At 40.2% G+C, this 240069-nt stretch overlaps 3 protein-coding genes across 6 annotated transcripts; 1 reads left to right on the top strand and 2 right to left on the bottom strand.

Moving 5' to 3' along the window:
- Positions 1-425: 425 nt before the first annotated feature.
- On the bottom strand, positions 426-150479 carry cntn5 (contactin 5). Of its 4 annotated transcripts, none has more exons than XM_078166940.1 (24): positions 149990-150479; positions 113771-113889; positions 84591-84809; positions 78444-78567; positions 78167-78342; positions 65050-65145; positions 59375-59578; positions 51554-51656; positions 42596-42777; positions 37353-37489; positions 37063-37192; positions 33575-33719; positions 27203-27330; positions 26620-26807; positions 24495-24615; positions 21771-21929; positions 15293-15442; positions 14267-14337; positions 4723-4957; positions 4519-4628; positions 4211-4397; positions 3927-4039; positions 1845-2013; positions 426-1341 (listed from the first exon to the last, which is right to left on the bottom strand). In XM_078166940.1, the coding sequence occupies exons 2-24, from the start codon at positions 113823-113825 to the stop codon at positions 1238-1240; spliced, it is 3306 nt and encodes a 1101-aa protein (XP_078023066.1). In that variant the 5' UTR covers positions 113826-113889; positions 149990-150479; the 3' UTR covers positions 426-1237. The 4 variants fall into 4 exon arrangements, with proteins under 4 accessions (XP_078023066.1, XP_078023068.1, XP_078023067.1 ...); XM_078166942.1 differs by having other exon boundaries at positions 26632-26807; XM_078166941.1 differs by having other exon boundaries at positions 84603-84809.
- Positions 150480-218866: 68387 nt separating this feature from the next.
- LOC117259357 (F-box only protein 40) lies at positions 218867-223735 on the top strand. Its single transcript, XM_033630640.2, has 4 exons — positions 218867-218957; positions 219302-219329; positions 219488-221368; positions 223553-223735. The coding sequence occupies exons 2-4, from the start codon at positions 219327-219329 to the stop codon at positions 223733-223735; spliced, it is 2067 nt and encodes a 688-aa protein (XP_033486531.1). The 5' UTR covers positions 218867-218957; positions 219302-219326.
- Positions 223736-224552: 817 nt separating this feature from the next.
- On the bottom strand, positions 224553-227881 carry ttc36 (tetratricopeptide repeat domain 36). Its single transcript, XM_033630638.2, has 3 exons — positions 227725-227881; positions 227306-227494; positions 224553-224900 (listed from the first exon to the last, which is right to left on the bottom strand). Exons 1-3 carry the CDS (start codon positions 227828-227830, stop codon positions 224632-224634), a joined length of 564 nt encoding a protein of 187 aa, XP_033486529.1. The 5' UTR covers positions 227831-227881; the 3' UTR covers positions 224553-224631.
- Positions 227882-240069: the final 12188 nt, after the last annotated feature.

Here is a 240069-nt window from a genome sequence, read left to right as displayed (position 1 = left end):
AGGTAGACCAGCAACTCCCGTGTTCTGTGAAGTAAAATGAGTGTTTTTGTCAATGGCGTCTGGTGGCTGTGAGATAACTGTCTTAGTTCCCTGTCAAAAAGGGCGTCTGACAGCAAAGAAAATATTCTAAATATAGCGTACACTTAAACTGATATTGATTTTTTGGGGGGACTCTTTATAGGTGGCTAAAATCTGACCAACTGAGGCAGCATTGGCTCAGCCTTGTCTTATTTTATGTACATCATGTGGGGGTTTTCTACCCTGAAGTTACTGTAGACAAACATTGTGATTCAGTCTAAAGGCAAAATCATGACCTGGTTCATTATAAAATAATCAATAGTCTGATTCATAGTAGTATTAGTATTTGTAGCCCTAGGACATTGTCAGAAACATTTTTGAAAGTTAGAAAATACAGACAACAAGCATTTAAAAAATATACATCACATTTATTTGTACTGACACCAAGAGTCCGTACAGAGTTGTCTTTGTCTATTGATGTGTTCGGGCACTACAGGTGGGAACCTGTTTCCTATCTCCATACATCCAACAGTCAACAAACTGTATCACCAAGCATTGCTTAATCACTACCAAAAACAGAGAGTTTGACATAGCTGACACACACCACGGTGTTTTTCTCTAAAGGTAACACAATGTACAAAAAGCAAGTCTGGAAATAGTAAGATTCTTGGTTTCATAAAAAACTTTTTTTCTCCTCAATGTGTGAATAAGAAAACAATGCACTTATCTCTACTGAGCTTCTGCTGCATTGCTTGTTAGGCAGCCAAGGGGTAAATTGATGCAGATAAGTAATGAAAAGAAACAGGCCGGCTGATCCCTGTATTACTACCACAGCAGCTTTCGAGGAATTGTTCATGCTCTGTAGAACCCCAGAGCTGTAGGAGCTGTCTGGAAGTGGTTAGATTCCAGTCAATGAGAGGAACACATGATGTTAAAGGAAATGATTAAACAAATCTTTCCACACAATGTACACTACAGTACAACACTATTGTGATGTTGGAAAGAACTGTGCAAATCAAATGTCCAGGGCTTCAGAAGAATCAGGGAACTTAAAAGGATGAACTCTGAAGAGCCGCATGGTAACTGGCAGACTCAACCCCCTTTGGCAGGCCTCGGGCCCTTTGGGATGGGTAAGGCCGAAGCAAGCAGGCAGTCAGAGGGAATAAGGGAGCGGAAGACTGGTGGCTCCCTCCATGAAAATGAGGATGGCACACTGGCCTCACCAGGAAGCTGAAGGCACCAGAAGAACCAGGAGCAGTGCTGTCCATGTTAGGCTCTGTGGCAGGCAGTGCACTGAGCACTGGTTGCTTTTTGCTCGAACACCTAAGTGAAGAGAAGGGGAACAGTCAATACTAATAAAAACAAAGATGCTAAACAAAATCACGGACCTGCATTCAATTTTAATGCTGAATAACTTCATTGATCTTTTGAACGGATTGTACCAGAGGAGATCGGAGGTGGGAAGACATTTTTCGCTGAAGAAAACAAGGACAGTGAAGGAAAACAGAGACAATGAAGAAAACAACAACCCATTGCCCCGAGAAGCTGGCTGGTAATGTCACACACAGGACTGCAAACTTTCTGTTCGTCCTGTTGCTTGGAAGTTAATTGGCTGTGCAAGAGTAGGAAGGTTTGTGTGGGTGAGGTAATTAAAACAGTATTAGCCAAAGAAAACTTGGCTCGCACAACAGCTGCGGTGACTCAATTAAGGGCAGAACATAAGATCACTACAAAGAGAAAATAGCCCGTGCATAGCGATTGGATCTCAGAGGTCATGCGATGGAGTGTATGGCTGAGAGGGGACAACTAACTAGCTTCGAGCTTACCAGAGGAGGTGACCACTCGAACTTGGGAGCTGACCGCTCCCTCTCCCCCTTCGCTGAGGGCGCGCACCTCAATGATATAGGTGCCTCCCTCTGGCAGTGAGAGCATGGTGGAAGGGTTAATGGTTCTTGTCACCTGGTTGTGGCTTCTGCTCTCCTGTTTGACTAACACCTGCAGGACATTAAATAGATGGTAAAAATCACACTATAATTTCCCTTTGTCCTTTAACAGTAACAGAGTCATAAAATGAGTTATTTTTGGTTTCCAGGAATCCAGAAGTTAAAGTCCTGTTTTATTTTTCTGCATAAACAATGTTAGGCAAGGTCAGCAACTAAATAGCTGGTTCTTTAAAGGGACAGTTCACCCCAAAATCACTCTCTTACCTGTAGTGCTATTTATCAGTCTAGATCAGTCTCGTTTGGTTGTGAGTTGCCGAATGTTGGAGATATCAGCCGTAGGGATGTCTGTCCTCTCTCAAATATAATGTGACTAGGAGGCACTTGGCTTGTGATGCTCAAAGCACCAAAAAATGCATTTGTAGAAATCAACAGCGATGTCTCTCTCCAGAAATCATGACCCGCTTACTCAAGATAATCCAAAGACCATGTTGTGAGCAGATTCATGTGGGAACTATTTTCTTTCTACCAAACTACATCCCCGAACTGAATCACCACGCTCAAAGAAAGTGTGCATCTACTCATGGATGACAGGCTCGTGCTTGTGACAGTGTGAAATGTAAACATAAATGGCCTCCTACCCAGCTTGATGAGCAGCAGTAGATGCACACTGCCTTCTGCACTGTGATAGGATTCAGTAGAAACAAAGTAGTTCTTACATTAAACTGCTCACAACAAAGTCTGTGAATTAGCTTGAGTAACTGGGTCATGATTTCCAAAAAGGGACACTGCTGTTAAGTTTTTCAAAAGTATCTTTTTGGTGGTTTGAGCACCGCAAGCCGAGTGCCATCTAGTTCCATTATATTGGTGAAAAGGCAGACATCTTTACATCCAATAGTCTCGCCACCAGACAATCAGAGATCTCCGCCTTCTGATAGCCTGGGGACACTCCTTTCTAAAGTGTGTTTAACACACCGGCGAAAACGGCCGGCAACAAAGCAACGCCTCTTGCATTTTTTTAAAAGGACACGCCCTCCCGGAAATGTGCGCTCCCCCTTTTCCCATCCGCAAGGAAACAAACACACAAAGAGCTTGAAAATGGATGCCGAGAGATTTAACTCCGTTTTATCAAACATGTGCTCAGTCCGCAAGATTGTGGAAATGAAGGACTTACAGCGACTTGAGCCATTTTGTACCGCTACACGTGTTTCTAGTTGGACTATGTTTACGAGCACAAGAGTTCAGTGAGCCACTGAAGGACCGCCCTGCGGATTTACTATTGGTTCCGCCCATCTAAACACAAAATCAGGGAGAAAGTCATCAGTCTTTGGGTAAGCAAAGTGTCTAAAGACTGACTTGTGAGTCTATACATCCGATATCTCCACCATTCAGCAACTCACATCAAAACAATCTAAACTGATAAACAGCACTACACGTAAAAGTAAAAATAAGTATTTTTGATTCTGGGGTGAACTGTTCCTTTGAATACAAAGTCAAAGTTAGTAAGAGTCAACTATTATTACCAGGGGACATTTTAAGTTAAAAATGTTCACTTAGATTGATTTTCTTGCGTATGCTGAAATTGGCGAGCTGAAACTAAGGTTAACACTTAACACACAATATATTCAGTGCTTTAAATTGATTCTCCTTTCGGATTCTAGGTCAATGTTAGATAAATTCATCAGCATTTTTGTGATATTTTGTTTAAAAATGTGATGATAAAATGTCATGAATTCACCACAGTTCTGATTTGCCACTGGGTGTTCCAGTATTTAGATCTTGTTTTCTTGCTAAATTGGCAATAAATGCATACATTTGAACTGATGGCCATAGCATAAATATATAGCACTGTTAAATTATGCAGGAGACCTCTGGAACTAGCAGCTTTTTACAGGCTTTGCATGAATGTTTTCATGAGTATTAATGTTATGAATCTGAAGAAACATAACGTCAGAGATTAATCATTACCATATACCCGATGACATCAGATTCATTGTCTTTTGCCTTCACTGGGTCCCAGCTTAAAGACACATTGTTGCCCTCCTGAATCCACATGAGGTTGGTTGGTGGTTGAGCAGGAGCTAAGAAGAGAACACAACACTCTGAGTGCAAATTAAAACTGACTTTTAAACAGAGTTTCAACCAACTAGGTCAATTACTACGTTTTTTTACAGGGGGATTTGGAGCGAACTTAACAGGTAGCCTCTATTCCATATATAGTATGACGTGATTAGTGTCAGTGCTGTACTCACGGGCTTTCCTGGTCTTGGCTGTGACAGCAGTGGTGGCAGGACCCTGGCCGATGCTGTTGAAGCCTTTTACAGTGATGAGATACAGACTGTTGCCCTCTAGTCCTGTCAAGACCATGGACGTTTCGTTTTTCACAGTTCTTTGTTTTTTCCCCGACTCTTCCTGATCCATGTCTTTCCAGTAGCTGACCTGTTATACCAAATGAATGACTTTGAGAAAATAGTGTTCTCAAACCTCTCATACACAGAGGTCAGATACTGTATGCAAATGTATGAGTGAACACAAAAAAATGAAAGCAATTCACATGCACCTCATATCCTCTTGGTCTTCCGGGTCCAGGATTGGGCGGTTTCCAAGTGACTCTAATTTCCGATGAAGAAATACTGTACGCTTTCACATCAGATGGTGCCTCCCTGGGCTCTGTGAGACAGGTCAAAATGGTGACAATCATAAAAGGTCAAAAACTATTTTTGGTGTACTTTTAACATCAATGCAACCACAAAGACTAACTCACCCCCCTCAGCAGAGTGGATGATGACGACTTTGCTGAATGGCCCATCTCCCTTATTGTTGTAAACTCCAACCTTTACCTCAAACGGGGTGAGGGGAGGGAAGGTCTCGTCTCTGTATTTGTACGTTGTAGAGTCCGCAGAGGTCACCATCTTCTCCTTCCAGCCTCTGGTTCCATTGGCACGAAATGCAACAATATACCCAAAGCCTTCACCATTTTGGAATTCCTCAGACACAGGCTGAAAATATCAGACAGAAAGAAACAATCATCCAAGAGTGTCTTTCACAGAGATTTGGTGCAAACCTGGCTTAGTGTACCAGCACCAGCACTGTACAGCTCTGTGACTGAAGGTACATCATTTGCACATTTTCATATTTAAATTGCTGCCTCTGTGCAAGCACAGCTCTCATTGACAACATGACTTTTTTTTCAGCTATGGTAGTCCTGCATAACCAGCTTTCAATTTCCTACCCATTTACCGTTACTGTCTGCCAGTGTTAATAAAGATGCAGTCAGTCTTGAGGAATGGAAACAAATCATATCTGGCTCAGTTGTGCCCATTATGTAGCTATTTATCTTTCCATGTCTGACAGGAGGATTTTTGGGACACAGGTTCTGTGTGCTAGCTTCAATGCTTATCTGTGGTTTTCCTGAAGTGGTAAAACTGGGAGCTGTCTTCCACAGCTGCTCCGTGCTTAATCAAGTCAAATGCCAATTCATTAAGTGAGCTAGAATTTAATTAAAATGCGAGCTGCAGGGATTAAATCTTTGGCTAAATCTAATAAATGACAAACACCTGTACACCTGTTTTTGGCAACAAAAACTCTCTGCATGCTTTAATGTGTTGATTTGCATAGGCTTCAAAGTACTATTGTCCCCTGTAGGCATCACCCGAATTAGCCATGTAGTCTACAGAGGGATTGGAGGTGGATGGAGATGTAGTTCACATTTCATTCAACAACGACCAATCACCATGACTGCCTAATTACAGGGAAGATCAGTGAAAATGAATTAGCTTCCATCAAAGTTATTATCAGAGCTGGCAATGCTTTTAAAGACGTGCCAAGGAATATGGGTCTTTAAAAAACAGCATGAACAAATTAGCTAGTTAAGTCTAGAAACACTTGCAGGTATGGGAATTGAGACAGTCAAAGATAAGTGTGGACACGGTGTGAAAGGACTGATATAGCGGATGCAAGTCTTATGGATAAAATTGTGGGGCCTGCTGGGCTCAGTGACGATGACTGTGGGGGCATCACTAATAGTCCTCCCAATGGCTCCCTGCGAAACAGCAGTCTCTCACCGTCGACTCTAATGAGACGGCTGAATGAAGCTGCAGAGACTGTTTAGTCATTCATCCTGCTTAATAACCCTGCCCACCATGGCCGTCCAGGCTCTGACAACTCTCCACAGATGATTGGAGAGGCAGAACTGCCATGCGCTCACATGCCTCGACTGCCAAAAAGGGCTAACATTCCTGCTCCGTCTCCTTTAATATCCATCTCCATTGATCACTGACGAAGTCCTGATTTATTTCCAAGAGCATTTAACAGAAACGGGAGGAAATAGGGCAGAGCTAAAACGACTTAAAATGGCAAGTACAAAAAAGGAGGACACTGCATCTAAGTGGAGCGTCTCAGCATTGTCCTGCGATACTCTTGAAAACTGACAGACTTATTGATGGGTGACCAATTATTCTACCACACAATGTGCAGGGAGGAAGAACTGTAATTCTTCACTATTGTACACTCTGTACTGCAGAAGTGATTTGATCTGATGTGCAAAAATGTCTGAATAAAAACAAATGAGCAGATTAAAAAATGCTTATACTCAGTTCTATGCAGAGGCACTTGTTGAAGACACTAATTGTTCCAATCATGGAGGTTTGTAAATGAAAAGCAGCAAATATACAGTTTCTGGAGTCTCATCGAAAAAATCCCTAAAGGCATACCCTTCTGATTTTCAACCAGCTTTGTATCATAATAATGTGGGTAGTATGTGTAAATGAACTGTGGTAAACTTTCCTCCATCTGAACAGCACCCAGATCTATACCTACTCATCTCCCAACGCATTATCCAGCAGATTTTTGCTGACTCTGGGTCTGTTTCAAGGCCCCCAGGAAGTGTACTGGGCTATGAAGTAAATGTTCATAGTGTCCAAAGAGTGTAATTACACCATCATGTGATGCCCTGTGGCCAAAAATACTTTTTTCCCCCATTAACTTGCATGGCAAAAGAGACGTCTAACAATTAGTGGATACATTTCTTTGAGCCTCAAAACCCCCACAAAATGACTTGTTTCACCATCAGGATTTGATCCATTCAAACAATAACATTAAAAGCCTAGAAGAGCCACACGATTGAAGCATTTTATCCCCATTCAAGTTAGCAAAGCACTTAACCAGAACCAGAACAGAAGTTTCTAGTGTGCCTGCTCTATTGGTCACACAATGTGGAAGCAGTGCCGATCATTACATCCATGGCTGTTGCCTGAACTACAGATTGTGCTCCTGCATTTTCCTATACATGCCACCATGTGTAAAAGCGGATCGAGAGAGGGACCCGCCCCCCCCCTCTTTCTCTCTCAAACTCAGACCAAAATCCAATCAAACTGTAAAACTAAGCAGTGCAGATCAAATAGAAATCTATTCTACTACTGTACCACCTATCTCTTGCTAAAATGTCCTCAGAAACATATTTTTTTGCACTATTTGGCTGTTATATAAAAATTTCATGAACAGGAAGCGGGCGCCATATTGTTTCCTGTACTGTAAAAATGAAAGCTGAAATAACTGGCATAAAATGGTTTAAATAATCAGCGCTGATAAAATATGAGTCAAGATTATGTCACTATGTTGTCTATTTCTCGCCTGAAATGTTTAAAAACACATTTTAGCTTACCATTTAACTGTAATCTGAGATAATTTGTTACCACCCGGCCGCCACATTGTTCCCTGTGTCAAAACCAAGCAGGAACCTTGGGGGCTGCATAAGGAAGCCAAAGTGGAAGTACCAAAAACTGCAGTTCCTCAAATGGCCACTTGAGGCTGGCTCCAGAAGCAAATAAACCTATGTTTAAAGGCCCAACTTTACCACAGAAATAAAGGTGTTTACAGCCTAGTACAGTTTTGGTTTCCATAGCTAATTTTGCCCTTCAGGACAACTGCGTGACAGGCTGTCTGCGAGGCATCGCTACAGCCTATGAGTCAGATTCATCCCTCGCTCTACCACAGCTCCACCCACTAATCTAAATATGGTCACTTCTGGCTCAGACATGACAAGATGGCAATGGCTGACATGCTGAGCTCGAGGCTTCAAAATGTCAGTAATGTGCTGTCATGGTAGCTACAGTACATCCATTTTTTGATACAGTCTATGGTCAAAATGCACAAGCTTGCATTATGTCACCCACCAGAAGGTGGGTGCATTCTTGTTGTTGAAGGTTTTCCACCTCTTGAGCAAAATCAAATGTCACAGCCCTTTTCCTTTATTTTCTCCTGTTATGCAGCACCAATATTCAAAGTATCTGCATCTTTCTACTGCATAGACAGCCCAGCTTTATGAAATCTTTCCCACTGTAAAATACTTCTTTAAGAAAGAAATTGTTTGGCCAAGAATAACTTTTTGTAATGAGTCAAATTAATGTGTGGCTTCAAAGCACTCTTTATTTGGGTTTTATATCCAAGTCAGCTCCAATTGGGGTTTTGAGTCACTTTAAGTATCCTTTGATTGTTCCTCCAACATGGGGTCCTGCATTTATTTATAAGGAGGTCGTCATTGTGTTATACTAGCTACTCTAATGACACTCTTTATATAGTATAACTCTCATTTATAAACAGGAAATGGTCTCCCACCAAACACCATCCCATCTGGAATGGACATTATCCCCCATAATGTGCCACTGAGGGGCACTTCTCCTCATGTGAAGGTTATCTTCCCAGTGGCAGTTGGGCTCCCATACTTAATAACTACAAGAATAACTGTCAGTTGCTTCCACATCTGTTCACTGTTCCCCTGTTAATATATCCTTCAACTGATCTCAATTGCAAATTCTCGGTGTTGCTCATAGTAATTCTGTACATGCTGTGCCCTGAACCTGGCTGAGAGCCAAGCTGTCCACTTGGAAACAGTTCACACTAATATCCTCTTTACTTGGTGTGAGAGTTATTAGGTTTTGTACAACCATCGTCAAGATTGAGGTTACAAACAGATATTCATAAACATCCCTGGATATATTGGGAACGACTCCGGGATTCAAGGTTAATCATCATTGTGCCTCTCTGGCGGGACCAAATTTAAAATTCACAACATCTTAATCACTGGCCCGGCTGATGCAGCTCTGTGTAATACACGGCCCAGCTGGCCTTCTTTGGGCTTTGTCAGCAAATTCTGCAGACGTGTCCAAGTTGTGCCCTCAAACTCTGAGACCCTGGATGGTTAAACAAATTTCCAACAGAATAAAATGGGACCCTGTTTAAAATGCAATGAGCTGTGATCCCGGGGTTGTGCTGCTGTTAGTGATAAAGCATGAGTTTTTGCCCTGCTTGTAAGGACAATCTGCAAAACTAACAACACTTGGACACAAGCTCTTTAAATCCAACCCAGTCACCAAAAGAAAATGTTGGCATTGCACATTACAGCAAATGATGGATATGTCTTTGTCATCAAGAGGTGGAGGGGATGGTGGATGTATGTCACCTATGTTAGACATCTGCCAAGCTGCAGACCGCTCTTCGAGAGCAACAAACAACAAACCTGCTTGTGTTGGGAGTCATTGCTGTTTCCAGCTGCTTTTTAGCAACCAAACATGGGTGTTTTTTTACAACCCGTCGCTGTTTTTTCACCAGGGATAGTGCCAGAAAAAGCAACTGTTTTTTTACCAAAACATTGCTGCAGCATTTCCTGCGTAGATAGTGTCACAAAAATATATTTTTTTACAGAGGAAAAACTGTGTATTTTAGGCCAAAATATAATCTTTTCCTCACCATAGCCAAGTGCTTTTTGTGCCAAACCAAACCGCATGTTGATCACAGTGTGGTTGAAACGTGAAGTTCAACAAATCTGCTACAAATCTTACAGTCAGGACAGCCACTGACAGACATTGAAAACACAATACATTATGTGTAAAGTGCATCAATAGATAACCAATAATCTTTTAACAGTCATTTTTCAAGTCAATTTCAGTTTTGTCTTTAATAATTAAAATATTTTTATAGTTGTATTCATTTGAATAGGGTTTATTTGTTATACTAATGCTTGTATTGAATTATTCACTGCTACCCTGCCTGTATTTCCCTTGAGCACAATATAGTTAAATCTTTATCTCACACAGGTGCTTCATCCTTGCAATAGCCACTTCAACCTTTGATCTTGGGGAAAAGCATCCTACCTGAGTGGACTGAAGCACTTCCCCCTCTGGTTTGCTCCCTCATTGGAACAGTCGAAGCCTTTCTTCCAGCCTCGACCTGCTCATACCCTCCAATGTAGGAATAAAATTCAGTAAAAGCAAATCAAAGAAAATCATGTAGAATACTGCAGCAGATAGGTTGACCGTGTCTTCCCTCTCAAATGGAAGAAAAAGCTCCCTTTGTCCTAATGATGGGCGCTCACCTGAGCCCCCTCACATGACCCTTTCTCCTGAAATCAGATATCTGTAAAGGCTGTAACCTCAACCTTTGTATTATCCCACTGGACATAATGTGCATCTCTCTTGCCCTTTTCTGTCAGACGGGTCAAGGCTTCCTGAGAGTGGAGTGCATCCACACCTGGGCTATTTTACCTTTGTTTCTACAGCTGCGCTGCGATCACATTTATCTGCTGCAGAGATAACATTACAGTATGGAACTGTATGTGTACTCCCTTTATAGCTGAGTGTATGCTTCTCAAATGTTGGAACAATCATTCAGCAACACCTCAAGACATAAAGACAAGGGAACGCTGACCAAAGCCAGATTCAGTCACAGCATACAGTCACTATTGATAGTTTGACTAAAGCTTGTATCTCAAACACCACACTGTGCTAAATGCAGCAATTTAGACAGTTGCTAGTTTAACATTTTCTTTGGAACATGACCTCCTTGCTTCTCGCCCCACTCTACTCTTCTTTTACTTACTTTTGATTGTTTTAGTTTTATGCTGATGAGAAGACACCAGACTTTAGTGCTGAGATAATTAGATAAAACCACAAAAATATAAATGAGAAAAATCACAGTCAAGAACTCCAATCAATGTCTATTTGCAAATTCGAGGCAAATAATTCCTTGGACAAAAAAATACTAATAATTTATCAATTTGTTTTCATTAAAAAAAAATAAAAATAAAAAAAAACGATGATCAAAAAGTTTTTCATTTTTTAGGCTTTTCCCTAAGGAAGATGTACGCCACACTGAGTGTTCGGAAAAGGAAGTTGCGTGACCTCAGATGATGCCAGCCTCATATGCTGAACTCTGCTCTTTAAATACACCAGCAAGTCCCTCAACACATCTGTCTTCCTACCTTTTAAGAACATCTCCAGACTCCTCTCATCATTTTTCTCACTCGAGTGTCTGAAACTTTCCTCTATGTTTTAATTAGATCCCACTTTGATGGTTCTGGGAATAGGACGGCAAGCACACGCAGGTCCCTAGAACACTCTGAGCGAAACTGCAGCAGCTACTCATCATATCTCACCTCAAGTGAATGCAACTGACTGTAAACTAATGCAATCATCTGTATATCTTAAAATCATTAAACCGTTTCCTTCAAGCTTAGAAACCACAAGGACTAGCGTCGTCCATCAACCATGCTTTATCCCCCTTAATAACGTCTGACAAGTATTCCCAGGCAACAAAAAGTGAAGGTTTTTAATGAATTGCGCATGCAGTAGCAACCTCTACATGATTATTAAGTCACATTCACATGCAGGATTTATTACTTAGTGACAGTTCAATTCCTGAGGGAACAATGGCAGAGCTGTTTCAGCACGGATGTTTAAAGGGAACCTTGTTTCAGCTGGCTTGTTTTCACTCATGGATTACAGTAATTCTCAACCTGCAGGTTCACAAATGTTCTTAGCAGCAGTTGGGTGATAATGATTTCACTGAACATACACATTTATTATCACATTTTTAATCTTGGTGAGTAATAACTTTCACAAGTTAAATGATGAATATTTACACCCTATAGGTTTCTTCCCATATTTAATAATGTAAAAATTCTAATAATCATCATCATTCTGTGCTTTGGCTTTTCGGGGTTTTCAGCACTGCAAGCACTGCTCTGTTCCAGAGGTCCATGAGCAGGAAAGGTTGAGAAAGTTCCTTCTTCAGTCTGGCCTACAGGACTCAAGCATGCATACTATTATCATCTTTTTTGTTTCAGACATACACTTTATAAAATAATGGACGTAGCCACTGTGACGTCACCCATTGATTTGTGGACTCACGCTTGGAAACCTTGAGTTTGGCATTTGACTGTCACCATCTTGGTGTTTTGGAGCCAGAAGTGACCATATTTGGATGAGAGGGTGGAGATAACCCCAGTGCTAGCTGCTAGCTTGGTTAGCATGATGCATTTACAGGTACAGTTGACTGTTTCAAAAAGCTAATACTTTTTTCGGCTTGAGAAAAACAGGCTTAAAACCATTAAACTTATGTACTCACTGAAGAAAATGAAATATCTGACTCCTTACAGGGTCTCTTAGTACAACCAACCGCTGAACAAGACTTTTTTTAGGCAAACAAAACCTTCCATCCATCAATTTTCAACTGCTTATCCAAAGCTGGGTCGTGGGAGCAAAGTATTCCAGATGTCCCTCTCCCAGCAATGCTTTCAAGCTCCTACTGGGTGATCCCAAGGTGTTCCCAGGCTAGACGAGATATGTACTCCCTCCAGCGTGCTCTAAATCTGCCAAGGGGCCTCCTACCAGTTGGACATGCCTGGAACACCTCTAACGGAAGGCATCCTGATCAGATGCCTGAACTACCTCAACTGACGCCATTTGACGCAAAAATCAGCGGCTCTACTCCAAGCTCTACTCCCTCTGGATGTCTAAGCTCCTTACCCTATCTCTAAGGCTGAGCCCAGCCACCCTTCTAAGGGGAACTCATTTCAGACACCTGTATCCGTGACCTCATTCTTTTGGACATTACCCAGAGCTCATGACCATAGGTGAGGGTTGGGACGTATATGGACCAGTATATCAAAAGCTTTGCCTTCTGGCTCAGCTCTCTCTTCACCATGACGGTCCAGCACAGCACCCGCATCATTGCAGATGCTGCACCAAACCACAGATCCATCTCAGGCTCCATTCTCCAACCTTACAATTAACTTTCATTATATAAAAACAAATGCTGACAGCTGCACCTTTGCCCATACTCTGTGAGTCTGAGGTTGTGCCATGTTAACCTTACCTAACCAGTGTTGTTGCTGTGGTAGCAGCTTGTCAAGACAGACAAAACCCACCTGTCACTTATAGCGGTTAGCATAATTTCAACTCTTAATAACATTTAAATGGGTGAGTTATATAAAAATGCACCCCCTGCGTAGCTAAAATGTGAACATGTGTAAACATTTTTATTTCTGCTGTAAAGCTGGGCATTTTAACACAGGGGTCGATGGGGATTGACTCATTCTTGAAGCCAGCTTCAAGTGGACATTTGAGGAACTTTTGGCACTTCTACATTGGCTCAATTTTTAGCCCCAGAGGTTGCTGCTTGGTTTCAGATAACAGAGACTGTGAACTACACTGCACAAGGTGATTTTGTTGAGTTGAAGTGAAAGGAGTGAGGTGAATCATGGTCTTTCCATGAAATATTGCTTGAAAAAATAAATCTGAAATTTGGTCTCATGTTTACACACCAGATGGCAAAAAAGAAATGACTTGAAAGCAACTGATCCCTGAGCATCTCCTCTTTCAGAGAATGAGTAACATCTTTAGTTGGGGTCATGAGACTGTAACCATGGTTCTGTTTACATAATGCAACACACTGACACACTGACACACACATTCAAGACAGGTTCTCATTATGAGCGAGCATTCGAAATGTTGATCTAATCTATTGACTGGAATGACATTTATTTTCGCATTTTAATTAGATTGCAGATGGTAAAGTTTCACATCCAAAGTCTTCAAATTATACTGGAAACTTTAGTGAACGCTTGCTAATAATTCTAATTAGGATTTGAATTCCAGTATAATTAATGCATGACCTGTGGCAGTTTCTGCTTCAGTTTCTTTAGAAACTGAGAGAATGTTCTGTAGAGGAGGCATCTTGAATTTCGAGGACCTTGAAGCCCTCTCTCACACAGCATGTAGATAAGATGATCACTGAGGAGTTTTGAAAACATTCCACAGTTCAAATGTCATGCAGCTGACATCCACAGATACAACTGGGAATGGCAAAGATTATTTTTTAAGTGAGAGCAGACTAAATAAAAGCTTTCACTAACTCCTGTTTATTCAACAATAATCCAAGCTTGCTTAACTGAAACACCATGGTGACATTTGTGTTTTTGCACATATGTCGTCACGCCTGTGTTTCAGAGAGAGTTTGGCAGAGAACCCTACCTCCCACGAGATGACCAGTTCATGCCTGCGGCCGTTCCCTCCGCTTACATTTGCTGGTGCCACTGACGGGACTGTGTGAAACAGAAAGGTTAACAATGCATCACTGAACCAACACTGCAAACTCACTTCAATGTGTTTTTGAAAGAAAGAAAAGGTGAAAATGCAGAAGAAATATTTTCAGATAGCAGTCCATGTCCTTTATGACTACACAATTTGAGCTAAACTTGGATTTGATTAATTAAGTTTGTCTTAATGATTTAAAAAAGCACTTTTTGAGTCAACAGATCATAACTGAAAATAAAACAGTTTTAATGATGTGTTTTGCTGGAGTAAACAAACCTTTAACAGCATCAGAAAATATCAGAAACCCAGTTATTGTCTGGTGTGTGTGCCTGCATTAAACTACCTGTCAGTCAAACAGAGAGTGGTAATGACAGCTCTCATCGCTGTATTTTGAATTTCGCACTTTTTTGTTGACATTTGGATCACAGATTATATCTTTAAGGATGAATTACCACAACTGTGTGTAGCTTCGATAATTAGTCGGTTAATTGTGCTGAAGAGATAGGACACATTAAATAAGCCTCTTCCAAATGACCACTGACCTTTGTAATTATTACATTTTATAGACGAGAAACGAGCAGTTAGTGAAGCGGCATGCCTGATCCAGACTGTCTCAGTCAATTTCTGCTCACCATAAATAGTGAATTCTGCTGTGTCTTTGCCTCGGGGCATTAAAGGACAGGCAGCTTTAGCAGAAACACTAAACTGGTTGAAATTCATGTAAGCGGCTTATTTTCAACCCCTTTGCCCAATTAAAACCAAGTATATTAACAATGGGAATATAACATGGTCATGAAGTGGCATGTGGGGGGCACCAGCTACTTTCAGCTCTCCAGCTACAATAAATCAGCAGCACTCAGCATATTATATAATATGTTTCTAGACTCTGGGTGATTGCTTATGTCTGCCAAAATGTGACTAGCATGTAGTGCACGTAGCAAATTGATGGCTCAGAGGATTTACCTGCTTCTTTTGTCCTAACTCCTCTTGAAGGCGCGCTGGGATCTCCGGTCCCGATTGCATTGCTTGCCACCACCCTGAACTCATATTCCACCCAGGGGTTGAGCTCCACAGCCATGGCTGACTCCATGTCCCCTGTCACTGGGTCTGGGTCTGCAGACAAGAGCAAAGCTTATGTATTTATTTAATCAGGGTAAGACCACATAAAATCTCTTGTACTTTTGTCCACATTATGTACAGCACATGGGACAAACACTGCTGTGAGTGCCGATACAGCTTTAAGGGTGTGTGAAAGCTGGCTAGGCTATGTTTCACTCATCTAAACTAAAAATGTGCCCCACCTTTCCCAAACACTGACATGCAAAAAGATAAATATGAAAAGCTGTGGCTGGTTGGAAATTTACAAGAGTGAAACCTCAATGTCTGAGCGCAAAGTGCAAGTGAATGCAGCAAGAGATGTCGCTAGGCAGCAGTTCAGTTTTCTCTTGGAAGGACAGCATTCTGTGCAGCCTCTCCAAGCTGCACATGACTGGTTATACCTTATTAGTATTGCCAACTTCCACCAGTAGAAGGACAGAACCACTGCAGCTGGATAGTGGCTGGTTTCTTTGTTGAAGCATTTGTCCTTTGGTAATAGTAACTCTTGTTTGATTATGTAAGGGATGGATTGAACCTGATTAAACCCAAATATTCACCGGTGCTTAGACATATTAACATTGTAAACTACATGTAAATACAGTGGGGAAATAAGTATTCAAGCATCAATATTTTTCTCATTAAACATATTTCCATGGCAGCTATTAAGATGAAATTTACAGCAGATATTGATATTAACTCAACAATACTACACAGATAAGAAAATTGTAACATTACAATCTGTAAAACAAAGTCATGTGCAATAAAGTGGAATAATGCGGGAAAAATTATTGAGCACAGCAACTGAAATGTATTCAGTAATCGGTGAAGAAGCCTTTCTTTACAACGCCAGCTTGTAAGCTACTTCCTGTATAAGGAAATCAAGCTCTCACAGTGTTCTTTTGGTCCATTCTTCCACACACAGTCTTTAAATCCAGAAGATTCTGAGGGTCTACTGATGTATCTTCATCTTCAGGTCATCTTCTGGTGACTGACTGGGCCATTCCAACACCTTTATTTTCTCCCTCTGGAACCAGGTGAGAGTCCTCTTTGCAGTATGTTTTGGATTGTTATCCTGCTGGAAGGTCCACCTGTGTCTTATTCTCACCATCCTGGTGGATGTCAACAGAATTCCTCAAGAAATTCCTGGTACATGGCTGCCTTCATTTTCCCTTTGATAATTTGGATTCTGCTGGTACCACAACAAGAGAAACAGCTCCATACCATGATGCTTCCACCTCAAAGCTACAATGCAGTTGTGGTATTTTTTAAGTCATATGCAGGGCCATTTCTCCTCCAAACATGGTACATTGCACCACTTGCAGAAAAGTAAGAATTTTGTCTTGTCCGACCACATTAATGTTCTCCCAGTATTCCACAGGCTTCTCTTCCCTATTAGTGGGCGAACAATCCAACGCTTGGTGAACTCTGCTTTCCAAAGATAGGAAGAGCTGGCATAAAAGGATCAAAAAGCAACGTTGTTATAAACGCTTGGCCGCCACAAGCCAGTTCATATGTGTGTGTGTGTGCGTGTGTGTGTGTAAAAATATCTTAATTTGGGGGTTTTCCAAGCAAATATAGATATATGTGATGGCTTGGGATAAAAACGCACGTACAGTACATATTTCTGCAACCCCTTAAAGTCTCTGTGACAGTGCCACCATCTCATGAACAAACACCACACGATGTCAATCCTACAAGCACCCCACATTCGCTCTTAAATCGGGCCCCTACATGAGGCCTGACTGTTTGAAAATGTTCAGATTCACATTGAGTGTAAGAATCATACACACTTTAATATGAAGTCTACCAAAACAACAATGTGGCAGGACAATGATGCTTAACGTACAGGCAAGGTAATAAAGATTTATTCTTTTCATAGCTGAACATTTGAAAGTTCTGTTGCCTGACCTTCATCAACCAACTGAGCAGGTGTTTCGCTGCTCTAGGCCAGACTGACACAAGCAATAAGTGAAGATGGCTGGCAGAGCCTCACCAGGGAAGATACCAAGTATCTGCTGCTGTCTGTGGGCTGCAGTCTACAGGCAGTCATTAACTGCACAGGATTATATACGATTAAATATGATGACTTTATATAATGACTTCAAGACTGTGTCGACTTGTCCAATTACTTTCTGTTCCCTAAAACTGGAGGACAATTCCTACAATGTTTGTGCAAAAGCTGTGAGTTGACACTTTAACCTTTATAGCCATTGTTTCATTTCAAATCCCGTATGCTCGAGTACAGAGCCAGAAAACAAATAAATATACAATTGTCTTAGTTCTTAAGAACTGCAGAGCATTACGCCTTCCCTCCAGATTCACTGTGACTTGGCATACTTTTACACCAGGTGGTGGAGATGTGCAATTTACTTGAAACCTGGTATATGATGTTGTTTTGATGCCTGAACAACAGCTTACTTGCAGCTTTAGAGCACATTAGGAAGAACAACTCATTACATAGAGGGAAGCTGATTTTAATCAATTTTCACAGTATCTACAGAAGACGTAGAGAGCTATGTAATTATAAATCACACCCTGAGACGGAAAAAGTCAAGATTTATGAATGTATTTTGGAACAGAATTACAAGCAGGTAACACAACTAATCTGGTTTCTTCAGGGCCGCCATAATCAAGCTTCGTCAATATTGATCCTGCAACAACAAACAAACATTGACTGAAAGCATATCTGTGTCACAAATGAACCAGAGGTCTCTCTGTGCTAACTAAGGCAACATTCAGTGGAGCCGAGGAGCTTACACTCTTATCATCCAAAGCAGCTCACGATGAGACCACTCTGTTAGGCGAGCTGCTCTTCAAACATGAGCCGATAACTCTGTTTGCAAGGAGTGGGAGCTAAAAGCCCGATCCCCTTTATGCTAATCTTAACAAGTTCAACACTGACAATACATCACAGAGTCCTAATTGTGCTTTATCAAATTAAATGTGGTTGAACAGACGTGATGTGAGAGGAGTGTATACAAAGTATGATTTATATATCTGTGGGGATGAATCATTATCACACCTTAAACTCTGCTATTATTATCACACGGCATATTAAGATGGATTACACACAATGCTTAGCAAGCCTTCATCCTTTAACGCTAAGTGATAGTAATTAATGGTTTTTCTGTCAAGGTACAGGAAAAAAGGAAGCTGATTCATTTTTAAGCAGTAAAAGTGCATCTACACCAAATGAAAATGGAGAAGTCTTATAATTCAAGCCCAAAAGGTTAATTTCCCACTAACCGCTGATATGACACTGAATAAAATTCAAATCAATGGCATTTGATATCGGCTCAAATTACTTTTTGCTAAGCTCTTCTGAACAACAGCCAAGTTCAGACACAAAATGACAGCCGGAGAGAGAACTGCATTATAACTCCTCAAACAGGCATCTGAGAAGAAAGCCTTGTTCTGGAGCAACAGTGTAAGACACTTGATCCATTACTTTCTGGATTTAAAAGTCTGACTGTGTTACAGTGTTCTTTTTTTTGTATGCTCACACACAGTGATTCCTGAAGCACTGTCTCTGAATTTACACTTGTAGCCAATGCATTTACCAAGTGTGCCACACTGAATACGTACACATTTACGACTTTCAACCCTGTCACCTAGAAATTATGTTTGCATGTCACTAAATTGCTTTCTTAATTATGTTGTTGTGGCAACATAATCGCTGCCTGGATTATGTTCAGGGTCGTTTCTTTCAGGTAAATAAACAGTACATTCAGGTACCATGTTGAAAGGATTGGAAGGAGCACGATGATTGTGGAGCACGGCAGGCGTACTAATTGCCTTGACACCATATCCTCAGGTTCACGTCCAGATTCCGGTCATAGATTAAGGCAACAAAAGCACTCTGGTTAAGTTTAAGGAAATATTGTGATATTGGTTAAATGTTAATAAAAAAATATAAATATAAAAGTAATGCTGTAGCCATTACGAGTGGATACCGTGCTGCAAGACTGCCTGTGTTGGAAAAAAGCAACTAAAATATGTTGTCAGTGAACGTGTTACTTTTGCGACTTGCCAGATACATTAATTAGCAATGTTTCCTCATTATGTTAATAATATCAATATGTTATATTTCTCTCAAAACATATCTGCTGTTTCAAATTAGTGGTATACAACCATAATCTCTAGGGGACGGAGCTGCAGCTTTAGTGATTTAATAACTCACTAAAGCTAAAGTATGAACACTGGTTTCTACATTGTTGCCAATTGCCTTTCCACATTGACCCATGGGAAAACACTTTTAGATGAGTTTAATGAGTTCTTACATATCAGAGCTAGAGCACTATAAATAGGCCCCATGTAAACATTTGAAGGTGACAGAATGGTGGACAGAGAGATGTGAATGGAGTCTTAAGGTCAGACCCATAAAAAAATGTACAGTGGCATGCAAAAGTTTGGCCATCCCTGGTCACTGTGAACAGGAAAGTGAGTAGAGGATAAACTGATCTCCAAAAACCATGAAATTAAGGATGATCAACATTTTAAGCAAGACAACTGCATTAACTTCTGTTTTGTACAATATTAGAGTGAAAGAATGAGAGGTGCACCATGCAAAAGTTTGGGCACAGACAAAAAGATAACTTCTACCAGCATCTCAGACCATAATTAGCTTGTTAGGGCTCTGGCTTGTTCACAATCATCATTAGGAAAGGCCAGGTGATGCAAATTTCAAAGCTTTATGACTATTCTGACTCCTGAAACCTTGTCCCAACAATCAGCAGCCATGGGCTCATCTAAACAGCTGCCTAGCACTCTGAAAACTAAAATAACTGAAGCCCACAAAGCAGGAGAAGACTATAAGAAGATAGCAAAGTGTTTTCAGGTAGCTGTTTCCTTAGTGTGTAATGTAATTGAGAAACGGCAGTTAGCAGGAACTGTGGAGGTCAAGTTGAGCTTTGGAAGATCAAGAAAACTTTCTGAGAGAGCTGCTCGTAGGATTGTTAGAAAGGCAAACAAAACCTTTGTCTGACTGCAAAAGACCTGCAGGAAGATTTAGCAGACTCTGGAGTGGTGGTGCACTGTTCTACTGTGCAGCGACACCTGAACAAATATGATATTCATGGAAAAGTCATCAGAAAACCTTTCCTGTGTCCTTACCACAAAATTCAGCATTAGAAGTTTGCAAAGGAACATCTGAACAAGCCTGATGATTTCTGGACACCAGTTCAGTGGACTGATGAAGTTAAAAAATAACTTTTTGGATGCAATGAACAAAGGTATGTTTGGAGATAAAATGATGCAGAATTTCATGAAAAGAACACCTGTCCAGCTGTTAAACACTTGGGTGGATCAATCATACTTTGGGCTTGTGTTGCAGCCAGTGGCATGGGGAACATTTCATGGGTAGAGTAAAAATGGATACAGTTAAATTCCAGCCAATTCTGGAAGCAAACATCACATCATCTGTAAAAAAGCTGAAGATGAAGAGAGGATGGCTTCTACAACAGGACAATGAACCTAAACACGCCTTGAAACCCACAATGGACTACATCAAGAGGCACAAGCTGAAGGTCCCCTGACATAAACATCATCAAAAACCTGTGGATAGACCTCAAAAGAGCAGTGCATGCAAGACGGCCCAAGTATCTCACAGAGCTAGAAGCCTTTAGTGGGAAGAATGGGTGAAAATCCCCAGAACGAGCTGAAAGACTCTTAGCTGGATACAAAAAGCATTTAGAAGCTGTGATACTTGCAGTAGGGGGCGCTACTAAGCACTGATCATGCAGGGCGCCCAAACTTTTGCGTCAGGCCCTTTTTCTTTTTTGTTATTTTAAAACTGTAAAAAATAAAAATAAAAAATAAAAATGCTTAAAATATTGAAGAAATGTGCCATCTTTAACTTACTGTCTTTTGGAAATCAGGTCATCTTTTACTTGCTTAACTATTCACAGTAAATACAATTTTGATCAGGGGTGCCCAAGCTTTTGCGTGCAACTGTATGACAAAGCTCTTTGCCCTGCACACAGAAAAAACAAAAAGCACAAGTGTTTTTAATTTATATCATCTTAAAAAAGGGTTGCTTGCTTTTGTAAGATATGTGTACTGTGTTGCTGGTTTAGTGAGAGGTTTTGTGATTAGTATGTAGGGTTTTGCAATACAATAGCCTATAGTTTCAAAGATAGTGCCTAACCAATCAGAAAAAAAGCTGTAATATATGAATGTACCTTGCCACACGAATTAAATTGTGTCTCTTGAAACCAGTAACCTTGCTCTTGTTGGGCTGATTCACCATTTCTGTACATGACTTTGGGCAGGATTAAGGCCTTTGTATACAGCTCCACATTAACCTCACAGATCTACAGGCTGCAACTTGCTCCCTATTGATTACCTGTTTTGACAGTTTGCCAGCCTAATGAAAATGGGCTGCGGGCCTGTAAATTATAGGTGCTGATAGGGCTGTGGTTATCCAAGCCACGAGTCCAGGACAGGGTGGCTGTGGTATCAGTGATCTCCTCCACTATCACCACTCCAGGGGGTCCAGGGGGACCTGGTGAAAGAGGGTTAGGAGACACAGATTAGATTTCAGGTTTGAAGCACAAATGCTTCAGGAATTTCATGACACAAGAGTAAAAACAATCGCTGTTAATGTTTGAATCAATTCCCAGTTGGTCCATATTGTGATGTCTTCATCATGCATTGTTGCCATTAGATACACTAATGGATGCAACCATGCAAGCATTAAGAGGATGTGCAGCTGTGTGCATATGGTGACAACATCAATCCTCTGCTGTAATCTCTGCACAAACAAACAAAAGCCAAGAACACGACACACTAAACTGAACCAGGATTCGGGCTGACACAGATCTGCTGCCAAGGATTTCATGCCGATTCAGGAATACTGAAGCTTTCTTTTTTGGGGGGCTTTGGAGGCACTTTGCCAGTTCTGCTGAGCATGACTGTGTGGTAGACCCTCCTGTGTTTTAATACAGCTGAACATATGTTTACCTCAGTCTTCAGAAGTAAATGTAATCTGCAAGTGCAGCAAACGTCTAAGGACTCTAGGGGGAACAGCTGTAAATGAAAAGCTGGCAGCTGGTGCGCTCAATGAAAACCAATGTACTGTGTCCCCAAAAAGTGCCCATTAGAAGGTTGCACTGAAAGGTGCATTTGCATTTCGGGACATTAAGATGCATTTTGTGTCACTATAAGAACAGTACTCTCTTTTTAGTGTGCCCAACACCATGGCATAAATCCTCCCCTGTATTAGAGCTTAATGTTAAATGACAATCATTAAATACATCAGCTACTATGGAGGTGGGTCATATGGTGGACGCTGATGTCACAATATATTAATATGAACATTTCTGGAATAAATATACATACATTAAAGAAGTATTTCACTGCAGGAATGATGGTCCTTTCATAAACCTGGGCTGTCTATGTAGTAGAAAGACCCAGATAGTTTTGAAATTGGTGCCGTATGACCAGAGGAATCAGAGGAAAGGGCTGTGGCATTTGCTTTAACTCAAGAGGTAGAAAACCTACAACTGCTAGAACTGCACTGCCCCACACTGGACCAATAAACGCTCCCACTGGCGGGTGATGTAATGTGAGCTTGTGACACAGGAAGCAATATGGCAGCTGTCTGCTAAGAAACAATCTTGAATTACAGTTTAAATTGTAAGCTAAAATTTGTTTCTGAAAACATCTGCGAGAAATCGACAACACAGAATCTTGGTTCATCTTTGATCAGCACTGTTAAGTTTTAACGTCTGATCAGTGCACTAAAATATGTTTCTCAAGACACTTTAGGTGAAAAATAGGCAATACAGAAACTGAATCTTCATTCATATTTGATCAGCACTGCCTAGTTTTAGAGTTTGATCTGAGTTTGGTCTGTGTTTGAGAACTAAAAAGGCGAATCTCTCTCTATTTGCTTCTATATTCTTTTTCACGTTTGGCATCCTCCAGCGAATTTATGCTGAGAGATGAGCTGGGAGATCTGGGTAGTGGTAAGTTTACCACAGTTCATTTTCACATAGTGGCCACTGGTTGAAAATTGGCAAAGCATTCCTTTGAAGTATTTGGCAAATAACCTAAATGATTAAAGAAAAATACAGAGTAAAATGAAATGTGAAACATTTTTCATAACAGTTTATGTGGAATCAATAATTATTTTTGTAAAACAATGACACTGTCATCATTGTTTCAACACAACTCCTCTGAAAGTTAATTAAGAATTACACTGAATTATTGCAGAGCTGTATTTTATTCAATCATTAAGCAAAACAAAACTCCATTTTGTTCTGGTTGGATGGCTGGTTCTTATAAAACTGTCAGGTAATGTTAAAGGACAAAAGAATAGGATGAGTCACAGACCAGGACGTGACCAGGAGCTGTGCGGACAATAATCGTTACATCACATAATCAGCAACGGTCAGAAACAGCCACAGAATGTGATCACAAGACTTCAGCCGTTCCGTTTTACAGCACATATTAAAGTTGATCATGCAGACAGACCGTCTGTCCAGCCATACTCACAGTGACTATAAAAAATTAGTCAAGATCGAAAGGTCGAAAGGGGGCCGATAATGTAGAAATAGTCACTGTGCAATTTCTCCAACAGGAGAACATTTCTAATGTCTGATATAATTAACAAATCTCCCAAAGCTGCTGCACTTGTAACAAACTGGGACCAATTTCACAAATTCACAGAAACCAAAAAAAATCAATTATTATGGGGTGTCGGTAGCGTAGTGGATAGTGCCGGCGCCCCATGTAAAGAGGCATTGCCTCACTGCAGCGGCCGCGGGTTCGAATCTGACTTGCTGCATGTCAGTCCCCACTCTCTCTCTGTCTCCCCATTTCACTCTCTGTCCTGTCATTAAAGGCAAAAAGCCCACAAAAATAATCTTTAAAAAAAAAAAAAATCAATTATTATCTTGTGTCCATTTCCACTGGACTAAACCCTCTAAGAATATTCAGTATGAGAATAAGATGTGCATTCTGTTTGAGGGTAGCGGTTCAGTTTAAGTGGGTCACTGCCCTGATGATAGGGTGACCAAGTTGTCATAGCGTACAGGACTGGTGCACCGACACATCACAAGCTTACCTCGGACAAGGAGCTCAGCCTCTGCAGATACAGTGTCAGCACTGGTCTGGGCCCGGCACCCATACTTCCCAGCATGCTTCAACAAAATGCTCCTAATCATCAGATCCACCGTGGAGGACTGCTGCAAATGGGAAAGAAGAAAAAAAAAAAAAAAAAAAAAAAAAAGGGTAGGTATTAAGCAAGCCTAAATGTGCTTGACACAAGAAAGTGTGATTCCTTTACATCTTGTAGAGGCTCATGTGGCTTGAGAGATTCCTGTTTAATTCAGGTGCTTGCTTGCCGCTACATTCTTCAGCTACCCGTATTTTCTCTCTCTTGAAATGAGAAACGCCCGAGGCAAGACTGGGAATAATTCAAGGTCTACAGGCAGCTGTTTAGCACGAAACCTGATTAAAATTACAAACCATGCATCAGCCAGGAATCTGTTGTGCCTGTAAAGAATTGTCACTGCAAATACTTTCTCTCCAGAGCCTGGGTAGTAGCAGAGGACACATCAGGACAGATGTGGTTTTAACATCTAGTGTTGATAAAGGAACATAAAGAGGACTCCCTGCTCTCCTGCAAATTTGTTTCCAACTTCATTTTATGGTTTAGGTGCTAATGAATTTTTCTGTATTATGGAGAGGGGGAATGTAAGACTTTGTGAAAAAATATACCAAACCAAGCTCGTTGACGATAAAATGACCATTTCAATTCAGTTAGTGTACAAGTGACGTTTAGAATAATCATGCTACAGTGTGATAATATTTTCTTGTTTCTGTCATCACATACTGTATAATCTCCTAGGACACCTAGGTTAACAATGTGACCTTGATGTTGTAAGAAGGCAAAGGTTAAACACCTCTGTGTTTGTGCAGATCTTGTTAAGTGCCGCAAGAATCTTATACAACATCTTCCTCAGAAGATCCCTGAGCCTGTATCCCTTGACCAACGGAAAGAATGGGTACAATTACACTCAATAATTCAGGAGGGGCCTGACTATTATTAGCACTTATCATGAATGGATTTGTAATAGGGCTGGGTGATTAATCAAATTTGATTTTCAGATATGATTTTGGCTTCCAACGATTATGAAAACAAGATAATTGAGGTAAAATAATTATGCAAATTTGCAATGATGCTCTTGTTTTTGTCTTGTGTTAAAAATCCAGTGCACCCTTTCCTTCACATTGGTGCACTCAGTGTTGCCAACTTGATGATTTACTCCCTAGATGTATCAACTCTTCAGACTCTCTTGGTGACTTTTTTCATGAAAATGACTATAATGACAAACTTAGAAACTTATTCAGACTATCAGCGTCTGAAAAAAGTGAGAAATATTCAAATACATCATATTGTTACTCATTCCTATGCATGCTGCTCAGAGTATTGCAGTCTGCAGCTCTTCTGCCTCCTTCAGGGTCTTAAAAAAAAAAAAAAAAAAAAAAATTTATCTCTTTTTTTTCCAAAGTCAGCGAGTAATCGTGTTAACAATTTGTGATCTCAATATTGACTTAGGTAGTCCTGATTATGATTTAAGCCATAAAAGCCATACATTTAAATAATAATATTGACAAAGAAGATGATGGTAGTGCATGTTGTATGTCTGCAGAAGCAATGATGCACATTCACAAAAAGATTCACCATGTTAAATGTTCTTCTGTGTTTTGACCCTCATCACCCTTCAAAGCCAGTATGAGTCTGACTTTGTGAGTGTTTTTTATTTTCACAAAAGACACAATTTCCCAGGTGCAATTCAAAACGATAGACAAGACGTTGATATTCACCATTATATGATTCAGTGCAGGTCTTTGATGATACCCAAGGCAGTCTGACCTTTAGCCGAAATGGTTCTTTTTGCAGGTATAACAAGCGTTTGGTGCAATGAGAGGTGTACTTGAACTCATTACATAAAATGTGCAAATGAAATCATCAGAATTATTTTGACTGTAATAGGTTGATCTGCAATATCAACAAATCTGGTGAAGTACACTGTTCACTGCTAAAAAAAAAGGCACTAAACAGGTGAACAATTACACAATCAGACAGATGGAGCTACAATGGATGACAGACAGACCAGGCAGAGACACACAGACGGACATGTTAATAGAAAGGTTAATATAAATAATAGGGGAATAACTCTTACTCTTGCTCTTACTGTTTGGATGTATTCAAAGTGGCCGCCATCCTGCTGAAAGTTGATTGGTCTCTGGTTGAAGGACCACTGGAAAGCCACATCCAGTGAAGTGTCATGTGTCGCCTTGCAGCTCAGCACCACGCTCTCCCCCACAGTCACTTCCACTCTGCTCGGGCTAAGCTCCACACGCATGGCCTCTGGAAGCACAAAGCTGCTACACTGTCACCTCAGGATAACCAAAAGCTAGCGTCAAGCAGCTGCATTCGACTGTGACATCACTGCCAGAGCAATCATGAGAACCCAACCCTAACTTGGGCAAAAACACTCACCTTTGTCAGATAAATATCCTGCTTGGCTCTGATCTAGACTGTGTACAGTGCATCTCTGAGACAGAGGCCTTTATGCTGCTTAAGTGTGTCCTTGTAATATGATTCTTGAATGTGGGAGCCCTTGGTTCACGGTTGAGCAAGCACAATAAATTTCCTGGCACCCGAGCAAAGGTGGGGGGGAAAAAATGACATTGGGGACTGTTTACTGGTGGCCGACTTGTGCTAATTTGGCAGAAAATAAAGGCCCCCAGGGCATCACTTACCTTTTACCCACAGCATGGCAGTCATCTCTGCTGAGCCCAACTGATTCTCCGCCCGGCACACATAGTTCCCCTCATCCGCTCGGCTGGAGTTAACAATTCTGAGAGTATTGTTCCGTAACAACATAATCCTGCGAGAAAGGACACAAAAATCAATACTGGTATGAGTAACAAATTCACGTGTGAACAGTTGCACTACAAGTTTAAGCATGAGGTTATATGTTTGTGGTTGTGTCGGGTTACAAGAATAGAAATATTCACTGGGGATGAGATAAAACGAGCTGCTCGGATAGTCTTGAAATAATCATCCACTGGAGATTCCAGTGGAAAATATACAATAAAACTGTGTTTACAGCTAGCAAATTATTATCACTGAACTGAAGGACAAAAAGCGTCTGACAGTAAATTGTTTGTGTTACGGAAATGCTCAGAGGACCGAGGGGATGTGAAGTCAAGAATGGTGTTTGTATTTGTTGTGTAACCTTCAACAAGGGAACATGAGAATGAACCCTTTTCAGTAAAGATCAATCAACGATTTAAATGTGTTAATGAATCTGATTAGCAGATAGCACTAAGTAGCCCTATCTTGAACAGGATTAAAACACAGATGCCACTAAAGATACAGATTAAGGTAATGGGGACACATTTTCAGCAAAAGAAGCAAAAAAAAAAAAAAAAAAAAAGCGACACTGAAGTATTGATGTCAAGAACAAAGCAACACAGTATTCCACTGACTTTCAACTTGAGTACAATGATGCACTATATCTGATCTTGTGCCTTTGAAAGAACACAATAGACTGCCATTGGAGTGATTACAGTATAATTTAAAATTCATTAAAGGGAATTTCAGAATTTGTGGAGAACACTGTGCAACATGAAATAAAATAGATGCTAAGATTCTTTGTCCCCCTGCATCAACATTTCCATAAATCTAAATAAATGCTGCATTCATCTTGTGCTGTGCTCATGAATCCACCTGACAAACCCTAAATATTGGTGCGTTCAATGAATCTAAAGCAAAAGCTGTCAAACTGAGATGCACGTATCTGCGAGCCGCCCCCCGGGAAACACAAGTGTAATAGAGAGAAAAAACAACACCGCGCCTGCATTCATAAGTAGCCCCTTATCCAGCTGAAGGACACTAGCAATATGGTATTAACATTTCACACTGACTTGTAAATAACAGCTGGAGAATTAAGTGCTTGACATCAGATAGTATAGGATGTAACAACACTGGAGGCAGGTGTGAGAGCAGATGGCTTCAGAGCAGGAATCATATGAAAGTATACAGTAGGACTGTGAACTGTTTCAAGCCACAGCTATTTACTCAGTGTCCGGGGCAAATCCCTTTCACTCACAATCTGAATATGTATATCACGTTTGACTTCAATATGGCTGACAGAGGTGGGGATGGATATTAACAGAGTTATTTTTTTATGAGAAAATTAAATTGATCCAAAATCAAACAATCAGAATGATAAGGGGCTGTGAGGTATTCTCTCTTTAATCTAATTTATAGTGTTGGCATTTATATTTACAGCAATAAGCTCTTTCATCACGGGCAAGGTGATTGAAATTGGCAAAGAGGAACTCACGGAGGCGTGACCAAATCTTGCCACACATAGACAATTCAGAGGCAATCTGCAGCCAGGAGACATTTTTCAAATTAGGGAGGAAATTCACATCCGACAAGGACACCGAGGCAGAAAGGACAAGACAGGGACTGCTGGGTATACTGTACAGAATATGCAAATACATACAACCTTAGGAAATTTAAAGGAAACATTAGGAGATCAGAGTTAACCTAGAGAGCATTTTTTTCTGAGTTGTGTTCAAATAGACTGCAACAGAATACTCTGTATTTACATATGGAGTCAGTCACCTATAATACATTTTTGAACATTTCACAATTTTCGAAAAATTGCCAAATTATGCACTGTCTGCCTCTTAAACAAAGAGTCTGTGGGTTTCAACTGAGTCTGCCACATACTTTCAAACTAATGGGATTAATACTTTCTGTTTAAGAGACAAAAGCCTCGAACATTAGCGGAAATCCATGTTAATTACAAACCTTCATTAAGTCAGCACAGCTGTCAATGCCAGATAAACGTGAAGCTGTTTCGATCCCTCCCCTGTTCTTCCAAGAATAGAACGTCTCTCCATCCATAAACTCTTTACTTTACTATAGGTAATGGCAGAAAATCCTTGCAGAAGTCACCCTGGCCGAGACCTGAAAATGCACGGCTTTTCTTGTCCATTTCGCCTTTCAAAGATAGAAATCAGTCTTTCACAGGATTGATCTTCAGCTGAGCAGTGACCCCTCTAAACGCTGCATTATCCAGTTCATTAACTCACTATACAGTAGTATTGTTAAGTTGCATCAAACATCCCATTAGAGCGTCAAACTCTTAATTTGACTGGTGTTTTATAAAAGCATTGTGTTTACAGCTTAAAGGGACAGTGGTGTTATTTATAAATGTAGATTGTTTTGGTGTGAGTCGCTGAGTGTTGGAGATACCGGCCATAAAGATGTCTGTCTTCTCTCCAATATAATGGAACTAGATGGCAAACTCAATATAATCCAGAGACCTCATTGTAAGCACTTTCATGTAGGAACTATTTTCTTTCTATCAAACTACAACTGCCAACCATATCACTGCACAGAGGCAGGGGGCATCTACTTCTAGTTCACCTGGCACCACTTAGCTAGCTAACATTACAGCTCAGCCGAGGAGGACGCCATTAATGTTTACATCTCACACCATCACGAGCACGAGCCTCTTGTTCATGAGTAGATGCACACTTCCTTCTTCGGGGTGATTTGGTTGGCAGGTGTAGTTCAGTAGCAAGACTAGAATTACTGCCACAAAGCTGTATGCCTCTGCACACCAGTCAAGTTGCACGGCCAGTTTACATCCATGTCTGTGAAAACATTGATGCTTTACACGAATCTTTCCTCCAGCAGCACAGAAGATCTATGCAATCAGCACAGTTTGAATGTGGGCACCCAAGATTAGTGTCACCAATTCAGCGTCTGATTTAATGTCTCCCCCTCTGTTTCTGAGATATGGTATTGGACAATGGCTAGAAAAGTGTTTTAGAACATTATGATTTCACTGTGAGGTTGACCATTGACCTTTTGGATATAACATATCATCACTTAAGTGTTCTATCCCATGGGACATTTGAGTAAAATGCAAGATTATCATACAAATTCTTGAGTCATGGCCAAAACGTGTTTTGCAAGGTCACAGTGACCTTGACCTTTGACCACAAAATTCTAATCAATTTATTCTTCAATCCAGGCTGACAAATTTAAAGAAAATTCCCTCAAGGTGCTCTTGAGATATTGTGTGTGTTCACAATAATGAAACAGATGAGGTCACAGTGACATTGACCTTTCACCACCAAATTCAAATTAATTCATCTGTGACTCAAGGTTCATATTTGTGCCAAATTTGAAGAAATACATGCTGGTCTTGAGATATTGTGTTCACAAGAATGAAATGAACGCAAGGCCAAGGTGACTTTGACTTTACGTGAGTATGGATGCGCGTATGAACGGATGAATGGACAACTAGAAATCATAATGCCTTTGGCCACTGTGATCACCAGTGCAGAGGCACAAAAATAGTTCCTACATGAAACTGCTCACAAAAAGGTCTGTGAATTATTCTGAGTATCCAGGTCATGATTTCTGGGAAGAGACATTGCTGCTTTTCAAATATTTTTTTTTTTTTTTGGTGTTTTGAGCACCACAAGCTGAGTGCCATCTAGTGTCATTACACTGGAGAGAAGATAGACATCTTTGGCTGATATCTTCAACACTCTGCAACTCACACCAAAAGATGGATAAAAACACTATAGGTAAAAGGTAAAATATGTATTTTTGATTTTGGAGTAAGCTGTCCCTTTAAACCTTGTCAGTTTGGATCATTTAAGGAAGAAAAAGCATTCAATTATAAGTGAACTAGTGGTAGATGCATGCTCCCTTCTGCACAGTGATGAGCTTGGTGGGTGTAGTTTGGTAGAATGAAAATACTTCTTCTATGAAAGTGCTCACAACAATGTCTGTGGATTATCTTGAGTAAGCATGTCATGATTTCTGTAAAGACACAATGCTGTTGAGGTTTTCAATTGGTGCTTCGAGCACCACAAGCCAAGTCTTGTTTCATCATATTGCAGAGAGGGCAGACATCTCTACAGCCAATATCTCCAACACTCAGCAATTCACACCAAAACAATCTAGACTGATAAGTATTGCAAGTAAGAGGAAAAATATGGATTTTGGGGTGAACTGTTCTTTTAAGAGGAATGTGAATTTAGAAATCTTTGAGATTGCAATGAAAATGGGCCACATACTGTACATGTATAATTCCAGCATGTAATAGGGAATGATAAATGACTCTGAGGAGAGAAACTAACTAACCGCTTTGCCGATATTGTTTGTGAACAATTTTCTGTTCTCTCAAGACATGACTGTATCTGAAGTCAGATAAAAACAAGATCAAGGTTTTCGGACAGGTATGAATCTCCCCGCAGCGTGCACCAACAACGCTGAAAAATAGATTTGCGAGGGTTTGACAAATACCTCAAAGGCTTTATCAGATCCAGACAAGCCAGGGTCATTAATCACCATTTTAGGCCAACACACTCACTAACTTATCCCCATCCATCAGTTTCACTGAAGCCGGCTCTTTTATAGAAAATAGACATCCAAAATGAGCTCTGAGGACCATTTGTCTTTTAATGGAAAATGAAATATTTGCACCAACCTCTGAAATTAGCATGTTAAACTAATGCCTGAGTGGTCTGTTTCCTTTCACCTGTTCGAGGCATGAAGATTTGCTGCTGCCTGTTTGAAGGAGCAACACACTGAGGATCTGATTATCAACTGGCTGCCCTTGCTGCGAGGCTGTTGAACAGACAGCTGAATCTTGGCTGATAAACAAAGGTCCTGTTCTCTCACTCAAAACTTGGGATGCTCAGCAGCGACTGATAATTTCAGTGTTGTCGCTCAGTTTGATTGATGGACCCTCGCTCTGCTCAGCCCCCCTCTAGGTGCAACGGAGGGATGTTTCTCATAAAAGATGATGCATCAAACTGCATGTGAATTCCAAATGCAATTGTACGCTCTAAATTGTCAGCATCCCTGAAAAGGAGGTGGGGTTGCATCTGAGCCTTTGAGAGCTTTGCCAGTACCTAAGGTGTTTTATTCTAGTAGTGACACTTAATTTCAGTTACAGTAATGAAAGTGTGATGTGTTCCAACAAGACGTGTATACAGTTCCTGAAGGGCCTGAGCAGGAATGATAACACTTGAAGTTATGCCATGAAACTATCATGAAAAACAATATAAAGATACTGAGGGAGACAAACTTTTCATGACTTCATACATATTTTACAAGGCAATTAACTTCCTCTCATAATATTCTATTCTCTAAACTGTGCAGAGGAAAAAAAAATCGGACACTATTTATAACACTGAGCTCCAGTAAATCTAGCACTGCCCGCAAAGAAAATTCACACAATCTTGCCCAATGATAACAGCAAAAATTAATTCTTCCAAAAAGTCTAAAATAGTTTAAGGCCGTCATTCCACACACTGAGACACTCCCTACAACATATCACTATTTTGGATGCACAGTAAAGAGCTGAAGGCAGGTCATTACTTTAGTGATATCTCATGGTATGAAATGATTTTGTCTGAGTTTTACACATTTCTCTTACTTTCAATACCACATTGCACCAGTATAGAGGACCGGATGTTATAGCAATATACTGTGCAGCTATAAAGACTAAAGCATTTCTGCTGATGTATCTATTTATCTCTTTAATATCTCTGGTTATATCAGGCCATTGCAGACAATTTTCCAGGAAATCAATGACCAGGAAAGCTTTAAGGCAACAATGTGATGAAATATGTGAGATATTAAATCCACAAGTTTAGCCCAAGATAGTCATTTCCATCTGGACATTTTATCTTTAAATGTTTCTTTGATTAAAAAAAAATGCTTTATTACAGTAAGCAGTACATTTTAAAGTCAAAATGTGTTACTGACATGAGCTGAAAAGTAAGAAAGAGTCTGCTTGAGGTGCGGCTACGCTTTGATATGATGACCTTGGTCAGTGGCACCAGGTGCAAACACCTGTGCTGCTAAACTGTCCTTCAGCAGAACACTGGATCTTTGTCAGCTTCAGGCTTCACAAGCTGCGCGTAAATGGAAAAATTTCTTCCACAGATCAATAAGTCAATGGATTTTTATTATTTCATGTAACAATGCATTCTAACTGACTCTCACACACACACACACATACACACAGAGGCTGCTTCTACTTGAGAGTGAAACATGATGCTTTTCAAGCATTGCCGTACCTTCGACTTTGCTGTATCCGTCTGTCTCCTCTCTTCCATGTTATCCGTGGTTTGGGCGATGCTCTGGGTTTGCATTCTAGTGATACATCTTTTCCAAGTGTGGCAATGACCCGTATGGGATTGTGGACAAAGACAGGAGCCGAGGCTGTGCGAGACAGACACATAACATTTTAACATTTTTTTAGAAAAAAAGAAAAAAACTAGAATTACCACCTTGTGGTTGTATACCTCCACAAGGTGGTCAAGTTGCAGTTACAGTTTACACCCATGTCTGTTGCAACAAAGGAGCTACAAATTTAAAAACACAGATGCTTCACACATTTTCAACCCAGCATCAGAGAAGATCACATACTATCAGCACAGTTGTGTCACCAAGTCAGTATCAGACCTAATGTTTAGTCCCTGAAGTATGGCACTGAATAATGTCCAGAGAGGTGTTTTTTGCCAAACATTGTGACATCATTTTTAAGTTGATCTTTGACCTTTTGAATATACAATGTCATCACTTCATCATTTGATCCTATTTAACATTTGTGTGAACTTTGTTAAAATTAGCAAATGGATTCATGAGTTATGGCCAAAAACATGTTTTGTGAGGTCACAGTGACCTTGACCTTTGATCTTTGACCATCAAATTGTAATTAGTTCACCCTTGGGACCAGCCAGAGGTTTGTGACAAATTTGAAGAAATTTCCCCATGGCATTATTGAGATATCGCTCTCACAACAATGTGGTATGTGGTACAGACAATCCAAAAACATAATGCATCCAACCGCAGATATTGCTGGTGTGGAGGCATACTAATATAGTCAGACAACACAATAATACTCACACCATATGTGAATTATTGTTTCCAATGTTTGGCACTTACCAAAACAAGCAATTTGAATTTCTTTTTTTACACAGTTAAGATATGTTAACAGACATTATGTTCAGTATTGTATTTGTAAGAGGTGTACCATGATTGATCTTCAAATCAAGTATTGAATCAAGTAACTCCTCAAACTGAAGATGATTCACTTTTTTTGTTAAACAAACTAAGAAAAACTAAACCTGAAAATGTGAGCAGCTGTTGTCAGCACTGTGCCTCCCATAAACTAACTGCTATCTGCTCAACAGAAAATGCCACTGATGGGATTCTCATGTTCCTCTGCTTCTGCTGGATGCTCAAATAACATCTGAACGCAACCTGACTGGCTTGTTTTAATCTCTCAGCCCCTAGTGGTAAACCAAACTTTCTTGCAGCAGTTTTAATAAATGATGTGGCTGTTAAACTGTAATAGATTTATAAACGTGATTCTCGTTACAGGTCTTCAACTGTGGCATTTCAAAGTAATTCAAAAATGCTAGAGGGTTTCGACTGACACATCATGACTCAAAACACTGCTTGATCGAAATGCTAATTTGTCTCAAAGTAATAACTAGATTTTCCACATGAGGTATTACAAAGCATGCTCCTACACATGCACTAGCTAAATATGCCTTTATATACTGTATAATGTGCCATACTTTGTCTTCATTCTGTGCTAAATCAGTAGCCACATCTCTATAAATATACATTGTGCAGCCTAATTACTAAATAGCTGTCATCATGTTAATGATGACATGGTTGGGTGATTTGTGCCACTTTTATGAAAATTATTTTAACCCATATTTAACCAGGCTGCCTGAGTGAATAATAAATACATAATATACAAATGTTAACAATCATGGCTTGTTCAAGAGAATGAATTAGGCACTAATGGTCTAAATAAGGCTTTGGGCACAAAAGTGGATGTGGTGCTGGTGTACAGCTGTATTACACATCAAGGCCATCTACAGGCTGAGAGGCTTTGTCAACTGCGATTATTCAAATCCTGAATGATGCTTTATAGGTGACATTACACACAATGACAATTCAATCCCATCTGTAGCTACAGGCTGACCCCTCTCCCTGTAACACTTGTGTCTTTGAGGCTGAGTAGTCGCCTGAGTGGCAGAGGTCCTCTAGACACGGAAAGCAGCAGAAAACAGAGCAGTTGCTGTGTGTATTTGTTTTAATCAAAATAAGAGCAGGCCTGCAGCTGGTGGCAGCGGTACCCTTATTGCTTCACCCGCCACCCCTCCCAGAAGAGCTGGATCTGGGACAAGATCACAGGCTTGAGGGCAGCCGCTGCCCCCATGTAGCCTCCAGTGATCGCTCATCTGCAGGCTGTTATTAGCCATGTAATCTGTCCTGATAGTGTTTGCTTGTGGACATCTCTGCAGAGCACAGGTCACTTGGAAGATATGCCTAGGGGGTATAGTTATGAAAACATTCATCACTGGCCTCCAAATATCATCGTTGTGATTGTGACTCTAAGGAAGGCAACGGCACTTTCTCGTCAGCTCACATAAAGCTTATTAAAATTCTCATTCTTGCAGACAACACTGAGCATTTAAATCAATTAAACTGTGCTCATTTACACTGATTTTAGGGCCAAATGTTTTATAGATCTTCCCAAAAAGAAAAAAAAGTTTTTCCATGTGCAATAAGATTTTCAAAATGCCACAGATTCCCCTTCGAAAAAGGGCATGCCACACAGACAGTAAATCAAACTGTCCCTCTGGGGAGCACAGAAGGGGAATGGGTGTCACCAGCTGTATCCCAGTATAGAAGATGACAAGGAGAAAATAGTGCGTCAACGCAGAACAGTGGACAGCCATTCAGTGCGACTGTTATGTTTCAGCCTGAGGCCTTACATGTAACTCTGAAGAGCACAGTTTCCTTGGCTTTTAGTGCCCTTAAATTTTCAAGTACATGTGACTCCTGTTTTATTATTTAGAAAAAGGGATAAAAATACACATTGGAAATAAAGAAAACACTGTAAAATGTGTGTGTTATTAATAATTATACTTGATTATTAAATAATAATAGCAAACACTGACTAAGAAATACATGATGACAGTCACGCTCAAAGTGAAGGTTTGTTTTCTTAAGTAATGAGGGTTGTGGTGTAGACTGTGCTTTGATGACAAACGATACAGTGGAGATAAGACCCTAATGGAGTCATTAAACTCCATCAAAGAAACCATTGATGTCTCTCTTCCAGTGTTTGCTCCCATTAGTATAAATCTATACCTACAAGTCACTGCTTTTCATTCTCTTTAGATATAACGAAGAACTGTTCCAGACTCTCCTCGACTTGATGAGCGCAGACACCTCATTGAATATAACCATAAGGGTCCTTCTTTTATTCATGCCGTCCACTGCCTGGGTTAAATCAGGGACCATTGATTGGCAATCAGCACATCTCACAGTTCAGCGTTCGCCACTTGCATTTCAATCTCCCTTACCTATCATCTGGTACCTTATTCAGATGCCAATACTCAGTCTGCACTTCTGTTCTTTGCAGAGTAACAAGAACTGCGCTTGGCCGAAAGGAACATTTGCCTCATGAAAAATTACACAAACGTTTCTTTTAATGTTGTGTTTGGTCCTCTAAATTATAAACCAAATGTGTAATTACCTAAAATCTTGAGTTCAGCATTTGAGTAGATGGCCCCGTATTTATTTCCTGCAACACACTGGTACATTCCTGAGTCTGTCTGCTGCACTTTATGAATGGTCAGTTCTCCATTCACTATTTCAACTCGACCCTGAAACAAGGAGAAAGCATTAAAGAACATCATATCAGCACATAGACATACTAACCATGATAATGCTGCATTTAGCAGACGTGTAGTTTCAGAAGGATAATTCAGATGTTTTGGGGTACAATCAACAAAAGAAGAAGGCACTCTGTAGTGAGGTAAGTACCTGGGATGTCAAGGGCAAACCATTACGAAGCCAGTGATAGGTGGGCCGGGGCCTCCCCATGGCCTTGCACTCCCATTGGAGCTTCTCTCCACTATCCATCTGAGTGTCATTAATCATTCTGACCCACTGAGGAAGGGCTTGAAGATAGAAAAGAAAAAAAAGATTTAGAATAAGTAATATATCCTTGAAACCCACACAAGGCACAAGTATGGTCACCTGTACTTAAAAGGAAAAGAAACAGGAATGCACAAATACACTTGTAACACGCATGTAAGAGGCTGTATTTAAAGGGGAACAACACTTAAAATAAGATTTTTTCCACGGCATGGGAAGGTTCAATCAATATGTGTGAACATGAGCTACTCTTTCAAAGCTACGAGACTCCACGAGTGTCCGCTTTGGTCTGTGTGATGTAAATGTTGTCATCCAACCACGTCCGCATGTCCGTGTGCAATACATTTTTTGTGACCATGCACTCTAACTACACATGCTTCAAACACTTGATCTACATTCGAGTCCCAGCAGCATCTTCTTAGTTTCGCTTTAGTTTTCGACGGAGGCATTAGGAATACAGAAAGCTCACCTCCCAGCCCTCCCGTTTCCTGCTAGGGGCCACAAGGGCCCTCATTTGTACTATGAATGGAACCATGAGCATGTGCGAGGGACTGCAGCTATCTGTGTACATTCAATTCGTAAAGTGTATCCAAGCTGTAAGTCTCAACCAAAGTCTGGAGCTGCTTCATAGACAATAAATGGGAGTCTGATTTTGTGGCCTCACATAGTGTTTATTTCCTTTTTAATATCAAAATGAGCTTTATAGACTGAATCACAACGTTTTTTAACAATAATTTCAAGGTGGAAAACCTCTACCTCCCATATATAAAATGCTATGGCACTGCCTCAATTGTTAAGTTCTTAGACACCTTAAAATAAATCAATATCAATTAAGGTGTATGCTATATTTAGAATATTTCCACTGCTTTACCTTGCTGTAAGGGAAAGAACCCTCTGCAAGGGTCAAATGAAGCTCTAGTGAAAGTTCAGTCAGGAAGACACTACTTTTCGTGCTCAGGCTCTAAGGTTCTTCCTCACCCTGCTATTCACTCCTTGCACGCACGCTCACTCACCATCTCTAGGTGTCACTGTCTGGGTCTGTCAATTGAGTCATCAGCTGATTTCAGCTAATAACTCATCAACCAATAGCACAGCGACACACCTTCTCTATCGGCCTATTCTTGCTGCAGTCCCCTCCCCATCACCACCTAGTCTTTACATCAACCTCAGCCGCCTCAGCAATCAACAGCCACCACCAAGGTCTGGACTCCACAGGAGGGATATATCTTACTGCTGCTTAGAAGTCCCTCGATCAGGAAATTCTCCCTCTGGTGCCTATGCTTCTGTCTTTCCTGATTGAACTACACATGCTCCTGTCTCGTTTCACACTACACTCCAAAACACTGCTTTCAAGTCGCAGTGTTAAGGCGGCACTTTCCGCAGCCCACGTCCACAGCAATACATTGCTTAGCTGCCATGCCTGTAGCTTTGGTTTATCAAAGACACCAGCAAGTCAAGTCAGTACATAAAATAAGCACAGCAGAAACATTGGTTGGACCATCATGTTTAACTAAACATCTTAAAATGTTACAGTTACAGCTAGAAATGACAACAAAAATGAACAAGTTTGCCAATTTTACATATCTCTGCAACTGGAATCAATTGCCAGTTGTCTACCCAGAGATGACTGTGGGTGTTAGCGTGTGGTTTAGTGTTCTCAGTTCCAAAAAGAAAATGTACTTACATACTCAGAACATTTCCCTGGGTGCTCTCAGTGTCATCTAGAACATCTTTACCAATTCACTGTCTATTGAGCAGCTTCAGACTTTATACCTGATGACATCACAAATTTGAGTATAACACTCTATTTTTTGGATTTGAGAGAAAGTTGTTTATGTTTACTAACATTTCTGGACTAGCTAAGATTATAGGAATACCTTGCATGGATTTTAAAAAAGGGGGTAGTTCCCCTTTAAAACAGTGGATGCACTAAACCACTTTATAGTAATCCCTTAATGCTCAGTCCCAAAGGTAGCAAACACATTAGAATAGAAAAAGTCAACCATGTGTTACTTATTTCAATCAAATTTTCAATAATACATTTTGGCACTGTGTTTGAATCTTTTCTTTACACCTTCTCTTCAGCGTGCTGTCCTTTTGTTTAGCACATTCTGTTTTTGCTGTATTTTACAGTCTTTTGATGTTTGTCACTTTACAGAACAATCCCTGAATCCACCTTTGTCTTCCACTGCTCCTGTATTTTTGCACTGCATTTAACACAGACAACTCATAAATCACATGATGTATCCAGTAATAAGATATCTCCTTTTTCCCAATCTTTTGTTGTGCTCTTTAACCCTGAAGAACTGGAGGAAAATGCAAATAAGGTTTCTAATTCTAATAAGGTGCTGCCTCACAGGCACACTTCAAAGAAAGGAAGGGAAAGATTTAAAATGGTGTGTAGCAGAAAACACTCAGTGGTAAAATCTGTACACAAACACACCTTTAGTCAAGACCAACAAGCACGACCAACCACACTGATACTTATTAACAGGCACAGGCCATTCAATAAGTTGATTAAATTATTAATGTTCTGAGACTGTTCTTTAACAGAAAATGCAGTAGGGTTTTTTATTGAAGGGTCCCAGAGCTGCACTGTTTTCATTGTCTTCTCCATGTGTGGATCACATTTATGTTTTTTGTATCATGTTCATGAACACATTCTTTTTTCTCCTTCCACCCGCATGCCTGGCCCGTGGCATAGGCACACTAGGCAACTGCCTTTCCTGGGGGCCCCTTAACCATGACGCTTTTTTCTTTTCTTTTTTCCCCCCCACAGCATCCTGCATGCTTGTGTTTCCATGGCTGCATCCACAGCTCCTGTCCAACTCCACATGTTGCAAAGAATCTGTCACAACTCAAGATCTGAGCGCTGTATAGGCTGTATGTACTTTCTTTTCATCTTGTAGTCCCCTTCCATCTGCTGAGTCTTATACCGCATGTGGCGGTGCATTTTTCAATTCCTGTAAATTTACAAGAATATAAACTTTACAAGGACCTTTTACTGAGGCTGGATCATTCTGACAGTCTTGTGTATGGAGAGGGAATGTTAATCAGTTGGTCAGTAACCCAAGCCTTTCTTCTTCTTTTATTCTAATCTCCTTTGAATTATACCTCTTGCTTTAATATGCTTTTATGCTCAAATAAGACATTTTTAAATGCATATTGTGACATCACTTGTATGTTGTAATAAAGTTGTTATACTGAGCACTTTAATACTGATAAAAAAAGGAATAAAAGATTAAAATAACAAGTGCAACCAGAAGTTAATAACCCACTAAATTTCTTGGGACAAGTTAAATAGATATTGATAATGACATGATATTATTATATGCTGAATGTGATAAAAGAGTGCAAACCCAAAGACGTGTAAAGCTTTAAATGCACAGAGCTCCAGAAGAATACTGGCTCTGACAGCTCCGACATTCTCACATCTTTTGCTTTATCTTTCTTTCCTTTTTACAATCAAAAAAATAAATTTATGATTGGTGTATGGTATCTCACACCTCACCAGATCCAATGATGTACATTCCAGTGGTGTATATCTTTTACAGCATGTGCAGAAAGGAGGAAAACCTCGCTATTAAGCTGCTTCTTCTACTGTAACATGCCAAGCACGTTCTTTGCTATTCTTTGCATATGGCACCTTCAGTGGAATACTTTTTCTGTGTGTGTGTGGTTTGATTGAATGATTATGGTCAGGAAGGTCTCCCTCACAATGCAAGTTCAAACTTCCAGCTGACCTGTGTAAATTACATTTAGCGTGAGCCTGCTACAAATTAGCTCGCTATTCTCCTTGTGATGTCAACAGAATGGAGGTTGCCAAGAAGTGCAGGGCCTTGGAAATGTGTCCCACCAAGGCCGAGGCAGTCCATTATCTTGGTCCTGTGCGCACGGCACAGACAGAGAGGAATGGACGACATGCACCTTCATCTATGATAATGGGGAACGGTAGTAATTCAGCACACTTACGAGCACCTCACATAAGGAAACTAAGAAACTGCTCTTCAAGTGAGGTCTGTCCTGAAACTGATATCTAATCACTGTACTTAAGAAACTCTGTGTTTTTAGTTGATAAGCCTTGAGTTAGTGAAATACATAATTAAAGTGTATGCCTGCAAGCTGAAAACATTACAATGTGAATATATTTTCATATTATTTTATTGGTATCCCCAGCAACTGTTAAATATTTAATTAATGTATTATCTCATTTAAACAGATTATTTCAATCTGTTACCTGAAAGTTATGTTTTTGTAGTGACAAAAATAATTAGGAACAGGTGTGCTCAGAAAATTCATAGAAAGTAGCATTCAAAGGCATGGATGTGATTACTGGATAAAAAAGAATTCTGATCTATTGCGACAAATCTTTGAAAAAAGACAAAACAACCACATTAGTAAAACAACTACCAGAGGAGTGGTTAGAATATTTTGGACAAAACAGACCTGACAGCTGAAGAGCCGTGTTAAAGAGACCCACACTAAAAGACACAGCTCACTCACTGAGGTGATGAACTTGTTCTTGGATTATCTGCCATGGGTGTATAATTAGTCCTTGAACTGTTCGGCAAATTCACAGAGACAAGGACCGGTCCCCAGCCTTGAATTACAGATGACTGTAACCAGCGATGACTTACATCATAAAAAATCCTTGGAAACTGTGCAGAACAACCAAAATGAACTTGAAAAGTTGAACTGTTCAGCAACTGTTGTTTAAGCTACTATATTCAGACAGGGGGTATAATGATTGGCATTGACAAAAACTGTGATATTTTAAAAATGAAACACTGATATCATGGTAATAATATACATATGATAATATTGTGTAAATAATTCAGTACCTCCCTACACTCAAATTTTGAGTGCGCCATAATTCATTTACCAAAAAAGAGTGAAAACAGACAAAACAAAATTTAAGATAAATTTGACTGATAGAATTATTATTAATATTAATCCCATCATTTTACATTTTGTAGATATCACAATAACATTGTTATTGTGATTTGTGTTATTGTGATTTGCTGGAGTACAACACATCACCACATGTCCTCTTCTATAATGTGAGACAGCTGAAGAGAAAAGTTAAAGACCAACAAATTAATACAGAATCAATGCACACTCAGACTCACTGTAGACCTGCAGATGTCCTTTGAAAGCAGTGCCTCCTCTCGGATTCTCTGCCTTGCATTCGTAAGTTCCTGAGTCCTCCAGCTGAATGTTGGGAATTTCCAGCACGGCCTGGGACTTCCGAAGTCTTGCTTTTTTGGGGATGTTGCCATTTATCTTCCTCCATGTGATTGTTGGCACTGGACTGCGAGGAGAGAGGAGCGGGATTATATACTCAACAGTACAGTGTAACATAAGAACAAGCTGTATTTACACACAGTATAGGTGTGTAGTGTGAGCTGCTGTGGCACAATTCACTGCTGATAATAATTTTGTTTTCTGAGAAAATTAGAAAATAAGAGCACAACCATCAAGAAGTATATATTCATATGATGACAATGTAATGATACATAAAATTAATACAGGTATTTCTATGCCCTTTCAACTGGATACAATTTTAAAAAGATGACCCTGACAGATTTTCTTTTCTCTGCTTTGAGCCCATAAAAAATAAAAACCTTTTACAATGTTAAGTATCTTTCTTTTATTGCATGAGTGAACTCTTAAAGGTTCAACTCAACTGCTTAAAGCTAACTTAATGTAATGTCAGTGAGCTTGTGGAAATTGTTGTAGGTGTTACTACTTTTTTTCTTGACTGTATGATTAATTGAATGAATGAATAATGATTTTTTTTTTTGTCCCGTTAATAGATATTTTAAAACAACATCTAAGTGTAACAAACACTGGCAATGACCTACAGCCTCCATAAGTCCTTCATTCATAATGACGTATTGACATACCATGATGAGTATTTAATATTGGCTCTGCTCTACATGTGAATCTCTGACCTTTCGGCCACTCATGATAAATTTACTGTACCAAACGACACATTACAGCCTGGGTTTCAGATTGACAGAGATAATATTCGATTCAGCCTAATAACAGCCTAAAAGATTTGTATGATTAGTGTTCAAGCAGTGTCCTCTATCCCTGTTTATTCATGGATTGCCCTATAGATCCATTTGATAGATGACTTGCACATGCAGAGAGTGAGAATGCCTGACTATACGCTCAGTATCAGCAGTGCGCTTGTATGACAACTAGATTTGACAGGTGTCTGAAAGATGGAAATGTGACACCATACAAACCTCCAGTGAACCCATCAATCATTTAGCCAAGATGGAAATGTTACATCCCTGAGCTTTTTTAGCTGTTCTAAATTCACAAGGACATTGAAGTGCTCTTGGCTGCAGTGGACTCAAATTAGGATTCAGAGCATATTTTGCATTAAGCAACGCATTTCTTCACAAAGAGTTTCTTTCATTTTGGACAGGAGTTTTGTGTCACATATTTTCTTTGTAGGATATTGGTTTCAACATTTTCTTTTGCTTTGAATTTTCCAACAGCGAACTCATTTCCTTACAGCGTGCATTTAGGTCTCCTCACATCACCGAGACTCTGAGGCAGCATACTGAATAACATACAGTAGTTTCACACGGACTGCAGTTATAAGAGCTGCAGATTTCCTGCACATGAATTTGAGGACAAGGTTCGATCAAGAAAAAATAATGTCATGATCCATAGTTTGAAAAATATAAATTGCTTAGATCTCCATGTAAAATCTAGAAAAACATGATAGTCTCTTAATACAACATACTATGGTGATGTGTAACGCCATATTCATAGGCCACAATACTGTCACTCCAACTGATATTTATGTTTCATGCATTCCAGTTAATCCCACTTTTGTTGCCACAAATGAGGCCCGCGAAATGCTGCTGATGTCTTGCTAAAAGCATATAAAGGAAGACAATACTTTTCATGCTCAGGCTCTAAGGTTCTCTCTCACCCTGCCACTCACTCCTTGCACGTATGCTCACTCACTACCTCTAGGTGACATTTTCTGGGTAGGTCAGTTGAGTCATCAGCTGATTCACAATCAACCAATAGCACAGTGACACACCTTCTCTGTCAGCCTATCATCTCAATGCACCTCAATCTAAATATGGTTCTTTCTCTGCCATAGTTCTTTCTTGCTGCAGTCACCTCCCCATCACCACCTAGTCCTTACATCAGCATCAGCCGCCTCAGCAATCAGCAGCCACCACCAGAGTCTGGACTCCATGGGGGGATATATCGTGCTGCTCCTCATTTGAAATATGGTCCTTTCTCTGCCGTAGTTCTTTCTTGCTGTAGTCCTGCGCGCCCTTCGCCTCCCCATCACCACCCAGTCTTTAGGGATTCATCAGCCTCATCCACCTCAGCAGCCTCAGCAAACAGCAGCCATCACCACCAGTGTCTGGACTCCATGGGGGGATATACTGACTCACAAGTGCCGAATTTTAGAATTTAGAATTTTAGCGGACCCACACCCAATCTTGGTGGCATAATCGCCGCTGGAAATAGGGATAATGTGTTGCTAAAAAACACAGCTTCTGATAACACAATCATAGTGGGAAATGATGCTGATGCCTTACTAAAAACACACAGTTTTACTTGCACAATCATGCTGGAAATGTTGGGATGTCTTGCTGAAGAACAACCAGTTGGTCTCAGTGGTCAGCAGTTGTCTGCAGCTGCATTTGTCTCGTCTTGGTGTCACATAATATACCAACCCTGCCACCCTGATGACAAAGTCAGCTTATCTACTACCTCACTTGTTGTAAGGTAGATATGTTGATATGACACGTGATGTGACACGTGAAATGTACAATGTCAACATTTGAGAGAAGACTATCATAAGTCACTGTCATCACCAGTATCTCCCCATCTGCAGTACAGACAGCTATATGTTTTAATAGTGTGGTGACTCAACAACAAATATCTCCTATACAGTATGGTTACAAGGGGTGAAATCTGTGGCCTGAGGTAAAATCAAATATCTGTGGTATAATGTGGTTCCATTTGTTAGCACTTGACATTTTCATTTCAATGCCCCTGTGGGGTGTAAGAACAACATAAACAAAGTGCTAACAATAGACAAAGAGATTGAGTCAGTACTCATGAATATGACATGCAGTTGGTATGAAGCCGTTCCCTATGTGTTATTGATGGAGATTTTTGCTATAGACCTTTGCTCCAAATAAACTCTCAACTAGCCAGAGAACACAGCAAATCTATAGAGACCTTGAGGGGCTGGAACACGAGGGTGAGTCTTCCTGAGTCTGTGGCAGGATTTCTCTTTGGAGGCTGAATAATGAGCACTGGGCCTGTACGTGTTCACAAGACTGGGGGCGGCGAGGTGGGAATAGACTCACTCCGTTTAGAAACGAGGAACTGTCTGTCGGTCTCTTCTGTATGAAACTGTTGGTATTAACTCCTGAACTCTGAAACTGAGGTCATGTCAATTTTATCAGTGTACAAACTAGGTATTTCTTACCCTAACACTGTGAACGTGTTACACATTGGAGTTTATGTAAGGTGTTACAGTTTTCAATTTAAGAACGTGCCCATAGGCAAGCTCCGTAGATTACATCTTAATTAGCAGTCCACACAATTGCTGTGCCCTCATCTGGACTTGTTCTGTAATAAAGGTTGAAAATTAAATCTAATAACCGAAATATAGTGGAGAATTGGCTTGCTTCAGATCATTAAGATCTAGATATTATTCCAACATTTAGCTCAGTGCTAAGCTCTTATTTCTTTGGCCCCTGTAGCAAATTCTAAACTACTTTTTCAGGAGGAGCACAAAGCCACATTTTACCTGTATGATCTGACCAAAACACAACTGTGTTTCAAAAACATTGTACCAAGAGTATAAAATGTGTTGCCATTGAGAGGCACTTTCTCTTGCTGCTGACAATGTGCGGTCCTGTACAGCTCAATGAGGAACCTAACTGCAAGGGTTTCAAGAGCTTGATTCCCTCTGGGGTCACTGAAACTAAAAGTATATCCACTACTCTTGAGGCAATTTGGATGAAAGCATCCACCACATGCCACATATTATATTTAAAGTGGAAATGAGTGGGAGAATGTGTAACCCATCAAATGTACAAGGCCTTTTGAGCTACATACTCCAGTACCCCTTGAAATGAATGCAGCTAACAGCACTGCACTTTCCACAGTTTCTTGTGAAACAGAGCAGAGTTTTAAATTGAATTTGTGTAGTTTGAAAATCTATATGTAGAACACCATCATCTATAAATGGCTATATCATTCATGGTGACTATCCTGATCATCTTTGATTTAAAACACTGGCTGGATGATAACTTTATTACACTGGCAGGCTTTTTTTTTTTTTTTTAATGTCATTTTGTGTATCTGTACGGTGTCCTTGAGTGCCAAGAAAGGCGCCTTCAAATATAATTAATTATTATTATTATTATTATTATTATTATAAGGAAGCAGAACAGACATGTTTGTGAACACCACATACAGTATTATATAACAAACTCATAAAAGATGTGGTAAGCCTATTAGGAGAGTGCTAATGCTGCCCCTTTCAAGCAAAAGTTGTAATTAATTTTATTGATCTTATTATGTATATGAAGTAATTTGAAACACTAGAAGCACAATGATGCTCCACAATAGTAAACAATGTTTGTACAGAGAATCCATTTCCAAAGACATAAAGGTTAAAAAAAATCCATAATTATTAACTAGATCTCTGCTGGGTGGCCAAGTGCCTGGGCTGATTGCGACCCCTCAAGACTATTCTTGTAATTCCAGCTAACACGGTGCAGCCCAATCAGAAAATCCCCAAAGCTATAAAAATATGTGCCTCGTCTATCTTTGACAGAGCCACAGTGTGTTGCACAGAGCAAATGAAGTTCTCCTGCTAATAGGCACTGTATGTGAAACATACATACAACATAATTATGTATGTATTTTTAATGACTAAAACATAGCCAGAGATCTGTGACCCATGTTGTGTATAACTGGACTTTTAACACTGTTAACTTTGTCTGTAGGCTACAGTGCAACAGAGAAGGATGATAAACACAATTAAAATAGACAAAAAAAAGGAAACCATTTACAACTAAGTAACCTACTTACTCAAATTTACTTAGGTCAGAAGCACAAACACCAAGGAAAAATTACCGAATGAACAAAATCTACAAAATCAAGCAGGTAAAATGCTCCACTTCTGAAACCTCCTGATGTGGTATGATGCTGTATGTCGGACAGAACAAAACAGTGTTGGCAATGGCAGCCAGAACACAATGCAGCTTCACCCTATGGAATTGACCTATGGCTAAGCCCCGCCCTCAAACGCAATGAGCCAATCAAAGTGCTTATAGCCATTCTCATACACTCGGACATTCCCTGCCTGGTCGTTTATGAAATGCATTACGGAAAGTCAGTTTTGTTCGGTTGTATGAGCTTTTTCTGAGATTTAAAGTTTAAAAATGGTCAAATGGTGTGCATGGGGTACATGCAACTCCGACACAAGGTTTCCTGAGAGGCTGGGTGACGAGGTGTATTTTTTACCCTTTCCTAAACCACATCTCAACCGTATCCAATCCTTGGATACAGTTGTGTGGTAACGTTAGACCACAACATCAACTCAGCGTGAATAAGATTAACAATGATGTCTACATCTGTTCTAAGGTAAGTCAACATTGTGTTTGAGGCAACATATTGTCACTTTGCTGGAAAGAAATATAAAGTTATCTTTAACATCTCTAGCTAACGTTAGCTAAAGTTAGCCTAATGTTAGCTCCTAGCTGTGTTGTTCATCATGTCACCTTGTTTGCTGGGAGTTCATTAGCCTATTTTGTTCTAGTTTTTGTAGATTGTTAGCTGTTGTCCAAGGGGCTCTAATTTAGTTAAGCTAACGTTAACTTCTGGAGTTTAGCTTCATTAACTTATCTGTAATGGCAGAGATAACAAAGGTTGGCAAATATTATGCTGAATGAGTCAGTGTAAATACTGTAGCACCAAACTAACGGAGAGACACTCTTGGTAAAGATGGTAAAAAGGCCGTTATTCTTCTCTCATATTCTGAGCCAAAAACCTTAACTTCAGTGGCACTTTAACTGGTTGTCTTTGATGGTGACAGCAACAAGATGCGGTTTATCACGCTTACACTGGGACCTGTAAATTTTGGCTTGTAATTTAAGCTTTTCATTGACCTTCTCAACAATTAAATGATTAATCTATCCCTCCAATGGGTGGTTTAGGCCCTTTTGGTTACTTCTTAATGACATCTGATTGTTATGTCTCCAAAAATCATCAATTGCCTCCTGCAAAATGCCGTGTACTGTGACACCTGCCATAGCGCCGGTCACTGAATGTTGATATTTTGTCCAAGTGAGTGGAGGGGGGCGTGGCTTAGCCATAGGTCAATTGTCCCTCTTGGCTCCCTCACTGTCAAGATTAAGGGTTGGGAAAAAAATATTAAAAAAACAATATTTTGCGTGGTAATACTGTATCAGTGAATGGATGCCAAGTATCAATCATTTATTATACATTATTAATTTTTCCAAATACACATGTTAATACAAAGTTTGGTACTAGAATAATAATATCAATTGCTTTTTACTTTTAATACTAGATGGTGCAGAGAGTTTTTTATTCTGGTGAGATCTCAGCCAGTGGCATTTGGCAGGAAGTTCATCGAAACAAAGATGGAGGCACCAGAGAGAGAAATCAGAAATGCTCTGTTGGCATTTAAATCAAACATCTGGACTTATTTGGGATTTTTTTTAACATAGAGTGCAAGAAGGACTTGTATGACACATGCGATTTGCAAGCAGTGTCATATGAGAATAAAATACTCTGGGAATGCTACACACATAAGGGCTAACCTTACGCTCAGGCAGTTGGGAAAAAAGTAAAAAAATATATTGTATCGCAATACTAAGCATATAGCAATATTGCAGTAATATTGTATTGTGACCTTAGTATCATGATAATATATCGTGGGTCCTCTGGCGATATCCAACCCTAGTGAAGATAGTGGCAAAGATAACAAAAATAATTGACTTAGTAGTGATCTAAGTGTCCTGAAGCCCCGCCATAAAAAGTTGTTTGGAAAAACGTCATTTGAACTCTTTTAGCCTCATTGTAGCCTGTAGCTCTAACTGCTTCTCTGTGCACCGCGCTCACATGTGCGCGTGTACGGATGAGCAGTATGGAGATATTTTGTGGTTTCAATTATGTGTTTTTGGACGTTTGAATCTGGGGCGCCATAAGCCTCCATTAGGTGGAGTTGTGTTGCTACCCCCTCTCCCCTTGGATCTCCACAAGTGATGTGAGGACTCTAAAACTTCACCTGAGCCTCCATCGGCGGGTGAGTAGATAATGGCTGAATTTTCATTTTTGGGTGCACTGTTCCTTTAATGGATCATAATATATCAGGTATGTAATCAATCTGCAGACACTACAGTTTAAAATGTGACCAAACATTTCTATAAATGTAAATATTTGAGCCATGACGAAGGCCAAAATATGGCCTGTAACAGGGTATGGTTTGCTGGTTTTAGCCGAGACAATTTCTGGAAACCTTGCAGCCCCTACTGGCCAGTTAAGAGGAATGAGGAGTCAGCAGTCAATAATGGTATAAAATATTTTTTGTGAATCACTGCATCAACTAGAGGTACCTGAGCACAGTCACAAATGTGGCCACAAAATATTAGGCTGATTGGTCCAGTAGTTTGTAAGACGAGCTGCAGATATTACAACATTATAAGGTGACTAGAATGCAAAACCATTGGACTATTTTTATTGCTCTCTAATTCACTTTCATTGTCTCATTGTTCTCTTTGCCCTTGACTGTGGCCTATAAAGTACTGTCACTGGTAAATATCACAACAGACAATCATATCAAGGTGCCTTGGCATTCACACACAAAGAGCTTTTCTGCCCCGTCTTTGCTAGTGGTGCCATCATAAATATTGATCAACAGCAGAACAAAACCCATTTTAACTTCATTTTCAGTGCTATATAAAGACTGGCATTTCTTAATAGGGTGCATTGATAAATCATTCATCTCTATGTAAAAGGGTAAGTCACTGGCATCACTGTCTGACTGAAAGCCATCACGCACAAATTACCTCATTGAGGGAAGCACAGAGCAAAAACTTACACTGTTTGGCTGTTCTACAAGCATCCCAAAACTCCTGCTTAGCTTGACAGGAAAAACTAAAGGGTGCAAGATTATAATGCAGTGTCTATATATTTAGGAAATGACTTACCATAATGTGGATAATTAATTGAAATCAAGGAAAACAATTATGAGGTCCTTAGTCATCTGTAGATTAGAGACTGTTTGCACTTAAGATAGAAGTCAGCAATGAATAATTCAGGCTGAATAATTATAAACAAAATGGAGTAGGGATGATAAAAGATTATGTTGTACAATGAAAATTATTTCTTGTAATGTCAGACACCACTTCAACCTTGCTTTGGAGAACAACAGTTTGAAAGGGTTTCCAGTTTTCTTTTTTTATTTGAATGAAAAACTAAAGAAATAATACATACTATATATTTGAATTTAAATAGGCAATGGTCGTGGAAACCATGAAGCCAGAATGCTAACTTTAGTAACCGTGGTAAGTGGTTTGGATTGAAGTCTCTGTGGACAAAAGTGTGTTTTCCCTCCTGGCAGACAACTATTACCAATTTCATTTTTTCCATACACATAACCTTGGCTTTCTACATTCATAACAGACCCTGAAAGCACCCAGGAAACACAGATACATTAGGGCTCTCAATTATGAGAACACATGGGTCCCTAGGGCTGAATTCCCTATTCAGTCTTCCCCCCATGCACTAACATGCCATCTAACAGCCGAGCTACGATGCTGCACTTCTCTACACTCACTTAACATCCCGCCTGAAGACAAGATATGCCTGGTTCCCTTTTCAGGTAATGGAATAATGTAATTTAAAGAAGAGAGAAAAACACAAGGAGTGTAATCTAAAGGATCTCTTAGCAACAGAGCAGTGATAGGCTGTAGTTTACTGTTCCTGATTAATATGATGCTACTGTAATAAACAGCTACCTATATTTGTGCAATATGTCCTTGTTTACTTACTTCCCCAGAGCAAAGCACTCCAGCCTGACTGTGACTCCTTTGGCAGCCAGGAGAGATGTAGGGAAATGCACCTCAATTTTGGGCTCATATTCACCCATGACACCTGGAAAAGGTTAAGAAAGAGAAATTGCAGACATTAGAACCAAGCAGATTGAAACCACTACTTACTCTCCACATTTCCCATCATCTCCTTTTCTTGCAGTGTGCTACACAGAGCCTGGGCATAGTGATTTTAGAAATAATAGGGAGGCTCTCTTCCTATTGGCCTGGTACCTGTTTTATGAGTATGTTAGCAACTACTGAAGAAAAAAATGAAGCAGCAAATCTAAATTTCCTGGAGGATTTCTGATGTAAAGGCCTCTCAAGAGACACATGGAACATTGAATCGCGCAGTTTACAAGTGTGGGACTTCACATTATGCACACCATCTGGCATATCTTTCAACTATGCATCTTTACTTCAGAGAGTCTTTAAGTTTTTTCGTACTGGTTTAGATCAAATACAGACTTATTTATGTATCTATCTATCTATCTATCTATAAATAGATAGATAGAGATAAATAGGAATAAAGCATGGGGATAATTCATATACAGGATTAGTTAAGAATAACACATGGTATGTATTTTAAGATATTTATATTACTTTTATTTTAAGATAATGGGATCAGTTTTATGTACTTAAAGTCAGTAGGAAAAAGCAGACATGCTAGGCTAGCAATATATTGTTAAAAATATAAAGAAAAAAATAGTACACTAAGACAGGCAACCACACACTGCGGCCCAAAACAATCATCAGCAATGTAATCATAACTATACATAGACTTCATAAATTGTCATTATTATTGCATACAGTTCTAATAGTAAGGTGTACCACAGCTCTACATGTAGGTTGTCCATGTGGTGTTACTGTACCCCAGCAGAATATATCACTGTCAACTGATATTGGTTTTGTAAAGTGTTAAGTGTCATAAAAACAGTAAGCCATTTTTTAAGACATGAAAACCCCTGATTTAAGATTTTTGTATCAGAATGCTCTAAACCTTAAGTCTTCAGCAGAGGGTCCACAACCCCTTGGGGGTCCTAAGAGTTACTACAATGGACCTGCCAAGCTATTGTTTCATAAGTTGCTTTTTTTTTTTTCAAAAATTAAATAATTGAAAGCACACATTAATATGAATCCAATATATTATTTGCGAAGATAAATGGACCTATTCATAAAAAAAGAACACATTTAATTTACAGTTGCAACATTACTAAGAGCCTAACCCATGAATCCTTGTGCAAACATGAGCTAGCTAACGCTAAATCACTATGTGTCACATATCCATAATGGTGAGGTGAACTAGTTAGCCAACATTTGAAAAAGACACTATTGAAAAATATTAGCCAATTAGCTGTATTATTTTTCCAACTGTATGGACATTATGAGCCACAATTGATCATTTTGTAACTTTCTGAGCATGAGACTCTGACATACCATCCAGCTCAGAAACCACCATTGAAAGTCTAAAAGATGAAGCTAATGCACCTAGCCATGCTATGTTCTGCTGCTGACTTAGCAGTCACAAGCCAGCACAAACAAGAGTGTACACAAAAATATTCATTCCCATCTAGGCATGACCTATTGAAGTCTACTGAATAAGAAATGGTAGAAAAGCTCAGGAGCAGTTGTATCATAAGGGCAAACCATTAGGATGATGTACCAACAAATATTCTCCAGTGACAACACAGAACGTAGTGTATTGTCCTCAGGAATTAGTAAGCCACTTTACAATTCCCAAACACATTGTGAAGGACACAAGTGATAACGTGTTATCAGTCTTGCTAAGTGCCACTCTGACTAACACCTCAGCTCTAAGTCATAGCCAGAGGACATGCCTTCTTTGTTTATTCATCTGTATGTTAAGGCGCCCATTTATATCCATTTGCCAGAGAGATATGTCAGATGGCATTGAGCAAATTTAAAGTAACAAAGGAAAACACCTTCGCCTGGGATCTAATTACTATTATTGGTCTTGTTAAATAGGAGTTTGCAATATGAATATTACATGAGCATCTTAGTCTTTACAGAAGTTAAATGTACACAGTATGATTACATGTGAGCACTGCTGATGGACACGGTGCTAACCCCAGCACCTTCCTGAATTTACAGCTAAACACATCAGACCATATGCAGTGCTGCTCCATGCGTGCTGTAACACACATGATCAGTAAGACAAATGACCGGCGTGACATTTGAGAAACCATTACACCTCCTACGTGTACCTGACACTTTTTATGTGATGAAATGAATGCTCCAAAGAAGGACTGAGGTTACTGAATTGTGGCCCACTATGTATGGAAAAGGAGTTTTATGATATTTGTTCCAAAGAACTTTTCAATTTCAATCTCATTCTCAACATTTATAGCTCCAAAGCAGCCCTTCACATATAATGAATTTGCAATATTTCACTGGCTCATGCCATAGTATATTCAATATCATATTCAGTCTCAGTGGCTGGACCTGATGGAATTGAAAGAAATAATGTCTTGGCTCGATGTGCTAAAACATTAACAGCCTTCATTTGTAGTATAGCTTTATATTTTATGTTCCTGTTTCATTTATTAATCACATGAAAATTACATTTTTCTGTTGTGCTTTGTTCCTCTGTGAACCAATTTTAAAGTGAAATGTCTATCCTGAAATTTAGTGGAACTCCACGCTTATTACATTGGAAAAGGATTTTATTAGCTCCCTGATCCAGCAATACACAGGATAACTTTTGAATCCTTGTTAAGAAAAGTTCAAAAAGAGATTTTGTAGGTTTGTATACATTTACAATTTCACACTTATGCTAAAATATATAAAAACTTAAATAATCATAAATCAGATTTTTCCACGCAGTAGTGGAATTGTAATAGTTTAATAATAACTCCCTCTTAAATTCTCCATTTCCACACAGTTGAATTGGCCCAGCCTATTCCTGCAGCTATAGTCTCCCTAATTGTAATTGGATTGTCACACCCCTACTGTTGTGCTCATTGAGGAAGTTGCCCTACAGGCATTGATCTTACCATCTACACTGCAGTAGCAATACAGCCATGTTTTATACTGGGAACATGGATGGATTACCAAACTAGCCTGCCGAGCACAGGCCCGGGGGCCAAAATTATCTGGGGCTCCTGTGGCTTCATCTGGAAAATGTCACTCAAATTACCAACCAGTAAAAGAACCAAAATAATCACAAAAAGAGCACAAAATATGTACAAAAATGGGCAAACCAAACACAAAGAGTGAAAAAAATGCCTAAAAAGACATGAAATTACATCAAGGACACACAAAATCACAAAGAGATGATTAAAAACTATAAAAAGAGGCAAAACCACCACAAAGTATGTGTGTCCTGCTGTGTCGGAGAGATGGAGGGGCCTTTTGCATATCTGTGCCCAGGGGCATAATCATAATTTGCCCATGACAGGGAACATGATTAACATTACACAACATGTTGTAATGTACTAGATGGTCTCTGATAATGTGCCTTTAATAATTAATTTGATGACTTGATTTTTTAAGAACAATCTCTTCTTGGAGTTAAGGTGGTAACGGGAAATGTCATGTTTACAATTGCTGCGTGTCCTCAATAAACACATTCAAAATACCTTTTGAAATTGTAATTTTCCAAAGCGTTGAAGAGAATAGTCCTTTCACTCCAGATAAACATTTCAATTATACTGTTCTTTACCACAGCACTAGTGTATTAATAATACCGACTGTAAGCCAGTGTTTTCTTGATAGCAGAATGTGTACATCCAGGGTAAAGGACAATGAGTTGTTTAGACTACACTGCTGAAAATATGTTGGTTAGTAAACAATCATGCTGACATCCAATATGGCTATGGGCCTATGGCCTTCAATAACAATTTAGAGTGCAGTGCAGAAAACATGCCCATATGGAGATAACATGTGCCTGCAAACATTATGTTTCGCTGATATCACTGTCGGTGTGGAGAGAGAAAATGTCTTATGACAATAATAACACCACAAGTACTGCAGTCCAACTGGAGGCTTATCTCTGGAGGCACTCTGTATGTAAAGACAATGGCTACTTTTTTTGCTACATAAATGAGGTATATTCACATACACAGTAATTGAATAGTTTTAGTTATAAATGGATAAATCACACAGTTGACTGAAAACAAATAATTAAAGTCATATTTACTCACTAGCTAGTGTTACTCCATGTATGCAATGACCTGTTTCCAGCTTGAGAATGACAGCAGTCAAATAAGTTTATTATAATCAATTGCATTTATTCATACATTTTCCGTAACTGCTTATCCTGTTGGGGGTTGTGGGGGAGCTTGGGCCTATCCCAGCTGACATTGGGCAAGAGGCAGGGTAGACCCTAGACAGGTCGCCAGACTATCACAAAGCTAACACACACAGACAGACAACTATTCATGCTCACATACACACCTATGGCCAATTTAGAGACACCAATTAACCTGATCTGACTGTGGGAGGAAGCTGGAGAGCCTGGGAAAAGCCCACGCTGATGCAAGCTCCGCATGGGGCGGTTTCCCCACCCTGGATTCGAACGCGAAAACCTCTTGCTGTGAGGGGACAATGCTAACCACTGCTGCCCTCTCTTCCTAACAGTCAAAAATATGTAACTAGAAACAGCAACAATTTCACAATGATCTGGCATTTACAAATAGCTTACCGTAAAACTTCAATTAATAGCCCGGGCTATTACTTGCTTAAATCGCTCAAATCAATAGGCCTGTATTTGGGACATTTAATTCCTTTCACACAAAACTTAATCAGCAAAGATTGGGAGTAAAATCAAACTATTAATTTAACCAGTATTAATGTTCCTTGGCTTCAGATAACATATCAATTATGAATCATTCAGCTGATCTAGCTCCAACAGACAGCGCATCAGAGAGAGATAGAGTTACGGCACTCAAGGATTGCGGCACCCGGCATACCGACACAACACCACCTTATTCTATTAAAACAATACTCACACAGCTTAGAATAATTTTTATGAAAAAACCTTTGGATTCTTTTGATCTGAGGACCCTTAAGGCGCTTGCACATGACCGGCATTAAAAATCTCTTGATGCCCGCTGTGCTATTGTTTTCCTATGGAAGCTGCCGTCGGGGTACTTGTCGAATTCGGCGTCATGTTGTGGGCCTCACTGGCGTTTTGACGCAATTCCAAAAGTTCAATTTTGTTGAACTTCGACTCCGTTTGACGCTGACCTTTCCGTGTAGAGCCAATGATTTTACAGTAGAACGCAGGCGGGGGGCAGGGGCAGAGACAGGGTGCGGAAAAATTTGAAGATCTGACTGCAAGATGGAGGAGAAATCAGCACTGGGTCAAGCCGACGGCCAGCGCTGCGGCATCGGCAAATCAGCAATCATGTGCAAGCGCCTTTATAGACTGAAGGAATATGAATATCTTACTGGGTAATCAATGAATGGACCCATAATTTAAGGTAGCAACAACCGTGTTTTATACATCCCAAGAACAACTTCTTCTTCTTCATAAAAGAACTGCTTGGCAACCACACCAGGCTTCTAATTGAGACAGGCCTGTCTTTGTCAAAATGTGTAGCCATAGCGGGTGAGTAAAAGAGACTAGGCGTTTAATCAGGAAAGTTTTACGGTATGTAGAAGTGATGTCTTTATCTGGCACCGGATGTGAATATGACGTCAGAAAGATGTTGGACTCTTACAATGGACATACCTTAAATTTTGTTGGGAATAAAAATTGGATTGACAATATTATAAATGTCTAATGAAACTCAGGTTTCACATTGTGTGGATGTTAGCATTATGATGGTTTGCAGATGGGTTTTGTCCTCCATACCTTATGATTAAATGTTTTCTAATAACGTTGCTGGCCAGCTGGGTGCAGACAGCACTGTATGCACACTAGAGTAACCATGGAAGGTCACTGCTGCATGGCAAATCACTATGTTGGCTGAAACCCTCTCTGAGGCTCATGTTCCTTTAATGAAAATAACATTATTATAACTGACTGAGAATGGAAAAAATGAAGATAATACAAAACTATGCAATAGCCTGTTAAATATCTTTTTTTTTTTTTTAAACAGCAATGTCATTGTGCTGCAGCATTCCTTTTCATTAACAAACAAACACTTTTCATGTGCTCTGATTCAGAGCCATTCCTACATTACTGCTATCCACAGTAATATTATGCACTTGCTTCTATTTACACCGAGCAGATAAATCAACGGGGGTGTGTTTCTGAGATGAACTGTATCTCTGTTTAAAAACAGTGCATTAGAGTTCAGTGCTTAGCCCCGCTCTGCTCAAGGTGGATTGCGAATTGACGATCAATGGCTTCCAGCAGGGTATAATGGAGCCCAGATGCTTGTTTTGATTAAGAGAGTCGGGGTTGGAGCTGACAGTGGTGAGCCGCACACAGATCCAGCTTGAACTGTCTACTGTGTAATAATCGCTCACTTTTACTGAGGCACAGATTGTGGCGTCTGATTGGTCAGACTCCAATGACTGAGGGGTGCACACAGCACGGGAACATTTGGGTGTCTGCTGCGAGGTGTGCCAATGTAATTTTCGGCATTTTAGACCCAAATTCACAATATAGAAGCCTGCTGAACATCATGAGATTTGCAGGGCAAGAGATGCCAAGGCATTCTTTGGCATAATGGATGTACAGCTGTAGAGATTTGATTTGGCTGTGTTGTGTCGCAGGTGAGAGTGCTGTCCTTCAGCCCAAGTATCATCGCCACATTACAGACAGACATCACTATGTGATTGCAGCAAAGTTGATTCCTCATCCTTGAAAACCGAACAAGCAAAAATCATTTTCTTTATCCGACCATGAACTACATTAAAACGCTGATAGCAGACTGACCACATGCCCTTCTGACTGTATTTTTTGCATCTCAGTTAATGAGAGACACAAACCAATTTGGCACGGTTATGTGCTAAGTATTATGTATGTCTCTGAGGGCCATTTCATACAAGGTTATGCAAATGCAGAGCAGGATTCTTGCTAGAAGGGATGTAATCCTTAAGAGGTAAATTTGTGTTGCAACATTTGGAACAAACCTGGTTCCAAGGCACAGAGGCCCTTTCACAGCTTCACAGGGGATGTAATCTCAGTGGCTCTTTGAAACCTTGACAATAACGGGCACCTGTGTGAAGTGATGGACGTATCTCTGTGTAGTCAGATGTAAAAAGCCTGTAGTTGAAATCCACACCTGAATCCAACAAACAGCTCCGCAGCATGGCTCCTGAGAGGCTAGTATAAAAGAGCGAAATCCCATCCACAGCAAGGGCCATTGATTCAGTTAATTTTATGCTGGAAAATGATTTCCCTGATGGCCAGTTTCACCAAAGCACATTGTGAGCGAAGAAGGCTCCCCGCACTAATGTTAAAGCATTGCTCACTATCTATTTACGGTGTGTATGGAATTCATAACCCCCTCCACTAACATGCAGCTCAGTGGAAAGCAGAGGACCGACCCACTTTTATCAACCTATCTGATCTGAAATTTTTTCCTCAAAATGCATTATAACAATAAAATGCACCAGCAGAATATAAAAAATCTGCTTTTAGATTTTCATCATCGCTAAACAAATTCAGAGGGAGGAAGCTGTGTAATAGATCTTTTTTTTTTTTAAAAAAAAAAAAATTTACTCTTGCAAATGAACAGGGAGAGGACTCTGCATTATTTTCTGCGTGGTTTATCCAATGAAATCCATTACATTTGTCTGCCTAGAGCATTTATACAAATCAGGGCCTATCGTGTGTGAGAGGTGCTATAAATCTGAGAGCCTCACCGTCGGTTTTCAGCGTTAGAGGTGTCGGGGGGCTCAGGACCCTTGCATTTGTCACCGTGTTCTTCACCAGACAGATGTAGCTGCCTACGTCAGAGGGTTGCACCTTGGAGATGTACAAGTTTCCCGTGTCCTGGGAGATAAAGCGCCGACTGTCTTCGGCAACAAACGACGGGAACTCATTAAACACCCAGCTGTAGATGATCTCTATAAAGGCAAATGGAGAACATCCACATTAGAAATATTCAGAACCTATCTTTGTGCTTCTGTAGAACAGATTGGCTGAGGAGTGCTACACTTCACAAATGCAGGTATTGAAAAACACGTACTCTTTGGATCCAAGGACATATGAGCGCAAAAAGAAAAGAGATGTTAGGCATGTATTTTGCTTTGCAATCAATATGTCATACCCCCTCAAAAAATACCAAGGCACAATGCTTTGCAAAGGTTAAAAAGCCTTTAATAAATGGGCTCAGTGCCTACGCGTTTCAACTCACAGACTGTAAAAACAAGTGGCAGCTCACAAATATACCGAGGCTGGTGTCAGCTGCTCGACAATCAGAGTAGCAGTGGATAATTGTCACAGGTGCAGCCATTGAAGTGTGTGTGCACACAATCAGGTTAACTCCAACAAAGCACCAGCATCTCCAAGACCAGCACATTCATCAGAAATAATCAATAACATTAGAAATTCACAAAGAATCATATAGAAAAGTAACTTCATAAAAAAACACCCATATGAAATAAGTATATATAAATATATTATGTTACAGTGCACATGATTCATCAGTATTGATTCCAATTGTAAGGTTCCAATATGTTTGTTATTCTCTATGCACTCATTCAAAATACTGTGCATGAAAGAGTAGCAGTTAAAAGCATATGTTTTTCCAGTGATTCCAAAATATTCTGTAAGCCTTGACATTAAAAATTAACAGCAACAAAACTGTCGTTTTAGTCTCAGCCTCTCCTTTTAAAGCTATCAATAGTCTAAATGTTCAACCCATGTAGAGTAATAATAGATGGTATAAACTCATTGCATTACGGAGCAAGACTTCACTGCAGAATAAAATAAAATAAAACAAAATAAAATAAGATAAAATAAAATAAAATAAAATAAAATGAAACAAAATAAATAAGATAAAATAAAAAAAAAATAAAAGTGCACCTGATCTGACATGTTGACTATGTTGGTTATAATCTAAAATATAGTTAAGGTTTGTGACACTCATTTCAGTAAAATACTCCTTATACTGTTTCAACCCATGTCAGACAACTAACACACACACACACACACACACACATACACACCAAAAAAAACAAAAAAAAGAACCGCTGATAATTTAGCACAGCATTCTTAATCACTGCTCAAAACTTATGAATAATAATTTAAAGAAGTAATGAGTATGGGATTTGTACGGCAACAAAGGATCAGCCTGCTCATCAGGATAAAATGACTGCTAGTCTATCCAAAGTCTAGAAAAATAATATCCAGGCCCCTGAAGGTGAAAAAATAACAATTATACAGGGCCTTAATGAGCCTGTTATTTGCGGTGAGGTTATTTTAATTAATTGGTGATACCATCAGAAAGGTAAAACTGGCAAATGATAAGTGAGATTCCAGGGTGGATTGATCCCAGTAAGTTTGGCTGTGTGTGTGTATGTGTGTGTGAAGGGTCATTAAACGACAGACGGAGTCGTCTCTTAACTTGGTATAATCTGGCCAAAACAAAAACACAGGGCAGAGAAAGGAGTTTTTCTGACTTTATAGCTAATAAACTTTGACAACTTATTAAAGTGTTTGCATCTCTGTTTAATATTTTATACTTTATTTATGAATAACAGATTGTGTTGGTGTAGAATATAAAGTCTTGATTCCTGGTAGACTTGGCAACACAGATGTGTTTGTGTATTTATTATTCTTTACTTAATGCATGCTGATACACAAATTAAGATGATAAGAAAGAAAAAATAAATTGCACAGTTGCAAACAAAATGTGGGTTTGCAAAAAATCTGCAAAGTGACGCTGAATAGGAAAAAAAGGATGGATGGATGGATGGATGGATGGAAGGAATATGATTATGATGAACATAACGCAGATTCTCACAGCATGCTGTTTGCTTTGTGTTTATTGTGAATAGTTCTAGGCAGCCACATCCATCATTATATTAAAAACAAAACTGTCAAACTCAGCGACAAATTAATATACTATTAATATATGCTGGGTGGGGCCAAACCAGAAGCTGTTTTTTTTTTTAAAAACCTCATATTGATGGGTTGATCGAAAGTTGCTATATTTATCCTATTTTTTTCCTAAAAATATTTACAGCCTCAGCATTGAGCTTCAGACGATTTTTTCCTTCATCTTAAGTACGGATATTGACACATTTTACTTGGATGATATTCGTACTTGTAATATGTACATTATCTGTACCAGATACTCGGAGTGCTCTGAGCACTTGACTCAACCCTATCGGTGATTCTGCATCCATAATCTGTCTGTTCTGGAGAAAAACAGACAGCAATAATTGCTGTTTTAAAGACGTTCAGATCTGGAAAAAAAAACAAAAAAAACCAACAACCCTCAATTCAGCACTCAAAGTCAGCTTAAAACTAGTAGGTGGTACAATGAGGTAGAGAGCTGAATCACACTTTGGAATACTGCATGTCAATGTTTTTATTTGCAAAGTCAGCATCATTTGCTTAATTAACTGAGAGGACTGTGTGATAACAAGAGGGAAGCGTACATGGAGGAACACAGCTGTAATGTCTGATAGTTCTAATTCTTTGTAGCAAAATATAGTTGTTATTTATGCTGTATTAAACTTCAAGGCAGCGATATATATTGAGCATTAAGTTCTCTGTTTCCAAGAGTACAGTTTGTGTTTTAGCTGACAATGCCAATAGGTTTTATTCAAACTAATTTAGCCTCATAAAACACTGTTTACCAAAGACGCACATAAAACTGACCACGAGCGCTCAAAGCCATGAAATGGAAAATAATAAACTTTTCACATCTCACTGATTCCAAATTATTTTCACTCATGAGATCTATCTAATTTCAGTGGCATTTTTAATGTCTCTGAATCCTCCCACAACCAATTTAACCCAAACATTGTTTAACACTCCCTATGCTGTGTGAATTTCAGTTGTGACACGCTCTGACTCGCCAGGGCATTCATCACACCAGCAAATTTTATGGCTGTGGCATTTTTTGAAATTATTTTAGCTGCTGGAGATCATTTTTCATTTCATGTCACCATTGTTGAACAAATACATTATAGTCTTACCTGTATTGTGTATTTAAAGATATACTGTAAATGTGAAAAATAGGCATCAAAATAAAGGCTCAGCAGCCTGTTGAGGCTGGCCTGACATTTACAAGAGTCTAAGATGTAAATACTACTAACAACCTAATAATCTATAAGTGACGAAGATGGCTTAAAGGTACAGTGTTGGGCATTAAAGGAATATTACATATCATAAATATGTTTTTTTTGGTGTATAATCAACTGAAAATAAGAATTGTGTTTTCGTTACTTTAGAATGAGCCATTTATATCTACAAAGGGAGCAGCTCCTTGTCTATGGAGATCACCATGTTCTGAGAGGAATTAACCCTGTGGATAAGTTGGCCCCCGGTAAGAACCTCCTAAGCCATAAACACTGAAGGAATTTTAACCAGGAGAAGTTCCATTGTTGCAATCAGCAATCCTCACTGCTGGATGCCACTAAATCCCCCTAAATCAGTGGTTCCCAACTGGTGGGTCGCGGTCCAAAAGTGGGTCGTGAGTCCATCCTGCATGGAACGTGTCATGTTTGTAAAAAACACAATTCATATTTTCTAAGTACACTGCGTTTCCAGCACATAGCTTTTATTTTGAAGTGCCACTTCCTGCTGTGGAGTGAGTGACTAATAGACAGCTACTTGAGAGAGACAGCAAACTGGCTTGACGACATGGCCAAATGCAAGTATGACACTGAGTGCATTAAACTGTTTGGACTTTGAACTAATGACAATGGAGAAATCTGGACCCCATGGCAGGACAAGTTGGGAACCACTGCCCTCAATCTTACATACTACTCCTCTGAGCATTGTTGACTTTCATTGTTGAAGTTATACAGGGTTATTTTAAGACCCCTGTTTGTATAGATCAATATAGCCAAAACTAAATATTAAGGCTGTAAAAGCTAAGAGGCACCTTTTTTTTTATAGTTTTAGTTGAGGGACCTTTTAAGCTTGTAAAATACAAATAAGCAATTTCTTACAACAATAATAGAAAAGGTTGACTCATCAAGTACTCTTTATTGCACTGTAGTTACACTTTAAACACTTTTTATCACAAAAACACAGTGGAAAGATTTAGAAAACCTTTGATAACAGTCATAATGTTATTTCATGGCAGTAATATTCAATGTATTTCAGTTATTGAGGGCTTTGAGTGGCGTAAGTGTCGCTTTGTAGATCTGATCTTTTATATCTTTTCTTATTTGTTTACCGTCTTTGGTTCATAAATGCTGATTTAACAACCTGTGTAGCAATTACTTCAGTGACTTCATTCAGACAATAAAACATGACTGCAAGGATTAAAGTATTAAAATGACTCACTGATTCACCACACTAGATTTCTGATATTGAGGTTATTTGATGATATCTGATGTAAAATCTCATTATTTTAAATTGCACTTTTAGCGGTTGACTGATTATTTAAATAGCATATTCTGTATTGATCCAGTCGGTCAATCTAATACAAGCTGTGTAACATGAGGCTCTTACAGAATGTCATCATGACTGAAACCTGTGTCAATTTTATAGCTTACAGCAGCAAGACTGTAACAAACCTTAAATGACAGAAAATCACTGTGTCCATTACTGATCTCACACCATAACATCATCTCCAGTGTTTACTCCTAATTTAATGTCAGTCACACTTTAAGAGAAAACCTTGTTTACAGTGGGAAAATAAAATTTAGTGAGGTCTGACCTGTAGATGCAGTGTGAAAATGGCATACACCTGGAGCAACACCTGTGCTGTGATTGATGGGGAATTTTAAGGATGAGAATCATCTTCACTACACTTCAATCCATCAGTCATTAAGCATCTGGTCGCTATCGTGTCATTCAAAATGGCATCCAAAAATGGGAGCTGAAGAGCACTTGGCAAACATTCCCACGGGTGCAGTGCAGCGGTACGACGGAGCTGATGCAAACAGAAAGCCTGGATGATTCATGGCTCACATAAGAGCTTACATTAGAGGACAACTGCAGAGAGGGATATTCAAGATAGGACATTAAAGAGCGGCTCCTATGCTCGGCCTATGTGGAATAATTGGCTGTGTAACATTTCTTTTCATTTCTAATGATCCAGCAAATTTGATCTGAGAGAATCTGTGCTCTGGCTCTGTTGTCGCCATAACTTATCGCACTCATCATTTGCACTCATAGCATGGATGGATGGAGAGGAGAGCGGACGGGTACAAAAACTAACCATCAAAACGTAATGTAATAAATAAAAAAATAAATAATGAAAACAATCATTCACCTTGGCACAGTAATAGCATTTATTGTTGTCATAGGAATCCTGATGAATAGTGATGAGTTTATTGACGATTTCAAATGTAGTGAGGAGGAGAATTTTTTTCCCCTCCTTGCTGTGACTGAAGGTCTGACTTCTTACCCAGAGAATGAGGGGGAGGGGTACACATGAGCACCACACCTTGGCCTTCACGTACAGAGACCCCACCTCTGGTCTTCGTGCTGAAAGCACTGAGATCTGGAACACAACACAAAGACAATCTGTCTCAGCAATAACGTCAAATATAATTAGTCGTGTATTGAAGATGATGAAGATGTGTTTACTGCTTCTTGTCCTTCTACTGATTATCATCATCATGGATATACTGTAGCATATTAATAGTGAGTTCAGTACATTTTTCCGTCACAACTGTTTCCCAGGGGAGATCTCTGTTGTGCCACAACCAAAAAACACTGGCCACTGCCATTGGTGAATGTCATCTTATTTGCAGATGGGCTGATGGCAGTCAACAAGGCGTATATCAATGTTCAGATGACAAATAGGTGCAACGCTAAAGGAAACCCTATAGGTAGTTAAAATGATCTTGTTAACATGGTCATACTTTTACCTGGTGTCTTAAACCCCTATTCCCATGGGACTAGTATTACCAGAGTACCTCATGTGATATAGAGATGATCCTGTCACGTCTATGTTTTTTGTGCGCGGCATTCACACAGGACAAACAAAGTCTGTGTTTCACTCAAATTTACTGACAATATCCCTGCAACAGTTTTTTAACTCCACTACATAACACAGCACTACTAGTGGTGATGTACTGTGTTAACCATCCATCCATCCATCCATCCATCCATAACAGGGCTGACACATAGAGACAGACAACCATTCACATTCACCTTCACACCTACGGACAATTTAGAGTCACCTATTAAACTGCGTGTCTTTGGACTGTGGGAGGAAGCTGGAGTACCTGGAGAAAACCCACGCTGACACAGGGAGAACATGCAAACTCCACACATAAGGGCTCACATAAGGGTTGAACTAGGAACCTTCTTGCTGTGAGGCGACAGTGCTAACTGCCACACCACCGCGCTTCCCACTGTGTTAGCCCCTTTTTTAAATTTTATATTCTTCAAATAAAAATAAAAATTCTTGGGTTAAACAAACAGAACCAATTCTGCCACACACTGTCAAATGTCATCCATCTTATCAGCTCTCAAGATTTCACATGCATTTGAGCTTGCTCTTTCTGCTCTCCACGCCATGAAGCAAAATAAGCCACCTGCACCCAAAATGCTGTTAAAACTTTCATTTGTAATTGCTAATGCAGCCTCTGTAATTCTCGACTTGGACAGAGGCAAAAAAGGCATGGTGAAAACAAAAAGAATAAATATGATTCCAAATCACTGAGATGCAGATTCACATGAGGACTGATATTATCCCATGACCTCTATATTTGGCGAAATATGGTAAGTAATTTGTGGTGGAATTTTGACTTAAAAAATCACAGACATAAGCCCTATTTGGACGGGATTAGTTTAACATGGAGACATGGGGTAAAGTTAGCCTGGAAATCCAGACCCAAATCTAGAAAGATTTGGGGTCTGGCCATGAGTAATGAAAATGGCCCAACTCGAGGGGTGGCACCAAGCATGCATTTGTAAATATCACTGCACGCAATTAGATAACACTACGACCAATCAGAACAATACACAGGGTGACGTATCCAGAGCGCTACCAGCAGAGCTAACTGGTAGATTAGACTCTTGCCCTATCCGGTCGGCAAAACAGCAAAAAAGTCCTTCTTGCAAAGGAAAGACTCGAGCGCCATCTTCTGTTCCTCTTTTAGAGAAAAAGCCAAGTCCAACTCGTTCATTGTAGCTGCCAAAGCCGTTTCAAACAACTGGTGTTCATCCGTAGCCATCTTGCAATGTTTACTGACTGATTCCGGACTTTGTCGTCGCAGCGCTGTCGTCATCTGTTTAGCTCGCCTCTGGCCCACCTATATCAGATACACCGATGTGATTGGTGCAGCTCGGCTACAAGGGCATGGTTAATGAGCATCATTACTGATTGCCAGAGTGACTCACTGAGCAAATTCAAATTGTGCTCTAGCGAGAACTCTGGATTTCCAGGGTAGGGTAAAGTAATTATTACCAGGGATTTTAGGCCCGCCCAAGTGCATCATGTCTGTAATCATTACAGATAATGTCAGTAAAAATTACAACGACTTTTACCTTCTGTAAAACGATCCGGAGAAAATACCTCGGGTAATATTAATCCTGTGCGAACACAATCCTCTGTAAAAATGTATGTTAATATTTCGTCACGTCCTGTTTACAACCATTTTTCCGTGTTTACAACTAGTTTTCCGCGTTTTTTCAATGATGGAGGTGCTTGAAGAAGCATTCGGTGTTGTCGGCAGTCGTGATAGTGGACATTCTTCTAATGATCGCATAGCCTACGTGGGAGAACAATGAAAAAGGTTGAAAAGAAAGCACTTTTCAGAGCCACAAGACTTCTGGTTGTGTTAGGTAGGCCTAATATAAATCCATATTGCTTATCGTTGTACAGACAGTCCTGATCATAGCAATATTTCATATTGGGCTAATCACTAATTATTATAATCCTTCATCTGATGCTTCTAGGAAGCAACGTAGCACGCACATGCCAACAGAGAGGTGACGCCAGGGTGCAAACCAGTTACCACTCCCATCTCTGGTAGAATTACGGAGATTTCTTGTCCAGTGCGAATTGCACATTTATATTACAGACATCCTGTGGTAAACTGACATTAGTCCACATCCCTATGCAAAACTAATCCCGTCTGAATAGTACTATAGCATATTTGCATGGGATTAAGATCACGCCTCTAATATTATTACAGATTAGAGGTCCCCAGGCAATTCCAGTCCCATGCTGATAGTGCTATAGTGTTAGGTTAAATTTAGCTAAGGCTGCAACCGGTCCCATTCCTTGCAACAGAGATATTCCTCTTCTGTGGGCACTGGGGCACAGCATTCACAGGTACACCACCAATCTCCAGAGCTAAAGCCTTCCAGCAGCCATTCTTCCTCTGTCGTCCTCTACCTGTTGTGCCTCTCTCTCTCTCTCCTCCTCCGTTCTTCAATTTCACAAAGCTCTTCGTCAGTGTATTCTGGCTCAAATAAATAAGGGCGGCCATCAAACTCAGCAAAATCAAATTCCTCCTCCACAAAGTCGAAGTCTGGCAAAAAGTCAGCCATTATTCTATAAATCTTTCATAAAATAAATGAATGAACTTTTCAGGCTACTGTCCAGTTCTGCCTTGCAGCTGTTGCTGCTTGTTCTCGCGAGATTTCAGGCACGGTATGAGATCGCTGCTTGTTCTTGCGATATTTCGGCCGCGCTTTGGGAAGCAGAGGTAAATGGTAAACACACCGTAAGGTAAGACAACTCTGAAGACCACCTAAATGTGGAATGTTAGTTTATAGGCTTTCCACATTGAGAGTCGATGGCCGCCCTTATTTATTTGAGCCAGAATACACTGATGAAGAGCTTCGTGAAATTGAAGAACGGAGGAGGAGAGAGAGAGAGGCACAACAGGTAACGTTAGAGGACGACAGAGGAGGAATGGCTGCTGGAAGGCTTTAGCTCTGGAGATTGGTGGTGTAATGTTACCTGTGAATGCTGTACCCCAATGCCCACAGAAGAGGAATACCTCTGTTGCAAGGAATGGGACCGGTTGCAGCCTTAGCTAAATGGTAAACAACAAACATGGCAGCACACCGGTAAGGTAAGACAACACATTTACATGTCGTTTTCTATATGTTCTCTGACATTTATCCTAAGGATATGAGGCGGTCTTTGTGGAGAAAAAGCTTGTTTAGTGGACTAACTTTGCACTTGAAAGGATGCCCGTTCACTTACGTTTTAACAGGTCTGACGCTACGGCTGTATCTAGGCTAACGGCTAACATGCTAACTATTATTTCTATGTCACTAGTGACTTGAAACAAATTTAGGATGATAGGAGACAGGTTGAAATAAACCGAAATTTCCCTTTAAGAAGAGAGTTATTGCTGACTAAATTACAGTAAGTTTAGATGTTTTATCAATTTACATATGCTCTTTGCAAGAATCAGTTTTGATCCTTGAATTCACACTGTAGAATTGAATCAGATAAATTGTTAGATTAAATCATCCATAATAAGATGTTACATTACCTAAACCTCTTTGCTGATATCATTTTAGAAGTACTAATGTGCCAGTTTTTGTTTTCCCCTCATTGTTTTTCCGTGAAAGCACAACAAAGAAGGTTTGATCTAAAATCCCAGGGCTGCAGCCTTCTAGACCCTGATACCGCCTGCTTAATTCCTAGTTGAAGCAAAGCCAAAGTGTGGAAATCAAGCGACAGGCTGCTGACCCAGGGCGGGTCTCTCTGTCTCCACTGCTTTCATTTCATCACGTTGAGGGGCAGTGTTTACCATTACCCTGGAACTGTTGGATAATTGTGCCTCACAGCAACTTGTGAAACCTGCATTCTTTTAAATTTCTGGCACATTTAATAATGATCGTAGTTCGTGGCCTTCATCTTAGAGTGTAGCACACAGTCAATTTCCTGTCGACGTGTATTACTATTTTTTAAAACACCAGTGTGGTCTGTTGTCCTATTTCTTTGTGGTTTAAAAGAAAAAAAGGCAACAGACGATAATAATAAAAATGTACAAAACAAAGGAAACATTTCAAAAATTGGTAGAAGAAAAAGCTCAACCATGTCAAAACAGAAGAGAGGAAGAGTAAATATTTCATGTGGTTCACTGCACTTCTTCCGTAAAATCAACCATGAGAGTAGCCTGTCATACAACCTGGATTTGCAAGCACACCGCAAATCAATCTGCCATGCCAACCACTTCCAGTGCTTAAAACAAGGCATATCCAACACTGAAGAGACAGTTCATCAGCTCTAGACAGTGCAATGCTGGAACAACAATACACAAAGCTTGAAAGTGTAGGTACTCTCTCATAGCTCCCAGTGTTTGAAATTAACTATGACTGTTTGAACCTTTTTCCTTAAACTTATTTCCAGCAGGCTGGACTGTCAATTCAATGTTCAGTGCCTCCATTCAAACTGTGGGCTGCTGGCCTCTCTGTATTGTAATCTGTCTTGGAATAACATAGTGACACTCAGTCCCATCATCTTGGCCCATTTGCTATGTGTGACTAGTGCTGATTTATCTGTGCTAACAACCTGCCACCAGAGCACAGGGATGCAGAAGCACTGATTGTCACCATGTTCACTATCGATTCAGCAGCAGCTGTTACCAACCCGGGTTTTTTTGGAATTGTAGCTACCTTCAACCTCCTTTTAGTTTGCAGATCACTGTTCTCTGTACTGTAGAATTAATGGGCAAATAGACAATAGGTAGGCTTAATAGATTTTTCCATCCATTAATAAAGATCGTAAGGACTGAATTGAATGAGTGAGTAAATAAGTGAATGAATAACACAAAGACAGTACGCTCCATCTGTCTTAGCACGATTGACCAAGTGTTTTTACACCCAACTGCTGAAGTACAGCAACAGTAATTACTGACCTACAACACAGCTGTTGTACTTGGCAGCACCCAGATGTGAGTCTCTGTGCTTCTGTAGATATTCCTTCCCCTTCAATTATTTAGCGAGGCTACATAGTGTGGAAACACAAGTCTTCTTAGAAGGCTTGCCTGATTTAATAAATATTGAATGTAATTTCATCTTTATGCATTCCCATTTTGCTGCTCTATGCAACTGACTGCTACAGCACGGTGACAATTCAACGTACAGTACAGTAAATCCAAAGAGACCCATTACACTTGTTGTTGAAAACACCCAGTAATAGGGGAGGTCTTTCCTGGGAAACATCTCCAGGCACACGGGAAATTATATATTTTACATTTCAGGCAGCAGGGCAATGCTGGGTGCTTTAAATAAGGCATGGTTAGCATGAGCAATAACAGCCACCGTAATAAAAAATCTGAGAGACGCATAAACCTAGAGTGCAGTTTGATTGCCAAGTGAGAGGTGAAATGCAGAAGCACCACAGCAAAGATCACTTAACATTTAAATATAAGGAAAAATAATAATGAAGGCCAACCGAGCATTTCAGACATTCAAAAATGAAGACGTCAATGTTAGAAACATTCATGTATTATAGAAGCAGGACACATGGTTCAAATGAAACTCTTTGTGACCTATCATTCCCTTTGCAAACTGCACTTATGTAAGTGAATAAATATTGATGACATTTTAATCATATGACAACAGCATGGTCATTAAAGTCAACCTATGTCTGCATCAATATTTAAAGCCAGACATGCAGTGATAAAATTTGCAGCAAGCAGAGGAGCAGGTGCTCAATGCAAATTAGTTATTTCAAGATATGTATTCAATCAATGGGCATTAACTACTGATCAGATTTGTACAACATTTTAGAGGGGCTTGTGTGTGTGTGTGTGTGTGTGTTCCAGTGCTCAAGTCAAAGCATCCCATTAATTTCATTACCACTGTACTGCTCAGAGTGGCTCAATACCTGAGCCTCAGCCAGACTCACGTCTGCAGAGAGGGAAGAACTCTTTGGGGAGAAAGATCAGAGGCCTCCTTTCTGCTTGCTGCCTTCAAAGTCACGGCTGAAAAACAGCCCAAGTGTGAGTTCAGCAGCTCAGAATTTCAAAACAAAGAGAGAGAGAAAAAAAAGCATCCTACTGAAACATCTTAGGAGCAGAGTACACGACCAGTGGATAGAATATAGAGAGCCCTGACTGAAACCTTTCCTCATGCATTCTGGCTGGTCCACTCTACGTCTCCCCCGATTCTCTGCATGAAACAGAGCTGTGTTCAGTTTGACAGCTTGACTTACCAGCCATCTGGACTAAGGGGTATAGTGGAGTGCTACAACAGGGATGTAACTACAACCAGTGCCTCAAATCCATTTGGGCCAAATTAATTTAGCCCAGTCCTGACTAAAATTCTGACAGATTAAGGATTAAAAACCTACATCAGATCTACTAAAGCAAAAGCTTTACTATGAAAACTCAAAATTATCTTCTATGCAGAGACACACAAACAAACTGTGATACTATTGGCACCCACCAAGATATCGTATGACAAAATTTCGGGGGCACAGAGACAAACTCTTAAAACCTCCACTATTAAACTTTTAATATACTCTTTAAGGAACAGTATATGTTTTAGGGGGGTTTGGTGGCATCTAGCAGTGAGGATGGTGAATTGTTCTTCTATGCTTTTTGGCACATCGCAGAAAGGCTGTTAGCCTAGCACCTGCTAATGTGTACTCATTTTTTTCTCTGACAACTTAAGATTCTGACATTCAGGAAGATTTGATCAGGAGCTGATTTATCCGCTGGGGTCTCTTCTTCTCCAAAACAAACAGACACGGTAACGGAATCTGTTAAGAACACTGAATAAAGCAGTTTCACATTAAATAATTGGGGCTTTTCCGACGACCATGTTATGGAGGGGCTGCTGACTATGGTGGCTGATGTGAAAACCCAAATGGCCCAATCTAGAGCTAGAGCTTCTCTTTTCTAGGCTACTGTAGAAACATGGCAGTTCAACATGGTGATCTTCGTGGACGAGGACCTCCTTGACCTAATTGTTTTAAAACTTCATTTGTGCCAACTTTAATTAAGATTTTAAATAATATTGCTTGATGCTTTAGGGGTCGTGTTATGTTTTGCTAATGGTGCTCTGTTGTGTGCTGGTTTTATGTTATAAACGAACGGCTGATGTGCAATACTGTTATGTGTAGTATGTGTTTTTATGGTGTATGCTTTTCACCTCTTTTTATTGTAAGGCAGCAATACTTGTGCTGCTCCTAAGTTCAAGACACATTTCTCTAAGGGAACAAAAAAGTACACTGTACCGCATCGTATCCCATTGCATTGTATCATATCGTATCGTATCGTATCGTACCACATCATATCGCATCGTATCGTATAAATTGCTCATTCTAAGGTAACAAAAACCAAATGATTCTAATTTACAGGTGATAATATAGAAAATATACTAACATAAATTATCATATATTCCACTTTAGCAAATATATTCCCCTAAATCCTAGACCCTGGTCCCTTTAAATGGTCATAATACCAAACCCAGCAGCAACTGCTTAACAAATCTTCACTAACTAATTATGGTACCTAACCATTCAGGAGAGTTGGCTCAAATTACACTATTAAACATTATAAGGTTCAGCTGTATATTTAGGCCCAAATTCATCCTGAACACAATTGAAATAAGTACATCAGTCTATTTTGAGTCTTACCACCATAAAAAAGCCTGTAATAACTTCTTTAAAACACTTCGCTCATGAGGAAAAGAACTGCTCATGTGCATCAGAACTAGTTAAAGCAGTTGACAACCGTGTCAAGGCATGAATATGTGCGGTGGCAACAGGAGAAGGGAGGAAAAAGTTGAGCTCCACGCTGAGTGATAAATACCCACCATTTGTTATGCTGAAAGAGAGAGGGAAGGTTCTGCATCCAAATGTGTGCTGCAGGGCACCTCTCTTTGTTTCTGTGGCTGGCCCTTTGAAGGGTCACATTTCAAAGAAACGTAGATGGAGTACGAGGCTATTACACATTGATGCCGTTGAATATTTGCACTACATAAAGCTGAAGAAACAGTCACAGAAATGTGTCACTTTATACACTAAATAGCCAGGGATGAAATGGAAAGGGAAAATAAATGTGGTCATAGGATGAAATGACTAGACAGGTTTTCTGAAGGCAGCTTAGTGAAATCCAGGAGGCTGCAATAACTCAAGAGCTCTCACGTCAATTTAAGCTTTATTAGAAAATATATATATATGTATATATACTTTTTTTAATGAGGAATTTGCATTTTTTAATCAGTGATATAAACCACTAAGATTTGAAGTAATGCCTGTTTATGTAAAATAAAATATTACATTTCCTGTACTTTTTTTAAATTAATATTTGAATTGCTGTTACAAACACTATTTTAACTATATCCACAAGTAGAACACACAAACGTTTCAGTGTGTCTTTAATGGTGTAGTGACACTATGTTCCACCGTAACCAGAAAGTCACAAATCCTCCCACCTTAACACAACAACAGCTGGTGACATGTGGGATTTGTTGCTGACTCAATAGTACAACTGAGATAGCCACACATGTTTATTCAGTGAGTGATATTTTAGGGCTGGGGCTGCAAACCCCCAGGCCACAGAAAATTTGCTACTATACCGCACCGCCTGGAAATGATGGGATTTGGCAACAGAGTGGAATATTAATGATATCATTTTATAGTAGATTATAGACTATTTCTCCTGTAATACTTCAAACTTGGTGCAGTCTGTCTGTGCTGCATCTTTCCACATTACGCCCTGTCACGCCCCCAACAACAGGATACTGACTGGCCTGTCTGTTATTAGAACTAGAAAATCCAATTTCGTGCAAAGGTGGCCAAAGGGTGAAGCTGATGTGTGACAAACAAGTGGCTATCGTCTCAGCTGACACATCTGCCAATCAACCAAACATGACCCCAAACAGACACCCTGCTTAAGCCTTAATGCTTCAAGAGCACAGACTGTATAAAAATAATTGACATAGCCATGGTGATGTCAGCCATTGGTCTGTGGACTGCTGTTTTGAAGCCTTGAGTTTGGCATTTTGGCCAGAAGTGACCATATTTGGACGAGAGAATGAAGCTGTGGATGAGGAAGAGGTGGATCTGACTCACGAGTTGTTTTTCCATCCAAATGTGACACTAATTTTAACCAAATTTTCAGAAAATCTGCAAAATAAAGTGCGAATTCATGTGCTATTCCATCCATTACTGTTACACAAATATTTGGAGTTGGTTCAGTTCACCCACTGGAGTTGGCAGTGGGTGGCGCCTATTCTCTAGTCACGTACCATTATACAACTACAGAACAAAAGGGCCAGTCAAACCCCATATAAAGGAAAACAATGGGTGTATAATAACATAGAGCACACTGGACAATGGAAATATAGCATTTTGAACGAGTACTATCACAGCTATGTGCTCTTAGAAGAGTTCTGCTAACAGCCCTGTGTGCATAATTGTGTTAAAGCCATCCAGGGATGACAACTAACACTTGCAGTGGCCTATGCAATGATGATGCGTCAGGACTATACATCATCATGTACTCACTGAATCTGTTTCCATACCACTTAATTGCAGATAACTTTTATCACTACACTGACTTTTCCACTTCCCCGAAGCATAAAAACTTTTTTGACATTTCCATTAAGGGGTTTTTATGCATCAGTTCAAAATGCGTATAAAAGATGTGGATGGTAACACACCTATAGATTGTGTTCTGCCTCCCAGGCAGCCTGTCACTCCATTGGCCTGCCCTTAAAGCGACTATTACCTTTCTTGCATTCACACAGCACTTAGAAAAAATTTGAACATCCACAACTCCCGCCTCCCTCCAAAGTCCCATCCTCCTCCTCCTGCAACTCCACCTCCCTCCAAAGGCCTACTCCCCCCTCCTCCATTATGTCCTCATTACGTCTACGGTAGACGTAGGCCTACGCTGGCAAGGTAACTTAAGATACACGGAAGAGGAGAGCGAGTGTAACGTTACAACCAAGACAGTCAAACGCAACCCCGGAGTTTTAAAACTCAACCGGAGTCAGTGATGACTGATGAGTTTTAGAATAAGGTTACAGTGCTAACGTTAGATAGTAGGGTTAACGTTACTATTAAGTGGAAACACACAAGGAAGATAACGTTAACATTTCAGAGGCTACGCTACAGTAGGCTAACGTTAGCCATTAGCAACTGGATGCTGTGTTGTCATATAGCGTTATATGTCATATTAGAAGCAAACTAAACATAACGTTACCTATCCTGCACAGTCAAACGCAACCCCGGAGTTTTGAAACTTATCCGGGGTCCGTGATGATTGATGAGTTCTACAATATAACGTAAAGAGGAGAGATGTTACGCGAGCGGTTAAGTCAGTCGGAGGCCTCCACGTGGGGAAGACAGCCAGGATGCTCACCGAATGCAATGATTGGTCGGAGTTTTCTTAGAACCATATGGGAATGGTACAATTATGAGTTTTTATCTCTGGTGGAATTCACTTACATTTTAGTGTGCCATCAGCTTATTAATAGCATTTTAACCTTAACAAAGAAAAGCGTAAAATTTCCTGAAAGGTAAGTGTTGCTTTAAATATGTTGACTTTAAGCCTTAATAAAATGTAATGGGTGAAATATATGAACTTTCAGTCCCTGAACACTTCAAAGTTGAAATAAGCTACAGAGACCTAAACTTTTTTTGAACTAGGCTGTAAACATGTTTATTTCTGCTTTAAAGTTTGATATTTTAACATTAGGGTTTATGAGGACTGACTCATTTCCAGAGTCAGCCTCAAGTGGCCATTTGAGGAACTGCAGTTTTTTGCACATCTGCATTGGCTCCATTTTTCAGCCCTTGAGGTTGCTGCTTGTTTAAGACCTAATGGAAATTGTGGTGGAAAAAAAAATCTACCAAGGACATAGTAATGGGGACCAAAGATGCACATATCTCTGTAGACTAAATTGTTAAAAAAAAAAAAAAAAAGAGAAAAGAACTGATCTGGATTTCAAGAGATAATGTTGGTTTACTTCAGATTTACTTCAAAATGAAGCCAGGATCATGCAGCTATTGCAGATGGTGCATCCTAAGGTGATAGACTAAGATTCTTAAGTAGCTATGTTATTTACTTCAAAAGCTGACCTTTGTTGAAAAGGAAAGCTTGACTTTCCAGTGTAATGTCACTCTTTATACAGTAAGCATTAGGTTTGAGCTTTAATCATCAATCATCAATCAACATTACAGTGCAATTCTGTACATCTGTACTGTACATCTGTGACTCACTAAGCTTTTTTTAAGTGGGGCAGAATGAGCAACTGCAGTCATCTCAGTCTTTCAGATACAGCAGCAGATGAAATGTGCAATAAAGAAAGTGCACTGCAACACATTACACTGATTCCATATAACAAAAAAATTAGGAAAGTACCATGCCACAATAATACATACCGCTACTATGAATCTGATGGATAACATAGTGCCAAGCAAATGCACAGTATTTATGCAAAACTAAAAATAGCTGCCCATGTCTCAGCTTGAATCTTCGACTAATAAATGAGTGCCTACATGTTACATTGCTCATTTTCATGCGAGGTCAATTTTTCACAGAAAAAGCCTCATGCTCATTTTTTTTTTTTTACATAGAGATTTGACACTCAAGTGGAGAGAGGGGGAGGAAAAGATCTGGACAGTTGAGAGGACAGATGAGTGTAAATGTTGAGGTGCAGCTCCTGTCCCTCAGAAACTAGCGGCACTTTTGAAGCGCATGTCTGTGCTTTACCATCTGGCCATTTCTGCCTGCCAATGCAGTCTGGCTTATATTTAATTTAGGTCTTCTTTTGATTTTTGTCCACTTTTTGATCACTCTGATATGTGAAACTTTGTGAAGGGAAAACAAAACAAAACAAAGGGCAGAAAGAAAAACCTTTGGTTCTGTTTGCCTGAAGAAAAAAGTGCTTTTATAAAACAGAAGTCATTCTTTCCGTTTACATAGTTTCGGGCTAATCTGGCCATTTGTTTCCTCAGTAATTCCTGTAACAACTGTAAGTCCCCATAACAACACATGAGACCATGCACTATACTTTCTAGCAACATAGCAGAGAGTGAGAATGGTAAGCTCCCCGAAGACATGCCAATAAGGCAATTATGGTCATTGCTCCTGAGGAAACTATAGCGAAAAACCAACAATGCATTTTCCTCTGAGCACAGTGCTCCTGGTCTCTGTGTGTGTGTTGCCTTAGCCTGTGATGATGTTTTGGAGTTAGGCCAGGGGATTACTGGGGAAGAAATGTGCTTTTTGCTCTCATTTACCACTGAGACGTGGCATTTGAGGGCACATACCCTGTTAGCAGTGCAACGCAACAGTATCAGATGGAGCCGGCGGGAGCTAAACTCAGCAACAAAAACCTTACTGTAGCCTGCGTAGTGTTTATTTACCCCTGGAACCAGAAAGGTTTATTGTAACGCAGAGAGACAAAAAGCTTGGAGCTAATTATTTGGCTCGTATGAGACCCCTATAAGTTTGACAAACTAAAATGTACACTTTTCAAACACATACATACACAGCTACATGCTAGAGTGTATGGTAAATACATTTTAAGACCTCGTGTATTGCACAAATGTTTGAATTATTAAATTTTAGTTTACTTACATGCAAACTGCAACAGAGCGTCTCGACTTAGGACGGTCCCAAAGCTGTTCTCTGCTTTACACTGGTACTTCCCATAGTCAGTGACCTCACTTGCATTGGTAATAATTAAGTTTCCATCGATGAAGCTGTAGCGATAGTCTGCCTCTGCAGCCACTTCCGTCCCATTGATGTACCAACTGAAAAACATAAGAACAGGAGATGCTATTGTGATGAATGACATGCTAATGAGCTGTGAAAGTAGGGCCGCAATTAGAAGACAGACAAATATATGTCACACCTGTATGTGGGTGGTGGATTTCCCCGTGCTTCACAGTGCATCACCACTTTCTTTTCATCCGAATCCAAAGGAAAAATAACATTGTCTGGCTCGTGGAGGAAAACAGGCCCATACTCTTCACTTTCTACGAGGGAAAAAAGAGATAAAGACAAGGATGATTGCAATTATCACAACATGAGCGCCATTCTGTTTTAACATCCAATTACTTTTTTTATTATTCCCCAGATTGGTTAGTGCAAGTGCATATATCTCCTACCAAGCTCTATTATAGGAAACAAGAGAAAAGGTGAACGCACAGCTCCACAAATTAGATTGTTACAACAAATGGTGTGACATTCTGCGGCAGACGACAGCTTTCTGACAGGTGATGATATTGTTGTGTTGTATTGTATATCTGATCTGGTTTCACAACATTAGAAAAGCATTCCAGTAATCCTAAAAGCCAGAGTCAGAATTTGCTTTCACAGTGAAAGCCTGGAGGTAGTTTTAAAGGAGAAATAACAACTTCTTAAGTTAGACATGATCCTTTGTGATGATACAGTTAACCTGGTTGGACGTATGGTGGATTTTTTTTTGAAATGTCACACCTTTAAGCTCAACCCTGAAGCTATCATCCAATTACTTGTACATCTTTTGGACTCGCTGTTGTTTGCCTTGAGGTGCCAAGTGATGAGCCAACAATGCTGTTAACACGAGTCTTAACCCACTGGGTCCTAGCTTTGCAGTAATATTTCTTGGCCGAACTCGGCTGTGAACACATCTGCTGTTTCTATGGCTTGTTTCCCACGATGACCTCAATTCATAAACAATGGTATCTAGTGGTACATACGTAAGGTGAGGGATAACATAAGGAAAATCCTGTTGGTATATCTAGTGCCAACATAGTATTTCTCATCTCTTCACAGTCATCTATTTCAGTCCTTCAACAGAATAATTTGACCACTGATAAGAGGCTGGTTTTTTAACTTGTCAGGGAGAAAATGCAACAACACAATCTTTTCTTTTTCTGTCAGCGCTCCAACATTGTTAACTGTTCTCCTAATAGTCTGTGGCAGGCCTTTTTTTTTTTAGAAGAACAACCTCAACAAGCAAAATTACAAGAAATAAAACAAGCAGTAAAAATATTATTCACAAAAGATTCTCCCATCTGGGACTGGGACTCACACACTGGTAAATTCAACTACTTTAAACAGCTCCTGTCTTTGTGCATCAATATTGCATTACTCATAACATCTATAACATAGTGCTTGTTCCCAAATGTATAGAAATTTGGCATTTGGAACACTGATGATCTGCCATCAATTGCTCCACATGGAGGGAGTGCTGCCAGACTTGTGTTGTTTCTTTTGGCTGGAAGGGTGCAGTGCACATGGGACACAGATAAAAATAGGACGCTATACATTATCAGCAGTTGGTAATAACTATGGTCATGAAAAATGGAAAGGTACATGGACATTGAAATCAGAGCACCCTTGTAAAATAGGTTTTAATGCAAAGTTTGGGACAAGATTTATCACATACATGTCCAGATACATGGAAAGAGAGAAAGAGAGATCCACATAATCACTGACAAAATCAATAGCTGCATTTTCTTTGCATTGATATGTATTCAAATATTGTCAGAAGTGTAAACATAAAATTGAGAGACATTTTTATAATATAATTAGGACACAATAAAATAAAATAGAAACACTACTATAGACCCAGACCCTATCCCAGTAGGTCCAAGCCACGACTACAGCAAATAAACAAATGAATAATTTCCTTGAAAGGTTCCTTACAGAATGTAAAGTGTGTGAAATGCTATTTAATACATACAGTGCAAGTATTACTCCACCACGCTGGTTCTTGATCTTAAGTGCTCTCGCTGGTAATTTAAAGTGGTTCTCATGTAAGATTTGAACTCTCCTCGGCACAAATGCACCCACATATCGATATGCTTGTTGGTCTGCTATTTTCTGCCTGACAGTCCCTGTTGCAATTCTCTTCTGTTCCTTCAGAGTTCTCCACTCTTTGATCTAACCTTCTGTTAACACAGAAGCGATGCACTTATTGTGGAGGGTTTCTCAGGTAAATTGCATCTCAGAATCTCAGACAACCGACAGCTGAATCTTGTGTTTCTTTTCTTTGTCTATGAGATTTATAGAGAATAACAGCGCAGTAAACAGATCATAAGTGACGTGCTCTTTGCGTTTGTGAAGGCAGAATACAGCAGCTGAAAACAGTATATAGATATTTATGCTCTTTGTTTAAAGAGATGTCACTGGAGTGAGAATTTAGGTTTGGGCAGCGTTTTATTTGGGTGCATAAATACAGTAATAAAACAATGCAAGTCACCAGTCTTGAGTACTTCTCACTATTTAGGAATGATCTGATGACAAAAAAAGAATCATGGCTTTTTTCTCAGGGTATGTATAATCTCAGCAACCCTTTGTCAGCAATTTACTGCTCTGCAGGGAAATAAAAAGCTTTTGAAATAATACCCTAATCAGTGGAGGAAAATGAACCGATATTAAGTTGCAAACCTTGCTGTGCATATAAAGCAAAGCAATTCAGTGCTTGTACTGTTTCTAGTGCTAAACTAAAATTACTGCCTCACAGTTGTGTGCCTCCGTCAACCAGATGAGTCGCAGTTTACGTTCCCGTCTGCCCAGACTCTTATGACATCAGACAGTGCTTCAGATGTGGATGCTGCTGCAAAGGAGCTACATATTCTAATACATGGATTCTTCACACACATCTTCAGCTGACAGCACAGATAGTCTATACAATCACCACAGTTTTAAGGTGGACACCAAAGATTAGTGTCACCAGTTCAGTATCATACAGTTCTCATTCAAATGGGTGTCAAATATTGCCACTTTGTCACGCCCCTTGGCATGTCATATTGACACCAAAGGCACCTTTTAGCAACTTTATTTGATGCACAGGCCTTTAAATTCACTCACAATTCACTTCAATGTAAACCCATTTGCGGCAACACATGATGCTCAGAGCAACTGACATAGTATAAGGAGAGTAAGGTGGACGGGGTGGAGGCTTGTGTCAGCGTTGTTTTAAAATAATGTTACATCACCTACATCCTGTGTGAAACCAAAAGTCACTATTTTGATGTAACGTTACATCATTTTTGTGCTGTTGTTGCGCACTGTTGTCGATCAGATGACATATTTACGTTACTTACTTTATGCTACGTAACAAACCTGCTTACTCTTTTTTCTAATCCTAACCAAGTAGCATTGTTGCCTAATAGTTTCTGCAATGCATCACAGAGATATGCTACAAGATACCCTGTGCGTAGCTATGAGATGCTGGTGGGCAAGACAAAGCGTCAGTATTTGACGAGTATCTGAAAATGAGAAAAAGTTGTCAGTATCCGACCGAATGTCTTCTCTGCTGTTCCGGAGGTATGGCGTAGCATAATGGCCAGAAAGTGTTTTTGCAGAACATTACAACGTCACAGTGAAGATGACCTTTGACCTTTTGAATTGTAGCCAATTCCTATTCCTAACCTATCGTAGCCAAATAGAAATGTTTGTGAAATTTTGTCATAAATCGCACATCAATTCTTCAGTTATGGCCAAAAATGTGTTTTGTGAGGTCACAGTGACCTTTAACCACCAAAATCTAATCAGTTCATCGTCGAGTCTACGAGGATGTTTGTGCCAAATTTGAGGCAATGCATTGCCTCAAATGCAGGCAATTCTTTTCATATTGCATTCACAATAATGTACCAGATGGACGGATGGACAACCACAAAAAAATGCCTCCCGGCTATGGTTGTCACCAGCAGGGGGGCACATTTTCTATATTTCTCCGTCTAATTCCCTACAGCACATACATTCAGCAATACCAGTATGCTCAACCTGGCTGCTGGGCCATGATGTATGATAAAATTATTTCTATTTCTAATAAAAGAATAAGGTTTCAGTTTGAACAAGGAATTATCAAGACCCAGCAGAGCATCACGAGGGAACATACCAAATGTCTGCTAATGTGTGTGGGTCATAGACAGGCAGTCATTACCTTCAAAGAATTATATATCATTAAATATGATCTAAAATTGAGGTATGAAGGGTAAAAAGGCCAACAATTCCCACATTGTTCATCTGATGTGGATGTAAAAGCTTTCAAATTAAAGCTGAAACTCAACACTTTAACCTCAAAGTTATTGTTTCATTTTAAATCCAGTGAGCAGGAGCACAAAGCCAAAACAAGAAAAAGACTGTCATTGTCTTTTCTAAATGCACTGTACTTCTCTCACAGCTGAACCCGATCTAAAGTCTCAGTTATTAATATATCTGCAGAGAGCGACAGAAAAAGGCTGTGCTTTCTGCTTCAGATGGCAGGTGAAACTAACCGTGGATTACATTGACATCAAAGTAATCAGATAAAGGGACAATTCAAGCACAAACATCTTATATAAATGGTAAGTTACTGTAGTATAAGTATGCAACTGGAGGTTCCCTGACATGCACATAGATGGTGTTGACGTAGCTTGCTGTAATTCTGTTTGTTAGGACACCGCGTCGCTTAATTATTACTTAATTACTGGAGCTGAGTCCACCTAAAAAAATGTTTTGACCCTCTGACAACATGAAAGTGATGGATGACAAAAACGAAACAGATTTCAGTGCTTAAGGACATATGGTCTGTGTGTGTATGAAGTACAGACACACAAGCATAGAAGTTGTTTAAATCACTCAACTTCAAGTGCCATGGCCATCTGTCAGTCACAGAGCCAAAAAAAGCAATATCCCATTTAAGCCAGTGAAGGTGTATTACTTTTTGGCATCCATTTCATCCACCGAACATCAATCCAGTGCAATGGTATAATGCTCTTGTCACCACTGACAATGGAGAGACATTACTCTCACCTTGGTTATAGAGATGTAAGTCATTTTACGGCTACATAGTGATAATGCTGTCAGAAAGTAAGAAAGACAGAAAGATCAGCAGGGGGACACAAAAAAAGAAATAGAGTGAAACAGAAAAAAATAAATGAAAAAAGTTTATTGTTATTCCTATTTTCTGCCTGTTTTTACTGTAACGTTACCAAGTCATTGTTCCCAGTGTTTGCCAGGATCCTTCCTGCTAATTCAGCAGCTACTTCAGATTTGCATTAATTAAGCACTCCAGATGCAATAAGCATGATATGATTAATCATATATTAAAGCATCAATGTGTCATTATATCCTCTAGATTATTCAGTCAGGATGTAAGCAAGTAACCAATGTAGATTTATGATGGTATGTTTCCACGTTGTGTTTGGGATATTAAATCTTCCATTTTGACAAAGATATCCATCATATCTATAGTTTCTATACTGACAGGAACACAAAGAGGGCTGGATATTGCCATGATCCCACTTCAATTTCACAAAGGGCGTGACCCTGGTCACTGCAGACCCTGCACGGTGATGATGGATAGGTGAGATTCATTTCCAGACCAGATCTAAACAGGCAGGAAGCCTGCACACATAAAGCTAGGGCAGAGATGGCAGACTGTTGGCAGAGAGCAGAGATAGCAGAGTGCATTTACACCAGACATGTTTGGAGTGGTTTGTTTCCAACTCTGAAGTGTCCACCCTTTCAGTTTGCTTCATTTTGGCAGGTGAGAACAAAGTCATCTGGGCTCAAGTGACACCTCCCATTTGCAATAAGACTGCCTGAAAATTCAGGTCGCAGTCCTGCATGGTGTGATTACAAGGCGGTCGGTCAGAGCTGAGAATGTAATCCTGCACTAATAAAGGGAAATAGAACCAAAATGCAAAGCTCGCTTGGCAGAAGGAGGCAGATGCTGACATTTTATAGCTAGCAATAACTCCTGACAAAACAAACTGAAGGCAAATCACTCTTTACAGATAATCATATTCAGCTTCCTCTTCCCATTTTCTTAACTAATGAACACCACAGTGGGTAAATTATGCCAAAGTGTACACAAGTGTTCATTATCCTTGGCTAAAGCTGCGGATGAAATATATGCAGGGAGACGAGTCTCCAAATTGTACCATTAATGAGCTATTTGTTAGGGTGTTTTACCTTTATGCACAGTTTGTTTGTAAGTGTGAACTTAAGCAAACCCAAAGAGCAAAACTTTTCCATTTTGGTTCAGACAAGAGCAAACAAACTGTAGGTTTGACCGCACCATTAGTTTTACCTTCACTCCTGTAGTCCTCCTGAGAGCTGAGCAGACTCAGGGCTGACAGGGGATGACTGGAGAAAGCAGGCCAGTCAGGAGTCACCAGCCCACCACTGTGGTGTTGTCGAGGTCTGCTGCGCGAGTTGAGCACTGACGAGCTGTCTGGTTTCATTCGTAATACTGCTGCATATGATATAGGCCGCGCTGCAACAGCTCTTGCAAAGTCTGGGAAAAAAAGAAAGACAGTGAACAGTTAAATCATATACGGTTACTTTATTATGTTGGTCTATTCTGTAAACACGTCATGGGAGAGGTTTCCCTACTGTGTTGCTTTACCTCCAAAGGGTCTTTTGGGGAGTTTTAGCTTATCTGAATTGAGGGGCTAAGGCCAAAAGATGTACAGATTGTAGAGATCCTTCAGGCAAATTTGTGATTTGTGATACTGGGCTAAATAAATTTAATTGACTCGACTAGTCATGTCTTTGAGTAAAATTAGTCTATTACTCAATGGCGACAAAAATTTGACCCGAAGAATGCTGTCTTAGAAAAATATTTGGAAAAATATCTTGACTTGATGTCCATATGGTTAAAGAAAAAACAAACAAGAAAATGCTAATTTGACGGTTTAAACTACAAAAGATCTTTGCCAGGCAGCTGCTGGAGCAGAGGAACTGTCACTCCTGGCTCCCTTGCAGTCAAGATGGTGGTGAAGATAACAAAATTGTTATTTTTCCATTTTATATTGTGCCTAACTTCAGTGGATCATAGCATATCGGGTATAGAATTAACCTGCCACCAGCTCAAAATGAGATCAAACTTTTCTGTGGATGTCAGTTTACGACTCAAGACAAAAGCCAAAACGCAGCCTGTAACAGACAGTATGACTCCGTGTTCCTAGCCCAGCCAATTGCCGTAAAAGCCTTTTCCTCTATTCTTTTGCTACGTAATTTTGTCCAGGAAGTGTGGCCCCTTCTGGTTGGTTAAGAAAAAAGAGGAGTCAGCAGTCAATGGCAGTACAAAACAGTCATAAACAGGATTTCCAACAGCTGTGCATCACCACAACCACAAGGGATCCTTGAGCATACAGTCATAAATGTGCACACAAAATATAAGGTTGACTGGTCCAGTAGTTTGTGAGATTAGCCACAGTCAGACAGATACAAACACACAAACACAATCAAATGCATAACCCTCTCCAGGTTTACCCCACACGGAGATACAAATCAGAATGCTTCATGTTTGATTAAACAGTGTATCATATTGTAACCTCTGTAATCTACTATCCTCTGTACAATCCTCCTCCTCTATAAAACCGATGAGCTCGAATCAGTTTCCCTTGCTGCTGCATGAGAAATGATATGCAACAAACTAGTGTTCTACGAGGCAGAGATCATGCCAAACAGAAACACAAAAGAGAAAAGAGCGGAGACAGCAGGATAAAGGGGTGTCACGATTCAGAGACAGCTCTGAGCAGAATAGCAGGGAAAAAACCTAGAATGCATTTCTTACAGTCTGCAGGAAATACATACACTGTAGAAAAACATGGGCATAGTATCTGTGATGTAATAGATTTCTGAGGAAAAAGCCAAATGAAGATTTGGAGCTTTGAAGCCTGGTGAGTCTATATCAATTCCTCCTCAGGCCTAATATCCACTTAAGAGAACAATAATTTTCCAAATCATCACCAAGGCACTTGTTAAAAAGAAGTGAAATACCCAATAAATATCTAACTTCTTATGTAAAAACGTCTTTATTCTCCATTACTAGAAGAACGCTCAGAGTTGTTCTCCTTTGGTTCCCATGTAGTCAGTCCTTTTCTGGAGCATAGTTGCCATTTACCATGTAAAGGTGCTTACAATGCCTTAGGTGAAAACATACACTTCTTACAAGGTACAACAGATACTCTGCCTATTCTGAAAATCACCATCATCAAAGTCTCCAATTGTATAAAATGGTGTAGTGTAGCAGAACTGGAAGAGAAATAGCTTCCTTTAAAAGAGTCCATGGAGGGTTCAGAATATTATCCTCTCTGAAATGTAAACTACACTTGAGGCTGTCACTAGTCATTGTTGTCAACGCATTATTCTACTACTCACATTTAAGGAATTCAATCCACTTTATGTAGAGTAATGTGCCAGTGTGTTGTCTTTAATGATACTACGAATGCAACAATTCAAGATTACACACGCAATTAGCTCACCCGTGACAGCTGATCATCAATACATAGCTTCCTAAGCAACTGTACAATACAGACACAAACAGCTAAAACATGCTGAAGATATGGAACCAGTTCTGTTTGGGTATAATGCTTAAAGAAAACTGCGAGACGCTTGAATCTCAGCAAGAGTCTAATCAGAGTTCTGCAAAGGGGGGTGGGAGTGTTTTGCGCTGCATGATAAAGTGCTATAAAAGAACTGAACAAAACTGAGAAATAATTATGTACCCTCAGGGACTTGTCAGCTGCAAAAATACTCCTATCTACAAATGGAGAGAGGGCAATTACTATATTACATATTATAGGGAGAAGCCGAATATGGGACTCTATTTGAAATTAAAGGTATTGTGAGTTTGAAGATTGATAAGCAAAGCAATTAGTAGCAGGTTGGTAGTAAGCTGAATTATATATCTTGCTGAGAATCAGCTCGATGAAGGCGTAAACCATGCTCACGGTCGGCTGAACAATGCAGAGCTTTACAGTTTTTCCTTTGACAGATGGTAAAGCTGAAAATCATATTAACTTCAGGTAAGATAAGTGATGCCTGATGAGTGATGCTACCTTAATCATAACATGTAGATATACGAACACACTACGTGATGTCATACCAATTATCTCATATTTATAGATGCTGAACAATGGTTCAACTGGTTTCTACTGGTCTTAGAACAATGTCCCTGTACTTTGATTTATAACAATTCTCATAAGCACTGTTTATTGAAAGCAATTACTGGGTTTAATTCCTCTTTATCCTAAGCATTTTTCTCCTTTTGGATATGTTTTATTGATTGGTCAGCATTTACTTTTTGTGACAACATAAAGTCTTCCTGAGAGTTATAATTCTGATCCAGCGTCTGCTATTTCACATTTTTGCACCTCTTACACCATCTTTGTCTCTCCTTTAATATTTAGCTCTACTATTTGAAGATCTCTGAACATGAACAGAAGATTATGGCAACTCTAGGGTAAGAAAAAATGACAGATTCTGAGAAACATCAAAGTTTTCTTTTGAACAATACAGCATTGACACACAAGCCTCCAAATTCAGAAGGCTTTGCAAGTGTCAGGCGCCAACTCATCACCCACCTCTGTCACTGTGAAGTCCTGTTTTGCAGGAAATGGGGAAGTTAACAAGGTTATTGAATGAACTTAATGAACACAATGTAAGCTATATTTTGTTAGGGATTTCCTGGTGACGTGCGCGTCATCAAGAGGAAAGGTATATCACAGTGAAGTGAACTAATTACTATCTGCTATATTTGCATCAAAGCCTCTTTGCACATCATGCTCACTATGTGGGGCTCACTAATCATCATCATTATCAGTGTTTCACACTCCGGCAGTATATATATTAATTAAAACAGAGTTCAGAAAATAATCCACACCTGTTTCATCTGAATGAAACCAAACTGTCAGCAGCAGACTGGACTTTAGTCGGCTTGTTACGGACATGAATATATGACAGCACATCCCAGCATCTCTCTGACAATTAAGTTGTCACAGAGATATAATATGAATTAATCCTATTAAAGGATGACAGCTGCACTGACTTCATTAAAAGCTTCAAGTAAAGGCTCAAACTGCTGTCAGGACAAAAGACTCATTTCTCTTACAGTAGTACATGTGAGATTAAACACATCATACCATCTCAATGCCAGCTGTTGTTCTTCTGTCTTGGTAACACATTATCATGTAATGTAAATACATTCATTAGACTTGTGATTTGTGATAATAAATATGATGTGGAAGAAGGGTTCCCAGCCCTTGGCATTGCAGGACGAAGAGAAGTGAACCAGACAAAAATAGTAAAGGATCACACAGAGAAGTAGCAATAACACACTGAGCTGCAGTGTTAAAGCAACCTGTCACTGCAGATTCAGACCGGGCCAAAGCCATAAAAGATTCCCCCCGAGTGTGTTTAGGTGACAAAATTGAAACAATTGAGCCAAGTTATAATGTTGTGTAACATGACTAAGGCTTTGTGGTTAGTTCATTCAGTCATGCTGCAACAAAATCAGAGAGGCGCTGATTTGACTTTCATTGTGAAGGCTGCAGTTTTGCAGCGCTGCTTAATTGTTCTGCACAATATTGAGCAGCATTTCTAATACTTTTTCTTTCCCCCTTTTAATTATTATCACTGAATGCCCACTCTGGGGATCAATAAAGGCTAATCTTAATGTCAGTGGAGGTGAAAGTGTTATGTTGGATTGTACTTAATATTTTTAGGTGTCCCTGCAGTAATAAACTGGTAAGACAGTAACAAATCTCGACTGCAGGGGTGACCCCGACTCAAAAAGGTGACTGGGGATATTTGGATCGATTTTTTGCCATTCCTAGTTCAGTAGTTTATTCATAAATAATCTTATTACAATTAATTAATGGGGAAATGGCATGAAAATGTTGCTTGTGTGTGGTTTTGTCAGTGAAAACATTGAAAAATATAGCCGCGAGCGGCAATCTGCGGGTTCTAACCTGTTCCGCCCCAAACCAGACACCGTGACCCTCACCACCCAGCGTGACCCTCATCTGCCGTAGTGCAAGACGTTCCCCACTCTGTCCCTGAAAGCTCCAAGCAATACATACTCTTTCCAAGTCACACATTTCTTGAAATCGGGTTTTCAGCTAGCCTACATGCTAATAACATTTGTGGTATACTTTCACATAGAGACTCCATTTGAACATCAAAACATAAATTGAAATTTTACCTATTGATGCCTATTTCAAAGTTTCAATAGGTATTTTAATGTTTACCTTAAGTATACCTCAAAGCCACTTCTCTGTTTTCCCACTATCCTCTTGCTCCACCCTTCTTCACATATTTCAACAAGTCACAGTCTGCCAGCCTCTCCCTGTTCTCTACCAATCCGTCATTAGCTGTCAAATTTCTCTCTCTGCTGTCATCCAGCTGTCATTTCAGCAAAACTCCCAGCCCACCTCCACCCCTGCACCACCTCCATCAAGATACAGACTGTCTTAATCTGGATCTTCAACCCAGAAGTTCCCTCATCCGGTGACCTCAAGATTCCCTACCTTCCCCAGTGTCTAGGCCGGGGGGTGGGGGTAACTTCTTCAGTTGCAAGTTTCTCATCCACAGATCAGTTTACTCAGCTGGTCTCCTCCCCATGGTCTAAGTGGCAAATTATCAAACCATTCTAAATATATTCACATGACCTCAAAAGTCACATAACTATAGCAACATGTGCACATGCAGGCTTTTTTATTCAAACATGACATAATAGCTTCATTTGCATGAAGTGGTATTATGCGGTAGTGAGGGTCCGTGTACCTTTTGATAGTTTGATATTTTGTTTTCAAAACTGGAATGAGTATGTGGATGAACTCCACCAGCAAGCCAGAGAAGCTTTTAAAAATTGGGTTATGGACCTGAGAGTGAAATTAAAAAGAAAGCTGTTGCTAGGTTCAAATATGCAGTACATTATATTAAGAGGAATGAACTGACTCTGAGAGCAAATGCATTGGCTAGGAAGATGCAACAAAATGATGTTAATGATTTTTGGAATGAAGTCAAGATTATGAATCATAGTAAAATACCTTTGTCCTCCAGTATGGAGGGAGTAAGTGGCAGTGTAAATATTATGGAATTATGGAGAAGACATTACATGGAGCTTTTTAACTGTGTTAAAAGTGATGTTTTTACTGTTGGCGATGTATCTCATGATAATGTGGTCATAAGGCCTGATGATATAAGTTACACAATTGGGAAATTGGCTTTAAACAAATCCTGTGGCCTTCATCTGATCTCTGCAGAGCATTTGAAATTTTCATGAATGAAATTTTCATTTCCAAGAATGAATGAATGAGTGAATGAATGAACTAGAAAATTTCACATGAAATTTTGAGTGTGCCTGATGCTCGCTACCAACTAGTATCCCCATACCAATATGCTAATTATTAATAGCAGTAAATGTATCACTGTGTGTCTGTGTGTGTGTGCATGCCTGAATGTGTGTATGTTCACGTGCTGTCGCGCGTTTGTGTATGTGTGAGTCTGTTTGTCTGTCTGTGTGTATGTCCACTTACAGATAGAAAAAACAGCTTAACTTAAGAGCTAAAAAAGACTGCAGTCTAAAATGTCCAAGATGGACACAGAAAGACAGAGACAGACAGACCCAGACAGGCAGACTGACACATATGTAATTACCTCTGTATGATGAGGCTTTAACTGCAAAGAAGTCAGGTTGCTGAAATATTCAAATTTGACTGTGCTGTGACACACAGACGATTGGCCGAACGGCTGGAGTTGATTCAGCCAATCACCAGTTGGCAATGGCACAGTCAAATTTAAATACACCAAGAAAAGGCAGAAACTGAGCCAAAAGTTCCTCTCAAACTCCAACTGTTTAATGAAAAACCGTAACTGCTACAGCTACAAAAAGCACACCGTGAGCGAGAGGACAGGATGCGGATCACAAAGGTGTAAATTTCATTTCTGTGGTGTGAAAAATGAGGCCAGAGCCATGATGGACATAAGTGGAATGGTCTGCTTTCTTCCAGAAATTTGGGCTCTCACTTAACATGGGAGTGAATGGGGCAGTTGGTTGGACTTGTTTTCCTTTTAGACCACCTGCAGCCAAAACCCTAAATCCATTTTCTTCAACGGTCGCACCTCTGCGACCGGAACGGCTTTTCCTACAATTTGGTGTACAATTTGTGTATGTAGAGTGAACGATGTGGCCGCACCAGCGAGTTTAAGAGAAAATTTCTTGATGATTTCAGAGGTGCTGTGCACTCTAGCGATGACATCACCCACTCTAACTCTCAACATTCCACGCAATACACACCCATTATAAATTCTGAGAAGGGCTGAAAATTTCATGATTTTTAAACAGCTGGTGTAGAAAAACTAAAAGAGATATGGAAAATATGAATCAGTCACTGAAAGTCGATGGCAATGTCAACATTTCAGAGTTGGAATGGAGTTTCTACGTGAATGTATGAGTTCGTGAAGTGTGGGTGAAGATGAGTGAGTTTGAAGGATTTTCTCATTGACTTCCATTATAACCAAGTTTCAGAAAACGCTGAATATTTTGGAAAGTTTGAATGGGATTGAAAAGTTGAATCATATGTAAAAAGTCAAGGAATTGCTGAATATTTTCCAGTTTGAATGGAGTTTCTAGCTGAAAGTATGAATCCGTAGTTACCGTTTGAAATTTTGTGATTTTTGAAGATTCCGTAATTCATTTTCAATGGAGAAAACGGTTTGGCGGTGGCGCCCCCTATGTGCCAATCTCAAGATCTTTTTTTGGGTGTGTTCTTGGTCCCCTTCTGATGATATTTACCCAGTTTTGTGACGATCGGAAAAACGGTTAACATTTTACAGCCGATATTCGCTAAGCCCCGCCTTTTCCAAGGACACTTTGCTTGACGGCAGCCGTGTTTTTCGTCCGATCTTGCTCATTTATAATAGAAATGAGTGTCTCGGTCCCCCGATGCCTCATACCAAGTTTGGTGTTGATAGCACAAATATTTCAAAAGCTTATTCATTTTACTGTTTTTAACATTATTAAAATTAGCAAAAATTCTGTAAGGGCGGCATTCATGGTGCAAGAGGCTTTTTTGTAGAGGACTATCAGGAGGATGTGTGTGTAAAATTTCAAGTCAATAGCACTTGTGGTGCGGCGGGCAGAGCCTTTCAAGCTTTACACTCTATGTTATAGCGCCCCCATAAGGCCGATTGGGACCAAATTTTTTGAGCAGTATTTGGATGTCATTTATAGTCCATGTACCACGTTTCATGTCCCTAGGTCCTTCCAGCTGGTCATAAATTAATAAAACGCAAATTATGACGGTTAATGACGAATAGGCCACGCCCACTTTCACCTATCAACATGGCACTCAAGATATGAGTTAATAGCCACCCCTAGAGCTTGCATACCAAATTTGGTGAAATTCCATCCAATGGTCTTTGAGATACAGATGTGTGGCATTTATAGCACCCCCTATAGGCTGAGCTCAAAATGCTTTGGTAGGCAGCTTCCAAGTCTCATTGTGGACCTACCCACCAAGTTTGGTGATGATAGATCAAAGGGTGTGGGAGTTACGGTCAATCAATTCTAAGCTCCGCCCACAGCAAAGATTCATTGGTCCGTGGCGGCCATGTTTTTTGACCAATCTGGGTCATTTATAATAGAAATGTGTCTTGTCATCCCCCAAAGCCGTGTACCAAATTTGGTGTTGATGGAGTCAAAATTGTAAAAGTTTACGTCACTTTACTGTTTTTCAAATTATGCAAATTAGCAAAAAATCTAGTCAGACGGAGCTTAATGGTCCCAGAGGCTTTTTTGTAGAGCACATTGAGCTGGACCTGTGTGTCAAATTTCAAGTCAATCAGACTTATGGTGTGAGGGGCGTGGCCTCCCAAAAAAGTCATTTTTAAGCCTTAATTACAGCGCCACCATGTGGCCGACTGGGCTCATACTTTAATAAAAGTTGATGCACATCATTTCCAATCATTGGGCCAAGTTTCAGGTTTCTGGCTCATTCCAGCTCACGGGAATTTGAGCTCAAGCGGCAGACAACAAAAAATAATAATAATAATAATAATAATAATAATAATAATAATAATAAATATAGCCGCGAGCGGCAATCTGCGGGTTCTAACCTGTTCCGCCCCAAACCAGACACCGTGACCCTCACCACCCACCGTTACCCTCATCTGCCGTAGTGCAAGACGTTCCCCACTCTGTCCCTGAAAGCTCCAAGCAATACATACTCTTTCCAAGTCACACATTTCTTGAAATCGGGTTTTCAGCTAGCCTACATGCTAATAACATTTGTGGTATACTTTCACATAGAGACTCCATTTGAACATCAAAACATAAATTGAAATTTTACCTATTGATGCCTATTTCAAAGTTTCAATAGGTATTTTAATGTTTACCTTAAGTATACCTCAAAGCCACTTCTCTGTTTTCCCACTATCCTCTTGCTCCACCCTTCTTCACATATTTCAACAAGTCACAGTCTGCCAGCCTCTCCCTGTTCTCTACCAATCCGTCATTAGCTGTCAAATTTCTCTCTCTGCTGTCATCCAGCTGTCATTTCAGCAAAACTCCCAGCCCACCTCCACCCCTGCACCACCTCCATCAAGATACAGACTGTCTTAATCTGGATCTTCAACCCAGAAGTTCCCTCATCCAGAGACCTCAAGATTCCCTACCTTCCCCAGTGTCTAGGCCGGGGGGTGGGGGTAACTTTTTCAGTTGCAAGTTTCTCATCCACAGATCAGTTTACTCAGCTGGTCTCCTCCCCATGGTCTAAGTGGCAAATTATCAAACCATTCTAAATATATTCACATGACCTCAAAAGTCACATAACTATAGCAACATGTGCACATGCAGGCTTTTTTATTCAAACATGACATAATAGCTTCATTTGCATGAAGTGGTATTATGTGGTAGTGAGGGTCCGTGTACCTTTTGATAGTTTGATATTTTGTTTTCAAAACTGGAATGAGTATGTGGATGAACTCCACCAGCAAGCCAGAGAAGCTTTTAAAAATTGGGTTATCGCTGGTAAATCAAGGCATGGACCTGAGAGTGAAATTAAAAAGAAAGCTGTTGCAAGGTTCAAATATGCAGTACATTATATTAAGAGGAATGAACTGACTCTGAGAGCAAATGCATTGGCTAGGAAGATGCAACAAAATGATGTTAATGATTTTTGGAATGAAGTCAAGATTATGAATCATAGTAAAATACCTTTGTCCTCCAGTATGGAGGGGGTAAGTGGCAGTGTAAATATTATGGAATTATGGAGAAGACATTACATGGAGCTTTTTAACTGTGTTAAAAGTGATGTTTTTACTGTTGGCGATGTATCTCATGATAATGTGGTCATAAGGCCTGATGATATAAGTTACGCAATTGGCAAATTGGCTTTAAACAAATCCTGTGGCCTTCATCTGATCTCTGCAGAGCATTTGAAATTTTCATGAATGAAATTTTCATTTCCAAGAATGAATGAATGAGTGAATGAATGAACTAGAAAATTTCACATGAAATTTTGAGTGTGCCTGATGCTCGCTGCCAACTAGTATCCCCATACCAATACGCCAATTATTAATAGCAGTAAATGTATCACTGTGTGTCTGTGTGTGTGTGCATGCCTGAATGTATGTATGTTCACGTGCTGTCGCGCGTTTGTGTATGTGTGAGTCTGTTTGTCTGTCTGTGTGTATGTCCACTTACAGATAGAAAAAACAGCTTAACTTAAGAGCTAAAAAAGACTGCAGTCTAAAATGTCCAAGATGGACACAGAAAGACAGAGACAGACAGACCCAGACAGGCAGACTGACACATATGTAATTACCTCTGTATGATGAGGCTTTAACTGCAAAGAAGTCAGGTTGCTGAAATATTCAAATTTGACTGTGCTGTGACACACAGACGATTGGCCGAACGGCTGGAGTTGATTCAGCCAATCACCAGTTGGCAATGGCACAGTCAAATTTAAATACACCAAGAAAAGGCAGAAACTGAGCCAAAAGTTCCTCTCAAACTCCAACTGTTTAATGAAAAACCGTAACTGCTACAGCTACAAAAAGCACACCGTGAGCGAGAGGACAGGATGCGGATCACAAAGGTGTAAATTTCATTTCTGTGGTGTGAAAAATGAGGCCAGAGCCATGATGGACATAAGTGGAATGGTCTGCTTTCTTCCAGAAATTTGGGCTCTCACTTAACATGGGAGTGAATGGGGCAGTTGGTTGGACTTGTTGTCCTTTTAGACCACCTGCAGCCAAAACCCTAAATCCATTTTCTTCAGCGGTCACACCTCTGCGACCGGAACGGCTTTTCCTACAATTTGGTGTACAATTTGTGTATGTAGAGTGAACGATGTGGCCGCACCAGCGAGTTTAGGAGAAAATTTCTTGATGATTTCAGAGGTGCTGTGCACTCTAGCGATGACATCACCCACTCTAACTCTCAACATTCCACGCAATACACACCCATTATAAATTCTGAGAAGGGCTGAAAATTTCATGATTTTTAAACAGCTGGTGTAGAAAAACTAAAAGAGATATGGAAAATATGAATCAGTCACTGAAAGTCGATGGCAATGTCAACATTTCAGAGTTGGAATGGAGTTTCTACGTGAATGTATGAGTTCGTGAAGTGTGGGTGAAGATGAGTGAGTTTGAAGGATTTTCTCATTGACTTCCATTATAACCAAGTTTCAGAAAACGCTGAATATTTTGGAAAGTTTGAATGGGATTGAAAAGTTGAATCATATGTAAAAAGTCAAGGAATTGCTGAATATTTTCCAGTTTGAATGGAGTTTCTAGCTGAAAGTATGAATCCGTAGTTACCGTTTGAAATTTTGTGATTTTTGAAGATTCCGTAATTCATTTTCAATGGAGAAAATGGTTTGGCGGTGGCACCCCCTATGTGCCAATCTCAAAATCTTTTTTTGGGTGTGTTCTTGGTCCCCTTCTGATGATATTTACCCAGTTTTGTGACGATCGGAAAAACGGTTAACATTTTACAGCCGATATTCGCTAAGCCCCGCCCTTTCCAAGGACACTTTGCTTGACGGCAGCCGTGTTTTTCGTCCGATCTTGCTCATTTATAATAGAAATGAGTGTCTCGGTCCCCTGATGCCTCATACCAAGTTTGGTGTTGATAGCACAAATATTTCAAAAGCTTATTCATTTTACTGTTTTTAACATTATTAAAATTAGCAAAAATTCTGTAAGGGCGGCATTCATGGTGCAAGAGGCTTTTTTGTAGAGGACTATCAGGAGGATGTGTGTGTAAAATTTCAAGTCAATAGCACTTGTGGTGCGGCGGGCAGAGCCTTTCAAGCTTTACACTCTATGTTATAGCGCCCCCATAAGGCCGATTGGGACCAAATTTTTTGAGCAGTATTTGGATGTCATTTATAGTCCATGTACCACGTTTCATGTCCCTAGGTCCTTCCAGCTGGTCATAAATTAATAAAACGCAAATTATGACGGTTAATGACGAATAGGCCACGCCCACTTTCACCTATCAACATGGCACTCAAGATTTGAGTTAATAGCCAGCCCTAGAGCATGCATACCAAATTTGGTGAAATTCCATCCAATGGTCTTTGAGATACAGATGTGTGGCATTTATAGCGCCCCCTATAGGCTGAACTCAAAATGCTTTGGTAGGCAGCTTCCAAGTCTCATTGTGGACCTACCCACCAAGTTTGGTGATGATAGGTCAAAGGGTGTGGGAGTTATGGCCAATCAATTCTAAGCTCCGCCCACAGCAAAGATTCATTGGTCCGTGGCGGCCATGTTTTTTGACCAATCTGGCTCATTTATAATAGAAATGTGTCTTGTCATCCCCCAAAGCCGTGTACCAAATTTGGTGTTGATGGAGTCAAAATTGTAAAAGTTTATGTCACTTTACTGTTTTTCAAATTATGCAAATTAGCAAAAAATCTAGTCAGGCGGAGCTTAGTGGTCCCAGAGGCTTTTTTGTAGAGCACATTGAGCTGGACCTGTGTGTCAAATTTCAAGTCAATCAGACTTATGGTGTGAGGGGCGTGGCCTCCCAAAAAAGTCATTTTTAAGCCTTAATTACAGCGCCACCATGTGGCCGACTGGGCTCATACTTTAATAAAAGTTGATGCACATCATTTCCAATCATTGGGCCAAGTTTCAGGTTTCTGGCTCATTCCAGCTCACGGGAATTTGAGCTCAAGCGGCAGACAACAAAAAATAATAATAATAATAATAATAATAATAATAATAATAATAATAAATATAGCCGCGAGCGGCAATCTGCGGGTTCTAACCTGTTCCGCCCCAAACCAGACACCGTGACCCTCACCACCCACCGTTACCCTCATCTGCCGTAGTGCAAGACGTTCCCCACTCTGTCCCTGAAAGCTCCAAGCAATACATACTCTTTCCAAGTCACACATTTCTTGAAATCGGGTTTTCAGCTAGCCTACATGCTAATAACATTTGTGGTATACTTTCACATAGAGACTCCATTTGAACATCAAAACATAAATTGAAATTTTACCTATTGATGCCTATTTCAAAGTTTCAATAGGTATTTTAATGTTTACCTTAAGTATACCTCAAAGCCACTTCTCTGTTTTCCCACTATCCTCTTGCTCCACCCTTCTTCACATATTTCAACAAGTCACAGTCTGCCAGCCTCTCCCTGTTCTCTACCAATCCGTCATTAGCTGTCAAATTTCTCTCTCTGCTGTCATCCAGCTGTCATTTCAGCAAAACTCCCAGCCCACCTCCACCCCTGCACCACCTCCATCAAGATACAGACTGTCTTAATCTGGATCTTCAACCCAGAAGTTCCCTCATCCAGAGACCTCAAGATTCCCTACCTTCCCCAGTGTCTAGGCCGGGGGGTGGGGGTAACTTCTTCAGTTGCAAGTTTCTCATCCACAGATCAGTTTACTCAGCTGGTCTCCTCCCCATGGTCTAAGTGGCAAATTATCAAACCATTCTAAATATATTCACATGACCTCAAAAGTCACATAACTATAGCAACATGTGCACATGCAGGCTTTTTTATTCAAACATGACATAATAGCTTCATTTGCATGAAGTGGTATTATGTGGTAGTGAGGGTCCGTGTACCTTTTGATAGTTTGATATTTTGTTTTCAAAACTGGAATGAGTATGTGGATGAACTCCACCAGCAAGCCAGAGAAGCTTTTAAAAATTGGGTTATCGCTGGTAAATCAAGGCATGGACCTGAGAGTGAAATTAAAAAGAAAGCTGTTGCAAGGTTCAAATATGCAGTACATTATATTAAGAGGAATGAACTGACTCTGAGAGCAAATGCATTGGCTAGGAAGATGCAACAAAATGATGTTAATGATTTTTGGAATGAAGTCAAGATTATGAATCATAGTAAAATACCTTTGTCCTCCAGTATGGAGGGGGTAAGTGGCAGTGTAAATATTATGGAATTATGGAGAAGACATTACATGGAGCTTTTTAACTGTGTTAAAAGTGATGTTTTTACTGTTGGCGATGTATCTCATGATAATGTGGTCATAAGGCCTGATGATATAAGTTACGCAATTGGCAAATTGGCTTTAAACAAATCCTGTGGCCTTCATCTGATCTCTGCAGAGCATTTGAAATTTTCATGAATGAAATTTTCATTTCCAAGAATGAATGAATGAGTGAATGAATGAACTAGAAAATTTCACATGAAATTTTGAGTGTGCCTGATGCTCGCTGCCAACTAGTATCCCCATACCAATACGCCAATTATTAATAGCAGTAAATGTATCACTGTGTGTCTGTGTGTGTGTGCATGCCTGAATGTATGTATGTTCACGTGCTGTCGCGCGTTTGTGTATGTGTGAGTCTGTTTGTCTGTCTGTGTGTATGTCCACTTACAGATAGAAAAAACAGCTTAACTTAAGAGCTAAAAAAGACTGCAGTCTAAAATGTCCAAGATGGACACAGAAAGACAGAGACAGACAGACCCAGACAGGCAGACTGACACATATGTAATTACCTCTGTATGATGAGGCTTTAACTGCAAAGAAGTCAGGTTGCTGAAATATTCAAATTTGACTGTGCTGTGACACACAGACGATTGGCCGAACGGCTGGAGTTGATTCAGCCAATCACCAGTTGGCAATGGCACAGTCAAATTTAAATACACCAAGAAAAGGCAGAAACTGAGCCAAAAGTTCCTCTCAAACTCCAACTGTTTAATGAAAAACCGTAACTGCTACAGCTACAAAAAGCACACCGTGAGCGAGAGGACAGGATGCGGATCACAAAGGTGTAAATTTCATTTCTGTGGTGTGAAAAATGAGGCCAGAGCCATGATGGACATAAGTGGAATGGTCTGCTTTCTTCCAGAAATTTGGGCTCTCACTTAACATGGGAGTGAATGGGGCAGTTGGTTGGACTTGTTGTCCTTTTAGACCACCTGCAGCCAAAACCCTAAATCCATTTTCTTCAGCGGTCACACCTCTGCGACCGGAACGGCTTTTCCTACAATTTGGTGTACAATTTGTGTATGTAGAGTGAACGATGTGGCCGCACCAGCGAGTTTAGGAGAAAATTTCTTGATGATTTCAGAGGTGCTGTGCACTCTAGCGATGACATCACCCACTCTAACTCTCAACATTCCACGCAATACACACCCATTATAAATTCTGAGAAGGGCTGAAAATTTCATGATTTTTAAACAGCTGGTGTAGAAAAACTAAAAGAGATATGGAAAATATGAATCAGTCACTGAAAGTCGATGGCAATGTCAACATTTCAGAGTTGGAATGGAGTTTCTACGTGAATGTATAAGTTCGTGAAGTGTGGGTGAAGATGAGTGAGTTTGAAGGATTTTCTCATTGACTTCCATTATAACCAAGTTTCAGAAAACGCTGAATATTTTGGAAAGTTTGAATGGGATTGAAAAGTTGAATCATATGTAAAAAGTCAAGGAATTGCTGAATATTTTCCAGTTTGAATGGAGTTTCTAGCTGAAAGTATGAATCCGTAGTTACCGTTTGAAATTTTGTGATTTTTGAAGATTCCGTAATTCATTTTCAATGGAGAAAATGGTTTGGCGGTGGCACCCCCTATGTGCCAATCTCAAAATCTTTTTTTGGGTGTGTTCTTGGTCCCCTTCTGATGATATTTACCCAGTTTTGTGACGATCGGAAAAACGGTTAACATTTTACAGCCGATATTCGCTAAGCCCCGCCCTTTCCAAGGACACTTTGCTTGACGGCAGCCGTGTTTTTCGTCCGATCTTGCTCATTTATAATAGAAATGAGTGTCTCGGTCCCCTGATGCCTCATACCAAGTTTGGTGTTGATAGCACAAATATTTCAAAAGCTTATTCATTTTACTGTTTTTAACATTATTAAAATTAGCAAAAATTCTGTAAGGGCGGCATTCATGGTGCAAGAGGCTTTTTTGTAGAGGACTATCAGGAGGATGTGTGTGTAAAATTTCAAGTCAATAGCACTTGTGGTGCGGCGGGCAGAGCCTTTCAAGCTTTACACTCTATGTTATAGCGCCCCCATAAGGCCGATTGGGACCAAATTTTTTGAGCAGTATTTGGATGTCATTTATAGTCCATGTACCACGTTTCATGTCCCTAGGTCCTTCCAGCTGGTCATAAATTAATAAAACGCAAATTATGACGGTTAATGACGAATAGGCCACGCCCACTTTCACCTATCAACATGGCACTCAAGATTTGAGTTAATAGCCAGCCCTAGAGCATGCATACCAAATTTGGTGAAATTCCATCCAATGGTCTTTGAGATACAGATGTGTGGCATTTATAGCGCCCCCTATAGGCTGAACTCAAAATGCTTTGGTAGGCAGCTTCCAAGTCTCATTGTGGACCTACCCACCAAGTTTGGTGATGATAGGTCAAAGGGTGTGGGAGTTATGGCCAATCAATTCTAAGCTCCGCCCACAGCAAAGATTCATTGGTCCGTGGCGGCCATGTTTTTTGACCAATCTGGCTCATTTATAATAGAAATGTGTCTTGTCATCCCCCAAAGCCGTGTACCAAATTTGGTGTTGATGGAGTCAAAATTGTAAAAGTTTATGTCACTTTACTGTTTTTCAAATTATGCAAATTAGCAAAAAATCTAGTCAGACGGAGCTTAGTGGTCCCAGAGGCTTTTTTGTAGAGCACATTGAGCTGGACCTGTGTGTCAAATTTCAAGTCAATCAGACTTATGGTGTGAGGGGCGTGGCCTCCCAAAAAAGTCATTTTTAAGCCTTAATTACAGCGCCACCATGTGGCCGACTGGGCTCATATTTTAATAAAAGTTGATGCACATCATTTCCAATCATTGGGCCAAGTTTCAGGTTTCTGGCTTATTCCAGCTCACGGGAATTTGAGCTCAAGCGGCAGACAACAAAAAATAATAATAATAATAATAATAATAATAATAATAATAACCCGCTACAATCTTAGAAGGGTTCTACCCCTTCGGGGTTAGAACCCTAATAATAATAATAATAATAATAAACCGCTACAATCTTAGAAGGGTTCTACCCCTTCGGGGTTAGAACCCTAATTAGAGGCATCTCAGTGTGCACTCAACATATGTAAATGTAATTCATGGGAGAATCTTGAAGGAAATTATAGCGCTTTTAGTGGCAATGGCCTATTATTCCCATTTGTGGATACATATAAAATAAAACTGCATTCACTGGATCTCTTATTTTGTGAGTATTTGCATATACATCATACAGTGTCAGTAAGAGCCTATACATGTCATATTGTTTCGCCGAGTGATAAAGGTCCATTTCCTTTTTCCAGGAAAATAACATTCCAGTCTGAGGCTAAACCCTGACAAATACAGAATACTAAAAAAAAAAAAGTCTCTTTTGTTTGTTTGACTACTGAAGCTGACAGGCACTTGCTCTTGTCAGCTGTCACCTTCATCTGATAAAAGCAATGACCCTTGCAGATCCCACTGATCCCTATCTTTCAGAGGGTGCAAAATCAGAAACACTCATTGTTGTTGAAAGGGCTGCACCTGCTGCATTTTAGGGAGCCGGAGAGCAACGCCATCGGAGATCGTTTCAGGTCTTAACACCACCTTCATGATAACATCGCTGGAGGAGACAAGAGCCATTTAGTACTTGAACAAAGAACAAAAAGCCAAACGCTCCTGTTTCCTCGTTATTATTATCACCTGGATGGTAGACTGTGGGTTTACTTGAATGGAGATGACATTTTGGTGTGTAATTATCATATTACTGTATAAATTAAGCATTCAATAAAGTCTTAGAAAAGCAGTGAAAATTCTCTCAATATAAAATATGCTTTAACTGATATTTATTTTTTTAGGTGGGACTTTTTCAGGTGGTTCAAATAAGATTTGTTGCTGAGCCTCGGTACATTGTTTTGCTTCAACATCGGACTGCAGCCTGTTTCTCCAAACTGGGAGCATGCTGCCTGGCATCTACTACACTGACTTTGAAAATTACCCCATAAAACCCCACATCAAAAAAATCTGAACTATCTCTTTAAGTGTTAGATGCTCAAGATTTTCTGGCAGAAGACGCCCCAACCCTCTGTTTCAGAGACCCCTCCCCCCTCCAATGTTGACACAAAACCTTCGCCCTTTGCTAACAACAGAGGTGAAGGTGAGGCTAAGGGGAGATGACATATTCTAAGTGAACTGAGGGAAGACCTCGGGAAATAGGGAGAAACTCATCTACTTGTATTAGATCTGCTTGTATTAGGTCATTGTGTTGGCACAGCGCATGAGACACGTGTGAGTCTCAGGCTCGTCTGCAGCCTCATGACGACTGTGGTGTGAAAAATTAATTAGAAAAACATACAGTAAGTAGGTGAGACGCTCATGGGGACTCAAGTAGACGGACATGATTATCCATAGCCTGTAAGATTAATGAAGACCTTCACAGGGAGATTATATTGACTGAAGCTGATTATGCTTGAGACCATTTATTCAGCGGGATATCATTACAGATAGAACAATCCATACATCATATGCAACCTCACCTCACCTCCTATCACAGTGGACTACTTACTAAAACCCAGTCTTTTCTCCCTGATCCTCAGTGTACGAGGGAAATTGTACGAGTTTCTTCAACCTTGTCAGAGTAACGATGAAATCGCAGTGGTGTTGTATGATGTATGGTATTATGCCGTCATGCCTCTTAATAGGGAGTTTGGAAGTCTCTATCCAGCATGCTGTTACTGATGTATTTTTTCTTTAATCCAACGTCCATATTGGAGGTACATCATAATTCTACAGTGACATGATGGATTAAAATATTAAGCAGATGACAACAAACTTTTGTAATTGGCTTCAGGCTATGTGGCACATGATAGCACAACTCCGTTTCACAAACTTTGGCGTCAGCACACAGGCTCATTGTACACACTCATGTACTCTGAAATGCCAAACTCACAGTCCCCTGGTACTGATTACAGTGTTGATCACTGTACACACCAAAGATTCTTGACTGCCAAGACTTGAATGTTGAGCCCAAATCGTCATGCTTACAGATAATCAACAATAAATTTCTTTTTCTTTTTTGATTTCATTTCCTGGGCTCAAGTTGTGAGTATAAGAGGACAGGCTGTCACAACTCAGGTTCTTCTGCCAGTTGGAGGAAGTCCATCAGGCACTGATGGTGGGACCAAAAATAGATCCCAAAGTTTATGTTTTTATACATCCAAGATAATACTTTGAAGATAACCTCAATTGCTTGGGTATGACTTCACATGCTGTAAAAATCTGTACAACCTAAGCTAAAGATATACGTAAGTTAATAAACTATAATAATTGAGTATTGAAACGGTGTTGTTAAAAAAATGGACATTTTTTCATCAGATTTTACTAAATAAAAATACAAAAAAATATTAAATGTAGAAACATAAAAAAACACCCCATAAGTTATTTAAACTTTGTATATTATTTATTTTTTTTAGATATGATGATTTTTTTTAAGCAAAGTTAAAGCTGCTGTGCTGCTTCATCATACCTTTCTAAGGCCCAGTCACACAGTTTTGCACCTCATTTAATGTAGCACAGTGATGTCATTACCAGCATACAACATAATGACACAGAAGACAGAGGCCTTAGCTTTCTGCTGCAAAAAAATGCATGCTATAGCTGTTATAGTTTTTATTTTAAATCGATATACAGAATTATGTAAACAACAATCTCCCAGAGGCCAATACATGGAAAATCCTGGGGACTATTCTGGCGTAATTACGGCAAAATACTACATTTGCACCACCTGTAGGGTAAGATAACATGAGGTAATGACATGGTGAAGGGAAGACAAAAGCCTTAGTTTTCTGCTGCAAAAGAATGAATGCTCTGGCTATTATGGTTTTTATTGCAGATTGATCTATATCTAGGATTATGCAAACAACAACCCCCCGCAGCCATTACAGGAGGTCTGTTTTTTAAAGGGTTAATGGTTATTTTTAAGGTAAACGAATACAGCGATATATTTATTACATGGTCCAGCTCTGGGAAGTGCATGCAAATACTCATCCATTTCCCCATACGCAACCATATATCTGGTGCACGACTCTTTTGCCCTTGGTGAAAATGACTTCATGCATCACTTATACAGCACTACACATCTACATTCCCTGCAACCCCCTTTTAATATTGAGATACCTCACAGTTAGCTGAGGAACAGTTGAATTACCATTCCACACTTAACACTCTAAGTTACTATGTATTTCAATCAGAGACGGACCTGGAGGGAAGAAAAAATGGCCCCAGACATCATGCCTGCCCAGCCCACTTTTAAACATGAGAGAGATTTAATTGTGCTGCCTTCACTGCTACTGCTTGATTTAAATATCCATGGAATGAATAAGGACTAAGACAGGTACAGAGGAAAATAAAATAGAGCAGGGGAACTGTTGTCTTCAAAGGATTTTCACAATATTCAGAGAGAACAGGAGGTCAATAATCTATTACACAAGCTATCATGTCAAAAGTATCATAATAGACAAAGACTGCATCACACCCCTGGGAGTGGCTGCTCACGGCTCCCGCTGCTGAGAATATTGAAAACCAGTTTGAAGTGCGGCGCTCTTACTAAAATGTGACATCTTTCCGACAGTTGTGAGCTCTAAAAGCATACTGAGCTCTGTTTTGACTAAAGTGGAAAACCACAACTTTAATATTTTTTACTTGTATACCTGCAGCTTTCTCTGCTCATGTAGCACTAATTTCAAAAGTATTTGTGTCCATCGACTGCATAGACAGCCCAGTTTTATCTTTCCAGCAGTGAAATATTTCTTTAACCCTTTGAAACCCGGACAGACATCAGTTTTCTTCTTTAGATGCTTTTCATCAGTATTTGAACCTTTGACCTTTGAGCCAATTGGTGCAATTTCTTTGGGAAAAGGGATTAAAGGCAATGAGCAACTTGGTAAGAAATGTCTGACCAACTGCAAAAAAAAAAAAAAAATAGCTAGGGGAGAACTATTTACTATTTACTAAAATATTTTTTTTACTATTTAGAATAATGGTAATAATTATTATTATTACATTTAAGAATTATTAAATGGTTACAAGTCTAAATTTATTAGAATTATTAGGATTTTTAAGCACTCTTTCCAGGTCATTTCCTTGTTTGTTTGTTTTCAACTTTGTTTCTTTCTTCCTTTTTTTTTTTTAACTAACTTTATAGTATTTTTTTAATTTCTAATTCTTTAATTTTACAAATTTCTCGCTATTTTTTTTGGGTCATTTCTTCTTCCATTGCCTTCTTCTCTTATTTTTAAAAGAAATCAAGCCAATGTGCTCAGGTTTCAGATTCAATTCAAGGTATACTACATAGAAATTGTTGGTTATCATTTTTTAACAGTATCTCCAGTGAGATACTTGTTGCTTCTTCTTGGATGGTTGCAGTTTACGGTCTGGTACCTTGTTGTTACCTTTTAAAAAGTCCCTATCTCACCTGCACACTGTGAACAAGAATGTCCGAAAGAAAGAGGAACATAAGATGAAGGTAAGAAAATACAGAGAGATGGGCAGGGTCTCTGCAGATAAATACTCTGCTACACAATTCTAGTGGGTCCTAAATGATTTATTTAGAAAGAATGCCTTTGTATGAGTCCATATATTGTTTGCATAGTTTATCTTTATCATTCCACACTGTAGTGTCTTCAACATGTAGACTGTTTTCTTCCCAAAGGTTTGAAAATCTCTACCATGATGGTATAAACACTGCAGACAAAATGTGCGTCACTAATTTGAATCATTTGATTAATGTATGGATGGATGACGACAGGAAATACAAGTTCCTACAGGAGATCTGATAAAGGCCTGCAGAGAGTCATACCTCTAAAATAACCAAACAGGAACGAGCTCAGAAAATTTCTCCCAAGGCTAAAGAACAAAGACAGCAAACACAAGTATTGTCATTGCTTGTTATAAGACAACAATATGCCTGAGGACAAAACTGATGTGTAGTGTGTATCTTCTTTTTTTTGGGTTTTATCCTATGCCCATGAAATTTCATTTGTCTGCATTGTGTTATTTCTCCTGGCTCTCTCATCCAACAAAAATACATGACTTTATAGAGGAAGGCACACCATGATATTATAAATGGGCAAAATGGGATAGTGGAGTATGTTCTGGAAATATTGTGAACATGAATGTGGAAAACGTTAGAGTAGATTTTTCTGTTTATGAATATATTCAGTTTTCCACCAAATTAAATTGAATTATTGCAATAGTTTTATCCTGACTGAAAGTAGCAAAAGTTCAGGATTAATTAAATGAAAATTTTCCTAAAAAAAAAAAAAAAAAGTATAAACCTATACAGAAATATTGCCTCTCAATCATCACTTATGACCCACTAGATGTGTGTGGTGGTGTATTTTTCCACAGACTCTGCCCTCTGTCTGTACTTCTTAATTTCTGTGTCTGGGATGTTTATTGGCAGTTACCCCCATAGTGCTCAGGTGAGGTTGGGGCAGACTGTAAGAGACGCAGTGCCAAGAAATGCAAATATAACAAGGTGAAATGCCAAACGAGAGTTAATCTGGGGTTGGCTTATACTTTCACTTTCAATGGCGAGCATTTTCACAAACATCCTGCATACCTGTATACCTTTGACAACATGGGCTGTATATGTCTATTATACTAGCCAAGGACAAACCAAGCCACCATGTAAAAGATGGTAATCTTGGCCTTGCGAATACAGTTGGCTAATATGCAAACAGGTCAACTGTAATTTAATGGTTCACCCAATGGAACATTTTGTGACATCATCATTGCTGAAAGGTTAATGACTTGCAGTTCAAGAATTCCCATATTATCATATTTGATTGAATGTAAAAACATTATAATCCCTCCACTTTCCTTTCCTCCAATGCCATCCAGATACACAGTAAACTACATAGAAGCCAGATTTTAATGAGTGTGTCTAAAATTTAGAATATTCTACTTGTTTAGCTTCCAGAATATCTAGATATTTTTTACCTCTAAGGTGGTCACATATTTCTCTCCAAATAATTATGGTATGTAAAGGTGGGGAAATCAATCCCTTTACAAGCCCTGTGAGGCCTTTGAGAAAGAGCCTACCTATTTTTCTGAGAGACAATTACTTTGCAAAGCAGTAAGACAACAGCAGTCAGTGTTGCAGGAGAGGGCTGAGATACCTCTAATGAACAAGCGGAGCAACTTCTGTCAACTTTATGCACCCAAGGTACCACAGATCCTGAGATCAAAAATCAATGGACAGAATTGACTCAACTGAAACAAATTAACTGCACAAGCCACTGAGTCCCTGTTTATAAACTTGATAAACTAGTTAAAGTCTAGATAAACAGAAAACCTCGAGCTGCAATGGGTTTTTTCTCTAATGTAGTGCTTAATACATTTAAAAAAAACAAGAGCAGCTGAAGTCTATGTATTCTGCTTCCTGTTTTAAATTACTTACAGTGAGAATGCCAAGGTTAAAGTCACTATTAAGTATCTCTAAAAAGTACATTTTGTTTTTGATGGTATTTGCAATAGCAAGATGATTACTGTCTGTTACAGTTAGAAACAGGAACAGGTTTCAGGTGGGGTGAACTCAACAACATGATTCATGTGCATACTTTCTGTTGACTGAGACTTTAAAAGCAACACTGAATGAACTATTTGCATCATGTTCCCAACTTTGTTCAAACATCAATAATACATAAAGATATGAAATGCTAAAAAATAACATGAATACTTTACAGCACTGTGGGTCTATTCATTGTCCAGTCTCACAGGAGACTGCAGAGTCTGTTGCTTTTCCATTCAGTTTTCCCATTTCTCTGTTCATGATGTTTGCAACAACAGCGCCTACTGTACTGTAGCAGCCATGGCCTTTGCTGTTATCTCACATAAATCAGATAGACACCCACGCCAGATGAGACATTTCTGAGAGATCTCTTAAGTGCTTGGTCTGAACAGCTTTCAATAGTCGTTGCACTTTGCGATTACACTGCAGTTGAAATTTCTCTTTCTGTTGTCTTTGACTGTGTATCGTTCTGAGTCATTCTTCAATCTGACTTGGACTGAATCCTTTTTTTTAAACACATAATTTAGTCAAAACCTTTAATCTTTTTTTGAAATCAAAAATGAAGATCAAAAAATGAAAATAGCTTTTCTTACATTTCCTTAAACTTGGAACTTGGCGAGGGTGGATGCACAGTACGTGACAACCAGAAAATGAAGGCGACTTTCGTTTTCCCTTGAGAGGTTTAATTTTACTCCATCATGCCTTGATCTGCTTCAAGAACCGCACAGGACCCAGAAGTTAAATTGTCAGTGCTGCAGTTTACTTAAGTGTGCTAATATCCTCCACACTGTCTTATTCCCTGCTGTATCTCTGAAGCCAGATGAGCCTCGCATGCAGGGGTGACATAAGCAAGATATGACACTGCAGTATAGTAAACAGCGTGGAGATGGAATACAGTGGTGAGAGCAGGGTTGATAAAGCAATTTCTTTGGTTAAGCTTCTTGTTTTGTCAGTGAGGTCCAAGATATCTATAAAGATATCCTCAGGTAGCCTCACCATTTCTCCTACACATCCCCATGCCTCTCCCGAATCACTTTCACTAACTCCATAGGGAGGCAAGATTTACACTTTAAAGACAACTGTTTCAAATGCTTTTGATTCGATGACAACAACATTTAAAGTGCTTATGCAAATAAAGTCCCAGGCCTGTCTCACCTTAAGCGTACATTTAGGAAGAATATATATACAGTACTGCAGTGTACTATAATGCTGAATTGGCTTTCACACTGACAGCCTTTATGTAAGTGGCTATCTCCATCTGTCACTGTTAGAAGCCTTAGGCCCCAAACAGACAGAGTGCATTTTGCAGGTTGCAAAACAAGAGGTGCACTGATTTACCTTTTTTTTGCTGTTGTTAAAGCCTGCCCCAATCAGACACTGTGCTGTTTTTTTAAAAGAGTTGCTAGGTGAACAACAAACCACCCATCCTTAGCTTAACTGCTATTTTGCTGTGAAGGAAACTCACAGATCTGTACTTTAAAATCTGCATGAAAAATGGACAGGTAGAGGGCACTTGCTCTGGTTCTGTTTGAGGGTAAGAGGCTGTTCCCAAAAAGCTAGGGCTGGGCGATAAATCGATTTTATCGATTAATTCGAATTTGTAGTTTAGGCCGATTTGTTTTAATGAAAATCTAGTTTTTTTTAAAATCCGCCCACCGCCGCTCCACGCTGGGCTCCCGTAGTTCAGAGTGGGCTCCCCCCCCCCGCGCGCGGTTGACACACAAACAACATGGCACTGAGTGGGGAAGAACTCGTTCTCAAGAAAGGGAACAAGTTCTTCGGCGCTTTTGTGTGCTCACCTGTGTCTGTGTGCATCAGGGCCGAACTCCGCCGTGCGCGACACAGAGAGCAGAGGAGGATTTTAGACGCGCACCGTGTAGGGACAGAAATGACATGTCGTTGTGTAAATAAGATAAATAAGTGTTACTACCGCCAAGCTGGCAGACCCCCAAACAGTTAGTAGACCTCCGAAGACCATTAGCTCCTTTAGCGTGTGTTAGCTGGTTGTGGCAACAACACATAAACAACGGGACTTCGTCTGCGTTAAAGAACAGCACTTTATTTTCAGCACTGCAGGGATGATGCACAGCCTCTGTCATCAGTGTCTGACATTTACATAGAGAGAAATAACTCAAAAACAGCATGCAGAACTGCGTAGGCTTCTTCACTGTAGCTGCTGGATGTAAACAACATAGCACATGCCTCACTTTCTTCCTGGGGCGCATCCGTCTGACGTCACACCACACCCGGCGCGCTAACGTCTCATACCTCCTGCATCAACTACACACATACACACACACACAAGCCACACACATCAGGCTCAGCCTGTAACATAAGGCTATTTAGTTTGTTTAATAAAAGGACAAAGTATAGACCTGTTCTATAGGAAAGGTAACCTTAAATGACTTCTTTTGTGATCCATTATGATGGTAGGGGAAACACTGCCTTAGGCCTATGATAAGAAAGGGGTCCGGTGGAAAGCGTTCACAGATGCAGTTGCCATGTATATTGCAAGAGATATGGTGCCCATATATAGGCTACCATGGAAAAGCTGGGGTTTATTCACATGCTGAAAGTTTTGGACCCCAGGTATGTGCTACCAGGCTGCAATTTTTTTTTTAACTAGAAGGGGAAAAAATCGATTTAAATCTTGAATCGGATTTTTTTTTAGGCCATATCACCCAGCCCTACAAAAAGCACATTGGTCACATGAGTTGGGGACAGTTCGACAGTCTGTCGTCAATCATTGGGCCTAAGTCACACTTCGCTAAGGCCCGACCCCCCCCCCCCCCCTTAGTTACTGTTGCTTAGTCCGACAAACTTTCGGTTTCGGAGCTAGACTGGCATGGCCATCCCGCTGTCGCTAACTGCACTCCCTGGAGAAATACTCTCAAATTTTTGGAAAAACAAACAGACAGAAGCAGACAGAAGGGTCTACAATACGCATTTGAAGGGTATATTCAGGATGTCAGACTGACACAGCAACAAAATCAAGGTAACAAAATAAAGATTGAAGCTGAAGCCTACAGATCACAGTGTAAAAGTGAACCACCACATCACTGCTGATCGCCACAGAAGACAATGAATATAAAGGGAAACTTTGCTGATATTGAACCAGCTGGGTGGCATCACAGTGTGTGCAGATGAACAGTGTTTGGCCTCGCCCCTGTGCTGCTGCCAGCACCCGCACCTCCGCCGCCGGACAAGCAGGGATCTCTGGGGGAAGTCAAACAACGTTCATCTGTGCACAATGCGATGACACACAGCTGGTTGAAAAGTTTCCCCACTCCCCTTCACTGGTTCCTGTACAGTAGGGTCACTCTTATTGGAAACAATTACAAAAAAGATGCGTTTACTGCATTGTTGCTTTTGTAAAGTGCATTGTTACTACCCAATGGTGCAAGCTGCAGCAGTGTACGACAAATAAGGCATCAAGTATGAGAATGAAAAAAGCCCATTTCCACTCTGTTGAATGTAAAACACCATATGGGCTACAATCAAAAAAATAAGTCATTTTCACATATTTCCCTACAAAACAATTCTTGAGGAAATAATTATTGCCTTTTGAAATGCCAACTAAATTCAGAAGACTTAGATGGAAATTAATTATTGCAATCTGCACAACATGGCATAAGAGATTTCAGAGAACTGGGGTCACGGTGAATATCCTTGGTTCCACCTAATACTGGTTTTGTCTTCAAATGATTTTACAAGCTATAGCAGAGCCAAGGCTGCTGCTCACAATCACATCAACACAACACAGCACACTACAGACATGCAAAATGTCACCTTTCAATATTCTTCCATGTTAAGTATAGAAAGGAAGGACCTTGTTAACTCCTCTGTATTTGTAGTGTTTATTACGTGCTGAACCAAAGCATCATACCCAACATACACATATAGAAATGCAGTCTTTCTCCTCTAAAAACGTACACAATTCATTCAGAATCTACCACTCCCTAGAGACAAGGCTTAAAAGTAGAGAAACAGTTGTTCCCATTTAATGGCATGGTTTAACGAGCTGACGGGTGAGGTCAGCATAGTGTGGTTGACACCCAGAAACGAAGCTCGGAGAGAGCCACAGAGTGCATGAACCCTCCTTGGGTGGGTTGAAAGAACCATTAAAGGGGCAGAGTCCATTAGACTGGAAAACACATGCTCCAGACTGACCAAGGGAGACACTTGATCTGGAACTTAAAATTGTGAATTCATTGCTAAACGCACCAGTAAAGATTTTCTATAAGAGAATCCAACTCGATGGATGGAGCACAGCCCTGCCATGTTGAGATTCTGATTCCTACTGGTCAGCTGAAGCACTTACTAAAGATACTTCAAGAAGCACTTTACTCCTGGTAAGATGGGCTTTTAAATACTCCATTCCTATGCAGTAGGAAGACATTGGTGCAACATGACCAGAGAAAATACAGGAAAAGGGCTGCTGTATTTGCTGTTGCTCAGGAAGTAGGAAACCTACAACAATTGGACCAATCAATGCTCCTGCTGATGGGTAACGTAATGCGATCTTGGCCATTTTGACAAAGGAAACAATATGGCGGCTGGCTGGCAACAACTGATCTTGGATTACAGTTTAACAATAAGATAACATATGTTTCTGAAAACAATTTGATCAGCGCTGCCTCGTTTTATCGTTTGATCTCAGGTTTTTCAGCCTCTTTTTTTACAATACAGGAAACAATATGGCACCCACCTCTTGTTTACAAACTATTGTATTATAGTTAAAATGTACACTAAAATTTATTTCTGACGACATTTTAGGTGAGAAATAGGCAATACAGTCAGAGAATTTTGGTATATTTTTTGAGCAGCACTGCCTAGTTTGAGCTGGGAGAAAGATCTGGGCCCTGGTAAGATGGAAGGAAGTTTACCATAGCTCATAATTAAAGTAGGCCTATCCCTTTAATGATTTTTAAGTAATGCAGTATTTATCAAGTATTTATTTATTTTGTCAGGCTAATCATCCCTGCTTCTCAAATGATGTTTTGTCAGGACTGTAAAACTACAGTAGTAATGTGGCCTTGTCACTTGCTGATGTTTCATTGGAAAGCAGCTGCTCTTTACAGCCACTGCAGACCTTCACTGAAAAGGTGTGGAGAAACCTATCAAATATCTGAGACTCAGAATCCTGGCAGAAAAGAAACACTCAATGAACCATGGCATTGTCACTTTCACTCAGATTTAAATGCAAAATTCATAATTTGAAAGACGTGGATTCCTCTTTCTCCAAATGTCACACGACACAAGACACCTCTCAGATCCATAAATGATGATGCCCCAGCTGTGTCACAGTTACAATTGCCATGCCATTACAGTACATTTCTGTGTGAATGGTACCATTTCGCCTAATATCAGTGCTTAAGAAGATTATTCCTCTTAACTATTTTTTTTACTATCACCTGCAATGCCTTTCGAATTTCTTACCTGAAAGGCCACTGATGATAGACAGGAGGAGAAATGGTTTCCATGGTGACCCCATACTTGTTGAAGAGGGTCCCTTCTGCAAGAATGTTAGCAGGTCTGCTTCTTCATTAAAGCTGTGCCTACAAACAGAGAAAAAAAAACATCAGTTTGTGGGAGGATAAACAGCACCTCTGGTTATCACATACATCCAGAAGCACAGCGTTGAACTACACAGCTGTCAGTCCAAATTAATGTGCTCTCACTAAATGATATATTTGTATTTTGGATTAATAAAGAGTCATATAGGATACCCCCAAACTATTTAATGTAAAGTAATAAACATAGGTTACGCTTTTTTTGGTGATCTCACATGGAGCAGCAGTTTTGGTTATCTCTGCATTAATTCATGTAAAAAAAGACAAGCTTGTGACGTCAATAGCGCCTGTGTATTTCTTGCTATTAATAGTACATATGTGGTGCAAAAGCATTACTACTATTCAAAAGATCATTTCTAAATGTCTGACACAGGCCATAGTGTTATTACCTCCACCAGGTGTTCTCGGTTTGGTTCAGTTTCTTTGTTTGTCAGCAGGATTACAGACAAACTACTGGCCTGATTTTCATGAAACTTGGTGGAAGGGTGTAGCATAGCCCAAAAAGGAACCCATTAAATGTTTGAACGGAGCCGCATGATGGTGCAGATACACAAATTATTTTTCACTTTTGTTTACATTGCAAGATAGGGCACTTGTGGGGGCGTCTGCTCTCCAAGCGCCCTTCTAGTTAGTGTATGTATGCAGGTTTCTATCCCTTCATGGGTTCTCCACACTCTGTCTAATTACCTGCAGTCTATCACAGCTCTTAAAAGTTCCCTAAATACTACTTAACTGTTACAAGTCTTTATGGAATCAATCAGATTGTCACACCCACAGCACTGCTGAGGCTCTGAAATGGGTAAGCGCTAATTTTATCACTAACTGTCACTAATTTCTAATGTATTCATATACTTTATACACATAAAACTAGAGCGAGTATTCTGTTTCGATAGACAGATTGCAAAGTTCACTCCTGTTTCTAGGTTAAACACACTTCCAACCTTAAAAGCAAATAAAAAGTAAAAGGTAGATTGATATTTGAAGGTGTTTGAATACCTTCCTGATATACAGACACACACGCGCACACACATTCTCTCATGTTCAGATTAGAGGATCAAACTGGCACATGTACACAGTGTGAACAGTTTGAGAATAGCAACACAGGCCTTTGGCTTGCAGTCTAAGGAATATGTTGGTGCTGCTGTGAATAGATGATTCTCTGAACAAACATTACATGTACCTTTTGCCTAATACTAGATTTTTCTGAATTAATACAGCCATCTACATTAGCATTTAAACACAACAAGGTGCCCCAAAAATAATGGACAGGGTGGAGCTTCTGCAGAACAGAATGGCCTTGAGTTTGTGATTTTCTGTACCAGGACACTTCTGAGTTCTGACATCACCTTTCATTTCGATAAGTTTACAGTTAGTTTAACCTGTAGTTGGATTCATTTCACCGTAGACTTAAAGAGATGTATTGTTGCTATTCCCTTCACCCCTCCCTGCACACATCCTGATAACAGGAGTTGCTTGTGCAGCAACAAGAATGTTATGTCTTACTCTTATGTTGATGATCATGTTACCTGACCTATTAACTGACCCTAAGTGCCCTTATATAAAATCAGCTCAGTCACCAGAAGAAAATGTTGGCATTGTATCATGCCTGTCTAAAGTAATGTAGTATATGAGCTGACTTTCTCATTGGTAGGTGAAGGTAATCGTGGTCACCTGGCTGAGATGCCTGCTAAGCTGCACACTATAATAGACCACTGTTGGAGACCAACGCACAACTAAAGAGGTTGTGATGTGGTGAGTCATTGCTGTGTTTCCAGCAAGCTTTCAGTCCCAAAACGTGGGTGTTTCTTTGTGACCAGTGGATGTTTTTCTAGCAGCTTTTTTGCTGCCGTTTTTCCAGTGGGGATAGTGCCATAAAAGGCACTCTTATGGAGACATCGCTGCTTTACCAGGTGGGTTTGTGCCCCGAGCTAGTTCAGGCAGTCAACTCGAGCTGCACTGATTCATACACACACATCATACGTCACTCCCCATATGTCATCTACAAACACACCCTCCAAATTTGGCAGTCTATTTAAGCTGCAAAATCTTCCCAGCTCTCCCTTTGCATTGTCTATGCCGCTGCCCTGCATCAGTACTGCCGCTCGCTCTTTCAGCCCCACCTCCACCCCAGCATCCACCTGCAGGCTCCGGCTAGGGGGAAAAGATTTCATCATCACTTCCCAATACCTCATGTTAACATACCTGCGGGAAGTGATGAGGCCTGAGTCTAGACGCCAAACTCTAAGGCCCAATCTCAATACCCCCCCTTGTCCACTACCCCTTAGCCCTTGGCCCTACCCCTAGCCCTTGCCCACTACCCCTTGGCCCTCGAAATGAAGCAACAAGGGGTAGGGGTTGAAATCTTTCCCTAGGAACTGGGACACCCCTCACTATTACCGCATTGTTTACGTTCACGCATACGTAACTATTCTAAACAGGAAGCTGCGAGCCATCAACATTTCCAACCGGCATCTACAATGGAGTCTCCGGTTGAGTTCATCCTACCTGTCACGTTTGCTGCATGCTTTGTTTGATGAACAACAGACGACAGGGGACTTCTGCCAACTAGCTAGCTAGCTAGCCAGCTAACCAGCTAACATTACGAGGCAGCATAGTTATACTAGCTGCCGTGTTATCGTAATGTGAAAAATCTGACAATTTTGCAGAACAGGACAGATGACAGACGGCAGATAGTGCGAGCTAGCTAGCTAGCTAACAAGCAATGTGACGACGGTAACGTTAGTTATGTATGAACTTTTTTCCCCATGTCTTGCTCGGTGGCAGCCATGGCGACGTCTACCCCTCGCTGGCAAGTCAGCATCTGAAATCCCTCGCTCCAGAGGGCTAGTTTCATACCCACTAGCCTACTCCTCATTATACCCCCTACCCCTACATGCAAAAAGGAATTGGGACACCCCTACCCCTCACGGGAACGCGCAAATATAGGGGTAGGGCTAAGGGGTAGGGCCAAGGGGTAGGGCTAAGGGGGGTATTGGGACAGGCCCTAACTATGTTCTGCTTCTGAAATACACATTTAAACATGAGTTGTCTGACTGAACTATAAGAAAGTGATTTTTGACCCGACCACATGTTAAGCACAGCATTGTTGAAAGGTATATTTTCAACATATCTGCTACATAATAAAGTGCAAATGTACCTCACATGCATGGTTTGCAGAAATGTACAATGCCAACATTTTTTCTGGCGATTGGGTTGATAGTTATTCCATTGGCTTCTTTGTAACAGTCAGATTAGCTTAGCAAATCTGATAATGCAAACAGGTCTTAAGGTTGAGGCTTTCATGGTATTTTGCTGCTATAATCTTCCATAGCACCTTTATAAGTTCAGCATTAACACCTGACCAAAAGACAAACGCTGACATTTAGGTGAAAATTACGTGTTAAACACTGCATCTGTACTTAAAGCCGCAATCTTATTTGCCAATAATGCTAATGGGATACACTGCTGATGTACGAGAGAGTCAGATCTGCAGACCTTGTTAATCTCCTCAGTGCCATTCATCTCCAAGAAAAGAGCAATACCTCTCCATTAATCTGACATTTTCTCTTTGTCAACATGTTTGGATGTAGCTCCCTCTCTTTGTTTGTCTCTCTATCCCTCCCTGTCGCGGCTCACTAACAGGCTCTCTCATCTTCATTTAAGTTTTTCTGTCATTTAGATCATTAATGCAGTGGCAAAGACAGCTCTGTGGGTTGAGGGAAGCATGTCCAGATCCAGCAGGAGTCATCTCACATTAATCTTTTATGCCTCCTTGTCTTCGCCTCACCTCATTTGCTCCCCGTCCTCCCAGAATGCACCAGCAATGGTACTAGTGGATTAAACAATTAGTGACTCAGCAATTAGGCTATCTGTTATTTAGAGCGCGAAAGACAGAGAGGCAAACACAATTATCCATTTCCGCCCTTGTAATATAAGCTGTTTTTGCTGTCCTTTTGCAGAATGTTCCCCATGTATAATCTGCTACTTTTGTGAATTTAGCCTTTTCTTTACAGCTGGAGATAATTTAATAAACTTTTAGTTGTCACTCTCTTTGCTCATTGATGCAAAGAATTAAATAGCTGAAGGTCTGCTGTCTAGACAGCTGTCAGCACAGGCTGATGAGAACTTCTGTCCTTCTTTGGAAAATGTTCTTACCCCCTTCACCTCATTGTGACCTTCGACTTGCACACAGCAGCATAAATTAAAACATACCATAGCAGTGTGACAGAACATGAGCAGAAGTCTATTGCATACATTGAGACGTATAAATGACCTCGGGAACAGAAAGCCTTCTCCCTCACTTCTTTTCAGCACATTATTCTTGGCTGCATAGGTCAGCTTGTTGTCAAACAAACCCCTGGGTACATGTTTGACTGAACAACTTCCACATCAGCCATCGATTGGAAACTAGAGGCAAAAGCACATCGATTCCTGCAGAAATCCACCAGCAGCTCATCTGTTTCATCATCTCTCGCCCACAGTGTATTTTCACAGAATACATGACAAAGTTCTTCCAAGAACATGTTCACACCAAACCTGTGTGGAGAGTTGTCATAAAACTGCCAATGCTGCACATTTGGCTCGGTTCATTTTAGAAAGTATGACAATACTATTCAACCTCAGGTACTAAAGAAACGCACGCAGACATCTATGAAAGGCTAAATTTGTCTTTTTTAAGTTTGAAATTATTTCAGGAAACACTTCCAAAAGGCAAAATTTCAAGTGTCAAATTGTGCACAGATGATGGCAATGTTACAAAAGATGACATAACAAAATGGACTATGTGACAGGTGCAGTTCTGACAGGTGCTTACATGAAGCTATTTCATCATGAATCACAAAATGAAAGGTTATTTTCAGATATTTGCTCATATGGGTCCAATAAAAGTAAATGGGGATGTTTAGGAATTCCAAAGGTTGTCACATTTTTACCTTTTACTCCCTGTTAGAAATAGCTGAATTTCTGTTTCTGCTCACTGAGATGCATTTGCTCCGACAAGGACACGATCCCTCAACAGTCTCCCCTCTGTCAGATGTGTTTAGAAACATGTATTTTAAATTATTAACATTTGTAGGGTTTAGCGTTAATGTTCTTTTTTTTTTTTTTAATTAATTGGCAGTTATTAAAGAAATACAAAGACTAAAGACTAAACTGTCTAGTTGTGGTATTAAAATTGATGTACTTTTGAGAAACATGTTCACCTTGCTCTCAAGCTTGCGGCAAACTGTACAATACATTAACCCCACCCAACTAAGCTCTTGTTTCCAGGGTAACTAAAATGCTCACTTGTGCATGCCACAGTTTTCTCGCAAGTGTCCAATTGGTACTGCACTTGCAGCTCTTAACAGAGATGAGACGGAGGCGAGATTGCTTATTTCTTAGATTCTTCCATTATCACCCCTGAGAAAAACAAAAACAACACACAACAAAAAAAGACAAACACACAAAAAAAGTGTAGAATGAGTTGCTAGATGTACTTGGTCAACATAGCAATCTGGTAATCCTTATTGTTGAGCCCTGATGTGATGATTGAATTCTCAGAAATTCAAGTTTTGCAGTCTTCTTAAATTACAGTGCAAAAAAAGAAAGAGCAAATCTCTGGCAAACACCAAACACACTTGTACTTTACAATGTCCAACAGCACAGCCAATTAAAAACTTTGTCAGATACACTGCCTAGCTCTCAGTCTGACTGCACACCGGACAGTTCGAAGTCTTACGTTAAAATGTTTTATGGCTCACCCACAAGCGAAAACAACGGGACAGAATGCGAAGCAGATCAGTACTGGTATCAACATATACTCATTGAAAATGCAAAAGTGTTATCAAATAGTCTCTAATATTTAAAATAGCAAAGAAACAAAAGCAATGTGTTGCAAATGCACATCAGTTGAAGTAAAAATCATGATTACAGTAAAAGCAGATGTGAAATGTTTAGAGAAGGCGCTTTATCTTGAAAACACTACTTCTTTAGTTACCTGCGACTTACAGTAAGCGTGGTTCGGGATCTGAATCTTTCTTGTCTACTGTCAAGTATTTATCAGAGAGTACGGGTCCCATGTGTGTATCAGATAAAGTTGGTCTGCACTCAGGCAACGTAAAGTTCACCCTCCTTGACTGCTCGGTGTCTCACACAACTCTGCCAGACATGTCCTCTGTGGGCTCAGCTTTCACTTTCCAGTCAACCATTTACTTTATACGGGAGGAAAAGCTGGTTGAATCGTTTCCACAAGAGACGAACCTATGCAAAGCGTATAGGCTTTAAAGGCATAAAGGCATGAACAAGTGGGCTCAATTAGGAGGGAATACCTGCCAACGAAACACAAACAAAAAATATGACAGCAAAGCAAAACAAAAACACACTCCCCCTATTATACAGACAAAATAATTCTAATTTGAATATCCCTTAGAATATATTGTGTGGCCACTCTTCTACCCTTTTAACTACTGCACGCAGACTGTCATGCAGGATTACTGAAACTGGTCCAGGAGAGGAATCATATAAAGATTATTACTTTCATGTCCGTGTTTCCCTAAAAGAGGAATCTCTTCTGCTTGGTCTTTCATGGAGTAGCCTACAAAGACAGCACCCTCCATAGTGCAAATTTTCCAGGTGTGTGCTATATACATTCGGGGGCTGTGGAGCTGGATGCTGCCACACTTCTGTCCAGGCGATCACAGCCCGGCCAGATGGTAATTAATGAGGTAGTGTGCGGGGTGCAACAAGGTGCGCTGACGGCTCTGAATGTGATGCCTCTGCTTAGTCTCATGCCCGTGTTTCCACAGCGCTTGCAACACATGAAACAAATGCAGACATGGTTTGCCGGGCTGAGGTTTGACAAACCAAGTCACACAAACATTGCCTGATAACCACAGTAGCTGTATTCTCATCAGCCACTTCTAGCAGTGGCATTGTGTCATTTCTAGACAATACAAGACAGCGACACAGTAATGTGCTTCTGACAGCCTTGTAAAAAATGTATGAATGATCTCTAACACTGCAGTGTGAGCCTGTGCTATGGCTCTTCACAAGTACTGTTCAAGTATATGTAGTGTTTTTGTCAGCGCTGTCGTTTTTTTTTTTTTATTACTGGGGGAAATTTCACCAACTTGTTTCGGATTATTCAAGAACAAGCCAGTTTCTGTATCCATTCTTAAACACAAAGGTGTCATGGATCTAACCTTTATTATTCGTCACAAAAGGAGTAACAAGGTTGAGTGATAAAGGCAAGCGGAGGCCATGATGACAAATGTAATACCCAGATATATCCAGATCCTGATTGTAATTATCGTCTTCACACCCCCTCGTCTCACCTTGTCACCAGCTCCAATTAGCATGCATCTTGTGCATCATGGAAGGTAAGTCTAAGGATGAGACCAGAAATTTAATCAGCACCATTGTATTGCAGTACTTGTTACTGACAGCGTGCGCGCGCGCACACACACACACACACACACACACACACACAGCAAATACAGTAATCAAGCAGACATAAAAGATCAGAGGAAATACTTATTTGTGCAATTTATGTCTTTCCTTGAATTTTTTTTTTTTTTTTGGTATTGTTGATTTTTTTAAGTGCAACTTCATTAAATTTCTTCCACTCAATATAAATGACACTAAAAAACACATTTAGTAAATAAAATAATTAAACAAGGGGTAACAGGATGTTAGCTTCTGGTTCTTCCTCCGATTGCTAAATGCAGGCACTTCTAGCTGCCGTGTAATTTGTGCTAATGATAATAATAAGTGATAGAGACAGTAGTGATTACAGTTGCGCTAATGATAGTAATAGCAAAGTTCTAGTAGCATCTAGCAGCAGCCCAAGTACCTAGCAGTAGCAGTAGCAAACATCTGCTTTTCTCCTCAGTAGCTATTTGAATGTAATCATCCTAAAATATGTGTGAGAGGCAGTGAGTGAATGACACTTCACTGCTCTCTATGATACTTATCTCTGCTGTGCTTACTCATTGATTTGTGGATATTAACACTTGAAGTCATGGGTGTATATTACAGATATTTTGTACGAATCTCTCCTAGCATGTTTTCTACTAACATGAATATCAGAATTACTTTTTGTGCAGATCCAGTGTGTTGTAATGCAGTAAAGAAGTGAAACTGTAAAGCTAATTTGCTCTACAATATTGCACAATAGGTTAAATTTGCCTATACGCAAGGTGGACACAGACCTGGAACAAACCAGACACAGAAGCAATGCATGCCAGTTCAGAGGAGTTCATTTGAAGAGCCGCCCGCGAGCATACCTTGACCTACTTCAAAGGCTTCATTTTACGGTGACACTTGGACCTGGACAATACCGAGCCTCTCTATCCCCCTCCACACATACACTTTCATCTCTAAATGTTAAGCCAATTGTACATGTCATCGTGTACAAACAACAGCTGGAGTGCATTTTCCCTTTAAGTTGCTCTGACAACTCCAGACCTGAGTAGTGTAACTCGCCCTCCATGGGTCTCGCATGAGCAAGGGCAGCATCATTTTAGGGAGAAGCACAGAACATGATGGCAGTCTAGGTGACATAGCAACTGCTCCCTGATAGGAAGCTTGATGTAGTGTGAAAAATGTATACAAAAAAAAAATCCTAAACTGTGATTAGTCACAAGTTAATACTGCAGGTAAATATTTAGTTTCTGCGTAATTAGAGGTAATTTATAAAATATTAGGATTTATGTGTGTGTGTATGTGTGTGTGTGTGTGTGTGGGTGTGTGGGTGGGTGGGTAGGGGTTTGCTGTTGTGTTGTAAAAACCTTGGAATTAGTTTGTCCTTGAATAAAAGTGGCTTTTTCCATTTCAGCAGCAGTCAAAGTGTACAAATAAATGATGTGTTTTAAAAGTCCTATTAGTAGCTCTTCATATATGTCAACATATTAGCCAGTGAAGGTGATGTGTAGGATTTAGGGGGATATATGGCAGAAGTGGAATGTAATATCATACATGTTTTTTGATTTTTTTTCTCTCTTTTTTTTAGTGTATAATCATCTCAAAATAAGAATTGCTGTATTTTTGTTACCTTAGAATGAGCCGTTTATATCTACATATGACCTTGTCTGCGGAGTCCGCCATGTTGCACTGTCATGTTTCTACAGAAGCCCAGTATGGACAAACCAAATGCTAGCTCTAGATAGGGCCATTTCCGTGTACGTGTTTTCGCATGGACCACAGTAATTAGCAGCTATCTGCGACGAATAGTGTCGGAGAAAACCTCTGTGGATTATCCAGCTCTCTGTCAAAACCTCCTGAACAATGAACACTGATGGAATTCTAACCGGGAGAAGTTTAAGCTGGTTGCAATCTGCAGACCTCACCACTAGATGCCACTAAATTCCCCTAAATCGTACACACTACTCTTCTATGTAGTGCTTATTAGCATGCATATGAACAGGAAATAGGCTCTTTATTAGTCATTATAAAGTGCTTATTAATGCCTCATTCTGTGTGGCCATAGTCTACAACTACTAGGTCATTAACTAAGATTACTGCTTATTACTTATTATCGATAGAAAGTAAGCAAGTTGTTAATTAATTAAACAGTATGTGCTGTATAACGTTGCAGTACAAGAAAAGTCACTTTCCCTTAAAAAGACTTAATATGTATGGTCTATTCTTATGTAGCAATACACAAAACTAAAAATGTCCAGATACATTAAAGTCCCTTTAAGTCATTATGTGTTCCCTAATTTCAAGTAATGGGTTATCCATTGTAAAGAATGGAGGTCAATTGAGATGCACATATTTTATTCCCATTCAATGGTAGAAGAACAAAGTCAGCACAAGCAGAAATATCTCCTTTAATAAAGTACCTCTTCAGAGATTTTCAAACATATTTATTCAAAATCTACTGACTCATCAGTGAAGAATAGGGTCAGTGTATTGCAGTAGTTGTGTGCTCTAATAGCTTTACTAAGCATGAAGTGGAGACAACTTTATAATGGGAAACTTGTGTGGGTTAATATGTGTCAAACTACTAGTGAAAGACCTCACTTTAAAATGGGGAACATATTGTGAGTTAGAAAGACTTGATTTTGAATTATTTGGACACTATTAACACTTATAGTTTTGTGTATTGTTGAAAAAGAATAGATCATATTTATTATGTGTTATATGTCAGGGGGAATGACTATTATCGTGGCATTACCACCTAAAGGTCCACACAAAGCATATTAGGATTTTAATCAACAACTACATTGTTTACTATCAATTAGCCGCAATTGGAAGGTCATTAAATCAAAACTTTTAGTTAATAGCCTAGAAGTTGTAGAATATGGTCGTGCAGAATAAGGCATTTATTAAGTGCTTAATTAAGGAATAAGTGCTTTGTGATGACTAATAAAGAGTCAATATGCCACTAAATTGCAATATTAAAAAGCAAGTTAGGCTGAATATGTGTACCTTAAGATAAAATGTTGCACCCCATCCACTGAAGTTTAAAAAAAAAAAAAAGAAACAAACAAAATGAAATAAACTTTTTAAATGTCTTGTAAAAAAAAAAAAACAGCAAACATTGCTTCGAGCCATTTTTGTACTTCACCCTATACAAGCTACTAAGCCCTTCAGAATGAGTCTCGTTACACTCACTGGAGGTTTTAATCCAAGTGCAAGGGGATGAAGTTAAAACATGATAATACGGGGATTACTCTCACCACAGTTTCACTCCTTTGACCAAAACAAGCCCTTTGTTAAATGGACATATTTTCTAGATTAGCCTTTAGCTAAGCCATGTTAAAGCAAACTCTTAAAAGCAACTAAGAGGAGGGACCAGGTGCAGGAGGGGATAATGGTGAAGGCTTTTTGATTGGAATTTTACCATTTTCAGTCCCTGGACCAGCAGGAAAATACGTCTGAAGGAAGCACTACAGATAAGTAACTTAAATTGAGCTCTTCTCTCCCTCAGTCAATACTAATGGAGGTATGTAGTGGCCAGTAGTGAAGCCAGGACATCTGTAATAGATGAAAAAGGGGTTAAAAATAGAATTAAAGCAATGTACGCAGCCTCTATGCTTCGAGGCAGGTTGTGTGTCTTATGTCCCACTATCAAGCCCCTCAGTTGGTCAACTTCCCGCTCCTTCACTTGTCACTCATCTTGATGAGCTGTCTGAGCGGAAACGGCATGTAGCCTGGGGGTGAGGTAAACAGCATCTATAAAGCCATCAGAGGTGTTGTAGAAGCAGGTGGCAAATGCAGCCAATCTGCGAGAGATGTCAATGTTCACTTTGTTTTGGAACGCGCCCTGTCAGCTGCACAGTTATACATTCTGCTCTGTTGGTACGTTTTAACCATTGTTCCCTTTGATGTGGCTAATAGACTCTTCAACTGTGCCTGATTCAGAAACAATTAAAACTGAATGCAGCTCAAATCATTTTAAAAGCCCATTTCAGGCAAACAGTGGGAGGTCAAATTAATAAGTTGCATAATTTATTTGGTGAAAAAAGTTAACATATTGAAACCACATAGTATTTCATAGAAGACTTTCACAGATTTTTGTTTTCTTCCATCACCTCAACATTCTGCATATATCTGACTCAGGTCCAGCTTATCAATTAAATATCCCACTATCTACTACCTTCATTATTTTTTCATCACACCTAAAGCGTTCTAACGCAACTGCCTGCAGCTATTAAAACATATACCCACGACACTCAGAACTGCATTTGGATCAGAGAGACCTGTGGGAGTGCTGCATCAATACACACCTCCACGATAGATAATGCAATCAATTCTGAAAGCAAAATATGAAGGTAACTGCCTTGTGCAGTACACTTAACAGTGGAGCGGGAATGTCCCCTTCCCACATTCATTGTCATGTTTATATGTTGCCTCTTAGAATCTGTTCTTTCTGTGAACGGAGAATAAAAGAAAATATTCTTTATAGTGAAGAGAGAAAAGAGTGGAAACACGATTATGGTGAAGTGGTACAGAAATGTAAAATGCATAACATTCTTACATAGACAGATCTGTTGGTTGGTATGTTCCTGAAACAATTAGAAAGTAAAGACTTCAATGTGACGTTAAATATTTCAGACAAATTGAAATTAAAAAAATAGTCAAAGTGGTTTATTTTTATAAATATTTCTATAATTACTGAAAAGTTTCAGATGGTGAAAACATGAAATCATCAAAGCAAGGTGTCAACAAGCATTCCTGTCTCCTAGAAATTATGTTTATATACTGCTAATTTAAAATAACAAATGTGTTTTGAGGGAACGTAATGCCAACCAAATTACATTTTCTGTTAACATAATAAAGAAATGTTGCTAATTAGTGTATCTGGCAAGTCGCAAAAACTCTAAATGTCCAGCACTCACTACAACCACCTTCATGTGAATCCAGCACAGTACATACATGTAGTGTTCCTCAAAAAATGTTGTCTTTGAACCTAATTTTGGCAGCATCAATGCTGTCACCACAATGTAATTATAAAAACAGTTCAGTAGTATAAAAATGTAATTTCCAGGAGATGTCCCTGTTTCCTCTAATAAGGCTCTAATATGCATAATGACATGTCTGCATACACCCCACACATCAAAACCAGAAAGGCTCTATTTTGCCTGAGGAAATAATCCAGAGCATGAAACATTCACTTGCTTGTGTAACAGAACACTAAGCTGCAACAGTTCTATAGGTAACCAGTTTATTCCATTACCACACTAAACATCTTGGGGATATGCAGTACTGCACTGCACTGGCTCTCAGACTATAGCTTACTCAAGACATCTTCTCTATCATCCATAAGGCTATGGCAAATATACTGTAAACACCTGCTATACTGCCCAGCCCGAGGTGGTGTTACTGTCGATGAAAACAAAGCAGGACTGACATCCATGTGTGTGTGGTTTGTGTGTGTGTAGTGAAGAATCAGTAAGCAGGTAAAAACTGCATTGTCAGATTAAAGTCCCCACACTGCTTGGAAAAATAAAACTCTCATTTGAGAGCCATGACTACCAGCTAAAAATACCTACAGCAGCAAGCTATGTCGGCATAGAACATTCACTCACCAAAAGACATTTAAACTTGGACAATTAAATGTGTGCCCCAAATGACATTTTAATTTAAGGATATTACAGACTATAGGTGATTATTAAACAGCATTATCTTCATTTCATTTACTGACCACTGAGAGGGAAACACCTTTACAACATGTTATTTTTGCAATATTGCCTTCCGCAGTTTAAAAAAAAACAATGAATATGAAGAGTCTGTCCTTGAAAAGCAGAGTCAGACTGTAGTCATGATGTCATTTACGGACAAATCCTGGAGCTGCTTCATAGACAGTGAATAATGACACAACTCCTGGGACATGATGACAGCACCCATGGTGATTTTACTGGGACACGGGGACGTTTTCTGAATCACAGCTGAAAGCCCTACATTCAAATAAAACTCATTTGGATGCAATATTTAAAACGAAAATCCTCTGAGCCCATAGCATCATTCATTAATTCAGTCGCACTGGATCAGCTCCAAAAAGGTCACCTGGTGACATCATGATTCAAGTCTTGATGCTCAGCTTTGCAGCTTAGGGAGGCACTGTGTTTGTAGATACGGGATTTGCTGTTCAAAATATTCTGAATAGCATGGTGTAAGCTATGTTTAGAGTAGAAATCCTTTTCAATAATGTTTTTTCATTAGCATCTACAAGAACATTTACAAGAATTCTTTAATCGCATAGCTTCCTTTCAGCCATCATTTACAGCCTATTCAGTTTCAGATACAGTCTGACATTGATGAGAAAGATGTAACAGCATCCTGCAGCCTGTCTAACTACAGCAACATGAATGTTCCTGATCAGTGTATTATTGTCCCTGATAAGCATTACAGGCATACAGTCTAAGAATGGAACAATGGTGGCTATCATCATTCCCAAGAAAGATGACATCGTCCCAGCCTTTTAGTTATTCATAAAATTCTCTATTGAGTCTGAAGACAGACCGAACCCCCTCAAACAATATTCAATCAAACTCTGGGGATGATGTCTATTAAAATAGGGTCATTGATGGTTATCCAAATGGGTAATGAAAATCTAACTGGGGTAAACACTTTGTTAATTATTTGGTCTTTAGGAAATATGCTATGTCCTGAAGCCTCACTGAGCTCTTTTCAATTGGTCTATTCATGTATCTGCTCACTGCTACTTGTGATGCTTAACCGTCCATTCAGCTGGAAAGCATGTCTAGAAGTTTGTGTCAGATCATGCCCCAAAACCTCCTAAATTGGAGTGAAAGTACAAACTGGATGATTGCCGCTACTATTTGTATCAGAGATAACTAGAAGGGCACTCGGAGAGCGCAGACCTCCACCAAGGCAAATAGTCCAGGGTTCTATGATAGGCAAATCTGCAAGGGCAGCCACCAGTATATGTCTAGATATATCCCAAAAACTATTCCCAAACTATATGACTTATGTTAAAATATGGTTATGCCTAGCTGAAGCCATCATCGTCGTTGTGGATTGATCATGTACTTCTAGATTGCGGTCAGTATTATTGCTTGCTGACATGAAGCGTCAAGTCTGAACATTTTTTTTTCTCTTACTATCTCTGTTGGAGGTTTTTGAAGAGTATGAGTGAGTGAGTGAGAAGGAGTATAATTAATTGGGTGATACATGTGTATTTATGTTCCCACAGCCACACCTTAGCTTAAGAAAACAAGTGTTGTTACAGTCGTGGTGGTAAAATTGTGCTGATTGTCCCATGAAACCACAGTCCCTTAGTGCTCCGGTGGCGATGCTCTTCAGGTGCTGCAATAAGTCATCACAATCACAAAACCACAAAACTTCAGCCCTGAAAAATATTTCTCATACGCCCTCAGACTATTTAGTGCATTATAGTACAGATCCTCCGCCATCTCCCACACAGAGACAGAAGAGACAACTTTGTTCTGCCTACGCTTCACTGGTACACATTCACAGCGAATGGCTAGTGTAGATAAAAAAAAAAAAAAATTAAATGTGACTGTCAAACAAAACGGGAGGAATTCCTGGAGATGAGTGCATATTTAACTCTGGCCACATACCTGACATCCAGCTGACTGCTACAGTTGAGGCAAACGATATGTGAATGTTCAGAAACAGTCTCCTATTCATTATTTGAGCAGTGTATCCGTCTCCATCTCCTCCGTCACAAGCAACATCCCAGAAACTACTGACCTGATTTTGACAAAACTTGCCTAAGTGATGTGTCTTATTCTTAAGAACCAGTATTTCACAAAATTACAATGATTTGACTAAGGGGCCCCACAACAAATGAGGGAAATCATATCTCCCTTTTTGTTTGACACACCATCGGGGATTTTTGTGGAGATGCAAATCATCATGAGAAATTTCCTCAGACTGACACAACCATTTCTGTTTTTCAAGACTACACAAAGTGGATGTTGCCATTATTGCTGGTTGACATCCTCTTTTTTTTTTTTTTTTTTTTTTTTTTTTAGGTTGTTTGTTTTTCGTCAGCAAAGCAGCTCCCTGTTGTACGTTGCAGGGATATCACAGTTTCAAGTCATTATGATTTAGACTCAGCCTTTGTCACTGAATCGTTCGTGTTAATAAATAGTGCACTGTCATTGTGCCATTTGAGCTGAATTCATGACATAACAGACCTCTTAAAAATGGGGAATTAAGTTCCCGTGATCACTGATGACACCCTCCTGCTACCTTCAATAGATTTAAATAAGGCTATGATTAATACACTGTGATGAAGTAATGGAGACAAAGCCATTCTGTACAGTGCCCTATCCTGACTTCAGTGGGTCTCCGGATGTGCAATTATCTCTTCTGTACGTTTTGTTCATCCTTTCTACCACCCAGTATAGCTGTCTCAAGTCTCTTGCTACCACTTTTCACCCCTCAACGGTTTTAATTGTCCTGATGACCTCAATCAAAAGACAATTACCAAAGAGAAGAGCAGCGCAGGCAATTATTGTGTTCACCATGAGATAGAGCACACCTGAATGGAGCTAGCACCTTTCACAGTGTTAAAATTACATGTGCAGCCAGTGATGGCTGTCGTGATGAAGAAGTGAGCATGAAGTATGTGCCTGAAATGCTTATGTATCCTTAGAGAAGACCGAATATGAGGAGACACTGACACTTCAAAGCCCAATGAGCAAGGTGCTACTGTTTGAAGTGGCACACATACATGAAGTTATGTGGAGAAATTCAGGGCAAGCCGCGATGAGTTGGAAAATAGGTTAAGAGGGACTGCAAGCATACAGACATTTCTGCTTTCTTAATAAGTAACTGAAACTAATTTTCCCAGATTTTGGAAATTCTCTGGCCATTACTTTGTAGTCGGCCAGTTATCGATTGTGCAGATTGTCACTGCAGTAAAAATTAGGCATATTCCGTAAGCCTAAATTATCATCATGACATAGGTTGTTAAAATCCATCATTGTTTCAAGAATCAATGCAGAGGATGCACAGCGAGGCTGGTGAAATGACAGTCATTTCCTGGACTGAGGGAGGAGTAAGCCACAATAGCGTTCATCATCTCTGCAGCTGTTGGGGATTATAGGAAGAAGAAACTGTTATTTTGTGTATTTATGAAGAGATAGACAAATCCATGTCACAAAGAAAGACAAAAAAAATCTAATAATGAGTTAGACAAATTTTGAAATGTCAGTTTTAAATGTCACCTGTCGCCATAAAATCCTAATAAATAAACAAGTAATTTATTCATACTGCTGCGCCCTATCTGTGTTTTCCCACTCACCTCTCTCTTTAAAAAATGTTGCATCTAGCTATTTCGCAATGGCTCATAAATCAAAGTGCTGTCTTCAAAATAGTAAGAAAAGTAAGCCGGTATGGCTTTCTTTATATACAGCACAGCACTGGTGATAATACTATGATTTAAAGAAATACTTCACCCCCAAATGACCATTTATTTATCAGTTACTCATCCTGTATTACACTGAATTTGTGAGGAAAATTTCTGCATGCATGAAAACAATTTTTGGATTAATTAAGGGGCACATGTTTGACAACTGCAAAACTGTATCAAAACATCAATTTACAAACTCTCACACAACTCGTGCAGTATCATCCAAATCTCATTTATCCAGGCATATGCTCGGTAATCCCCAAACACACGCATTGTCGCTAAAATCAAGAGTTTGTAAATGGATGTTTTGATAGAGTTTTGTTGCTGTTAAACATGAATCCCTAAGACTTCAGTTCATCGAGATTCTTTGCTCACTGGAGGCATGTGAGAAAATCTTTCTTCTTAAATGCAACATAACACGAGGTGAGTAATTGATACATAAATGGTCATTTGGGGGGTGAAATATTCTTCTAAGGCAATTAAGCACCTAAGCAGGCAGTGATATGCTTACTTAATAGAGGAATTGATAACACTAGCTAATATCACAGCATGCTCAGTATAATGCGTCTTTTAAAATGCAATAAAGAGCTCGACCAGTTTTGATTCCAACACGGTCTTATTCTTTGTCAGTTTACGTCTTTTCGGCCCATTTTACATTACAATGCTCTATAGATAAAGTGTGATATTTACATAAGCAAGTGGATCTCCTCTTTATCTGTACTCTAAGTGCAGTTATAAAAAAAAAAAAAGCAAAAAAAAAAATAAATCCTGAAACCGATCAATAAGCCTTAGATGAAAAGTTTCTCTGGAACTGACTGCGACTGAGTCATGCTGCTACACCCAACCCACTCCATTTTGTTGTGGCAGGGCTCTTTAAAGCGAGCACTAGATAACAACATTGCCACCAAATATCAGGGCTTGCTCTGTTATTGCAGAGATTTGTCATTAAAAGAAATTGAAATCTTTGCTGCTTTAGTTTAAAACCAAACCAACTGGTGAAACACCTGAAGGAAAAACTCTTCTTTTGTATGTGGACACAAACCTAAACTACAAACTAAAAATTCTGCCAAAGCATTTTATTGTAAAATTGATTGACAGAGTGTTGTTTTATTCACTGAGCAACCATCTGAAGTCCAGCATTAAGCACTTCTGACACCAGCTTGCAGAGAGCACACCAGGCATCAGCCATGATATTCATCTTGTGAAATTAATTACCTACACTTGATAAAAATAAGTTGCACGGATCAGTATTTAAATGAACACAGACATTGCATGACATAAAACATAATGACAAAATGTGAGCATTACCTTCTAAATAATTACCCACAACATTGCTTTGAAACTCTATAAGGTCTGCAGCCACACTTGAAGGCCAGTAAGAGTGGCACCTGAGGAGAGTGTTGCTACAGAAATCTCTTCTCCAAGGAGCTACGCAGAAACAGAAGATGGACACAAGATAACTGCAGCTGTAGACCACCTGCCCTATCATTTAAGATAGCGGCACTGCGAAGGAGGTCATAAAAATTCTGTTGCCATATTTACAGATAACTAATCACTTGTCATCTATTCTGATAACTAATCAATATTTCCACTATCAAGTATTCAACAACGCTGTCAAGGAAGGTGAAGAAATGCTGATATATTTGAGCCAAGTGAACAAATACAGCCAACACACACATAAAAAGCACTGCAGGTGTCAGAGATATTCTTAAGAGTGAGCAAGCGATAAGCATGAATCTATCTGAAGTGGACTCATTTCTTTTGAGGTGTCATTTTTGTGGACGGCAGATTATTTGACTAGATTCCCATCTGTGAGACTGCAAAAGCAGATTGTGGAGTGGCAAATGCACTGGAAGACCTGTGGCACTTTGAATGACACGTGTTTACCTCCGGCGACAGCCTGATTACCCACACCTGAGCTTAATCGAGGAGCCAACTTTGGTCCGGTTCATTGGATCAAAGAAGCAGCTGGTAATTTGTTGGGATATGTTTCACTTTGTATGCTCTAATTTTAATCATCCTACATATTAGATAGCTCTTCTTCATTTCATATATTTTTTTTCATCATTTTTCATAATTATTCTTCCTTTTAATCATCACCAACATTCATAGACATTCATTCTATTAATTGTGATTGTTTGGCATCCCTCTCCAAGATCAAACCTGCATTCCATCTTCCTTCCCAGTCTCATATCAACCTTATAAATCAACATTTTTATTCCACTATAAATCAGAATAAGACCTCAGTCAGAGATTTTAATGATAAATTTAATATCTTTTAGTAGCAGCAAGTTAAGCCTTTCCTAGCTTTATTAAAAGATTTTAACATTTTTTAGGGAAATATTCGGCATCTATGCAAAGAAAAATTACACTCTCTCTGTGCATGCTCACCCACTTGAGTAAAGTCAAAGACTGTCCCCAGGGAGGATGCACCACTCGCTCTTGTATTGTTTGTCATTTACAAGCGCCGTCTCCCTCTTGTCAGAGCGCTGTATCTTTCCTGAGGGGTTTTTGAACATGTGATATTTAGTAGTTTCAGGAAGATAAACAAAAGGCTCGTCTTCTGTTTATCTTCCTGTTTTAACCCTAATGTATCCTGATAAAACTCTTGCCTCAGTGCAAAAATACAGCTCTGAGCTGAAAACATCCAACACAGACTCAAGTTTGCTTATTGGACATAGCGTTGCAGCATTCTGTTTTTGACTCACTATGAATTATGTAAATAAAAGCTCATTCCATCCACTACATGTGGCTATTTTTGTGGGTATACTTGATGTGATTGATTAAAGCCAGGAACAAAAAGCAGCAGCAATGACTGATTCAAGAGGCGTCTATCTTGGGCAAATCTAAGTTTGACAGCCAATGAGTTTGAACCCTTTGAAAAAAACAAATCAAAATACTGGATAACTGAAGTAGCAGAAAACTGTTGTGTGAAAGCAGGTGTGTGCAGAAACTAGCGAGGTAAGGCTGTTGGAGTTAATGGCTGACCCACTGTGATGTTAGTGTGCTGTTAATAGAAACTACAACATTAACACTTCCTGCACCTGCTTCCTAGTAAAAGCTAGACTCATTCGGTACTCCACATGAGTACAGTACAGGCCAAAAGTTTGGACACACCTTCTCATTCAATGCGTTTTCTTTATTTTCATGACTATTTACATTGTAGATTCTCACTGAAGGCATCAAAACTATGAATGAACACATGTGGAGTTATGTACTTAACAAAAAAAGGTGAAATAACTGAAAACATGTTTTATATTCTAGTTTCTTCAAAATAGCCACCCTTTGCTCTGATTACTGCTTTGCACACTCTTGGCATTCTCTCCATGAGCTTCAAGAGACAGTCACCTGAAATGGTTTCCACTTCACAGGTGTGCCTTATCAGGGTTAATTAGTGGAATTTCTTGCTTTATCAATGGGGTTGGGACCATCAGTTGTGTTGTGCAGAAGTCAGGTTAATACACAGCCGACAGCCCTATTGGACAACTGTTAAAATTCATATTATGGCAAGAACCAATCAGCTAACTAAAGAAAAACGAGTGGCCATCATTACTTTAAGAAATGAAGGTCAGTCAGTCCGGAAAATTGCAAAAACTTTAAATGTGTCCCCAAGTGAAGTCGCAAAAACCATCAAGCGCTACAACGAAACTGGCACACATGAGGACCGACCCAGGAAAGGAAGACCAAGAGTCACCTCTGCTTCTGAGGATAAGTTCATCCGAGTCACCAGCCTCAGGAATCGCAAGTTAACAGCAGCTCAGATCAGAGACCAGATGAATGCCACACAGAGTTCTAGCAGCAGACCCATCTCTAGAACAACTGTTAAGAGGAGACTGCGCGAATCAGGCCTTCATGGTCAAATAGCTGCTAGGAAACCACTGCTAAGGAGAGGCAACAAGCAGAAGAGATTTGTTTGGGCCAAGAAACACAAGGAATGGACATTAGACCCGTGGAAATCTGTGCTTTGGTCTGATGAGTCCAAATTTGAGATCTTTGGTTCCAACCGCCGTGTCTTTGTGAGACGCAGAAAAGGTGAACGGATGGATTCCACATGCCTGGTTCCCACTGTGAAGCATGGAGGAGGAGGTGTGATGGTGTGGGGGTGTTTTGCTGGTGACACTGTTGGGGATTTATTCAAAATTGAAGGCACACTGAACCAGCATGGCTACCACAGCATCCTGCAGCGACATGCCATCCCATCCGGTTTGCGTTTAGTTAGACGATCATTTATTTTTCAACACGACAATGACCCCAAACACACCTCCAGGTTGTGTAAGGATTATTTGACCAAGAAGGAGAGTGATGGAGTGCTGCAGCAGATGACCTGGCCTCCACAGTCAACGGACCTGAACCCAATCGAGATGGTTTGGGGTGAGCTGGACCGCAGAGTGAAGGCAAAGGGGCCAACAAGTGCTAAACACCTCTGGGAACTCCTTCAAGACTGTTGGAAAACCATTTCAGGTGACTACCTCTTGAAGCTCATGGAGAGAATGCCAAGAGTGTGCAAAGCAGTAATCAGAGCAAAGGGTGGCTATTTTGAAGAAACTAGAATATAAAACATGTTTTCAGTTATTTCACCTTTTTTTGTTAAGTACATAACTCCATATGTGTTCATTCATAGTTTTGATGCCTTCAGTGATAATCTACAATGTAAATAGTCATGAAAATAAAGAAAACGCATTGAATGAGAAGGTGTGTCCAAACTTTTGGCCTGTACTGTTCATGGCTATGCTGTGTTGATCTCATCAACATCAGGTGCTACATCTCATCCTGGGTAGGTTTTTTTTTTTTTTTGGAGAAAATTTTCTGCTGTAAAAAACGAAATGAACTAACACTTCAATGACTCTTGCCAATGTTTAGCACACGGCGTTAGGGCTGCAGCGATTAGTCAACAAATCGATGACTAATCTACTATTAAAATGATCAAGTGACTATTTTAGTAGTCGACTAATCGGTTTGAGTCATTTTTCATAGAAAAGTACTGTAAAAGTACCCCAAAATACTCTTAATGCAGCTTCTTATGTTCAAATATTGGCAGCTTTACACACTCTCCCATGAAGGTGAACTAAAGCCCTTTGGCCTGAGTACGAAAAAAGACATTAGATGACATAATTTTGGGGTTTGGGAGAGACAGACCGCCATTTTTCAACATTTTAACACATTTTTCGATAAAATGATTAGTTGTCTAATCAAAGAAATAATCAACAGATTAGTCGACAATGAAAATAATCATTAGTTGCAGCCCTACATGGCATGTCGTCCGAGACATTGCCAACCCAGTCACCAGAATAAATGTTGCCATTGTACATTTCTGCAAACTAAATGTTTCAGTTGTATGTTTCACATGTATTGGACATGTTGAAACATTGCATATTTTTATTGTATGCTATGAAAATACAGAGGTTAATGTGTGGTTAGGCTTAGGCACGAAAACACTTGGTTAGGGTTAGGAAAACATCATGTATGGTCTTGAAATACTTTTCAATTTTGTCACTACAAACACTGCCACAATGTCAAGACCTCGTGTTAAAAAATACCTGCCTTTGTTGGTCTTGAATGAACAGCAGTCTGCTGCTGTTTGCTAGGTGTCAAACCATTCACCAACCCCTCCTCCTACTGTTGAGATATCAGCTCATGTACATGTAATCTGAACTGTGTCATACATACAAAATGTACAAATGTAACATATCCCCAGTTTGCAGAAATGTACAATACCAACATTCTATTCTTGTGACTTGGCTGGAATTTCCGCCTGTACCATCCATATAGATGACAATAAAGGTAATGGGGCAGCTGAAAAATAAATCTGCACCTAAGAAACCACTCGCAACATCAGAGACTACATGTTGCCATGAATACTAGCCAACTCAGCTGTTATGTATAGACAATCAAAGGGCAGCACTCTTGTCTAGTATGAAACAGCTCACACAGCAGAAGGCTCAAAACCCGTCTTGTACAAAAGCATGTCAGATTAAATTTTAAGTTCAACCATGTATTCATTCATAATAAGCATGCCAGATAGTAACAGCCAACTAAAACACAGCTCAAAAAAAATTGGACACCAGTCAGCAGTGGATAATCAGCGAAGACTCAATGACATTGATGGTCGGATATCAGCTCGGTGTGTCGAGGTCCCAGTCCTTCAGAAAAGATGGACTGTACCTTTTGTAAAGGTTGTGTTGTATTCCAAGTCTCCCATCAAATGAAGGGGGGGCAGACAGGTCATGCAACGTGCTAAATTTATTGGCTCTAAAATGGCTTGCGGGGCTACATCTGCCCATGCTCCATAAATTTCTGAGCCTAATTTGTAGATTATGCAATGCAGCCTGATATGAATTACATTGTTCAGTGGCATAATTGTTGTAATTAAAATTAAACACATTTACAGTATGACACCTATGTCTGCCAAACTGCACAACCCCTGAAAGCATCTAGCTATTTTCAGGTCCTAGACTATTTATTTCCTTGGAGATTATACACTATATGCATTACTTAATTAATTTTCACTATAAAATAAAGGCAAAATGTTTCATTACAGGGAGTGACTGGCACACACTAAACAACCCATCAACCCAGCAATATCTCTCCATAAAATCTTTCAGTGTTGGCTAAGCTTTCATTTAACTATTGTGTTGAAAAGAGGCTGTTTAGATCCCCACAAGCATGAATATATGATATGTTCAGCATCATGCAGATTGCAGAATCATAAGTCTGCCATTCTAAGCCACTGCAGACGCACACACATCCCAGTTTTGAGCACCTGAAGCTTAGCTCTTGGATGTGTCCCTATTCACAGGAAACTGCAGAACACAGGTTTTGTGCGCCACACTAATATTGTGTGAGCTCCGCTGAAAATTGAGATTTAATGAGTATGAGATCTGGCACATGAGGGGACTGTCTCAAGGCTCTTTGTTGGATTTCTACAGTTCAGGTTAACACTGTTAATACACCCACTTGTGCATGAATGCTACACTGTTAACATAAAAAATGCCTACTTGAGATGAACTGAAGGAATACTTTGTCGATTTTCAACTGGGTCAGTGTCACTGTGGCTCGGGCACAGTGTGCAGATAAATTATTATATGGCACCCTTTGTGACACCAGCTCCAGGAATTCATTGCCTGTGCCGCTGGATGACGCCAGATGCGTCACTGCAGTGGCACAGGCCTGATTGAAAAGTAAAGTATCCATTTAATCTGAATCCAGACAACTGAGGTAAGGCATCAATGATGTTTTATTCTGTCAGGTACTATACCTACAAGCACTAACAGCAGCTATTAGCATGGATATACACAAAAAAAAAAAAGGAAAGCAAATGTCGTTACAAACGTTAATGTAATGGAAGATTGGCCAGCTGAGATGCAAAACTAAATTAAGTCTCAGACTACAAATTTAATCAAAACTAGAAACCATCTTGCAATGGGATTACACCAGCGGAAGTACAGCAATCAACGACTTAAAACAAAAGTGGTTCAGGGGCGCAAGGTACCATTGCTCAGACCACACCCATCTTCCTTTACTGTGATCTCAACTATACACCTGTAAAGTTTAGTGGCTGCATCTTGCATGGTTGTGACGCTATCGCAATGACAAACTCCGCACATGGAGAGACAGGCAGACATATAAACACCAGGCAAAGCACTCAAAATGGCTTCTGTGGTAGTTCCAGCTACATCTGGTGTCTTTAGCACCACATTTTGCCATGATGACACACACACAGGTTCACAAGGTGAAAACAATACCAGCCCTGCTGTCCCAGCTGAAAATAACACCTATCAGTTCCTTTTTTTGCATGTTAGAATAACAATGAAATCATAACTTATCACAGAGCATCACTGTCAGCTACACACATGTGCCACGTACATTTCAAACTCAATCTGCTGCAGCTGCCTCTCACAGTTTTTCTCTTCCATATGTTGCAATATGTCTAAATATGACATGTTTCCCTCTGCATACTGACATTATATACCTTCACTTATCAGTCTTTGCCAAAACCCATTAAACTATTAAACAACACAGGTACAAACTGAGATCTCCCCTGATGACATACTACAGGCAAAGAGAAATAGTGAAGGCACAGATGGTCTTTTAAAAGTCCTTGCTTTGATGGTACAACCTCTGTGAATTAGCCGCGATTCTTTTAATCCTGATTAAAATGCATGTTTTGATTTATGCTGATGTCTGAGTGAATGCAGACAATTAAGGTAAAAGGCAATGATGCAAACTGAGTGGCAGGCTGGCAGGAGGAAACCAACTATATTATATTTGTTGTGAAGGAAAGGTCACATCTAACATAGCCATAATGTGACCTGATTTCTCCTGCTCTAATCAAAGGGCACATGTTGCCATGGTAACTATAGTAAAGTACAGTAGTAAAGGTGTGTTTGGAAACCCTGTAACCTTCCTTTATCCTCTAAAAATGGCTTTCATAGAAATGTGACAGTGTTGTTACAGAGATCGGCGTTGTTAACGTGTGGTCACCTTTCAAAAGTCACGGCTGAAAAAAAGTAAAGCACAACAGCCACTGAAATGTAGCTGGGATTTTCTATATTACACACTCATCCCCGGTGCAATTCGGTCCAGTCCCATGGCACATTTGTGGCGATGATATATAGATCTAATTAATTCTCAATTTATTTGAATGTGATCTCCACTGTCTGGCTCCCTGGGGAACCAACTGCTGTCATCTCTTCTATGGAAAACACAATGAGGCGACTTGCTGGTTACGTTAGCAGCTGAATTGGAGGGTTCCATTTCACATGATTTTCTAAATCCGTGATTATTAATTGTAATGAAAAAATTAAAGGTAATCATAAGTGTGATTATGATGCACCAATAATAATGTGATTCATGCCAATAGAACTTTTAACCCACAACTCTAGGATTCAAAAATTGGATTCACTCAGTCAAACTGCATTAGACCAAAACATCAGCCCGACTAGAATAAATTCCAAAAAAAGAATCAACTTTTAAAACAGTACAGTATGTAGCCGAAGCATATAGTTTGTGTGTGTGAATAAGTAAATAAATAACATTTTACCACAGTTAAGAAACTTAACTTATCCTCACCAACAGTAGCATGCATCAGCACAAGAGAGGATCCTAAAATGATTCCTCTCTTCAGACTTTAAATATGTTTAGCTTACAGATGAGCACTGGAACATCAGTAACATTAAAGCTGGGCATACACTGTACCATTAGAGTCTAATTCTGACCTGATTTATTCATTTATTTTAGAGTTCGACCAGATTTCATCTTCATTAGGCGTTGTTTTCGGTGCAGTATATGGGGGGAGCAAGGACTGATGATGACCCAATCAACCGCTCCCAACCACCCTTCGAACGTTTGAATGAATTTCTGACATGTTAGAAATATTGGTTGTTCATCGTCAGGCTGACACACAGTTAAAGCTGAGCCATATTCCCCAAGGTTAGTCCCTTTTTTGCACTGGATCAATCAGTGTAGCATAAACCTATAGTTTGTTAATGCTGCTAACTTGCTAATTTGTGTGTGTGTGTGTGTGTGTGTGTGTGTGTAAGAGAAAAAGAAAAAAGAAAGAGAGACAAATCCCATTTATGCAGGAATGTACTTTTAAGCTCTTTTTGGGACGTCTGTCTTACTGATGTTATGAGAACAGTCCACGGGGCCAACAGACCATTTTATTGTCTATTTTACACGTACAGCATGAGCGCTCAGGATGTGGCTTGGCGATCAGACTGTACAGTGTAAGCACATAAATCATGAGCTTTGGCTTTACTTGCAGAAGATTTACTCATACAGTGGGAGTTGGAATTAAACAACAACATTTAACAGGCTCAAATCATACAGTGTGTATGCCCAACTTAATATAAGCTGCAAGTAAAGAGAAAACACTGGCCGGATGGTCTGACTGATCTTTAGTTGGGCCATAAACTGAACTGCAGTATCTGTACTGCGCCTTAATCTTCACCCTGCGTGCTCAAATTAGACAGTGAACAGTATATGTTTCATGCGGAAGGAAATGCACTTGACACATTTATTAGACTTCAAGGATACACACAGTGCGTTCTGGTGAGTAACGCTGAATGCAAACATAACTTTTGTTTGTTTACCAGAAAACTCCACAAGGCACTTCAGGCAGTCGACTCTCAAGACTCTTAAAAATCAATAAACTGTCCAGGCTTATTCAAACCCCCAATTTATTTTCATATCACACAAATATGAGCTGAAACTAATAGCCGACTGGATGGCAAGTAAAGCTCAGTCAGATATCTAAACCACAGAGACGTGCAATGAAAAATGGTTGATGACAGAATATGCAAAATTTAAATAGACACGGAATAAAAACAGAATGGTCCTTTAAACCATTTGAGTCCACTCCATAAATGTTCTTCCTTTGAACACAACTGATTAAACTAGCTGGATACAGGAGATACATGTGTGTCTGTTGCAGATCAACATACTTGTCTGTGCAGCAGATGTTTTAAGATGCTGATTAATTACAAACCTCCAGTTGTTGACCAGTTGGAAGCTGCTCATCAAAAGCTCAAATTATTCAGCAAGTCAGCCCGAATAATTTCAAAGCTACATTGTTTTTAAACAGGCTACGGCCTCAATGGTTTTTGTTATTTTGATAGTGTGCAGCTGCAATTTGCTTTTTCAATTTACATATCTGCTCACAATATTGTTCTGTCATCCCTGGCTGTCACATTTCCCATTAATCTCCCATTATGTTAACTATTACATTTATTGATCTGCTGGGCTGCTGGAAAATGAGACAATTCAGTAGCCTCTCACCCGTTGCTCACAGGTTGCTTATCTTATCATTTTATTAAGAGCTAATCGTTTTGGGAGACGTTACGAAGACGGTTGAACTTTGACTTGTGAATTAAAATGTCAACCATGTGAAAAACTGACTGCGCACATTAAAATGATGGCCGAGCTGCCATGAAATGCAGAACAAAAATAATTTAAATCATAGAGCACTGCCCAAACAGAGGTTTATGTAATGTTACAACATCATTCTTTTTTTCTTCCCAGGACCACCGCAGCCATGATGCTACCCAGAGCAAGCTGACAGCTGATAAAGAAACGGTGTAAAACCAAACAGCATTCCCCACACAATAGTAGCTTTGAATAAAAGCTCCACAGAGCAGCTTGCTCTCCTTTATTTCCTATAAAATGCTCCAGTGCTTCTGTCTTATCTTAATGTCTAATGAAGCTTCACATCATCCTAATATCTGGAGGACATTTTACCGGTTTTAAGTCCTGCATTTGTTAAAGCATGCATCCTGTATACTAATGTGTTCCTGCAGAATATGATTCAGGTTCCCTGCTAATGCTGCCAGTTCACATTTAAGTTGGTCATTCACTTTGGTTATAGTATCACACCACGGTTCTCATCATAAAGTCACTGGTAGAAAATATTAAATCACCAAGCATCAATCATTATCCATTCATATGAGCGCTGCTATGGCATTACAGAGCAATACTGAGGAAATGATTCTACATCTACCTCACTTTGGTAGGATAAATCCAGCGCTTGTCACAAGACGATGAACAGGGAGGTACTGCACAAGCACAGCTAGGCACAGCAGCCCTGTTAGTTGTATCCTGACAGATACTCCCATACACATTTCATCTCTCGGGAGAAAGGAGGCATGAGAGTGGAACGTGGCAACTCATCATGAGCCTGCAGGATGCATGACTTAGTACTGTAAGAAAGGTGACCTGAAAACATCCCTCCTACTGTTAATGTACAGCATCCCTGCTTTCTTTTCAAAAATGCCCACCAGGCAGTGAGAGACATCACTGTGCATCTTTACCTTGGGTAAGTGGACACTGAGAAGGCCTTGACTAAAAATCATCGGAGAAATATCGAGCAACATTTTGACCTCCGGTGTTACTTTTATGGATTTAAAAACTGTTTTTGTTCAGGAAGACCTGATATTACACTCTAGATGGCAAAAAAAAGAGAAAAGGTTTTGAAAAGCCTTTTAATGGTCTGTCGTGAGCCAACCAAATTTTACTCATCTGATGCTTCCTCACTTACAGTCTCACAGGAACATACAACGCAAAGAAATCAATGTTATGGCAGGTGAAAATGAAAATCCCAATAAAAACATGTGAAAGATGCAACAACACAGGATTTAAGATCCAATAAATTATTGAGAGTCTAATCTGCAAGGATGGGGCATGTTCTTTGTTTTAAGACATGCTTTTACAAGAAGCTCAGAAGCAATTTCACATTAATGAGCTAGCAAAGAGGATTGTTCACCAACCGGGCCTAAAGACATTTTCATTAGGGGGAAAGATCAAAATGTAAAAAGGTAATTATACATAATCAGGTGTAATAACAGAAGTTACATGAAATTTCATTGATCTCTCGAGGTGCCTTTGATTTCTGTCGACACTGCCGATGCTGGCCCAGAGTTACTCACTATGTCTTTGGAGGTTTGACTTATTAAGATAGCACAGAAATAGAGAAAGACTTGTTAAGAAAGGTTTGGTCTCCAATGAATTTTAAGTGGGGGGAAAAAAGACACCCCCAACTAATTCTTTAGGGGGATCAATGCCTTGTCTGAGGTAATGAGGAACAGAAATAAATGTAGAGTACGAAAGGGACTGAGAGTGAGATGCTCTCTTATGCTATTGCACTGAAGAAAACAAGGCAGATGCTTCTGGCACCCAGGGTAGAAAAGCCAATGTGGCAATTTACACACGGGTGTATATAGCATTATGGCAAATGCAAGCACCCAGATGTCCATAGCCAGCAATGCTATTTACAGCCGGGGTGCGAATAGCCAATGTGGCTATTTAGAGTGTATATTCCTGGGCGTCCTCGCAATATCGAAATATGGCGTTAACACAAACAGGTCTACTCAGCTATTCTGCAAAAGTTTATGTGTATTCAGCAGCGTTATACAACCTGAAAACTGAAAATAATAACTCATCTGGGTCTGAAAATAATAAACCTGCATTGATTCACATGGGACTCAAACCCTGACCTCCTGTGAGACTATCATGTGCTTTAATCACCCACCACATCTTGCTACCTCAGTGGATAGTGTCACTATTTGTGCCACCTTATCTGACTCTCTGGCAGTGCATTTGTCAGGGTTTCTCATAAAAGTACCACTTTAATCTGAGAGAATATTCTGGATTGACGAGTACTGGCCCTACCCAAGACCTCTTTGCCCTAATCCCAAACCTAGACACATCAACGTCATGAGTACTAGTCAATTACAGCACGCAGTGGGATCCATAAAAATGAGATGAGATAAAATAATCCTGTATTAGTCCCACACCGCAGAAATTTGCATCATTACAGCAGCAAAAGGAAAACTGCAAAACAAGAAGCATCCTTAAAAAACGCAAAGCTATATAATAAATATGCAGCAGTAAAAAAACACAGAGTAATATAATACGTGGACAGTAAAATAGCAAACTGTAATCGAAAAGCTGAATGGCTGAATTCACATTATTGCACAAAGGAGGTATAGATTGCACACTTAAGTATATACTGATATTGTACCTTTGCAGGCCTTAGGGATGAGTGTAAATAGCCAAATGGCTGCAGTGTGACTATTCTCACAGACCCCCCCCCCCCCCCCAAAAAAAGGATTTTTAAACAAGTTGACCCAAACATTATGCATGAGCCTTGTGTCTTATCCCAATTTTCTCCTATCCAAACTCTTTATTATCTCATTTACTGTCTGCCACACAAAGTATTGTTTGCAAATGCAAAAATAATCAAATCATGCCACAACACGAATCATATTTTTTTGACTGCCTCGAACCTGAAGGTCAAAAGTACATCAGTAATTTCAGCTAATCTTTCATTTTGTACTATCAGCATGATGCAGATATAGCCTTAGACCCTGTATTTGACTGTATTTGACTCCCCTGAAACTCCAGAGCCCGTTTTTACACCTTCATCTTACTAATCTGTCGAGAGCATGGGATTGTTAGACGTTGGGAAGATAAAAAATCAAAGAGTGTTGTGCTTCATCATGGCCCTGGAAGATAAGGCCCTTTACTGTCACATAAAATCAGGAGCTGCCTACTGAAAAACACTCCATCCCCAGGCTATTCCCCAACATCACCATCATCACTACTCTCTCCATACCATCTCCACAAATACTTGGTGTTCACTTCACTGACAAACTATTTCCACAGACAAATCAAACCTACTACCACCTAAGCCTATTTCAACACGTGAGTAATGTGACTGAAGAAGAAATCCTTTGTGTGGAGGGTGGTACTGTAGATAGATGTTGCTATGTTGTCCTGATAACGGCCAGATTTTAATATCTTAACAAATAAGGGGCACGTATTTTCAGTTAAAGGTTTGTCTTAATTCAGATTCCAGTAACAACAAATCACACACCTTCATTCCATACATGCAATTAATAACCTTTAACATTTTCACAACCACCCATTTAAGCTGTGGCTCAGAGGAGCCCTGCAGGTATCTGCAGATGACTTGCTCGAAGTTAACACAATGAGGACAGCACAAAGACAAACAGATAAAGGGGCTGCATAATTAACCAACCTGAGGCTGTGAGACATATTAGCTACCAAAACAAGTTATTTCAGCCATTTAGATCAGCTGCAAAAACCAAGAAAGAAGGGAAAGAAGGCCCACACAATGATGCTGTCATCTCACTCATGATAATTAGATTACTGCTCAACATATGTACACATTTGTCATAGTGCAAGGATTTATTGTACAATCTGCTGGCTGCATCACTAGAGCAAGATCAGAGCGCTAACAAAAAAATGCAAGATGAAGATATGAGACTGAAACTGTTTTCCATAAGAAGGATGCAACACTGTAATCAAATTAACAGTGCCTCTTTTGTAGTTCACACATGCTTCGGCATGACAACATCAGTGTGACTCGAGATTGTCTGTTTGACTCATTGGACATCAAATCCAAGTCATTCATAACAGTGACAAGTGGAGGAGGGTGCTGAAAGTCAGTCTTTTCTTACGCAGATGCTTCTGAGCAATTATATAAATTAAGTTGTCAGATGGGTCCTGAGGGACGTTTGTCTTCCAGGCTCTGCAAGACCAGTGGGCCTCAAACAAAGTGCTAGATAGGAAGGCAGCCAAGGAAGGGTTTGCCACTGTCAACATTACCAACATTTCTTAAAAAGAATGTCTTTAATCTAACAAATGCATGTCATCTCAAATCTTACCAGGGAAACATGCCCAGGACATACATTCTTAGTCACTGTTGTGTTTGGTGAGCAAAATTACACCATTGCATTCTCTGGACAGTGAAAAATATGTTGTTTACAGATTTCAGGATGCCCAGCAATTTCCGAACACTTCCTAGCTTTCACTTTTGTCAACGCACATAGTGCTCTGTATACTGACTCAGTACTCTTTATACAGCCTGTGCAGTGTGATACCATATCACCGTCTTTGAATATATTCCCCAACATCATATGAAAAACAGACAACGGGGACACGTTGAGTACGCAGTGCTATCTGCAAGACATTTTTGTCCCCTTTCCATTTATTGGTTTCAGATTTGTCAGTGAAAATAGGACTCCCTTGGGTGCGATTGTCTCCGTGAGACAGTTTCTATCCCTAGCCTCTCCCTTGTCAATGCTGGTATGCATTTTTCTCAAGTGTCCCAAGGGCCTCGGAGGGTTCGCCTTCACCAGAGTTGTCATTTTCAATTAGCCATACTCTAAATCCATGTCTGTTGGCCCATGTCAATAATCATTTCATTTAAGAAGATGGGACAGCTGTAACTTCAAGATATATTCAATTTCCATCAAGGTTAGCCAATCTACTCATTTGCATTTCGTCTTGCACCTGCCCCCAATTGGATTTACAAACATTTTAAGGCATGTATTGCAAGCAAATAACTGATTTACATCTGATAAGGATAGGAGTAACCTCTAACGCGTGCCAAGTGAAACAGGCACAGCTGTTCGTTCCCTCCATCTATTCCCCTGATATGCAGGTGAAGCTCCTCTTGATTAGAACTGTGCCTGGCGACTTTAACTATACATCTCCTGGTGAGATGAAGCATTTTCAGATGATCTCCGGAAATTAAACTAAGCGGTGGAGTGGGCTGATATGAAAATCGTTTAAGCACATTAGGTCTCATGAAATATATATCTAGATTAACATTATGGCAAATTATAGCCCATTTGAAATCACAAGCATGCCTTCAAGTTAGACTTCCATCATTAAGTCTTAATGGACGCTGCACTGTGTAATACTAACAGGAAACCATGGCAGCATTAGACTGTGACGTAGGTTACATGATTTTAACACTGATTTACAGTCATACAGGCCCAGACACACCAAACTGACATCAAAGAACTAGTGGTGATAAAGGCTGAATGCTGCGTCGCCTCAGGTTTCCTGTGTCTCAACCAAAAAGTTACATCTGAACACACCACAAAGAGCAGCCAACCAGCATGTACATTCTGCACCTGAGTGAGAGAAAATAGCTCTCCATACCAGCAGGTGGCAGTAGTCTGTATCATGGATTTATAATAATAACTAGACACAGGATACCAAGATGGCACCAATGGAGTTGCTCACGTGGGGATTTTTAAATCACTTTTTCTGCTCCAGGAAAGATTAAAAAATTTAAAACCTCTATATATCAAAAAATCATAATATAAAGACTCATATTTGACCTTGTTTGCCATTTTATAGATGCCTCTGTTATAATGGTGGCCTATGAGGAGAATGCTTTTTTGGCAGCAGCGGATTTTCTCGCTGCAATACCATGAGTGGCCACTGGGAAAAACTGGCTGCACGGCTGAGCAGTATTCCCGGGAGCCTGGTTTGTATTTGTCATTGAAAAAGGGCAACTGTAAGACACTAGCTAGCCAGGTAGCACATTAACAACGCAACCCGACATTGAAAGAACAATGGATATTAAGCCTACCGTCTACTAGCGAACAATAACACGAGAAATTACAAAAAACTCTTTAAATAACAAGTTTGTTTTGATCTCATGCCCTCTTGACAGCTGTTTGCTTTCTTCACTTCCATTTCTCCTCTTGTGCACTGAGCTGAACTGCCAATCAGAGTGATTTCACTCACTGACAGGTTCCACCGGCTACAACACCGATTCAGCATACTTAATTGGCCAAAAGAAATCAGACTAGTGCTGATGGTGTGGGGCACACCGCAAAAACTAGGGCGACAGATGCTCATGGACAGCCCAACACTGACCAATGGCCAACATTTGGCTTGATGTGTCAGGACCCTAAGATTCAAAGAAGTACTTAGCTCTGTAAATTTGAACTGACATTTATTACTTTTTGCATGGTAACATATGCAAAGCACCCTTGAGTCAAACAGCCTCAAATTCATTAACTCAAATTAAATATTGTGCCTGCCTTTATTTACTAGTTGCCGTTCAAAAAAAAAAGAAAAGAAAAAGAAAACACTTAACAAAAAGTCAAGAGAGCAGTTTGTGTATATAAACAAAAAGCCAAAATGATTTTGCTGAATCTACTGGAATTTCTTTGCATCGTAGCAAAAACTGTATATTGATTGAATCCATGTTGCAAAGGATATAGTACAACTACAGTGCAGCATATGTGACATACCAGTTGGAGATATACGTGCTCAACTCACAGCTCTTCAAAGAAAGTGAATGAAATTGTGCTTGAAGCAAAAAAAAAAAAAAAAAAAAAACACTGAGTAGGCTCCTTTCCCCTGTGCATATCCCACTCTCACTTTCACACATACATACAGCACATAGTATGTAAGTCAACCTGGGGGTCAGGAGCCAACGCATGCATCACAGGAAAACTTTGAGCATTTCAAGCATTTTTTTTTTCTGTAGAGAAAATCATTACTGCGTTCTTTTCTTGTATTGTTGACCTTCTCTTTTTTTCAGCCTCTGAGCCACATGTTGGAACCGTACATCTGTCATGTTACAGTATCTCATGCTGTTTACATCGCTGATGCTTCTCTCAAAGTACCACGACATGTGATTCTAATTTGTGTCAAATTCAGGAATGACCGAAGCAAGAAGAAATTAGTTTCTGTATTTTTAGAAGCAGAAACTGGTCCATAGGTTCACGCTTTAAATCTCCAGCAGTCTTGAATACTGTAGTGGCATACTTAGCGTCTTTAAATTAGAAACCAGCCTTAAAATAGTATGATGTTGTGTCTAAGTGTCTCTGAATGGACCTGCATTAAAAATGAACAGACGCCAAAGCAGCAGGGGGATTTAGTGACAGCAGACACACTTTTAAAGGTTGTATTTTCCTCCGGCAGACTCCATTCTATCTGCCACCACTCGGCTAATTGCTGTCATTGAGAAGAAAGTCACAAACTTCAAGAAGGGAAAAAAAACGGAAGCAATATTCCTAATTGAATAATGTCTTAATAATAGCCCATGCTCTCTGTGCATCATCCAAACACAGCCCTGCAAAAGCCAAATCAATAAGATCAAACAAGAATATGCGTGCCTGAAGCCACAGTGCACAAACTGACTGTCACCAGCACAGTCAGATGATAGCATTATACTAAACATTCAACCGCAGCGAAGCCGCAAAATTAGAGTTTGGGAAATTTGCATATCTCTGATTAGATAATTCCTGTGGGTCTACTTGTGTGGTAAGTGGTGTGTTAGATGCCTCCTGTTCTGCTAACCTAAAGATGCACTCCCCAAAAAACAACAAAAAAATAAAAGGGACCTGCCTCTGCCCTTGCAGGAGAGCTCTGTTCTTTCACAAAATATTTCCATGGACTCCTTTGAGCTCCTGTTTAAAAGCAGCCAGACCTCAAAACCCACTTCAGTGTAAATGCATTTCAAAGTGTCTCCTTTCAAGGCTGTGGAGTGTAGGACACCTTTAATTTGGGCTCAACCCTGCAGAGATTGTTTTCCTACGGCATAATAAATAGCTTCATGTGAACACTTTGTTGTGTGTTGTTGTGTGCATCTGGACACTCAACACCTCCATCGCCCACATGCTTCATTCTGACTCCAGGTGCTCCTTATGGAAAAGGCAGAAGTTATTCAAACAGCATGGGGAGGAATTACCCAGACTGAAGAGCAGGAGGGTTTCAAAAATAACAATAACTTGGATATGTAGATAAATAAAATCATCCTGAACAATTCAGCTCCTTTTGGGTTGTATTTGGATTATAGTCAGCAGCATTGTCAGCAGAACTTGTCTCTGTTTGAACAACCTGCCTTCACTCACACAGCTGGGGCTACATGAGGCTACAACGTGAACAAAAACAACTGGGAACACCAAAGTAAAATACTTTACTCACGGATATTTTAAAAAGTCGTCCCTCGTTTCTCTTTTTCTTTCCTCTTCCAGGTGCTGACCGCCGTGGTGTGTCTCCCTGCCGACCCAAACAGGCGGAATGGCAGCGGTATTAAATACAGTATCAAGTCCGGGTCCTCGTCTCTGTTGCTCTATGTGGTTAGCCAGCGTAAACAGTACATCCTCAAGTGAATAAACAGCGACACACAGGCATTATTTCTTTCGGTGCCCGGCTCGTTCCCCCTCGAGCGAAACCAAAGCTCTTGTTCCACTTCAGGGAGCTTGGTGCCGGCGCTGTGCGTCGTGGTGGACGGAGCTTCGCTTTGGTGTCTCCTCAGTCAGCCTCCACCGCTGCAGCCGGCTGAGGCTCTCTCTGCAGCGCAGCATCCCGTCTCACTGGTGCTGAGGAGGAAAAAAAAGGTGGCCCTCAGTTAGTTATAAGGAGTGGCATCGCATCAGTTTGTGCCACTGCGTAGCGTCATGCTTATCCTGGGCAATATCTGGGAGTTTGTGTGTTTGCAGGTTGTGGCCAATGTGGAAATGGGAAAGTTGTTTAAATGAAGGGAGTAAAAACAACAGATGAGTGTGCTGTGTGCAAATATGAGCATGGATGTGTGCTCCCTATGTCTGCTAACAGATGCACACATTAAGGCTGGTTGGATTAGGAAACCAATTTTGTTTTTTTAATTTTCATTTTATTAATTGCTTCATCTGCAGAGCTTCCTCTGTCGATGTCTTCCTAATTTTAGCACCTTTTTTATTATTATTATTTATTAATCAGTAATTTAGCTAATGTTAAAGTGGAAATAGACATTTTTGTTTTGACTTATAATTATGAGGTAAATGTTGACTACTCAATGTAAAGGCAACATAACATTGGCACCATCTGCATTCACTGTTGGGAAGGTTACTTAAGGCTACAAAATACTAGTTACTTTCTTAAAATTTAAAAAGTCATGTACCTATTTCAACTACATACTGAAAGGGATGTAACTTGCTTGATTACTTTTTTGACAAATGTTTTAAACTTGGCAGTGAAGCTGAAAAATATCCAATAATAGGCTTTGCAAAAAGAAGGCATTCAAAGTAACAGAATACATGTTACACTCTACACATACACTTTTTCCCCAAATGGATATATTCAGGTGTAACCCCTTTGTAATCACCAACATTTTGATTAGTTACTGTAAATTAATTAATTTTCCCCCCCAATAACTGATTACAATTAAATTTATTTTGTAATTTAATTGCATGTAACTAGTTACAGGTAGCCTAAGTAGTTACTTCCCAACACTGTCTGCACTAAGATTAGTTCCCCATAAGCCTCACCTACACCTACAGGAACGATCCAAGCCCTTAGGAATGGTGCTGGGATTTGGAGCCAATTTGACATATTGGCCAAACCGTGTAACTGCAACTAACAGGTCCATCACATGGGCCCAAAAAGATTTTTTCCAATGGGCTTGCATTGTGAAATTGATGTCTAAATCAGCAATGTATTTTTTTTTTTACTTAAATCATCATGTCCTACAAGAGGTGGGGTAAGTGGAAACACCAGTGTGCTTCCTCTATGGGCGCAGAAGATCCAGGTAATTTTATGCCTGGAAGTCAAACTTTCATTGACTTTATACACTACAGAGCAGCTTTAATAGGAATGAACAGGGTTTCGCCTCCAACACTGTATCCAGTTCTCTTTACACACCTATGATGCGATATCCCGGTAAAATCAAGGCTGGATTTACGGCACAAAGGAAGTGCTTCAAGCACTACACAATCAAAACAGAAAGAGAAGAGTGCTTCTGTTTTTGGTGGTTGTTATCAGTAGCTATCTCCAGTTACCAAGGAGTATCAACCCAAGTTCTTTATAGTTACTATCCCCACTAGTCGAAATGGTGGAACAACAGGAGTAACTGCAGAAAACAAAATGCACTGTGTCATGTTTTTTTGCTCATTGCTAAGCTCCGAGGAGATCGGAAAGCTATCCAGTTGTCTTTGCGACAGCAGCTCCAACACACCATAGATTTTATACTTAGATACCGGACCCCAAGATCCTGGCGTATACGCCAAAAAAGATTTCTAGCTTCGAGGTTCACTTCTGTGGCCCTCTGAATATGCACAGCAGTGTTTCTCCCGCTGGCCCCGCCCATGGGTTCCTGCTTGGCTCATAGACTGTACATTGTGATGACATCACAGTTTGTTTGTTTTTTATATTGTTTTTCTCTGCCAAGGGAAAGTTTTACAAATATAACATCTCCATGAATCAGAAATTAAAATTGAAAGATTCATAACTGACCTTGTTTACATTTTTGTATGAAAAGTGCTTTATAAATAAAGATTGATTGATTGATTGATTGATTTGAGGTGTTGTGTTAATAGATTTACGTCTCTTTTATAATGGTGGTCCATGGGGAAAATGCTTTTTGGCCTGCCAGGGTTTTTTTCTTCTGCAGTACTGCAAGGGGCCACTGGGAAGAATTGGCTGCGAGGCTGAGCTACTTTCCTGGGGGCCTGGGTGACACAAAAAGGAGCCTATTCTATTTTACTTTTGGCTTAAGTCTTTTGCAATAGATAAAAGAGCAGCAGGTTCTTGTAGCTCCCCCTAGAGGCCTGGAGAACTTGCGCTGTGTTGAGCAGATATGAAGCATTTTTTTGTTGAATTTGTTTTGGGGAGGTTAATTTGTTTTTGACTTTGCATTGTTTCTGCATTTGCATCTTTCACACGTTCCTCCTTATGAAAATGTTTTTGGCTTTTGTAGCACATTTGCCCTTGTCGGCCTTGTCATGCTTGTCTGCACTAATGTCCTCTGGCTCCTAGCACCAAGGCAGACTTATATAAATTAGACCCTCCTAATACATGCATAATTCTTTCAGTAAAAACATCCAAATTGTGACATAAACTCTCTTAAAATAAAACTTTCTGCATATACAAAGATGTAATTACAAAGTGTGACCACTGGAGGGCAGTAAACATGACCTATCTCCAATCAGCATGTGTCCTGTCCATGTTTCCTGTCACATTATCATGATCATTTACCATTAACTGACTTTTATCAACCTCATGGTGACAGGTCGAGGTTAATACCTTGCATGAGGATTTTTTGACAGGACAAGTGTCTGCTGATGTTCATAATATGCTGTAGATTCATGCAGGCCTCAACAATCAATAGGCCACTTTACTACCTCATTGAGCTTCAAAATCAGATTGGATCAGATTGGGAGAGTTCTTTGATGGAAAGGACTTTTGTTTGAAGCTGCAGTTGATTGGTTTTGTCTCTTTTTTTTTCTCCTTTGTTGTTCCATTTGCAGTCGACGTATTGAATAATTTGTTTGTTTTGAAGCTGTTCTCTGGGGGGGGGGGGGCACACTCTTATCTAATCCTATCTTCATTTTGAAACTATCAACAGAAGAACAATGAGTAATGTTATAGAAAGGAAAGGGTGAAGCACCAGACTCTGATGAATATGAACACATACAAAAAAACAACAACAAAAAACAAAAAGGAATAAATAATGGAGGAGAGAAAAATTGTTATCATTATTTCCATCTGTTGGATTTCTTGTTTGCACTGTAAATTTACATTTTAAACAACGTCAAGCATAAAAGGTGGGATGTGTTCTGTCAAATAAATTAAACAAGGGTGGACAACATATGCTTTTGCTTCTTTTACATTTTCCTCACAACTCAGAACTAAAGCAATTTTCATGTTTCATCTTTATGTATTTATTAATCGTCTTTGGTCTTGTGCATTCAGAAGAAAGGAAAAAGTGTTTGTGTGTCATGCTGCAGCCCTTTTAACCAAACATTAATGGTACTAGACTGGAGAGTATGGATTAGTTTCTTCTGTTTCGTGTATCAGTTACATAGCTCATATTGCCACCCTGTGCTGTGAGTGTTTGACTGACAATATGGAGCTAACAGCCTATCTCTATCCCCCATCATTAATTAAACAGTACCCATGACTGAGTGCTCTTCCTGTTGCACAATTGATCCATCCCAATGCTTGTAGCTCTTATCAGCTCTTAGATGCCATCTTTTTAAGAGCAGTATCTTAAGGGTCCTTTTTACAGCTCTGCTTGTTGGCACTGATATCATTTGGGGAGTGTTGCTTATAGTACACATGGGGAAATATATTTCAGAAGACAGGAATGTTATTTTTCATGTCTGTTACTTTAAGCTTAGTCATTTTGAGCTCTGCTTCCCAGTGCTGAATAATGCTTTAGATTCAAAGGATATGGTGTATTCACTTTGTCTTGTACTTTAAAACTACACAGCAGTGAACTGTTCAGTGTTATTGTTTCAACATAGTGAATTTAAACTGTAAAATTACCTCAGATGCAGTGGTTTCCCTTCAGAGAGGTTCCCCTTTTACTGTACATGTGCAAAACTGACAAAAAAGGATCATGAAGCAAAAATCACAAGCAGTCAAAATACTAAACCTCACTCATCAGCACAGCATCCTCTGTCTCTAACAGCGTATGTTTTTAATCTACAGTAATAATTTTGGCATGGAGTAAATTAATGTGGAAAAAAAAGTATAAGCACATTCAGGGACTAGAGTCAGTGGATGGATTTCTCTCTAAGTTTTCTGCAGCTGATTCATCTTGCTCATCCACCTACCTAAGGTGCAAAAAAAAGATAAGAAAGGTGTAATTAAACTAAAGATAAACCAGAAACATGCCCCTTAAAACCTCATGTTAAAAGCACCACTAATCACATGAACGAGATTGCAAGCCTACTCACACTTCAAAGTCCACTGCCCATGAGAACACACCAACTTAAGTTTTGTTTCTAGTACACTGCAGGCTTTACCTGATACCTATGAGCTTGAACTATTGGGAAAAAGTGAATCGGTTATCACAAGGAAATAAGTCTGGTCTGTAGATGTCGGTACAACTCATTTGCAGTTAGTTGTGGTAGCATTTCAATCAGGAAAGTAGGAAGAATGAGGTTAAGATGATAGCTAATACAGAATATGAGTGTACAGAGTAACAGATGATTTGTGCTGATTAAGATTTAACAGAAGTCTTTGGAGCTTTGACACCAGAGGGATATTTTTTGTGATTGAAGGACATCTGAGCAGCAGCAGCAGCAGGATAAATTCCCCCCATGAAGTCCAGACACTGGTGGAGGTGGTGGATGATGACTCTGAGGCTGCTGAGGCTGATGAGGCTGATGAATCAGTACTGGGTGGTGATGGAGAGGTGGAGGGTGCGCAGGACTGCAGCAAGAAAGAACTACAGCAGAGAAAGAACTTTATCTAAAATGAGGAGCAGTAAGGTGATAAGCCAACAGAGAAGGTGTGTTGCTATGCTATTGGTTATTTGCGAATCAGATGAAAACAGCTGATGACTCAACTGACAGACCCAGACAATGACACCTAGAGATAATGGGTGAGAATACGTGCAAGGAGTGAATTGCAGGGTGAGAAAGGTTACAGCCTTAAAAGTATTGTCTTCCTGACTGAACTTTTGCCAGAGCTTAATTTGGCCCAAAACACCACCTTTTACAGTGGCAGCCCGAGTACATTTGGTGCCCAAGGCAAGCCTCCCTGCAGCACCCCTCATCCCCCAAAAAACCATGTCATTTGCTGCAAATAAGCAACCTAGCTAACAATTAGAAATACGATAAAAACATGTGCTAATACTGATAACATATTGTACATGTGTTATAATAGCTACATGAATCAATAATCAATACACAAAATAATTACAAATTAACTTATTCAGGAGCTTAAACAATAAAATAATTATGACATTGTAAAATAATAATAAAATGTACAGATTAACTTTGTAATTGAACTAGGGATGCACTGATTTGTTATAAAAAAAACAAGCAAAAAGCTTTTTTACTATATAAGATACATCATAATTCCCTCTTTAATATCTCATTTATAGTGCTGTGAAAACATTCATAAATTTCTCCTTCAAAAAGCTGTATTATTTCAGGTATCTTGCCAAATGCTACATTTTTCAAGATTACACTGAAAACATCATGAGAACATTATAATTTACCTTCGCCCAGTACTAATCTTTATTAGATAGCGCTTGAACGCTTCACAGTGTAAATCAATGTAACCTCCGTGAGCTGCTCGTTGTGGCCACCAGCTGCTTAGAGGTCACAATTTCTCCTCCTGCCGATTTCAACATGGATTTGATGGGTTTTTTTAATGTTCTTTCTCTCCACATACACCCCATAATTAAAGTAACTGAGATGTAAGAAACATATTACAAAGATTATTTTCTCAAAAATGTAATTTATTTATGTTTTATAACATGTCCCTTGCTGTAAACATCAGGTCCATCTTTTCCACAAACACTGCAGATGTAATTGGGTATTGTGCTTTATACTGTATGTGGTCATACAAAGTGTGTGTATGTATGTGTGTGTGTTAGTGTGTGTTTATTTGCAGGCCATATAATATACATGTCTGACTCCACATTAATTGTCAGCAAAAATGTTTTCTGCCTCACTCAGTGCTCTGTTTTCTGAAGCATGGAAAATGGCTAAAAACAAGAAGAAGGAAGTCTCACTGTCCCCCACAGAGGACATGGTTTACAATGGTATTTTTGAAAGGCTTAAAATTAACATATACTTTTAAAAAGACACACTAGACACTAGTTAAGCCACAATCTGATGACCTATTTCCCTTTCTCTCATAAAACATTTTTGCAGTACCCCCCATTTTGAAAATTCAGATGATGTGTTCTGTTGGTCACATCCCCATGTGTGTTATATCAGTAGAAGACCAGGATGTCCTTTCACAGTACGTCAGGACTCAGATCGACTGCATGTACGGTGTTTGAAATAAAGGTCTCAGTGCCGTGTCCTCTACAGAGGACAAATATGAATTGCTGGGTCTCAGGAGGAAATGGCAGACACACAATGGTTATTGGAGAAAAGGACACATTTAGCCAAACTTTTCAATGCTCCCATGCTGATTTTACTCACTTTATCCCTTGTTACCCTCTTTCTGAGAGGGCTTTTCTTTCTTCCCCTGAACATTTGTTGATGCTAAGACTTGTAAACAACAAACACATAATTTTCATATGAAACATAATTACAGCTGAGGGCGGTAATAAATAGAAAAGCCTCAACTTTTGCTGTTATAGTTTACTGACGTCTGCCATTTGTGCTCAATAAAGCTGTCCTCAGAGAGGCAGGAAATGGCAACATGTTGGTGGTAAGAACACAGCAGTCACATATAATTAGAGAGGTGGTGCTTTGCGGCAAGAAAAAGGATTAGAAATTGGGGCCTGACAACACATGACAAGTGCTGACATGAATTATGTGGCAGGACGCTGGACTTTCTGAACTGTTAGCCAAACTTTATATGACATTGGCAAGTAAAATCTGCGAGCTGCTGGCAGAGCAGAGGAAACTATCAGAAACAAATTTCCTCCCTGTCACTAACACAACCCATGATTTAAATTTTATGTGGACACGCTAGAAAAAGTCCAAACTTGTTAAGCTGGTGCACTTTTACTGTATATTTCTGAGCAAATCCCTGAAAGGTACTATATAAAGATTTAAAGTGTCCCTCTTTATAATTAAGATGATTAACTTAATGATTGAAATTAAGTAAATCCCAATTTCCTGTGCTGACAGCAGCCAGTCCTCTGAGTTACTGTAGCTGTGTCTTGTAGGAATCAACAGCATGGATGGAACACCTGTCTGATCAGTCATACAGCTTGGCAGAACCTGTTCTTTACATAATCTTCCTTCACTCAAGTCTGTCTCTCTCTCTGTCAGTGTGGGAATGAACACTTTCACACTTCTAACGACGCAAGTATCTGACATCTGCGGTTTGCAAGGTGCTGTGTGATGTTGCAGCTGACTGAATCCTAATTTCCCAAGAAAAGGCTAAGGAGATGGCAATCCTCAGCATTTGAGCAAACACAGCACTATCCACGAAACAAAACGTCTTAATTTATCTTCATTACACACCCTGAGAGCTGTGCTGTGTTACACTGCTCTCCACTTTGCTACTGCACACACTGCTGCACCAACTTCTGATTCAAACATAAAAGATAGCATATATTTTTGGTTATATTTTTTTAAATGCATGTTTAAATATTCTAGATTTCTGGTGAATATATGAATGGATGATATTTCTAAGTTAGAGAAAAAATGCTAGAGTAAGGAGTGTGTTTTATTGCTGAGGGTAAGTCTGGCTTTCACAGTCTCTGGCCATATAAATGTCCAGGAAGCATAAAGGTATACTAGTACAGATGGGGAGTTACATTAACATGCTTAACAAATTTAAGCAATTTATATTTATTGCTCAGCAGATGCTGACTAGATGGAGGTGGTAAATTATAATTTGGTTGGTAGACTGATTTTTTTCATTATTGGTAGCACCAACATCTGCTGGGTAGAGTGCTTATGTATGCAAGTGGCTGCATGAAGTCTCACTGAAGGATGAAAGAATTAAAGTCTATCTAAAGCAAGTGGAAAAAACTAAAAACAGGACAATAGAAATCAGAGCACAGTGTGGATTAATTAAAGATAACAAACCTGTCAAGGAGCTGAAGACATATTTATAGTAACTTAAAAAGTGCTCATTAGGAAACTCTTTTGTAGGGTACAACCGACACATTCTCACTCCGACCTTGTCACACATCTGACGCTTGGTCATGGACTTTCCATGTTGACATTCGATGTGCAAGGTACCGTGGGTGTGTTGGTTGCTGAAGTCCTGGGACGCCATATGAACTTCAGCCTGTTACGTGCATTGTGTGTTTTCAAAATACACTTCCGTTTTAACAGGAAATGTTCAGTTTGCATACAGTCTCTTTCAGAATAAACATACTATGTCGGTACAACATTGAGAATTGATGTTTAGCCAACACGTGCCCATGGTTGGATTTAGGCAACAAAAGCATGTGGTTGGGTTTAGGAAAAAAGAACAGGGTTTGATTTTACAGTCATACAGGAAGCAAACGCTGGTCTCCTGGGTGAAAGTCGATGGTTGTAGTACCCATTCACCAACCCTCCCACCAGCCCTACTCGTTCTTTTGCCCCCTTAACTTACACTGTTGTCCTGCTACATTTCCCCCTGACGCCACCGGGTGCCCTTACAAAGTAATGGTGACTGGCTGCGATATGAACGGAAGCCTTTTTCATCAGTGTGTGACGCCAGGAGTCACTGGCCATGCACCAATATATGACGACTTCAGAATGAGACCAGGTTGATACAGTCAGTGTATCTTGAAAACCAGTTTTGCTTCAGTGCCTCTGAGCATGGATATATTGTGACAATATTTAGTCACAGTATATAATATAACCAATACATAATAGTATTTGAGCATTGGAGTTCAGTCTTGACCTTAGGGTCAAAACAATCTCAACTCAAGTTCCAGCTTTTTCTGAGAATTAAATTGCATCGTGATCAAATGGGACTTACTTTTATGTGGCTGGGCTGTTAAAACATCCAGGACGTCCTACGAACCATTATACACCATGAGATTTCTGCTGATACACCTGGAGTCATGTATGACATTAATATGACATCACATGTGATGTCATCTGTGTGGATCTGTTAAAAATTGAAATAGGTAAGGATGCAAGAAACTCAATGAAGAGTGGAAACAGACAACTTCAGCTGTCTGTGAGCACCAGAGCTAAACCGCTCACAGCACTGATAGTTGGAAGGGTCAAAGGTCATCCACCAGGAGTCAGTGAATGGCTGGAGGAAGACCAGCGAGGATGTTCACACCACTTTTTAACAGAGACCAGGGTTATGATCTCCCAAAGTATACATTCCATACTTCGGTCAAACAACAGAGCCCATCAGCTGAAAGCTCAAAAAAAAGGTGAAGAGGACCTTGAGTGAAGACTATTCAGTCACATAATACAGTTTCTTTTTATAAAAAGAGTAACAGGACCTATACTGTTGTCTCATGCAGTTTTTCTCTCGGCAGGACGGAAACCAGTATTACTAATGTAAACTGTGGTGGCTGGATCACTCTTAATGAGAAGACACAGCAGGACCCAGAGGGATAACATTTATAAGCAGCTTTTCCTGTTCCCCACACTTCACCAGCTTCAAAACAACAATGCTTCCTTGTTTCTATCTCACATGTGACTGAGCAAGCCAATCAAAAACTACAAAGACAAGATCAATGTTACTGTGGAGAAACCCAAAAAAGGTAGTTCCAGCTGATATCTGGGGGCTGTTGCTGTTAAAATATTAAATGTAATGGTTTTTTTTATTAATAATTAAATAAGAATTGATTGTGTAATTATAAATATGTTAATAGTTAAACTTTGTAAATATACTTTTTTGGTAAAAAATACAACTGCTCAAAAAAATTAAGGGAACACTGAAATCATACATCTGATGAGATCAGATCACATTGTCATGCTGGATGATGTTGCAGGCAGCGTAATCCTCACCATGGCATCTCCAGACTGTGAAACACTTGTCACATGTGCTCAGTGTGAACCTGCTTTTATCTGTGAGGAGAACGGGGCACCAATAGTGCCAATCGAGCTGCATGGTGCTGGGCTGTGAGCACAGGCCCCCTTAGAGGACATCGGGCCCTCATGCCACCCTCATGGAGTCTGTTTCTGACAGTGTGGTCAGAAACATGCACACCAGTAGCCTGCTGGAGGTCATTTTGTAGAGCTCTAGCAGTGCTCCTACTGTTCATCATCACACAAAGGAGCAGATATGTGTCCTGCTGCTGGGTTGATGCCCTTCTATGGCCATGTACAGCTCTCTCGATGTAACAGCCAGTCATCTGGTGTCTCCTCCATGCTCTTGAGACTGTGCGGGGAGACACAGCAAACCTTCTTGCAACCACACGTATGGATGTGCCATCCTGGAGGACCTGGACTACCTGCGCAACCTGATTGGGCTGCAGGTACCGCCTCATGCTACCAGTAGTGACAAGGACACTAGCAGGACACAAAACTAGAGAAGAGTCAGTCAGGAAGGATAAGAAGAGAAATACATGATGCATCTATGATCAGTGTTTTTGTAATATTAACAGTGAACCACAGGACCATGTGTAATATAAGAGGTTACTCCACAGAGCGTTGTAACATCTTTCAGCTTGTTGTTTTGACTTTTTCTGTTGTTCACGCACTTGTTTTCAGCTGCAGAGGACAGCTTTTTTCATAGAAAAAAATCAGAGTAGCCTACACTTCCTGCTCAGGACCAAACAGTTACTGACTAGTTGACAACCAACAGTTAGAATCCAATACCATGTTACACAATTATATGCAATATGTGAATTAATAAAAAGTTTATTACCCTCAACCGAACATTTACTTTCATCCACCATGTTTCTGCATATATGATGTCAGCTCAGCAACATGTGCACCAACATTTTCGCTAACTTTTCCGTCTATCAGCTCTTACAGGTCTGACCTTTATTATAATACCAAGATTACTAATGTAGACCTTTCGGTTGCAGAGATAAAGTCTATTCATTTTGGGCACGTCATTTTGGAGCAGGGGCCTGAGCCAGAGGCCTTGTTTCAAACAGGGATGTATTCACCATATCAATCATTCAAAGATAATATGTCAATGATGTGTTCACAACTTGCCTCCAAGTAGACAAAACATATGTTTTTGCAGTTAAGACTTAAGTTTGATATCAGCTCAGTAATTCAGAAAACAAATCGCCTCGTCTAATCCAACATCATAACATCATATATTGTTTGTTCATGTTTAAGATGGCAAAGTGTATCCTATTTACCGCAGTTGTGAAGCATTATGGAGAAATTCATTTATTGATCAATTTGTTTATTTTCCTTAACCGCAAGAGGCAGGGTACACTCTGGATAAGTTGTCAGACTATGTCTGACACATAGAAACAGACAACCATTCACACTCACATTCACACCTACGGGCATTTTAAAATCCTGAATTAACCTAACCTGCATGTCTTTGGACTGTTGGAGGAAGCTGGAGTACCTGGAAAACCCACGCTGACATGGGGAGAACATGCAAACTCCACACAGAAGGGCTCCCCCACCCCTGGGTTCGAACTAGGAACCACATGCTATGAAGCAACAATGCTAACCGCTGCACCACTGTGCCACCACTGTATTTAAATTTATTTTTTGAAGGATTAATAGATGGTAACTTCTCTTGTTGTACAAATGTGAACTAAAGAACTAAACTCAAAGTTTCATGTTTACTTTGAATATAAGGTCACAGTCCACTCTCTGTACTCCAAGCTTCTCTCTCCTCACGGAAGTGTTGTCAAAGTCATCCAGCTGCCTCAGCGACCAACAGATCCACCTGCAGAGAATGTGAGATTGTCTGCTGTCTCCCTGCAGAAATACAGAATGCATTTGTCAGTGCTTGTGCCAGCAGAACGCTTGTATCTCAAATCGCCCCCATCAGAATCATCTAGTCTAGATAGTCACTCTGGTGCTGTCTGTGCTGCTGAAATAACACACTCCGACTCCATTCAGCTGTGATTGGAAATAACAATCATAATTACCATGGCGTAATCATATCCCTCAGCAATGACTGTCACCAGAGAAATACCATTACTCTAATGTCATAACAAATCAGCTGGTTTCAAGAACAGCAGCCAGAAAAAGAAGAGGGAGTGGAGGCTGGACTCTATAATTGGAAAGGTTCAGTATCATGTATCATGTAATTTCAAGCAGTCCCGAAAAAGCTGTGTCAGAATCCCTTTGGTTGCAACTGAAATTGTGTTTATGATGTCAAAGTAGGTTGGAGGATATTTGTTTTGTGCCTCCGTCTCTATCTAAGTCATTCATTCTTCTAGTCATTCACACCCCATACCATTCAATAACTCTCAGTCAATTTAGCAAAACGTAACATCTATACCGGACTGATGTAGAGGCAAAAGTCTGCTACTGGATGCTGCCATTCACCCTCTGTTTCTCTTCTTTGTGGGAGGATTCCTCATCTCCCATGTGGTGGCCCATTTGTCCTGGAGTAATTCATTACCTGTTCACTCAGTAGTGACAACACCTCAATTCCATCTGGCTCTACTGTCTCCTGGGGGTCCACTAGCCCCAGAATAATAAGGACAGCCACCAGGAAACATATTTGCTCACCTATTACCTCAGTAACTATGTAATGATTGATTCCTTGTTGGATTATCCATGTGTCACAGCACAGCCAAGAGCCTCTTTAATGAGAGAGGCACCGCTCACTCCACCTGTGACTCCATTCCAAATCACAGATGATAAACCGAGCATATACCAAAGAATGTGTGACAGCCAATGACGGAGTCGAGTGATAGGCACTGTTTCACAGGGACGAGTGTGAGTCAAGTTGTCTCCATTTTTTAGAGCTAAAGGCGATGCAAAATTGGTTCAGTGGTGAGAGCCTGAACAATGACAATTGTGTCTCTACAGACAAAGAGAAAGAAAAACATATTCCACTTGGCCACCAGTGAGAAAACGAAACAATATCTCTCAGTGGGTGAAGAAAAACACAAACCAGTACAATAATTGCTGCTTTGAAATCACTTGTACTTATCCAAATAGAGCTGTTTTTGCCTCCTCCAAATGTATTCATACACTTTTACTGGAGCTGCATGCAATTTTACACCAAATGACATAGATTCCTTCAAAAGAGGAAAATACTGAAGCCATAATATTTCTATTATGTAAGATCAATAATCGTAGCACAGCAGCACAAACCCAAGGACACATTGATATTTAACAGGGTTGCAGCACTGTCATAACCCAATTGATGGGGCCACCTCGTGAGTTGTGTTGCAACCACCCACTGCAGGCAGCACCCACCCAGGGTATCACTTCAGAGGCCAGCAGCTGTGCCTGACAGCTGGACACATGTTGTCCTCCTTTCCCTACAGGAAGCTTGAGAAAGGCGTTCTGTATCCTAGAGCTACGCTTTGAATCCATGTTTGATCACAGTAATATCTCCGTCACAGAGCTGCAAAAACAACTTACAAGGCATGGCGCCTCCTATGGTGCCAATCACTTCAAATTTACCTAACATTTTAGTCGTGTAGCTGATGCTTTCATCCGCTGTGCTGATTTCCAGTGGATGTAACAATGGAATAAGCTCCTGGTCACCAATATGAAAATAAGTGTTTCAGATATGAAGGACTGCAAGCATCGGGGAATCTTTGAGGCAAACATCGTGCCAAATGTCTATCGGATTCTTCTACAGTACCTATCGATCTATCTGCTGTTATCATGGTTTATTTGTGGTCTATGAGGAATCATTAGTATTTGAATTTGCCTTCCCTCCACCCCCACATTTCTCCGTCTTTTGCTCTTAGGATCATGCGTCTGGGATCTGTTCCAGCTCGGCTAAAATTGATTAATAGTGGCTTTAATTCCACAGAATGCTGACTGCAGACTCGGCAACTGTGTGTCTTGAAACATGCTCCTTCCAGTCTCATCATCAAGATGTGTGTTTTGGAGAAGTTAATGAATAAGTCATTAGGAGGTGACTATGATTGATGTGCTACAAACAAACAAGCTAGCATCGGCTGCTGCTGGAATCAGTGTGGAGGCCAGACAAACTGCAGGTAAACCAACTGCAGAATTAAGCAGGCGGGGCGTTCATCCCACCATATGTGCATTGTCTTCTTCATGACAGATTTTATTGTTCTTTAAACACGATTTCCTTGTGTCTTGCTTTTAAGGATTTCAAACAATTGGACTCGACCAGACGTTGTGATCGCGGTCTTCTTCACAAGAATCCAGAGATTTTTTTATTACAGGCCTTACTGTTATCAGCAGTTAACATATAAAAGGGTTGTCATGATGCATTCAAGCAGCGTTTCCTTCTGAATCTTTATTTTTTAACTGTGTGGAAACGTTTCAAAAAGGCACTTACATAATGGGAGGCTTCAACCTTCCTCTGGAGCCTTTACTAATGAAATTCTTCCAGGGGTTTGCAGCTCTTCAGGTCAGCGTGGTAAGGGGAACATGCATACTTCATCGCCCCAATCTCCTAAGTTTAGATCTGACTGAGGATCAGGTCTCATTTTGCCCATGGCTCACTGAGCTGCAAACTGTCAAACAAAGTAGAAAGCAATAGAGAGACAGTAGCAGGACACACATCTTGTGTCGGTATATTTGTATATGAAAACACATTTTGTATTTAGTGTCACTCTGCATGATTTGTTGTTGCATCAGTCCATTCAGAAGACACTTTGGTGATTTAAAATACCCACTAGACTGTATGGTGATCAGAAAAGCCTCTAGAAACATGTCTTATAGTAATGCAAACTCAACACTCTGCCCTCCCCAGGCTATAATACAGCAGCGAAAGGTAATAAGCTGCTCTAAAGACAAGAATTCATGCTGTTGAAATAGCTCTAAGTTGCATTACCACCCAACCCTTCAGCAAAACAATTTCAAATGAATAAGTGCTGTGTAAAACATAAACTCATATAATTCTAGCCTGCTTTTTTAAGTGCCTTATAAAAAGGATGCAGTAATGTTGTGAAGGAGAGCTCTGCAGTCATTACAGATGATTATGTTAAACTTGGGTGATGTAAGCTGAACATAAGGACTGTAAAGGTTGCTGGTTGCAATCCCCGAACAAATTCCTTTAACACAAACCCCTGATGTGTCCTTTAAAATGGCTCCCTTGAGCCCTGAATGCTAATATCAGCACAGGCTGTGGTTGTACCGGGCAGCCTCCAGATGTAACTGTGTGTGGAGCTGGTTGAGTGTGAAATAAGCTTTGCAGAAAAAGTGCTTGCATGTTCACAAAACCTTTTCTCAATGAGTAGAGCTTTATATTAAAGTATTAAAATCCCTTTTTTGAAGAAGTTTTATCTTGAATAGCTTAATGTACATTTCATGCAACACCTCATGTTGCATATTTTAAATGTACACCCTCCTGCTGCACAGCTATGTGGAACAATTTGGACTTCTCAATAAAGAAAAAAGATCCCCTTCATAAAATAATACACACCTGACTCACGTTCGACTGTTTAACTGCTGTAATTGTCAGAGGGGCAGAGTCATGACCGTACAGCCCAGTGAAGATCCAGACTGCTGAGCTTTAAGCTGCATCAACAACACTTCACTGTATTGATATATAGCAATGTTCTACAGAAGATGCTGTCATTGCTTGAAGGTGTTTGTGTTTTTAAAAGAGTGTCTTATCAGTTTTTCTCACGCACAGATAGATAAATAGGTGCTAATTGAAATGTTTATTTTGCACATACATTACATAAAGGGGGCATTGAGCAGTTGTGTCTCCTCAGTAAATATCTACGGATCTCTGGCACAGCTCACAAAGGCCTTTAATTGTCACAAATAGGGAAGTTGCACTTTCTGAATAGAGCAGCCTAATTAGTTAATTAGAGCAGAGATCCAAGAGATCTTTAGATTCAGGTCCAACAGATTTGAACCTGCCTGGGCTGGGCCAAATTGTATGTCAAGTCACGTCATGAAAAGTTAAGAAAAACACGTAACAGAAGTAGCACATTGATGCTATGCCAATAAAAACTGCATAATTGCACTTAAACATGAACATATGATCATAATATGAACATATGATTAAGTATCATTATTCTATTTTACAAAGAACTTCATTTTATTTTTACATTTGTTTACTTTTTTATTTCAAACGTTATTATGCTACCGGTTTTGTTAGGACGGTGAACTGTAGTTCTTTGTGTGTTTGTCCAAGTGGAGTTGCCGTAACCCAGCAGCAGCTGTTGCTAGGTAAAGTCAATGTCAAACATTGTACTGTCTCTAATTCATATATCATATATACATATATATATAATTCATGTATTTAAAAGTGGAAGACTAGACCTTTAATATGAGTATTATATGGGCTAAATTTAGCATCCTTTAATTAGCTGTTGTTGATGGGAAGGATATTACTGAAACACTGTAGAAACACTTCACTGCAGTCAGAACATGCATGAAAAGGTTATGTTAATGTCGATAGCTCATTTTGCGCTGGAACTGTAATTGTGGAAATAGATAATATTTTTGCTAAAAAGTGTAAGTTATTGCCATAGACTGTAGAAAATAATGGATGTAGTTACGGTGATCGCACCCATTGGTTTGTGGACTGCCATTCTGGAGCCCTGAGTTTGGTACTTTGGCTGTCACCGTCTTGGTTTTTTGGAGCCTGAAGTGACCATATTTGAACAAGAGGTTGGAGCTGTGGAAGAGTGAGGGGTAGATCTAGTTAAAACTGCAGCTGGAGCAGCCATGTGACCCGCCCTCTCGCTACATTACTTGCCCACCATACCTACATGTCAGTCCATGATCAGCCCCCTTCGCTCCTTGGCCCGGAAGCAGAAGTACCGGCAAAATTGCCAAGTTTGCTAAGGTTACATCTTGTTTCTTATTGTGTGAATCACATCTTCATGTATCATGAATTATAGAGTGGATTACTGCTACATTTGATCTAATTTGATTACTACAGTGTAGCGTTGTAACGGGGTTCAGATAACTGAGGTGTTGGTCGGTTTGTCTTGTACCAGTGGCAGGTGTGATTTGTAGTGGCATGTTGTGTACACTACAAATTGAATGTGTCTGCAGCTATACATGTCTCGGTGGATCTGACTCATAGACTGTAATGATGTCTCGCAGACAGCCTGTTACGCAAGACATGCTGCCCTGCTTAACTTTTCTATTTCTTTTGCAGGGGCTGAGGGTTGGGATTGGAATCCAAGACACTTTGGCAGATATTGACTCCATGGCTGCATTCTTTACCTGTGAACATTATATCAGCCCTTCTTGAAGCAGGTTGAGGTCAGCCTCAGTCATGTCGTCCTAACATTACCAGACCCAAATAGCTGACTTGATTCAGGTTTTTGATTTCCTCAGGTTGTTGAGCAGCTCATGATCTTACCTTCGTACCTTACATGTTGTTGTTAAGCTTCCTTCCTTCTGCTCAACAAGCTACATTTACTCTTCTTCTCCTGCCATGGAAACCTTCTTTATGGGCCTCAAAGGGAATTATTCACAGTCTCCTCAGGGCTCTGACAAGGTCGTGGGCTTTCTGTCTCCCTTCTCTCTTGGCTTCTGTTCTGAACCATAATTGATTAGGTTAAGCAGCAAGAGAGTGAAGGTCGCGCCTGCAGCGGGTGATCTGGAGCTCTCAACAGCACGCGTGGCCACAGACACATGCTCTCCATCACCCGGAGACAACTGCGGCATGGACAGGATGAACCACACCTTTGAAATGGATCTGCTCACAGCAACATCCATTTAGCTGCAAAATGTTAGTTTGGATTTGTTCATGTTCAAAACCATCAAAGCACCAGAGGCAAGGTGGAGTCTGGTATTTTATCCTTCTGTAATGAAGAATTTCATTTTTTTAAAATGCTAACATATTCATTTTGGCATCAGGATCCTGTCAAAGAGGGGCATCCGGTCACACATTAGTGCACAAAGAAAATCTCAAAATAAATTCTAGCAACAACATTGTTCCTGGTGGGAGATGGAATGAAAAGGATGCTGCACTCAATTTGTGCAGCCCGGATGCCTCTGAATCAGCTTGGCTTCATTAGTCAGACTAGAATTGTTCTTGAAGGACATAAAATTGGATGGCAGGCATGGTGTGGGTACAGTAAAATCTAGGGGAAGATCTGGGTGTTTTATTCCTGCTTTGGAATCAGTCAGCCAACACAGCAAATCCTAAAGCAGCAGCTGCTGCTGGCCCAGGTTGATACTATTCAGACTGAGATATCAAAGACTGACAATGCTCACAGTGTGAGAGCCACACAGGCACAAAATGGGAGAATTCAGTCTTCAAATACAAAGTAAATTTCCCCCTCAAAAAGATTCATTTGACATGTTTATTTCTGTTCTCTGATGATGTTCGTGAGGAGATTTTTGAGATAGTATGGAGGTTCACGGAGGTAGTACGATTTGTTTCAACATGAGGTGATGGCAAAAATAAAATAAAAAACCATGGGTAGAAATTGCATTTCGTCTCCATCCTTATGGCTCATCTAGTCACATAGCAGATGCAAACAGCTCCAGCTTGTTGTAAAGGTAAATAAAGGATGAGAAGGGTTTCAGCCCACTGGTTGCTTGACATTCCTCTGATGTTTCCCTGCATAGTCAAGAGGAGTAAAGGCATGGTATTTTTCTGTGGTGCTGTGAGACACATACCGCCGATGTTATTCAACAACATGTTGTTATGTTTTGCAAACATGTTGTTATATTTTGCATGGCAAGTCCACTACAGCTGCAAATTGCAAACTGAAAGTAGACATAAGACTGATTGATTCAGACACTTTTTCATACACAACAAATGATTTGATGGGTCATCTCACACAAATTACCAAAAAAGAAAGAGAGAAAAAACAAAAACAAATATTTTCTCACTTACTCCGAGCACTAGGAAAACCTGCAGATATTCCTGGTCTATTTGCCAAAGTTTAAAAAAAAGCCTCCATCCCAGTACACTGAGGGTGAATGGAGATTCATTGTGGTGCTCACAGAAATGACAAGCATCATAAAAAACAGCCTTGGTAAACAGAACCAAAACTACCAGCATTGCCAGGCAGAGGAAACTGAGAAAATGTTTTTTTTTTACCATTAGGTAGAGGCAGTAAAGTTCAGGGGATTTTGTGGTGTATGAGCTCCAACTGGTTTGATTTCATGCAACCTGGCTGAACCACCATTTGTCATTATAGCACGTTTTAGAATAATAAATTTCAGTAGAAGTGGGAAGGCAAAGAGCTGCACATGCTGTGTTTGTTTATCAGAAAGTTCATGTGTTTTTTGGGGTGACAAGATGAGACACGGCAGAGTTAAACTGACTTAATAAGGCAACATTTTGGAAGTGAAGACAATGAAAGAGGTGCTCTAACTGGCTGCGAGTGACGCGGTGCGCCATTTTAACCTGAACATTTGTTGGACTTCCTGTTTCTATTTCTGTCGCTCACTTTGAAAGCACTGCAATGACTAGGACATTTCTGATTTACACAGTCTGAATTAGGACTTATGATGCCTTCTTATTTCACTACAAAATCAAAAAAAGGTGTCAGCTGGCTGGATGGAGATCACCAGGAAGCGAGAGGGAAATGGTAAATGGCATTGCTAATGACAACCTACTTGCTGTTACATGACAATAATACATTTTATTTCAAAAATACAAACAAAGGAAGAGAGGCTACTCACCTTTTTTTTAAGTGATTACATCTCCTGTCTGATCTTGAGCCCACAGCTGATAGGTACATAACAGAAGTGCATATCTAATAGATTCAGTGTGAGCAGAGAGCTCTGATGTCATGTTATGCAATACAATTGCTTATTTGCTGTTAGGACATGGTATCATAATGCTCCACCTGTAAGCAGCTGTTAAGTCAGGTGTGATACAGAGTGGTATAATTTAATATACTGGTTCAGTCTGGTGTTTGACTTTATATCAAACCGGTTTAAACATTTTTACACCAGCCCGAAGAAGCGACACTTTAACTGTGGTGCCCAGAGCAGGATTATGAGGTGACTGCATATACAGTATGGTATAGAATGGATGTAATATTCCACCAAATTGCAGACATTTAACTCTTTGGTTGTTTTGAATTATTAATTCCCTATTCATCTGAATGCGGCAGCTGTTTTTAATTTACTCCGACTGACCAGGGATCATTGTGACTCAGAGTCAAGATATATGAAATACAGTATGAACAGCTGCATGCGAATGAGCAGCAGGGCTCTGTTATCCCTATGCAGAGTGGAGCTTGGAGAGAGGCAGGCCGGAGCGATGATGAGTCCATCCCTGGCGAATAAATTGGGGTTGACTTTGTGAGGGCCTTGAAGGAAGGGAAAGGGAATGGAATGAGAATGTGCTGTTGCTATGCTGCAGGATAATATTCATGGAAGATGAGAAGCAATGGTAATGTTAGGTGAGGGAAGCGGTGAAGCTTCATGAAACCTTTGTAAGGGTGAAGGGCAGATGACCCCAGCCACTGGCATCGCCATGAAAGGAGAGGAAGATCTTATTCAAACGGCAGCGTCAAACCGAGTTGACACCCCCATTTTCATCAGTGACCTGAGAGAAAAAAAAACAGGAAGTTTGCGAGACCTTGCTTCGTGTCATCATGTTGTCTTTTTTAGATGCAAAACAGAAACGTGAAAATGAAAAGAAGTAGAAAAAAAAGAGAATGCAGCCCAGTGTTGTGATATTCCTGGAGAGATTTCTTCTTTTTTTTTCTTGACAGCATATCACTAAAGGCTGTGCCATCTTTTTTTTCTTATTAAAGGGCAAAGCCTGATTTGAATATTCATAAGCAGCGTTCTGTAGACCTCTGTGTTTGAATGCATTAATAAAACACAAAATGTTTTTTTAAATGAATGCAGCAGTAAAAATGCAATAAAAGTGTATGACTTTCTGAAGGAGGTCATTAAAATTTGACGAAATAATAAATCCTTTTAGAGAAATAGCTCTCTGGATGGAGTAAGTTGAGCAATTAAATTATTTAGACCTCCCACAGCGAGAAATGGTGCTAATTAGCATCAGACTACTTGAGCATGATGAGATGAGCCAGTATCACACAGGTGCAATTGTCACTTTGTTTTGTTGAATAATGAAGGAGCTGACACTTGTTTCAAGGGCTTGTTACTTCTTGTACCGAGATCTGTGCAGGAAAGTCAGAGCTACTCTCTAAAAGGCCACATGTGCAAATATCAGTGGTATGTACAATCTCCACAGAGCCACATTTTCAGGTGGAATGACAAGATTCAGTTTGAAACCAATCATTTAATTATGAAAGACAAACGTTGAGTAAAACAAATTAGCTGACAAACAGAGCATTCTGTTAATGAATCGGGAATTAAAAAGCTATTTGATGGGCTATGACAGGAGGTATCCGTCCGCACATATCTGGCTCTGCCATATTTCAGAGCCTAGCGTGTTGTGAGTAATCCTGTCATGGTGCGTCTCTGGGTGTAGGAGTGTGACAGTAAAGCGGGGAGGAAGGGGGTTGGAGGGGGTTGCTGGGGGTCTGAGCGCACAGCTTGTTACCCAGACATGAGGATGAGTGGCCGGCTGCACAGAGAGGAAGAGAAGCTCCCTACCGGGGAGTGAAGGTAGCATGCACAGGGACAGCATGATGAATGAGGGAGGAAAGTTGCAGGAGGCCATAAATCAATATCTCCTCTTCCCTCCTCTCTTTTAAGGTGGATACTCCCATACACATCTTCTTGTCCTGTCTTATTTTAAAGATGATGAAGGAACACCATGAACTAACACAGTGATATTCCTGAAACGGACCTCTGGGCAGCTGTTAGCCATTCCACTCCCTAAATAGCACTTCCTGTACAATATCATAGCTTTCTAGCAAAAGCAAGCTAAACAAATGAAGTCACCCTCAGGGGGGTCTTATAGGACTGAGTGCTCTACCACTAAATGCATTGGTCTGACTCCATGAATGATTTATCAAATGCTTTGTAGCTCATTTTAGAGCTGTTGTGTCTCCTGAGCCAAGACTTGAAAGCATTAATCCCATCCCCATTAAGTGTTCTTCTTTACAACAGCATATTGCTGAATAAATACACTGTCTGCAACACCTTGTGTCTGCCATTAGTCATACACCGTAATATACATACTAATTTAGAAGGACAGCCTCAAAATGAAAATAAGCATCTTTGCATGTAACGCTGGGTGGCTATAATTAAGAGCTGGTTCATCCAAATTACCAAAAATACATGTTCTCACTTACCTCTATATCTGTATAATTCACTTGAATACAAAAAATGGATTTGGTTTTCATTAATAAATAAATAGAATAAAAATCATCATGCTGTTGTGCTATCAACAACAATCACTTCCAGCTTCCAACTGTCAATTGATTTCAAATACAGAACTGTCAGCCCAGCCTCCTTCTAAAGTTGTTGAATACCGGCACACGGGCAGTGACTTCTGCATCAGACACTGCTGAAAAAAGTGATCCTTTAATGTCGGCATGATACGGAGCCAGGCACTATCAGTGTGTAAAGGCACCCGACAGCTTTGGGGGCTGGACAACAACGCAAATTAAGGGGGTGATAAGTCCAAGTAGGGCGAGTGGGAGGAGAGGTGGATGGCTCCAACAATCACCAACTTTCACCTGGGAGAACGGTGTTCGCTTTCAATATGAATGTAAAGCTAAACCCTATTATTTCTTTCCAAACCTAACCACATGCTTTTGTTGCCTAAACCTAACCACCTCAGTGTTGGCAGAACGTAATCATGTGTGTTTCTTTTTGAAGGAAAAAAGTCAATTTGCATTGTTGTTCTGATGTAGTGCATTTATGCTCAAAGAGAATGTATGCAAACTGAACGTTTATTGTAAAAATGGGAGTGTATTCTGACAGAAGACGATGCATGTAACAGGCAGAAGTTCACACTGCATCCCAGAATGTCAACAACAGATGCACCCAGGCTACCTTGCACATAATATGTTGACGTAGGAAGTCCATGATCAAGCTGCGAGATGTGACAAGGTTGGAGTGAGAATGTGTCGGAACTATGTGATATTGGCAAACTTGTTTATCTCTGTTGTCATTTGCAGATGTAACTGTAGCGTTTAAAGATATATAGTTAAACACACTGGCCAGAGCTATTTAACATTTCTGCTGTGGTTATTTTGTGTACTGTGTTGTTTTGCTCCTGTCTCTGATAAACTGAATCCACCAGCATGGAAGCTACGCAATGTACTGCTATGAATGGGTAGCCTGAGTGTCAGACTGAAGCTCCCAGAACCTTCAGTCTGACATTGCCTCCATTGAAGGTGATTTACAAGGTGGAGGGAATTTGATTTTTCCCTAACCAATCAGTAGAGATCAACGACTCACCCAGAATCTGACGTCATTAGTATCCATGCCTCGGGGGTGCCGAAAAAACAAGCAAGCATTGCCTGTTTAAAATGTCTCCGTCGTCGTGCACGCCCAGCTGCTTCGCCGTTAAATCCAGTTTAGCAGCTTCCTTAATTTGGTCCTCCATTAACGCGAGTAGTGGCGAAATACCTCGATAGCATCGTTAATGTGGTCTGTAGGATCTGCAGCGGTCGCCATTAGCGTGGCGCTGATTGGCTAATCGCTAGACCCGCCCCCACCCCCGGCGTTCATTGGTCGTTTGGACGAGATAAATCGCAAATTCATTGCAGTATGCCAGACCAGAGATGCAAGCCTACTCAGTTGAGTGGGCGGGGCCTATGGTCTGGAACCAGGCTAATGAATGGGGGCAGCAGCAACATTTATTTTAGTCACCTAAAATATCAGTATCAGTTTAAGTGTATTCTATGTTTGCCTTTTTTCTGCTTTACCTTACACACTAACTGTTTGGGGTCCAGTGTTCTGAGAAGTAAAATGATTGTTTTTATCAGTGGATCTGTTGGTTTTGACATAATGGCTTTAGTTCCCATTGGAAAGGACTGCCTGATACAAGGTAGAAAAAATTCTAAATCTAGTGCAATCTTGGTGTTGATTTTTTTGCATGTTCTGTATGTGACACAGGGGTTTTCTGGATGTTGTTAGGAAATGTTGTGATTCAGTGTGTATATATATGTCATTAGAAGCTACACCTTAAAGCTATAGTGCGTAACTTCTGTCGCCTCCCAGCGGATAATGCGTTATTACAACTAATAAGCCGGCGGCACTTCCATGTACACAAAGTAACACTCGCCACACACCGTGTACACAGAGTAACACTGGCCAGTCGCCACACACCATATACACAGAGTAACACTGGCCAGTCGCCACACACCGTGTACACAGAGCAACACCCGCTACACACCGTGTACACAGAGTATCACTCGCTTCACGCCGCGTACACAACGCTACACAACTTGGCGAACCCCAGGCTGCTAACATTACATTACGTTCATAGCACCATTTCCAAGAAAATAATAAAGTACTAGGTCCAGTACATGTAACAGCAACACATACTACTCATAACATAATTATAAACCAAGTCACTTACTTATCCAACAGCAGCAAGGCAACATCCGTGTCTGCCCTCAGCCCAATTTCTTCCTTCAGGGCTCTCCACCGAGGAAAAGCGACACCAGTACAAATCCTTGTTTGCCTTCTCCATCGGTCACTTTTCTTCTTTGCTAATAGACCTTCAGCCGAACGTCCAGGCTTTTTCTTTGTGGTAGGATCCACTTCTGAACCGTGTCTCGGCCGCTTCTCCTCCATGTTAGTTTCACTTTTTACCTGCGCTCTACCTCTTGCTGTGACACTCTCCACTCGTCCTCTCCCTCCCTTCTTGTTGTGAGGAAGCATTTCTTGTGCGCCAGGGCGGGAATGTCGCCGGTCGACACGCATACTAAAAATGATATATATTGAAAAATACCGCGAGATGTTAGAGGAGCTGATCGGCTTAATCAGCATTGTGTCATCTCCTCTAGTAGTGGCTTGGGTGAAACGGACATTTACGGACCTGTAAAAGTTACGCACTATAGCTTTAAGTGGGTCAAAATACCTTTACATTTGTAGGCTAATAAGTCACCAATTAACCTATCACCATCCTGCATGTCTTTGGACTGTGGAAGTAAGCCGGAGTACCCGGAGAAAAACATGCAAGACAGTGCTAACCACCACACCACCATGCCACCCCTTATAATCAACAGCTTTTGTTAAAAAGAAATATGTGCTCTCTTCATAATTTTGCCCCAAATAATTATTTAGTATCCACAATAGAATTATTTAAAGTTTGGAGTAAATGTGCGTTTAAATATCACACTACACCTCTTTAAGTATTGCTACTTACTGTAGTGACCTGGCTGAGCTACGCAGTTATGGCAACAGTTTACACATCTACATTGTGTTATATTGGTTATATTAGCCGGCAAGTTAAAGTGTCGTGCTTTGCTCTTTGATGTGAAAATAAAGATAACACGTGTATCAAATGTAAATTTGCCACTGTGTAAAATAAATGAATAAATTGATAAATAAAAAAAAATGTGACATAAGGTGACATAAATATAGTCCACAGTAAGAGTAAACAATGGGAGGAGAGTGACCCACTTATGGAAAATGAGTAGGCTAATACAAAAGTTAAAGGATAGGTTCACACATTTTCAACCCCATCCTAAAACAGTAGTCAGGTACCCATATGAACACTGAAACAGGTTTTGCTGGCCGTCACATTAATGCTGCTCATGCTCACTGCCCATTCTGATATAAACATATTAAAGAGCCCTTAAGTTCATATAAAGCTTCTGCAATTTTAATACAAATCTCCACGTCTTTTCATTGTCTTACTGTCATGATGCTGGTTCTTTGTTGTATGTTTAATGCCTTATTTCGAAAGTCACTCCCCTAATGTGTCATGTCTTGTTTTACTTCCTGCCTTTGTCTTTTTTTCCTGTCTATTTTCTATCACACCTGCGTCTCATTAGGTAATTAGTCCCTTGTGTATTTAGTCAGACAGTAAAATACCGTAGCAACCTCAGGATTCACCGGTTTGGACCCAAATGCAGGAACAGAGAACGAAGCAGCAGGGAGAGTTTGATATGAAAAATAGCTTGGCTCTGAGGAGCTCCAAGGCAGGCAGGAAACAGATAGACCCAATGATACCAAGAACACAAAACTAAACTAAAGTCTATAGGACAAAAGGCAGGAACGCTAGAAATAAATAAACTAGCAACTGAAAACAAGATCTAAGGACATGAGGACTATATACACAGGGGACTAATTAACTACTGAAACACAGGTGTGATAGAAAATGGTGAGAAAAAGACAAAGGCAGGATGTAAAACAACATATGACACAGCAGAAGAGTCAAAATACGACAAGGAACAAACAACAAAAACCCAAGATTGTAGCACTTAAAAGGTAAAAGAAGTAGCTTTAACTAGCTGCGTGACACACCTGTGTATCTAAGAGTTAAATTTTCAGTGTGGTGAACACCTTAAATAGAACTCTGTTCATCCCCATTGTATGTAATTGTTGTAAAGAGTGGCACAGAAAGGGTTAACCTACATGTGCAGCAGGAATGTGAGCCTGATTGATTGACAGCTCATAAAGGGAGGTAACGCTCCATTGTGCATCTTGTTTTTTTCTGACCGGCAGCACAGCAGAGCTTCTTTGGCCACAGAAAACCAGTTAACACCAGTATCATCACAGTTACAGGGAATCATTCAAACCATGAACTGATCTTCTTGTGCTTACTTTGCACGACGCACAGAAACCCATAGTGTTACACTCATTCTAGATATCAATGGAAGAAATCTTTACACAAAGGTGGAAATTAAAATCTTAGACACAGTTATCTCTTCTAAAACCACACACACACAAACACACACACACACACACACATACACACACACACCTTAATTTGGGCGACACAGTGTTTTAAGACAAGTCTAAAATATTTCATACTACTGCCTCTCGAAAGACATTTGGTCAGCCCAGCCTCATGCACAGAGCAGACATCTGCTTTGGTGCTTCCTCCATTATTGACTTGTGTGTATCAGGACTTCCCATGAGTATCGAGCAAACAGAGTGGCCTGCAGAGAGCCGTCTCTCATCATTCCCTGGCTCTTTACTCTCCTTGACAGCATCTACGGGCAAATATTTGAGTTGAGATAAGTTTCACATTACCAGGAGATCTAAATTTGTTGGAGGAAATGGCACGGTCCCCCTTCTTCATTTGGGAGCCGAAATTGAGCTGAAAGATGCAGGCATCAGTGGAAGAGCGATCCCCACACACTGATACGTGACTTAACTGATCAGTTTCCATTTTTTCTTCTACTGTTTAAATCATACAGTGGCACACTGAGTGGTGACATTTTTTGAAGAACATAATGTATTGTTAATGTCGATTGGTTGATTCAGTTTCTTTATTTCAAAGGTGCAGTATGTAGGATTCATTTATAGGGACATAATATAATAAGTATGTTTTCCTTTGTGTAAAATCACCTCAAAAATAACAATCATTGTGTTTTTGTTACCTTAGAATGAGCTGTTTATATCTACATGTTCATGGATACCACATTGCTGCGCCGCCATGTTTCTACAGCTGCCCGACACAAGACAAACCTACACACTGGCTCTAGATTGGGCCATTCACATTTTCACAAGTGTTTGCCACTGTAGTAAGCAGCCTCAGTGTTTTACTGCTGAAATCAGTGGATCTGTTTGCTTTGGAGAGAAGGAAACATCTGCCGATAATTTGGTTCCCAGTAAAAACCTGCTAAATGCCTGGATCTTAAGTTACTAGAGAAAAAAGGTCAGCAGGTGTTTGTCTACACTGAGCTGAACACCGCTGAAGAAACACTGATTTTTAACATCAAACTGCTTTATTCAGTGTTTTTAACAGGTCAAATCGCACACACTGTTCCACACTGTTGCTTTAAAATGATGATTATCACCATATTAGCAAGTGAATTCTCTCCTGACAGTGTGCCTCATATTTCAAAAACCATGTGCAGACTGTGTAACTGATGTGTCAATAACGTGCGACAAGTTCTTGTTTAATTCTCGCAGTTTAGGTTATTATGCTGCATAAATAACCATCAGAGCAGAACTATTTTTACTAGACCTGTTAGGGGACCTCAAACTCCACACCTCAAACTTCAGTCTCTCAGTGGATAGTCATCTCACTGAAGCTCAAAAGGGACAAAAATAAAAGTTTGAGTCTGCACCGAAGGAGAGAGTCAATGAAGCGAGAAGAAAACATACCCAAGGTTCAAAATGTTAATGAAGCCCAAGGTTGTTCAGGGAAGAGAAGTTTAAGTTCTGACAAGGCTTAATAACTTATTAATATGAATTTGACATGAAAAATAACTCTACAAAAAAAAAGCCCTTCTCAGTGGAATAAGCAGGGCCCTAAAACATCAAACACGTGCCGACAGTAAATTGATGATATCAAATTATAAACACACAGAAAACCACATTCAATCTTCCATCCCTTTATGTTTGGCGAACAAAGGGCTTTCTTCAAGAAAACAAAATTCACTGGCAGAAACAGCTTTTCATTTAATTGTTAAAAGCATGTCTTTACAATTTGCAGCCCAGACTGTTGTTATCTAATATATCAATATCGAGATTTAGCTCCGAAAGAAAGAGAGGGATAGAAACACAGAACAGCAGGAGGTACACTTGTGCTCCACAGCAATCAATATACGTATCAGTGGGCTACTTCCAACTGCTGACTGACATCAAAGAGGCCGACTGTAGGGGGCTTCTAGCCTCACGCAATGCAAATTGTGCACTGAAGAGTGCTGGAAATAAAGTGGAGCTGTGAGTAACACAGCACACTGTTGTAAAATTGCTTTACATTATGTCCATGTGTTTACAGAACACATGGGCTCCAAAAAGTCACCGTATTCTAATACTTTCCTCCTTCCTTTTTGGGGGGTGAGATGATTCAGTGGGAGATAAGCAAAAGTTGGATATTTGATTCGACCCAACTGGCTCTGTAAATCTAAAGCCCCTGGGGGCTTGCAGATTATTTTTCAGCATAATAACTTGCAGCTCTGAGGATAAGTCTTCACCTTCGCAGTAGGCATATACCTCTCCTTTCTCCTCTATAAAGAAAGCAATAGCTCAGAGAACTGCACAATGCGTCTCACTAATGCCTCTTTCCGATTGTCAATCAGTTTTATGCACAACAGATCCAAACACTGTTCTAATTGCGTTTGTATAAGATCTGTTTGGTATTACATTGGCAAACAGTGCTGAACCACCCACTTCCACTTCACTGAACAAGAAAATAGGGCCTCAGTTATGTTGGCAGGGGAGGATAAATCTGCCACTCCTTGGGAACCATCACACCTCTATTGGACTGCAAATGCTACCACACGTGCGCTTATCAAAAGAGTATTTCATGGTTAATAACTACTTTGAAAGAGCTGTTAGCTGCAAGAACAACTGTCATAATATTCACCTTATGTTCATGGACACAGTTATTTTTGCTCATACTACAGTGGAGGAAAGGGAGACTATACTGCGGACCGACTGCCAAAATGGAGGTGTCAAAATAAGAATAATACTTCAAGCCTGTGCAAAGCGTCTTGGCTATATGGCATATGTTACGACCTCAATAAAGCACGGCTCAAACAGGAGGTCAGCGACTTGTAAAACTCCAGACCGAGCAAAAGTAATCATTTATTTTATAATAAAATCATAAAAAAACTCTATCTGAGAAGGGGCAAGGAAGCCAAAAGAACAGAAGAATAAGAAGGTGCCTCTGCCATACAGTGTGCTTTGAGACTGAGAGCTTCCAAAAACTGAAGAAAAATAGCATGGAGAGAGTCACAGACTGACTTTACATAACCAAACAAAGCCATGAAAAGAGAAATACTCCTGAATTCAGCACAAGCGGACATATTTTGCCTTCTGACTTCTGTCAACCTCATCCAAAATGCCACAAACATGGTGCATGCAAAAGATGTTCCAATCAAACAAAAATGAACCATTTTGTTATCATCTTCACAGGAGGGATGACATTTGTGTACCCACAATAAAATGTCTCTCAGGATTTGGTCAACAGGGACAATAAATTATACAAAACGGTACCCTGAGCAGCTGAATTACCACCTCAGCTGGTTGCCACATGAAAAAAATGGAATATTACTTTAAGTATGTTTTGTTATGAAGAACCACCTCCTGAGAAGACTTCCAACTTGTGCTCATTTTCTTTGTCTTTGTCATTAATTATAATTAACCAGAACAGTTGGGAAGAGCAAACCTGGAAAAGAAAATACTAAAAAAAGCTTCTAAAGCTCAAATGAGCTCTATTAAAAACATAATTACAAATGTAGAGCAACATTTGACATTTACAGTTAAAGGACCTTTAATAATTGCAGTATTCAGGTATCTTTAGGATGTGCCCTGTTTTGACTGTGCAACAACTGTACTTTTTAGGGAAGTCAACCAAATATTCAAAACATTAAAAAGTCATATTCAAACGTGATATAATGCTTTGACCTTATTTTCTACCACGTCATGTGCTACATCAGGAGCTTTAAATACATTTTGTAATGTTCAAGATAATTTTCTGCAGTGGTGTCTTAATGTTGTGAAATTAGCAGTTGGTGTAGCAACACATTTTTTGACCTCACAAACCTGTAACTTATCACTTTTCTTGGTAAACCTTTTAAGATGGATTCACTTATGATATCTCACATGTGAGAATAATTGCTTTGCATGAACTCTATGCTGCTGCACTTTCTATGTTTACATGAACAAAATATTACATGTTTTTTGCACTCATTCTGACAGTGTATAAAGACAACACTCCTACCCAGCTAGCTAATGGAAATTAATATTCGACAAACATCCCTGGTTTACATGCAGCCCTGCACGCTCCAATTAATGTGTCCTAACATTTTGTTTATCAGATCAAAATATTAAAAGGTGGTGCAGCTCGAGCCACATGTGCCTTTTACTTTATTCGCGTTTTCCACTGGTAGTGAACTTGTTGTACCACATGAATACAGCCTCCCTCTTTCATTCCTTCAACCATCTTCTTTGAAAGGCTTTTAGTATGATATGTACATATCCAAAAATGGTTGATATCCAAGTTTTAATGTTTAAATCTGTGTATTTCTTCTCTGGATCAGAAATGTGGGTGTTTCTTCAAGGCATGCATCTCTACTGCAGCCTGGCAATCTGCTGGCTAATTGGTTTGTGTACAACACCCAAAGCTGAACAGAAACAGACAAGAGGCAGTGTGTTGCAAACAAAAAGCCCCTCACTGCAGCTGGCATTCGGGGCTGTGCTCAGTGTAGTAGAATGTTGAACACTGCCCTGCGTTAGCAAGTCCGTTAGCATTAGCTGCTAGTTAGCTAGCTAGCTGCTGCCCTGTGATTCCTTTCCACCTCACTTCCAGCCTATACTTTTTGGGGTGAGTGGAACAATTTTAAAATATCAATTCTCATGATACTACGTTTTCATTTTGAAGATCAATCCTTGGGTCAATATGATCAATACCAAAAAGAGATTAGTTCATCTCCTCTATTCTACGTTGTAAATATTTGTATTTTAAGAAAAACTGTCTATGCAAACAATGTTCTATCATAATGAACACATCTAGTCCATGTACTCTTTGCTTCACCGCTGCTTTTGTGTTGTCTGCACTCAGACAAGTTACTCAAGACCCCGCAGCATCTTCTTAGTTTCACTTTCACCTGACCATCCTCCTCTCAGCAGTAGGAGGATGGTAAGGCCACCTCCCAGCCCTCCTGTTCACTGCTTCAATTGCACTATGGATAGAACAGCGTGAACGTCCGCATGACCGAAGCTGTCCACAGACGTTCAATGCGGAAAGTATGTGTGAGCCTGACTACTTTAATCTGCCAAGTAATAGCAGTGATGGCTTAATGAAAGGGGACATAAACACAAGAAAAATAACTTGGAGCTGTAACTGAAAAGAAGGCAGGAGGAGGGAAATGCCTCAGCATCCAGACACCTGACACATAGACAGTTCACTAGCAGAGTCTCTTTCAAGAGGCTCAGACAAGGAATATCACGGTATAAGATAGGCTAGTGAAATTAATATTTTAGTCAAATCAGATCTTCAGCATTGGTTAAATTGTAGTTGGTTATCTTGAGCTGTTGATCGAATATTCATGACACACTGCTATCCTCGCCACTATGAATAATGAAAAGTATCATATCAGTTTTGATATTGGCGATTCTGGCCCTGTATTACTTGGTATCAGATCAAAAGGTCATTTTGTGGTATCGCCCACCATTAGCCTACTACTTTTGCCATGAGGACAGTAGCCGACACCTCTGGAGAGTTGGAGACGGACTTGTTGTAGCAACTCAAATTCAGCTAGAGCTAACCCACCAACCCTGCACTGAGTCACCACAGGTTTGTGGTCAGTGGCAGTGCTGCGCCTAATCTGTAGCCTATATTGACAACAACAGAAGCTTGCTGATCTGGAAGGAGCTGGGGTTTGTGCTGGCTGCATTGGTGTTGTTATAGCCAATAGGTTGGCTGAAGGTCTGTCTCCAAAGCTACTGTCTGCTCTTCACCCAGCTAGGTTTTGTCATAGGCAGGAGTTAGGTGGAGACACCATGGGGTGCAGTATGGTCCATTTCTGCAGAATATGACCATACAGTAGCTTCAAAAATAGCAAAAAATATATGGAGCCATGAATTTGATGAATTTACGCATTATTATGGATCCCACTACTTTTCTCACCAACTCCTGCCCTATGAAATCCCTTAAATAAAGAGTCCACAGCTCCACATCCAGGGGTATGTGGACACTGAAAGAAAGTCAACAGAGGGCTGTAGGTATAAACCCTCCTGCCCTCCCGCCCTCCCTCTGGCTCTGTGGCAGAGAAGCAGAGCCAAGCCTGGGTCAAAGGGGCTTGCTGAAGGCGAGAGGAGAGCCAGGGGGTGCAGAGCATGTTGGAAAACTAGAGAGAGTGCAGGAGTCCAAACACCCATGAATGGCTCTCCACTCACCCCCTGACTGCCTCTTCAGCCCCAGTAAAACTTCCAGCATGCTCTGTGGGCCCTGGCTTGACTCTCAACTGCCTGGCTCTATCCCACAGCCTATGAGCAGCCTCCAGCTGACCCACGCTGTGCTTCACTTTGCTAGAGAACCAAGATGTCAATTTGCAATTGCATTCTTATTTCTATATACGGTAAGGCAATGATTTATTACAGATTATGATTATATTACAGATAAATTGGTGTTTTATATTGTTGAGGCTGCAGTGTTTATAATATAGTAATACATACTGTGCTGGTGTCCACAGGTTGTGCCGTCTTAATCAGAATATGCTACATTCAAGAAAGGCCTAATTGCGAATATTCAAATGTTGGGATTCACAGGACCACAGATGATTTGTCATTTGGTCAAATCTAAACTGGACATTTAAAGGCTTCCTTCTGCATGCTCTTTGTTCTCCAAACAAAGACAGCTATTTGACACCCAACTCCAGGATGGCTCACCTCACACCTCAGTGAGACACAAGTCTCACAACTTGATTGGACAGGACTTTTACAGTGACATGTGACTCTGTGATGTCACAGGCATCTGTAGAAGGTCTGCTCCCTACAGACAGTCCTGCCCTCTTAATTGGGAACTGCGGAGCAGCCCACACCTCTTTCCTGCTGGGCCTGGAACAGCCCAGATGCTCAGGCCCTTGCTCCTTGCTCTGAACCATCAAAGGTGGGGCAATTGCTCACAGACTCTCTTTTTCCTGGACCACGACGTGCCCACGCTCAAGGCTGAGGCAAACCTGAACCAGAGAGGTTAGACTTGCAAGCACAAGGTTCGCAACTAGCTTTCCAGCAACAAGGAACTAAGTGAGTTAGCACCCAGCGTCTAACTCTGCAAGGACCCTGAGCGACTGGCTTCCTCGGATCAGAACCTTTGGAACAAGGACACAGCAAAGACTGCAGCTGGAACCACAGCTCTTTCCAGCCTTCTTCTGTCGGCTAACAAAGTAGTACACCACCAAGTGACTCTTTCTCCCATCCACTCAAGGATCAGTAAAGTAACAACTGGGCATAGCTTCATCACACCTTTACAGGCTAAGTAAGACTGTTTATCCCGTTGTATGTGATTTAATGCTGTCATTGACTAATTGTTGTGATAGTCTGCAGTTAGGTCATTGATTAGTTGGCTTCGTCAAAGCTAAGTGTTTAGTTTGCTAATACTGTTCACAAACAGATTCTTGCACACAACTAAACAATCTCTGCACTAATCCAGACCGTTTGCAGCACATCGACATAGACTCATTAACAAATAGGTTTTCAACAGAGCTACACCCAAACAGGCATCTCAAAGTTCCCGCTTCTTTTCCTTTGTCTTTGTCCTGACCACATGGTCAGACAAACACCTTCCCCGACCTGAAGCCAGCCTTGATTCGGCCATCTTGTAGTTCTCTGTTGTCAGCCATTTTGTTTTGTAGGCCAAACGGCTCTTTGATCACCACACCCGCCTTTGTCTTTCTCTCTTTCTCTCTCGCACACACACACACACACACACACATATACACACCAAGCTTGTATATAGTTAGTTAGAATATGTGTGTTTTGGTTTTGCTTTGCTACTTTGTGAATAAATATAATTCTTTGGAATCATACCTGCTGTCTGTTTAATTTTGCACAAGAGTGAATGAATAGTCAACCTCTGCTGCGTCAAGAACTCCGAAATCCTTCAGGCTTTACTATTAAATTTGGTTATTGTCATTAATTTAATTATTAATCAAAACTCCAAATTAAAAGTTTAGCGTATTTTATGAGACTGATATCTTTAACTGGCTATCATTTTCCCTTTACGGGAATGGTGCCTCATGAGGTGATTTAATGTTAATTAAGTCACATTATTTAACATAATTATTTATTATTTTTAATTATTATTAATTATTTCCGATAGCCAATTAACTCCAACATAATTGGTGCCTACGCGTGAAGCCCTAATTTATGTTCACAACATATTTGGTGCCTCCGTGAGAAGCCCGAATTTAAATCCCTACATATTTGGTGCCGCCGTGTGAGACCTAAAAATTGTTCCCAACACAAACACAATATGCTATTTACTTGACCGGTATCATAGTCATTGTCATATCACATTGTCATATGCGGAACAATAGTGAAATGTAGTCATTGTGAATAAATGGATGAATTGTGACTTTTGTAAAAACAGAGATTTCTTGTTATTCATTTATGAGAGATCTGAAGCATTAAAGAAATACTATCAGACAGTGCTGCCAGGTCAGCGCTAACAAAGTGTTCTGAAATTAAAAAGTTTTCTGTTTGTTCTGAATACACTGATGTGCTGTGAAATTATACAAACAGTTAAGACGCATTGTTATGATTGCTAATATGAACAGTTTAAATGGATTTCTTAATGTTTTGGACCCTCACCGCTCAGTGGTGGTGTTTAGTGGTGCTGCATCAAAGTGGCTCTCTGGTTCAAAGTGGATATAAGCTATGCAGACTCTCTCGGTGTTGCAGGTCCATTTTTTTTTAGAAAACAATTAATCACGCTGGACTCCCACAATCTCAATATTGCAATTAAGGAAACAAATGCATGTGTATAAACCAATAATGGCCAGCACAAACAGCATCAAATTCAATAACAAAAGCTGCCACATCCATCACGTCTTGGTACTTGTGCTGTTTTCTTTTAGATTTTTTTTTTCAAACTGACAATAGTTAGAGGAGTTACCAGCTGAACCTCCCATCTTACATTTGCTGAGGAAAGTGACATTAACTTTAATTTAATTCCAAAACAATTTATAAGCACTTTTAGCCTATTAAACATTTAGAGGAAAAACCTGTGTTGAAATGGCAAAGACTCATGTTCCCAACTGTTGCCGACATTCTCACTTGTCATAGCAGGGAAAACACAGGTGTAACGAATAACCTTAATTAAGGCTCCCTTTTATTTAGAGGTCGGTGAACCAGCATGCAGAATAGCAGGGCTCTGACACCGGCACACCCAAGTGAAATGCTGTCGTTAATGATATTAGGTGCACCTGTGTTTGCCTGGTCAAAATGTCCTCCACGAGAAAGGCCCATGAGGTCACTGCTTCAGAAGTTTTGACTCATGTTACCTTTCAAGCAGACTGTGAGAGAAGATGTTCTGTCAAAGATAAAAACACTGTTTTCTAACCTTTGTCAGTTCAACTACTTCAGCAACTGTATCACCATTTTACTTTTTGGCTTTTGTAGCATCTTTAATGTGCTATTCTACGGATTTTTTTATTGAGTGTAACCAACACTTAAAAATTCTCACCTGTTCAGCATTTCACTTCATGACATGATGCATCTAAAACTAATGACTGTGGCCAAACTGTCCTGTGGGCTGCACTTTCTATCTGACTGTGGTGCTTTGAGATAAATGCTGACATCAACATGCCAGTCAATCTGTTCTCATTCCCAGGTTGTCAAATACCGACGCTTTGTCACACCCCTTGTGTCTCATAACAGCACACAAGGCACCCTTTAGCTTATCTTTGTAACACATAGCTTAAAGACATTTTTACATGTGGTTATTGTTGTGAAATGATCACAGGCGTAGGGAACCTAACTACTTGGTTAACTTCATCATGTTTTGGTTTAAAATAAGTGTTTGTTTTGTAACGTGACCTAAATCTGTTAGGTGAGTGATGACATTGCATGACAAGTGTACGTAAATTGCTTAATGCTGAAAGACTTTTTGTCTCACACGGGACATAAACTATGGTCTCTTGTGTAAAAGTCCAATGTTGTTTGACCCATCCACCACCCCTACTCTCTCACTCTTCATATTACGTCAGTTACTTTCTGTGTCAAGTATTTCCAGGGATGAGTTTACATTGGTTAGTTGAAAGTCTTGTGCTTCTCATTAAGATGCCAAAAGGTGCTGGAGAGGCCATTGAGCTGAGCGGGCATGCCATGAGGGAGATGCCGGAGGCAAGACATTCTGAAAACAAAAGAGACTGAGAAGGCGTTTGACACCACAAATTATCCATGTAAATACACATTCACTCTGAACAACCACAAAGAAGAGTGAGCTAGCGAGCTGACTGGTCTAACTGAATGGCACCCAAGAGGTGTTCAGCGGAGTCCTCCGGTCCAAGTGGGCTGGTTGCAAGAAGCAAGAGCGGTGGCCTGGCGATCAACCACACACACCCCCCCGGATAGGAAAGATCCCACTCACTCAGGGAAGTCCAGCCACATGTCTCACATCTAAGGCAACACGTGGGGACAGGCACTAAGTTACGGGCTTACTAGCCTTTGTTGATGACGTTTTATGAGCCAGGTTTAGCATAGCAGGGTAACAGTACTTGATGGCCTGGGAATGAGAACAGGCTGTGCCAATATACTCACAATGACAATGCTAACTTGCCAACAGTGTAAACACAAGGTACAGCTGAGATCAGGCCTGTTGTCGGGGGGTGGGGGGGTCAAAGAGTACAGATGACCCCGACCCAAGGCCAAGGGCGGTGCAAGGTCAATGGTTGACCCTGACAATACAAGTTCTATGTATTTACATTATGAATAAATGGAATTTTATGATTAAAACACATTTAAAAGTGCCATCTGACACTCCCAACCCCTGCAGGTATTGTGAAGTGGTACAGTCCATCTGACATGGGTCAGGTGTGAGATGCACAGAGCTCACAAGTGCCGCTAATATAAACATTTGACAACAACACAATTTCACCAATATTAAATTAAAGTAGCCCTCAAGATTGAATGAATAAATTAAAAAGAACAATAATTTGTTCACTCCTGATTTAATTTTATGATTTCATACCTTGCAGCAACTTCCTTAATCAGTGTTTGATTTCAATTTCCCTAATCATTTATTGAAGGGCATTTTTTCAGCCCAGGACACACATGGCTACCTCTGCTTTTCAAAATAAGAAAACAAGGTCTTAACAGTAGATACAAGTACAAGTAGATACTAAAATAAAATATATATGATAAATTTTATTATACTTGCATGACATATAAAAATGTATGGGACCCTATTGTCTGATCACCACAGATATCCGCACCACATCTTTTACCAGTCTTTTCTGTAGATGTTGAAATATTTCACAGTAAAAGTCAGGGGATCACCAATGGCAATAGAATTCATCCTCTGGGGATCTTGAATACCTGCACAAGATTTAATGGGAACTCATTCGATACTTATCAACATATTTCACTCTGGACCAAAGTCGTGGACCAACAGACATAAAGCCATGCTGCTAACACAGCTAAAATGTACATATGTTTCCCAATGACTCATAAACAATATCATATACAATACTGCACAATGTATGTGCTCTATATGATAAACCACTTGTATTATATGACTAAAGATGGCTAGCTTGAGCATGCAGTGGTCTATGGGAGTTGATGCAGTTGGTTCATGCAGATCAACCTTAAGGCTCTCACATGTTCCCACATCACCATCAGAGGCTGGACATTGGAGGCAGATGAGGGGTTGAAAGACAGACCCAGCAGCAGAGAGCAGGAGGTCTGTGTGGGTGTTAGTTTTGACACCTACCAGCACACTGTCTTCTGTTTTCTTGGATCGGACAGGAGGCCTACATTCCTTGCAGAGGAGAATTTATGTAGACTGGCAGCACATGTAAAGAAAGCCTCAGGGTCCAACCGAGTCTCTTTTAGCATATGTGTGCAGTGCCATAATGCATGCAGTGCTGTAAAGTCCTTAGGTGCTTAATTTCACTTACTTTAGTCCCATATTGTGCCTCCCTCATGTCATCATAGACCCTGTTAAAGTTTTGCAAGAAAGGTGCATTGTTTACATCTAAGTTTCCCTACCTGGTGCACTGCTGCTTTTGATGGAATGTTACTGCCAACTGTAGATAAATGTAAGAGTGCGAAATCATCGGCAGGAATGTGTACTGTATAGTCTCTCCTGCATGCAAACAAAACATTGTTTCAATACTGTTGGACAGTCCAGGGGCTAACTCCAACACATCGTTCCCAGAGCTGCTGCAGCAGTCTATTCTGCAATTTAACACTGTTCTATTAATCTGTTGGTGGATATGATGAACTGCATTGATTTGTTAAACTTTACAATCCCCAGTGAACTGCAGAAGGGTCTGATGTATCCTCAATTCCATTCACTGGACACTGATAATCATTGACCGTCAACATGCTCAAGTTTGCAGATGACACCACCCTAAGATCCAGAGCAAAGGGTCAGTGTCCAAGAGTGTGTTAGTCACCTCACTCATCTGTGATACCTAATTATTCTCAGCTGTTGCAAGTGTCCGACTATGCGTGACTGTGCTCAGCTGTTTAAGTTTTGTGGCTTTATGGAGGGTGACTGTTATTGTCTGTATGTTTTCTCCTGCAGTATAAGGACTATATTGGGTTGGCATGACCTTTGTGTTTTTATTATGTGTTACATTTTTTTATCTTGTATTTTTTATAGGTGTCGGAGGAGGGGGATGTGAGCGCTGTACTTTACACAAGTTTACGGATGAATAAATTAACCTCAAATGTTAATGCCTGAGGTGCTGAAGCTGCAACCGCGCTAAAATGAATGTCTAACAATGCAAAAATATTCAATGCAATTCCTAATGTCTTTATCATATGCACTGATGTAGCCAGTGTCCACAAGACAAGTTCTTGCACATTTTCAGTGAATTAAAATTATTTATTTTCTATTTAGACTGTTTATGGACTTCTGAGAAGGATCAGCATTGTATGTTACAACTGAAATTGAAAAGGCGGACAGAGGAAGTCAAGTTGCTGTTCTGAGGTTGAAGGAAAAAGTGAATTAAATCCCCTCAAAAATGTTTTTTTCATAAAGCCTATGTTTCTGTGAGGAGACCTATGAATAAATGTATACTAAAACAACAGCTGCATGTGGCTCGCGCTGTAATAGGAAAGCACATTACCTCAAAACTTTCAGACCACGCTTTCCTTTTTCTTTTCCTCAATTGGACTTCCGATTGAAATACCCATCCAAATCCTCACTCCAACTCCATACATTAGTCTGCAGTGGATTGCTTACCTCTGACATCTCAATCAAAAGTGGAGATATTGCTCAGAAAGAGGAGTGGAACAGATGCTTTGGGGCACGTCAGCAAATCCCTGCTTAAACAGTGATCACTCATAACAACATCACAGCTTTTTTAAGTCACTGGCGATAAATGTAGCTTGAAATTGCAATGTCTTTTTCCCCCAGTGGAACAAGTGTTTGAAAATCAGCAACCGTGAAAGTAGACACAGATATATTATCCAGTAATGATTGACGGGCTTCATGACATATTATGCTTCCACTTTTCAACAAAGTGTGGAGGGCTTTTTTTTTTTGTAACTGATACAGATTTCTTCTGCAAGTAGCACCAGAGAGGGTTCAGTAACCTTTTCTTTTTTTTTAAGATTTAAATTAAAGTTGGTGGAGGTTTATCACGGTTCAAGGGACAAGTTACGTTTTGATGACATCATTTTTGGGTGCAGATCTAGCAATTTTCTAAATAATTCTTTCAGATGTTAAAGGGTATTTTATACATTTCAAGAGCTTTCCATGAACTACAGTACTGCAACAATAAAAAGAAAAGGTCCAGATTGTGAATAAGATGCAAAAGTTTTAATTTTGCTAAACATCTAAGAGAAATAAAGGAAGTCATACAGCTTATGTATCTGCTCTGTGAGGCTGTATAGTGCTTACATGGTGATCTGAGCAGGTTATTTCCAACATTTTCACTCTGACCTCATCACATTGATGTTTGGTTTTAGACCCTCCACATCCAGACGACATAAAAGGTACCCTGTGTGCCTTGGCTGTTGATGTTCTGGAAGGCCGTGTTTTATTTCAAAATATACTTGTTACTTGTTGTGTTGTCACAGGAAATTTACTGTTTACATACAGTCTCTTTCAAAATAAATCCACTACAACACAAATTGACTCCCCCCCACCCCCCCCTTCTTTGACATATCCGCCACCCCTCTCACTCACCCTACTCGGACTTTTGCCGCCTTGAGGTTTTTGTCCCGCTGTATATCCCCCTGATGCCCCCAGATGCTGTTAAGCTATAATGGCGACCGTCCGCGTACCATGCTGACGTTAATGGACAACTTTTGTCATCGGTGTCTGATCCTGCAAGTCACTGCCCAAGCACTGGATTTCAATGACTTTGTTGGGGCTCGAATAAATGCTATCATTGCACATGGAAAATTGGGACACGTTACATTTGTAGATTATTTTGTTAGGGATACATTCAAACTTTATCATTATTATAATTTTTTGTTATGTTTTAACAATGCCGTGATTAACAAGTGGTGAAGGTCCATAAAACCACTTAGTTATGGCTAGGAAAATATAATTTGGCCCAAAATACCAGGGTTTGGTGGCACGGACGGTCACCACTGAAAATGCAGCAATGTCTTGATAAAAAACAACAACTTATCGTGGCACTACAACTGGTGGAAACACAGCAACAGACGCTAAAAAAAAATCCATGTTTGTTGGCTAAAAAGCCGCTGGAAATGCAATAGTGACAGGCTAAAACACAGTTTTGTGGTCTGCAGCTTGACAGGCGTCTTGCCAAGTTATCACACCATTCACTGTCCCCTCTTCGTCTCAATGACAAAGTCAACTAATGTACTACACCACTTTAGAAATATTGATGTGGTACAAATAAAATGTAACGTATCTATGGTTTGCAAAAATGTACAATATTCTTCTGGTGACTGGGCTGTTTGTTTCCCTTGATCATCAATTTAGCTCAGCACGTTAGCATATTAAGCTATGCTCATTAGCACTAAACATTGTCAATAAATGTCTAAATGTCAATAGTTTTGCAGGTATAATAATAAATCAAAGAATTGGACAAATTAAAATGCTGACTGATGTTGGCACTGGAGGAAAAGTTACATGATGATCCAAGTCCAATCCAAGGATTTATCCAGTACAGAGACCAACATTTTATAGCAGAAATGGTACATTTTTTGATTCATTTTCACTCAGCAGTGGTCTTTCTATTGATATTTTGTAGCCTCTACATGTACAGTTCTGTTGAGTAAATTTCACACCATCAAAATGAGCACAACACCATTTAGATTTATTGACTTTGAATACACATGATCACTCATGCTCGCAATTGCTGTGAAAATAGAGTCACATAATTGGTTTGGTGTAAACACTGAGGTCTAGACACGCGCCCTTCTACATGAGTTCTTTAAACCCCACAGGACTTTCAAGAGCACTGGAAGAGCATATGCTGCCCACAGCATGTATAATGACCCCCATCAAAGCCATCAATAACCATAATGGTCACCCAGACATTTATGTTACAGTTACTGGGATGAGAAATGAGGCATTTAAGTCAGAGGGCAACCTTTGTACAAACTGATTTTCAAAAGGTCCTTTTCAGTTTTGATGATTTTGTTATCAAATACCAAAAGATGGCCAAAGATAACAGTAATGGTCTTTTTGTAAGAAAACAGCAATTCAATGACAATGACATTTAATGAGTACATTTAAAGACAAATTCCTCACAGGCGTAGTTAGCAACAGCAGCTGCTCTGATGTCAAACCTTGTGTCTTTAGGCTTTCCAGCTTGAATCCTGCAAACTAACCTGATTGGAAAGATTTCTGTCATTTTTTTAATAAAGAAAACCAAAAGATTATTTTGAATTATGCAATAATTCTGAATTTAAAAACTAAAACAGCCAAATGTAAATCTAGGCTTGACTTTCAGTTGCCTCTCAGTATAATTAATCAGATTTTGACCATCTTTGATCATATATTTATGCACCTTTTTTTGCATTTTCATTTCTTTTTTAAAGATATGGATTTCTGAATAATCATCTACTACTTTGGCTTTAAATTTGCATTTCCCCAAATCTATCAACCTGTCATAGAATCCATAATAATTTGGAAATTAATTTATATCTAATTTGTTCACCCAATTATTATTTGTCACTGTTGGTTCATTACTTGTACCAAGCCAATTTAACATTTTTACATCAGAGATGCATGTCTCTATTTTGTGGCTCTGATGTAATTAACATGAATAAGGCAGTACATGAATATAGATAAACTTAAGAAAGCAAAATGTACATTCTCATCAATTAGTCTTCAGGAACTCCGCTGAATAAAACATGGCATTAAAGATGTGATATATGGATGAGAAAGTTTTTTTTAATCACAAAGAGAGGGTCATTTTTACATTTTTAACATCAAACTGCAGATTTAATAGTGTTAACATGTGTTGGTTTTCTACAATTAATTGGTACTTTTTTGTTCAAAATAATCATTAGGAAGCAACTTAAAACACCACAGTATGAAAAACTGATTTTTTTTCTCAACATGCTGCAACTAATTAAGATGTACATCTATGCTGATATAATCAAATGACCTCGATCATTAAGCTTGTCCTCCGACAGCCACCAACTAAGCTTTATTCAAATACTCAAAGTAGTTAAACTGTTCACTTAGAGCTAACATCATTATATTCTGTTTGTCAAAAAACAAGTTACAGTGTGACATAAACATAATACTCGCTGAGTGTTAATTAAAATGTCAAACACAGATGAAAAGCTCAAGCTGGAGACATCACCTCTCTGCATTATTTTCTTTTTCTACCTGTCGCTTGTGAATATTCTGTCAAATATACTCATTAAAAAATCCTTCAGGAGTCTTTTTTCCCTGTTTCACATTGCCATGCTGTGCCTCTCCCCAATAACCTTACAACAAGAAATGTCATTTTGCTTTGGACTGAGTCTGTTAAAAGTCTCTCAGAAATACCTTTCAATTATGCTTTTAGAATTCTGAGTGTGCGATTTAAAAGACAGTTCTGTTAATGTGAACAATCTTTCAGCACTAAGCACAAGGTCTTAGGGTTCGGGCTACACATGAGGTCAGACTCAGGTCACTTTTCTTTCCTATGTGAAGTTAAATGTTTTCACCTTCTGCCAAGGTGTTCATAGTCTGTCTCTGATTAGATGAGCAGAATTTAGAGCAGCAGCTCCACTGAGATGCAGCAAACAGTAAAGAGACACTGATTAACACCTACTTGTTGTCTTCTGAAGTCAGCATAACACCACCCAAATAAAGTGATTAATGCCTGCCTGATTGTAGCCTGTGTCTGAATGCATGAGCTTGGGCCCTGTCTACACATATACAGACATTTTTGAAAACTTTTATTTTCCTCTATGATTGTGGAGTTTTAGGGGCCATACATGTGCCCTGTTTTTTGCACTCTCAAACTCATTGTTTTCAATGTAGACATGCAGTAAGCGCTCAAATGCCACAGATGCCATCATGGTGTACAAACATTCCTGAGCATCTATTTTGCTTTTTTGCCGGGTGTGATGGTTGCACCCTGAATTAACAGTGCAATGCAGCAGCACGCACCATATCACAGGACGAGGAACAACCAATCACAGCTATCTTTCCCTTCCTCCGTAAATATCTGTCTGTGGTAAATATGAAGAAGAAGTTGATTATTTTAGTGCAGGCTGCCAGAGCTTTACATCTGTCCCACAGACAATATTTTAGGCCCAATACACACTTAAAAAACAGCGCCTGGAAGAAGGTCAGCTCTGCACTCAGGATTTCTGGTAAGTAGGCTATGATACAGTGCTGGTTATGTTTGCTAAACAACCTCAGACACAACCTGCCTCCGCATCCTTGAAAGTTGGCACAGAGTAGGTACAATCGTAACGCCCAGCACATTACCTCATGTTTTCCAGGCGTTAAAGAGGCCCCTTAGGTAACTGAAACAGAGATTCTTTTAAATGTCTTGTACAATAACAACAATGGCGGAACACTGGTTTGTTTACATGTTAAGCAACCCGGTCTCACTCCCAACTCGGCAGTTAGTGACACTAATACACACAGAGACACCCTTTAGCATCAGTATTAGATGCCAGTGTCAGGGTTTGAATGTGATGTTCTGTTTCCTGTTTCATTTTGAAAGTCTGTTGGTTGTCTCCCAGGGCTTGATGAACTTTTTTCCCAAGGAGCACATGTGCTCCTAAGTTGAAAAAGTAAGGAGCGCACAAGGAACTTTAGGGCCACAATGGAAATTGATCAAATAATGTGTTTTTTAAACGTGATGCAAATAGACATTTACAAGCAAAATTATTTAATGAATTTGTATACAAAATGTACAGAAAGGTAAAATCATCAAGTCTTGAAAAAGTATTGCAATTTAATTTTGTCTTCAATGTTATTATCTAATATATATCTTATCTTTGCAATATGATTATCTTATATAATGTTATTACTATCCTAAAACATTCTCCAGGTCCTCTGAAACTCTGCAGGACTTATTTCCACCCTGCCCAGCAGCGGTACCATGGCGAATGGTCCCTAACTGCGGGGAGAACGGAGCAGGCTTTCTCGGAGGTCCACCGCTTTTCCCGGTCCCTCGTCTCTGCCACACTTTGACTAAAGCCTCTTTCACACAGAGCGCGATTTTCGTGGCGCGGGGTAAAGCGCAGAGCAAGCGGAGAGTAAGGCGCGCAAGACAGGATTTGGGGGAGTACAGGCTCGTTCAGGAGCTACAGCTCCATGGTGACCGCAACCGTGTCTACTTCAGGCTCTTCTCTGCTAGCCTATTGGACGCGCCGAGGTGTCGTCACAGCGCGTTGCAGTGAAATTAAAAAATTTTCAATTCGAACACAGGCTGGCGGTGGCCGCGGCATGTGCCCTCTCGCGCGCCACAGCTCGGCAGCAGAGCAGTAGCACATACACAATGAATGGGTTCGTCGGCGGAGGTCTGCACTTTGCGCGCTCTGTGTGAAAAGGCCTTTATTTCCACCCTGCCCAGCAGCGGTACCGTGGCGAACGGTCCCTAACTGCGGGGAGAACGGAGCAGGCTTCACCATAGGTCTGCCGCTTCCTCCACACTTTGACTTTGACAGTGGGACTTATATTCATTGTGCCAACAGTGGCTTGGAAAACCACCCATAACCGTGTCACATGGGGAAGAGGGAAGACGGCTGGAGTTCCTCCAACATTTGCGGTTAGATTATCATATTTTTTTATTGACAAAAATATAGGCTGCTTCGGCTGATTTTTTTATGTGTACATGTGCCCCTAAATATTTTTTACAGTTCGCACACACCTATTTTTAGTCGCAAATGTGAGTGAAACGCTCGCACTGTCGAGCCTTGTCTCCCCATGTCCTGTCAAGTTTCCCGCTACCCTGATTGTCTTATTGCTTTCACCTGTGTCTCATTATCTCCCCTGTCAGAGTGTATATCAGTCTGTGTCTTCCCTTTGTTCCCGGCTAGATTGTCTTGACCTTCATGCGAGCTTTCCGGTGTTCTTCCTAGTGTGTATTCCTTGTGAGATTGACCTTTTTTCGTTTTCAGACCAGTGAGTGTTTACCTGTTGACTCGGTTATCTCTGCGTGCGTCGACTGCCTTTTGTGTACTGACCCTGACTGTATTAAAAACCCTGAACTTTGGATTTCGTCTCAGTCTGCATTTGTGAGTCCACCATTGTGTCTGATAGCCAGGGGTGGCAGCATTTGTAGATGCTCTGGGCAACTACCATAATATAAACAGCGTACTCTGGACTTTTCCCCTGTGAGACCGCTGCACCCAGTGTTATTTGGTCCACCTCAATGTAACACAATTTGGAGAGGTGGATTGTTGTCGGCAATGTTCCCTCTAATTTTTAAAACTCCTGAGCAGGCATTCAACTTCCCTGAGTGACTACTTGAGCGACTGTGGGCGACATCTGACGCGTACACACTACGTCCACATGGCGGCGCCATGGCATCACCTCTCCTACCCCAAATATCATTACAAGTGACTATAATTATGATTAATAATAACATTATTTTAACAACATGAAGTACTGCAACAACAAAATATTGTTTTGGCAAAATAGATTTTGTATTTATTGCCATAATGTGAACAATTATGTGAAAAATGTGCTCCATAAAAATCACTTGGAGACATTACACAAACATTTAAGAGAACGTAATGCCTACACAAAGAGCAAACCATTCTTTGGAATACAAAGTAAGTAACAATAACATCAACTCTTTCTTGGCACAGAAGTATGCTTGATAATAGAGTAGATTTTAAATTGTAAGAATATACAATAGTACGGATGTCCCGATTCGATATTCGGATCGGTATCGGCCGCTGATATTAGCAAAAAACGTGCATTGGCATTGGATTGGACTGCATGGAAAAATGCAGATCCAAGAACTCCAATCCAGTTTTTCATGGAATCCAATCCTGGTTTTCCAGCCAGCCCAGCACTCCGCGATTCAAGCAGTCTATTCCAGTGATCCGCTCCAGCACTTACTATCAATCCACCAGGCCAGCATGCAGACACAGAGGAAACAGCAGCACCAGGCTGGCACTGACACTGCTAAAATAACTGAAAAGGAAAGGCTGCATTGTTTGTTAAATGTAAACAATGTCTTGTGGTGTTAATCTATTTCTTATTTATTAGGGGGCCAAAGCACAAGTGTGTGGAGTCTTGCTGCTATTTTAATTTCAATGTTAGACATTTTAAAGATTTCTTGTGTTGATTTATTTTCCATTTATTAAAGGGCCAAAGCAGCCAAAGCAAACCAGCTATATTTTTTATTTAATGTTAATGTTCAAGTTTAAAGTTTGTTTATTTATCCCTGTTAACAATAAACAGGTCAGTTTCCCATACCAACTGTTGTGGATCATTCTAACTAACCCAATTAAGTTGTTCTTGTTAGAGTAATATCGTTTGATCAAACCTTTTCTAACATGACTGACAACAAAATAAGTGAATATGTATAATACGCGCTTGGATTGGATCGGTATCGGCCAAAACTCAAGGCTGCAATATCGGTATCAGATCGGAAGTGAAAAAGCTGGATCGGGACATCCCTATAGGCTACAATAGTCCTAGTAATTGTCAAGTACTCTAGGTCTCTAAACTGCAACAAATAAAATATAATAGCTCAAAAACTTAATGTAAACTTAAATTGTAGTTGTACTACTGGAGACAGTGCCACTGTACTTGGTGAAAACATTTTCCAGGCAAAAATATTAGTGGCAGGGCGGTACAGTGGTGTGGTGGTGTGGTGGTTAGCACTCTCGCCTCACAGCAAGAGGGTTGCTGGTTCGATCCCGGGCGTGGGAGCCCTTCTGTGCGGAGTTCGCACGTTCTCCCCGTGTCAGCGTGGGTTCTCTCCGGGCACTCCGGCTTCCTCCCACAGTCCAAAGACATGCAGACTGGGGACTAGGTTAATTGATAACTCCAAATTGTCCGTAGGTGTGAATGTGAGTGTGAATGGTTGTTTGTCTCTATGTGTCAGCCCTGTGATAGTCTGGTGACCTGTCCAGGGTGTACCCTGCCTCTCGCCCAATGTCAGCTGGGATAGGCTCTGGCCCCCCCGCGACCCCCAAGAGGATGAAGCGGTTAGAAGAAGATGAATGAATATTATTGGCCAGGCATGTAAACATAAACTAAAATTGTAGCAGCACTACTGCTACAGACAGTGCTGTACTGGATTAAAAGTTTCTACAGTGTAGAAAAATATCAAAATGTGTATATGTTGTAAGTATGTAGGTGTGTACAGTGTATGTGCATACATATTCTGTGTGTGTGTGTGTGTTCGCATAATTGTATGCTGTAATTCTTACGTGACAGTTTGTTTCTCTTCTGCCGTTCCTCCATGCTCTCTTGCAGTAAAGATCCAATCCCAAGCCCCTGCTTGCGTCTCTTCACAATATCCACGGCATGTAAATGTCCTTTTGTTCCAACGTGTCGCTTAAGGCAGTCTAGTTTCCACTCACTCCATACTTTCCCCTCTGAAAACTCGCCTTGAACTTTCGCTTCACTGCACGTCTTGCAAACAACTCCAATATCAGTTGAAAAAGAAAAAATGTCGCCGAGCTTCACAGGTGGCGTCCGCTCGTCGTTCCTAGTTTGAATATACTCCGACAGCCACTCCACCTTGAACGACGTGCATATTTTCTTGCAATTTTGAGAGGATACAGTGCCAGAGCCGTTGCGTTTAGCCGTAGCTGCATTGCTAATGGCTAACAACAAAACAAATGCGCCAACAGCGGCTTCTCGACATAATGCCATTGATTGGCTGTCAAGCTACACAGCCGTTGCAGGATTGGCTGGGCAGTGCCTGGTGGGCATGTTTTTTTAATCATCACTGACTGACAGTACATTGTCACCTGTCGCTCATTGAATAGACAAACGCCCACAATGGCGTGCGTTCATGTTCACTGTCAAACATTTCACCATTCACAGCCAACTCACAGCACATATTAGGAGAAGAAGAAAAAAAGAAGTGAAAACTGGTCGGGGATATTTGAGTGCACAACTTTTTTGTCTTCTGCGCAAAGAGGTGGGGAGCAGTGCACCAATTGCGCAGTAAAACACCTTAGAGGGAACAGTGGTTGTCGGTGAAGAGTCCTTGTGTCGAAGATCTCCAGTAGGTGTTTTGGGAAAGGTAATGTAGCCTCTACACCTCACGACATTTGTAACGAGGGGAGACTCCAGTAGACAGTGTTGTTTATTAAATAGCGATGATGTGAAGGTGATGAAGAAGTCTCCGCTGACACCATCTTGCTTGCATAAAGAAAGGTTTATTACAAAAAGTACAGCATCTATCAAGCATCTAGAATGCTTGAGAGAGAGTTCGAACCCAATATGAACTGCTCTGAATAACGGCTCAATTTACCCTGCATATATAGGTTGGTTGTTTGATGAACTTTGAGACAAAATGTGACAAGTGACAGAGAGACAATCTAGATGGAATCCAACCTTTCATCTTACTTATCTATCCTTGACCTAAGCCATACTCAAGTCTCGACCTGGGCCCCTAACTGATCATAACAAACCCCAGTCGTCACATAACATGTGGTACGTCAGATACTACAACAGCTAATGCTGATGACTGTTTGGAGTCATTTTTTTGTATTCTAATGTGGCTGGAGATATTTTTAATAAGGTCATTTGGACAGATACTTTTTTAAAAAATGGACTGGTAAAATATCCATATTCAAAAATACCTGTGTACACGTAGACAGGACCTTTAGAGGCTCTGAACAGATATAAATAAATGCATTCTTAAGAGGGATGCTTTCATTTAGATTTAAAGATTTCCATGGTACCACATTCCTAACAAAAGAGCCTCCAACAATGAGAACTGTCATTTTTTCATGCATCATAGAGAATTCAGCAGGTAGGCCTACATGCCTGTCAGATTTTGACCACACTGCCTCACTGGTGGGAGCTGGGAACCTGATACTGGTGTAAGCACATGTAGAGCTTGTATGCATTTCTCTTCTACCTTTTATTGTGGTCTGTCTCCAAGCTAAGACTGTAGTACACATATTAGCTGAGATAGAGGGTGTTTCAGCTGTGAGGTTGTCACATACTTGCCAACATTGGGTTGTGAAAAATAGGGAGATTTTTTTCATCGGTGTATCGGCCCAAGGAACAAGGTTCCTTCGCAGGGTGTGCATATAATTGTCGTCATTTCTTGCCTTGTATTTTAAACCTGATGAAGGAAAATGTTGTTTCTTTGATATTCAATAAATGATTCTGTTTACACTGAGGACAATGAAAAAAATTGCAGTTTTAATTGTTGAAATGAGTACCAGAAGGCTAAATAATAAGGCGGTTACACTGCAATGCATTTAGTATGCAGTATTTATTAATTAAAACGTGTGTGCCACTGACTGTGCCACCCTCGGAGGAGTGTCACGCCAGGGCCACACCGCCCGCGGAAGCGCTGCGAATCGCCTCGAAGTGAAGCCAGTTTCCTTTGGGCGCACGTGTTAACCGATTGTGTCATCCACACCAGCTGCACTGCACTGCGCCGTGCCATGCAGTTCCATGGCCGGCTCGCACCCTGCAGCGATCGTTTCGGCATCTGGTCTGTTTTCTGCGCGAGCCATGAGCAAATGTGTCAAGCCGGGTGACAGAGACAACAGCTGGGAGCAGAACCGCTTGTCGACCAGCGTGGAGAAATGCACGTCTGATGTGAATGGAAGTGCTCTGGCTCGCATGAGAATTTCGGTGCGCTGCGCTTCGCAGCACTTCCACGGGCGGTGTGGCCCTGGCGTCAGGTGTCTCTCTTTCTCTATCCATCTCTGTCTGGGCGCTGAACTGAGCGGAAGACAGAAACCAGCGAGTGACTTCTTCTTCTTCTTCTTTTCCGGCAGTATCAACGCTACTGGGCGTATCATTAGGTTCGTTCGAGATGAGCCAGGCCTGCGCAGATTCGATCACCAGCAATTGGCGCACAATGCATGCCGGTTAGTTTTGTGTCCGACTTCATCCCGTCTTGCTCTGACGTATTACAAAAGTGGACGGCGATAAAGCCGCGAGAGTGAGGCGGCCGCAGTTTTTAGAGCCAGGCGCTGCAGTTGCTCTCCACCGACTGCACTGCCTGGCTCTAACCTGATCTAACAGCTGATTGGTTAAGATGCCGACTCAACAATATGACGTTTTAGATAAACTACTCATTTGTGTTGAATTTTAGAGATTAAGATTGTATTTGTCTGACCTGAAGGTTTATTCTGTGAACAGAAAACATGTTGTGTGACTGATGGTGAAAGCAAACTGATATATGGGTCTGATCACTTTTTTAATGAAGTGACATCATTCCAGACAGGATGATAGTGTGTCTGTGACTTCCTGTACAGACTGAAGGCTGCTGGAAACTGTCGGGAAAAATGTCCAACTTCACCGCAGCTTTTTGTCACCACCCCCCGCTGCGGCCGCCTGCTCTCGTCTACTTTTCAGGCGAGGCGCAGTTCATCTCGAACGAGCCTACTGCTTCCAGCGAGCGAGTGACTGAGTCACGTCATCGGCTTGCCTCATACGCGCAGGCAGGCCAGGGTTGCCAGATACTGCGACAAATATCCCCCACAATATTACTTGTTTCCTTCACTGTAAAATTGGGAGATTAGCGGGAGAAATTACTGACCTGGAGCATCGCGGGAGATAGGGTTAAAAATCGTGAGACTCTGGGCACTATATTTCAGTTTTCCACCAAAATCAGGTAGTGCACAGTGCAGTAAACTGAATAATAGCAAAATTAACCTAGAGACTGAGATGAGTAACTGGTCAAAGAATATTCTCGATTAACAGTTAACCACTGACATCCCTACTCTGGGCAAAACATTATCTGAGCATTTATGTTTTCAAGATCTTTAATATGTGTAGAGAAGTTAGTCGAGTGCCATCAGGTTGAAATGTTATAGTTTCTCACATCGCCATGTATCCTCTCTGGACTCATGCTGCTCCTTCAGACATTCTTCCAGAAAGTCAAATTCTTTCAGATTCAAATTGCACACATAAATGTGACACTATCTCTAAATTTAAATTAGAGGATGTCACACAAAGTGAGACAAACATGCATTTCCAAGGAATCATTCATTTATTTTTCATTCTCTGAGCCATTATTCCACTATCACATATTTTTACATTTCCTCAGAGAGTCCTCTCTTTCCTTTTTTGCTTCTGTGGGACGATTATGTCTATCAACACCGCACTTAAAGAATCAAGTGATTTTAGTATCCTATTTGTATTTTTACATATTTTCAAGCTGAATGCACAGAAACACAGTTGAAATAATGAATACACAGTGTCAAAGCCCTTATAGTATGTGTACAGTATGTCATGGAGTTGCTGAGATACACAGAAATGGTGTATACTGTTGCTGTAGATGCTCTCCATCCTCTGTTCTTACGGCATGTTGTAGAGTCACACCTTCCCAGCTGACAATTTGAATGTCATCTAACTTCATCACCTCAGTAAAATAATAGCCTATATTTGCATTCACACTGGTTGGTCGGGCATTGTCATTTATACTGCAGAATAACAATAACTTGACAGATGCTTTGTCATTTTTGCTGTTGTTTGAACGTGCACATTTTTTTGGGTGCATGTGGGGACAGTGAGAGAATGACATGGCTCCTTCCCTCTAACTAGGAGTAAACAAACGAGCCAGTTATGCTGAGTGCACACAGCTCTAAGCAGAACTCAAAATGCCAACGTTCTCAACGTGCTATGGAGCACCAGCGTGTACAAGCAAAGAGGGGAGAGGGAGATGTAATGCTCAAAGGACGCCAGGAAAAGTGCACTTCCCTTTAATTGTGGTTTCATGCCTAAAGCCTTGGTTCCAGTAGGTGTTTGGGGAGGACACCAGTGGGTTTTCCTGTCTGCAGCCCTTCCTAAGCAGCGTTGAGAGCCTTTGGCAAAGAGCTGACTGTGACCTGCAGTGACAGCAGTGGTCCAACATACAGTAGATTAGGCTCACAAACCTGGATTTTCATCATCCTGCAGAGGTTACGGAGAGAGATTTTCCTCTTAAGTCCTCTTTTCTCTTTTGATGTGATTGTTGCTGCTATAAATAAACTTTACTTCTGAGACCTTAAACTGACTCAGTCTGTCTTTGTACTCGGGACACTGGAGATGAAAAGCATCTAGAGAATCTTTTATTCCTTATGTTTGAGGTCTAAAGCTTATGGTGACACAAAAGCTGTTCTCGGGACAATCCCACAAGCCATCAGCACAAGCTAACTGTAAACTGGGCAGAGCAAGGAAAGCTCGCTGGCTACCTAGCTAGCATGTCGAATAAGAGAAAAAGCAAACCAAAGATAATCTTCAGCCATCAGGGAGAATTGCAGTGGTGAATTGAATTAACTGTTTGGTAATAAAAAGCTGCCACTGTGATTAGTGGCTTTGGCTGGCATCCTGGACTTTTTTGAAGAGAATTGATGAGAAGGAAGATTACATGGAATTACCACAGAATTTTTCTATCTAGCTTCAAAACAACAAAAAGCAACTAAGTACTTAAAAACAGATAAACATTAATAACAGTAATTGCAGGTGGCCATCTTACAGGCTCTCCCTATATCTTCCCCTTGTCTGTTCCAACTGAAATTGGATTGTAGTTGCATTTAATATCTCCAAAATCACTGCTTTTTTCCTATCTGCATTCACTGTATTAAAGAGAATTCTTTCCTCAGTCTAACTGAATAGAAAGATGCTGCTAAGTGAGATGATAACAGCTTTGTTTTGGGCTAATGAGTTGCCACTGTCAGATCTCACAGAGTCTGTGACATTAAAATGTCTTGGTGACTCTGTGTCTTAGTTTCTATTCAAATAATCCTTTTGTGCGGGGGCTGGAAAATAACTCGGGTGACAGACTGTTAATAAGGCTCGTGGTGTTTACCAGCACTAAGTAATTAAATTAAAAACATTGCATAACATAAATCACAAATCAACTTTGGGATCTGATTGATTTTTTTTTCTTTTAGGTAGGAGTCAGAAGCTCAGGTAAACACTAGTAAAAAGTTTTAATTTTGAGAAGCTAATGAGCCAATAACAAGCAAGTTTCACGGAATGCTTTCATTAGTCAGTCAGTTGGGGGAATGTAAGAAGTTTAGGTAGAAGTGCCGCAGGTCAGTTTATTCCCTCAATGCTGAGTGTTTTCAGTATCAAATCTAAGGCCAGGTCCTCTCTGACGAACACTGGACCAAGCATCGTGTTATATAAAGATATTATATCAGGCTACAGTCATGATATGTAGCACTGTAATCTGAGTTTATGTTGAGATGCCGATTACTGACAGGCTGATTGATTCTTTCCACAAGATGGGTTCCTTTGAGTTGACACATTAATGCATCAAACCTTTCGATACTTGATACATTTTGCAAAATATGGTGTCACTCTCTACATGACACTTTGTGACAGTGCATGCACATTCAGCAGCTAGTGCTTTCCATCCCTATGAATACTCTCTTCAATGCATTACCAGTCATAATGTATAAGTTTACATAAATCAAGATAAAATATATTTAATGAAGTGATTCAGCATCCTACTTGTATGTAGGTAGGCTATGTAATCTACCAACGATCGTCTTTAAGGGGCAAGTAGCAAACGTCCCAGTTAGCTTCAGTCTTGTGTTGCATTCATGTGGTGTTGGAATAATCTGAAAATTTGTTCGCGTCATATTTTATTGTTCACCTGATCTATTTCCTTTGCTTCTTGTTATTAATGTGAGAAATAAACAATCCGAGAAATAAAACACAACGCATCCTATTTCAAGCATCTGCACTGTTATACATTATAATCAGTGTTGGGAAGTAGCATCACTACAAAGTGGCAGTGTTGACCGAGTAGTGTGGTAGCATCCACAAAAGTTACAAGCTCTTTTTCCAATGAAAAGCTCTGAAGTGCAACTGACTTTTTCCTGCAAAGGTCTGGATACAAGTAAAATAATAAAACTGAGGATAAGTAAGCACACTTAGGCATGTAGACAACGCAAGCACTTCCCCATGACATCACACTAATCCTTCAGTTCATTCTGCTTGCTGCTTCGCGGTTGGCTTTGATTGGGAAGACCTGCCCTACTCTGCCTCTGACTGGCTACATTGCACTTCTTGACGTGTCCTTCACGTGTCTTGCCCATAGACTGTATATAATTATGGATTTGCAGTGGACGCTAGGGATAAACGCCACGACAAGGGCCAAGAAAAGAGCTGAGAGACAGAGAACAGTATTAAGAAGGTAGAGAGGAGAGAAAAGAGAGTGACATACTGATGTCTGGTGTTATTTGCAGGACATGTTCATGTTTCAATGTCCCTAAAAAAAATGAAGTTTTCATTTAGCTCTGTTGTTTTTATTGTTTATATTACTGTCTTTTATTTATTGTGGTTTTATTGACTGAAAAAAATATTTTAGAATTCTGTTTTTTAATCACTGACATAGCCAGATGGACTGCTGAAAGAGGCCAAGACAGAGATATACATCAAACAGGAAGAGGAGAGAGGAAGAGACAGAGCAGTAGGCCAACTGAGGATGTCTTTAAAACAAAAAAAGAAAGAAAAGAGGGCATTTTTAATTTATCACTGATTTTACATAAAGTAAAATAAACAAGAGTAGCTTTGCAAGTAGCAAGCTACTTTTTCTATTTCTCATAGCTTAGCTTCCTACAGTACATTTCTCTTCTTTAGCTTCATTGTAGTGAAACTTCATTTTGATGTAGCTTAGCTCACTACATTCTCCAAGTAGCTTGGCCAACACTGATTATAACCTAAAGCTGATGAACACACCAAAGTCAGAAGAGCAACCATCCAAGGAGCACACAAATGCACTATTGACCATGTCAGGCTGAGGTCTCTGCTTAAGTCGATTCAATCACTTCTCGTTCACTGACCGTGTGAACTGTATCCTATGATAACAGCGCACAGGCAAATGGAGAAGGTTCGGGATTCATAACCACTCAGACAGGCTGACATGGTACATACGAGACACTACAAACAGTCATTCAAAAAGATTTGTTTATTTTTGCCCATCACTAATTCCCATCTCTGATATAATATCATCTTTTATAATCAGCTGTTTTCTAGGATCATTTCTTGAAGTAAAATTATAAAACTAAGTTTTAAATTTTCTCTGTGATTTCAAAAGTGAAGTTTCATTTTTACACTTCCAGGTAAACCAGCCACAGATGGTGTGATTACATCAGATGGCATTTAACCATAGGCTGTTTGTTGTTCACACCTATTGTATACGAGATACGAGGTAACGTTTGATAGCTTTGCCAAACATCAAAAACTCACTGGCATCAGTAAACCAAAGCGTGAAAATGTTTTGAATCATTTCTATTTTTAGTTGTGAGGCTTCAGATCAGGCTCTCTATGTCCAGTGGAACATGAATGGTCTCTTTCCAGATGACAGTTTAACCTCATTTGGCATTTGGCCTGAATGACACACAGTTAGTATAATGAAATGGAAGCTCTGGGCTTGTGAAGATGCGTGTTTTTCTGTGTGTGTGTTTTTGCATATTTGTGTGTATCAGTAAGCCTGTGTGTGCATGTATATGTGCCTGCATACGGTCTAGCCTCGGGTCAGGCTGGGCTGTATGCCAGCAACATCTGCAGGGGTCTTGTGAGAATGCTGCATGGAGAAGCAGCTGAAGATACCTGATCAGTGTGATGGATGCCTGAGAGCCTTGTGTGCACACCGACATGCACACCTGCCGCCTGTGCCCCACTTATTGAATCCATGAATCAATTTAATGAGTGGAGGACGGGGTCAGGACTTCAATAAACACCCCACCAAGCTTTCAAATTTAATGTCCACCCAATGAATGATACTGTATGTTCAACAAACGCCCATTGCAAAACACTTCCACTGTAAATTGCAAATGGGTTTTGAAGCAATTGCCATGTACAGTGAGTGCTGTTGACTGGGTAAGTTTTACAGCTTGTGCATAAACATTTCCAACACGCCGCCCGACTGCAAATGAGTTCAAACTAAGAGCAAAGTATAATTCAGCTGTGTGCCTGTGTGTGTCTGGGTGTGTGTGGGGTGGTGAAGAGTGAGACTTGAGAAAGAGAATCAGACATCTTCCATTGGTAATCAATACTGCAGCAGTGACCTGAGCGTTTGCTCTGTGATTCATCCCATTTAGAGCTACAGGGTTGGCTGTCTGACAGAGACAACTCCATGATTTCCCTCTGGATTTAGCCATGGCAAATCCACCTGCTTTATGTGGCCACTTCTTCATCTACATAGTCACTGACAATGCCATCATGCCTCCTGCAGCAAACCCTTCAAAACCTTGTCTGAAAGTCACTGCACTGCTTTGTTGCAAAAATCTGCTTGCTATGCCATGGAATTGGTGCACCGTTTAAGCCACTTATGTTTGCATGAAATAACCTGTGCTTCATCTTTCAGGATAAAACAATCACTGTCAACCTTCTGATCCTCACATGCTGTGATTATAAACTTACTCTCTCCTCGCCTGATTTAACCACGAGCGCGCTTCCAGTCATGAGGTCATTTGAAGCGGCGAGGACGCAGCAGAAAGGACGAACGGTTGCTATTTAGATGTCTGTGGCAGCAGCATCCCAGTAGTGAATACATTTTTCTTCATCCACTGGGGACGCAGGGGCTAATGGAGCATGAGAGCGGCAGTTCCCCCGGAGTTGTGTAGCTGAGTCACGCCCCCGTTTGGAGAGAAGCTGCAGGCAGCAGTTGTGTGAGACTGAGACCAGGAGGGCATGCTGTGAGACTCTGGGCCAATTCAGGGGTAAACATCGGTGGCAGTAATTGGAGAACAACACAGCAGGGAATTTCATACATTTCTGATCCATGTGGCTCAGTTGAGAATATCCTGACTGTGGACTTTTCGAGATGAAAAGGAGTGAATGTTTGCAGGGCAAAGGTCTAGTCAGTTCCTGTACGGAATTTGCTGAGCCCCCCATGATACATTGTACGCATATATTTTATAGGTCAAGATTTCATTGATGGACTAAGCACAAAACTCACTGTCTCGGAAGAATTCCTTTGGATCGAGCTGCTGAGTAGGTTTAAATGCACAAGGTGTACATGTTAATGCAGACGTAGATAAAGAGCTTGTTTGCTGCTAACACACCAAGTTGCTGTCCATCACTTTTTCTAATTTAGAGGTGCTCCAGTGGAGCTATTAGTCCTGTTTTTGTAATTAGATTGAATCAATATCATTAGTCAGCCATTATAGGTGCTTAAGGAAGTCCTTTCTAATCTATCCATCTGTCCTTGCTTTCTTCTTTTTGCATTAGTTCTATGTGTTTGGGTTGTAGAAGCAGCAACAACCGGTTCTCACTTCTAACTTGTTTAAGTTAAGACCAACACTTTGTTAGTGGCCCTCTGCATTACATAGGCACTCTTTAGCACCGATATGAGATGCAGCAGACAGCAGGGGCATTGGCAGCGGTGGTGAGAATGTTGGCACAGGGGCGAAAGGGCCTGCTGTTCCTGACACAAAAAGTGAATCGGGTTATTTTTATAACAATGTGTGCAAGTATGAGTGGCATACTATGCTAGTGACATACATGGCATGACGTGATTTTAGCCTAACTACATACTTTTGTTTAAATTAACTGAAAAACAAACATTTTCACCTACGTTCTAAATTTATTTTGAAAAGAGACTATACGTACGGAACAAGCGGAAACTGTATGTTTCCTTTGAAAATGGAAGTTTATATTTAAAAGACACAACAAGCATAAATTGTCATTAAGTGTCCAACACTGGCACTTACATCAAAGTTAAAGTATGGGGCTACTGACCGAGCCTTAGTATTTGCCAAGTTGAGAGTGACAGTGTGTTGGCATCTAAGGCAGTTGTGTAAAATCTGATAAAATGAGCACCTTCAGAATGTAACTCAATTCCATAAAATAGCACTGGATACAAATAATGTGCAGTTTTTGTTGAAGGTCTTTCACAGAGATGTGAACACTAATTTCCAAGGCATAGTTTGTGCTGTTATCATCTCCTCTTTTTTTCTTTTTGTAATGTGTCATGTGGTGGAGTCAAGGGTGGGAGACGAAATGACACAAAAACCTCACAATATAATGCATATGCATAACCACTGTGTATCATATTCAGCAACAACAGCGGGCACAAAAATGCTGGGAACCCAATGTATGTATCATTGGTGCTTTTACTATGATACCATCAATATGTGAACACACACACACACACACACACACACACACACACTGATGCACACTCTAAGGTGCAATGCTAAACTTGGGAAAGTACAAGGTTTGCAATGGGAGTGACATCCTGTGGCTCCGCTGAGGTCTCTTATCAGTGTCTGCTCCTTATCACTCAGCCCCACAACAGCAGAAACACACAGAGACTATTTTAGCTGCACCACATGAGAAGAAATTATCTTTATCAATGTGTGTTGCATGACATTCTGCTGTGTTTTTTTTTTTTCCTGTGGGTCCCTGATAGAATTATGCATTAAATAACAAGCAGCAGAAACAGAGAAAATGAATGATGTCTGTACAGATACTTTGACATACAGCACCAAGGTTCAGGAGATCTCTGACTAAATAACACTGTCGCCCTCAGCATATCTTGTATCTCTCATCTCCTGTCATCGCATACAGCAGTCAGACCTTATTTTTGTCCTGTCAATTTTCCACTTAGTAATGATGCCCCTGGAGTCATGAGTGTGGCACAAATACTGACAAACCCCTCTGATACAATTGCTCGCCCCACCAGTGCTCCCCCTTGTGAAAATAAATGGAGGCCAACACTACTGTTTTTAAGAGGCTGTGGCCGGCTTTTTTAAGCTAGTGCAAAGGTAGTGGTAACTTGTGACACTAGATAACCTATAGGATCCATTGGCACCAAGCATGTCATCATAACTTGTTGGCAAGAGGGCTAAATAACACTCCACAATAAGGCTAAATTCTGGCGAGGGAACAGGCATGGCTATTTTTAAAGGGGTCCCTTGGACTCTCAAGATGTCTGAATGAAAATGGGTTCTATGGGTACCCACACGTTTTCCCTAAACTTGAGATGGCTTGTTTAGATGTTTTTTTTCTTACAATCAAACTACTCCTTCAAATTAAGGACAACCAACTGGTATCAATCTATGCACACCAGATAACTAGTAATATCAACTGTAAAATAAGAAACCAAAGTATATCAGTATATGATTCCCCAACTCTAATAATGGGTGCGGTTACATGATGGCTTGTCATTCGGAATAAAATAAATCTGAATGAAATCATTCGGAATTAAAGTCTTTCCAGGTAGTTTACATGGGAAATATTCATTCCGAATGAGGGTTTACACAGGAGATCAGTTAATCGCCTGTATTCGGGTCCGCGCAAGGTTTGGGGCAGGGCAGGTTTCTGATTGGATAGGGGGCAGGACGAATGTTACGTGTTTACATTTACCGGAAGAAAACACTGTAGTCCTCGTTCCGGATAACAAGATGCTTGACGCCGCCGTTCTTAGTGCCTTTTTCGGGCTTGTTTTGCTTATATTCTTGAAGCAGCAGTACGACAACAACCTTGTTCTGCTAATGCTTCGTCTGTTGAGGAGGAGAAGGGAGGTAGAAGGTCGAAGAAAGGAGATAGAAGACTGTGCTGTGGCGAATGGAAACCGGTTTGTGCAACGAGTCGTGCGTGCGCTATATGTCATCGAGCCAGAGGGGCAAAGAAACGAGCATGCGCAGAAACATCGGAATGAACTTAAAGAGGAATGAGTGTATACAAGTGTGAAAAATTCCTTCATTCGGAATTAGAAACAGAATATTCCAGTCCCTTACATCCAAATGAATTTTCAATCAATCAATCAATCAATCAATCATTGGTCATTTTCATTCCGAATTAGGTGTTTACAAGATCACTTTTAATAGGAATGAATTTTCATTCCGAATGAAAAGGGAATTAAACTGTCCATGTAAACACACTCATTCAAAGTTTTTAACTAGCCTGTGTACTTCAGCAGCATAATAGAATTCCTGAAATTCAGTTATGACTTTTGCTTTTCGTGTGCCACCCCAAGATATTCAGTGGACCCACCTGGCCACCCCTATGAAAAATATCTGTTGGTGCCTCTGGACCAAACAAGAGCTGAAAGCTACTACAGTAAAGTACTACACTTATATTCATTTTATGGACAGAAACATTACTTCAAATGACAATGACAAGACTACAATGACCACACAGATTACTTGTATCAGCTTGCAGCTGTATCTCTCTTTCACACTGTGCAAAATGTTTCACTATCTACTGTATATGTGGCCTTAAATATAATTCTGCTGTTTGCTGCAGGTTATAAGCATAGGTGGCAGATAGCTTTTGCACCAGCTGCTTTCAGCCAGCCACACAACAAGCAAAAATTGCTCCATTACTGTGTAATGCTGCGATATAGGACACAGAGTACTTGTATATAACAATGTATTTAGGAGGAAAATATGAAAACAAAACAAACACAAGTTTTTCTCCCCATCTCCATCTGAGTGCCAGCACAGCTTTACGCTCTCCTGATATTTGTATGGCAGAGAACTGTCAAGCCCAGACAGATGCCAAGCTTACAGATAACAAACGTAACACACATGCATGAGAACACGCACACACTCGCACAACCAGACGACACCCAGGGGACTTCAAACACGCAGAGAGTCAAGAAATTTGAGGGCTTGGGAGGGATTCAGTTCAGATTTGATATTTTTAATTCATGTGTAGAATTACACGTGAGACGACTTTGAATTCGCACTTTAAAGTTCCTCCTGCAGGGACAAGACAGAGCTGATAAAAGGCTTCACTGCATTTTATTATTTAACTTGTCCACAACAAGCTTTTTTACTACTTTCATGAATTTTATATGATCTATCATTTATTACGGCTGTATCTCGGGCATGAAATGACTTGGTGCTGGAGACGTCCCCCACACTGTCTCCTCTTTGTCTTAGCAGTTATTAGCTCCCGACATTACAAAAACAAGCCGAGTGAAATGTCTCATTTACAGTTTCTGAGATTTTGTCATTGTTCAGCGTTTTCTCCATTAATGATGCAAAATGACACAAAGTACGCTGCCCTGAGGGGGGAACCTACACAGACTTCATTACAAGGTATTTTTAATTAGTCTTTGTAATTAAAAGCAGAATATTGGGTGCAGAAGGGCTGGAAGCTAAATTGATATGCCCATAAACATTTGCATGTTCATTGGTCAGGGTTAGCAACCGTCTCATTTTTACTCAGTCAGGTCCGAGGCTGCAGACTTGAACTACACAGGGATTTAAAATAAAACGTGTATGAGACCCTCCTAATTAAAAGGGAGGAGGGAGGGGGGACTGTATAATGATAAAGTGAAAACTAGGTGTGAAGTTGGGCCATCTACATTTTTCTCTTCTATTTTTGGCCGGCCATATGCTACAGTATGTCGTCCAGAAGGGACTCATTGGATAATACTCACCCAAAGGCATATACATTAAATGTATCCTACAGCTGTGAGGTAATTTGCAGTGTCAGGTTGAAAAGACTTTTGATGAAGGTGGTTTGTAGTTTTAATGAGTTCAATAGACTTTTTTTGTTTTTTTTTTTAGAGCTCTGTCTTCAAGAAAAAGCATTGGCATATAGTTCCTGGACAGGTTCCAGGAAGGAGAACAAGTGCTTACGGTATAGAAAAAAGCATTTCAAATCTGCTAAATTCATATGATATATGAAAACATGTGCTTTTTTCGCCCAGTATGTTTTTTAGACCACTTTTATCCAATGGCAAGTCTATCTAGAATCAAGATTTTTTTTAAAAAAAAAAACCCAGACACATTCACATTGTTGTACAGCACTGACATGCACACACGTTAAGGTTGTACATTTTGTTACAATAATGGGGGGACAGGGGATTTGGTGGTTCTCTGCCACAAGTTTTAAGCATCAAACACTTCATTTCCTGCTTTCTGGTGGAATTTTATGCACCAATATATGTCTTTTCTGCATCAACCCATGATGATAATTTTGTCCTCCGATACTTTAATGTTTTTATTAGGGGTTGGAGGGGGGTCATGTCCCCTGTATTGCCCAGAAATCTACACCTATGCCACACTTTTTCATTCGCTTATACATTATAGATGTATACACATCCATGTTGTTGCTGTTGTATAATTATTTTTATTCTCAATTAATTCTTCGATGATTCTTTCACTTAATTGCTTAATCTTAAAGGCGCTGTATGTATGAATGTGGCCAAAACGGTTACTGTACTCAAATTCAAAATACTGCTGCGAGTCGTAACTGTAACTGATGCTGAGACTCTACTGACTGTGTGACTGGTAGACGGCGGTGGGTGGCGCAACAGGCCAGAACACAAATTCAAAACATAAACATGATTTGCAGACCGTAAAAATTTTTTTTAAATGCGAATGTTCTGGCTGTACTATTGTTGTCGGTGAGAGATCAGTATGTTATATTAACATTATTCCTTAGTCTCTGTGACATATTAGGAGGATTTTACGACTATTTGCTTTAGAGTTCTTACATATAGCTCCTTTAAGCTTTCCTAGAGCACAAGGTGACGTCTTCAAATGCCTTGTTTTGTCTGACCAACAGTCCAAAACTCTGAGATATTGACAGCTGTCATCGATATAAAACGGAGAAAAGCAGCAAATGCTCTCATTGGAGAAGCCAAAGCTGGTGAACTGCAGCCTTTTTTTTCTTTCTTTCTTTCTTTTTTTTTTTTTTTTTTTTTACTAAAAATGACTCAGAAAGATTAATAGCTTTTAGATTCCCTGTCAATCTCTAGTCATTGTAGCTCTAATATGTTTTTATAATACACCAATACAAATGCACCAGGACTTATCTCTTAAAGAACATCATCATGAGGGAAACAAGTGAACAGTCTACTTGTGCTTTAATTGAATTTATATGAGCCAAAACATGCAATCCGTTCTAAAAATGCAGTCTTGGGTTTGCCAGCCTGAGAGTACAAACTCATACAGTATTTGAGCTCTGCTTTGAGTTGATACGTTTTCAGTTTCATTATGCATTTCCATCCTCCGTCTGCAGCTTATTTATAGGCCTCTGCTGGGTCGAGCTCTGTAATAAACACAGTACCAACACAGTTTCCCGGGTCTTTGGATATTCAGCAGTAGCACATATTTCTCTATGTCGTCCCAATGGTTTGGCCTTATTAATGTGTTTTGCCAGGTATAATAAACCAGATGGAAATCCCAAAATAGGAGCAATCTTTAAGAGGAATGGCAATAAGAAGGAAAAAACTCAGAGAATTGGGTGAGATTTATAGGCAGCTTTACAGACCATAATAACGATGCACTGTGCTCGGTGTGTTGGTAGAAGCATGCAAAACTTCAATATAAAACTTGATGCTTTTAGTAGTCCTGCTGTGTGCTGACAGCTTTTGAATGCCTTGAATATTATTCACGTCTGCCATCTAAAGCTGTCCAGTCACATCTCGGAACATTAAATTAGAGTTAAATGACATGGAGCTTGCATGAATCATTAACCCGTAGCCTCAGAATTGCTCAAATCTGCACAACAGAAAATGGACAAGCTGTAATTATCCCCTTTTTGAGCTGCCAGGTTGCATAGCTCCAGCTGGGTGTTCAAATGAATTTTATTAAATGAGACTTCTGTGTTCTGTTAAACATTGTTACTTTGCAATCTGTTACTAAATCTAGAAAAGAATTTTTTTTTTCAGTGAAGGATTGTCTTTGAAAGTTTAAGATTGGTAAAGGAAGCCTAATAGCAACTTACCAGCACCTCTAATGGTCACAAACACATTTTATCTTATTGTTTAATGCGTACAAAAACCAAAGTGTAAAAACCATTTTACAGTGAGTTATGTGAGTGTATGGGCAATTTAATAACTAGGAACAGAACCAGGCCCAAATTATTGTTTTGAACAAGATGAGATTTAGAGAGGCTGAAAAGTGATTTTGTTCCCTTTGGACAGAGCCAGGCTAGCTTTTGATCCCATTTTCAGTCTTTATGCTGAGCTAAGCCAACCAGCTGCTAGCATATTGCCTAACCCTAACTGCCAGAGAAAATGTTGGTATTGCATGTTTCTGCAGACACGAACATGTTACAATTCTGCTGTATTATGTAATGGATAAGTTAAAACTTTATGTTTCATCAATGCTGTGGTTAACATGTGGTTAGGTTTTGGCACAAAAGCCACTTGGTTATGGTGAGGAAAAGATCATGTTTAATGTTTATTTAAAGGAGAAGTCCGGTATTTTGCACTTTGAGCCCCATTTCTGGGTTGTTTATGATGAAATAGAGTGGTTAAGACCAAAATAGTGATGTTTGCTCATTTTCGGAGAATTTGGCTTTCCCCTGCCTGGCTTAACACTGCTGCCTGTGGCCATGTGTGAACCTGTCCCTAAAACCACCCTAAACGTTAGGTTTCAAAGCCATGAAACTCACCGAGTGGTCAGTGGTGTTCGTTGCTATTCTGACAAAAAAAATCGTAGCAAATTGTGGTTTCCGTGATGATTCATTTGACATTTTGTGTAATCTGTTGGTTTTCTATAGGAAGCCTCATTGTCTGTTGGTAGTAATCCGGAAAGGGGGTTGTTCACAACAAGGTTGTAGTCTTTTAGCTCAGCGAAAGTACTGGCTGACAGTGCTGTGTGCGCTCCTGGAGGGAGAACGAGAACGAACAAAAAGTTTTGTAATAAGTCTAAACAGCTGCACAATGGATTACTCACTTGTAAACAACCTTCGCAGTACGATGTCTTTGAACACAACACCAACCTTCTTCTGCTTCTTTTCTGTGTCCCATTACATTGCAATGGTTGTCCTGCTGGTTGGTGACACCCACATAGTCACTATCAAGTGGGCTGGAGTGTGTAACGCCTCAGGGTCAAACGAACGATCAAGCGGAAGTTTACACACGGGTGTGAGGCAGCTGAAAAAACTGTTCCACAATCGAGATGAATAGCGAAAACACGGATGGAAACCACAGATTGCTACAGTTTTTATGTCAGAACATCAACGAACACCACTGACCACTCGGTGAGTTTCATGGCTTTGAAAATGAATTACCGGACATCTCCTTTAAATACACAGTTTTAGGGGGTACAATTCTAGCAGGAAAGGCTGAAATATTTCTGTAAAAAACACTTTTCATGGCACTATTCCTGGTTGAAAAACAGTGGTGGGTCACTAAAAACCACCAATGTTCAATGGCTAAAAAGCTGCTGGAAAAACAGCGATTGATCACCCCCCAAAAAAACAAACAAACAAAAAAAAAAACTTTTGTTGTTTGTTGGTTTTGAACAGTGGTGTGCAGCTTGGCAGGCATCTCACCTGGCTTGCAATGCCATCCACCATCCCTTTCACTTTCCAGTGACAAAGTCAGCTCATATAAAACACTACTTAAGGAACTTGGATATGATGCGTATAAAACGTGCAAATTCAATATATTCATGGTTTGCAGAAATGAACAATGCCAACATCTTCTTCTTGTGACTGGGCTGGTAGCCTTGTATTTAACAGACAAATGTGAGAGTGGTATCTAAGTAAATATGCGCAAGTGCCAAACTTTCTCTTTAAAACTGTGTGATTGAAACACAACACTACAATACCAGTAATGATTAGATACTAAGTAATGATGGAAACTGTATCTTCAGATGACACTGTCTGATCAGTCAATACTGTAGTCTGGTAATCATGAACACTAACAGAGTGAATCAATGCAAAAAGCCATCAGTTGCTTTTTGTACATGGTTCCCATCTTTGCTAAAGTTCAACAACAAGAAGGCTATTTATACTTTGGATCAGAGCTCACTGAATATGGCATTAGTGCATACAAAAGCAACCAATCGTTACCCTTACACCTGCTTTAAAAGCATGTTTACAACTGTATTTGACTCATCTAACCTCAGACCTCTCCAATCTGAGTAGTGCTGCTGTTGTATAGCAACAAGACACTGAAATAGCATGTATTTTTTTTCCAACACCAGTCTCCCTCTTTGTCTCCCTCTGTCTGTCTGTCTGTCTGTCTGTCTGTCTCTCTCGATGAAATGTATGCTGATTGCAGAGCCTATAAAGAGCAAAGCAGCTGCCTCTGATAAGCTGATCATTGTAATCTGTGCCAGGTGACAAGAAAAAAAAAAGTTGCATGGAGACTTCCAGATGCATACTGTGGATCCAGCACATTTTACACAGGGTGGGAAATGAGTGTCAGGAGGTGATTGCAGGGTGATGTGGGGGAGTGAACGGGATGATAGTTCAGCCAGCCTTAATGTAAATGAGTGTAATTAGATAGACTGGATCAATGCCCCATTATGTTGCACAACACATTATTTTTGCGAGTAAATGAGAGCGATGGCATGAATGACAAACAACACAGAGTGACAGGTGTGCACGTTTTATATACATACATTTTGTCGATTGAAATCAGTGTTGTGCGCAGATAATGAGCTACTGTGTGTGTGTACAATCAAACTGTTGCAGAGCAGCAGAGGTTTGTGCCATAACACCGCTGAATGGTGATTTGATTAAAAGAGGCAGCTTTCTGGGCCTTTTCCATAAATGATACAATGTGTTAAGAATGCATCAGTTTCTATGCTGAACCAAAACATCACTTGATGAAGATAAATTCCCCTCCAGCTAATTTCCTTTTTTAAAAAAAAGCATGCAAGGGTATCAGCCGCACGGGATCGAGATGAATTTCGAGATGAACCTGTATTAAAACCAACATTTTCAAAACATCATGAAAAATACCTTTTTGATCTTGCATTGTAACCCCAAAGAATTTAACTAATCCACGATGGGAATTTCATCTGACAGCTGCAGAAGCTGCTGGAGAAATGTCGCTTGAGTTTTTGAAAGTGTGTGACTGACATCTAGTGGAGGAAATGCATCAGGACAAATAAGCCTGTAGTAGATAATGTTTCCTTTTTTTAATGAAGGAAATAATCACCTATAATATATAATTACATGCATCTGGTTATTAGAAAAACAGCTGTAAAATTACTTTAAAGGTATTTCAAGAATGGTCTGATCAGCTGTTATTCACTGAATTCAAATGATGCTACTATTCTGGAAGGAAATATAACTGCACACATCCTGGTATTGAAATATAAAAGGCTTACATCACACTTCATGAACACACAAAGTACTGCACACAATCAGATGTTGATGTCTTTGAACCAACAGTAGTCAAACTGTTGAGAAGGTGGATTACCCGCTATTATCACCACCCTCTCACAGTGAAGCAGAGGTGGAGGCTGTAACTTGACCTTGCCTCTTAATGGCTGTGGGACAATAGTGCCCCGTCCCACTGGCCCTGTTGTCCCTCTGTTGTGTCTATTTATAATGTCCAGACACAGTGCAGAGGTTATTCACGGGTGCCAGTGAACACAAGGTGACAGGCGCAGAGGAACAAAGGGTGAGATATTTTACTGTTATTGTTCCAGTCGTTCACTTTTTATTTACTAAACTGACGATTAATTGAATCATTTTTGAATGCATTTTGTTTAGCTGAACATCCTCTTTTATATCAATGATAATTACTTAATTTCCTTTATATTTTAAAGTTAGTTTAAAATTAAATTAATCATGCATTTAAAGTCTGTATGTTAGAACCATCTTTTCTATGTTTCTGTTCAGAATGAATCAGATGTGCACATTGTCGATATCTCTCTTTGTAGTAGCATCTATGTGCAGTGTTGAAATGCAAAATTGAAACGTTTCACCATGTTCTCTAACAGTGTTTTTGGCTTCTCTTCTCAGGCGATCATTGTATTCACAGGGCACAATGGTAAGAGAATTTATTTTCACTGTTTCTCATCAGCATTTAAGATTTATAATAAAATAAAGTTCTCACATTATTAGAAAATATTATTATAGCTTTTGATTAGCCACAGACTGACTGGATTTAGAAATATCACTTTCTATTTGTGTTAATTCTCCCTGCAGGTGAAGAGTAGAAAGATGCCTGTGGGCCATCACGAACACTGTGACAAGTGTTACAACGCCCACTGTCAAGTCCCGGTGCAGACCTCTGTCTCATGCATGGTCATCAAGTGTCATAAAAACTGTGGCGCCCTCCTCCACATGTGCAAGGAAGAGGAGCACCAGCTTCTGTGTCCCAATGAGATGGTCCCCTGCCTCAACGTCTCCTATGGTTGTCCTCTCACCATGCTGCGCCACAGGCTGGCCAAACACCTGGAGGTCTGTCCTGCCAGCGTGGTCTGCTGCTCTCAGGACTGGAATCGCTGGCCTATTTCAGACAAAGATCTGGCCTTCTACAAAAATGTTTCAGACAGCTCTCAAACTGAGGTAAACCTTGATGTTGCTATGGCGCTCAGGGACCAAGAGTTGTTATTTCGATCCATCAAAATGAAGAACATTTTTCCTGAGTTGATGGTGGAGGATCCTGCCCTTCAGGATGTTTCTGCTGGGGTCAACAGTCACGCAGATGAAGCAACCTGTTCTTTAGATTGCGGTGAATTTACAGAAAATGGCTGGACAGACATGGACGTAACAGAGCTGAGCCAAGAGGAGAGGGATGCTCTGGCAAGTAGCCGGGACATGGATGGTATTCAGAAGTACAGCTCCTGGGAGAAAATATTCAACAAGGAGATGGAGGGATGCAAGCAAACTGTCAAAAACCTGAATAAAAAGGAGGAAAGAGGAAAGGCAAAAGAAGAGCAAGAAGCATCAAACTGTCAGAGGGAGACAAGAGACTCACACAGGAGCCAAGAGAATGCTGCTGCTGCTTCAAGCAGGGATGGTGCAACTGGCCTTGCGCCGTGGCAAGATGGGGTCCTTGAGAGGTTAAGCAAAGAATTCAATATCGGTGAATATAACATGTATCTGGTGCACAATGGGGCAATGTTGATTAACTTTGGCCAACTTGCTGCTTGCACCCCGAGAGAAAAGGATTTTGTTTATGGGAGTCTGGAACCCATTGAGGTTAGAACAGTGCGAACATTTAATGTCCCTACAAGCTATCGAGCAAAGTGTAGATATCTGAAGGACCCTGCACTAAAAGTCAAGACCAGCCACCAGAGTGTTGACACAGCAGATTTGGGCATGTCAGTTGAGGATCTTCCAAAGTGCGATGAGGTTAGCGCCACACTCCTGCTCTCCCTGGAAAAGGAACTGAAAGGACATATAATCTCAGAGAGTGTAGGGAGAGACGGTCTTTACGTAGATCAGGGAACACAAACATACAACTTTGCCTCTGCTCCTTTCAAAACAGATGCGTCGCTTGCTGATGTCATTGCAGACAAACCTCATGGTCTCTATGTAGACGTCCAAGCCGAATCTGTCACCAGAAGACACAACAAAACAAGCTCTGCCTTCAGCTACATGTGTGGCCACTTCTTCCGCCGTGATGAATACCGCTCGCATTTCAGGAACGTGCACTCTGACATACAGGCCTCTCTGAGCGGCTGGTTCCAACAACGCTGCCCCTTGGCATACCTCGGCTGTGCTTTCACCCAGACGAGGTTTCACCCTGCAGGTCACCCAGCCACAATCAAATTCTGTCAAGATGTCAGCACCTTCGTCCTCCAGCCAGACGTCTCCCCATTCCTCTGTGAAGGCGGGAAAACCGCCAGCCCTCAGAGAAATGGTGCACATAATGTGGATCCCCTGAGCAGCCTGCCCCTGGAGATCCTTCAGCACATTGCTGCTTACCTTGACAGTTTTACATTATCTCAGCTGTCCCAAGTCTCCCATCTGATGAGAGAGGTGTGTGCCACATTGTTGCAGGAGAGAGGGATGGTCTCCCTCAAGTGGGTGAAAAAGACATATTCCCATGGGGGAAGCTCCTGGAAAAGTCGGAGGAAAGCAAGTATCCTTTACATTATTTATTTATTCTTTCATTTATATCACTGACTGACTGTTACCATCCCATCCCATATATGATTCTGATCTCAACCTTTTTAGGAAAAGTAAACACAAGGCCCAACATCTATATTAGTTTAGTATCTGGCACCATTCTGTTTACTGTCACTGGAAAATTTCAGTCATTCATACAGCCTGACAGCTGTTGCATTGCAAACACTCTCCAGACTCTCCGTAGTCCTCTCTAACAATATTACAAACTGAATCACAGCCGTGTTGGCAACAGTTAATAGGTTCCCACCGAAGCAGCCGCTGGAGATGTGCTAGGTTTTTCTGTCCTTATCATAAACCAGCTGCATGTGGGGTCAGGCACCACCAGGAAGTGTTTTGGGAGGAGAATTTTTTCGTCTCTTCTGTTGCCTTAGCGGCAGTAACAAGACAGCTGAGCCAAAGTATAAGTTAGTATAGAATCCATAAAAGAAACCAACTGCAGCCCTATAGAAAGCACTTATATATTTAGAGACAGCCAGGGTAGTGGCTTACATGATTTATTTTTCCTTTATTTGACAGTTGACAGAAGCAAGATTCTGGAAAAACAGGATTGAAGGGGATTCAAAGCAGAGATGCTCTGTTTACATTAGACGACTATGCTAGACCTTAGACCCCATGGCTTAGACCGCCAGGCCACAGGGACGCCCAGCAGTCTAGTGGTCTGAGCCTTGAGGACACCTCCAGCTGCCTTGATTTTTGGAGATTATCTAAATCCTGTATGGAATTGGGAGCGCTGTGTACTGTATAAGGATGACATTCTAAGTGACTCAGACACATGACTACTGTGCTATGGCCATTTATATTCATCATGTTGCTGTTGTGCCATTTTTAAGTGAAGTGCTGTCATTCGGATTCCTTAAAGCTGCAATGTGTAGGATTTAGGTTGATATATGGGCAGAAATGGAATATACCATAATAAGCCTGTTTTCTTTAGTGTATCATCACCTGAGAATAAAAACTGTTGTGTTTCCATTACCCTCAAAATGAGCTGTCTTTAGTTACATAGTTTTAGGTTTTTTTTTTTTTTTTTATGTTAAACTGCTTAATTGAGTGTTTCTACTGGTTTGAATCGCTGGGTCTATTTAATTTAGAGATGAAGAGACCTCTGGCTCCCAGTAAAAAACCCCTGAGCAAATGGATCTTAACTTATCAGAGAAAAAAGGTAGGCACACAATAGCAGGTGCCGGTGCTTTAACAAGAAACTGCTTTATTGAGTGTCTTTACCAGTTTGAATTACCATGTCCATCTGTTTAAGAGCGCAGGAGTCCTCTGTGGATAATTCAGCTCCTAGTAGAAATCTCCTGAACAATGAACACTGACGGAATTCCAACCAGGAGTTTATGCTTGGCACATGGGATAAATTTCAGCTGATTACAATCTACAGTCCTCACTGCTAGATGCTACTAAATCCTACACACTGCTACTTTAAGGTAGATGAGGAGATTATCATGTCTTAATAATTTGGCAGTCAAGAAGGAAAGAGCAAAACAATACAGCAAATAAAAAATGATTAAAAAACACTGTCTTATGTAGGCTAAATGTGGGGTAGTTGATCTCCTATGTTTAACCAGTCAGTTTTTCTCTTACTGTTTTAATAACTTTCACCAATTCCTTAAAAAATCTGCTAATTAGTTTTTCAGATATCCTGCTGACAAACAAACAAGCAAACATAACCTCTCTGCTCTGCTGGAGCCAATCAGGGATAAACAGAGTATAAACCCTTAAGTGTGTATTTTTATACCGACTCTCTGAACCGCAGTGATCAGGTGACAAAGCGTGTGCCGATTATATCAGCAATGTGGAATGGTGTGAGGCCTGGCTGCCAGCAAACAGAGTGCTACCATAACAAGTCAGATGTGATCATTCATGGAAACAAGAAGTTGATAAGGCCGCGTGTGCGACAGCTGGGTATTTGCTCCCCCAATGAAGGGCATAATTTGTATAAATTTGTAATGCATGGATACAGAACTGACATCATGGCCTGACATGTGGTAAAAATACTCGATATGTGATCTAGATTCCGTAGATTTTGAAAATAAATGTATCCTCAAGGCCATTGCTGCAGTACGGCTGATAGATGCCCTGACAGCAGCCTCCTACACCTCCTTCAGCTCTGTCTCTGTCTGTGTTGTACAGGTTTGGGAGTTCAGCTCTCTGTTTTCCTCTGTGGACAGATGGAGTTTCAGCAACACTCCTTCCATGTCACATCACCTGAAAACCTGCTCCTTCTACCAGAGAGAGGAGCACACTGACCCGGTGGCCTTAGTCTGCCTGGGAGAGGTCGGAGACAAACACAAAGAAGTAAAGCACAAAAGATAATGCTAGGAGTCCCAGAGCTCAGTGGGCGGACCACAACACGAGTGATGCTGTTTAGAATCACTCAGGCATGACATGTATCCTCCGCATATAGAGATTCATATAATGTATAGAAGCAAAAGGGAATTCAGAGCTGCTGTGTGCTGAAGCCTGCAAGCATACAGTACACTGAGGGATTCACTGAAGTGCAATTCCTGAAGATTTTGATGTGATTTACTTGTCCTGTATTTTCTTGTAACATCTTCTGAAATCATTTTGCCTCTAAGTGGGAAAAATGTGTTTTATGAGTTGATTAAATCTTCAATGAGCCCTCCAAGGACATTAAATATACAAATGCATTGAAATGGTGTTTGAGAGGGGTCCTCATATTCTGTAATATCAGATCATTTGCCTTTGATTGGTAGTCTGAGCTGAGTGTTGTTTGATCCATTTTTAATTCATACTTGTGATGAAAAGCATTTTGTCAGAGAAACAAAGGCAGCAGTTGTTGACTGTCTTCAACATGGCAAGACTGACATCTGCTGGAGAGAAGCTGAAGCATCTCATCTGTGTGGAGTGGTGACACCTTACACATCATAAAACAAGTTTGGTATTTGAACGCTCAGCACGATAGCACGTACCCTATATGTCAAATCTGATTATGCACAGCAGTGCAAGGTTCATGCTGAGGACAACCCTGCTGCTAATTTCAACTGTCTTTTAGGGAAATGAGAGGAAATTATCTCTGTGTGTCGCTGACATTATATAGTATGTAATAAATTTGGCTTGCAGTCGGCCTTGTTTGTTTTACAGCAGCATAGTAAGTGGAATAAAATGGACATTAAAAGCTAAAAATGTTCTTTTATTACTCACAGACATCATGCAGTAACAGACAGGTGTAAACAAATAGTCTACAATAACTACAGCTTCTCGGACACCTCGGGGTTTCGTAGTTTGTTTATCACCTCTGACAGCATTTTGTTACACAGGGCTGCATACGGATTGAGAACCACAGCCTGTTGTCGAGCAAATTCACTTCCAAGTGCAGCTGCTTTCTCAAAATCTGCTCTGGCGTCATCACTCTGGCATGCTAATCTACGTAAAAGGCCTCTTTGCACCAGCGCCTGGCAGGCAGTTCGTCCTGTGCCACCGCTCAGAGAGATGGCTTGGTCCAGGTCCCTCAGTGCTCCTGAGGGGAGAGAAGAACTCTGTGAGGCACACATGTCTTGAAAGTTGATTTTCAGGTGGAAAAATCTTCTCAGTCTAGTTCTACTGCAATATTCACTCTGAGGAATGCAGCTTGTTTTGCCTTGACTTTCCTACCTAGGATTGTAGAGTATGTGGTCGAATAAAACAAAAAAAATATGTGTATAGTTATCACACTAAATTGGCTGTAATTAACTGATGTTTTTCATTAATCAATCAAGCAATGACGCTCTGTTCATTTCACATGTTCTGCATATTATTTGAAAAAGACATGTAGGTGTTTTGTTGGGAACATTCAGGAGATCTTGTTAGTCGGCATGAACAACAGCTGGCACCAGGTTACAGACAAATTGAAAAGCATCACCTATACATAGAAAAAGCAATTTAAGAAGTGGATGACGCAAGCGAAAAAAAAAAGATGTTGCAGAATTGAGTACATGGTGCGACTGACAGAGTGATCTCCTGGGAGTGTAAAACACCACAGCAATACTCGTGTCAAATACATGAGATAATAGAAATGATAAGGGTTATATTGTAAGTGTTGATTACTGCTGTTGTCAAGACCACCTAAACAGAGACTAAGTCATGACCAAGACCAAAGTGTATTGAGACCAAAACAAGAGACTTTGAGAGGTTGAGACCAAGTCAAAACCAAGACCAGACGTATGTGACTCCCACACTGCATGACTCACTGACAATAAAATGTTGAACATTCAAACCACACTCCTCAAGGTGATGTGAAAGATCCAAATTCCCATAAAGACACCCACAAATGAAAACAAATGAAGATTCCTCTTCAACTCCTTTATTGCCATATCCTCCTGAGGCTGAATTTTTAATTTCTTCAAGCTATTTGGGATCAGTAGGATCTCATAAGTATAAAAAACTAAGCATTGTCTTTGAACAGGAAGTAGATTTTGAACTAAACCCAATGTCCTCATGTGGAGACATTGGGTTTATTTTTGATAGTTACCAGTGTGTTATAAAGTATAAAACTGTTTATTTCAATACCTGAGCATTGTTGTGCAAAAACAACATGACACACATTGCAACATTTGTTCAGTGTGTTGTAAATCTGTGGGTGAGAGGTCAACGTTCAAGTCTAAAACGGTTCAGAACTGTTCATTTCAATGCCTGAACATGATTTTGAAAAACTAAACTGTCATTTGTTTATTTTGTAACTGTTTAAATCTTCCTTGCTCCATGCTCCAAGCTAGGGATGTCCTTTTTGTCTGTAGGAACAGACTGCCTCACCTTAATTGGCCTGTGTGAAATGCTGCAGTAATAAAGTCCCACTGTCCACAAACAAATACTTACTAACTAACAGTGTTCAGCTTGTTACTGTGCTAAAATTGGTCAAATCTGTATGCAATATCAAAAAACAAACATAATTTATCATAAATAATCTAGTTTCAATCATATAATGTGATCAGGTTTTGTACTTTGTCCACTTTTGTGTCAGGATTGACTGCAGACTGACTTAGCAGAGATGGCTGCCATCTTGTTTTTACATGGAATAGTGTATCTAGTGTACTACCACTAGCACAAAAAGGTGTCCATGAATGAGAACAAGAGGTCTAAGGTAAGCAGAATTATGAAAAATATGGTCCTCATATGAGGACGCAGGGTCTCAGGAGGATATATACTGTATACCTGTATATATGTGTGTATATGTATAAAGTTATCATGGGAAATGTCTTGATAATTACTCAAAGGACATTACAGAGGTGGATGTTATATGTGGGAATTTTCATTTGTTTTCTATGAGCAAACAAATACAAACAAAACTCTAAAGGAGCTGAAATTAACTTCACTGTCTTTAATCAACGCTCCATTTTTTGCACAGGCAATTTGGTGATATCCTCGCAGTTGTGGCCTTAACTGGTCTTGAAAATAAAATAAGTCCTCTTTATCTAAGACCGAGACACAACCAAGTAAAAAATGCTGTCAAATCTGAGATGAGGCTCAGACCTTCAGAAGACCAAGGACAGGATCTAGAGTACCACGACTCTGGTTATAATCCATTACGTTTGTCAATTCTGTAATGACTATGCTGTATTTAATAATACATGGAATGTATAAAATACAGGGGACACTTGTTCACTGATGCACAAAAATAATTCTAAACCTTTTGACAATTCAAATATGACTTGAGCAAAATCCCTATAATTCTGTGCATTCAGTGTTTACACCCCTGCCACCCCTGTGACAGACAGCACGTAAAGCGAACCTGACACAAGGCAAACTCAGAGCCTCTACGGTAACACTGTTGATAAAGTGCATCAGATAGACAAAGCTCTGATATGATGTCATGCTGGCCTCAGAATCAGCAGTCAGCACACTGCGGCGTCTCATGGAAAGGGTTATTATTGAGTTTGTGGCATGTACCTGCTGTGTTCCCCTGCAGCCGCAGGGCCTGTGCCCGGTTGTTATAGGCTGAGGCTCGCTGAGGCAGGATCTGGATTGCCTGGCTGAACAGTTGAAGTGCAGCTTGCAAATCCCCAGCCTCTGCTGCCGAGACACCCCGCATCTCCAATTCTTTCACTTGCTTCAGCAACTCTGTGTCAAAGCCACTGTCTGGCAGGGGGAGATAAACAGGTTGAAAAAGCACTCAAACTCAATTGACAGGTACCGTGGCAAGCAAAACACAGAAATGTCACCCAGAACTCAACTTGGATTAAAATGTCATGTTTTTTTAGTCCAGGAATGGAATGCGTTCAAATAAATTCAATATGCTATGAAATGATAAACATAAAAAGCCGTGACATGATATGTAGTGACACATCAAGTCAGGAGCTCATACTCACCATCATCAATTAATTCCTCCTCTTGGTTCAGGCCAGGGATGTCTCCAAAGGGGGTGGTGGGGTTGAATATAGCCTGGAGTACTGCTCTGTCATGTGCCGAGGCCATCTTACTGTTGTGTGTGAAGAAAGCAGAGAAAGAAATAATGATTCGTAAATTACAGCTGGGTGGAGAATTCCTCCTCCCCTAACTTCAGCTATTTCCACTAGCCAATCAAAGAAGGGGGCGGCAGCAGAGGTGGACTTTGAGATTTGCTCACACTGAGCACATCTGTATTTAGTTAACTCAAAAATGCAGGCCAAGGATAACTGCAAGCTGCAGAGCTGCTGTTATAATGGCAAAAGGAGAAATGCACTCAGAGATATTCTGTCTGATTTCTGCGCTCTGCAAAGTGATGAAAACATTTTAGCATGCTGTTCAAACCTCATGGGATTTGCAGTTATCAAATAACTTTGTTTAATAAAGGGATGCCCAGACTGTCCTACATGACAGAAGACCTCAAGAGCATGTTTCTGTTTATCAGAAAGGCTTAAAAAGCAAAGCAGAGATCATAATACATATTGGGAGGGACACATGTCCGCCAATTATGCTAAAAAATATCCCCTCCCAATATACTGATAAAAAAAATATATACAATCAATAAAACAATTTGCTATTCTACAACAAAACCACGCACCTCTGTCTAAAATAATCATTAGCAAATGTAATCATAATCAATCATATACTTATCTGATTATTATTATTAATATTGTGATTATTATTATTATTATTATTATTATTACAGGTTCTAGTTCTACATGTGGTTTGTCCAAGTGGTGTTGCCATATCCCAGCAGAACATATCTCACAGGCAAATTTAACTAAGCCCGCGTGAAGTCTGAGTAAAATGTCAAGTTGTGTATCTTACTATATAATGATGAAAACTGTGTGTGTGTGTCTGTCTGAAAACTATGTGTGTCTGTGTGTGTGTGTGTGTGTGTGTGCTTGTGTGTGCGTGGGTGTGTGTGTTCCATGTTTTTCTCCTCACTGACTTGGTCAATCCATGTGAAATTTGGCACAGTGGTAGAGGGTCATGGGAGGATGCAAATGAAGCAATATTACATCAGTTGGCCAAAGGGGGGCGCTATAGCAACCGATTGAAATTGCAAACTTTGAATGGGCATATCTCATGCCCCGTATGTCGTAGAGACATGAAACTTTGCACAGAGATGCCTCTCCTCATGAGGAACAAATTTGCCTCAAGAACCCATAACTTCCGCTTATATAGATTTTCCGCCATTTTGAATTTTTTGAAAAACACTTAAAATCGATCTCTTCTAGGGAGGTTTGACCGATCTGCATGAAATTTGGTGAACATAATTTAGGGACCAATATCTAAAGTTCTCTCTTGGCAAAAGTTGGAAAACTTACGAAAACTGAGCTTCTATAAGGCAATGAATATTGCGGAGGGCGTGGCTCATCACATAAAGGTGTATAACATCTCAAGGGTTTCACCGATCACCACGCAACTTTGTAGGCATATGACCACACATAATCTGAGGGGACCATTAGTAACGCGTTAGAGTACTTTGATTACTTTTTGCAGTAATGAGTAACCTAACGTGTTAGTTTGCTGTTTGAGTAATCAAATACTTGAGTACATTTTCAAACAAGCCATCAGTTACTTCCGTTACTTTTAGAACGCTGGTCCTTCAGCTCTGAAACAGCAACGACTGTCTGTTGGTTCTAATAATGAAGATAATGTTAAACCTATCAGTCTGAAAGAAGTCATGAAGCTTGTGGCTCGCTACATGGTAGAAGAAATGTTGCCGTTGTCTACGGTGGAGTCTAAAAAAGGTGGAGGAGGACTCGCTGACAGACAGTTCAGACTCAGGACTTGCATTATGCCTGGTACACACTAGTACTACACGACTTTTCTGCCCCTTCTGAAAGTCACTATGTCACATTACACAATTCTGGAGTCATAAAATCGTGCCTTGACTTGGCCGACAGACATGACACACTACACGATGGTACTCATCAATTATCCCCGGTCGTCTTTCACGACGTGTGTGATGTCATTGGGTTATTCTTGTCCTATTTTTATTACTTTTACTATTATTTGAGTAACTGTGTCTGTTCACGTGCCAGCCGAAATGTTGTTGTAGTCACCTAAAAGCGCCAGCAGATGGCAGGAGCTCAATTTGAAGTACCATACGTAAATATTCTGTGTCCTCCACAACCAAGTTCCTACAAATGTTTCACAATAAAAGCCTATTTAGAAAATGGAGGGATTCTCTCAGCCGAGGTTATAAGGGGCTTTTAATCTGAAAGCAATTTAGGAAGTGCTGAGTTTGAAATGACGGTGCGATGTGTTAACTTTATAAAGACAACGGGAGCGGATAAAAAGTAAAAATATAAAGATACAGAGGGATTAATAAATAACAGACCGTCTATAATGTAGTTTGTTTCAAATGAAGCTGGGAGCCTCTGCAGTTGTGGTGAGTAAAAGGCCTGCCACTATTTGTTAATGTTATTACTTTATGTCCGACCGTGAGGATGTACCATTGTTTGCTAGCTTGATGCTAATGACAGTAACGTTCTCAGCGGGTTGACAAAGTGCCTCTGCTGTTTCACACCATCATTTCCCCCTTTTACTCTGTGTGGCAACATCCCTAGAGGAAATATTAAAAACGCTGGGGTGTGTTGTTGTCATACAGTTGTCTACGGCAGCAGATCGTTCTGTGTTTCTACTGGTCAAAGTGACGGCTGTGATAGGAGAATTGGATCTCAGTGAAGGGCAAGTGGTCCATAACTTTAATTTTTGGAGACAAAAAATGTAGCGCCCTGTGGTCCATTGCCCAATAGGAAATGTAGAATACTCAAAAGTACTTTAAAAGTGCTTGAGTTACTTTTCTCAGGGAGTAACGTTGGAAGTACTTTTAAAGTACTTGAGTTACTTTACTCAGGGAGTAACGCAGTAAAGTAACTGGTTACTTTAAAAAAAGTAACGCAGTAAAGTACTTTGATTACTTTTAAAGTAACCCTTACCCAACTCTGGAGGGGACCCCTCTGTTATTGACTCGATCAAACAAAATGGGGGCGCTAGAGAGCTAATTTCTTATCTAGGCCTAACCGCCATATCGATTTTTACTAAACTTGGTAGATATGTAGAACAGGACGCCTCAAGGTGACTGGAGAAATTTAACTTTAATTGGCAACTGGGTGGCGCTATAACAACAGAAAAATGCTTAAAAATGGCTAAAATGTGACCGATTGCTGTGGCTCCTCCTGTGGCTGAATGTTGTTGTTTTATCTAATTTTTGGTATGACTATGGCATGGTATGCTGTACTCAGTGGGTATGGACTATTAAATTAATATTTTACATACTGAGCTTTCAAATAATGTATGATGCATTGCCATTGTTATGGAATAAAGGTTTTAACTGGAGCCACAAACCAGTAGGAAGGCTTGCAATCAGTTGTCCAGTTTATTTATCCAGAGAATAATGTGACTGTTGATTGCCATGATGATTGCTATGGCTCCAAACAAAGAAAGAAACTATATCTTATTTAAACAAATAAAATATCCAGCCTTTAAATCATGTTAAATATTTGCACATTAAGAGGGAAACTGTGGCACCTTTCATGTTGACTGTCAATCAGTGTTGGTGGTAACTGTGGTCAACAGGCATTTTGTTTTTTAAAGCAGACATTTTGACTTGTCATAGCAGGGAAAGCACATATGTTACTAATAGCACTAACAATGGCTGTGCTGTATTTAAGTCATTCCACTGAGAGTGACAGTGAGCTAGGGTGCACAATGTCAGGGCCCTGAAAGCAAAGCAGCTAAATGGAATTCAGCCATCATTAACTGAATTATTTACACCTGTGTTGTTCCTATTGTGATATGTCAAAATGTCTTCTGTGAAAAAGGGACTACTGATGCTTGAAATTCCTCAGTGTGTGCTATATTGACTGAGAAAGCTTGAGGTTTACTGCTTGCAGAGGTGTGCTGGCAGTGCCTACATGTACCAGGATGCATTGAGTGCCTTCTTCTCTTCCCGCTGCATTTCTTCAGCCATATGCCCTGGCTCAAATAAATGAATATCTGAGTCAGCCAAACTACTGTAAAATGTGTCCTTGTCCACAACATCCTCTGAATTTATATTTTGGGATGCCACTCCTGCTGTTGAATGTGCAGCTAGTTTGCAACACAAGCAAAGAGAAAAAAGAATTTTGGTTTTTGAGTGGCATGTGGAGCGCACCCCCTGGCTACCAAGAGATGGGAGACGCTGAAATAGCCTGTAGTTCATTTTGCCTCCAGCTACATCACTGTCAATGACGCCACTGGATGCTGGAAGAACAATAGATTTGCAACTACAACCTCAACTTTCTCAGTCAGTAAAGCATGCACTGAGGAATTTATTGCTCCAGTTGACTACATTTATTTTCAACATTCATTTCAGCCTGTACTGGTTCATGTCCCAACAATGTGACACCATTACTGGGCAAGTTCAGGAAGCAGCTATTCATTGCAGCCTTTCAGAATAAGGCTGACAGATATGTGGGACACAGGTCTTGGAGGAAAACTATGCTTTCTTAGTACTGAGCTGCTGCATTACTGCCTCCATAACAATCAAACCGCACCATGAGAATTGCTCATGTACTCACCACCACCAGGTTTGACACATTGCATCAGAATATAACAGTTTTATAACAGGATTCTGTTTTAGGGAGACATCCACATGAGTTATCACGGCTCATTGCTGCCTTGTGCTGTCACTGCTGACCTGGAGGTTGATACACTTTAATGACTTGGTACAGAAGAAGCTCCTCTAAAGGTACGACACATATTCCGTGAGCTGTATGCAGTGTGATATGGTTTGGTAATTGGATGTTTGCGGTTTTCTCGTTGTCAGCATCATTTAGTTGTATTCTGGTGCTGTGTAGCTGAAAGGCCTACAGTAGTGGGGTACATGTTTTTAGATGCCATGAGGAGAGTATTTTAGATGTCGTAATAGCTGGCTGCCTATTTTCTTTTGCATGGGATAGGATTGTCACTACAGGTTCCTCTGCAGCTGTTTAGCATTTGGTCCTATGATGTGACTGTATCATCTTATCGTTAAGCACATCATGGTGTCTGTATGCACAGTGGAATCAGAGTTAAACAGTTATTTAGATTTGTGGTGCAAACCGTAATATACTAGTAAATACAATACATCTTCAGGGGCAATTACTGCATTTTTCAAATATATTGTACAAAAATATTTAGTATAGAAACAGAATTTTTAAAAGACAGGGTTGGATAGAGATATGGAGAATTATTGCTATGTACAGTGAACATTTTTCTCTGATCTTTCCTCTCCGTGTGAAATATTAGATAGCTCTGTCTTTTCAGGGAAAAAAAAAAATATTCAAATGAAACAGTCTGAGGAGGAAAAATCCCTCTTTGGTTAAACTGCTCACATCTCACACTGTGACGACAGATCTCAAATAGACATTGCTTTGACTGAAGCTGTCACAAGCCAAAACAGTTGGGTACCACAGATGTAAACTGTACAGTGGTATTTTAATTGTAAACACAGCCAATCTCTGGTGTAAACAGCAGTATTTTGACAGTACACACGGTTAATCTGTGGTGTCATTACAATGCACAGAAAATCTGTGTCATGCGTGTCTAGATTTATGTAAAGACACAGTATGTGGTGTTGTGGTACATGTTTTCCTCAATCGTCATGGGGCACTTTTGTGTTCGCACCTTAGTCCACAATCTTGTGTTAATCCAGGAGTGCTTTGGTGCAAAATCAGGTGTGCTATTGGAGAAGGATTTACAATCACGATGTGGCAAATGGCTCAAAACAGAATAATTATACTGGAAATGATAAGAGATGACAGGAAAAGCATCACAGAATCAGGAAATCAGTGCATACAGCAAATAAGTTAGAGTGGTAAAATGAAGCACATGGGCTCCTGAGGGATCTTCAGACACAGTTATGGAGGCAGAAAATAACTGTTTCTAAAAGAGGTGTTGTTGCATGTAACAAAAGGCAGATAACAGCGGCAAACGGAGGAGCCGACAGCAGCCAAAGTAAGTGATACGACTACAGGTGAGATTGATCAAAACAGCACGAGTGAACATGGAAACACTGTAGCTCGTCATTGTTCTCATTGGCTCGGAAAGCAACTGCAAGTATCTCCAGCAAATGTGTGTAAGTGAGTAACAGAGATGAAAATGGTTCCAGCTCAAAGCCTTTTTCAGTTGTTTCCAATTACTGTCAGCAGTGATCTGGAACAAGAGAGAGCTCATGGAGGTATGGGCTTTTGGGACCTTTAAAAGGACGAGGCAGATCTGATGTTGAAGTGGAGCGGCTGGAACACAACGTTTGTTAAGAAATGGACCTCGTTTGTCGGAGATTAGGGTTTTTTGGTTTGTTTGTAGTTTTGTAAAATGTCAGTTTTTGTGTAATTGTTTTTAGTTCACAGATGTTTTTGCTCAGTTCTCATTTTCGTGAGTTGAGTATTTTTGTTTTGTAATTCAAACACAGGAATTCATAAAAAAAGTAAAGTTTTTTCTTTAGGCCTGTAGGGTGTAAGCTACAGTAACAGATAATGTGCATTATTCATTGTGCAGAGATGTAACTCTCTCACAGATGTAGGTTGCTGTGTTTCTTTTTCTTTCTTTTTATTTTTTTATTTTTTGCATTATGACCCAGGTACCGTAAGGAGTCAGTCTTTTTTTAACTGTTAACAGAAAATGTGAATTTTCAGTCTCACACTCCTCCATGTGGTCTGCTGCCTTGTCAATGCTAACAGTGCCAAATGATGCAGTGGGTAATAAACAGATGTGACGGCGTCTTTGACAGTATGTTTACAATACAACACTGGCAATCTATATGTATACAAATATATAATACATAATTTTTGAGAGAGAGGAAGAATATTTATTTAATAAGGCCCGAGGCAAGGGAAATGCCTTTGATGTGGAGTGCTATGTTCATTTCCTGTAATTATAGTTAAGGTAAGACAGCAGTCTGTCTGAAGTGACACATCTTTCCCTCACAGAAGCTGTCAGAGACATACAATAACTAGAAATGTCACAATGCAGCAAATTGACCTTGCATAAATTCTCATTATCAGCTAACATTCGTGCAAACTTGCTCAGCTTAAGCTAACAGTATGCTTGCTAATACAGTTTCAGTAGGACATTGATTATCATATCGTATCCTTCCCCCACATAAAACAGATAATGAGATGGCAGGGCCAAACTACATAATGGAGTGGTAAGGAAATGACTTTTCAGCTTGTTGTAATTGTATCTCAGGGGAACTTTTCTGATGTTAAGAGAGTTGTTGTTTTTTAATCATCAATTAATCAATTGAGTAATTTTTTAATTATCGGTTATTTGTTGGCACAAAAATATTGCATTTACAGTCATTTTAAAAACTGAGAACTATAGTGTATATGTATGCAGCAGGATGTGTGAATTTGACACTTTAGAGACTCATCTTGCAAGACTGTTATAAGCCTTAATGACACCTGCTTGACTAATGCTGCATTTTTCAAGTACCTAATTTAAACTTCTGCTGCTGCAATTCTATATTCTACGGCCACAGCGAGACTTAATTTAGCTGTGAGAAGCAAATCTGATCTGGGCAAATTACTGCAAGGTTTTAAAAAGGCAATTAAAAACCTTAGACAGTATAGTTATTTGCCTTGATGATAAAAATCCAAGAGGATTATAAAAAAAAAAGAGCTTCATGATTGCAGGGCAGAGAGAACTTTTATTTTAACCACTTGAGAGAGCTATTGCTGCTTTTTATTTCCGCTGGTTCTCCCAGCCCCCCTCCCACCCATTCACCGAGTCAGCACCGACAGTTTGATCCTGCAGGACTCCCATTTTCCACAGGGTAATAAGAGTTAAAGAGTGAGGGCTAGGCTATCATGTTCACGGTCACTTGGTAAGCAGCAGACTTTCTGCAGAAGCACAGTGTGTCCCTCATGGCCTCCCCTATAGTGCAAGGGTGGAGAAGCAATTGTGAGGATTATCAGTCTCCTATTACTGAAAATGTCACTGCATCAGCACCACTCAGTGTGATTATGTCAATAGGGAAACACATTGGCAGTGTTTACAGACTCCAAAACCAAGAGCTAAGAGAAAGGAGTTGTTCTTGCCGTAGGCCAGGAGGGAAATTAACAGATAATCAAAAAACACTGACCCTCAGTGGTAGTACTGCTGTACAGCCTAATACCTACATATAGCATTGAACGCATCCTTTGTATTTCCTCTAAGCAGTTACAAGGACAACAGACAGATTGAATCTAACTGCAACAGCAGAGTATAAATAATGGAACATTTACCAAAGTGCTGGTAGTGAATGAGACAACATTATTACTCATTAGCTGTTTAGAAGACACAGTGAACAATTTTCTTGAGGAGCTACAGTCTCATGATGGACTTTTCTAAACACACCAAAGAGAATTTCTCATCCCTTCAGTGCAAATGAGCAATAAAATATTAATAAATAAAGTTATTAAATGAATAGAATTATTATATAAGATAAAAGAAAGTCTTCTGCAGTTGGCCCTCCGTATTTTCCCTTTCTTCTTCCCTCTCCTGGCTCTCCCTTTGCGTCTGCTAAAGAAATGGACTTGGATATCATAATAACCCTGAGAGGCTTTAGCTTTGCTCCACTTCTGTCTGTGAATCTGACATCAAAGCTTGCGCTCCTAATCCCTCTGCCCTATGGAGGTAAACAGGGGCCCGCGTGTCGATACCTGGCCTGTTATGATGACGAAGGACTATCGCGTGCTGTGCGGGGGCACTCTGAGCTGGATTAAAACAAAGTAATCCGCTCTGTGGAGAGACGGGGAATAACCGCGGAGGTGCCAGAGGTTAAGCAAATAAACAATATGCTTCTTTTATGGGGAAATCTTTAGCAACACCCTCTGAGCTGCAGCACAATGGCTACTGTACATACTACTTCCTGTCTCTCTTGTTGCCATAGACATGCAGAGGAAACATTAGCCATTCCTCCCGATGGCTTTATGTACAGCTAATGATGGCTGGCTACACAGTTCCAGGGTGCAACATCAGTCACATTTTTATCTCTTGATCACACAAAATGCCGAGTAGCAATATGAAAGCAATGGATATCTGGGGGAAATTGTTTATTGTGTGCTTTAATAGGTCATATCCACTCCCTCCAGTTTTGCCTTAAAACCTATGCTACAGTACATCTGTATATTATGTATTTTATGACATTTGGTGAATTTTGTAAACAAGTTTTAGGCCCCTCCTGTGAATAAATGTAAAAGTGCTTTGTTTGGTTTATGGTTCAGCCAGGCTGAGTGTGGCAAGGCTGTCAGGCGCCACTGATGTCTCCCTCGATCTCCTACTGGGGGAGACATTGTTACATGTGGTGGGATCCAGCATCATAAATCTCACTGCAGTTAACTACTGATTGTTGTTGCAGTTTGGCCTCTCGCTTCAAGCACATTAGTTCAGGAACTGCATATGACTGTAGTTTTAATTTGGAAATAATATAATGGGATGGTATTTACTACTTTTAATCATCAGTCTGTTGTATTTGTATTTGTACAATACCCCCATACTTATTACTCTAAAGCATTCCTCTTTCAGATATACTGCTATTGGGGACTAGTCACTGTTACAGAGTACCCTTTAACACATATGATAGTCTCTCCAATGGCAGAGTGGACATATGTTTTTCACACCATGCAGAAACATCAGGGAACTCTTTGTCTAACCATTTTTGTAACATCATGAAGTGTGCAGCATACAAAGTGAAATTAAAAATGCACCTGTACCTATAGTCACAGTTGGATTTCAGTCCCATTTAGAGGTTTATCTATACCAAGTACTTACGCTGTGTTCACATGGAATCAGGCAGGCGGTAGACAGCAGACTGTCCGGAGGGCATGGAAATAACAAACAGACGAATGCAATGGCAAGACAGTACAACGAAACACATATGATGATATGTAGTGATAGTGATGCCATATTGTTGACAAAGTTGAAAAAGTAAATGGTTATTATTTTGTGTAATTTTCTAGTCTAACTCTTAACCCTGAATTGCTGTCTACCGTTACCGTCGGTATTCTCTGCCAGCATTATCTAATTTTACTATCCTGCTCTTGTCCACTAAAATGATATCTGGTTTTCCGTCCACCGTCTCCTTGAACCATGTGAATGCAGCATTAATCTCACTTTGAACTGACAGCCAAAAGGTTACAATTTTAGAGCCGGAGCACATAAAATGCCCAAATGTACTGTAGCTGTTCTTACATTTCAGACATAATGAAGAGCATAGATAGAGCAAATATGTAAGGTCATATTTACACTGAATAGCTGGGGTCACATGTAGTCTGCGAATAATCTTGTGTTGGGTCTCATTGGAATTGTAACACCATTTAATTTTCTCTGCATTCTATAAAATGTCTCTTCTGACAGAATATTCTTCTCCCCAGGATGTTTTACTATCGATTGTAGGGACTGTATTTACTTATATTCACAATAACAATACAGACGCCAGGTGCAGGACGACACCCTTCATGTAGCTTTTTTAGCGGTTTTATTGAAAAATTGGTACGATGGTCAATGATTGTGTTTATAATATTTATAAGGGCAGCGTGAAATTCATTGGCTCCCTGTTGTGTATTTATTGTCTGGTTTTTAGTTGATGAAAATAGTCAGATGAGCTGATACAGACAGGTGTTTGCTGCACATCGGTCAAATAAACAAAATAAATCAAGCAATAATTAGTAGTGTGGGTTTCAGCTTTGATTTTAATACTTAAACATTGGAATTAGGTAGCCAGGTTTGTGCCAACATTAATTACAATATGTGAAATAACAGTTTTGGTCAGGAGTTCAGTCCACCAGGCTTTACATGGTTGTATAATAGGTCACACTTATGTTTCAACAAATCCACTACCTAGAGTATTTGTTCTACACACTGAAATTGAATGTCATTATACCACCTCATAGAACAAGACATGAAACCAAAAGGATTTGTGTCTTGAGAGCAGCTCTGCCACTCAGAATTTGACAACAAACATTTGAATTGGCCTCAGCATGTACACTTACACACACACTCTATCACTCAGTCACTCTTCCAACCAACCAACCATGATTAAAACCATGATTGCATCAAGCAAGGCACCGAGGAGAAACAAATAAAACAGAATAGCAATTTTAGGATTTGGGATATCTGGACATGTAACTGTAATGTTTTCCCCAAAGTAATGTGGTGGAGCGTAGCCGGAGCTGTCATAACGAAGCATGGATGATTTATGGTTTACTTGGGTAAAAACAGAGGGGTTTAAGTGGAGCAGGCTGCTTTGTTAGAGGTGTTGTGCCACCTCTCACAGAGGTAGATAGAAAACAAGACACACAAACTTAACAGCAAAACTAAAACTAGTGAGATGAGCCAATCTTATAGATTTCCCCAGGCTGATGTATGTTTTGGTCCTGCAGGGAATGATGTGCAGATGTTGAGTGAAATTTGATTGTGGGTTCAGGGGGATGGTGTTTGTGTGTGTTTCTGTGTGGGCAGAGGAGGGGGAGGGTGGTCTGTAACACTGCCGCTGTGTTGTTACCTGCCATAAATCTAGTGTTCACATATTATAGGTACAATCTATAATCTGAATGTGAAAGGGCCCCTGCTCACCCCTAAATGACTGTAATTGACTGACTAACACCGACAATGTTAAGTAATGTTTTCTGTTGATGTTTAAGTTTCAGTTTGTAATGTTAGATATTTCTGAAATAAACAAATATTTTGTATGACGCTGTCATCTTTAAGTTAAATTCCTTAATGATATGTTCCCAGCATAGGATTTGAATACCGTTTATTTCGTGGAGGGTAAGGGTAGGCGATACATCAAAAAACTTGATGTATCGCAGCTTGTTCCATGTAGGATGTATAAAATGAAAATGTCGTTTTTTTCAAGCTACCGGCATGAGACTCACTTTGGTGTTTCGGTTCTCTTGCTCTCTTCCTCTTATAGGCACACACACACAAAAAGACTGATAGACATGCTCTGTCACACATACTCCGCCTATCCTGATCACTTTCTCCTGAGTGGTAGTGTGTAAGCAGGAGAGACATGTGTTTTAGAATCTGCAGGGCTCTATACTATTTAGTCGCATTTTGCAACCTTGGAGCACCACTGTAACTTGCACATATTATAATTATTTAGCTGTTAGTTTGTTTACAGCTTACAGTGAATAAATTAATTTGAATGAATTTGTATCCGTAAGGCTCCAGACTGCGACTATTTAATCACATTTTGCAACCACGGAGCACCAGTGCAACTTGCAGCTGTTATTAATATATGAACTGGT

Source organism: Epinephelus lanceolatus, chromosome 4 (assembly GCF_041903045.1).
Source record: "Epinephelus lanceolatus isolate andai-2023 chromosome 4, ASM4190304v1, whole genome shotgun sequence".
In the NCBI taxonomy this organism is placed as follows: Eukaryota; Metazoa; Chordata; class Actinopteri; order Perciformes; family Serranidae; genus Epinephelus; species Epinephelus lanceolatus.
The sequence above is the reverse complement of the archived record's forward strand: the minus strand, read 5'-3'. Positions and strand labels throughout refer to the sequence as shown.

Excerpts from the sequence above, each read along its gene's own strand:
- cntn5 (XM_078166940.1), bottom strand. The coding sequence starts at position 113,825 with ATGGGGTCACCATGGAAACCATTTCTCCTCCTGTCTATCATCAGTGGC. Across the intron at positions 37,193-37,352 it reads GTTTGCCCTTGACATCCCAG|GGTCGAGTTGAAATAGTGAA; the intron begins GTACTTACCTCA and ends TCCTTGTTTCAG. Across the intron at positions 15,443-21,770 it reads CTGGCAAACTGTCAAAACAG|ACCCAGACCCAGTGACAGGG; the intron begins GTAATCAATAGG and ends TCTTGTCTGCAG.
- LOC117259357 (XM_033630640.2), top strand. Across the intron at positions 221,369-223,552 it reads CCTGGAAAAGTCGGAGGAAA|GTTTGGGAGTTCAGCTCTCT; the intron begins GCAAGTATCCTT and ends TGTGTTGTACAG.
- ttc36 (XM_033630638.2), bottom strand. The coding sequence starts at position 227,830 with ATGGCCTCGGCACATGACAGAGCAGTACTCCAGGCTATATTCAACCCC. Across the intron at positions 227,495-227,724 it reads GGAGGAATTAATTGATGATG|ACAGTGGCTTTGACACAGAG; the intron begins GTGAGTATGAGC and ends TCCCCCTGCCAG. Across the intron at positions 224,901-227,305 it reads GCTGCAGGGGAACACAGCAG|GAGCACTGAGGGACCTGGAC; the intron begins GTACATGCCACA and ends CTCTCCCCTCAG.